This window comes from Triturus cristatus, chromosome 3_1, assembly GCF_964204655.1.
Source record: "Triturus cristatus chromosome 3_1, aTriCri1.1, whole genome shotgun sequence".
Classification (NCBI taxonomy): domain Eukaryota; kingdom Metazoa; phylum Chordata; class Amphibia; order Caudata; family Salamandridae; genus Triturus; species Triturus cristatus.
Genome location: NC_140583.1, coordinates 1,062,429,203 through 1,062,717,560, shown reverse-complemented (window position 1 = coordinate 1,062,717,560; position 288,358 = coordinate 1,062,429,203).

Genomic DNA, 288,358 nt, shown 5'->3' with positions numbered 1-288,358 from the left:
TTCACTCTGAAAAAAAAGAGTGAAAACAAGAAAAGGGGGCAATGAGGAGAGTCACAGACCCCCTAACATTTGTAAGGGGGTCAAAGAAGGACAGAAAAGTACAAAAAAAACATTTATTGATTTTTAAAAAAATCACGGGGTACGCGTACGGTAAGCTTACGGTAAGCGTACGGTAAAAAAAATAAAAAAAAATAAATGAAAAGCAGATTTAAGAGTTTAGATATTAGGGAGCTCTAAAAAGAGCTGTTGTGTTTATGAAGTCATTTTTTTAGTGGTACCTACAAGTAAGTACCGATGCAGAGTCTAAGGTTCAAAAGGAAGACTCTGTTCCCTTCATCATTGAAGTGCACACCATCTCCTCTATAAATGTCTTGCATGTCATAACGCAAGTTGTTGTGGTAAATGGCACCCATACCATAGTCACGGAGGAAAGCAGAAACAGATTTGTTGACGTGCTTTCTTGCTTTGTCAATCTGTGGACAGAAATGATTGGACCAGTTCCATTTTTGCCTTTGGCATATGTTGGAAAACACAAAGGCAGTTTTAGGGAAAAGTGAAAACAGTTGTGCAAAGGTGTCCTTCATAAGCATTTCCAGACCTACCCCAGTCAAAGTGCCTAGGTCATTGCCACCACAGTGCACTATTATGAGGTCAGGGTGTTGGATTTGCATGAAGGATTTCACCAATGGCATCAATTGGTGCCACTTTAACCCTCTCTGACCAATCCATTTAATGTCTACATTTGGCAAAGCAAGGTCTCTCACCATATCTGTTTTCTCTGCAAACTTTTCACTCCAGAAGACATAGCTGTGCCCTACAATCCACACTGTGAACATCTTCAAAGGAGATCTGGATGCACTCAGGAGGTGTCTTTCAGTAGAATGGCAATATGAAAAGAAAGACAGTTTGGAAATGGAGGCATACATATTTTTTTCAAAACAAAAAGAACTGATTGGCTGTTTCATACCATTCTAGAATAAAAACTAGGCTGTATGTGTAAATTAATAGAAGCATGTTTTGTATTGGTACAAAAAAATGTGTAACCAAAGAACAGTACTATGGATTTGCTGTTAGGTTTGAAAAGTCAAGCACTCTTGCTCTGTGGAATTGAAACATTGTTTGGCGAACTTCTGACCTAACTCAACACAGCAGTGTTCCATGAGCTGTTGCTATGGTAGCAGGCAGAAGTCAAGTTGGGGGAAGGGTACTAGGCAGAAGTCAAGTTGGGGGAAGGGTACTTTTGGAAAAGGGTTGGTTTTCAACCAATAGAAATGTGTGATTACATTTGAAAAAAAGGGGGAAGCACTGAGATTTGAAACTTACATGTATATGTGTGGAAAAATAGAGGGAAAGTTTGCCATTATCTGGTTCTGCTGAGAGGAGAGAGGTGAACACAACAGAGATCCTGGCTCTGATAATCTGCTGTTGAGTGTCACATTTCTTTCACAACTAACTAATTATAAAGGTGAGTTTACAGTTTGAGAGGGGATGTATGTGGTAACTTAAGAAATGAATAATAGAAATGGAAATTGTTTTTGTTGTAGTTGCGTTTATCATTTTCTGTTTTGGGAGAAATTTAAATGTGAGGAACATGTAAAATAATATGGAGTATGTTTTCACAATAAATTAAGGTGTACTGGAAAAAAAAAGAATAGTTTAAGGGTTTGAGGTTGGACTCAGTAATGCAAATACATTCAGCATCACTAAGGCTGGTTGCCCTTGCTGGAGTGTAGGCAGTCACCGAGAATACACATGGTGGTGGTCTGAAAAAACAGTTTGGACATGTGCATTTAAATAAATCAAAAAAAGTGGTTTCATAATGTGTCAGTCTGTAAAAGTGATTTTCACTTGCCCCGAAAAAAAAAGAGCAGTAAGTGTGCTTTCAAATTGGCAAAGAAATTTCGTTTTGGGACTAATGTGAAAACATGACTCTGTGTGCAGAGAGGAATTATAGGCAGAGATTTATTGCGTATTGCTCTGGTGATTTCACAGTTGCATTAGATGGAAAGGGGGAGCGAATTTTTGGGGGAAGAAGCAGACTCTTAGCACACACCCATGTGCTTGCCATGTATAATCATGCACAGTATTTACAAGCGAGTGGGGTTTTCAGGTTTCAGTCTGTAATGCAAATACATTCAGCATCACTAAGGCTGGTTGCCCTTGCTGGAGTGTAGGCAGTCACCGAGAATACACATGGTGGTGGTCTGAAAAAACAGTTTGGACATGTGCATTTAAATAAATCAAAAAAAGTGGTTTCATAATGTGTCAGTCTGTAAAAGTGATTTTCACTTGCCCCGAAAAAAAAAAGAGCAGTAAGTGTGCTTTCAAATTGGCAAAGAAATTTCGTTTTGGGACTAATGTGAAAACATGACTCTGTGTGCAGAGAGGATTTATAGGCAGAGATTTATTGCGTATTGCTCTGGTGATTTCACAGTTGCATTAGATGGAAAGGGGGAGCGAATTTTTGGGGGAAGAAGCAGACTCTTAGCACACACCCATGTGCTTGCCATGTATAATCATGCACAGTATTTACAAGCGAGTGGGGTTTTCAGGTTTCAGTCTGTAATGCAAATACATTCAGCATCACTAAGGCTGGTTGCCCTTGCTGGAGTGTAGGCAGTCACCGAGAATACACATGGTGGTGGTCTGAAAAAACAGTTTGGACATGTGCATTTAAATAAATCAAAAAAAGTGGTTTCATAATGTGTCAGTCTGTAAAAGTGATTTTCACTTGCCCCGAAAAAAAAAAGAGCAGTAAGTGTGCTTTCAAATTGGCAAAGAAATTTCGTTTTGGGACTAATGTGAAAACATGACTCTGTGTGCAGAGAGGAATTATAGGCAGAGATTTATTGCGTATTGCTCTGGTGATTTCACAGTTGCATTAGATGGAAAGGGGGAGCGAATTTTTGGGGGAAGAAGCAGACTCTTGGCACACACCCATGTGCTTGCCATGTATAATCATGCACAGTATTTACAAGCGAGTGGGGTTTTCAGGTTTCAGTCTGTAATGCAAATACATTCAGCATCACTAAGGCTGGTTGCCCTTGCTGGAGTGTAGGCAGTCACCGAGAATACACATGGTGGTGGTCTGAAAAACCAGTTTGGACATGTGCATTTAAATAAATCAAAAAAAGTGGTTTCATAATGTGTCAGTCTGTAAAAGTGATTTTCACTTGCCCCGAAAAAAAAAAGAGCAGTAAGTGTGCTTTCAAATTGGCAAAGAAATTTCGTTTTGGGACTAATGTGAAAACATGACTCTGTGTGCAGAGAGGAATTATAGGCAGAGATTTATTGCGTATTGCTCTGGTGATTTCACAGTTGCATTAGATGGAAAGGGGGAGCGAATTTTTGGGGGAAGAAGCAGACTCTTAGCACACACCCATGTGCTTGCCATGTATAATCATGCACAGTATTTACAAGCGAGTGGAGTTTTCAGGTTACAGTCTGTAATGCAAATACATTCAGCATCACTAAGGCTGGTTGCCCTTGCTGGAGTGTAGGCAGTCACCGAGAATACACATGGTGGTGGTCTGAAAAAACAGTTTGGACATGTGCATTTAAATAAATCAAAAAAAGTGGTTTCATAATGTGTCAGTCTGTAAAAGTGATTTTCACTTGCCCCGAAAAAAAAAAGAGCAGTAAGTGTGCTTTCAAATTGGCAAAGAAATTTCGTTTTGGGACTAATGTGAAAACATGACTCTGTGTGCAGAGAGGAATTATAGGCAGAGATTTATTGCGTATTGCTCTGGTGATTTCACAGTTGCATTAGATGGAAAGGGGGAGCGAATTTTTGGGGGAAGAAGCAGACTCTTAGCACACACCCATGTGCTTGCCATGTATAATCATGCACAGTATTTACAAGCGAGTGGGGTTTTCAGGTTTCAGTCTGTAATGCAAATACATTCAGCATCACTAAGGCTGGTTGCCCTTGCTGGAGTGTAGGCAGTCACCGAGAATACACATGGTGGTGGTCTGAAAAAACAGTTTGGACATGTGCATTTAAATAAATAAAAAAAAGTGGTTTCATAATGTGTCAGTCTGTAAAAGTGATTTTCACTTGCCCCGAAAAAAAAAAGAGCAGTAAGTGTGCTTTCAAATTGGCAAAGAAATTTCGTTTTGGGACTAATGTGAAAACATGACTCTGTGTGCAGAGAGGAATTATAGGCAGAGATTTATTGCGTATTGCTCTGGTGATTTCACAGTTGCATTAGATGGAAAGGGGGAGCGAATTTTTGGGGGAAGAAGCAGACTCTTAGCACACACCCATGTGCTTGCCATGTATAATCATGCACAGTATTTACAAGCGAGTGGGGTTTTCAGGTTACAGTCTGTAATGCAAATACATTCAGCATCACTAAGGCTGGTTGCCCTTGCTGGAGTGTAGGCAGTCACCGAGAATACACATGGTGGTGGTCTGAAAAAACAGTTTGGACATGTGCATTTAAATAAATCAAAAAAAGTGGTTTCATAATGTGTCAGTCTGTAAAAGTGATTTTCACTTGCCCCGAAAAAAAAAGAGCAGTAAGTGTGCTTTCAAATTGGCAAAGAAATTTCGTTTTGGGACTAATGTGAAAACATGACTCTGTGTGCAGAGAGGAATTATAGGCAGAGATTTATTGCGTATTGCTCTGGTGATTTCACAGTTGCATTAGATGGAAAGGGGGAGCGAATTTTTGGGGGAAGAAGCAGACTCTTAGCACACACCCATGTGCTTGCCATGTATAATCATGCACAGTATTTACAAGCGAGTGGGGTTTTCAGGTTTCAGTCTGTAATGCAAATACATTCAGCATCACTAAGGCTGGTTGCCCTTGCTGTAGTGTAGCAGTCTGGACATGGGCTTTTTAAAAAATCTGAAAAGTGGTTTCATAATGTGAGAGTTTGTAAAAGTGATTTTCACTTGCCCAAAAAAAAGAGCAGTTAGTGTGCATTCAAATTGGCATAGAAATTTCGTTTTGTGACTATTGTGAAAAGAAATGTAGTAATATATTTAAATACAATAAAGGAATTTTTTTTTAGTTTTTTTCAGGTATTGCTGAAGAGCAGTGAACAAAATTTAAGATGCCTACAAAATCCAGAGTTCAAAAAACGCTAAAAAAAAAACTATATTTGAAGACAACTGGAGGACCAAAGTTAGTAGAAGATGCTCATGTTGGGAAAAAGAAAAAATCTTCTGGTAAGCAGAAAAAACAATTTCTTAAAAATATATTCAAAACAAGGAAACATGTACAAAATGTCTGTACTGGAAAGAATGTTACGAAACGAACAGAACAGGAAAAAATTGAGAATTTAGTTAATGCAAATATACCTTCTGCAACTGAAAAGATTTACATAAACAGAAAAACAGCGTTTAAAGAGATACGTAGAAAAATGTTTCAGAGAAGAGTTATGTCCAATTTGATAAAGGATGTGAAGAAATATAAGCAAAAGGCAAAATATTACAAGAGAAAAAAAGAAATTGAAGCCATTGCAGCAAAGGCATTAGAATTAAAAAGGAAACTATTCATATTAATTTTGAATAGGATGCGTACATTAGACAAAATGGTTAATGTACTGAAATCACATAGCAAAAGGAAAAGAGTAGTGAACAGAACAAACTTTTGTAAAGTGTTTTTAGGAAAGTGGATGCATAGTTCAAGTAGTGAACCTTTTTTTAATGAAGAGAGCTATTTTCAAAGTAATAGTTTGCTGCATGCAGTTGACACCAGAGGTCGTTCATACGAAGTAACAAATGGTTGCATAATGGAGAAGGAGATAATGGTTCCAAGAGATGAGGTACAAGTGATGGCAGATGAGGCAATGGGGAGACGTCCTAAAGCCCCAGTGTACACTTGGAATTGTAGTAGTATTTGCACTGTGCGTCAGGAATCTATTGACAAATTTCGAGAGTTTCTAAGAGAATATAGTAAAAAAAGTGTAAAACAGAAGATTAAGGTGCTTCAAAGTCTGGATCCATGCAGAGTGAGAGAGAATACTGGTTTGCAGGGTCATTCTCTGGCTTGTCTATCTAGAAAAGTGTGCAATAGTGTTTTCCATCATTTTAGGATGCTGGCTGTTCATCATACTGAAATGAGAAAGTTTGTGAGACGGTTGTATTTTGCCAAAAGTCCAGCAATAAAGTTAAATGAATTGAATAGGGCTCTGTTCCGAGGAACAGTATCAGATGTAGAGAAGGTTGTTGATGAAATTCAGTTTTGTTACTTTGGTCCTGAACAAAACAGTGCAGAGAAGGACACAGTAAATGAGGAAGAAGTGGAAGAGAATGTAGAACCCTCTGTAAGTAACACATTTAATGATCACATAACAAAATTTGCAATAGTCTCTAATGAAAGACCAAATTTTACTTGTATTTGTTGCCGCAGAACTCATTATAGAAAACAAACTAGGAATGTTGATCTCTACAGAAAGAGTGAAAATGAAGATAATTATAAGTGGAAGGATTTTGCCACATATATATTTCTAGAAAATTGTTTTGAATTGGGTGAAGATCAGCGTATTTGTAAATACTGTTACAACAAGTTAGAGGAAAATAGAATGCCGACCAGAGCTGTATATAATAATTTAGAATTGGATGCTATTCCTGCTGAACTTTCTGAATTAAATACATATGAGTCTATACTCATTCAATGTGTTCATCCGTTCCAGACCATAGTACGTATGGAGCCCAAAACTGGTAAATTACCTCCTTCAGATTTACTGAGAGGTTTAAAAGGTAGAGTGGTGTATTTGCCCTTGGATTTGAAAAAAAATATGGAAACTATTGATGCGGATACTTTGGAAACTGAACCATTAATTATTCTGGTTAATGGTGTACCTACAAAGAATAAGAAGATTTGGCAGGAGCTGGCAGATGTGCGGAAAGTACAAAGAGCAAATTTGTATTTGAAAAAAAATAACAAATGGCATGAATCAATTTATATAGAAGAAGAAGAAGAAGAAGAAGATTTACAAGAAGACACAGAAATACCAACTGGACAAATTGAAAAAGTGGACAAGTCAAAGGAAGAAGAAATTTATGAACATTTTAGCATACATCCTCTTCATTCGAAAGAAGTTATGGGAGACAATATTGATCTCTTTCAGATGAAGAAAGCAAAAGGAACTCCCGTGAGTGTATGGGAGGAGAGCTTGGAAGCTCGATGTTTTCCCCAGCTGTTTCCTAAAGGAAAAGGAGGACGATACGATGAACGTCCAGAACAGATTCCAGCTTCTGAGTATCGGACTACAAGACTATATGCTGAAGATCCCAGATTTCGACAAAGTATTCCTTATTTGTTCCATCTTTTATTTGAAAGCGACTTGTCTGCACTGTCTTATGCAGTAAATCACATTTTAAAAAGTGGAGTACATTTACAAAATGTGTCTGCTAAGGATTTTATGGAGAAAGTGCAGCACCGAGATGATCATTTGGAAACACAACTGATCAATCTGATGGCTTGTCAGCGTGGGACAAATGAATATTGGTACCGACGCCATGGTGAACTAAAATGCATGTTACGGAATTTAGGAACACCAACATGGTTCCTTACCCTAAGCTGTGCCGAGTACGCTTGGGATGATTTACTGGATTTTCTACGAGAGGCCAATTCAAACATTAAAAACATCGAATACAAGACAGCAGGAGAACTGTGCTCATTGGATCCGGTTAATGTTTGCAGATATTTCAATCATAGATTTGAGGCTATGATGTCCTTCATCTGCAATAAAAAAAATCCACCCCTTGGAGAAGTAGTGGATTTCTTTTGGAGAAAAGAGTACCAGGCAAGAGGTGCTCCTCATATTCATATGCTGTTGTGGATCAAGGATGCCCCAAAGTTTGGAACAGATGCTGATGAAGCAGTGTTATCTTACATTGAAGAATATGCAACATGTGCTATACCAAAAAGCACAGAAGAGAACAAGTTAAAGGAGCAAGTTTTACGTTTCCAAAGTCATCGGTGTGGAAAATACTGTCGACGGAAATACAAGAGCAAAGAAAAATACTACACTAAATGTCGATTTGGATTTCCTAGACCTGTTCTTTCAAATGGAAGAGTCAACAGTTTTATGTCAGCTGTGAGACATACTATCACAAGAAAATCACCTAAGAATACCTACAACCTAAAAAGAAAAGAAGAATCAAAAAATATAAATGACTACAACCCAGTGATTTTATCCATGTGGAACGCTAACATGGATATACAGTATGTAGCTGACAATTCCATTGCTGTTGCTCGATATGTAACGTCTTACATTACGAAATCAGAAAAAACAGAATTGAAGGAAATGTGGGAAGAGATTTCTCACGAGAAGACTGTCAGTAAGAAGCTGTACAGTTTCAGTTTGAAGATGTTATCGCATCGAGAAATTGGATCCTACGAATGTTCAGATAGGTTATCTTCTGCAAGTCTCTACTCGAGGTCAAGAAGAATAATTTGGGCAAGTTTAGGCCTTGCAGCAATGAGAAATCGGGTACTGAAATCTGTAGGAGAAATTGAATATTTGGCCGAGAATGACCCAGAAAGTACAGATATTTTGAAAACAAACATGTTGGACACATATTATCCCAAGAGAAGTCAACATCTGGAGAACATGTGTCTCTATGAAGTGCTGCAGAACTACATTTATTCACGGAAAGCCACAGAAGACATCAATAATGGAAAATATAAAGTCGTTGGTGAAGAAGGATGTTTGGTGAAGCAAACAAAAGGAAGTTTGATAAATCACCGGAAGCTGAGTTGCGACACTACTGACAAGAAGGAATTTTACTACTTGGCTCTTTTACAGTTGTTTAAACCATGGCGTACAGAGGATGAACTACTGGGAGAATTCCAGAGCTATGAAGATTCTTTTAATGCTTGCAAAGACAGCATACAATGCAGTACATTCTCAACTTATCTGCAAATGTTAAATGAAGAAATTGATCAGGAAACTACAATTGCAGCAGAAATCGCTAGAGATAGTTCTCAGGACAGCCAAAGTTCAGGAACACTCAGTCAAGATCCCCTAGGACAACCAATCATTGAAAATGAAGCATCAATAGCCATGAATGAAGTGGAAACGGCTATGAATCAAGCTCAAGAAGAATTTATAGACTTAGAAAATTTGGAAAGACAACTGAATCAAGAGCAGCAACAAATTTATGAAGAGATCAAAAACAAAATTGATCACGGATTTCTACATGAAAAAAAAGAGTGCTCATGCACATCATTTCATCCAATCAGGATGTATGTAAGCGGACAAGCTGGAACTGGAAAAAGTTTCCTAATAAAAGTCATCAGAAGCTACCTAAAGCAAAAAACGGATTCTACTTTGTCTTGTGTGGTTACTGCTCCAACTGGGTTAGCAGCATATAACATAAAAGGAATCACTTTACATCGTTTGCTAATGTTACCAGTGGAGCATGAGAACAAAATACAATTCAACAAGCTAACTGGAGAAGCATCCTTGGAAGTTTCAAGAGTATTGAAGAAGATGCAAGTTCTCATTATTGATGAGGTGAGCATGGTATCAAACTTAATGCTTGCCTTTGTGCATTTAAGAATGCAGCAAATTTTGAAGACAGACTATGACATGTTATTTGGTGGAAAACACGTCATAGTTTTTGGAGATCTTTTGCAACTTACTCCAGTTAAAGGACAACCAGTGTTTAATACTGTCACACATGAAGACACGAAGAAGTCATTGGGAAGCATCGGAAATACAAATATTTGGTCCTTCTTTGAGTACAAGGAACTTACTACTAATATGAGGCAAGCAAACGATGAAGAATATGGAAGTATTCTGAAAGATATCAGGATTGGACTACTCACAGAAGTTGGCAAAAAAACATTACAGAGTCGGCTGCTACATAATTTATTTCCAAAGGAAGAAATAGTTGCAGAGAAGATATACAAGAACATTGCAGAAAACAAAAGTGTCATCTGCTTAATGCCAACTCTACGTGAATGCTCAATATTCAATGAGGAGCTTTTGAAATTGGAAAAGGAAGAGATCAGGAAATTGGAAGCAGTGGACAAAATTGAGGATGGAAGAATTAGTGTCACAGTAACAGGCAAACTGAAAAATAAATTGGACTCACTAGAGAAGAACATCTCCAAAACAGCTGGATTAGAAAAAAATCTATATGTTTGCATGAACTGTAGAGTATTTTTTTTTTTTTTTTTTTTTTTTTGAAACCGTTTATTGCAGTTTGAAAAAGTTACAGGTATGGGCCCACAACCACTCGGCCGGCCGCTAGAGTGACAAAAGCATATTGCATACATACAGTAAGAGTCTCTTGGCAGTGCAGATTAGCAAAACAGGAGAAATCAATGTTGCAGGCCGCATAGCTCCATGCCCACAGTACGGTTCCCTTTTATCGAAACAAAACAACACAAATAACCACACCCGCAAGGCAACCCGCGATCCAAAGTGACAGCACGTGCTCCATAAGTGGGGGATCCCAACCAGCAGCAGAACTCTGGAGAGGGGAATGGGAATAGATCAGGGACTGGGGGACCGCGTGCCCAAGGCCGAGGGAGGGGGGCCATCTAGGGAGACGGAGCAGGCGAGGCAGCCGGTAGCAGCGGCGGCTCACAAATACCCCCGCGGTAGGCGTTCCAGGGGCCCCAGATTTTCACCCACGCCCCAGGCTTACCCCTCGCCACATACACCACCTTTTCACGAAACATACACCAATCCATATGTTCTTTCCAGGCCAACACCGCAGGGGGCCTCTGGGATCCCCACAATTGAGCAATGTCACGCTTAGCTATCATGTATCCCAGAGTCACCCACCGCGTCTGCGGGACCGAGTAGTCATTTGGCTCCCACACATTCAGCAAGCATCTCCTCGCTTCCGGCAACAACGCGACACGCGTAACCACACGCAGGACCTCATGCACACCACGCCAGAATCGCTCCACCTTTGGGCACTCCCACAGTATATGCATGAAAGTTGCCAACGCGCCACAGCCACGCTTACACATTCCGTCACCAGCAAAGCCCATACGTAGAAGCCTTGGCCCCGTCACGTAAACCCGGTGAAGGATCTTAAGCTGGACGAAACGAAGGCGAGCCGGGATGGCCACCTCTTTTGGAGAGGCCACCGCGGAAATCCAATCCTCGTCGTCCAGCTCTAGCCCGTCGGCAACCCAGGCCTCGCGGAGACTAGTCAGCAGGCACGATCTGTCGTTGATCAGTTTTTTATATATGAGGGAGATCGTGCTGTCTGGGACATGGCCATCCAGCACTCTGTCCTCCAGGGGGGAAGACTCCGGAATGGACGCGACATCCGGGAAGACGGAGCCCAGCGCATGGCGGACTTGTAGGTACCGAAAGTACTCACTGCCCTGCAGCTGAAACTCCGTCTGCAGCGTCGCAAAAGTCTTGAATCCCCCCCTCGTCCAGAGATCTCCCACAGTGCTGATTCCGATCGTGTCCCACTTCTCAAAGCCCTTCGATGTCCACAGGGAGCCCAACCTCTCAGACGCATATAGCGGTGACGCCCGGGTCAAACGGTCCTTCCATCCCATAGCTGCATTAGCCGCGTGCCAGACACGCACCATGACACGCGTCGGTCCCGTCAGACGGGGGTCGGGCGCGGCAGAGTAAAGCGCTCGATTGTAGTCGCCACCGGGCAGGAGCATCTTGTCCATCTCAAACGCCGGGTTCAAGGCGGGCCCGTAAAGGCCATGATTAATTGCAGCCAGTTGGGTGGCCCAGTAATACCGTTTAATGTCCGGGAGGGCGACCCCCCCATCGTACCACGGGAGCGTCAATTTAGCCAAAGCAATGCGCGGCCTCCCGTCCCAGAACAGGCGCCGCTGGAGGCCCTCCACCTCACGGAAGTAGCGTGCCGGAACCAAGTCCATAGTATTCTGGAGGGCGTAGAGGAAGCGCGGCAAGGACATCATTTTAAACAAGGCCGCTCGGCCGAGCGGCGAAAGCGGCAGACGCCGCCAGCGCACCACGTCCTCCTTCAAGCGCTGGAGGGGGGGCAGCAAATTCCGCTCATAGCGGGCCTCCGGGTCAAGAGTGATATATATACCCAGGTACCGAAACCCCTGGGAGGCAATCTGGATCGGACAGTCCCGTGGTAGGACCGGAGCCTCCCCGGAAAGCACATATACACAGGATTTCGCCCAGTTGATGACAAGGCCTGAGTTGCGACCGAATGAGCGCAAAACATCAACCAGGACGATCAGTGATTTACGCGGGGAGGCGAGATACAGGAGGATATCATCAGCATAGAGGGACACACGGTCCTCATGCTCGGGGGTCCAGCGGAGACCACGGATGGAAGGGTGCCACCGCAGCCACTCCGCCAGGGGCTCCAGGGCCAGTGCAAACAGGAGAGGTGACAAGGGGCAACCCTGTCGTGTGCCCCGCCCCAGCGCGAATGGGACCGAGACTCGCCCATTCACCACCACCTGCGCCAAGGGGCCCGAGTACAACAATTTGACCCAGCTAATAAAGCCCGGTCCAAATCCAAATTTCGCCAGCATCGCCCAGATGTATGGCCACTCAAGCGTGTCAAACGCCATGGTGGCGTCCAAGGACGCTAAGATGGCCGGCTCCCGCACAAATGGGACACGCGCGAGCACACCGTGCAAGCGCCGCAGATTGAGCGCCGTGTTGCGGTGTGGTATAAAGCCAGATTGGTCTTGGTGGACCAAATCACCCACCACGCCAACCAACCGGTTGGCCAACACCTTGGCGAGGATTTTGGGCTCCGCGTTCAAGAGCGAGATCGGCCGATAGGATGCGACCCGTTCACGGGGCTTCCCCTCCTTGTGGATCACCACGATTGTGGCCAGACGCTGGTCCGGCGGGAGGGAACCCTGCGAGTGTGCCGCCAGGAACATCGCGCGCAGGTGGGGCGCCAACACATCCGGGCGTAGCTTGTATAGTTCGATGGGGATACCATTGGGGCCCATGGCCTTGCCGGATGCAACCGAGCGAATAGCCAAGGCAATTTCGTCCGAGGTGGGAGGAGCGTCCAGCGAATCCCTGTCCTCCACCGTAAGGGAGGGCAGTGCAATGTCCCGAAGCAGGGCATGGGAATCGTCCTCCGAGCAGGGGGAAACCGGGGAGTAGACTTCGCGGAAATAATCCGCAAAGCAGGAGACAATGGCTTCCGGCTCGGTGACACACGCACCATCCGCACTCTCAATCAAAGGAACCACGCGACTCGCTCTCTCCCTCTTATCCAGCCACGCAATCAATTTGCCAGCCTTATCACCCACATCATACAATCGCCCCTGCTGCTCTCGACTGAGGCCCCTGGCCGCCTCCGTGACGAGGGCCCGATAGGCCGCCTGCTTTAGGTGTAGAACATGCAGCTTGGCATCTGTTACCCCGCTCCCCAGGTCACCCTCCAGTTCTGCAATCTCGGCCTCTACCCGGGTCACCTCCTCCCGCTCGCGCCGCCGGGCATGGGAGATAAAGGAGAGGGCCTCCCCTCTAAGAACTACCTTAAAAGCCTCCCACAGGGAGATGGCCGAAGGGACCGACCCCACATTCTCGTCGAAATAACGCTGTAAGGATTTGATCAAATCGGCACGAATGGTGGGGTCGCGCAAATAACATGCATTGATTGGAGCCACCCTGCCATCCCCCCTCGGGAAGACATCGAAATGTAACAGCAATGGGGAGTGGTCTGAGATACCCCGCGCCAGATGGCGCACCTCCCCCACCCTCCCTGCATGGGCCGCCGGGACAAGGATGTAATCAAGCCGCGAGAGGCTACCATGGGCACCCGAGTGGAAGGTGTATTGCCGCTGTGCGGGATGCTTTAGTCGCCAGCAATCCACCAGGCCCAGCGTGTCTAAAAGGCCGGGCAGCCACGCCTGTGCCCGGGGGAGGTCCCTGGGGGGATGGCGATCCATAGACCCAGAAGCTACCGCATTAAAGTCCCCTCCAACCACCAGCAGGCCACTCGGAAGGTCCAGGAGGAGGCGCCCCAGGTCCGCGAATGTGGTGGCTTGTAACCCAGGCGGGACGTACACTGATATCAAAATAAACACTCTACCCTCCATTCTTCCCACCAGGACAGTGTAGCGTCCCCTCTCATCATGGCGCACCTCATCGATCTCCAACGGGAGCGAGTTCTTGATCATAATACCCACCCCCCGCGAGCCCGAAGTGAAGCCAGAATGGGCCGCCAAACGATAGCCCCGCCGATTCATTGCCTGAAAGGAGTTACCTATAAGGTGTGTCTCCTGCAGGAAGACAACATCTGGTGAAATACGTTTCAAGTACTGCAGGACCACACCACGCTTAATCCTATCCCCCAGGCCGTTAACATTCCATGACAACACAGTCAAATCCCTACCCCCCATCATACGTCGAAACAATCGGTCGTCCCCCACAGAGCATCTTAAAAACAACAATACAGTAACGGGTTTGCCTTGCGGTGCAAACAAACAACACACCCCCCCCACCCCCCCATCCCAACAGAACTCCCCCCTCCCTGCACCCCTGCATGAGCCCAGACAGCCCCCCCAAAGTGCAGTGTGCCTGTCGCCCCATAGCTAAAAACTAACTAGTCCCCCAGAGGAGGAGGGAAGCCCCCAACAGACCCCGCACGACCTCCATAGGAACATATGCAATCAATAAATGGGGAAGGAACATCGTCCAGAGCAAGGCCTATTCAGTCACCCCTCAATTCTGATCCGGCGGGCCCTCCTCGCCAGCCGCGCACCCCCCGCCCCCCCGGCCCCGATCTCCAGGCAGAGTGTCCAACCAGTCCCCAGCCGCCTCGGGCCGGTCAAAGAAGTGCGTGCGACCATCCACCTCCACCCTCAGCTTAGCTGGAAAAAGCATTGAGTACTTAAGGTTCAGGTCCCGTAGGCGACGTTTAACACCAAGAAAACTCTGTCTCTGCTTCTGAACCGCCGGAGTAAAGTCTGGGTAGAAATGCACATCCATGTTGTCAAGCTTGACCGGTCCCTGTTGCCTGGAGGTCTGGAGGATAGCATCTCTGTCCCGAAAGTTAAAAATCCGGGCGATGAGAGGCCGCGGCGGGGCACCGGTCTTAGGTCTGCCCCCAGGGACCCGGTGTGCACGCTCCACCGCAAAAAGCTTACTCAGCCCCCGGGGCTGGAGATGGGTAAGGATCAATTCTTCCACAAAAAGATCTGCCGCCTCCGCCTCTCGTCCCTCCGGCACCCCCACAATACGGACATTATTCCTCCGGGCCCGACCCTCGGAATCCTCCAGTCGCCGGTCCATCAGGGCGCTCGCCTGGCCAAGCCGGCGCACCTCCTTTTGGAGGGCCACCACATCCGTCGTGAGGCTCGTCGCGGTGTGGGCCAGGGAATCGACCCGGTCGTTCGTTTTGGACAAGTCTGCCCTCACAAGGCTCACATCCACCAGGACCGAGTCTATTTTTTGCGCTAGGGTGTCGAAACGCTGGTCCACCGAGGCCTTCATCTCTGCGATGGCGCCCATGACGTCCCGGAGGGTCAGATCCGCAGGCTGAGCAGATGCTTCCGTCGGGCCCGCCGGGGATGTGCACGATGTCTCCGGAGAACCCTTCTGGAGAGTGTAGCGGTCCATACTGTTAGCTTGGTGCGCCGTGCCACGGCGGGTCGTCTTCACCTTCGCCCGGTCGCCATCTTGTTTGGTGGACATGCTTGCTCTCCCACCGTCGTGCCAATCTCCTCGAACAGGCCGCTATACCAATTCACGGGCTCCGGGGGGGGTGGGGGGCGACCACCGAACCGCAGGTCAACCCACAGCCGGCGGGTCAGCCGGGCACTTGGACAAGACCACACCACCGCACCCCGCTCCGCAACCCTACCTCGCTTGAGGGCAAGGAGGGCGCAAAAGCGAAAGTGAAAGTGCGGGGTACGCGAGTCGCCCAGCCTTGCCCGCCGCTGTTGTTCACTTTGTCCCCGGATCGCCCCACTACTCCAATCCGGGGGGCCGGCGAGGAGAAGGCCGCAACCTTCGATCGGTGCTCCCACCGGTGTCCGGGGTCCGATTCGAGCCCGAAAAACGGGTGGCGCCTCAGCTCGGGTTCCCCGACACAGTCCCCTCAACAAGGACAGGATATCGCCAGGATTAATTCAGGAGGTCGCGGAGGTCCTCGGGAGCCTCGCATCTACGCGGCCATCTTGGTTGCGCGCTAGGCTCCTCCTCCTGTAGAGTATTTTTAAGGAGAAATTTGGATGTTGAAAAAGGTTTAGTTAATGGAGCGATGGGAAGAGTTGTGGGTTTTATTAATTACCAGAAAAAAGAAGGAGTTGAATGTTTAAAAATAAAATTTGATCAGATAGAAGAAGTTAAAGATATTTGTCGTTGTACAGTACGTTTTATGCTTGTGAAAGACTTATATGTACGTAGGAAGCAGTTTCCGTTTTCTCTAGCATATGCTGTAACTATTCACAAGTCTCAAGGATTGACTGTAGATTGTGCATTTGTGAACATTGGTTCAACTGTGTTCAAAGAAGGTATGGCATATGTAGCTTTGTCACGAGTGAAAACATTATCAGGTTTATTCATGATAGACTTTGATGACTCAAAAGTTAGTGCTGATACAAACTGTGTAAAGGAGTATAATAGATTAAGAAGAAGCTATGCTCCTCATTTAGGTCAGTATCCTGTGTTGGAGAAACGTGTAGTTTCTCGTAAAAGAAAAAATGAGAATATCTGTAATGAAGATGTAGAGAAGAGGAAAAAAAAGAGGAGTGATGTAATTGCAAGCAAAAAGAAAAAGGAAAATGAAGAACAGGTTGTAGGATGTCATTTTGAAAATAGCTCTGGTGTCAACTGCTACGCAAATGTAGTGCTGAATGTTGCATTTTATCTGAAAAGTTTGCAAGAGCAGATAATAGTAAATCAGGGAAAAAGATTCTGTTCAGAGCTGAGTCTCCTTTTTCAAAAGCTGAGTAAAGATAAAACTCAAATAGAAAGTGCTACTGAAATTAGAAAACTTTTAGATGTATGTTCAGGACGAACACAGTTTTCTCAAAATGAACAGCAAGATGCACATGAATTTTTGATGTATTTTCTTCAGGTAGTGGAAGAAGAAGGAGTTCCCATTGACATTTTTTTTGGTCTCTCTTATAAATGGGAACATAGTTGTGATAATTGTTATAATATATGTGGCTCTATTGTTGATAATGAAAGATTTATTTATTTGACATTGCCAGAGAGTAAAACAGTCACTTTTGCAAAATTAGTTAAAGATGCTAATCATAGCATGAAATGTAGTGAGTGTAATTCTGACATGTTTTCAACATTAATTTTAAAGGAATACGGACAGTATGTAATTTTAATGATGCAACGATGTAGAGCTGATGGTTCAAAATTGTATACTTTAATAAAGAAGTTTACAGGACAGCAATTATCAATTTCAGGAAAAACTTTTGTAACTGTTGCAATAATTTTCCATGATGGACCTACTGTTACTTCTGGACATTACACAGTTTATCTTAAATGTGAAAAAGGCTGGACACTGTGTAATGATTCCCAATTGATTTTCAAACAACGTTTGCCTTTTGATTTAGCAAATTCCTATCTAATCTTCCTGAAACCTAAATTTTAGACAGATTTGGCAAGATCTCGACAAAATAATTTTACCATTTTACTGGATTACCATTACAATTTTGTAGAAAAAAGAATTTTTAAATTATCATTTGGCCTAATGGAAAGATAACCAATTGTAATGTGGACTTTTTAAATTTTTAATGAAACTTTGAAAAACCAATAATTTAGAGATTATCGGTAACTTCTGCACATTTTAAATTTTGGAATGTTATTGGACTGCCATTGGAAATTTTTTCAAAAATGATTTAAAAAATTACTATTTGGCCATGCGGAAAAGTAACCAATTCTATTGTGGACTTAATAAATTATTCAAAAAATTTTCGTGAACCAAAATGTTACAGAGAATCGGTGAGATCTGGACAAATTAAACTTTAGAATTTTATTGGATTACCGTTGGAAATTTATTCCAAAAAAAAATTTAAAATTACTATTTGGTCTAAAGGAAATGAAATCAGATGTATTTTGGAGTTATTTGAGATATAATATTGTGATTATACTTCTGAAACAAACATATCAGACGGTATTTTAAAGAAATAAGCATTGGTATTAGATGATATTTTTTTAGAATATTATGCATTTCTATAATGTTAAGTTTAAGTAAAAAGAGATTCTGGGCTTTTTTATTACAATCTTTGTGATTGTTCTTTTTTTTTGCCCGCTGTAAAATGATGAATGCAATTGCTTTCACAATTTATAGTGAAATGCAATATATTCTGAAAACAGCAAAAATAAGGCAAAAATATTTTTGGGAAAAAAATGTAAATATGTGTACTGTATTATAAAATGTTTTAAAAATATTAATACTTTTTTCTTTTTTTTCAGATTCATATAGAAAATTTTCGAAAACTAGAACCATTTTTAAAGCTATTTTTTAAAAAAACAAATGAATAAATATTTTTTTGAGTGAGTATGGTAAGTCAATAATAATAATTGTAGTCTCTCAAGGACCTTGTAATGTGTTTATTGATTTTTAGTGTTTTTAAAAAAAAAAAAAAAAGTACGCGCACCGTACGCGTACGGTAAAAAAAAATAAAAAAAAGTTTTAAAAAACATATGTAAAAAAAAGATGAAAGATAAGGTTGGCTCTTAAAAGAACCGTTGTGTTCATGCAGGGACAGAGGAAAGGAAGCATGGGAAAATTATTCAAAGCGACAAATGTGCTGATCTATTTTGTTGTTCACTAGGGAAACACTGGTCTCCCTATAGCAAATTAGATCTTGACAAAATGTGCATCGAATATCAACCTTCCGAAATCGAGGGTTGATTTCCAGAGGGCCAGCAAAAGGAGATTCTCCCCCCACAGATGAAGGGCTCACCTGACCTGCAGAAGAAGGAGTCAGCCCTGCAGATGATGGTTCAGGCTGAGCTGCTGTGGATGTACTGGCTTGTCTTTCTGAAGAGTTACCTCCAAAAAGATGACCATGTGTCCTTCTGTGTACATCCTGGAGGTGTCTCTTCATGGTGTGATTCCCAAAGGAATACTTCCTGTTAGGATTACCTCTAGAAAGTACACGCTTACACAGCTTACAAGTCACTAAGGGTGCATTTACCTTTTGCTGGCCTTCAGGAAAAGTAAAATAATCCCATACATAAGAGGGCTTTTGTTTCCTCGATCTCTGCCTCAAGACAGTGCTGCTAGTGCTAGCCTCACTCTCAGAAGAGCTCTGCTGTTCTGCCATCGTATCCCAAAGACAAACCAGCTCCTTCTCCCAAGGGATCACAAGCAGAAATGAGGGGAATGGGTGTGGTGTAGGAGAGTTCTAGAACTGAAAGTAGTTTCAACCAATCAAAAGTTGTGTTTCATGATCACATGACCAACCGTACGCTTACGGTACGCTTACGGTACGCTTACGGCAAAAGTGCGCATGCGCGTAAAAAAGACATGCGCTTGCGCGCATGCGCATAACAGTCACTCCCGGCACTTCCGCGTAACGTGCGCGTGTAGCGTACACGCGTACGCGTCCCACGCGGAGTACGCGCGGCTACGCAAATTGCGTAACTATACGCAAGCAGCGTAGGAAAATTACGGACGTTGCGTAAACCGTACGCTTACCGTGAGCTTACGGTACGCGTACTAAAAAAATAAAAAAAAAAATAGAAAAAAAGTACTGCAAATAAATTTTACATGTTTATTTTAAAAAATATATAAAAAAAAACATATTAAAGAATTTTAAAAATGTAATCATAGTCTTTATAAAAGGTAAGAAAATTAAAATAAAAATATGTTAGAAAAAATAGAAGAAAAAAAAAAAATTAGCATTTAAAAAACCTTGCAAATTCACTGAAAAAACCATGGGTTTCACACACGTTATAGTTAGGAATTAGCATTTAAAAAACCTTGCAAATTCACTGAAAAAACCATGGGTTTCACACACGTTATAGTTAGGAATGAGCATTTAAAAAACCTTAGAAATTCAGTGAAAAAACCATAGGTTTCACACACGTTATAGTTAGGAATTAGCATTTAAAAAACCTTAGAAATTCAGTGAAAAAACCATAGGTTTCACACATGTTATAGTTAGCTGGACATTTTACTCGTAAAAAACCAATGAAATTCCCCCGTTATAGTTAGTTCAGCTAACTATAACTCGCGCGCCCGCAATGCACTGCTGATGACGTCACATATTACATCACTCATGACATGGTCAGTGACATCACTCATGACATCACTGATGACATCTCAAATGACATCACTGATGACCTCACTGATGACATCATCCTTGTGATAGAGTGGCAGACCTCCTCTTCCCCTAATAAAACCTTTCATACACACATTCAAAAATAGAGACTAAAATTTACAAAACAATGGACATACCAATAACAGTTACAACAACCTCTTCAGTAATTCTAAGATCCACATACACATCCACTCATTCACCAACAGTCCAATACAGTCACTCATACATGTACTCACTTATCATATGTACTCATACACCTATACATCCTGTTACACAATGCCACTCATCCATAGAGCTACTCACACACATAGTCACTCATGCTAATAAAGAATCAAACATACATTTACTTGCATATACAGTTATACACACACCACCACACTTACTTCTACGGAAACTTACACATACTTAGTCTTTTAAACAATTACTTATAGAAATACATACTTATTCATACAGGAACTCTTTCAATCTCTCACTCTCACATATACTCACATATATAAACCAATAGTCACATATACTAGTTTTAAACATATGTAGTTACTCATAAAGACACTATTGAGACAGTCATTCACTCACTAACACACCCATACACACACTCATCCACCCATGCAGTCCTGCACACATGCTCTGTTCAACACATACAAACAGTGAGTCACTCATTCATGCACCTATGCACTACGTCATACCCCCCACCGAACCATGCAGACACTCATACTGATACTCAAAAAACCAACTAATAACCTATATAGACACCCATGTAGCTACTCCCCAACCCATGCAGCCACTTATACACAAAGTGAGAGACTGATACAGATATTTATATATTTAAACATTACTCACTAAGCCATGTATTCACTATGATACACTTAATCAGTCAGTTACACAATCAATTTTTCAAAAAGAAATCATCCATTTAGACAGTAATATACCCATTTATTCTTCCATCGACCTTGAGATATACATATATAAAACATATTTAATTTTCAGAAAAACACACATTCACTGGATGATGTCATCAGTGAGGTCATCAGTGATGTCATTTGAGATGTCATCAGTGATGTCATGAGTGATGTCACTGACCATGTCATGAGTGATGTAATATGTGACGTCATCAGCAGTGCATTGCGGGCGCGCGAGTTATAGTTAGCTGAACTAACTATAACGGGGGAATTTCATTGGTTTTTTACGAGTAAAATGTCCAGCTAACTATAACATGTGTGAAACCTATGGTTTTTTCACTGAATTTCTAAGGTTTTTTAAATGCTAATTCCTAACTATAACGTGTGTGAAACCTATGGTTTTTTCACTGAATATATATATACATACATATATATATACATATATATATTCACTTAAAAAACCATAGGTTTCACACATGTTATAGTTAGCTGGACATTTCACTCGTAAAAAACCAATGAAATTCCCCCGTTATAGTTAGTGCAGGCAACTATAACTCACGCGACCGCAATCCTCTGCTGATGACGTCAGATATTACATCACTGTATTTAGACACTTATTTACCCATGTCTTCTTCCATTAATCTTTAGCTATACATATATTACAAATATTTATTTTTCATAAAGACACATATGTCATCAGTGATGTAATATCTGACGTCATCAGCAGAGGATTGCGGTCGCGTGAGTTATAGTTGCCTGCACTAACTATAACGGGGGAATTTCATTGGTTTTTTACGAGTGAAATGTCCAGCTAACTATAACATGTGTGAAACCTATGGTTTTTTTAAGTGAATTTGCAAGGTTTTTTAAATGCTAATTCGTAACTATAACGTGTGTGAAACCTATGGTTTTTTCAGTGAATTTGTACGGTTTTTTAAATGCTAAGTTATGTATTTATTAATGATTTTTTTTCAGGTTTTTCACCGTGCACGCACCGTGAATTTTTTTTTTTTTTTAAAGCGCTGTGGGCGCTCGGTGCGCGACCCACGGTTACCAGTGCGTGCTGCGCGCACGCAGTGCGCGCACCTCGCGATTTAAAAAAAAAAAATGTTTTTTTCTCCCTTGGGGGTCCTTCTGTGACCCCCTGACCAAGGCTAGGGGGTCAGGAACTGTCCACTCTGCCCCCTTTTCACGTTCTCCACCTTTTTTTTTCACCCCCTCAGACTGCGAGAGACAAAATGGCGGCCGACACTTCCTGGTTTCGACCGATTCGAATGTTTACCGACATCTAACAACCAATCAGAATTGCGCTCGCGCACGGCAGGGTGCGCGCACAGTGTGCGCACGGTGCACGCGTATAGATATTGATATGCTTTTAAATGCTATTTTCTCAGGAAATACTGAACAGATTTACACCAGACCTGCAAAAGGCACTTCCTTGACCTTATGGCTACCTCTCTGCCAAATTTCACGTAATTCTGTTCAGCCGTTCGGGCTGTAGCTGCGACTAAAGGTCCTATGGAAAAATGCATGGGGAAAACGCGTTTTGGGACCCCCCTTTTTCTCGGCCCCCGCTTGACGAATCACCCCGAGACTTTCAGGGTAGGAGCTGAGCGGAGCGCTCCATTAGTTTTGAAAGTTTCGCGAGGATTTGTCAACCGGCGCCAAAGTTATTCAAAATAGAATTTTTAGATTTCCTATGGAAACTAGGTTGTAACTATAACTATCTACTGGCGACCGCCAGTAGATAATATATATATATATATATATATATATTACCTACTGGCGGTCGCCAGTAGGTAGTTATAGTTAGGACCACGTTTCCATAGGAAAACCTCAACATTCTATTTTGAATAACTTTGGCGCCGGTCGACGAATCCTCGCGAATTTCTCAAAATAGGTGGGGCGCTACGCTCCGCTCCTACCCTGAAAGTCTCGGGGGGATCCGTCAAGCGGGGGCTGAGATAAAAGGGGGGTCCCAAAACGCGTTTTTCCCATGCATTTTTCCATAGGACCTTTAGAACGAGCTACAGCCCGAACGGCTGAACAGAATTACTCAAAATTTGGCAGAGAGGTAGTCCCTAGGTCAAGGAAGTGCCTTTTGTAGGTTTGGTGTAAATCTGTTCAGTAGATTCTGAGAAAATAGCCTTTAAATCAATATATATATCTGAGCCAGCTTACGGTACGCTTACCGTACGCTTACGGTAAGCGTACGGTGGCGTGCGCGAGCGCGATTCTGATTGGCTCTTAGATCTTAGTAAACATTCGAATCGGCCGAAACCAGGAAGCGGCGGCCGCCATTTTGTGTATTTCACTCTGAAAAAAAAGAGTGAAAACAAGGAAAGGGGGCAATGAGGAGAGTTACAGACCCCCTAACAATTGTAAGGGGGTCAAAGATGGACAGAAAAGTACAAAAAAAATATTTATTGATTTTAAAAAAAATCACGGGGTACGCGTACGGTAAGCTTACGGTAAGCGTACGGTAAAAAAAATAAAAATAAATAAATGAAAAGCAGATTTAAGAGTTTAGAAATTAGGGAGCTCTAAAAAGAGCTGTTGTGTTTATGGAGTCATTTTTTTAGTGGTACCTACAAGTAAGTACCGATGCAGAGTCTAAGGTTCAAGAGGAAGACTCTGTTCCCTTCATCATTGAAGTGCACACCATCTCCTCTATAAATGTCTTGCATGTCGTAACGCAAGTTGTTGTGGTAAATGGCACCCATACCATAGTCACGGAGGAAAGCAGAAACAGATTTGTTGACGTGCTTTCTTGCTTTGTCAATCTGTGGACAGAAATGATTGGACCAGTTCCATTTTTGCCTTTGGCATATGTTGGAAAACACAAAGGCAGTTTTAGGGAAAAGTGAAAACAGTTGTGCAAAGGTGTCCTTCATAAGCATTTCCAGACCTACCCCAGTCAAAGTGCCTAGGTCATTGCCACCACAGTGCACTATTATGAGGTCAGGGTGTTGGATTTGCATGAAGGATTTCACCAATGGCATCAATTGGTGCCACTTTAACCCTCTCTGACCAATCCATTTAATGTCTACATTTGGCAAAGCAAGGTCTCTCACCATATCTGTTTTCTCTGCAAACTTTTCACTCCAGAAGACATAGCTGTGCCCTACAATCCACACTGTGAACATCTTCAAAGGAGATCTGGATGCACTCAGGAGGTGTCTTTCAGTAGAATGGCAATATGAAAAGAAAGACAGTTTGGAAATGGAGGCATACATATTTTTTTCAAAACAAAAAGAACTGATTGGCTGTTTCATACCATTCTAGAATAAAAACTAGGCTGTATGTGTAAATTAATAGAAGCATGTTTTGTATTGGTACAAAAAAATGTGTAACCAAAGAACAGTACTATGGATTTGCTGTTAGGTTTGAAAAGTCAAGCACTCTTGCTCTGTGGAATTGAAACATTGTGTGTCGAACTTCTGACCTAACTGCACACAGCAGTGTTCCATGAGCTGTTGCTATGGTAGCAGGCAGAAGTCAAGTTGGGGGAAGGGTACTAGGCAGAAGTCAAGGTGGGGGAAGGGTACTTTTGGAAAAGGGTTCGTTTTCAACCAATAGAAATGTGTGATTACATGTGAAAAAAAGGGGGAAGCACTGAGATTTGAAACTTACATGTATATGTGTGGAAAAATAGAGGGAAAGTTTGCCATTATCTGGTTCTGCTGAGAGGAGAGAGGTGAACACAACAGAGATCCTGGCTCTGATAATCTGCTGTTTGAGTGTCACATTTCTTTCACAACTAACTAATTTTAAAGGTGAGTTTACAGTTTGAGAGGGTATGTATGTGGTAACTTAAGAAATGAATAATAGAAATGGGAATTGTTTTTGTTGTAGTTACACATGGTGGTTTCATAATGTGTCAGTGTGTAAAAGTGATTTACACTTGCCCCTGAAAAAAAAAAGAGCAGTAAGTGTGCTTTCAAATTGGCAAAGAAATTTCGTTTTGGGACTAATGTGAAAATATGACTCTGTGTGCATAGAAGAATTATAGGCAGAGATTTATTGCGTCTTGCTCTGGTGATTTCACAGTTGCATTAGATGGAAAGGGGGAGCGAATTTTTGGGGGAATAAGCAGAGGGTTAGCACACACCCATGTCCTTGCCGTGTATAGTCATGCACAGTATTTACAAGCCAGTGGGGTTTTCAGGTTTAAGTCTGTAATGCAAATACATTCAGCATCACTAAGGCTGGTTGCCCTTGGTGGAGTGTAGGCAGTCACAGAGAATGCACATGGTGGTGGTCTGAAAAAAAAACAGCTTGGACACGTGCAATTAAATAAATCAAAAATAGTGGTTTCATAATGTGTCAGTCTGTAAAAGTGATTTCCAATTGTTAAAAGAGGCAAAAATATTTTTGGGAAAAAAATGTAAATATGTGTACTGTATTATAAATTGTTATAAAAATATTAATACTTTTTTCTTTTTTTTCAGATCGATATAGAAAATTTTCGAAAACTACAACCATTTTAAAAACTATTTTTAAAAAAAACAAATGAATAAATATTTTTTTGAGTGAGTATGGTAAGTCAATGTAATGTGATAAATGATTTTTAGTGTTTTTTTTAAAAAAAATAAAAAAGGTACGCTTACCGTACGCGTACGGTAAAAAAAAAATAAAAAAAAGATTTTAAAAACATATGTAAAAAAAAGATGAAAGATAAGGTTGGCTCTTAAAAGAGCCGTTGTGTTCATGCAGGGACAGAGGAAAGAAAGATTGGGAATATTAGACGGTACGACAAGTGTGCTGATCTATTTTATTGTTCACTAGGGAAATACTGGTCTCCCTATAAGTAATTAGATCGTGACAAGTGGCGCACCGTACTTCAACCCTCGCAAACCGAGGGTTAATTTCCAGAGGGCCAGCAAAAGGAGATTCTCCCCCCACAGATGAAGGGCTCACCTGACCTGCAGAAGAAGGAGTCTGCCCTGCAGATGATGGTCCAGGCTGAGCTGCTGTGGATGTACTGGCTCGTCTTTCTGAAGAGTTACCTCCAAAAAGATGACCATGTGTCCTTTTGTGTACATCCTTGAGGTGTCTGATCATGGTATGATTCCCAAAGGAATACTTCCTGTCAGGATTACCTCTAGAAAGTACACGCTGACACAGCCTGCAAGTAACTAAGGGTGCATTCACCTTTTGCTGGCCTTCTGGAAAAGTAAAATAATCCCAAACATAAGAAGGCTTTACTTTCCTCGCTCTCTGCCTCAAGACAGTGCTGCTGGTGCTAGCCTCACTCTCAGAAGGGCTCTGCTGTTCTGCCATCGTATCCCAAAGACAAACCAGCTCCTTCTTCCAAGGGATCACAAGCAGAAATGAGGGGAATGGGTGTGGTGTAGGAGAGTTCTAGAACTGAAAGTAGTTTCCACCAATCAAAAGTTGTGTTTCATGATCACATGACCTACCGTACGCTTACGGTACGCTTACGGAGCGCTTACGGCAAAAAGTACGCGTGCGCGTAAAAAAGACACGCGCTTGCGCGCATGCGCATAACAGTCATTTCCCGGCACTTCCGCGTAACGTGCGCGTGTTGCGTAAGCGCGCACGCGTCCCACGCGCAGTACGCGCGGCTACGCAAAGTACGTAACTATGCGCAAGCAGCATAGATAGATTACGGACGTTGCGTAAACCGTACGCTTACCGTGAGCTTACGGTACGCGTACTATAAAAAAAAAAAAAAAAAAAAAAAAAAAAAAATCTGGAAATAAATTTTACATGTTTATTTTAAAAAATATATATAAAAAAAATATTTAAGGATTTTAAAAATTTAAGCATAGTCTTTATAAAAGATAAGAAAATTAAATTAAAAATATGTTTGAAAAAAATGAAGAATAAAAAAAAAAAATAGCATTTAAAAAACCTTGCAAATTCACTGAAAAAACCATGGGTTTCACACACGTTATAGTTAGGAATTAGCATTTAAAAAACCTTGCAAATTCACTGAAAAAACCATGGGTTTCACACACGTTATAGTTAGGAATTAGCATTTAAAAAACCTTAGAAATTCACTGAAAAAACCATAGGTTTCACACACGTTATAGTTAGGAATTAGCATTTAAAAAACCTTAGAAATTCAGTGAAAAAACCATAGGTTTCACACATGTTATAGTTAGCTGGACATTTTACTCGTAAAAAACCAATGAAATTGCCCCGTTATAGTTAGTTCAGCTAACTATAACTCGCGCGCCCGCAATGCATTGCTGATGACGTCACATATTACATCACTCATGACATGGTCAGTGACATCACTCATGACATCACTGATGACATCTCAAATGACATCACTGATGACCTCACTGATGACATCATCCAGTGAATGTGTGTTTTTCTGAAAATTAAATATGTTTTATATATGTGTATCTCAAGGTCGATGGAAGAATAAATGGGTATATAAGTGTCTAAATGGATGATTTGTTTTTGAAAAATTGATTGTGTTACTGACTGATTAAGTGTATCTCTCACTTTGTGTATAAGTGGCTGCATGGGTTGGTGAGTAGCTACATGGGTGTCTATATAGGTTATTAGTTGTTTTTTTGAGTATCAGTCTGAGTGTCTGTATGGTACGGTGGGGGGTATTACGTAGTGCATAGGTGTATGAATGAGTGACTCACTGTTTGTATGTGTTGAAGACAGCATGTGTGCAGGACTGTATGTGTGGATGAGTGTGTGTATGGGTGTGTTATTGAGTGAATGACTGTCTCAATAGTGTCTTCAGGAGTAACTACATATGTTTTTAACTAGTATATGTGACTATTGGTGTATATATGTGAGTATATGTGAGAGGGAGAGATTGAAAGAGTTCCTGTATGAATAAGTATGTGTTTCTATAAGTGATTGTTTAAAAGACTAAGTATGTGTAAGTTTCCGTAGAAGTAAGTATGGTGGTGTGTGTATTACTGTATATGCAAGTAAATGTATGTTTTATTCTTTATTAGCATGAGTGACTATGTGTGTGAGTAACTCTATGGATGAGTGGCATTGTGTAACAGGATGTATAGATGTATGAGTACATATGATGAGTGAGTACATGTATGAGTGACTGTATAGGACTGTTGGTGAATGAGTGGATGTGTATGTGGATCTTAGAATTACTGAAGAGGTTGTTGTAACTGGTATTGGTATGTCCATTGTTTTGAAATTTTTAGTCTCTATTTTTGAATGTGTGTATCAAAGCTTATATTAAGGTGAGAGGAGGTCTGCCACTCTATCACAAGGATGATGTCATCAGTGATGTCATCAGTGATGTCATTTGAGATGTCATCAGTGATGTCATGAGTGATGTCACTGACCATGTCATGAGTGATGTAATATGTGACGTCATCAGCAGTGCATTGCGGGCGCGCGAGTTATAGTTAGCTGAACTAACTATAACGGGGCAATTTCATTGGTTTTTTACGAGTAAAATGTCCAGCTAACTATAACATGTGTGAAACCTATGGTTTTTTCACTGAATTTCTAAGGTTTTTTAAATGCTAATTCCTAACTATAACGTGTGTGAAACCTATGGTTTTTTCAGTGAATATATATATATATATATATATATATATGTATATATATATATATATATATATATTTTTTTTTTAAACAAAACTTTTATTGGTTTGGAACAACACATTCATATACTGTGCAGATAGTTCACACATCATGTTAAGTACATTCAAAGAGCATAGCTGTGCTTGTCCAGTATTTGTTTCAGATACATACTTTAGTTTTGCCCAATGTACGAGTTGTCACGTAATAGCAGTGATGTGTACATTCCACTTCCCACAGAGCTATTTACCACCCCCTCCCTGTTTCTCTCCTTCTCTTTCCATGCCAAGTGTGTTTCATATACATCGTGATAACGGTTATATTTCCCCTTAGCACGTGTAGTGTTTCAAGCAGGCGCAAAGGAAATCAAGCCTCCCAGATGCCTCACCCGATGCATCCCCAGTGTATTGATCAATGTGTATGAAGTGTCAGGGGAATCAGTGTCATGCTGTTTTAGGCATTTCACCAAGGTATCCCCCGCTCTCGCTTCATCTGTTGACAGCGCCCCCGTCTCGACTCCTGGAGCAGAGTGGCTCCCTCAGATCCCGGCCATAATATTAGGGTGTCTCTCCATTTCTTTACTCAGGGGCTATTAGTGGCTTTCCACCTCATCGTGATTTTGCGTTTTGCTAGTGTTACGGCAAGGTCCATAAACGTAGTCGCCACTTTATTTTTTGGTGGGCATGGACATTCCACCAGGAGACACGCCAGGGGGCTGCAGGCGATTGTTTTGCCATAGACTTCATTTATGCAAATCACTATTCCCTCCAGGGCCGGACTGGGAACCAAAACCGGCCCTGGCAAAGGAGAGGATGTGGTCCGTCGGCTTAAACTGCCGACTTTGGTGCTGGAAACCAGAGTTCGAGCCTCGAGGTCGCGTCCACATCCTGTGATTCTGGGCAAATCACTTAATCTCCCAGTGCCTGAATGTGTAATGTAAATACGGTACTCATGTAAAGCGCTCCAATACCTTCGGGTCGAGTTCGCGCTATATAAATATGCAAAAAAAAAAAAGTGCTGGGCCATCCCCCCCCACCCATGGTGGGGTTGGGGTTGCCGCCGAGCTCTTTGCCAGGGCCGGTTTTCGGCCGATTTTGTTACAGGGCCGATTTTGCTGCTCTGCTGCGAAAACGGCCCTGTAACAAAAAACGGCGCCCAGGGGCCCAAAACCGGCCCCCACCCGTGCGGTGCACCGGGGGATTGCCCGGTGCCCGCTACGGCCAGTCCGGCCCTGATTCCCTCCCAGTACTCCCATAAGGAAGGGCAAGCCCAGACCATGTGACTCATCTCCGCTTCCCACATATGGGATATGCTACATCCTGTGCTCCAAAGGACCCTATAACCCACTCCAGGGTTAAATACGCCCTGTGTAGAAAGTAAAAGTTGATCAGTTTAAATTGTGCGTTACTTGAGAACTTGGGTATGTTATCCAGCATTTAGTCCAAGCAGAGTCTGTAATCGGGAGGGCTACATCCTCCTCCCACTGTCACTTCAATTTCCCCTTGTGGCTTATTGATATCTGCCCTCAGCTCCTGCCCCTCTTCTACCAGTTTCGGCTGCTTTGGTGAACTGGTGGCTCCGTCAGTCCAGTCCGCCAATGCGGCCCCCGGGGTAAGTAGGGTCAGTAGACCAGTCTTCCCCCGGGGTTTTCACGCGAGACCAGGACAGGGTTGTTAGTTAGGGCTAGGGGGCTGGTTTAGGGGTGGGGTTAAGGTTAGGGTATAAAGAGGGCAGGGGAGGAGTTTTAGCCTCTGCCTGCCCTCAGCGCCATTAGGGTAGGGTCTTTGAGTTAATCGATAGTGATTAGTGAGGTTTATTAGGTAGATAGGCCCATCTGGTTGGATTGGGCGGTAATTTGTCACTTCATTGCAGCCGAAGTCCTGGTGCGACGTGGACGGGCTGTTTAGGCAGCTATGGACCTCAGAGTGAGCGGCAACAGCACCAGAACCCCCATGGCAGCGCCGGACGCGGAGGCGGTCCGCACAGCGCTTCTGCTGCTGGACCACGCAGGGAGAATGGATCTCATGAGGCCCGGCATTCTTGATGAGGCATGGGTCGGGATGACCCGGATGCCTCGCACGGCCTCGGCGGGGGTTGCGGCGGTGGTGATGGCATGCCAGGAGGAGCCACAATCACCGCGAGGAGGTATGTCAGGGCGGGGCCGGGTCATGGGGGCCGATGAGAAAGGAAAGCGCGGGGCGGCATAAGAGCCTTCCCCCGCGGGTGCAGAGAGACGCGGCAGCTACCAGGGAGGTTTCAGGCCCAGGTGGAGGGGTGGGTGCACTTCCCTGCAGCAGCACAGAGCAGAGGCTGCCGCATCCGCTTCCACACAGGTTGTTCTGCATCCCCAGGAGTAGCAGCATGTGGGCACAGACGTGGGGATGGACGCTCTGGAGGTGGAGGGAGGGGGGATGAAGGTTCAGGTTTGGAGGAGAGTGTGGCTGATGATTTCCAGCTCCTTCTCTCTGGGGAGGAGTTCGAGGGGGAGGTTGGGTTTGCTGTGGAGGTGGTGCCCATGGATCTGTCCGAGGGGGTCAACCCCCGTGGGGGGGGGGGCTGGGGAAAGCCAGTGGCAAGCGGAAGCAGGGAGAGGCAGCCAGGGACAGCGTGCCGGGCCCTTCTGGGACTGGGACTAGGGGGTTTGAAGACCAGCAGTTTCTGTCGGCCCTGCCCAGGTGGGAAGATATGTCACTTGAGGAGCGGATATGCGACCAACGTCGCATTACCCAGGAGACAGAGTTGCGGTGGCAGGTGCTGTGTGCAGCCTGGGAGGTGGGATCTGGGGGTTGTACCGGAAGGGCTGGGTCCCCAACCCGCCATGTGGTGGGGGCCACGGGTTCTGGGCATGGATGGGGGGCCATGGGGCCCCGTGGCAAATGGGTTTGGCTGGATGAGGTGGGGCCCGCACTAGGAGTAGGGGCGGCCGTGGCGGCTTCGAGGCCCAGTGACGCTGGGGCCCCTTCAGGTTCCAACAGCCTGGGGGGGATGGGCACAGGCCAGCAGTGATAGCTGGCAGAGGCATGGGTGGGCCGGCGGGGTGCAAGATGGCTCCAGGGGGGTCCACGGCAGCCTGCCCTCCACCGCGGGAGCGGGCACCAGCGGCGGCAGAGTGTGAATTTGTGCCTGGTGTGAATGGAAAGGGTGGGAAGAAAGTGGTGCAAGAAAGGTTAGGAGTGGCTGATGCAGTGGAGCAAGAGGAGCAGCTGGACTAGGATGACGAGAGTGAGGAATTGGAAGAGGGCGAGGTGCGTGACTGTGGGTTTGGGGAAGGCCGAAGGCAGCAATGGAATGGCTTGGTGTTTTGCAGGTTACCCAGGCCAGCACTAGCGAGACCAAGAAGGCGACCCAAAAGACCGTTGGCGCCCGAGGAGCAGAGCGGGAGATGCCTACTCAACTGTCAGGTGAGGGTGCTTGGTGGGGCGCATGGGAGGATGATTTTCAAAGGGGGCGGAAGAAGGCCTGCCGGTCGGTGGGTGTGGGAGAGGGGTCCTTGAGGGATCCAGGAGCGCCTGCTAAGGTGGCAGGGGAGTCAGGGAGTAGTGGTAAGCTCTTGGTTGGCGCAAGCGTACAGACTGATAAGACTGACGATCAGGGCGGTAAGGATGACAAGGGCGAAGACAAACACAGGAAGAAACTACAGTACATGGGTTTGGCGATGGCACTGGGGTCCCACTTGTCAGAGAAAACTAAGTCCAGGATTTGGAAGCATGAGTATGTGGATGTGTTCAAGCTCTTGCATAGGGAGATACAGGCCAAGGAGGGCTCCAAAGAGGAGGAGTGGGAATTGACTAGGCTGCCGAAGGTGCCAGTAAATATGGAAAATTGGACGTCGGCGTTTCTGATTTACGCGAGCACATATTGCGAGAAGCATCTGGACAGGGCGATAGCGTTGCTTAAGTATATGGATATTATCCGGACAGCTCAGATGCATTTAGGCGGTTTTCGCGTGGCTCAGCTACGATGAGGAGTTTAGGGCCAGGCTTAGCGTCAATCCAGATAAACCATGGGGGGAGGTAGATCAGGAACTCTGGATGCAGTGGATGGCCTCTTCTCTGTCGTCGGCTTCTACACACACGGCCAGTGGCCTCCCGGTCACATACCAGCCTTTTCAGTCTCGTCCCGCCCAGTCTGGGGTGGGAGGGCAGGGCGCTTCCACTGGGGCGGGAGGACAGAGCAATTACACTGGGTCAACGGGTCAGTCGCCCAAGCCCACAGGGGCTAACACAGGTGCCTGCTGGAACTTTAACAAGGGTTTCTGCACGCGACACCCCTGCAAATTCAAGCACGAGTGCTCCAAGTGTGGCGGACGCCACCCTGTTACGCAATGTTTCACTCTAGCCATGCCCTCGGAGCAGTGGTGCATTACCAAGGGAAGAGGGCAAGTTGGGCCAAAGGGCTCCTATACCGGTTAGGGTCGGGCCATGGGTCCGTGGCTTTCGCGTTATCCTGATAGAGAGGTTGTACTAAGCATCCATTGGGGTTTCACTGAGGGTTTTCGGGTGGGTTATCAGGGCCCCTGGGAACAGAGATGGGTGGAGAATTTGAGATCGGCAAAAGAATTACCAGGTGTTGTTGCAGTGAAACTACAGAAGGAGGTGGCAGAAGGCAGGATAGATGGCCCTTTTTATCACTGGCCTGTTCCTGACCTGATCATGAGTGGTGCCTAAGAAAGACCCGGGGGAGTTCATGTTGATCCATCATTTGTCCTGGCCGGAGGGGAGGTCTGTGAATGATTTCATCGCCGAGGAGGATTCCAGAGTCTTGTATGAGTCCGTGGATGATGCGATCGGTCTGGTGAGGGTGTGTGGGCAGGGCACGGAATTGGGCAAGTGTGACATCAAGTTGGCCTTTTTCCTCCTACCCATACACCCGGCAGATTTCTCTATGTTGGGATGCAGTTTGCGGGTACCATCTTTGTGGACAAGGTGTTGCCCATGGCTTGTGCCATTTCCTGTGCTTTGTTTGAGACGTTCAGCTCCTTTTTGCAGTGGGAATTCACGGACCGGAGTGGTCATCGGGCAGTCTCTCATTATTTAGACGACTTTCTGTTCGTCGGGAGGGCGCAGTCCATTGAGTGTGAGAGTGCTCTTGGGCCTTTTCAGGCCATGGCACAGGAGTTCGGGGTTTCCTTGGCTCTGGAGAAAATGGCTGGGCCCAGCAGCTGTTTGACATTCTTGGGCATTGATTTGGATTCAGTCGAGTGGATTGCCAGGTTACCGGATCAGAAGGTGACGGATATGCAGGCTTTCCTGCTGCACGTGATTGGTGAGAAAAAGATTGATTCGGTCGGTGCAGCGCCTCCTGGATTTTATGAACTTCCCGTGCCATGTGGTGCGGGCTGGGAGGATTTTCTGCAGACGCCTCGGCATGGCCATGTCGGGAGCGGTGCCCCGCATCATAGGGTCCGGATCTCGTTGGGGGTCCGAGCAGACCTTCGGAGTGGCAGATGTTTCTGTCGGAGTTCAATGGTGTGTCACTGGATTTTGAGGACGATAAGATGGTATGGCAGATGCAACTCTTCTCTGATGCCGCAGGAGCTTCCAGTTTTGGATCTTCTGGGAAGGGAGGTGGTGCGCTGAACGATGGCCGGCACATTGGCTGCAACAGGGCAGGAGTATTGCTTTCTTGGAATTCTTTCCTCTGTTGGTCGCTTTGGAGGTGTGGAGCGCGGAGTTCAAGAACAGATCGGTATTGTTTCATGTGGACAACAGGACAGTTGTGGACTTAGTGAATGGCCAGAAGGCAAGAGACTTGTGAGTGCTGCGCCTGCTGCGTAGTTTTATGTTACAATGCTTGCGACTGAATGTGATGTTTCGCACGCAGCAAGTCCCTGGCGCAAGCAATGACGTTGCGGATGCATTGTCTCGTTCGCAGTGGCAGCTTTTCAGGCGCCTGGCACCAGGATCGGACGCGTGCAAGACCAAGGTGCCAGATGGCATCTGGGCCTGGGGGCAGTGAGAGTGGTGGGCCTCGTCGAGAAGTCCGTGGCTGAATCTACAAGGCGTACTTACAGATTGGCGTGGTCTGAATTTTGAGCTTTTCTGGGATTGACCAGTGAGACGTGGCGCATGTCACGGCAAGACTGTGAACAGGGAGTTATTCGTTTTGTTTTGGATTGCATTGACAAAGGTTTGTCGCAGATGACGATTGGGGGGAAATTAGCGGGGATCTCTTTTAACAGCATGTTGTACATGGGCTATGATCCAGCCAGGAGTGATTTGTTGAGTCGAATGTTGAAAGGTTGGGAACGGGAGCGGAGTGAACGGGGGGGGGTGAGGCGCCGAGGGAAGCAATTTCTTTTGAGCTCTTGCTGGGTTTGTTGGCGGAGTTGCCGCATTGTTGTTATGATGTACATGAAGTTGCGTTGTTCCGTTTATGTATGATTTGAATGTTTTTTGGAGCGTTTCGGGTCTCGGAGTTGTTGGGTGCACGGGGGAATGGGGGAGAGTGTTTGACGATGTGCGCTTGGATGGACGACGTTTGGGTATTTGGCTGGGTCGCTCTAAAACTGACCAAGCGGGCAGGGGAAAGTGGGTGTGGCTGTGTGAAACGGGTTGTGAAGAGGCATGCCCGGTGCAGGAGTGGCAAGGTCTTTGTCAGCGGGCTCGGGGTGTATCTGGTGAAATTTTCTGTCATGCTTCGCAGAAGAGAGTGACGGCGCATCAGTTGCTGGCGGTGTTGCGAATCGCGTTGAGATGGTTGGGCAGGGATCCTGCTAGGTTTGGTACGCATTCCTTTCGCATAGGCGCAGTGACAGTGGCAGCGCCGTTGGGGTGGTCTCGGGATAAGATACACCAGATTGGGCGGTGGAGATCTCGTTGCTGCGAGCGCTACGTGCGTAAGTAAGTCCGGTTTGGCAGTAGGAAGGCTGTGTAAGATTTGTATTTGCAGACAGTTTGTATTAACACTTGTTTCTATTCGTAGGTTGTGTTGGGAGCCCGGGAGCCAAGACAGTTACCTGGATTGTCGAGCACTCGTTTGTACATTGGGCATTGAAGTATGCGGACAGGCAGGTATACGTTCGTAGCCTGGGCCTGCGCAGCAGCCACCATGAAGTGCACTGTTGGGGGAAGAGTGGGATGCGCTGGGGGGCTCACGAAGAAGGTGGCCCAAAGAGGTTGCCCGGGATGCTGGTAATCCATTTAGGGGAAAATGACTTGATAAAGCAGTCTGGTGTGTCCTTATTACATTTGATGCAACGCGACTTGGAAGCCATGAAGAGCAATCTTGCAGGCGCATGCATTGTTTGGACAGAGTTTGTGCCACGGAGAGTCTGGAGGGGAGCTCTTAAGCCAGCTGCTATCGAAAAAGCGTGAAGGAAACTGAACCGCGCTATGAGGGTTTTTTGTGGTACAACAGGGATCAAAGTGATCACACATGTAGGTTTGCGGCTGGAAGAGCCTCTACTGTTTCGTGATGATGGGGTGCACCTTTCGCAAATAGGTAATGCATATTACATGATGGAAATGAGGGATGTCATCAGTAAACTGTGGAACGAGTCCATTTGGTGCCAACGGGTTTGAGGGCGAAAGGTGCACTGAATCTTAGGTGGGGCAGGTAACCGCCCTCCGGGGGTTCCCTGGTTGGCAGAATGGGGAGGTGTGGGGAGTCTATGACGGGCATACTCACCCACCCGGGGAGGGGGTCACAGGTGCATGATGGGGGTTCGGGATGCAAGAGTGTGATGGCTGGAGATGCTGGAGAAGGTTGAAAGAGAAGTGTGGAAGGAATGGAGGAAGGGAGGAGATCGCTGAGTGAAGCGGGAGAGAGTAACTGGAGTATGGGAATTGATGATGGATGAAAGACATGACGTTGGGGGATTGTTGTTAAGTTATTGATGTTTGGTTATTTGCTGTTGTCAACCCTGTCCTAAATAAATGGCCTTTTACGCTAACAGTCAGCGTTGGAGTGGTTATTGCGCGATGCCCTCTAATAGTTGCATTAAGAATTGCCCCGGGGGAAGGTCATAGAGATCTGACAGCTCTTCCAAATGATAGCAGACTGCTGTCTTTAAAGAGCTTGCCCATGCGGGTCACTCCCCGTCCCACCCAGTCTGTCATCCCTCCAAGCGCTCCTGTGTCACTCAGCTCTGTTAGGCACTGTACCTATAAGTCAGCCGTATAAGGCAGGGGGGGAGCGGTGGCGCCGCAGGCAGCGCCGCCAGGCAGCGCCGCCAGGCATGTCGCACAACTCTCAGCTCCCCTGTGCACGTTGGTGTAGGATCCTCAGGAGCCAACAGGATCCAGTTAAACAAATGGAGCCCAGGTGCCAGCACAGGGAGTAGGCGGTCGTGCAGCCACTGGTTGAACCATCGAATTTTGGCTGCCAGGTAATAGGCCTCAATGTCTAGTGCTGCCTTCAGATGTGGGCCGTTGCAGTTTGGCCAAGGCCACTCTGTGCCGTCCCCTCCCCCATATTAGTTCTATTGAGAGCAAGTTCACTTCTGCAATTGTTTTGCGGGGAATAAGAAGGGGCAATGTCAATAAGTAATAAATGAAGTGAGGCAGTGCCACCATCTTTGCAACTGCCACCCATCCTGCTGCTGACAGAGGGAGAGTTCCCCAAACGTTCATGTTGGCACGAAGGGCTCTAACCACTGCTCTGATGTTGCCATCCACTATATCTTTCATCTTATGGTATATTTTAACCCCTAGGTACTTCATACATGACTTTCCTAGGTTAATCCACACAAATAAGATAGGACAGGCATAGTATTAGTAAGAGGAAATATTAATGATTATTGTCAGATGATACAAAGACTAAAATTGGTTCCGAACTGCTGCAGCAATGATATTGCCCCTGAAAAGTCCTTTCTCACATTACTGAGGAAGAGGAGCATGTTGTCTGTATGAAGCACTCTTTTGTTTGAAACTCCATGTTGCTCTAATCCCTGATATTCATCCCCCCTACGTGCTCCACTTGCCAGGGGCTCTACTGCAATGACAAATAGAAACGGGAAGAGAGGGCAACCCTGTCAGGTGCCCACCGTATAGGATTGGGAGATCACTCCTCCTGTGGGGTTTTGCGCTATTGGGTTAGCATACAGTCTTGTCCACTTGGTGAAGTCTCCACCTAATCCCATTTTATCCAGCACATGATATTGGTAGTCCCAATTGATGCTATTGAATGCTTTCTCGATATAGATGAAGACGATCACCCCATTGTCCTCTACAGGTCCAGTAGTCTCCATTATAGGCGCGAGGTGGCAAATATTTAAAGCTGTATTCTGCCCCCGTATAAACCCGCTCTGATGTCTGTAGATAAGAGTAGGCATATGGGGAGGAGGCGAGTCGCTAATATATGACTCAAGATTTTTATAATCCATATTGGTAATGGACAGTAAGATCGCACATCTTGAGTTGGCTTACTTGGTTTTAGTAACAAAATCACCAGTGTCTCTATAGTTGTTGGTGGGAGACTACCAGTTTCCCGAGCAGCTTCATAGAGCTCCACTAGTTTTGGGGCCATGTCACCCACATATGCTACAAAGAATGCCACTAAGAATCTGTTGGTTACCAGTATCCGGCCTCTTGCCATGGTCTTGATTGATGCCTGAACCTCCTGAAGGGTCACCTGGCCCCCCAATTTCTTAGCAGCTCCCTCATCAAGTCTCGGCAGTTCTATGGGGTCCCAGAACCCTGTCAGGGACCCCGGAATGATACAGGAGGGGATGCATACAGTACTGTGTAGTATTTCTTAAATCTAAGGTTGATATCCCTTTGCCCGTACAGTCTGTCCCTATTTTATGAGTCTATTTCTAGAATCAAGAAGCTCCTGGGCACAGGGTTGGCCAACCACGCCAACAGGGCCCCCACTTTGTCTCGCTATGCATGTGCCCGGGTCATATGTTCGTGATAGGGGAAACAGCAGAGTTTCTCCGTACCCGCCGCAAGCAGCTCTTTTGCCTCTAGTGCCGATGCTGCAGGTTTGGCCACCCAGGGCACACCCTTTCTAATTCTCACACCCCATCCTCCTGGACCTGCACGTCTGACATCAGGATATGTGGCACTCCCACAACTTCAGAGAGACATCTACCCCGGATGACTGCCTTAAAGGCATTCCATTCAGTCAGGATAGAGACAGTTGTGTCGGCATTATCTGCAAAATAGTTACAAATGGCGTCCCCTATTGTTTGTTCAAGCACCTGGACCTCCAAGGTCTCTACTTTGAGACGCCAGTCCGGAATTACTCTTTCTCTGTGCCAGTGCAGTGTAAGCATGATCATATTATGATCAGATATCATGCAACACAGATATTCCCTGTGACACGCTTGTCCCAGCACTTCACGGGAGCAGAGGAAGGCATCCAGTTGGACATGGAGATCGTGTCCCTGTCTCCTGGGTGCATATGATGCCAGGCATCTCCGAGGCCCCAGTGCTGTTGCCAATCACAGAAAGCATGTGCCATTCTCATCACTGGGGAATCCCCTAAAGGTGGATTAAAGCGATCTACGGCAGGGTTGGATACACAATTGAAATCCCCGCCCAATATAATAGGGTTTATGAAGTGTGGTGGCACTTTCCTGGATATGTCTGCAAGGAATCCCCCCTACTCTGAGTTAGGTGCATAGAGTTCCACCATGACCAAGTTGCGCCCACCAGCCTGCCCGATACGAGGACATACCTTCCATTGAGGTCTATGAGTTCACCTGTTTTTTTATACGAGACCCCCGGGCAAACCCAGATTACAAGACCCCGGGCAAATGCAGAATACATAGTGGTGAATAATTGCTCCTCCACCTCTTGTACAGCGCAGCCCTCTCAGCACCAGTGGGATGTGTTTCATGGAGAAGTGCAACATGCGCCTTCGCCGCTTAAGGTTTGCATGTATTTTATATCTTTTGGACATTTAATTCAGCCCTCTAATGTTCCAGCTAATGAACGTGTACGTTTAGGGGGATACAATAGCAGTTCAATAATGTAGTGTTGCAAGCCAGGCAACTGCTTGCGGTCACCAGGCTTGGTGACTGTAGTTATCCGCAACTGTCTAATGAGATGTGCTTCAGAGGCAGGGAAATCCCAATAAAACATGCCTTAAAACTTAAGGATAACAACTCGGGGGGGGGGGCGTGGCCAACCACTGAGGAACATGGCCGCTTCTTGAAGCGGCTATGACCGAGTGCACCCGCTCCACCATTAATCCGCTCACTAATCCGATATAATTCTGGGCAACGATTCCTGATTAGTGTTACTGATCATTGCGTGAATCTATCGAGCTTCGACATCGCTGATTCGAGCTGGCGGTGCCGGAGATCGGCTTGAAGTTGCACTAAGCCATCATGGCGGTGCTTGAGGCGGAGGAGGGGCGAGCAGGCCTCGGAAACTGGCAGCGCCGCGGCATCAGGTCGTCGACCCCCGTGTGAGCCGCTGTGCCTGCGCCCACCCGCCGCATTAAGATATCGGAGGGGGACGGCCAGGAGCCCCTGGGCGCACTCAGAAGAGCTGGCTGTCTGCCCGGGTGGGGTGAAAACACCACGAGGCCCGGCGGCCGATCCGGCCTAAGCCTCTAGGGTCAGCGGCTTTGGCAGTGGCTTGCGCCCTGGCGGTAGATGCACCACAATTTATGCACTTGGTGCTGGGCCTGATTGAACCCCCCGGCGCCGCTGAGGTTGCGGCTGCTCGCCGCAGGGACCTGCTGCGCGACCTGGTGAGTGAAGAGTCTGGGCAGAGGAACCGTCACTGTTAATGGGAGAGTGGGTGTCCCGGGGGCTTGTGAATCGGCTCTGCAGCGTTCACAACATCCCTGGGCCGAGTTCAGCGGCCGAAACAGCCTGTTTCCACCCCAACTCCCAACAATGGGGGGCCCCCCAGAATCTCGCAACCCCCTTGGCTGTGAATCTTATGTTTTGGTATCGCTGCCCCCTTGCCAGCTACCGGCAGTACTAAGTTGTCGCTCCCCCCCTTCAGCGTCCAGTGAACTCTGCCCCCGACCTGGTGGTCAGCTACGACCTGCGCAGATTTTTTCGTTTGTGCTACTGTGCCTGAGACTTGTGCGTCGAGGGGCGTTTGAAACTCTGACACCTCCTGGACTTTGGTCATTCTTCCCCTGGACGCCACCAGTGTAGGCCCCATCAGGCAGTGCTGTCCGGTTGAGACATTGAGAGTGTGCCAGTTCTCAGTCTTCTCACACCATAGTGAAGAGGGACAATCGTGGGGGTGCCGTTGTGGCCGGCAAACACTGGGGGCCCTGCTGCAAGGCCACACACTTGAATTTCACGGGCTGTTTGCCCCGCATCCTGCAGTATACGGGCCACTTGGCTGAGCACCGTCTGGTATACCGGTATCACTATATCACTATTAGCCCTGTGGTGGGGGCCCCACTGAGTTGCGCTGCGCAACAGGATAATTGCGGATTGCCAGCGTGTTCTTAGTCTCCCTACTCGCTGCCCGGAGCACTCTGGTCATGGCGGGAGGACATAGTTCAAAGGCCTCGACGCAGGCTAAGCTGGAGAAATTTGCCTGGGACAAGGGCCCTTGCGCGGCCCAGAAGCAGGGTGATGCTCAATCAGAGAAGCAACAACTGGAGGAAGGGGCGAAGAAACCAACACTACAAGATATCCTTACTGCTATCACTACAGTTCGCTTGTCATTGGAGTCATGAATTGACTCCGTATCCTCAGAGGTGTCCCTCATCAGAGCTTACATGCGCTCCATGAACACTAGATTGAAAGATGTGGAAATTAAAGCAAGCTCGTTGGTCACCGACACTTCTGACCAGCAGCGACGGGTAGATGATCTTCAAATTCTGACTACAAGAATAACAGCTCAACTCCGAATCCCCAGGACAAGAAGTGACGCCAACCATCCAAACTAGCCAAAAATGTGGCAACATTTGTACATATCTCATTCTCACAATTGGAGAGAACTGGGGGAGTGTCTTCAATCCAACGTCTCCCGGCTTCTTTCTACACCATCCAGTTATGTCATAGCAAGGTTTCGCAACAAGCCTATCTCACTCCCCTAAATGGTAGCTATCAATGGAGGGCACCCACCCCACGCATGGTAAAACATTTACCCCCATGTATTAGTCACACCACACCAAGGGGCATATTTACTAGAAAATGTTGGAGTACGGAGCTGCGCCAAAATTGGCAACGCCTCGCTCTGCCAATTCCAAAACATACAGATGCACCGTATTAACTACAATACAGTGCACCTCTGTGTTTTCCCTAGAGCTGGTGCTAAATTTAGCTGCCTAGCGCCATCGCAGGCACTCTGGCACCATGGTCCAAGGGCTCGGTCCAGGTCTTCGCCGCGATGTAGGAGAAGGCCCTTCCACCTGTTCTGGCTCTGCGGGGTTTCGGCGAGGGCGTGGTCGGCGGATCTGAGGTTTCTCTTGGGTATATGAAAGGAGATTCTCTCATTGAGGTATTGTGGTCCGGTGGTATGGAGGCATTTGTAGGTATGGGTGAGTCTCTTGAAAGCTAATTTTTTCTCAACGGGGAGTCAGTGAACGTTCCACAGGTGTTGAGTGATGTGTTCGTGTTGAGGGATGCCAAGGACGAGTCTGGCTGCGGTGTTATGTATGGTCTGGAGTTTGTGGAGCAGAGACTTGTTGATCCCGGTGTAGAGGGCGTTTCTGTGTCCAGTCTGCTGATTATGAGTGCATGGGTGATGGTCTTCCCTGATTCGGGGGAATCCATTTGAAGGTCTTTCGGAGGATGGGGAGGGTGTTGAAGCAGCTGGAGGTGACTGCGTTGATCTGTCGGGTCATGGAGAAGGCAGAGTCAAGTACGATGACGGGGTTTCAGGTGTGGTCCATCGGGGTGGGGTGGGGCTGCCGAGGGCAGTTGGCCACCAGGTGTTGTCCCATGCAGATGGGGAGGACGAGGACCTCTGTCTTCTCCGAGTTGAGCTTCAGGCAGCTGTTGCTCATCCAGGATGAGACATCCTTCATTCCTTCCTGGAAGTTGAGTCTGGTGGTGATGGGGTCCTTGGTGAGGGAGAGGAAGAGCAGGGTGTCGTCCGTGTAGGATACTATGCTGAGTCCATGCTGTCTGACGATTGCGGTGAGGGGGACCATGTAGATGTTGAAGAGCGTGGGGCTGATCGACGATCCTTGAGGTACCCCGCAGTTGGTTTCCATGGGTTCGGAGAGGAAGGGTGGCAGTCTGATTCTTTAGGTTCTGCTGTTGAGAAAGGATCGGATTCAGTCGAGGGTGGTTCCCTGTATGCCGGAGTCATGGAGTCTGGGGATGAGTGTGCGGTGGGAGACGGTGCCGAATGCTGCAGAGAGGTTGAGTAGGATCAGGGCAGCAGTGTGTCCTTGGTCGAGGACGGTGCGGATGTCGTCAGTGGCGGCGAGTAGAGTGGTCTCGGTGCTGTGGTTGCTTATGTGCTGGAAGGTGTCAATCAACGATGGCATATCGCCTCGCTATATGCAGATGATGCGCTGATTTACCTTCGTGGCGAAGCCGCGATCCTGCAGTCCATCATGGCTCTTTTAAATGAACACACTACCATTTCTGGACTCCAGGTTAACTGGGCAAAATCGGTGGTATTCCCGATGACACCAATGACTCCAGCACAGAGACGGCTAGCGCTGTTTACTCAGCTGCAATGGGCGTTCGACACCTTTAAATATCTGGGGGTGCAGATTTATCACTTGGGATCGGACACGATTGACGGGAACCTAGGCCGAGCCATTACGTGAGCGCGCACGACCCTCCCGTTTTGTACGAGTCTCCCCTTGTCTCCAATGGGTCGGGTAGCAATATTTAAGATGTTAGTCCTTCCCCGTCTCTTATATTTTTTCTGCGTACTCCCATATCGCTTGCCCCGGAAACTCTTCCGAGACTTGGAGTCATTGCTGGTATCACTGATATGGGGTGCTTCCCGGGCTCGGGTGGCCCTCCACAAACTATACTTACCACTGTCGGATGGTGGCCTGGGCGCGGCCAATTATGAACGGTACTACGCAGCGGCGCAACTACAGTGGCCAATGCGGTGACTCGCCAAAAGTGGCCTCACTGAGTTGATCACTGGTGCCGTGTCCTGGGATATCTCGACGCTCCTGGAGTGGCTCTCGGGAACGACTACGTCGACACAGAGACGACAGGGCAATTTATTGATGGCTGCAGCCCGACGGCACTGGGCTAGATATGTGATGCCCAAGGGCCGACCGCCACCTTACGCCCCTAGTGTACCTCTAGAGTTGCTCCCTGGCACGTGGAGCAATGCCCGATTCTCCTTTTTTATGCCTTTGTTGTAATCTGCTTATGTTTGGTTGTGTGGCGCTGCGGAGTGAAGCAGTGTGCCGCCCAGCCCAGTAGTCACGGGAATGCTAATTGATCATGAATCTCCTTCTGCCCCTACCTAATGCCATTCGATTTTCTTGCTGATATGTATTGCTTATAGTATACCCTGATCATTATGCAAATGTTTTGATTGCCATTTTGTTAAACTCAATAAAAATCAATTAATAAAAAAATGCATAAACCCAGCAGACCTGTCGAGCAGAATTTGACACTCCAGCAGGATTTGACACTGCAGTGCCAAAAGAGATGTCCACAATCCCTACCCTGCATATCCTAGGAGGTTCAGAGGAGTCACCTCTGCCCACTCAGGTCAGACTATTATTTGCTTCTAGGATGCATTTCACACCTTTTCATACCTTTTCAAATGCTAATCGCTGGCTGGGAGTAATTGGAGAGCAAATGAAAATTTGTCTCCAGGAACTTCAGGCAGGGAAAAGGTACCTTTCCAAGAGTTGCTTTTCCTAAATATTTATTAACCATTTGAATTCACCATTGAATTATTGTTAGACCTTTCAGCCCTTTGGCAGTTCCCTCCTCATTTTATTATTTTTGTCCTTTCCCCTTCTCATTTTTTCTGTCTACGGTGATTCACCCCTTTCGGCTCCGTGACACCAACGAAGGGAAACATCGCGCAACCTCGCGAGCTTCAGGAGGAGGACATCTGGTGGACAGTAAGCAGGGGATTGCAGCGCGGGAGAAGGGAGAGTAACTGAGCGCTGGGGAACTTTGTCAAGGCTTTAAAAAGGGGAAGACCATCAGCGCTTGTTGTATTTATTGGCAGTATAGCGCCACCATGTGCGTGATCAGAGTGAGGTGAAAAGTGGGACACCTGTCTGTTGCGGGTGGTGGTAGGTCAAGCGCTAGAATCAGAAAACGCTGAGGTTTAAAGTGTCACGGGGGGTGGTGTAGATTCAGTGACCAAACACTCTAACAGTTACCTGGATGGAAGTAACCCCTTGATTGCCAACAGTACTATCCATGTCCCGATAAGTTGTATATATCGGGAGCAGAGGGGAATGACAATCTAAGGGTCAGGAAACCTGATACCCAGGGCAGCCAGTTAACCCCCTTTAGACTAAGGATTACCCTGAGTGTGAAAAGGGGAGTGTTTACCGAGCGTGGTTTACACGGGGTTAGACGTCCTTCCAGAGTCCAGGTATTATGCACAACCCACATGGAGAGTGTTAGTGATGGGCTAAGCTTAAAGTAAAATTCCAGGTCGGATGTTGTCAAGTAATACTTGGAAATGCTATTCTGAAATGTAACAGTGTGTTAAGTTTTAAAAACGTTGGATGAAAAGTTTATCTTGTACTGTAAGGTCCGGTTTTGCCTCAAGATATAGGGGAACGTTCATCTGAAAATGTAATGAAATGGTTCAGGTTGTAATGTCAAATTGAATACCCGATTTTAATAAGAAAGAAATGAGATAAAGTCTTATAGTAAACCTTACATTTAATCTGTGTAGTGTCCTTTTTGAGTGGTGCTGCGCTAGATTGTGAGCTGGGTAGGATGCAAGCATGAGAGGCCAAGTGGAGATGTAAGCCTGTTGACCTGAGCCAAGCTACCCCTAGGACGTAGGTCCAACAAGTTGGTGCTCAGCGGTGGGATACTGAATCAGTGCTTGCATCCGCTCATTAGCAGTTTGGCGCGCGCCACAACCTACACTTGATTGTTTTTACTGGAGTTTTCTCCAGAGTGCCTCCCTAATTGGAATTTTTTTTTTTTTTTTAAATTATTCTGTCTAGTGGTGTATTTCCTCTTAAAGGAAAGTCCTCCTTTTGTTGTAAGCTTCTGTTCTGCAGGGTTGGGTCCCACCTGGTAGGATGGAGTTTGAGTTGGGTAGGCTGGAAGAATACACGGTAACTCAACTAAAAGAATTCTGCCAAGAGAGGGAGGTGTTTTTCAAGCAAGGGGCAAAGAAAATAGAACTCCAAACGAGCTTGAGAGCCTGGGTCATGGCCCACCCTAGCGGCAAACGGGAGGAGGGACCAGAACTGGACACCACAGAGGAACCAGAATTAATTTTCCCCCCTGAGAGAGGACACATGGATGCAGGACCTAGTGCCCCTTCAAGGGCAGGTAGTAGCGCTTCGGGGGGAAGCCTGTCATCAGCTGACTTAGTTGACAGGAGGGAGGAGAGGCAGTTTAAAATGGAACTGGCCCGTTTGGAGAAATAGAGGGAGGAGAGGAGGTTTCTCCATGAGCTCCATTTAAAGGAATTGGAACTCAAAGCCCTACAGTTGGGAACCTCCAGCAGTCCCATTGGTGGCAGCGTACCTAGAGAAATCCCCAGGGAGTCCAGGCCTTACCTGCCAAAAGATGTAGTCGCCAGCTATGGTGTCGGGGATGACATCGTTAAATGGCTGGCTGCCTATGAGGTCTCCTTAAGAGCCCATGGGGTCCCCGAAGCTCAGTGGGGGGGTGGTCTATATAGGTATATGCCTCCGGTGGGGAGGGATGCCTTGTTAGCGTTGGAACAGAACGATCAGACCAATTACCCCATCATGAAGGTCGCCCTAGTTAGGAAATTTGGGTTGACCCCTGAAAAATTCAGGCAGAGGTTTCGGGGCAGTCAAAAGTTGACCACCCAGAATTGGGTAGACTTCTTGGACTATGCCAAGAAGGCCTTAGAGGGCTGGGTGCAGGGCAGTGAGGTAAAGGACTATGAGGGATTGTATAATCTGATTTTAAAGGAGCACCTCCTCGAGAAAAGTTTTCCGGAGCTGCGTCAGCACCTGGTGGACAGCAAGCTAACTAATCCTAGGAAGCTTGCAGAGGAGGCGGATATCTGGGGGAGTACCCGGGTATCCTCAAAAGGGACTGGAGGGAATTCCCAAGGGGCTGGACAGGGCGCCCCCCAGAAGAAAGAGGGGGGAGACAAAAAGAAGGAGTTCTCCAAAGGCCCCCAAAAGAGTTCACAAGGGAAGGGAGAAGGATTCCCTCCTAAGGTTGGCCCCCACAAACCCCCTTATCCTGACCGTGGTCAGCAGCCTAGGGTTGTCCGATGTTATGAGTGTGGTGAGGTGGGGCACTATAAGGGGGATGCCGAGTGTCCCAAGAGACCACACCCTTCCATAGGAGGCAAGACCCCGGGGGTGGCGAGTGTAGTGCTCGGGGAGGAGTTGCCCCTAGATAAGGGAGGTGAGTGGGCAGGGTTAACCCTAGTGTCCTTAGGAGATTGTGCGATGGTTCCTAAGACCCAGGTGCCCTCGAATACTACTAAGTACAGGCAATGGGTCACCATCAATGCCCAGAGGGTGGAGGCTCTGAGGGACACAGGAGCCAGCATGACTATGGTAAGGAGTCAGCTGGTGTCCCCAGAGCAGGTGGTTCCCAATGTAGTCCACCCGGTTGTGATGGCTGACAACCGAGAGGGTCACTATCCGCTGGCCCAGATTCCCTTTGAGTGGGGAGGGGTTGCGGGTCCTCTACGAGTTGCGATAAGCCCTGCCATGCCGGTCGACTGCCTGTTGGGAAATGACCTTGAACACTCGGCGTGGAAAGAGGTCAAGTTCAGGGCCCACATGGAAATGTTGGGGACCCCTGAGTGGACGTGTGCCAACACCCGGTCCGTGACTGCCCAAAGAGGGGGTTCACAGAGGTTGGAGCCTGGGACAAAGGCCCAACCAGCAGCCGGAAAGGGTAAACAGGGACGGGGGAAGCCTGCCCCGACATCGGAACCTCCGGAGTCTACGGAGGGGGATGTAACTTCCCTGGAGGGTTTACCTACCCCTGCAGACTGGCAGGTGGAGGGAGGACCTACTAGGGAAGAGTTTTGCCGGGCCCAACAGGAGTGCCCTACCCTGGAGGGTTTACGGCGGCAGGCCGAAGCCCAGGCAGCGGGTAACGATTCGGGGAACTTCCACATATACTGGGAAGATGGACTCCTTTATAGCGAACCCAAGGCTCCGGTGCATGGTTCATCCCGGGCCTTGGTGGTTCCCCAGCGTTACCGAGCCTTCCTATTGGGATTGGCTCATGAAATACCCTTGGCAGGACACTTGGGACAAGACAAGACCTTTGCTCGACTTGTCCCTCATTTCTACTGGCCTCAGATGAGGATTACGTCCGATACTTTTTGTAGGACGTGTGTAACCTGCCAAGCTAGTGGGAAAACAGGGGTGAAACTGAAGGCTCCCCTGGAACCACTGCCTGTCGTTGGCACCCCCTTTGAAAGGGTGGGCATCGACATTGTTGGGCCGTTGGATCCACCAACGTCTGCCGGTCACAGGTTCTGGTGGATCATGCCACTCGGTACCCAGAGGCTATTCCTCTGAGGACCATTACTGCACCTGCAGTGGCACGGGCTCTTATGGGAATTTTTACCCGGATGGGATTCCCCAAGGAAGTTGTGTCGGACAGGGGTACCAACTTCATGTCGGCATACATGCGGGCTATGTGGAAGGAGTGTGGAGTCACTTACCGGTTCTCCACCCCTTATCACCCCCAGACCAATGGTCTGGTGGAAAGGTTTAACAAAACCTTAAAGAGGGCATGATCAGGAGTCTGCCCGAGAGCCTGCAGAGGAAATGGGACCTCCTCCTACCTTGTTTGCTGTTTTCTTACAGGGAGGTACCACAGAAGGGGGTGGGCTTCAGCCCCTTCGAGCTGTTGTACGGACACCCTGTGCGTGGACCTCTCAGCCTGGTGAAGGATGGATGGGAAAGACTCCCAGAAAACTTCCCCCGGATGTGGGGAGCTACATGCTGGCCTTTCGTAGCCAAATGGCTAGGTTGTGGAAGCAAGCTTCTGAAAACCTAGAAGCCAGTCAGACGGTCATGAAGGAATGGTATGACCGAAACGCTCACCCGGTGGAGCTGGAGCCTGGCCAGAAGGTGTGGGTGATGGAACCTGGAGAGCTTAGCGTCCTCCAGGATCGCTGGTCAGGCCCCTTTGAGGTGGTTGAGAAGAAGGGCAAAGTCACCTATGTGGTAGATCTTAAGACCCCCAGGCAGCCCCATCGGGTGCTCCATGTCAACCGCCTCAAGCCTCACCAAGAGAGACCCGAGGTCACTTTAATGATGGTAACCGATGGGTCAGAGGAAGAGGAAAGTGAACCTCTTCCTGATCTTTTTGCGTCCCAAGAGAAGGATGGGTCGGTGGAGGGAGTGATCCTCTCACCATCCCTAACTTCCGTACAGCGGAGAGACTGCCGCCGAGTTTTGGAGCAGTTTGCTTCCTTGTTCTCCCTTATCCCGGGAAGGACTCATCTGTGTACCCATGACGTGGACACAGGGGACAGCCCACCTGTGAAGTCCAAGTCTTACCGGTTGTCAGATAAGGTGAAGGCTAGCATCCATGGAGAAGTCACCAAGATGCCAGACTGGGAGTGATTGAACCTTCAAACAGTCCCTGGTCCAGTCCGGTGGTACTGGTACCGAAGGCTGCCCCGCCGGGCACTACCCCAGAACTCCGGTTTTGTGTGGATTACAGGGGACTGAATTCTGTGACAAAGACAGATGCTCATCCCATCCCGAGGGCGGATGAGCTCATTGACCGGTTGGGAGCTGCCCAATATCTCAGTACCTTTGACCTTACATCCGGGTACTGGCAGATTTCCCTGACAGATGGAGCCAAGGAAAGGTCAGCCTTCTCCACACCTGAGGGTCACTACCAGTTCTGTGTGATGCCCTTTGGGCTCAAGAACGCCCCTGCCACGTTCCAGAGGTTGGTGAACCAGGTCCTCTCTGGGATGGAAGCCTTTTCGGTTGCATACCTGGATGACATTGCTGTCTTCAGCCGCAGCTGGGAGGACCATTTGTGTCACCTTCAGGCTGTTCTTCAGGCTTTGCAGCAGGCGGGTCTGACGATCAAGGCCAGTAAGTGCCAGATCGGGCAGGGGTCGGTAGTGTACCTCGGTCACTTGGTGGGTCGGGGCAAGGTGCAACCCCTCCAGGCCAAAATCGAAACCATCATGGCCTGGGAACCCCCCCAAGACTCAGACAGAGGTCCGAGCCTTCTTGGGCCTCACTGGCTACTACCGACGCTTCGTCAAAGGATACGGTACTATCGTGGCCCCCTTGACTGAGCTCACTTCTAAAAAACACCCTCGACGGGTAATCTGGACCGAGGGATGTCAACAAGCCTTTGACACCTTGAAAAAGGCAATGTGTGCGGCACCTGTTCTCAGGGCCCCTAACTTCGCCAAGGAGTTCATCGTCCAAACAGATGCGTCGGAGCATGGTATCGGGGCAGTGCTGTCACAACTTAATGACGAGGGTCTAGACCAACCGGTGGTTTTCCTGTCTAGGAGACTACTCCCCCGGGAACAGAGGTGGAGTGCAATTGAGAGGGAGGCTTTTGCGGTGGTGTGGGCTCTGAAGAAGCTGCGGCCATACCTGTTTGGCTCGCACTTCCTGGTTCAGACCGACCACCGGCCCCTCAGGTGGCTGATGCAAATGAGGGGCGAGAATCCCAAGCTATTGAGGTGGTCAATTTCCCTACAGGGAATGGACTTTAGGGTGGAACATCGCCCAGGAGTGGACCACGCCAATGCTGACGGTCTATCCAGGTATTTCCGCCTTAGTGAAGAGAACTCCCAAGGGGTTGGGTAGCTCTCCCCACTTTCAGCTGGGGGGGACGCGTGTTAGACCTTTCAGCCCTTTGGCAGTTCCCTCCTCATTTTATTATTTTTGTCCTTTCCCCTTCTCATTTTTTCTGTCTACTACCAACTTTTTGGGTGCTGATGTAGAGGTTCTGGGCGCTTCACCCTCACTACCTGAGGGAGAGGCGCAAGGTGCTCCACTGAGGAAACTAGATAAGGGAGGTTAGATTCACAAAATGGTGGCTCCAACTGTCACCTCAGCACCTGGACCATGACTGCCATGAGAGGTTCCGGAACCTTCTGGGCCCCTCTGGCAAGTCAGGCCCAAGGTGATAAATAGAGGTGACAGGAGGGCGGCCATTTTAGAGTAGAGCTGAGCGGCCGGTTAGCCAGGAGTAAGGCACCTGAGTGGGGAGGTGGCTGCACTGGTCAGGGATTGACAGGTCTTAAGGTCTGCACGGTTCCCCTCGCCAGTGACATCACCCCCAACCTGTTGACCGGTCCCTGAGTGCCGCCAGTGACTTGAGACACTCGTATTTAGTGAGGCCTCGAGGAGGAGTGTACCCCTGACCTCTGGGTTCTGGGAGAGGGCCATTGCTGGGGGCTAGCGACTGACAACTCCGCTGTCGCCTGGGATTGTCACCTTCACCGATACTGGGGAAGATGGGTGTGCCCATGCCCTGAGAGTCCCGTCAGCTTCAGCCCTGGTGCCGTGAGAGGATCGGCACCGTGTTACCTCAATCTCCCCTCCCTCCACGAGTGCTGCCTTCAAACCCTGGCCGTCACCCCTATTGCCAGGACAAGGAATTACCTGCTGGTCTTCGGCCGTAGCTGCCGACAGCGAGTGGCCTGAGGAGAGGGATCGGCCCCGGGCGTGTGGCGGTGTGAGAGCGTCGCGACTGTGGTGCTGAGGAAACCCTTTGTCCGGAAGTGCAGGCGGGGCAGCCGTGAAGCCGCTGCCCGAGTCAGCTGAGTAGGGGCCGGAGCACCGCCCCCTGGTTGTGCGAGAGCGGAGGCCGCGCCTCCACCAGACGCGCTGTTCCGGGTCTGGAGCCGCAGGAGTGGTGGTCTGGCCGACAACGTAGCCTCCCAGTCAGGTGACCGGTGGGGAGGAGGAGGTTCTGCCTCTGAGGAGGGGGAGTGCCCTCCGACGACGTAGGACGAAGTTTCCCGTCAGAAAAGGAAAGAGCCTGGCGGGGGAAACCCTGGTGGGAGGTGGCCCCGTTGAAGTGAATTTTGCATTCCGATTGCTGGGTGAGGATTTCCCCGGTGATTCACCCCTTTCGGCTCCGTGACACCAACGAAGGGAAACATCGAGCAACCTCGTGAGCTTCAGGAGGAGGACATCTGGCGGACAGTAAGCAGGGGATTGCAGCGCGGGAGAAGGGAGAGTAACTGAGCGCTGGGGAACTTTGTCAAGGCTTTAAAAAGGGGAAGACCATCAGCGCTTGTTGTATTTATTGGCAGTATAGCGCCACCATGTGCGTGATCAGAGTGAGGTGAAAAGTGGGACACCTGTCTGTTGCGGGTGGTGGTAGGTCAAGCTCTAGAATCAGAAAACGCTGAGGTTTAAAGTGTCACGGGGGGTGGTGTAGATTCAGTGACCAAACACTCTAACAGTTACCTGGATGGAAGTAACCCCTTGATTGCCAACAGTACTATCCATGTCCCGATAAGTTGTATATATCGGGAGCAGAGGGGAATGACAAACTAAGCGTCAGGAAACCTGATACCCAGGGCAGCCAGTTAACCCCCTTTAGACTAAGGATTACCCTGAGTGTGAAAAGGGGAGTGTTTACCGAGCGTGGTTTACACGGGGTTAGACGTCCTTCCAGAGTCCAGGTATTATGCACAACCCACATGGAGAGTGTTAGTGATGGGCTAAGCTTAAAGTAATATTCCAGGTCGGATGTTGTCAAGTAATACTTGGAAATTCTATTCTGAAATGTAACAGTGTGTTAAGTTTTAAAAACGTTGGATGACAAGTTTATCTTGTACTGTAAGGTCCGGTTTTGCCTCAAGATATAGGGGAACGTTCATCTGAAAATGTAATGAAATGGATCAGGTTGTAATGTCAAATTGAATACCCGATTTTAATAAGAAAGAAATTAGATAAAGTCTTATAGTAAACCTTACATTTAATCTGTGTAGTGTCCTTTTTGAGTGGTGCTGCGCTCGATTGTGAGCTGGGTAGGATGCAAGCATGAGAGGCCAAGTGGAGATGTAAGCCTGTTGACCTGAGCCAAGCTATCCCTAGGACGTAGGTCCAACAATTATATTTTTAATAACTCTTAAAAATCGTTGTTTAATTATTTTTTTAGCTAGTTCCACCATGAGATACAGTATTAATGTTTTAATGTGTAGTATAGTTTTCTATAGAAGACAGCTAGGTCTGTCACACTGAAAATAGTTTTTGGCTGCTAGTCACTGTAAAAACAGATTAACATTAAATTTCTGAGGTGGGAAGCCTTTTTTTACACTATCACTGTAGTGGATGGCATAATAGGTGCTGAAGCCTACGAGGGACATTCAACTTCCAGGCCCTGTGTATATTTTGTACCATATACTAGGGTCCTATAGGCAGGGCCACTGGAATTATGCAGCAGGAGAGGGTCAAATGATGCGGCAGGTTAGAGTAAATTATGCGGCAAGAAAAGACAAATTATGCGGCATAATGCAGCACATTTTGTACTTCATTATTTCGTCATTTTTAAACATGGTTATACTGTATGGGCTTTGGTTGCAGCTCATTAGTGCCAGGCTAATATCTAAAGATGGCAATAAGCAACAGAAAAGTGACCAGTCCAGATTTGTAAAGGGCCTTCAACTGTGTGGCAATACATGTCGCTGCATTTTTAATAACTTTGGAACTGCGATAAACACATTTTTGGGGGGTAAAATCTGCAGATTATACGACAGATGATGGATTATGTAGCAAATGTGTAAAATCTATAATTATGCGAAAATCGCTGTGGCACACAATCGCATAATTCCAGCGGCCTTGCCTATAGGTAAGTTAAATAAATAAACTAGGATTTTGCCAATTTGCCTATGTTTATAGGGAAGCACAGCCACTTTACCAGTGGTTAGCAGGGTTAAAGTGTACAGAGTTCTAATGCCAGCAAAAACTTAAGTCGAGTAAAAGGGAAAAAAAATACAGCGTGATCATGCAGAAAAGACACACTTCCTACAGTCACTAGTTATTTGTTTTTCAAAAACAAACTCGCACTTTGGAAGTTTGTGAGTTTGTTTTTGAATAATTAAAATGTTTGTTGAGCAGCCACCTGAAACATGTCGGCCGCTCAACAAACTTTCTGTGTTTTCATTGCATCTGATGCGGTGGCGGCTTCTTTGGATGCACACAGAGCACCTCAGGTGGTATTCCATTAGTGTGTTGGACGTAATGTCTTCCACCCCTCCGACGGACGCAGGCCACTTGCCAATCTTTAGATCCGCTCCTGAATCTTCACTGGACCATTCATAAATGGTTGCCCGGAAAATACTTAGGGGCAGATTTACAAGCCCCCTGAGCCACCACTACGTCACTTTTCGTGACGTACTGGTGGGGCAGGGGGCTCCTCCATATTTACAAGGAGAGGAAAAGCCACCCTGCGTGACTTTTCCTCTCCTTGTAAATATGACCCCTTCACACACAGCACTGTGCGTGGAAGGGGCTTTCCATGGGTGTTGCTGTGGGTGTTCCCACGCAACACCCATGGAACAGGACACATCTCCAGATTTACGAGAAATCGTAAACCTGGAGATGCGTGTGAATGCTACGCCATCCTAGAGGTGGCGTAGCGAGGCGCAACGAGGAGAAATGTTTTTATTTCTCCTCGTTTTTTCCTCTTTCAATGCGTGCTGCATTCTACAGCACGCATTGAAAGAGGAAAAAGCCTCTTGTGATTGTTTTTGTGCAGGAAGGTGCCCCTTCATGCACAAAAACAATCTCCCTACGACGCAGGTATCCTTGCACCATGGTGCACGGGTGCCTGCGCCAGCGCATGGCTGCAGTTTGTGCGCCAGCGCAGGGGAAGCATAGGGATGCGACATATTCTTGTAAATATGTCGCATCGCTGTGCTTTCCAAACTAACGCAGCACGGCGCAGCAAAATGACTTGCTGCACCGTGCTGCGTTACTTTGTTGTAAATCTTCCACTTAAAATGCAGTGACATTAGGGCTGAGTCACTTATACTACACCCACAATCCGACCTAGCAACCATACTTTTCTAGCTTGAAAATGTAAAGTCTTCTGCACAATTCTCGCAGTTGCTACTTTCACAACATTCCTGTTTTACTTCTTGACAAAAAAGCTAAACTTCAAGAGGCAAGTCTAAAGTACAGCTAAATCAGCCAGATGCCACCTTCACAAACTCCAGAATGAAAACACATAGCCTCACCCCAGGATCAGTAAGTGAGGCCATATTTATCTCATTTCATAAAGATGTCTCTACTCTCTTAATTGGCCTCCCAAAAGACAGACTTGCAAGATTAACAGCCATTCTTCGTGTTGCTGGCTGATTCCTCACCAACACAATATCCACCTGACTCTTACCTTTCTCACATGGCTCTAAATTAAGGCAAGGTGCTCTATGAGAATTTTATATCTTGTGTACAAAGCTTTGACCCTACAAACTCCAGTATATCTCTCCCAGACATTTCCATTATGTGGAGCACTGTCGGACTGGGGGAACCTAAAAATGCTCAAACCAGCCTTTCTCCTTTCGTCTTTTTGAACTATCTCTCTCTTTCCATCAATCCATGTATTCTTTCTCTTCTCTCTTTCTTCTCCCGCTCTGACTTCTTTCTACTTATATTTCCTCTCTCCCTCTTTCTCGAAGCCTCCACGTGTCTTCTGTAATTAACCTCGGGGAGCTGAGGAAAGTGACAGAGGCACCAGCAGCTGCCCTGTGCTTTCAAAACTGCCCAGAAGGGCTTCTACTAACTGGGAAAAACCCAGTGGAATAAAAGGCCTGCCTGGCCCACATCTGGAGCGCTCTCATATCCTACACTGGAAAAGCGTTAAGATTTCTCTAGAATCCTCCTGCTTTGCAATTTTCTCTTCAGCAATGTCCTTGAATCTGGAACCTGTTCTCTTCAAGAATGTTCCCTCCTTTGAAAGTAATAAATCCCTCTTTTGAAAATATTAAATCACTCTTAAGAAATTGTCTCTTGGAGGTACTCTGTACTTGGATACATAAATGATACCTGGATAAATGACACATATATACATTTGCAACAATTTGTGTGGTTGACTGATGTCAGTCCTATGTTCCCAGTATCTTTGAGACACGGGGGGAGGGCAGCACCCCATACTCTCTAGGAGATTCATATGAGAATGGGCATCTGATGAGTTATGCCATTTTCAACAGTAAATGGGAAATGGCGGGAGGTGGTTTCTTGGCCTATGCGGGATAGGGAGCAGCCATTTGTAAGGCCTGGGAGGGGTGCCCGCAGGAACCAGATACACAACTTATTAACCAGACCTCGCCTGATATGGGAGGAAGGTAAGCTTATCACTAGAGTGTCCTCATTACTTCTAACGAAGGACACACCTCTTATGGTTATATCACGACCGCTGTGGGAGGCAGACATTGGTGAAGCATTGCCTGAGGTGGATTGGAAGTCTATACTAGGATGTTGTAGGAAAGTAACTCGTGATGCTAGACTCAGATTGATTCACTACAAATGTGTTCACAGAGACTATGTCTCCCCGAGCTGGATACATAGGATGGACCCTGCTAAATCGGATGCTTGCGCAAAATGTGTAAACACTATATTGGAACGTATATGCACATGTGGTGGGAATGTAGGGGGATACGGAAGTACTGGGAAAAGATCTGACAGAATTGCCTTTACAGTGTACTATTCAAGTATGCCTTCTGGGTTTAATATAATTGATTAAAATAACGAAACACGCTGTGAAAAGTGTTGATTTGGGGGTAGTAGCAAAATTCTAGATAACATCCAGGGGCCGTATTACACATTATCATTGTTTGCGCCCAGCGCACCTTTCAAAAGGTGGGCCGGGTGCAAACAATGATAATGTGCCCCATTATGATGTATGCGCTGCCTCAAGGGCAGCCGCGACCTCCCGCTGACTCTGGGGGCAACTCGTTCATGTGAAAACACGGAAGCAGCTTCTCCGTGTTTTCACAGTGCAGGCGGCCCCCAACTGCACTTTCAAAGGGGATTAGAGATCCCCATGCAGGTGGGTGCAGTCTGCAAGGGGATGTCTGGGAGGTCTATGAGACCCCCTTTACCCTCCGCAGAGAGCTGCTCTCATGGGGCACACTGAGTGTGCGCCACTTTTTAAATGGCGCACTGTGAGTGCCCCTCCTGAGGGCTTCTTTGACACTGCGGCCGTGTCTATAATATGGCACAGATTCAAAAGAATTCCCTCATTTGTATAGGGCACGCAAATGAGGGAACACCCTCGGAAGATAGAGCTGGCACTATCAGTATTATAGAAGGAGACACACAGGCGTCTACCCCCCTTCTATAATACTAAAGTGCCCCGGGGCGCCCAAAGCAGGCACAAATGCCCGTTGCGCCCCCGGGGCACCTTCTGTAATACAGCCCCTGGACTCCTAAAATGAAATACTGGTTGCGGGACTATGGGCGGTGGCTACGGGGAGAATGTGGAGTACGGCGTCAATGAATCCGGACTGAGAAAAATCTGGATGTTAAGCTGACTTGGGAATTGGCGGATACAACTTCAGCAAATTATAGATGATGCTACACAGATAGCTGAAGATGTCACAACTGCTCTTTAAGATTATGTGGTTTTAAATGTACTTTATGATGCCACTGTTGTTGTGGCTGCAGTTTGATATCTAGGTGCATGATGACATCTTTGGATAATAGTGTTTATATATGAAATATTTATATGACTCACTCCAATGGTATCACTGTAAGAGGAAGGGGATGGGTGGGAATTCCTGAATGTCATTTTTGTTATGATGCAAAACATAATAAAAATACATTTTTTTTAAAAAACATGCAGCTAGGCTATATCTTTCCTATAATTAAATAAATATCTTGTTTTGTTGATAGCTGTTAATCAGAGCATAATAAGGGAAAGCCACATTTTGTTTTTATTTTTGAAACTGCAGCTTTAATTATGCTTCGTGACTTGCCTTTTTCCTTGGCTACTGGCTTTGTCAGCAGGCATTGTGACATCAAAACTCGAGTGTAATAAGTTATTAAAGTTGAGCAGCTATGTCACTTCTTTATTACAGAAGACAAGAAACATCACAAGTTGCTTGTAAGAAGGAAATTAGAGACAGGTTTTTATAAAGGCATTGCAGACTCCCATGAATTATACACTCTCTGGTCTTAATCTAGGGGAATGCCATTGACTGCTCTACTCTCTGCCCTGCCTGGTCAGTGTCGTCTATCTCTGCTGAGCATTAAACTTTGCCCAAACATGTTCATGATAGCCCTATTTTTGATCCACTGTATGCACTTCGTTTTGAATCTTATTACTCGTTCCCTGACTCCTTGCGGCCTATTATGGCAGACTAGAACACTTTGGGCCATATTATCAAGAACGGCGATAACATTAATGCCGCTAAAGTGGCGATAAGGTGCTTGATAATATGCCCTGGAGAATTCCAATAGAAGCCCAGGTTTGTGGCTCTTCACACCAGAACCTGGGCTTCTATTGGAATTCTCTAGGGCATATTAGCAAGCCCTTTATCGCCGCTTTAGCGGCAGTTTCTTGCTGCTAAAACGGCGATAAAGTTATCGCCGTTCTTGATAATATGGCCCCTTGTATTAATCTGTCAGAATACCATTGAGTCTGCAGCACTGTTGAGCTGACTGCTCAGTGCCTTGCTCATCTGCCACACTCTCATCTGGCTTTGTCCAAATACGATTTCTTAATATTGCTGTTTCGACCCATGCGTGTGTTGTTTATTTTAACTTTTTCGTAAACATATCACTGACATGCGGCCTATGTGACTTTGTATGGATTTTAACGCTCATAATGGAGGATGTCTAAGCCTTCTTATAGTAGCCCTGCTATTCCTTCATTACCTGTATCTGCTGCTAATATTATGTTGTACACTTGATACTATTTTAATTCTATAACTTTTTTGTGTAGCGCTGCGAACCCCGCTTCCAGTGGATTTTGACCTATATAAGACAATATGTAACTACATAAATGTTAGTACTCACGATTCCTTCCGCCACTTATGAAGAGCCCTTCAATGTCTCCTTCAGACTCTGATGCTGAACATATGTCGAGTTCACTCAAGAATTGCAGACTGAAGGCATTCCTCCCATTGTGCCTGCGCTGCCGTTGGCGTGCTTAGCAGGCATCAAAATAGGCTTTGTAGCGCTATGCCTCCTGTGCTTTTCAGGGGGCTGGCAAGAGACCTTCGGCTCCGTAAGCTTGATCTGCAAGCTGCAAAGAAATATTTTGCACAAAATGCCTCCCCAGCCTCCTTTAGAAAGCTGCAGCAGAGTGTGAAACCATCTCTGCCATATGCCTGCTCTGACTCGACTTCACTCTTAGGGGCTTATTTACAAGCCCATTGGGCCGCTGGTGCGTCACTCTTTTGGACACACTGGCAGCGCAATGGTCTTCCCCATATTTACAAGGTCGCATAAACAATGGCGTAACAAAGGCCCCTGAAGTGCGGGAGGGCCACCGAACTATGAGGGGCCCCTTTGGCACTGGCAGACCCCTGGCCAGAGAGCTTCGGACTGGGTCCGGAGTATGGGGGGGCCCCTGCATGTTCTTTGCAGGGTGGCACTCTCAAGTTTCGTTATGCCACTGCACGTAAAGTCGCTCTGTGTGACTTTTCATGGCCTTGTAAATATGGTTCCCTTTCACTCATAACTCTGCGTGAAAGGGGCGTTTCATGGGTGTTGATGTGGATGTTCCCAGGAACGTCCATGGAACTTGACACATTCCCAGATTTACAGCATTTTGTAAGCCTGGGAATGGGTCAGAATCCTACACCTCCCCAGGGGAGGCATAAGGAGGTGCAACTAAGAGAAATACTTTAATTTCTCCTTATTTTTTCCTCTTTCAATGCGTGCTTCAATCTGCAGCATGCATAGAGAGAGGAAAATGTCTTTAATGATTGTTTTTGTGCAGGGAGGTGCCCCTTCCTGCACAAAAACAATCATCCCCTCAGCGCAGACACCCTTACAAAATGACGCAAGGGTGTTTGCGCTGGTGCACGGCTGCTGTTTGTGTACCGGCGCACAGCTGCTGATTGTGCCCCGGCGCATTGGAGAAGGACAGGAATGCGCCATATCTTGTAGCTACGGCGCATTCCTGCCCTTTAAGTTAAGTGCAGCAGGAAGGCTTGCTGTGCTGCTGTGAGTCAAAATATTGTGAATGAGGCCCTGAGTGTATGGATCGGCTGACCAGCTGCCTATTATACTTGCTCTGAATTCTTTAGAATGTTGCTGCCTGCTGCTGAGAGATTTTTTGCGCTGTATGCCTTCTGTGCTCCCCCAGGTCTTATGCAGCACACTGGTAAGAGATTTTCTTCACTTTATGCCTGAGTTGCTGCCGCTTGACTTCCACAGCAGGCTTCCAAAAGAACGTCTGTGTACTCTCCCTATTCTGCCTCTGCTTTTAAAAGATATATGCCCCATATACCTTGTTATGTTTTGCCTACACTGGACCTATGCAGTGGGAAGCTTAGAGATCTGTACATTATGCTACTCTGCTTCCCCTTGGCATCGGTAGTTGGCTACTAAAAGATGTAGACCCAGATTTACTAACATAACACCTGACGAAGGACAACGCAGCAAGACAACTTGCATCATATTCACTAAGAAAGGGCGCTTTCCTGTTTGCATAATGCAGCACACATACCCAGAGGGAATAAGGATGAGAAATAAACATATTTCCCCTTGTTACGCCTCTGTTGGAATGACATAGCATTTTTACGCTTTCTCAAGCTTACTACATTTAGTAAATCTGGGAATGCGCCAAAATCCATGGATGGATGCATGGGAGCTCCCACACTCCGTCCGTGGGACGCCTTCCCAGCGCAGAGCAATGCAAGGCAGCAATTTGCATGGCCTTGCATTACTCTGGATTTACCAAGCCACACAAGATGACTTTGCTTGGCTTAGTAAATATCAATTAAGCCCTTGCGTTGCCTTGCGTTACCTTGCATCGCCTTGTGTGGCACTGTGGCAATGCAAGGGCTCTTATACTGGATGCATGGAATACATTTTCAAGGCGCTGGTGCTTTCTGATTTGGAGCTATTGGCTCCAGTGCTTAATATGTAAAAGAAAAACATCCAGTGCACAAGGTTTTTCTTAGGAGCTCTAAACAGTGCATGGGTTGCCATAGATCAATGATTTCTACTCTTGATTCCACCTCGTCTCGTTCTTCCTCCACAATAAACGTCTCTTAGCGTGCTCTTACAAGTTTCTTTTTATCCCAGATTTCTCCATTTGTAACTGTTTCCATACCTTTCTCTTCCTGCTTGGCAGCTCCATTTTCTGCCTCTCTTTTTTGCTCTGGGTCAAAGTCGAGGATTGTGTGTGGGAGGAGGAGAGAAAAACAGCCTGGTGATAGAAGTTAGTGAGAACTACAAGGAGCATGTGGGCGGGGCAGATGCACAGAAGAGAGAGTGTGAAAAATAGAGCAATAGAGAGCAACACACAACGGGAGAGAGAAACACAGGGCCATGGGGGTGATTTTGATGGGGGAGAGCACAAAAGAAAGAGAGCTGGAAAACATAAGCACTCACATGGGGTGCTTAAACAAAAAGAACACGTTTTGGAAAAGTCAGTAAGTCTCACCAAAGCCAGATCTATTAGCTTGGTAATGTTTGGTTTAGCCATTTTATACAGCTGCCGTGCTGCTCTGCAGCATTGTTCAATGTTTAAAAAAGACACTATGAGGCAGCTAGCACTGGCCCTGCCATAGTGCTTGTATTTTTTCTTGGGGTGTGGGGTGGTCACCATGGACAACAGGAGGGAAGGTGTAAGTGAACAGACAAGAGGATGGGAGCAAATGAAGCTATAACACAGCCAGCGCTGGCCGCAACAAAGTGCAATCTTTTTAGGTCGAGCCTAGCGTTGCAGCGCACATTCGTTGCTCGCTCTGCGAGGCAGGCAGTAGTCGAAGATGCTGTGGAAGCCTCGCTTTCTCTCCGCCCATATTTTTGATTGGCTGGTGTCATTGTCCTCGTAAAATGCTGGATTACGATTGATAATGAGGCTTGTTAGACCCTCCTTGTTACCGCCATGTCGCCATTTCTTACCTCCCATGAGGACTGGATCTGTTTTTTGTGGCGTTACACGGTCTCCTTCATAAGTCGTTAAGCACTATTTTTTTATTTTATTTACAGAGCGTTCCGCTGTCACTTTAGCAGCCACGCTTGTTTATTTATTTTTCCGCGCGGGCCGAAAGGGAGCGTTTCTACTCACTAATCTAACAAGCATTTGCAATGCAATAGGTCTTGCATTTATGCGAGTTTGAGCTATTGACATTGCAAATAACAATGCCTTTTATTTTTGTTTTAGTTTTTAAAACGTAAATAAAAGGCATTGTCATTTACATTGCCAATAGCTTAAACTTGCGTACCACCACCAGTAACATCACCACCACCAGTACCACCACCACTACAACCACCACTACTACCAGTACCACCACCACTACCAGTACCACCACTACTAGCACCACTAGCAGTACCACCACTAGCAGTACCACCACCACTACCAGTACCACCACCCCCACTACCAGTACCACCACCACCAGTACCACCACCAATACTACCAATACCACCACCAATACCACCAGTACCACCACCAAGACCATCAATACCACCACCATCAGTACCACTACCAGTACCACCACCACTATCACCACTACCAGTACCATCACCACCAATACCAGTACCACCACCACCACCAGTACCACCACCAATACCACCCGTACCGCCACCACCAGTACCACCAGTACCACCATCACCAGTACCACCAGTACCAGTACCACCACCAGTACCACCACCTCCAGTACCGCCACCAGTACCACCACCACCAGTAACAGTACCAGTACCACCAGTACCACCACTACCAGTGCCATCACCACCAATACCACCACCTTCACCATCAGTATCACCACCAGTACCACCACCACCAGTACCACCACCAACAGTATCACAACCACCAACAGTACCACCAGTACCACCACCACCAGTACCACCACCACCAGTACCTGAAGTAACAGTACCACCACCAGTACCAATACCACCAGTACCACCACCAGTACCACCACCATTAGTCCCACCAACAGTACCACCACCAGCACCACCAGTACCACCACCAGTACCACCACCACCAGTTTCACCTCCACCAGTACTACTACCATCAGTACTACAACAACCAGTACCACCACCAGTACCGCCACCAGTACCAGTACTTCCACCAGTACCATCACCACCACCAGTCCCACCACCAGTACCACCACCACTAGTACCACCACCAGTACCACTACCACCACCAGTACCACCACCACCAGAACCACCAGTACCACCACCACCACCAGTACCACCTCCAACAGTACCACCAGTACCAGTATCACCAGTGCCACCAGTACCACTCCCACCCCCACTCCCACACCAGCACCACCACCACCAGTACCACTACCACCACCACCAGTGCCACCAGTACCACCAGTACCAGTACCACCAGTACCACCACCAATACCACAACCACCAATACCAGCAGTACCAGTACCATCACCAGTACCACCAATACCAGCAATACCACCAATACCAGTACCACCACCAATACCACCAGTACCACCAGTACCACCACCAATACCACCAGTATCACTACCAATAACACCACTAACACCACCACCAATACCACCAGTACCAGTACCACAGTACCACCAGTACCAGTACCACCAGTGCCACTCTCACCAGTACCACCACCAGTACCACCAGACCAGTACCTGCACCACCACCACCACTACCAGTACCACCACCACTAGCAGTACCACCACCACCACTACCAGTACCACCACCACTACAAGTACCACAACCACTACAAGTACCACCACCCCACTACCAGTACCACCACCAATACCACCACCACCACTACCAGTACCACCACTACTACCACCAAAAGCAGTACCACCACCACCAGTACCACGACCACTACCAGTACCACCACCACAAGTACCACCAATACCACCACCAGTACCAGAACCACCAGCAGTACCACCACCACCAGTACCACCACCACCAGTACCACCAGTACCACCACCAGTACCACCACCTCCACCACCAGTACCACCATCACCATTACCACCACCACCAGTACCACAACCACCACCAGTACCATCAGTAACACCACCAGTACCACCAGCACCCGTACCACCACCACCGGTACCAGTACCGGTACCAGAAGTAAAAGTACCACCACCACCAGTACCACCAACAGTACCACAACCACTACCAGTACCACCACAGTACCACCACCACCAGTACCTCCACCACCACTACCACCACCACTACCATCACCAGCACCACCAGTACCACCACCAGTACAACCACCACCAGAACCACCACCACCAGTACCACTACCACCAGTACCACCAGTGCCACCAGTACCAGCACCACCAGACCACCCCACCCCCACCACCAGTACCACCACCACTACCAGTACCAACACCACCAGTACCACCAGAACCACCACCACCAGTACCACCACAACCCGTACCACCACCACCACCAGGTGTACCACTTCCACCAGTACCACCAGCCCCAGTACCACCAGTACCAGCACCACCAGTACCACCCACCCCCACCACCAGTACCTCCACCACCACCAGTACCATCACCAGTACCACCACCACCAGTACCACCACCAGTACCACCACCACCAGTACCACCACCTCCACCACCAGTACCACCACCACCAGTACCACCACCACCAGTACCATCACCAGTACCACCACCAGTACCACCACCAGTACCACCACCACCAGTACCATCACCAGTACCACCACCACCAGTACCACCACCTCCACCACCAGTACCACCACCACCAGTACCACCACCACCAGTACCACCACCACCAGTACCACAACCACCACCAGTACCACCAGTAACACCACCAGTACCACCAGCACCCGTACCACCACCACCAGTACCAGTATCAGTACCAGAAGTAACAGTGCCACCACCACCAGTAACACGATCAGTACCACCACAACCAGTACCACAACCACCACCAGTACCACCAGTAACACCACCAGTACCACCAGCACCCGTACCACCACCACCGGTCCCAGTACCGGTACCAGAAGTAACAGTACCACCACCACCAGTACCATCACCAGTACCACAACCACTACCAGTACCACCACAGTACCACCACCACCAGTACCTCCACCACCACTACCACCACCACTACCACCACCAGTACCACAGTACCACCACCAGTACAACCACCACCAGAACCACCACCACCAGTACCACTACCACCAGTACCACCACCACCAGTGCCACCAGTACCAGCACCACCAGACCACCCCACCCCCACCACCAGTACCCCCACCACCACCACTACAAGTACCAACACCACCACCACCAGTACCCCCACCAGTACCACCAGTACCACCACCACTACCACCACCAGTACCACCAGAACCACCACCACCAGTACCACCACAACCAGTACCACCACCACCAGTACCACTTCCACCAGTACCACCAGCCCCAGTACCACCAGTACCAGCACCACCAGTACCACCCAACCCCACCACCAGTACATCCACCACCACCAGTACCATCACCAGTACCACCACCAGTACCACCACCACCAGTACCAGTTTCACCATTACCACCAGTACCAGTACCACCACTACCACCACCAGTACCACCAATACCACCACCAATACCACCACCAATACCACCAGTACCAATACTACCACCAATACCACCAGTACTACTACCAATAATACCACTAACACCACCATCAATACCACCACCACCAGTACTATTACCACAGTACCACCGGTACCTGTACCACCAGTACCACTACCACCAGTACCAGTACCACCAGACCAGTACCACCACCACCACTACTACCACCACCACCACTAGCAGTACCACCACCACCACTACCAGTACCACCACCACTTCCGGTACTACCACCACCACTACCAATACCACCACCACTACCAGTACCACAACCACAATACCAGTACCAACACCACCACCACCAATACCACCAGTACCACCACCAATACCACCAGTACCACCACCACCACTAGCAGTACCACCACCACTACCACCACTAGCAGTACTACCACCCCCACTACCAGTACCACCACCACTACTACCACCACCAGTACCGTCACCACCAGTACCACCACCACCAGTACCACCACCAGTGCCACCACCAGTGCCACCGGTACCAGTACCACCACCAGTACCACCACAAGTACCACCACCACCAGTTCCACCATCCCCACCACCAGTACCACCACCACCAGTACCATAACCACACCAGTACCACCACCACCACCAGCTCCACCACCATCCGTACCAGTACCACAAGTAACAGTACCACCACCACCAGTACCACCACTACCACCAGTAGCTCCACTAGTACCACCACCAGTACCACCAGTGCCACCACCACCAGCACTACCACCACCAGAATCACCACCACCAGTACTACTACCACCAGTACTACAACCACTGGTACCACCACCACCACCAGTGCCACCACCAGTACCACCACACTAGTGCCACCACCACCACCAGTATCACTACCAGTACCAGCACCACCATTACCACCACCACCAGTACCGCCACCATCAGTACCACCACCAGTACCAACACCACCAGAACCACCACCACCAGTACCACCACCACCAGTACCACTTCCACCAGTACCCCCACCACCAGTGCCACCAGTACCAGCACTACCAGTACCACCCCACCCCCACCACCAGTACCTCCACCACCACCACTACCAGTACCAACACCACCACCACCCATACCACCACCAGTACCACCACCACCACCACCAGTACCACCAGTACCAGTACCACCAGTACCACCACCACTACCACCACCAGTACTACCAGAACCACCACCACCAGTATCACCACCGCCATTACCACCACCACCACCAGTATCACTTCCACCAGTACCACCACCACCACCAGTATCAGTACCACCAGTGCCACCAGTACCAGCACCACCAGTACCACCTGTGAGAAGCTGGCCTGGCATATGCTGGTCACTAGTTATAGTAGCCACCTTGCACCAGTCCAATTCGACTCTTATGGTAGATAGCTTTAAGACAACCTTTTAAAAAAAGCTATCCTAGTGGTAGCTGTGGAGAGCAGCCTTCAGGCTAAGTCTCTGAGGAATGTAAAGCAGCTTGTTTTACCTTATAATCTCTTGAATTACCAAATGAAAAGGACACCACACAGGTATATATATCAAATATATATGTATTTATTTCTAGATACACTCTACTAATCTCTTTATGAGATTAGAACCCAGATACACATTCAAATGTCAACAGTTCTCAATAAATTAAGCACAAATATGGCTGGAGCCCTAGGGGCGTACTAGACCATATACTAAGAAAATGGTTTAACAAAGTCGACTTGCAAAATGACAAAGCCTAGGACCTTGGGAATCACTGGGGCATTACTACTGCAGTGTTAGCAGGTAAGTAACAAGCCCACGGGAGACGCGTGCAGTGTCTAAACACAGCCGCAGGTTTCCTATAGGTTACAATGGAGCAAGTCACGGTTTGTATTTTAAAGTTTTAGGGCACTTCGAAGAAGTCAACAAGCAAGCCACTTACACGGTAAGTATTTCGAGGGACAACACACACTTGGGCACTGGAGTGCACGAGTTACCTCACCCAGGGAAGCCGGGTGCATAGCTGTCTTTTGGTGTCGGGTGGCGATGCTGTTTTCAATGGAGACCAATGAAGACTTGCTGCTTGAGACGACTGAAGAGGTGTCCGCTGGAATCCGAAGGTGAATTGAAGATGAAGAGGACCTGAAAATTGAGGGGACAGTGTTCAAAGTCACTTGCCAGTGACCGGTGGCCAGCGAGATGGATGACCACAGATGTCGCGTCGCTTCAGGTCATCAATGGTGATTTGTCTCTTCGCTCACGAGGTCCAGGAGGGATTGACGATGACCAGCAGCTAGATTTGGAGTATCCCACAACGTCTGCAGCTAATGACGGTGTTGGCAACCGGATTGGAGCCAACAAGCCTTGGCAACTGCAAGTCTTGTGTGAACTCAAGATAGTCGGTGATGCAGACCAGCAAGGTCTGATAGATTTACCCAGTGAGGGTAAATGAGGGCAGGCCCGGTGCAACCAGAAGAGCCCTTGAAGTTGATTGGAAAGTCTTCGGAGTAGTCACTAGCCAACGGGCAAGCAACTGCAAAGACGCCTTCATAGGAAAAGTTTCACAGGAGCCCACGGTCACTCGGGATGGGGTAGGCCGCTGATTTTTGGAACAAGACCTGCTAGGGACTTGGACTACAAATGGTCCAAAGCACAAGTTCGTAGAACGTTGTTTAGGGTTTGCACTCGAAATCAGTGCACGGTTCCCTGGTATTGCTGTTCCTCGTCACTCGTGGGGTCCAGATGCCACAGCTTTGCTGGGGACTCAAAATGGCCGTCGACAGGTCAGGAAATCTGCTTCAGGGGACGCAGGGACTTCGGACTCCGGTGGGAGTGGTGAAGTTTGCAACCGTGGATTGAAGTTATAGGTGCCTGCCAAGCAGGGGAGTCACTCCTTGACTCCAAGGGAGATTCTTCAGTCTTCCAGAGATGATGGAACGTCGAAGGGCCAGGATTCTTCTTTGTAGAGCGTCGTCCAGGGTAATCTGAATTGCATTGGCAATGCTTGCTATCTTATAGTGAAGGGTAAACAGACATAATATCGAATTCAAAATATCGACAGGACAGAATATCGAGTTTTTAATATAGAATGGACAGAATATCGAATTGCCAAAATATAGTAGTGAAGAATATCGAAAATCAGGTAAGAAATAAAATATCGATTTAAATAATATAGAAGTAAGCAATATTAACAGTCATAATATAGTTGTTAAAAATATCGAATGTTTTTATAGTGTTTTAAGTGTTAGTATATATGTTAAACGTATGTATAAATTTTGGAATGTATGTTTGAATATTTTTAAAGTAATGAATTTTATGTTATTTAATTTTTGTGTACTTTAATTCCGTAGCGGGTTGAGGGTTTATAGGGGATTAGGGTGGGAAGTAATTTAATTATAGTACATTAAATAATAATTTTTAGGAATTATTAATTATTTTTAATTTAATTTTGCGTTTTACTTCTGTAGCGGGTTGTGGGTTTATAGGGGAATAGGGTGGGAAGTAATTTAATTGTTATTAGGTAATTATTAATTGGTATTGAAAATTAATTGGTTGTTGATTAATTATTAATTGGTAAATAATTTGTATTAATTGGTAATTAATTAGTATTAATTGTTTAATTGATAATTATGTTAATTGTATTAATTTATTATTTGTAGCGGGTTGTGGGTTTATAGGGGAATATGGTGGGAATTAATTTAATTGTAAATAATTAATTATTGAAATAATTTTTGTATATTGCTAATTAATGTATTCTTAATTAATTAATTAATAATTGGTATTAATTTTATTTATTTATTTTTGGTATTGAAAATTAATTGGTTGTTAATTAATTATTAATAGGTTATTAATAAAAAACTAATTGGTATTTATAATAAATTAATTATTAAATATTGTGTGATTGGTAATTAATTTTAATATTTTTATTTGGTATTAATAATTTACTTATTTTTAATAAAATATTAAATTATTATTTACCCTACTATTGCACTCACTGGAGTGGGAATAGTAATTTTTACCCCTACGCTATCCAACGCTTTCCCTACTATTGCACTCACTGGAGTGGGAATAATAATTTTTACACCTACGGTATCCAACGCTTACCCTAGAGTTGCACTCACTGGAGTGGGAATAGTAAATCTTACCCTCCCGCTATCCAACGCTTTTCCTACTGTTGCACTCTCTGGAGTGGGAATAGTAATTTTTACCCCTACGCTTTCCAACGCTTTCCCTACTGTTGCACTCTTTGGAGTGGGAATAGTAATTTTTACCCCTACGCTATCCAACGCTTACCCTACTGTTGCACTCTTTGGAGTGGGAATAGTAATTTTTACCCTCCCGCTATCCAACGCTTTCCATACTGTTGCACTCTCTGGAGTGGGAACAGTAATTTTTACCCCTACGCTATCCAACGCTTACCCTACAGTTGCACTCACTGGAGTGGGAATAGTAATTTTTACCCCTACGCTATCCAACGCTTTCCCTACTGTTGCACTCTTTGGAGTGGGAATAGTAATTTTTACCCCTACGCAATCCAACACTTTCCCTACTGTTGCACTCTCTGGAGTGGGAATAGTAATTTTTACCCCTACGCTATCCAACACTTTCCCTACTGTTGCACTCTTTGGAGTGGGAATAGTAATTTTTAAACCTACGCCATCTGACTTTTTCCCTACTGTTGCACTCACTGGAGTGGGAATAGTAAATTTTGCCCTCCCGCTATCCAACGCTTTCCCTACTGTTGCACTCTCTGAAGTGGGAATAGTAATTTTTACCCCTACGCTATACAACGCTTTCCCTACTGCTGCACTCTCTGGAGTGGGAATAGTAATTTTTAGCCCTACTCTATCCAACGCTTTCCCTACTGTTGCACTCTTTGGAGTGGGAATAGTAATTTTTACCCCTACGCTATCCAATGCTGTCCCTACTGTTGAACTCACTGGAGTGGGAATAGTACATGTTACTCTCCCGCTATCCAACGCTTTCCCTACTGTTGCACTCTCTGGAGTGTGAATATTAATTTTTACCCCTACGCTATCCAATGCTTTCCCTATTATTGCACTGTCTGGAGTGGGAATACTAATTTTTACCCTCCCGCTATCCAACGCTTTCCCTACTGTTGCACTCTCTGGAGTAGGAATAGTAATTTTTACCCTCCCGCTATCCAATGTTTTCCCTACTATTGCACTTACTGGAGTGGTAATAGTAAATTTTACCCGCCCACTATCCTACGCAAAAAATATTGCATTGTTTAATTAATATTACGTTAATATATATGTATTATTATGATTTTTTTTACTTACATTAATTATTTATTAATTTTAAAGTAATTTAAGTATTTTTAAGTATGTTTCAGTTAATTATATGTTTTATTTCATTAATTTTACATTAATTTTAAGACATTTAAAATAATTCGATATTGTGACTAACTATATTTTTTACAACGATATTTTGGATTCTATATTTTTGTACTTACCTGTTTGGAGATAGGGCTTCGATATTTTGGCATTCTATATTTTTCCTTCGATATTTTGGCAATTCGATATTCTTCTTCTCGATATTTCGTCAGTGATCCATAGTGAAGCTAGGGGAGGGACTAGCTCTATGACCACTCCTCTAGGAGGGTCAGGGTAGTGGGTGGTTACACCCACTTCCCTTTGTCCAGTTTCGCGCCAGAGCAGGGGCAAGTAGCCCCTGAACCGGTTTGAGCTGGCATATGCACAGAGGAGCCTACTGCTCCCCCAGTGCAGGACTTCAAAGCACTCTAAGAGTGCACCCACCCAGCTCCAATACACTAAATCCTGTCTGTGAGGTGGTGACACCTCCCTGTGACAGGATACCTTTTGTTGGGCTTCCTCCACTGCGAGTTCCGGTCAGCAGCAGGAGGGCAGCCCAGTGTCTGTGCTGGTGGCATCCATTTTGTGATGCCAGGGCTCTAGGAGATTTCTACCGTTTAGTACAGTGGGTACATGTCATCCCCTCTAGAAGGGTGGGATCATACTCCCACACCAGTTACTGGTGTGGGGGTATGATTCCAAGTTGTTTGACACCAAACATGACATATTTTGATGCAGTCATTCCTAAGTTAGCATTTACAGCGAGGTTATAATGCACTTAAGAGTATATGGTTTAACCGCTTCCACAAACAGCAGCAGAGAATAGACTCTGCCAGCTGCAGAGGGGTCCTGCTCATGCAGAAGCACCCCCTCACATAGTAAACCAAGCACCCTGCCCTCAGGATTGATAGGGCCTGCAATAGGGGTGGCTGATAGGTTTATATGTGTGTGTATGGTGAGATATAGGAACCTATACCTCAGTGAGGAGTACTAACACTACCTCACACAGGCTGCAGTAGCAGGCCTGTGGTGTCAGATTGAGAATGCTTCCCAGGTGTGGCATAATACATGCTGCAGCCCCTGGTAGGCCTGTGGAGTACCAATGCCCTAGGTACCTAAGGTACCATATACTAGGGGCTCATAAGGTACCACAGTATCCAATCACTAGTGCGTCTTATATGCACACCAAGTTGTTTAGAGAGATCAGTGAGACTGGGGCCCTGATTAGCAGGGACCCAGCCAGACTATAGCCAGAAACCAGTGTATATATCAGAAAAAAAGTGGGGGCAACATAAGTGCAGACCCTACTCTCCTACACAACCCCCCCAAACGCAGGGACATTAAACTAACCTTGACCAGTTGAGTCTTCATGTTCTAAGTGGAAATACCTTGAGAGTCCATCTGCATTGGCATGTTGGGTCCCAGGTCTATGTTCCACTGTATAGTCCATCCCCTGTAGGGAAATGGACCACCTGAGCAGTTTAGGATTTTCACCTTTTATCTGTTTGAGCCATAGGAGGGGCTTATGGTCAGTCTGAACTATGAAGTGAGTGCCAAACAAGTATGGCCTCAGCTTCTTCAGGGCCCACACCACAGCAAAGGCCTCCCTCTCAATAGCTGACCAACGTTTCTCTCTAGGGGTCAGCCTTCTGCTTATGAAAGCTACTGGCTGGTCTTGACCTTCATCATTAAGTTGAGACAGTACAGCTCCCACACCCAGCTCTGAAGCATCTGTTTGGACAATGAACTTCTTTTTTTTTCTGGACTCTGTAAGATGGGGGCAGTGCACATTGCCTGCTTGAGGTCATCAAATGCCTTTTGACAGCTAGCTGTCCACTGAAACTGTTTGGCATTTTCTTAGAGGTCAGATCATTTAAGGGGGTCACTATAGATCCATATCCCTTAACAAACCTCCTGTAATACCCAGTCAGGCCCAAGAAGGCTCTCACCTGTGTCTGGGTGGTTGGAGCTACCCATTCCATTATGGTCTGGATCTTGCTCTGCAATGGTTGAACCTAGCCTCCACCTACAAGGTGGCCCAGGTACACAACCTGACTCTGCCCTATCTGGCACTTAGTGGCCTTGATAGTGAGGCCTGCTTTCTGCAGGGCCTCCAGTACATTCCTGAGGTGGACCAGGTGATCCTTCCAGGTGGAACTAAAGACAGCAATATCATCAAGATAAGCTGAGCAATAGGTTTCCATACCAGTCAGGACTTTATTCACCAACCTCTGAAATGTGGCAGGTGCATTCTTCAAACCAAAGGGCATTACCACAAAGTGAAATGCTGTTTTAGCCTTGGCATCATCAGCTAACTTGATTTGCCAATAGCCTGCTGTAAGGTCAAATGTACTGAGGCCAAAGTGTCTATTAGTTCATCTGCCCTTGGTATTGGGTAGGCATCAGTCCTGGTGACTGCATTGAGGCCTCTGTAGTCAACACAAAACCTCATCTCTTTCTTACCACCCTGGGTGTGAGGTTTTGGCACAAGGACTACTGGGCTAGCCCAAGGGCTATCTGAGGGCTCAATAACACCTAGCTCCAACATTTTCTGGACTTCAGTCCTGATACAATCCCTGACATGGTCAGGTTGCCTGTAGATTTTACTCTTTACAGGCAGACTGTCTCCAGTGTCCACCTCATGGGTGCACCAGGAAGTCTGACTTGGGGTCAGGCTAAACATATGTCTAAACTGATGTAGCACTTGTCTACATTCAGTTTGTTGATGTTCAGTGAGGCTGCTTGCCAAAGCAACACCATCAACTGATCCATCATCAGGGTTCTGTGAGAGCAGGTCAGGGAGAGGGTCACTCTCCTCCTCCTGGTCCTCATCAGTTGCCATGAGCAAGCTCATGTCAGCCCTGTCCACATATGCCTTAAGACTGTTGACATGGAGCACCCTAAGGGGGCTCCTGGGAGTGCCAAGATCTACCAAGTAGGTGACCTCTCCCTTTTTCTCAACAATTGTATGGGGGCCACTCCATTTGTCCTGGAGAGCTGCTGGGGCCACAGGCCCCAACACCCACACTTTCTGGCCTGGCTGGTAAACAGTCAGGACAGCCTTTTGGTCATGCCAAGCTTTTTGTAGTTCTTGGCTTACCTCAAGGTTTTTAGTGGCCTTCTTCATATACTCTGCCATCCTGGAGCGGAGACCAAGTACATAGTCCATCACATCCTGTTTGGGGGGTTTGAGAAGTAACTCCCATCCCTCCTTCACCAGACATAATGGTCCTCTAACAGGGTGCCCAAACAGAAGTTCAAAAGGGCTGTAGCCAACCCCCTTCTGTGGAACCTCCCTGTATGCAAACAGAAGGCAAGGAAGTAAAAGGTCCCATTTTCGCCTAAGCTTTTCTGGGAGGCCTTTAATCATTCCCTTTAGGGTTTTGTTGAATCTCTCAACTAACCCATTGTATTGTGGGTGATAGGGAGTAGTGAATTTGTAGTTGACACCACACTCCTTCCACATTGCAGTTAGATATCCTGACATAAAGTTAGAACCTCTGTCAGAGATGACCTCCTTAGGGAAACCCACTCTGGAGAAAACTCCAATGAGGGCTCTTGCTACCACAGGAGCTGTGGTAGTCCTTAGGGGTATAGCTTCTGGATACCTGGTGGCATGATCCACTACCACCAGTATAAATCTGTGCCCAGATGCAGTTGGTGGGTCAAGGGGACCAACAATGTCAACCCCTACCCTTTCAAAGGGAACCCCCACCACAGGTAGTGGTATCAGGGGGGCCTTTGTTGTGCCACCTGTCTTGCCACTGGCTTGGCAAGTGACACAGGAGCGACAAAACTCCTTGGTGTCCTCAGACATGTGTGGCCAATGGAAATGTGGTACAAGCCTGTCCCAGGTCTTGTTTTGGCCCAAGTGTCCTGCTAATAGGATGTCATGTGCTAGGATCAAGAGGAACCCCCTAAACTTCTGAGGAATTACCAACCTCCTGGTGGCTCCAGGGGTAGGATCTCTAGCCTCAGAATATAGGAGCCCCTCATCCCAATAAACCTTATGGGACCCACTAGCACTCCCAGCAGCCTCAGCAGCAGCCTGCTGTCTGAGGGGTTCAAGAGTGGGGCAGCACTGTTGCTCTTTGCTCAGATCTTCCCTGGAAGGTCCCCCTGCCCCCAAGAACTCAACCTGACCAGGCTCAAGTTCCTCTGGGGCAGTTCCTTCTTCAGGATCTGCTTCTCCTCCCTCAGGAGGGGAATCTGAGACAGAGGGGAGGGCCCAGCCTTAACCCTACTGCTCCTCCTCTTGGGTAGCATCTGGTCCATAGTTTCAGGATCGAGAGCTGGTTCAGCTTTATGCATTTTGGCTTGTAACCTGGTCACAGCAAATACCTCTGCAGGTATGCCCAACATCTCAGCATGAGTCCATAATTCTACTTCAGACCAGGCTGAAGTCTCCAGATCATTGCCCAACAAACATTCGACAGGGAGGTCTGCACTTACTACTACCTTTTTGAGGCCAGTTACCCCTCCCCAGGAGAAATTCACAACTGCCAGGCTATGGTTGGTCCTGGTGTTGCTTGCATTGGTTACCTGGTACATTTCACCCAGGATGATCTGTGCAGGGTCCACTAGATCCTCTGCCACCATGGTGACACTAGCACCTGTGTCCCTAAATGCCAAAGCCTGTTTGCCATTTATGATAGGCTGCTGTTTGTAATTGCCCAGATTACTGGGGCTCACTAGGAAGGACATATCAAGGTCTCCCTCACAAACTAGCAATGCCTGTGTTGGTACTCTGAGTAGGCCAAAGTCCACATCAGAACCTAGGGTCAACCCTACTACACCCTTATTCTGAGTATTACCTCCACCAATGACTGCACTAGGGGGAACAGTTGCCTTAGGGGCTGGAGTGGTGGTGGTTTGGTCTTTGGACTTGGTACAATCAGAAGTCCAGTGCCCTTTCTATTTACAGAATTTGCACCAGGGCTTCTTTTTGCCTTTTCCCTTTTCAGATTGTGACTCCCCACCAGATGCAGATTTTCGGGGCCCTTGTGAAGACTTCTGGTCTTTAGATTTATCCCCACCTTTATCTGAGCCTTTAGGATCTTGCTTCTTAGTGTCACCACCTTGGTTCTGGTTTTTCTGCCTCACCCTGGTTCTGACCCATTTGTCTGCCTTCTTTCCCTATTCTTGGGGAGAGGTCAGATCAGAGTACACCAGGTACTGATGCAACAACTGGTTCTGGCAATTATTAAGGATCTGTTCTCTCATTATAAGATTATACAATCCCTTAAAGTAAGTTACTCTACTACCAACCAGCCAACCTTCTAGAGCCTTGGTTGCACAATCAACAAAGTCAGTCCAATCCTGAGTCTGTCCTTTTTGGGTGTCTCTGAACTTCAACCTGTACTGTTCAGTGGTTAAGCCAAACCCATCTATCAAAGCACTCTTCAGGGCTTCATAATCATTATCATCCTCTTCTCTAACAGTGAGGAGCTTGTCTCTACCTTTATCTGAAAAGGAGAGCCACAAGATTGCTGCCCACTGTGTCTGGGGGACCTGTTGAACTCTACAGGCCCTCTCCATAGCAGTTATCCATTTGTGGATATCATCCCCACTCTGGTAGGGAGGAACAACCTTGGACAGGTTCCTATGGTCTGGAATGTAATCTCTGCCTCTAGGGACACTGTTGCTGCCACCAGGGGTATCTAACCCCTCCTTCTTTGAAGCTTTTTGGAGCTCTAAGGCTTCCCTATCTAAGGCCAATTGCCTGGTTCTGAGGGCAAGCCTAGCTTCCTCATACTGGAGCATCTTGAACCTTCTGTCAGAGGAGGTCTCTCTGGGATAGTTTGAGTTCCTCTGTGGAACAGATTCTCTTCCAGAGTGATATGAATGGTCAGAGTCCCTTGAGGGGGACCTAGGCCTTTCTCCCACTCTGTCAGTTCTCTTAAGGAGAATTCCTCTGTTCTGTTCAGACCTTTCTGGGTCTGGCCCTTCAATCACAGACTCCAGGTCATCTTGATTGTCATCATCAGACCCAGAGACTATGGTTGACCCACTCCCTGATGCAGACCCACTAGCTCCTAGAGCCAGTTTCAGATCATCTGCTACTAACAGATCTATCAGGTGTTGTGAGGAGGGACTCCTGCCCACCCTCAGTTGTCTTTCAAAGCATAAGGCCTTCAGGTCAGTGTAGGCTATGTCTTTGTACTGAGATGGGGTGGACCCACTGGCTCCACCCTGGTGAGACATACTAGTGTTGTGCAGTGTTGTACTACCAACACTAGTTGAGGCCTACTGAACCTAGCTTGAGCTGTAGCAAGGGTGTGCTTATCCCTTCACAAACAGCTCTAAGTTCAGTAGAACTTATTGATACTAGCTTGACTTTATATGTACCTTGAGTACCTTTAGTGGTTTTCAGTTAGTAATTCAAATAGAGATTTTCTGGTAGAACAATGGCAAGCTGGAATCCCACACGCTGCCCGCCAATGTGAGAAGTAGGCCTGGCATATGCTTTTCACTAGTTATAGTGGCCACCTTGCACCAGTCTAATTCGACTCTTATGGTAGATAGGTTTAAGACAACCTTTTAAAGAAAGCTATCCTAGTGGTAGCTGTGGAGAGCAGCCTTCAGGCTAAGTCTCTGAGGAATGTAAAGCAGCTTGTTTTACCTTATAATCTCTTGAATTACCAAATGAAAAGGACACCACACAGGTATATATATCAAATATATATGTATTTATTTCTGGATACACTCTACTAATCTCTTTATGAGATTAGAACCCAGATACACATTCAAATGTCAACAGTTCTCAATAAATTAAGCACAAAAATGGCTGGAGCCCTAGGGACGTACCAGACCATATACTAAGAAAATGATTTAACAAAGTCGACTTGCAAAATGACAAAGCCTAGGGCCTTGGGACTCGCAGGGACTTTACTACTGCAGTGTTAGCAGGTAAGTAACAAGCCCACGGGAGACGCGTGCAGTGTCTAAACACAGCCGCGGGTTTCCTATAGGTTACAATGGAGCAAGTCGCGGTTTTTATTTTAAAGTTTTAGGGCACTTCGAAGAAGTCAACAAGCAAGCCACTTACAGGGTAAGTATTTCGAGGGCCAAAACACACTTGCGCACTGAAGTGCACGAGTTACCTCACCCAGGGAAGCCGGGTGCATAGGTGTCTTTTGGTGTCGGGTGGCGATGCTGTTTTCAATGGAGACCAATGAAGACTTGCTGCTTGAGACGACTGAAGAGGTGTCCGCTGGAATCCGAAGGTGGATTGAAGATGAAGAGGATCTGAAAATTGAGGGGACAGTGTTCAAAGTCACTTGCCAGTGACCGGTGGCCAGCGAGATGGATGACCACAGATGTTGCGTCGCTTCAGGTCATCGATGGTGATTTGTCTCTTCACTCACGAGGTCCAGGAGGGATCGATGATGACCAGCAGCTGGATTTGGAGTGTCTTACAATGTCTGCAGCTGATGACGGTATCGGCAACCAGATTGGAGCCAACAAGCCTTGGCAACTGCAAGTCTTGTGTGAACTGAAGATAGTCAGTGATGCAGACCAGCAAGGTCTGATGGACTTACCCAGCAAGGGTAAGTGAGGGCAGGCCCGGAGCAACCAGGAAAGCCCTTGAAGTTGATTGGAAAGTCTTTGGGGGAGTCACTAGCCAACGGGCAAGCAACCGCAAAGACGCCTTCACAGGAAAAGTTTCACAGGAGCCCACGGTCACTCGGGACGGGGTAGGCCGCTGATTTTCAAAACAAGACCTGCTAGGGACTTGGACTACAAATGGTCCAAAGCACAAGTTCATAGAACGTTGTTTAGGGTTTGCACTCGAAATCAGTGCACGGTTCCCTGGTATTGCTGTTCCTCGTCACTTGTGGGGTCTAGATGCCACAGCTTCGCGGGGGACTCAAAATGGCTGTCGAGACGTCAGGAAATCTGCTTCAGGGGATGCAGGGACTTCGGACTCCGGCGGGAGCGGTGAAGTCTGCAACCGTTGATTGAAGTTATAGGTGCCTGCCAAGCAGGGGAGTCACTCCTTGACTCCAAGGGAGATTCTTCAGTCTTCCAGAGATAGTGGAACATCGAAGGGCCAGGATTCTTCTTTGTAGAGCGTTGTCCAGGGTAATCTGAATTGCATTGGCAATGCTTGCTATCTTATAGTGAAGATAGGGGAGGGAATAGCTCTATGACCAGTCCTCTAGGAGGGTCAGGGTAGTGGGTGGTTACACCCACTTCCCTTTGTCCAGTTTTACGCCAGAGCAGGGGCAGGTAGCCCCTGAATCGGTTTGAGCTGGCATATGCACAGAGGAGCCTACTGCTCCCTCAGTGCAGGACTTCAAAGCACTCTAAGAGTGCACCCACCCAGCTCCAATACACTAAATCCTGTCTGGGAGGTGGTGACAGCTCCCTGTGACAGGATACCTTTTGTTGGGCTTCCTCCACTGCGAGGTTCGGTCAGCAGCAGAAGGGCAGCCCAATGTCTGTGCTGGTGGCATCCATTTTGTGATGCCAGGGCTCTAGGAGATTTCTACCGTTTAGTACAGTGGGTACATGTCATCCCCTCTAGAAGGGTGGGCTCATACTCCCACACCAGTTACTGGTGTGGGGGTATGATTCCAAGTTGTTTTACACCAAAGACGACATGTTTTGATGCAGTCATTCCAAAGATAGCATTTACCGCGAGGTTATAATGCACTTAAGAGTATATGGTTTAACCGCATCCACAAACAGCAGCAGAGAATAGACTCTGCCAGCTGCAGAGGGGTCCTGCTCATGCAGAAGCACCCCCTCACATAGTAAACCAAGCACCCTGCCCTCAGGATTGATAGGGCCTGCAATAGGGGTGGCTGATAGGTTTATATGTGTGTGTATGGTGAGATATAGGAACCTATACCTCAGTGAGGAGTGCTAACACTACCTCACACAGGCTGCAGTAGCAGGCCTGTGGTGTCAGATTGAGAATGCTTCCCAGGGGTGGCATAATACATGCTGCAGCCCCTGGTAGGCCTGTGGAGTACCAATGCCCTAGGTACCTAAGGTACCATATACTAAGGGCTCATAAGGTACCACAGTAGCCAATCACTAGTGCATCTAATATGCACACCAAGTTGTTTAGAGGGATCAGTGAGACTGGGGCCCTGATTAGCAGGGACCCAGCCAGACTATAGCCAGAAACCAGTGTATACATCAGAAAAAAAGTGGGGGCAACATAAGTGCAGATCCTACTCTGCTACACCACCCCACCCCCAGTACCTCCACCACTACCAGTACCACCACCAGTACCACCACCACCAGTACCACCACCAGTACCAGCATCACCATTACCACCAGTACCACCACTACCACCAATACCAGTACCACCAATACCAGTACCACCACCAATACCACCAGTACTACTACCAATAATACCACTAAAACCACCACCAATACCACCACCGCCAGTACCAGCACCACCAGTACCATTACCACAGTACCACCGGTACCACTACCACTACCACCAGTACTAGTACCACCAGACCAGTACCACCACCCCTACTACCACCACCACTACCACCACTAGCAGTACCACCACCACCACTACCAGTATCACCACCACTACCACCACTAGCAGTACCACCACCACCAATACCAGTACCACCACGACTACCAGTACCACCACCACTACTACCACCTCCACCACCACCAGTACCGCCACCACCAGTATCACCCCCACCACTACCAGTACCACCACCAGTGCCACCAGTACCACCACCACCCCACCACCAGTACCACCACCACCAGTACCATAACCAAACTAGTACTACCACCAGTACCACCACCACCAGTATCAGTACCTCAAGTAACAGTACCACCACCACCATTACCACCACTACCACCAGTAGCACCACTACCACCAGTACCACCTCCACTATTACCACCACCACCACCAGTACCACTACCAGTACCACCACCACCATTACCACCACCACCAGTACCACCACCACCAGTACCACCACCAGTACCACCACCACCAGTACCACCACCGGTACCACCACAAGCACCAGCACCACCACCGGTACCACCACCAGCACCAGCACCACCACCAGTACCAGTACCACCACCAGTGCCAGTACCACCAGTACCACAAGTACCACCACCACCACCAGTACCACCACCACCAGTACCTCCACCACCAGTACCAGTACCACCACCAATACCACCACCACCAGTACCACCACCAATACCACTACTACCACCACCAATACCACCACCAATACCACCACCACCAATACCACCACCAGTACCACCACCACCAGTACCATAACCACACTAGTACCACCACCAGTACCACCACCACCAGTATCAGTACCTCAAGTAACAGTACCACCACCACCATTACCACCACTACCACCAGTAGCACCACCCGTACCACCACCAGTGCAACCAACACTAGTACCACCACCACCAGTACCACCACCACCAGTACTACAACCACTGATACCACCACCACCAGTACCACCACCACCAGTACCACCACTACCACCAGTACCACCTCCACTATTACCACCACCACCACCAGTACCACTACCAGTACCACCACCACCATTACCACCACCACCAGTACCGCCACCACCAGTACCACCACCACCAGTACCACCACCAGTACCACCACCAGCACCACCACCAGTACCAGTACCACCACCAGTGCCAGTACCATCACAACCAGTACCACAAGTACCACCACCACCACCACCAGTACCACCACCACCAGTACCTCCACCACCAGTACCACCAGTACCAGTACCACCACCAATACCACCACCACCAATGCCACCACCACCAATACCACCGGTACCAGTACCACTACTTATACCAGTACCACCAATACCACCAGTACCAGTACCACCACCAATACCACTACTACCACCACCAATACCACCACTACCACCACCAATACCCCCACCACCAATACCACCACCACCAATACCACCACCAGTACCACCAGTCCAAACACCACCAGTCCCACCACCACCAGTACCACCACCAGTATCACCACCACCATTACCACCACCATTACCACCACCACCACCAGTAGCACCACCAGTACCACCACCACCAGTACTACCACCACCAGTACTACAACCACCGGTACCTCCACCATCAGTACCACCAGTACCACCACCAGTACCACCACCACCAGTACCACCACCACCACTATTACCAGGACCACCACCAGTACCACCACCACCAGTACCATCACCACCAGTACCACCACCAGTACTACCACCACCACTACCACCACCACTACCACCACCAGTACCACCGCCACCAGTACCACCACCACCACCAGTACCACCGCCACCAGTACCAACATCACCAGTACCACCAGTACCAGTACCACCAGTGCCACCAGTACCACCAGTACCACCCCCACCACCAGTACCACCACCAGTACCACCACCACCAGTACCACCACCAGTACCACCACCACCATTACCACCACCACCACCAGTACCACCAGTACCACCACCACCAGTACCTCCACCACCAGTACCACCAGTACCACCACAATACCACCACCACCAATACCACCAGTACCAGTATCACCAATACCACCAGTACCACCACCAATACCACCAATACCACCAGTACCACCACCAATACCACCAGTACCACCACCAATACCACCAGTACCACCACCAATACCACCACCAGTACCACCAGTCCAAGCACCACCAGTACCAGTACCAGTACCACCACCACCAATAACACCACCACCACCAATACCACCACCAACGCCACCAATACCACCACCAATACCACCACCTCAGTGCCTCTCACTCACTAGTAATAGCAGGGGCACTGTACGAGACCGGAGCTGCAGCCGAGACCATCCCTCCCTCCATGGGTGCCATAAACTACAGCCCGCCCTGCACCAGGAGGTGAAGCCAGGGCCCTACTACAGCTGGAGTGTTTGTGAGGCCAAAGGTAGCAATGAGATTACGCAATGCCACACTGCATACTCAAATCACGGAGAGGGCAGGAAATAGCCCCTCCCCTGCTCTTCTTCCTGAACTGCGACAGTGTAATCACAGTGCGAAAGGTGCTGGAGCGCTTTGTTAGTGTTTTTAGCTCGGATCATATGTAACTCTCACTTCACACTTTGTGTCTGTGTAATTTACAACACTTATACATCTTCTTCTCTGCACTGTTTATCACTACGTTGAATATGTCGAAGGCCGGTCTCTTCCTCTGATATTTACTATCTAAAAAGCTATCAAGAGGCCCTTTATTGCAATGCAATAGGTCTCGCATTTGTAAGAGTTTAACCTATTTGTTTTGGAAATGACAATGCCTTTTATTTATGTTTTAAAACCCAAAACATAAATAAAATGCATTGTCATTTACAATGGCAATAGCTCAAACTCGCGTGAATGTGAGACCTATTGCACTGCAAATGCTTGTTTTCAAAAATGGGTGGTGTACAACACAGACAACATGAGGATATAGGGTGGGAGGCAATAAGCAGCAGGGACAACAAGAAGGTAGGAGTTGGAGGGAAGAAATAGCGGAAAATGGGAGGGAAGAAGCAACCGAGACAATTGGAGGGAATAAGCAACACAAACAACTGGAGGGTGGGGGAAGAGGGAAGGAGCAGCACAAACAATGGGAGGGAAGAAGCAACAGGGACATGGGGAGGATGGGGGCAGGAACAACACTACAGGAAGTGGAGGGACTTTAATCAAGATGAAACAATCAGTACTTGGTTCATGCGCCACTTGGAAAAAGAGGAAGTAAAGCTGGCATGCATTGACCACTAACGAGGCAGCAAATAAGGGGGACAAGAAAGCTGACGAATGGTAAGCAGTGGGCGGACTCAAAGCCTCTAATAGAAAACAATATCTCTTGCTAGTGAGAGTGCATGTGTTAGTGCATGCGCTGTCACAGGCAAGATCTAAAAGAGTTGTTTCCTAAAAGTAAGCAGTGGAAGAATATAAGACAGCCAATAAAAAGCATGGTTAAGAGGATATACGCCAGTGGAGAGTCAAACACAAGAAGAGGAAAGCAAGCCATTGAATAAGAAGCAAGCAAATGAGAGTGACAATAAAGCCAACCAATGGTAAGCAATGATCACACTTAAGCCTACTGTAATGTTCAAAATAGACCTTTGGCAAGCACACAGAATGTGCTATCTGGTAAGCAAGATCTAACAAACATTGGTATGGCCAATAGGTCTGGCTTATGAATGCACTGACAAGCTAGACCTAAAGATCCATGTACGTTAATGACTGCCCCCTTCCCATCTGTGCTGCTGCCAGAAACACAATAAATGATCTAGTTATCTAAGACACTTTTGTAGCATTGCAAGGGCCTGTATGTGCCCCTAAAAGTTCAAGCTCCGGCAGCTGGATAAATACAATGATCACAGCTTCTTGGTGGGCAAGCACTTTTTAGGGGAAGCACGCAACTTCTGCCCAATTAAAACATGTACTGCTGGCTTCCAACATGTGGGCGGAGCCAAAGCCTCACTCCTGGTAATACTCCCATAACGAGTCAGGCTGTGCTGTCAGGTCAGACCACAACAATGGAGTACGTTTCACTTTGGCTAAGCTGCTATCGGAACTTAAGCAGTCGTCATCAGGTGAGGTGCCAGAGATGGCTCACTTGATAACTTACAGGGTGACATTTACTATAAGCTTCAAACACAATAAAATTCAACACATTTCTCTACATGCAGAGCAAAGCACCTGAATCATACCATGCAACTCAGTAGGCAAGCCAGTACTGGAGCACAGACCTCTGCCAATGCACTCCAGTCCTGGCCCCTAGCAGCTGTCACTTTTCCAGGACTGAGACCAACACACAACTCTGTCAATGCAACCCCCACTAGCTCAGTGCGGGGATTAAAGTACAGCTCTGTTAATGCACCTCGGTTCAGAAGCACAGCACCCTTTACTGCTATCACAATGCGACCAAACAAAGCTCTGCTGATAGATCTCAGTCCTGACCTGCAGAGCCCCTTCTCTCACATCTCCGGGTATTTAGGGAATGGAGAAGGCGTTTCGTATCTACTGATGATTCTAAAATTAGAACTGTTGACCCATTGGTGTCCTCACACCCCCGCCCAACCCCCAGACCCACTCAGAGGGGACTTGTGCCAGAAGAGCAGCCCTTGAGATGAGGACCCCCCCTTCTCCCTCCCGGACGTATTGCTCACTTACATGGTCCAGGCTGTGCTTCCCGTTTCTCTGGAAACCATCGGTTGCCTGGCAACAGCAGCATCCTCCGTGCGGAGCCCAGGCCTAATTATCCCATCAGAGCGACGGGAGACCCGGCGGGTCCTGGGGGGCGGACTGGGCGGGGGATTAGCTCTGTTACCTTGTCAGCCTGGCTGGCAGCGCTGGGGCAAGAGCTAAGGAGCCGAGCCTCCCGCCCCCTTCCGCTCCTGACACGGGACTCCGAGGTGGGGACATGAAGGGGCGATTCAGAGAACAAGGAGGCGGCTCCGACTGTTATACTTCAGAGCGCTAGGAAGGGGACACAGGGAGCGCCCAGGATTGACACAGAGCCAAAGGGTGGCATGTGGAAACAGAGATTGACATGGGTCCACTGAAGCAGCCTTTGGGATGCGTGGGCACGGTGCATAAATCCATATTAATATATTACACACTGCTACAGTGCAACGTGGTGGTAGGGGCCAGGACCCTGAGCCGGAAGACATCACCGTGTGACGCAAACTGCACCCGAAGACACGAGTTTTGTCACAGGCCTTGGGCAAAGTGGTGCCCCGGAGGGAGGAATAGACAGACTCTTCTGCTGAGGGGCACCCTCCGTTGCACAGGTCCATACTTCAGGGCATCTAAGTAGGCACCAGAAGCTGACATAGACCAGGAAATAGTATCAGGGGATGCCACAGAGGGCAAGAAAGTGGCACAAATTGTTATCGGTCAAAAGTTAGTGCAAAGAATGAAGACCTGGCATATATAGTCTCTGGGGTGTGGCACAGACTTCTGTGTCGAAGAGCACCTGAGGTGGCAGCACGGGGCGGAGGAGGGCGCCAGGTGATGGCAAAGAAAATCAACAGGTATCACGAAGTGACTCGGGCACCAGGGACCAGCTCTACCAGGTGTTGCTAAACAGGCACACGGGTTGGGCATATCTGGGTATGTTAGAACATCTGGAGTGGCACAGTGGGTGATGCAGGGCTGGGGACCTGGCCTCTATGCAATCCTGCACTCAAACACGCCAACACCGGTTACACTAGCTGGTCCAGAAGGCAGACTGACATAACCAATAGCTAGACAAAAGAAAGCACTTATTCTGCACCTAGTACCTCTGTAAACTTCATCCCAAAAATGTTGGTACGTCTTCTGAACACAAAATGACAGCCGCCAGTAGATGCATACTGAAAAATAATTTACCCAACAATCAAACACTAGAGCAGTCCAGCAGTACAACCACTGACAACTGGCCACGCCAGCAGTTAAAGACGTACCCGCCTACAACACACTAGAGCTATTTCAAACTCTACTGTTCTTTGTCACAAACGTACAGGCGTCCTGCGCCACACTCCTGATGGATATTCCTATTGTACAGAAACACGACTGGTACCTCAGCAAAACTTGTGGCTATCACCCACAACAACACAGGATGCTAGGTTTCCAACATTTTCACTCCACAGGATATTTTCCTTTCTTGTAACCTCTCACTACGTTTTTACCATATCAAATCCATCGCGTACTCCCCCAGGAAACATCTCACCACAGGGTACTACTATTCTCCAATTCAGTACACCACGGGGTACTCCTCAGGCAACTCATCACAACAGGGTACTGCACTTTCCCAACTTTGCATATCATGGGTTACTTCCCCATGCAACTTTTCACAACATGGTATCACACTTCCCCAACTTTGCATACCACACAGTACTTACCACATAAGACATCTACCAACAAAGTATTACTCTTTCCTCACACACAAATATACAAGTGTATCTTTTGTGACAAGGTAATACACTTCCTTACATATGCAACACCTGGACACACACAACCAGCACTTATCTACACAGCACGCAAATGGGTACTATATTTTAATCCTCAAATTGCTCAGTAGACTCCCGGCGGATAATTTAAATTTCCCAATCTGTCTGGAGGTACTATGCATTCAAAAAGAACAATTGATGGACAGAATGCAGAACAAAGTCATACATTCACCCCAGTACAGAGATCTGGGCCTAAATCCATCGTTTTTTTGCTCACCATCCCATTCCAGTTTGGACCCAGCCATATGCAAATCAGTCTTCACTCTGTGCCCAATGGGAACAGTCGAGCTCAAACTGCCAGGCCAGGTCCTCCCTGGACTGGAAACAAGCATCCTAGGACCGGTTTCAGGGTTTCACCCCTCTTCAGCCAGGATAGCTTGATTCCGGTGGCATGGAATGAGTGTTTGATTTGCTCAAACGCTCCGTCCATCATCCCCTTTGGTATCGCTTTGTTCGACCTAAGTTGGCAGGGTATGCCCAGACGTGGGTCCCTTGCTCACTTTGCCACTGGATTCAAGATAGCCTAGCTGATTAGGGTTTTGAACCCGAAACTGGTCCCAGGATGCTTGTTTCCGGTCCAGGGAAGACATGGCTTGGCAGTTTGGGCTGGACTGTTCCCATGAGGCACAGGGTCAGACTGATTTGCATATGGCCATGACTGAACTGGGGTGGTGGAGTGAGCTAAAGAATGATGATGGATTAAACCCAGATCAGTTGACTGGGGGTGAGTGTTTGATTTGCTCAAACACTCCGTCCATCATCCCCTTTGGTACAATGCATTCAGCACATCACAACTATTAACAAAAATTGGAATTCTCAAATAACAGAAGTCAACTTACACTAAATTTTACTATCTCGACACATGCATTTCCAATAGGATTTATGTGACACATGTCAATACCAAGAATCACCAACCAAAATGTTCCCTACCTTAATGAGTCTCACAATTAGTGGGAAATAAGAGACATTTCTTCATAGAACTACATGAAAAAACACAAACTCCATGAATGCCAAATAACCCTGCTGATTAATTAACTGTATGCCTTAATTTAATATTGCTATTGACAAATGCCAGGCACGCATGCTTCGACTTCAAATGACTTCAGGACACAGTATAACTTTGATTAACATTGTCTCATTTCTACCTCCAATGTCTTCATAGAGAATAGTTCTTCTCTTTCTGAATTAACCAGGAGGGTTTGGGTAGTCTTTCTTCGATGTCTCAAGACCTGCCTAAATCAAATATCAGTTTACTACCCTCCTTCATGACTTCAATCAATCAATCAATCAATCAATCAGGGAATTGTACGCACGCTACTCACCCGTGAGGGTCTCAAGGCGCTGATCTGATCTGTTTAGCCGAAGAGCCAGGTCTTGAGGGTCTTCCTGAAGGTGTTCAGGGAGGTGGCGCGTCTGATGTCTGCCGGTAGCTCGTTCCAGGTCTTGGCTGCAATGTGAGAGAAGGCTCTTCCGCCTGCTCGGACTTCAAGTCTATATAGCCACAGACTCCTCTCAAATACCCGGGTCTGGAATCCAAGACATTGATGAGGCTCTCTCATGAGGATGTTGCGTTGCTATGCCCACAAAACATCACATCCTCTTCTTACAGCACCAAGTGACTCGCGCCAGAGAGAAATGTTCCAAATTACCGGCTGCTGTATGATTGTCACAAGGCCTCTGTCCATTACCTTGACTACAGTGCTAATAGGAGTCCGGCCTTCCCTTTGGCCACTCCGTGCTTGGTGCCATAAAATATGTGAAATACACATGATAGTAGGCCTGGGTAACATTCTAATTATGCCAAAGTAATTGGAGTCATTTTGGTGATTTTGCGTTACTCTTTTGATGTAAACTTGCCAAAAAATACAGGATTATGCCCATTTGCGTAATTAGGAGTTATGTGCACAAAAGTTCAACCGCAAAAGCACAGGAACAACAATTCGCAAGCGGCTGCTGCTGTTCGTGCTCTATTGCATTTAGTGTCAGTCAGTCAATAATACTTTTATTTGATTTCGTTAAAATCATAAAAGGGTGGGACAAGCCACCGAGGTACAGAGAGTATTAAGCAATCATTTGGTGAAAAACAAATAAATAAAAACACAACAAAATTCATATCCTAAATTGATAGTCAACTGATTAAAACGGAAATGTATAAAAAATGTGAGCAAAGCGATAGAAACGTAAGTATACAAAACAATTCAACTTAAAAATATTCGGGTCAGTTCTCTGTTTTGTCTAATTCTTTTGCTGCAATGTTCCAAAGTGTTATGCCTCTGCATTTAGTGCTATTTTCTTAAAGCAAAATGCATCTCCGTCATCTCAGACATGTGGTGCATTTTGCTCTGAGAAAATGGCGCTAATTGCTGGGTACACTCCTTGCATAATTCCAGATAATTTTGCTGTAATTTCATGTAATTACTCTGCAGCAAATTATGCAAGTTATGCCCACACCTACACAATATCCTCCAAAGGCATGGACTAGCCTGTGTCACAGACAACTTAATTGAGAAATCATACTGCACACTCATCAATGCTGTTCCTTTGGTCACCGTTGAATATACCACAGCCTGAAGCTCCACGGGCCATTTCAACGTTTTGCTTACTGTAAAGGAGACTATCCGCCTATAACCACAGTCTTGACAGCGCTGTCCTTGTAATACTGTCTCCGTAGCGCTGTCCTTAAACTCATGACTGCACTGGAACACATCACTTCAGTTCACTACTCTACTTCCCTCAACTGGCACCTAGTTCTTGTTAGACATTGTCCCTCCTCTTCACTGGGTTACCCCTGTGAGAAGCCAGCACTGACACGACTCACCGAAAGGTTTGAGGGTTGTTGGCCCCAAACTATAGATCCATAGTCACAGAGCCATCTTTTCATGACAGGCATTGTCCCCTGCCAGAAATGGCTCCCAGTTGCCACCAGAGTCTTCCTGCATTTCTACACAAGCCTTTTAACAACTCGCCTCAAAAATGTTGAAGTTAAGGGTCGGAGTCTTCATTCAAGAGATACAAGAGTCTGAAGCCATCTGGGTAGGAGGTAAGTTCTTCATTTCATGGTAGGCCCTTAGGCTGGAGCAGCAGCAAGTAGATCCTGTCAGGGTTCCATCCTCGCTCAGTTGTTTCTCTCTCCTTGCTCGCCCTGTGGACCACAGACCAGCATTCTAGGACTTCATTTACTCTCAGCATTCCAGGCGACACCAGCACAGACATACAGGGAATGGAGACGCGCATGATACTACAAAGACACATACTCTGTACCACAGGGCAGTAGGTAATACAAGGGTAAGACAAAGACAGAGGCCTTTAGCCCAGTGGGTTGGAGTGGGCACAGGGGATGGTGCCTTCCTCTGTACCAAAGGGCAGTAGGGGGCTGTGAAGTCAGAGATCTTCAAACAGGCTCAGAATTCCCCATGAAGGTAAGCAAAGTTTATATTTTTGAGATGCTTAATCCCCCAGCCTGACCCCAACTGGAACTTTACATCTGAAACAGCTTAGGTTCCAAACAAAGATATTACATAGCATGGCTCCAGAGTGAGAAACACTCCTACAATTCCAAGCGCAGCATGAGCTAGACCGCCATCCTAGGCACCACACACCTACATTCCCAAAAGAGAAAGAAATACTCAAACAAGAGTATGCATAGAAAGGTGATGAAAACAAGGCAAGGAAGACACAAAGAAGATTAGGGAACAGGGTTGACACACAAGTAGGAAGGAAAAGAAAGAACAGTAACCGAATGATTGAAATACAAAATAAGTGCAAAAAAAATTGGCAAGAAAGTCATGCATCTATCCAGAACTTTTACATGTGCTTCTTGACACATCCTTCTTATGTTGCGGGTGCACATTTTTTTCTCGCGTTCTAAAATGACATTTTCTTAAATTACTTTTTGTCTTATTTGCACACGCAGCAGCATCACTTTCAGAGATATCTTTCTTGACAACAGTGAGATGATTAAGACTCAATATCCGATCATCTCCCAATTTTACAGCCCCATTGAATAATTTCCCAACTTTCAATTCACATTTTTTCTCACATTCTAGAATTAAATTGTCCTAAGTTACTTTTCAAATCATTTGAATAAATTACCACATCGCTTTAAGAGACATTTTGCTTGAAAAGTAAAAGATGATTAAGATTCTATATCCAACCATCTTCCACTTTTACTAGTCCCACTGAATACTTTCACAACTTTCAACAGCTTGCTGATCTTTGACACAGGCTTATTCCCTCTTGGTGCTCTTACCACAACCACATCATTCACCGCTATTATGGGTATTAGACACTGCTTTGCGAGTTTTACAATCCACCTTCAATCTCACCCCCTTAACCAATTCCTTTTCGCCACGCAGTTAAATCCCCAAAATAGATCGCATTTATCCTCTCTAATCCAAGCCAGACTCACTTTAGTACCCGCCTTTCTCCCTCTAAATAGTTCAAATGGGATTTTACCTGTGGTGGCATGTGGAGAAAAGCGTAAACCTCCAATCTGCTCTATACCTCTTCCCTCCAACTTCTGATCGCACTCCTGGCCAGTTGTAGGCTTTTTTTCGGCGTGCTGTTGAACATTTCTATCACACCATTGGTTTCAGAGTGGTAACATTTGTGTAGTTTCTTTCCTTCCCAAAAAACTCTAAATTTACCAAAAGCTTATTGGACCTCTTTATCCACTAGTATAATACTAGGCCTTCCCTCACTTGGACACAGCAGGCCCAAAACTTTTATGACCGACCTGTGTTGATCTTGTCCATCAAAGCTGCCTTAGATCATCTGCAGAACATACCCATTAAGACACAATTATAATGAGGCAGTTTCCAAACTTGAATGGAACTCAAAATGTTAAATGCAACTTCCACTTACGTACAAAATGGAATCTCCCTGCACATCATGGGCTGTGTCCTCACTTTTCATACCATATCACTCTATAGACATTCCATGCACTCCCTTATTGGACTTCGTATTTGAACTTCAAGCCACCAGTAATCACAGCACATTCCTTTCTCAGTTTTGCAAATGTTGATGGCCCAAGTGTACCAAAACAATGGAATATTTCCTGACTCATTTAGGAAATACTGATCCTAAAACCCTGAAGAGCAAATCATATTGTGCATGCATCTCCTCTCTGGCAATCCAAAACTCTGTGTTTCTTCCTTCCTGATCTTTCCCATTACTCCAGTTGCCTTTAATAAGACCACATACTTTCAGCAAATACTATTATTTATCAATGTTTCTGGCCATTTGTTTTCAGTTACACACCCTTCACCTACCATATTCCTTGACTTGATCACTAGGCCACAAATTCTCTGATTCCTTTTCTTCTGTACTATTACCAGTACCAGCCTTGCGAGACAATCAGTAGCCTTTTGTCTGTGCCCAGTATATAGTTGACCTCAAAAATAAAAGTTTGTAGATCTAAAATCCATCTACACATTCGCGATGAGACAGTTCATACCTTTCTTTGTCAAAATTCCTTTTAAGGATTTGTGATTGGTAAAAACATCAAATCGTAAGCCTAAGAGAATATTTCAACATTTCTTCCCTGCCTACAATATAGACAGCACTTCTTTTCCACTTGTTGAACAGTTCTTCCTTGCACTGTTTAATGCACGAGAAGCAAATGCAATGGTATTTTCACCTATGCTACTCTTTGTCTCAAAACAGCTCCCGATTGTATGCCCATAGCGTGGGTGGTAATGCTGCATTTCAAACCTGGGGTAATACATGGCAGATTAGGAGGGTCATCAAGGCACTAATTTACTGTCAAAAACTCAGCTTCATTCAAATCAGTCCATAGAAGTTCTGCCCCCTTTTTCAGAAGACCGTGAATAGATACCACTTTGCTAGCAATATCATCTATAAATCTAGCATAAATATTGCAATTCCTACTGAACGTTAAGACACCTGCTTTCCTCTCTGGTCTTGGCATCCTATCACTTCTTTAGACTTGTTCTTCTTTAGTGTTTACACCTTTATCTGTGGTTACATGATCTACATAATTTAGCTCTTTCCTACCAAACCTACACCTAGTACCTTTCAAGGTCAAGTTTTTTCTTCCAATGCTGTCAACATCTTCCTGACTCTGTAATCATGTTCTTCCTTGGAACTTCCAAAATAAGAATTTTTTTTGTCTTATTTTTTTGGTCCTCATTCTTCGACAGATAAAAATACTATATTGAGATTTGCATTTCATCTGAACACAGTTCCGCTGGATATAATACCAAGTAGGTCCACACCTTACTTGGGTTTAACCAGCCTGTCCGGTGTTAATTATTGGACTTTGCCTCCCTCTATTTCAGATAATCCCTTACTTTTTTGCAATTAGGATGACTTTATCTATCCAATGTACAAATTTTAACTACAGATTACAACCATTAATAAACAGTGCAGGGCATCTCCGATAACCAGTTCCAACAGATTTCCCTTTTGGCCTATAAGCATTAAGTAAAATATTTGGGACCTCATTTATGAAAAGTGACGCATCGCTGCGAGTAAACAGCACTGCGTCACTTTTCATTGCGCCCTCCTTGCGACACCAATGATGCATTATATTTACAGTATGACGCATCATGTTGCAAGGCGTTACAGGTATCTGTATGCGCAAAAATGACGCATTGCTGGATGGTGTCACAAAAGTGACGCAACTCTAGCAATGGGTCATTACACATGGTCAAGTCCCATGTGAAATGTGCCTGCGTCAGTCTTACGCCTGCCATGAGGCAGTGGCGTAAGATATTGACGCATTTGCGTCCTAGAAGTGGCGCAGTGAAATCTCATAGATTTCATTGCGTCACTTCTACGACCCATTCTTGCATCAGAACGCCCCCCCCTGAATACATTATACCTGGCACAGGTATAATCTGGCGCAGGGGTTTACAAAGTGACGCATCTACCTAGATGCGTCACTATGTAAATATGGTGCAACAAGGCAAATTGCTGGTACGCCCCAAAAAGTGACGCACCGGCAGCCTAAAAATGACGCAAGGACCCATAAATAAGGCCCTAAATGTGTCAGACATGTTGGTGTTGCACACTCGACCTGGGGGAATGAACCAGAAAATATCAAAGACTTACCACCACACTCTGCGGCAGGATAATGAGATATGTCCAACTGACCCTAATGAACATTTTAGCTGCATTGATTAATATTACCGCAAGCGGGCTTGCATTTCCTGTAGCTAGATGTATTGAGGCTTTTAATTAGTGTGCTAAGTCATAGAATTGCCTATCCAGGATAAAGCCCCTCTGATCAGTTGTATTACCTGCCTAATTATTTTTGCCAATCTATCAAATCCCTGCAAAGACCTTAGAATCACTATTAAGAAGAGAAACCGACTGGTATGACTTCACTACCCTTGGATCTTTGTTTAGCTTCAAAATCAATGAGATCGTAGCTTCATTCCATGACACTGGCCTTGTGCCTCACTCCAAATATATCTAATTGAACAGCTGTCTCCATACCAAGACTACCACATCCTTTATGGCCTTATACATGTCAGTAGGCATGCCCTGCTGCCTTCCCACTGCCAGACTTATTTATTTGGGACAACATCTCTTCAGATGTGATCTCCTCTTGAAGCAAATTCTTATCTTTATCAGGCAGGCTCAGGAGTTTCCTATCCACTAACCATTCTCTTATCTCTCGAGTTTTTGCTGGTATCCAATCTGAATATAGGCTTTGGAATGAAATACATGTAAATTCTTCTATCTTTTCTCAATTATGTGTACAGTTCTCCTCACCATCGATTTATAGCCCTTCAATATCATTCCTTGCTCTATCTACCCTGCCTTTCCATGCGAGTGATTTTCCAAAATTCTCCCCAAATTCAAAGTGTCTAAATTTACTTGCAAACCACCTCCCCCGTCTCTCCTTTCTAACAACTGTTTCATAACATCATTGAACTCCATCAATTCCCGCGGTACCTCTAAGTATCTTTCTTGCATAGTTTCGATTAACTCCTTCTCTGCCCTTACAAAAGCTCTCTCTCGCTTGCCTACCTCCTCTCTCCTTGCTTTAAACTGGCGGCAACCCAGCTCTCGAAGGACCCCCCACTAAATGCCCTGTTTGCATCCCACAATACCCCCACACTGGCAGGCTCCTCATTCAGTTCTCAAACGTCTGTAGTTTCTCTTGTCAACACAAGTATGTTTTCCTGGATAAATTGTACTCTAGTCATATCACTAAACAAGTCATCCATTACTCTTTCAAATACTGATGTAGTTCGACATTACCCAAATGGCATCCATGTGTAATTGCATATCCAAAATGTGTAATATAATATGTCAAATTGATGGAGTCTTTGTGTAACCTAATCTGGTTGTAAGGCACCAACACGTCTAAGGTTGAGAAGAACTTTGCTTTAGACAACAATCACATCACTGCAGAAATGCTTGATCTTGGAAACAGGTCCTTTACAACACACTTAATTAGCTCTTGGAATTGAATGCAAAGTATTATCTCTCCACTGAAAACCACTATTCCATCAGGTCCAGCAGCTGAATGATCTTAGTATGACACAAACATCCAATGCTCTCTTCACTAAGTTGATCGGTATACCCTTGACTTGGCTTACTGCTGGTACTGAACATTTCTTCAACATGTGTAGAAAACTGGGTGTTTGTTGCAGTACAGCCCCAATTTTTGTCTGGCATTTGATGCAACTTTGACCGAAGTGTATTGGTTTCCTGCTAGCCAGGTCCCCAGTACAAGTGCTCTTTCCCTAAAAAAGTACAATTGTTTCCCCCAATTGGCAAGAACTTTAGCACTCTCCGTAAGTCCCTAGTAAATGGTACCCTTGGTACCTAGGCTATGAGGTACTAAAGACTGTCCATAAGAGCTGCATCACGAATTGTGCCACCCTAAGGGACCCCTCATCAAGCACATGCAAGGCTACCCTTGTAGGCTGCACGTCTTGGTGCAGACAAATGTGAAAACACGACATGTCACACATCCCTGTGTGCAATGCCCCCTACCACTGCAGGTAATAATTGTAAGTCACTCTTACAGCAGCCCTAACAGCCCTAAGGCAGGGTGCTGAATATTATATGTGAAGGCATAGCTGCATGAGCAGATATGCCCTTGTGCTGGTCAGTCCTACTACTGCCAGTACAAGTGACCAGGGAAGCAATTTTAAAACATGTGCTAGACACCAGTGAAAATGAGTTCCCCAGCTACATGATGGCTTCATTGAAGATAGGGATGTTTGGTATCAAACATCTCGTATTGTTAAACCCACATTAAGTCCAGTGTTGTATTTACCAATACATGCACACAGAGGGTACCTTAGAGGTGCCCCTTGAACGCCTACCAGATTCTGGTGTGCTCACTGACTGGTTTCTGCCAGCCTGCCACCTGAGACACTGTTGTGACCTCGTAGGGTGAGAGCCTCTGCTCTCAAGAGACCCAGAACAAAAGCCTGTCTGGGAAAAGGGTGTCACACCCCCTCCCACAGGATGACCTGCTGATCAGCCTTCATAGGCCGGCAAACTTCAAAGAAGCTGCCGCCTTAGAAATGTGAATCTGGCTCCCCTCACAAGGGAGAAAGCTGACCCCCTTTGTCAAGCGTCCCCTTGATACCTGGACAGGCAGGAAAATTAGCTAGTCAGATGGGCGCGCCCCCCCAGGCCAGTACCACCCCTAAGGTGGCCTAAACTGAGGTGGACACAACTTTTCAGAAGTAGTCATCTTTGTGATGGCATATTTAGGAATTCTGGGACAGGGTTATACCCACTTACCACAGGAAGTGGTCATACAGGGGATTTAGTGAACAAGGGTCAGTAGCCCATTGGCTACTACCCTACACTCCCCTAAAGCCCCTAAATTCAGTATTTAGGGGAGCCGCTGACACCAGAAGATTAGATACTGATGGCATACAAAGAAGAAGAACACTGAAGAGCCGCGAAAGCAGAAGACTGAAGAGATTAACTGACCTGGCCCCAGTCCAGCCGGCCTGTCTGGTGTTCCTTGTCGAAACTGTGCCAAAGAGGTCTCGTTCTGCAGCTGTTGTACATCCAAAAACTGGGAGGACTGCCTACTTTCAGTAAAGAACCAAGATCTCCAGTGGAACAGTGGAACTGTTCCTTGAATCCTGCAGAAACTCCAAAGAAAGGACTCTGAGGACTCCGCAACTGCCAAAACCTGACGCCTGAAGTCACCACTACATCCATCATTCCAAGCGCGAGTGGAAGTAGGCCAATGGTGCCATCGAGGTCCTCCAGAGTCCAAGTCCATTGTGGTTTCACCCCTCGTGGACCCTCGGCTGCTCCTGGTATGAAAACCTGACGGTTAAAGACATCTCTGCACCCGTCACCCATGAGCAGTGGAGGAGAGGACTAAAGGTGTCCCTATGTCCCGAGCATCGTGAGGCTTGACCCCTCCTGTCTGTTCAGCCCGACTGACCCCCAGCCAAACTCTGCAGCCTTTTTTACTGCAACTGTTCTCCATAGAATAACATTGGGCACCCTAAGCTGTTTTGCACCTCTGCACCCGGCCGCCTAGTGCCGCTGGTGGTGTTCTGCTGGTGCTGCTTGGACCTTGCCCACCACTCACCTTAACTCCTGGAGAAGGGTCCCCTAAGTCGCTTTACTACACTTAAATGCGACATTAACTTTTTTCCCGATAGGATAACATTGCAGCCTCCAGAAATTAAACTGTGTCGACTTTTTGAACTAAAAAGGAACTCATACTTAAAAAAGTACTTACCTGAACGATTTTCTACTGATAACTTAAACATATATAAAGATACTTGCTGTTTTTATAAATTGGTGCGAATCTCCTTCTTGAGTCGTGTGTCTCATTTATTGACCATTGTGTGCATTTTCAGCTGTCTTGCACTCTTCTGTGTTAAGCCTAAGGCTGCTCGACAACAGAGCACATTGGGATTGCCATAGCAAGTCCCTGTCCTGTTATAAGGGAATCTCTGGACTTTTTACAGTATATATCTAATTTTTATATATATCATATAAAGAGCCAGCTTCCTACAAACACCGAATGAGCGACATATTCCTTGAATACATCAGGAAAAAATATAAGAATCTGTCCTCAATGCTATTCACCTGATCTGCGGGTGTGGCATTTGGTGTGATCCATAAGAGTTTTTGATTTGGCCAATTTAAACCAGTCGTCCACACCTCTGGAGCATACACCTTACTCGCTGAACTCTATTTCTGAGTCAAAGTACCTTTATGTTGGTTTGGTTTTCCACAATTGTTATACAGTTTCACATCAAGTTTTTAGAGAAATATATGCCTTCTCAACAAAATTCTCTTCAGACATTCGTTAGCATCAAACATGCACCTGAATCTGGATCTTAACAGCATCAATTGGGTGATCACATTTAACATTATGTTTGTTAATATATACATGCCATATAACATCATTACACCCTTCTTTTATTTCAAAGATTTTCCATTGTTTTTCCATTCCTGCAGAACTTGGAGTACTATGTTGTTTTCCCACAGGACTTGCATACTGCCTTGACTGCTATACAGTCTTTATATTTTGTCATGTGGCCTGTGTTACCACATCGCTATCACTGTCCTTTGAACCTACAAGATGCTCTGCTTCTCACAGAATCTTTATTTATTATTTTACAGAGAATTTAATTTAAATTTACAATAGACATAAGTTTGTCAAACAGGAGCCCAGTTGCAATGAAACCCGCCCTTTCTCTCCCCCGTCAGGGGATGTATGTTGCACATACAGTTCAGTTTGGCGAGTTCATATCTTGCAGATAGTCTCATCTGTATGGCTTAGTTTCTTTGAGTTTGTTCTCAGTTAGTCGTGCTATCAATCAGACTTTCTCTGTTCCCAATACCCCTTCCTATGATCTGTGTCTCTATACCCCTAAGGACCATCTGTTCCATATTTTATCAAACTTCTTGAGGCATCTTCGACTCTTGTGTATAATTACAGGAGTTTCTTATAGGATATTCCATCTCGTTTTCCCATGTTCCCAGTATTACTAGGGGTCACTGTGCAGCTAAAAGTGCTTTTGTGGTGTCCGCTAATCTTCGTAGTACTCCATCCCAGAAGGTTCGGCGTTTTGGGCATTCCTATAACGTATGGAAGAAGGTCCCCTTCTAGCCTCAGTTGTGAAAGCACTTTTAATCACTGGTTCTGCCTATTCTGTACTCTGGTGTTGTATACTCTGTGCAGTATTTTCAATTGGACCAGGAGGAAACGTGCTTTTATTGCTAATTCTCTTGGGAATTGCCATGCCTCCCTCCAATTGTCGTCATCAAGTTCTCTTTATTGGTTTGCCAGTGTGCCCTCAGCTGATCTAGTTCCCTCTGCTTGTTTCTCATCAGTGTGTTGTATGTGAGGGAGATTGCATTTGTGGTCACATGGCCTTCCAGTAATCTGGTTTCCAGGGAGGAGTCTTCCTTGGTCTCCTCTCCCAGTTTGATAGTTGTTTGCGTAGCGTAGTTGGAGATATTTTCAGGGTGCCATGTCATATTCTGCCCTTAGGTAATCGAATGACAGGATACCAGTTATACCTCACACATTATCTAATGTGGAGAAACCCAGTAACAGAAGTACCAGGCCAAGTTTGTTACCCAGCCACAAAGGAGGTCTTTGGTGTTTGACTCTGTAGTATCCTACTCATGTTCTTGTTTTTCCTTTTACATCCCCTGCTCAGCCAGTATGTTTGTGTGTGTACTCACGTAATGTTGGAGTGATGATGGGTTTGAAATGTTGGGTGCCTGAGAGGTTGGAAGTGACAGTTGAGAATGGGCTGATCAGCTAGCAGGCTGCTCCTGGTGGGGCAGCTTCACAGAGCTTTACTACCTGCTCTTGAGAACATAACTACCTGCTGTACTTTTAACTATCTTCAATAAACCTTCTTGAATTTTCATCTTATCTGTGTGGACCTCCTCACTACAGACTCTTCCCATCACATCCATCTGTTTAGCTTGCACCAGTTGGCGATCAACGTTGCAGTCGCTGACGGGGTGCCATTCGCTACCTTGTCTCTATAGAGTAGATGAAGGTAGCCTTTCTCTCCTAGTGCAGCCCAGTCTAACCTAAATGTGGGATCATCGATCGGGGCATACACCCATTTGTTTACCATGTTGGCCCGGGCAGCTCTGTAGTACTTTTGAATGTTCAGTAATGCTTTGCCTCCTTCGTATGTCAATCGTGGAAGGTAGATAGTGCTATCTGTAGTGGACCATTTAGCCATAGAGGGGATCTTAAGAAAATCTATTTATTGCCAGGAGTAATGTAGTTGGTAGAGCGGATGGGCTATTCTGCAATATGTAGGTGAATCAGGGTAGCAAAATCATTTTGAAAATTGCCGCCCTTCACATGAGTGAGAGCGGTAGTGCCCTCCAATGTTTCACATATGTCTCTAATGGATCAGGTTATCTTCATAGTGTATACCCTCGCCTCCAGCTATCCGTAGTCCCAGGTATTTGAAATGTTGGTTTGCGACCTTTAACAGCATGGGAAGGTGTCTGGTTACGACCCAACTGCCCATCTGGAATATTAGGGATTTCTCCCAGTTGATTCTTAGCCCCAGATGTTTCCCATACACCGCAAATATCTCACCTATTCTTACCAGGGATATCTTCGGATCGGCCAGATATAGTAGGATATCATCAGCATATAAAGATACTGTTATTCCCATGTAGTTCCCCATTGCCAGCCCCTGTATCTTGACATCTACCCATATCCATTCAGTCAGGGTCTGTATCGTCAGGCCAAACAGCATCAGCAAGAGTGGGTAGCCCTGTCAAAACAAATAGCTTTTGGTGGGCTACAATATACTCCTCCTTGTTTAGCTGGATTGCTATTTCTGGTCTTTATCCCTTGTCCTGAGAGGGGTCAATAGTGAAACCGATTTTAAAAAAAGGGAGTGGTACAGACCCTATGCACTACAGGCTGATAAGCCTCTTAGATATCTCTTTAAAGATATTTTCTAAGATCAGCCTAGCTAAATTCGAAGATTGGGCAATTGAAACTAAGCGAATTCCACTAGAACAAGGGGCCTTCCGTGAGGGTCATTCCACTATAGACCACTGTTTTGCTCTGTGGGCCGTTATTCGAAAGGCTCTGGAGGAAAATCAAAGGCTGTGCTGAAGCTTTGTAGATTTCCGGACAGCCTTTGATTCTGTGAATAGGGATATTTTGTGGGAAAAACTTACCTCCTGGAACCTACCCAATCATTGCACTCTGGCAATTGGGCTCAGGTGGAGTTAGATAAGTTGGATCGGTTATCACAAAGAATTTCTATTGACAATGGCCTGCGCTAGGGGTGCGTTTTAGCACCCTTGTTTTTTAGCTTATATCTGGCCAACCTCCCAACCTTTATTTCACAATCTGAGTCCTTTTAGTCAAAAATAGGGAACCAGCATATTGCTTGTCTGCTCTATGCAAGCGATTTGGTGTTACTGGATTATACCCCAATAGGTTTGCAGAGGAAACTAAATGCCCTGGCAACCTATAGCAAGCAGTACCAGCTCTGTATCAATCTGGAAAAGACCAAGATTATGATCTTTGGATAAAAAGTGCAGAGTTTTTCTTGGCATTTAGGTATGCAGGTGGTGGAGCAAGCTGACCAATATAAAAACCTGGGTTTAATTTTTCGGAGGAATTTAAATTGGGGAGCGCATTGGGATACCACTAAGCAGAAGGCCCTATTGCAGACCAGTTGTCTGTCAAGATTCATATCCCATTACTGAAGACTTATGAAGGGAAGATGCCCCGGGTAGGCCTGTATGGGGGAGAGGTTTTTTCCCTCGACCCAACTTATGAATGGGAGAGACTGAAAGGGGCGGTGCTCAAAAGACTTTTATCACTCCCCAAAGGCACAATGGTTCAGGCCATAAGGAGAGAGTGCAATTTGGTCTCTTGGAGTATGGCGGCCTCTACCTGGGCACTAAGATATTTTAACACATTGTCGGAGGATGAGGAGGTGGTCAAAGTCTCAAAAAATTGTGTTGGGAAGAGATCCAAAGCAGTGAGAGGATGTGGGCAAAAGCCACAAGAACCAGAATAATTGCACTAAGGAACCTTCATGTGGTACAGTCACATCTTGGCTCCCATTTCCAGGCAAATGAGCACTGAGGGAATCAGCTTCTACGGCGTCAGAATCTATCGACCTGCTGTATCTAAAGAAGAGATTATTCATTAGCTTCTTGATTGCTACATTGGTCAGGATACTGTTTTTCCCTATCTATCACGGCTACCAGACCCAGCATTGAGGAATGAAATTTTAAGGGCCAGGGTGGGATGTAACCCAATCTACTCTTCTCGCCCACACAGGATCAGGGAACAGAATAATAGTGGTCTCTGTTCCTGCCCTCTGAAAGTTAAAAGTTCCCTTATGCATATTCTTATGGACTGTGTCTTTTATTTTGCAAATAGATTCAAGGTTTTAAGACCTCTGTTATTTAAATATGATGCTCTCCATAGGAATAAAGCTGTGGAGTTATTGTCTGAAATGCGTCATCTTGATGTGACAGTTGAAATTGCTCGGTTTGTACGATCTGTAAAACAAAAATGCAATCATGAAATGTCGTGTGTTGGAGGGGGTAGGGTATCTAGGAGGGGGATCCTTTTAAATATTTTTAACAGTTTAGGGGCCTCATGTAGGTAGCGAAATACCGGTCGGTAACGGCCGATTTTCGGTAAATATGCCGTTACCGACCGGTATTCAGACAAGTGAGATGTAGGAGTCCAAAAACCACTTTTCGGTAAATATGAGGCGGTAAATACCGATTCATAGTTACCGAATTCTAAAATACCGATTCATATTTACCGAATACATAATTAACGAATTGGTAAATATGAAGTGGTAAATATGAAGTGGTAAAAATTTAAAATGACATGTAGGAGCAGTCGGTAATTAAGAAATCCAGGAAAATCGGTAAATAAGAGTCGGTAATTAACACGGATGGAAAGCAGGTGGTAACCATCAACAATGCACATAAGCAATCCCAAAATGCAACAGCGTGGACAACATGGCCGCCATGTACGTCATTGCAAGGCGCCTACGTCTACAGGCAGCAGGACTGAGGGTGTGGCGACGGGAGGAACAAATCTACAGACAGCGCATCACACTATTACAGCTGACTGATGCAGAGATACATGAGAGGTACAGGCTACACCCCGAAACCATCATGGACCTGATAAGGGACCTGCACCCACTCCTGGACCAGCCAACAAGAAGGGCGCACGCCATACCACCACATGTGCAGGTGCTCTGCAGCCTACATCTACTGGCATCCGGCAGTTATCAGGTGGTGATAGCTGCGGTGGGTGGGGTATCCCAGAGTTGCCTGTCCCGTTTCTTCAGGAAGTTCCTGGATGCCATGATGCAGAGAATGCACCACTACATAAGCTTCCCAAACACACAGGCTGCACTGCAGAAAACGAAAACAGACTTTTATCACATGGCACAGTTCCCCCATGTCATCGGCTGTATTGATGGTACACACATCCCAATCTGTCCACCAGCTGATACAGAGCACATCTACAGGAACAGGAAGTCCACCCACTCCATCAATGTGCAGGTGATCTGTGATGCAGGGAACATCATCACAGATATTGTTGCAAAGTTTCCTGGGAGCACCCACGACTCTTACATCTTCCAGAATAGTGGGATCTACACACGACTGAGTGCCGGCGAATTCGGAGAGGGATACCTGCTGGGTAAGTAACAGTGACGCCCCTTGAAACCTGCAAATCAGAGTGTATAGAGGCATGTAACTGATGGTTCCCTTTTACTCATCCAGGCGACAGTGCATATGCATGCCGGTCATTCATCCTCACTCCCTACCTACACCCAGCAACCCAGAGTGAGAGACGATACAACGTGGCCCACAAATCTACACGCAATGTGGTGGAGCGCACGTTTGGACTACTGAAGAGCAGGTTCCGCTGCCTCCACAAGAGCGGAGGCGCACGCCAGTACAAACCCATCACCTGCTGCAAGATAATTGCCACTTGTGCAATGCTGCACAACCTTGCCACGAAAAAAGGTACAGATGTAGAACTAACATATTTTGAGGACAACGAGGATGAGTCAGGCCAGCCAGAGGGCAGCGCAGCTAGAGTGCCAACTGCAGTCGATGGGAGAGAGAGACGGGCAGAGATCACATGCAACTATTTCTGAGTAAGTGAGGGGACACAGCGAGTTGTGAGAAGTCATGACGTAGTTTAATGTGGCACCACGCCATGAACACATGAACAGGCCAATCTGGCAATATGCCATCTATACAATGAGTATGTCCAGGGTTACGTCACCCAATGGCAAGTGGATAAGCAGGGCCACATCAATGTTTGCGCATACGCGCTGCAGTGGTGGATTGCACGGCCTGTGCATCCTCACTAGAGTCAACCCCAAGCCGCCTGCTGCTCCTGCGTGCTTCGGGGACGGGGGGTGTGATGCTGCTGCTGGTGTCGATGCTCTCCGCAGCATCCCCTGCAGCAGTTGTCGACGCCTGACTACTCAATAGCACCCCTAGTGCACTTGTCACCTGCACCATCCCCCGAGACAGGTCGCTGCAGCACTGTGTTAGGCCCTCCTGCATCGTCACAGAGCGCCGGCAAAGTAGGGAAGTCGCAGTTGCCAGACGGTTGAGTGCCCTGCTGGTAGTGTCCCTTCGCTGGCGTTCCCGGCGCCGTGCTTCGATGTCAGCATCTAATTTGCTGCACAACTGCTGGATTGACTGGGACATGTCCCGAATGCCCGCAGCCATGCCGCCAATGTTTGTGTCCATGTTGACTAAGCTTGTCTTCATCACCCGCATGTGCCTCTGGACTGACATAACTGCCTTTGATTGCAGGCGCTGTTGCTTCAACATTTGGCCCTCGAGCCCCAAGAAGACACCATGGCCGTCAGTGGGTGCTGGTGGACTCTGGACGCGCGACCTGCGGCGCCCTCTTGCTCCCGTCTGTGCTGCCTGTGAGGTGTGGGGCACAGTGGGATGGCTCCCTTCCTGGGGCCCGGTGCGGTCTTCTGGGCCCATGCTGTCGTCTGACGAGGTGTCTAAGGCTCGTAGCCTGGCTGCTGGACGCCTCCTCATTCTCACACCTGCAAGCGGAGATGTGGCCGGTGAATCGAACATGAGTGGCGATGCTGGCTCTGGTGGTGGTGATGCTGGCTCTCGGTGAGGTGATGCTGGCTCTGTGTGCGGCGAGGCTGGCTGCGTAGGTGGTGCGGCTGCAAGTGGGCCTGCTCCCTGGTCTGAACTCGTGCTGGCTAGAGGTGATTTTTGTGGCCGGTGTGCCGTCTCCCCTGCAGCATGCCCTGTACTGCATGATGTCACATCTGTGGACAGAAAAACAACATTGGCTCAGTGTCCCCGAAGGGCTGCATTGCAAGCGTCACAATAAATCATTTCACATTCCGATCTGTCCTCTGTCTCCTTGTGCCTCGAGTGCGTGACATGCCTTGTTGCCCTGTGACATTTACGTCATGGTTAGTGTTGCCCTGACTACATCTCCCGGAATGCATTGCCTGTCTGCACTGACACGTGTGGACTGCAGTGTGATTCTCGTTTCACAATGGGGGATGTGGGATAGGGGTAGGGGAGGCTACATTGCTGTGCTTTCGTCTTACCTTGGTGTGTTGCGGCTCTGGCAGAGCTGTCGGCGTCCCCAAGACCCACGACGCTCTCTTGCTCGAGTGTGGCCGCCACCAGCTCCTCCAGTTCGGTGAGGGCAGGTGCCCTGTTGGTTCCACCTCCGGTCTGGCTGGCCTCCTTCTGGATGTCGCCCATCTTCCTCTTGGTCTCAATCCTCAGGTCATACCAGCGCTTTTTGAGGACCTCAATGTCCCTGTGGGTCACTCCCACAGCATTGACCTGCGCCTGGATGGCCAGCCATATGTTGCGCTTTTCGGCCTCAGGCACTTGCAGGGATTGCCTCCCAAACAGCTTCTGGTGCTGCTTCACCACCTCCTCCACCAGCACCTGGAGTTCCTTGGGGCTGAATTTGAGCTTCCTCCTCCTTTCCCCTCCGTCTTTCTGTGTTCTCTGGCTGGACATGCTGTTCGTTTCCCGCTCGCACATGCAACTGCTCCCTGCCTCTCCTCTGCACTCCAGGCCTCTCCAGGGTCGGCTAATTATGTACACCTGCCTGGGTGTGGCCACTTCGGCTAATTGTGTACACCTGCCTGGGTGTGGGCAGTTCCTGGTTGGGTGGGCTGTCGTTGCACAGGATTAGCTGTTTCGTCAAGTCATGTGATGTTATTTACCGAATCCGTACGTACCGATTCGGTATTTTCCGAATCGGTAGATACCACCTCGGTATTTTCCGATTCGGTAGATACCACCTCGGTATTTTCCGAATCGGTGATTATCACCTCGGTATTTACCGAATCGGTGAATTCCGATTCGTATTTACCGAATGTTACCGAATCGGTAACTGTTACCGAATTTTTACCTACATATAACTTACCGATTCTAATTTACCGATTCGGTACGGCTCGGTATTTAAGAACCGGTAAAATTTATTTACCTACATGAGGCCCTTAATGTTTTAATTGTCTAGTGTGCTTTTTTCTTTAGAATGTTTTATGGACACATGTCTAAATAAACTTGTTTCTGAACCTGAACCTATCTAGTGCCCCTTTTTATGAGGAATTCCCTGGAGAGGATCCTGCTTACTTGGAGTCATGCCCTGGGGTTTGTATACAGCAATTTGATCCAGGCTAGATATATAGGCTCAAACCCCATATTACCCAAAATTGCGACCAGGAAGGACCATTCCACAGAGTCAAAGTCTTTGTTGGTGTCTAATGTGAATACAGCTAATATTACTTTCACCCCATCCACCATGGCAATATTATTATACAGGTGATGAAGATTACGCTTTAGTTGATCTGTGACACATAAAACCCATTCTGGTCTGGGTGTGTAGATTCAAAATCATTCCCCATCGCCGGTTTGCTGGGACTATTGCTAACATTTTGGTGTCTGAGGTAAAAAGTGATATAGGTCAGTAGAAGTCGCGTCTATCTGCAGGATCCCCTGCTTTGGGAATAGGTGCCATTGTTGCAGTGTATGGATTTCTGGGGAGTTCACTTCTTTGGTACGCCTCAATGCACAGCTTATGCAGTGGTGTAGTTATCTTATTTAACATTTTCTTTAGGAATTCTGCTGAGAGTCCGTTCGGGCCTGGGGTTTTCCCAGATTGTAGATGCGTAAGTGCAAGCTATACTTCCTCCTTTGGCAAATGCACCTCCAGGTCTAGGGCCCTGTGGCTCTTACTGCCTGCACAGGGAATCCCAGATGAAATCGTGCAGGTCTTGCTCATTGAAGAGTACCTGCATAAAACTTCTGCATGTAATCTGCCATTACCGCTGCTATTGCCTCTCTGTCCATCATTTTTCATTCATTCGGGCTATTACCTTTCATTAATGGTTCCAACCTAATGCCCTATTGCTTTGGGTATATTCTGCCTCTAGATATAGGAGCTCCCTCTCTGCTTCTAAGCAGTTATAGGCCTCCTGTAAAGTGGATGTCTCCTTTATTGTATTGGTATGTCTTTAAAGTAATGTCCTGTGGCTTTGTTCAAGTGATGTACTTCCGAATGATTCATTAAAACGCCAATCAGCCATTCTCCAGTCCCCCCTCCCTCTTGGCTTTGGAAGTTCTAACGTTATGCATACTGGCGAGTGGTCTGATATTCTCCTTGCTTTGGACTCTGCCTCTATAAATGTGGGACGTCTGGGAAATGTCGAAACTGGAGTGGGTGTTAACACTTTGGGGTAGTAGGAATAACCTTTTTGTGTACCATGTATTGTTCTCCAAATATCCCCATGCCCACTGCTTTATGAATCTTTCTAGTTTCCTGGTGAAGGGTTGGTGTGTCTGTCTAGTCTGGGTTCTATCCAAGTGTGCATGTAGTGCCATATTAAAGTTTCATCCCAATATAGTGGTAGCTTGCAGTAATTTTGTGAGCGGTCATCCCAAGCTTTGTAGTGTATCAGTTTGTAACCCTGGTGGGACATATACGTTGATGAGCGCCATTGTTTTCCCTCCCCATTCCCACCGCAGCTCTATGCACCTTCCCGGTTGGATGGAAAGCCGTCGCTTCTTGACCAGCAGCGCTGCCCTCTGGAGCTTGTGGTGAATCCCAAATGGCCAACAAGTGTGTATTTCCCCTTTCCCAATATGGAACCATTGGTAGTTTTTATGCGTGTTTCCTGAAGAAACACTACATCTGGCCCATATCTCATCAATTCTTTAGCCTCCAGACCTCGTTTAATCTTATTCCCTAGTCTCTTGCCATTCCATGTCAGCAATGCAAGAGTATTTACTGCAATTGTTTTTGTTCCCCGTTCCACCCTATATATGCCCTCCTCTCAGTTCAGGGTTGTGCATTCCCCTCTGACACCCCGTCTTACCTTAGTATCATTGCCAACTTACATACTTTATCCCATCTCCTATCCCAACTACCTTATCATGCCACTGTCCTTGAACTGGCGGCCACCCCAATTCACAGTCTGTCCGTCACCCAAATGTAACGAGTTTTGAATATATAAACATTAGCATACAAAACAGTGCTGCTTCAGTATGTGTGAATATATAGGAACTGCTGCAGACCGCTTCTGTGGCACCCATCGGATGTGCTGGGGTCCTGGGGTTGTCTGGTAAGTTCCCATAGACTACATGATGGTGCCTTAGATACTCTCCTCTGATGTCATTGGTGTGACCACTGATGGGGGGTGTTTCCTCCTTGCCTCCTTCTGGCTCTAATTCCTCATCCCCGGAGTCTTCCATCTTTCCCATCCCAGCTTCCCATTTGATCATAGTCTCCAGGGTCCGATCCCGTTGAATTTCCGCCACCACTCTAACCCATTCGGATTGTGCCTGATCTTTGGTAGAAGCCGCATTCCCAGTGCTCAGGTTGTTTCCCTGTCTTTGGGTAAGGTGTATCTGTGTCTTTCCAGCCACTCCCATACCTCCTCCATCGTTGAGAAAAACAGGGATGTCCCCTATGCGGTTATTCTGAGTTTACCAGGGAAGAATAGAGCGTATCTGAGGTCCAGCTGTTTTAGATGTCTCTTGACTCCTATAAAGGTATCTCTTTGTCACTGTACTAATGAGGTGCAGTCAGGATAGATGTTCACATTCGCCCCTTCAATCTGCCAGGAACGTGTGTCGATGCCATTTGCAATATTCAAAATTGTTTATTTGTTGCCTTCACTGCTTCAACAGGGTCACTGGGTTGTGTTCCTTTTTTCATTGTCCTCCGCACACGCCAACGAATGTTCTAATCTCATATCTGTTACGATGACTTTGCTCAAGGCTGGGCCATCTTTGAGCCATGGCTCATATGTGACCTTTTCATCACTACTTTCCACCAGGAAGTGCTCTTTTATCCTTCACCCACACCTGCTCCAAATTTATGAGTTGAGGCAAGTTTTCTGAAGGCAACAACACAATCCTCCACACTTTTCATATCCCTGTGACAATCCATGCTAAGATAATACGTCTCTAAGACAATTGACCCTTTTGACAAATAGTATTTGGCCAATATTTTAATGCATACTTCATATTCATTCAGTTTTCACTTTCATGTTCCTCTTCTCTTAATTCGAGCAAATTGTCATGAACTTCCTGCCCCTCAGCCATCAAACAATGCATTAAGAGTGAGGTTTCCTATTAGCTGTTAGGCTTCTTCCACATACTCTTGCATTTGGAACACTTAACCAGAGGTTCACCAGGAAGAAGCAAGAAAAATGGGATGGCATAATGTTCTGCATGTTGAAATGTAGAAACAAATACCAAATAACACTGGTATCTGACCTCGTTGGATGAAGCACCACCTGAAAAAGAATTAAGAAGAAAAAGGAAAACATTAAACCACGATTGTGGCACTGATATTTGTCCAATGTTAATCTAGAGAAAGCAGCTGCAAATCACCAATATGTACCAAAAAACGACCTGCTGTAATAAAAGTGAAAAATTTAGCTCTACACAGAATTCTGGGTTAAAGAAAATTTAACTTCTACAGTGAAGCACCGTCACAGTAATGCCAGAAGCATCTTGTCAAAATAAATCACAAAATTGTCTCAAACAGGTCCAGATGATCTCTGCAAAGAAACAACACTTGATGCAAAAAGCAGGTAGTAACCAGTATATTGTAACATCACCTCTCACCATGTCACCACGTCACATGAAACGCAGAAGAGAGCAGGGAAGTGGCTCTCAATCCACCAAGGAGCAACTGTAGGATCTCGCTCTGATGCGCTTTTAGGATTTAGGGGTTACTCCACCTGTAAGGCTGCATGGACTGGGGCCCGACCCAGATAATGGTCGCCAGTGTCTCCCTGTTAAGGGTATAACATTTATGCAAGTGCTGCATCAGGAATGCTTCATGGGATATTGGCATGAGAACGATCACATGGATTGGAGGGCGTCATCATGTGAAGCAGGCTCCATCTTTGAAGAAGATAAAGTCCTTGAAAAATGTTCAACCAAAATATTGACTCAAAAATATAGCGTGACCATAATACTGTGGGCAAAATATAACGAAGGCAAAAATATTGTGGACAAAAATATTAAAGGTAAGTATATTGTTGTTTTGACTTGTTTACAATAAAATTGAAGTGTAAAATATAGATGACGTTAATATTATTTTAACTATGTTATTTTATTGTATGTTACTACGTTTTTAGTTCATTCTGTTATTTTGAAATTAATTTTTAGTTATTTTTCAATTATGTTATACTTATGTATTTTTTAGGAGAGTTGATGGGTTTATTGAAGGATTTGGTGGCCAGTGTTTTTTTAAATTACAAACTAATTAATTTTAATTGATCTATTTGATGATTTATCATTTGCTATTTATTTGAGCACAAGTTTTATTTTTTAACAGTTCCATACATTTTAATTTTGGATTGTGGGATTCATAGGGAGTGTGGTTTTAAATGATTTGTTAATTATTGTTAATTGTTTATTTTGAATTGTTATTTATTTTTACCATGTTTGATGAACGTTTAAATTATTTAATATGTTTTAATTTCGGGTTGTGGGGTTTCTTGGGGGGTTTAGTAGATAGTGTTTAAGTAACATAAAAGTAACCATTTGTCTTAATTAGACCAAAGTCGACAAGTCAGTAAGCGCATACATTCAACAGTATCTCTGCTATTATCAAATACCACAATCAGCATGATGCCCCATAGCAACTTGCTTATCAGTCCTCAACAAAACCCTCCACACCCACCGACCGCCCAGACTGCAATAACAATCCAAATCATAGGTTTAATGGCACCTCAACTAGAGTAGTCGCCGTTATTTCATCACGGTGAAAGATGAATCTTCTGCTATTTCTCCAGCATGTTTTGTGTCGATCTCCCTCATCAATAATGACGTAGATTCAAGTTTCTCAGATTTGTAACGAAGCAGGTTCTAGGGACACCTTGCAATAGGAACTGCAGAACCGGACCCCAGATCATGTCAAAGTCTTTGGAGCTTATTTATGAGCCCTTGCAACACTTTTACGCGCACCAGTGTCGTAAAAAATGCGACTCGTTGCAACCTATTTACAAAGTGATGCATCTAGGCAGATACGTCTCTTTGTAAACCCCTGCTCCACATTAAACTTGCGCCAGGTATAATGTATGCAGGATGGGCGTTCCCTCAAATAAAAGTCTTGTAGAAGTGGCCCATTGAAATCTATAAGATTTCAGTATGCCACTTTGAGGATGCCAATGCGTCAAAACCTTACACCTGCCTCATGACAGGCGTAAGGGTGACACAGTGCATTAAGGATAGACCTGCCCCACACATTGCTGGAGTTGCGTCATGCTTGCCACACAACTCCAGCAATGCGTGACTTTTTCTCCGGCAGAAACGTCAGGATTCCTGACATATCTCCTGACATATCTGTCTTTCTTTGCGACATGAAGCACTGTACATTAAATATGGCACATCCATCGTGTCGCAAGGAGAGCGCAGTGAAAACTGTTGCATCGCTGTTTTGTCGCAGCAATGCAACATTTTTCATGAATGAGGCACTTTGTGTTTCTTCGTAAGGGCATTGCTCAGGCTCCCCCTGCCAGCAAGTTCCAGAGAAGGAGATCACACAAAGCAAGTGGTGAGGTTCATTTCTCTGTCCAAATATGCAGTCAATAGGCTGCAGGTTGTGCAGAATGCGGCGGCCAGGATGATACTAAAAATTCCCAAGCACGAGTCAGTGAAAGTCTCATTGAGCAAACTACACTGGCTTCCTATCCAATCCAGGGTCAAGTTCAAGGCACTTTGTCTATCCCACAAAGCTATGCATGGCAGGGGCCCAGCCCTGTTACGGTCTCTCGTCTCCCTTTAGGTAACCAACAGGTCCCTCAGGTCCTGGTCTGATTCCTTAATGAGCACAACAAAGATAAAAAGAGCCAGATGGGGAGGGAGATCCTTTACTCATCATGTCCCAAAACTTTGGAACTCAATGACCATTGAACTGGGACTTCTGAAGGACCTACCAGCTTCAGGAAGAAACTTAAAACGTAGCTCTTTCCATCATTGCCCCCTGCACATCGATCTGTTACTCTCTCGGCAGCGCTGGGAAGCTCTTGGGCAGCTATGCACTCTACAAATCACATGAACATAAACAAACAATGAGCTGCCAAAGTCATTTTACTTGCTCCCAAGGTTTCCCTCATCACCATCCTATTGGATTTAGTTTGTTGTTGTGGCCTCTAAGAGCGATGGCTTAGAATGGGAATGTCATTTGGTGTGGCATCTGTTAAGATCGTTTTTCTTGCCCTTAGAATCTCAGCTTAAAATGGTTTCATCCACGGTCAGTCCCACCAGATATGCCTGAAATCTCCCAGCAAAGCACAACTTCTCCAACACACTGTGCTTGCTTGCAGGACACATTTACTTAGTTTGACTGGATGCATATACCAGTCGTACATGACCTTACCATGGGCCTCTCTAGCCAGTGTTTAGGTCTGTCTTGCTGTAGGTAATTCCACTGTCTTTCACTACTGCCCTCCCCTAAAGTCCTTGCCCATTGAGTCTTGTAAGCATGCGTAGTCAGTCGGATGGACTGCCGAAGCATATTGTTTCGAGACGGTATCCGCAGTCTGGTTTCACGGGCAGTCTAAATACATTTTATCAGGGGTGTGAGCTCATGAGTGGCGGCCAACATAATTTGTGGCTGCATAACCCAGTGTCTCAGCTGTGTCTATCAGAAGTGCTAAGGTTCATCTAGATGGAACTTCTGTTAACAAGAATTGAAAGACAGTACTGCCTGTCTGCAGAACATATCTCGAATCGAAGAGACCAGGGTAATGGGCTGGGCTGAAGGTAGGGTTAAAATGTATGTGAGTGTGTGGGGATGGAGAAACAGGTCTGTGAGGGTATATATAGAGAGAGAGTCCAACCACTGCTTAATTCGTAAAACAAGAGATACCAGGGCCCTTGTCAGGAGGCCACTGTAGCTTGCACCACGGATTGTCCCTCGCAACACTGGCAATAACAACTACTTACTATGACCCTTCTACAAGGTTGACAATTTGGACTATTCCAGGCTGCCGAAAGCTATAAGAATGGCTTGGGCAGCTGGTATTAGTCATTTCTAATGTATAAATAATTATTAAACAACTGTTGTTGTGCTCATTTCAAAATTAGACAGACAGCGTCACCCTGTGGTGGACTGTCATAAGTACAGGTGCTGACAATTAAGTGCCGGTGCCGAGGACCGGAAACCACCACCTCAAATTAAGCACTGAGGGTCATATGTATCAAACGATTTTTTAATCGCAAACGCTGCGATTCGCAAAATAACAGCATTTGCGATTAAAAAATCGGTAATCGGGATGTATGAGCCAAATCCAATCGCAAAATTAAGGAATTGCTAATTTAGCGATTTCTTAATTTTGCGTAAGCATTTAAGAAATCGCAAATTGCGATTTCTTAAATGATATGTAAAAAGCACCCAAGTTGTGCGAATTATCCTTAAGAAATCGCAAATTACCACCAACTTCCAGTTGGTGGTAATTTGCGATTTCCTTTCAAAATGCACTTTTTTGAATTTTACAAAGTGCCACGTGGCGCTCATACATGCCCTTAGGGCATGTATGTGCGCCATATGCACACACATGCTCATTTCAGGGGTGCATCAGGGTGTCATCATGACACCCTTGCACCTTTGAAATTATTCTCAAATTGCGATTAGCAAATTGCGATTCGCTATTTGAGAATTACTTCCCATTCATTCCTATGGGTCTCCTGGCCCATAGAAATGAATGGGCAGGTATTCCTTAATTGCGATTTCGCAATTTGCTAATCGCAATTAAGGAATTTTAAGAAATCGCAAAAAGTTTGCAATTTTTTAAATACATCCCGTTTTGCAATTCTCAAATAGCGATTCTTTAAAAATCGCTATTTGAGAATCGCAAATGGTGATGTTGATACATATGCCCCTGAGTCACACATCGCTAACGTTATGCTAGTGGGATGACTAATAGAGGCATTCAAAGCCCTATCTATTTTGGGCTTCCAAATCACATCCTATATTTTTCTGACCACAACAGCACGATCCATATGCACCCAGTTTTGTCAATAAATCAAAGTGACTAATCTGCCTTGATGCGGAGCTGGGCTGCCTTATACTACAGATGAAAATCTAGGAACGCCAGACCTCTGGCCAGCTTAGGGAGTCTCAGCACGAAATAGCTTAATCTCACTCAGTGTCCCTGCCAAAGGAGTCTCAGCATCATGGATTTGAGATCTGTAAATAATTATTTTTTTATGTACTCGAATTGGGAGAGCTTTAAATAAGTATACAGCCCTTGGCAATGCATTAACTTTAATAGTATTGATGCTCCACAGCTATTACATGAAGAGCACATACCACCTTTGGAAGGCTTATTTCATAAAAAGTCAAAAGCTGAGGAAAATTGATTCTATAAAGGTTATGAGCATTGGATGAGATACATATGCCTAATTACTTAATAGATTTCCTTGTCCATTTAAAAGTGGATGAGTCGGCCAAGGTGGACATTAGATCTTAAGGGAGAGTAAGATAAAAAATCTATGATTCATTAGTGCTCATCCTAAACCCCAACACCTCTGTGAAATCTTTAAGATGTAGCCAAAGTGGCAGCAATGATGTAGCCGTTGTTGTTAGTAGTGTAAGGAGGATACCATACGCGAAAAGCGTAATTGTAGGCTCTTCCTACACAAACGGTATACCCCTTTCTGTCTGTCTGCTTTCACCTTCAATACCAGCGGCTGTATACTAAGCACAGACAGTAGTCATGAGAGTGGGGATTCCTGGCAAGGGCCACTCTCCATGGGGAGTGGGAGTGAATATCTCCCGTTGACATTTATTCTTGATATAGGGGAACTGCATCTGACTATCACCATCCTTATGAGCACAGGGCCAAAGCCAAATTGCCTTACTGTCAAAACTAAAAAAGTAATAATCACTTGAGGGTGACTGTTCCTTAAGAGAAGAGATAGGGCTATCCTAAAAGTCACTAAGAGTAATTGTGAGTGAGACTATCTCACAGAGTAGGTTGGAAGCGAGACATTATGAAGATGGGGGAATTCCTCCTTTTGGAAAAAGTGCCCTCACACACCCATGCGGGTGTCATGCTTCATCATCGGGCATTGCTCCTCATGGGGGTGGCACTGCAGTCCCCCACGGGCCCCGCGAGAGGGCTCTTCATCAGAGTTCTTTTCTGAGAAACACCACAGTGGTGATTGCGGGTGTGTGGGGGCAAAAAAAGGTGAGTGAATAAAAAATACTCCACTGGTACCCTAAAAAACTTTATTCAGGGGTCCGTATAGTATGGTTAAAACAGATGACCGATGACAAGATAAGGCCTCTAGATTAATTATATCAGAGGGGTGAGTATTTTCCTTCTGTTTTATTGTCAACAAGTGAAAGTGATAGTGATAGGTGAATAAGTTAGGCCGACATGTTTCACGCCTTAAATAGGTCCCTAATGGATCCCTTGGCGTTTCACCAGGACTGTGTTAAAAGTAAAAGAGGTTAAAAATAGGAATCTGAGACGGCGACACCTAGTCGTCGACGACACCCCATAAAATGCTTTATTTCTACTCATGTTTTTGCTGTCTCTATGTGTGCTGCATTATTATTATGCAGCACACACAAAAACAGCAAAACGCCATGCATGATAGTTTATGTGCAGGAAGGTGTCCCTTCCTGCACATAAACAATCATTTTAAAAATGATGAGTTGCAACTTCAATGTGTGCTGCACAAAGCAGCACACATAGAAGTTACAAATCGCTATTTAAGATTGTTTATGTGCTGGAAGGGGCACCCTCGCCAACAAAAGGGCAGAAGACCGCAGTTGTCTGAGCGGGACATAAAAAGAGAACCGCTTCTGTAAAGAGGTGGGCCCGAGATCGTAAAGTGCACGGTGAGCAATTACCAACGATTTAAATTTGACCCTCTCCACCACGGGCAACCATTGCAGGGCGCGGAGATGAGCATGCACACTACTCCTTCTAGCAATTTCCAAAAGCAGCCTGGCTGCCGCGTTCTGGAACACCTGTAGTCTATTCATAGAATATCAGGGATGCCAATATACAGGGCATTAGCGTAATCCAAGTGAGACAGAACTAATGCCCGAATAACCGTCTCTTTGGCAGACCTAGAGAGGAGAGGGAGAAAACTCCTGAGTGTTTTAAGGAGGCCAAAACAGCAGCCTGAAATCTTTTTCACCTGAACAGAAAAAGAGAGGTTATCTTCAAACCACACTCCTAGATTTTTAGCGGATTTCCCATTAGAAGAAGGAAAGGGAAATCCAGGAGGCCAAATCATATTTCTGATATCAGGGGGAAAGTTGCCGTAGAGAAGGATCTCAGATTTGTCTTCTTTACACTTGAGTTGTGCCCTTGCAAGCCACCCAAACACCGAAGACAAGCACTTCTGTACAGGCAGTACTGAGTCCGCATCCTTACCCCACGTAAAAAGGAGCTGGGTGTCGTCAGCATATACTATCACCTTAGCCCCCAACTCCACGGCCAAAAAGACCAGAGGAGTTACATAGATAGTAAAAAGAAGGGGGCTAAGGGAAGACCCCTGAGGGACACCCGTAGTAACCACCTGCAAGGTAGAGGCAGCCAGTGGCAGCCAAACCTGTTGGGCCCGCTCTTCCAGGAAGGACCTCAACCAGCCCAAGGCCAAACCAGAGACATCAATCTCTGTGAGACGGGTGAGCAGCTTGGAGTGCGGGACCGTGTCGAATGCAGCCGACAGATCGAGCATAACCAAAGCTGCTCTACCATCGGCATCTAAACAGTCACGGATGGCTTCAGAGATCTCAAACAGCGCTGTCTCCGTGCTGTAAGAGGCGCAAAACCCAGACTGCGCCGGATGCAAAGCGTCGGATTTGTCAACAAACTCAGTAAGTTGTCTGGTGACCACCTTCTCACAGACTTTGGCTAGGCTGGGGAGGAGGGAAATAGGGCGATAGTTCCTTGGAATCAGAGGGTCGAGAGTAGGCTTCTTCAAGAGGGGAAGAATTTTGGCCTGTTTCCATTCCAACGGAACCTGGGCCTCACCAAGGGAGGCGTTGATAATAGCATTAACCTCAGGGTTAATAGTCTCTGCTACTGCTGCCAGCAATCTCGCCGCACAGGGATCCATGGGAGAGCCGGACTTCAAACCCTTGAGGATCTTCAGAGAACTGACCAGATGCACTGGGGCAAAAGCTGACAGCACGTGTTTTAAAACACCCTGAGGTGGAGCAGTGGGCCCCGAGGCAAGGAGAGGACCAGGGCAAGAAGTGAGGGTCTCCTGAATCAAGCGTATTTTATCTAAGAAAAAATTAGATAAAGTATTGCACCAATCCTCAGTGGCCGGGAGAGCACACGTTTGAGCTGCAGGAGACGTAAAACTCTGAACTATATGAAAAATCTCCTTGGAGTTGTTACGGGCCTGCTCAATACGGGCTGTGAAATATTGTTTTTTAGCCTGAAAAATGGCCGTATAGTAGATTTTTTGTCTGCCCCTAAGAGCGGCCTTAGCCAACGGACAGTAACCACTACGGCGCGAAATCCGTTCAAATTTTTTACATTCCTGCTTAAGCAGGCGCAAGTCCGAGGAAAACCAGGGATTAGAAGGCGAGGCTCTCTAGAATCTAGATGAAGTTGGAGTAGCAAGTGAGGACATAGACTTGGCTAACCAATCCGTGAAGCCCGCAAGACTCCCATCGAGGTCTGGGGTAAGGGCAGGTCTAGATGCCGCCAAAACCACCGCCAAATTAGAAGGATCAACTTTTTTATAAGCTGGTTTCCGAGAATTAGTGCCCATCGCACAAGCCGAAGCTAGCTTCCAGGAAAAGAAGGTAATAAAGTGGTCAGACCATGAAACTGGCAGAGGGCCCTCGACCGAGATACTAAAATTAGAGCATATAGGGTCAAGGATATGACCACCCCGATGAGCCGGATGGATGACCCATTGCGACAGTTGGGAAAGCTGAAGGATATACCCCAGCGCAATGGCATCTTTTGACTCCGCCTGATCAAGGTGGATATTCAAATCCCCTAAAAACAGAAACTGCGAAAATCGAAGAGCCCTGGTGGTCAGCACATCACCCCAAGACTGCAAGAAAGAACGAGCAGAGCCTGGGGGGCGATAGATCAATGGGCCTCCTAGCAGAAAATGGGGAGAGAACCTAATGCTAAAGTCCAACGCCTCCCCGTCACCCCAGGCATGGGTATCACCCCTAATAAGATCCCACTTCTCTCTGAATATGATCGTCACTCCTCCACCCCTCCCCTCCAGGCGATCACCCCTGGCGATTTTATATCCCAAAGGGATGGCCAGAGTAGCAAACGGGTCGGATGTTTCATCCAACCACGTTTCAGTAATGAACAAAAGGTCGATCGGTCGGTCGGAGAGAAGTTCAAACACTTTACAATGATGTTTTTTCAGGGAGCGCACATTGATTAGGGCTGCTGAGATAGACAGTGGCTTAAAGGGCTTGGGCCGAGAGTCCGAGGGTTGCGGGGGAGCGAGAGGCGCTGGGCGTAAACAAAATCCACAGGCACCACAAGTATTATCCTGGGCAGCCTGCAAGTCAAACTGGGAATGGATAAGACCAGTCGACTTGCGAAGAGCTTCAAGCACCTCCCTGGAGTAGGGCAGCCTAGCCTGGGCGGCCGTAGGCCAACGGGCAGAATAACTGGCCCCGGCCGCTTCGGGGATGCTGACGGGCGCAGATGGGGCTGCCTTAGGCGCAGCGTGCATATTTATGAGCCGGCAGCCAAAAAAAGCTAGAGAGCGCACTGCGAGAAAATGGCGTCTCTCAATGGCTGACCAGCGATGCAGTGAGTGCAGCCCCCAGAGGAGATCGGTGTTCAATTCCCCACAGACAATTATATTAAAAGAGCAAAAATTCGTTTTCAATTAGCAGCAAAAATCACATCACATTCACATCAATAGTTAAAATGGTTAAAAAATCGAGCAGCTAGGAGATGTTCAAAGAGTAATACTAGTACAAGGCAATCGTGACAGTGTGAGAAACCCCTTTGGGAACCTAGAATAATCTGAACTGTCATACTTGCAGGCGAGAGAGATGGTTAGAAGCTTTTTTGGCAGCGATGACAAGGGCGATGGGTGGTGCAAGCTGCAGTGGCCTCCTGGTCAGGGACTTGGCACTTATTATTTTAAAAATTAAGGACTGATCTATCGACCTCGAGGGAGGTGCATTAAGTCCCATGTTGGTGTTAGCTCTATCTGGCATGGTCTGCGATCATCATTGGGCGTATTGTAGTGTTTCATACAGTGGGCAACCGAGCATTGCTAACTAGTGCGTAGCCTATTCTGGAATATGTTCTATGTGTATGCGTGAAAAAGGTATAATCTGCTTGCATCGTGTGTTGCTCTCTCCTTGGGATCCCTCATACCAATATCTCTAAACGCATGCTTGAACCTTTTAGAACACACTTTTCTACCCGTTGGGCCTCCAGATCCATTAATGGTTTGATCCTACAGTGAATTAAAGTCTCCCATAACTATAAGATCTCCGACAGCTAAATCTAGCAATTAATTATGAGATGACAAAAGGAAGACATCTGACTTTGCATTTGGAAAATAATGTAGAGTACTTGTTACCATGATGTACCTGCCATCTGTATCAGGTTTGTGCGAAAGTGATGTAAAGCCTCGTGTACGTCAGAAGAAGGGTGCCACCCCATCATGTTTAGTCTTGGCTGAGACTCCAAATGCCAGAAGGTAGGATCTATGCTTCACGTGAAGTTGATGTTGTTTTCTAAGGTATGTCTCCTGGAAAGCAATGATAGTGTGTCGGCCTTTCTAAAGGTATTGCTAAATCTCAATCTAAATCTGTAAGGTGCTGCAACGCATTAGCCATACCAATCAGAGTGCCTGGCAGCGGATATGGGCCGCAATAAGGGCACTGGATCGCGGACCTCCTCACAAGTAACACGTCGCAGGTTCCAGACATGGACAACACGTGGTCTGCACCGCAGCAGGACCTCCCTGAAGACAAGGGCCAAGACGCAGTTGCTTTTATGGAACAATTGCTTAAAGACATTTTGCCCTCCTCCTCTTTGTCTTCATTCTTTACTATAGAGCGAGCACACCGCATCCCTGCTAGTAAACCCGTGCCTGGTACAGGGGAACGTCCGCTCATTTTTAAAATGCTGCACTTTAAAGACAGAGATATGATCCTGCGTGAAACGAGGAAACTTTCTGAGGTAAAATGTAAGAATACGAAAGTCCTGTTTTTTCCAGACTACACAATAGGAGTACAGCAGCAGCATGGATCTTTCCTACCAGTCAAGCAGAAGCTTCGATAGTTGGACATTTCATACTCATTGTTGTACCCAGCAAGGCTCCGAGTAATTTCTGATGGCAAAGCGAGATTTTTTGATACACCGCAAGACATCTGGGACTGGCTGGAAACTACGGGTCGGTTTTCAGGTCCTCGTCCGTAAGGCATGCCAGGAGCAGGAACCGTGCAGACAAAGGACCTAGGAATAGTTCAGTTCAGTTCAGAGTATGCTTTATTCGAATTTCATTCATAAAAGCAGAATACAATTACAGTAATCAATTTCATACAATAAGTTAAAAAAAGGATTAAATTTCAATCAAGGGATCGATACAAAACATACATCAACAAATTCTGACTTAATAACGACCCTAAGTAAAACATTATGGTCTATTAACAATGGATGTTGTTTGTTTGCTAGGAATAGTAGCCGACGAAACAAGAGAAGATACCCAACTTATTGGCTGCATCGGATCCAGACCAGATCAGACAAGAATGATAGGGGGTGGTTCGGGTGTCAGAGCGTATAGCAGTGGCTTTAGAGACAGTCAGTAAAGAAGGATCGCCAAACCATACCTCGGAAGATGAGGGCTCATCAATGGCTGACCAGTCGGTATTACAGTTGCCGGACATAACGCCACAGACTGCTGATGGTATTATATAATGTTGTAGAACCTGTACCTGCTTTACGATTGTTCTAAATGACTGCACTTCGGCACAAGTCGATATTGTAACCTTTATTTATTGCTTACTCTGTATGGGGGTATAATTTACATGCCAATGTATTAAGGGCCGCACGGGATGCCGTGATGTTATTTTTACTTTACACATGCTTGGGCGAAACAACACTAGACACATAGGGGTTTTTACAGTGGCATGGGTAATGTATATGCCCCAAATACAGATCAGGGGCACTTCCTGAGATCACTCTTGCAAATACTGGTGAAATGGTGTGGCATACCGTGGTTGATAGGAGGGGATTTTAACAGCGTCATGGACACAGGGCTAGACAGATCCCCCCCCACCACGATGCACTACTGCCTTGGCCAACTCAACTGTATTGAGCGAATGGGTGTGTAGTTGGGTCTTGGTTGATGTCTGGAGGCATCGCAAACTTGCGACTAGACAGGTTCTTGAGCTCGTCCTCCTTGATTCCCTATGTGACAGACTCAGACTGTCTGGGTCGCACACATTCCGACCATAACCCACATTACATCCCAATTGCTTGGGAACGCGGAACCCCTGGCATTCTTACATGGAGGTTACAACCAGCGATGATGGAAGACCATTAGTGAATACTTCACACACAATGCAGGTACTGCCTCATCCACCATGATGGAAAGGGCCCCCCTGAAAGTTACGTTGGAACGTGACTTGGGCTGGGCTGCGGTATGAGGAAACAAGTAGAATTGGATCTGCTGGAGGTGGAAAAAGATTCATTGATGCTGGAATCGTGAGTGATAGAGGGGGAGACTCTGATTCCACCCCATTGTTAGAAGTGTGTAATAACAAGCGGCACTCCTAGAATGCTTACGATGTCTGAACTTTGCGGCGCACTCAGCGAAACCCCATGCCACAGCAGATTGATCCGGGCCCCTCTTGGCCTGGCTGATCAAACCGGACCAGTCATCGGGACCCATCATTGCTCTTAGATCCCAGGATGGTGGTTCAAATATACACAACAAGAAATCCACAGTGAACTAATCACACACTTTGCGCAGCTATACCAATCAGCGCTGGACGTATCTGAGGCAGATATACAGTCAGTCAACAAAAGCTTCATTCGGTTAAAAATTTTAAAACCATCAAAGCATACGACGAAATTTCAACAGCAAATGGTTACAATTACAATAATCTAAAAAATCCATTCAGGCAGATATACATACCTTTCTTGATGGCCTTACAGTACCTATTCTCAAACCCGAACAACGTAGGGAACTACATGCCCTGTTCACACTAGAGGAAGTGAGAGGCACAATGTGAGCATAGCCATCTGGTAAAGTTCCCGGCCCGGACGTTTTTTCGCATTAATTTTCCAAAACATACGCCGACCTCTTGGGGCCACAGTTACTCAAGGTGTATACTGAAGCTTTGCAAATTGCATGTCTTATAGCGTCCCTGACGGAAGCCACACTGGTTACCCTACCAAAGCCAGATAGGGATCCCACGCAAATGGGTGCTTATCGACCCCTAGCATTATTGAATGGGGATTATAAAAATATTAGCGGGAGTCCTGGTAGGATGATTGGTGCCCATCACCCCGCATCTTGTTCACGCGGACCAGAATGGTTTTTTCCTTGCTCGAAATACCTCTCAACATGTGCAGGTTTTTCCGGGTAATGCGGAATACCACAGAGAGCTGGCCAGCAGCGGGCTGCCTAGTAATAGATTTAGAAAAAGCTTTTGATACTGTTGAATGGCCTTATATGTTTGCTTTGCTTCAGAAGTTTGGATTTGGACCCTGCTTTTTAAGTCTGGTCAAATTACTGTATGGAGCACCTACAATACGGGTTCACCCATAAAGATCGGAAGGGGTGCCCCCTATCACCGCAAATTTTTTCCCTGGCTGTAGAACCTCTAGCGATAGCCATGCACCAATCGGCAGAGCACTGGGGCATCCAGCTGGGTGAGGAAATGCATGCTATTTCGCTATACGCGGATGACATTTTGCTATATATTAGGAACCTACAGACAATACCATCAATCATATCAGACGTGCTCCAATTATTTGCAAAACTATCAGGGCTGGAAGTCAACTGGGGGAAATCATGCTTGTTTCCCTTTGCCCCTGACGTAGCAGCTCTCCTTCTGGTGGTTGATGAGGCACCAGTGACTTGGCAGCCAGTTATGTTTTGCTACTTGGGCATAAGAATTTATCATACAGTTTGGGACATCTTTAATGGCAATCTAACCAGAGCAGTCATGACCCGGAAGTCTCAAATAGAGTTCTGGAGTTCACTCAATCTCTCATTTGCAGGCAGGGTGGCGCTTATAAAGATGGTGATGCTCCCCGCCTGTTGTACTATTTTATCAATCTCCCGCTCTACTTACCAGTGACATTTTTTCATTCCTTGGAAGGTACACTTAGAGATCTTATATGGTGCAACACATGATGTAGGGTGGTGCTCACAAAGCTATATATGCCCCAAACGCAGGGAGGGCTAGCCCTACCGAACATGGAACACTACTATCTGCCATCCCAGATACAATAGGTGGCGGGCTGGGTGGCGGAACCACACCTAGCCGACACATGGGGTGTGGTCCCCCATGCAGGTTGGATAGACTTTTATACATTTTCCACCAATGCACTGGCCGCACAAATTGCTCCCCTTGTTGATACAGGTGGCCCAGAAGTGTTTCCGTCTGGCTTTATACCTCACCAGACACATCACGCCTTACGCACCGGCCATACCACTGCTGGGCATGCCGAGGGGTGGGGGCGGGGCAGACTGTCGGAGCTTGCAGCCCGGCATGCGGCAGGGATCTACACATTGGGAGACCTGTATACAGATGGTGCGCTACGGCCATTTGTGGATCTGGCGGGCGGAGAAGGAGGTCTTCCTGGACTCTTTTTAAATCATGTTTCTTGGATAACCACACTGGGGCACCCTTAGGGGCAACATCTCACAGGAACCTCAAACACATTTAATGATGAAATATATACATGTAATGGCCACGGGACGGCACCTTATAAAATCGGTTGCGGAATCGATTCGTGAACACTCTGCAACTGATCTGGGTCCCTTGGGAACCAGTGGGGAGTGGACTTGACCTGTCAATACACACCTAAGGAGTGGACCATGATGCTTGAAAGCCCCAGACAGAACCCCAGAAATGCTAGCTTCCACTTGATTCAGTTCTACATAGTCCACAGGGCATACCTATACCCAAACAAAATTAACAGGTATTTCAATAGAGCAGATGCATGCTGTCCACTTTGTAAACTGATAGATGCCAGACTTTTACATATGCTATGGGCATGCCCCAAACAACACAATTATTGGAAAGGGGTGATACAGCTTTTGTCCACAAGCACTGGCAGGACACTCCCAAACACGTGGGAAGCCTGTATCACGGGGATATTTGCCAGAGGTAAGAAGCACAGAGTCACCTCCAGATTCTTAGACTTGGGGCTGGTCGTGGCCAAAAGGTTTATCACACGTCGCTGGAAAGCTGAAGACCGGCTGACACTGAAAACCTGGTCTCCATCCATGCTGAATTGGGCCAAAGCCGAGGGTGCTTCCCAGCAAAGCAAAGATACCCTTGGACTATGCAAATACCCTATTTTGACTGCCTGGAACGTAATCCTAATGACACTTCAACTAGAACTAGCTCCAGAGGATTCCACCGACAACCCTGATGCTGATAGAGCTGACCCACACACACTCCGACATTACAGCCATCAAATAGTGTGGTCTGGAGTGCGCAGCACATATTACTCTCCTTAGACTTCAGTGCAGGACCATGTCAATAGGCCCAACCAATTTAACCTGCTGAAATGTAACGGTAGTCACAGTCATACGCCTTAGCCTACCCCATTTCCACCCCCCTACAAGTTGTTTTTACAAGTTTTGGAATTATGTACATGGCAGTTTGATCACTAACCTTGGCAATACAGCATAGTCATAAGGACTCAATAGCAAAGTCTGCTTCAAATAAGTACATATGCAGGTGGGCACCTCTTGTATGTATGTAAATTGGCCTGGTATCGCTACAGGTTATACTCTGTTAGAAATGAGGGGGCTCTGGTTGGTGCAGGTGTGTACCCACAACAAGCAGGGACCCTTTACTTCTTGTCAGGGCGAAGGATGACTCCCCAGAATAACCCCTGCTCACCCTCTAGGTGCGTGGCGCGAGCAGTCTAGGCTAAGTCGTAGGCGTACACGGTTAAGCAAGTGCAATTACACATACAGTAAACCCCTTGCATGCACCACAAACGGACACCAATCAGGAAGTATATAAAAATAAGCTTTTATGTAGATTCAGCAGATTCAATACAAGGCCCAGTAACGTTAAACTGATGGGGCCACAACTCTTGGGACTACGGTAAAGTTCTCTTTGTTACGGAAAGTTCTTAGGCGGGCACAAGGTAACTGTGGGCCTCAGCGCACTTCGTGCTGAGGCGGCGACCGGGAAGCACACGGCAGATGACAGGGAAATCAGAACGTTGCGGACCCTGGATCCGATGCGAGCTCGCGGTCGAGTTCGTAAGTACAGTACCTTGTTTCTTGATGCGAAGGCGGGTGCGGGATTTCAGCGGCTCTTCGACAGAAGGGCGAGGCGGCGTCCGGGGCTCCCACACTTCACGATGGGGGTCTGATCTTCAGGCTCACGACAAGAGCGGGGTGTTGCAGATGGCGAGTGAACAAAGCGGGGCAGCCGGGCACGCAGGTTACGTCCGGGCCGTCCGAGGCTTGGAGATGCTCACAACGCCGATTCCGGCGGGAGGGTCAAGGTGCGCAGCGAGCCTCCGGCGAGCGAGGTGACAGGGGCAGCCCAGCACAGCGTAGGGGGAGCGGCTCAGATCGAGCGAGGCTCTTCCCAAGGCGGGGGCGGCTAAGCAGTCCTGGTCACGGCTCAAGGAGGGACTTGGGCACGAGGGTCACAGCTCCGGCGAGGGAAAGGACACCACAGTCCAGCGGCAGGCGAATGAAGATCAGGTAGAGCCCAATGGTCCTGGGGCTCAGTTCAGGGGGCAAGCTCGTTTCGGGCCCTTGGAGATCGTTTTGAAAAGCACAAGTCTTGAAAGTAAAAATAAAGCAAAGTCTTCAGCAAAAGGTTCCTCTTCTCTCCTTTGGCAGCAAGGTCACCACTGCAGGCCAGTCCCCCAGGATAGGGACAGTCTTCCTCCTTACAGCTTTCCCGGTGCCTCCTCCTCAGGCAGAGATTCTTCTTGGTCAAAAGCGGATCTAGTTTCTTAGGAGCAGGTCTCCTACATTTATACAGCAAATCTTTTGTTCTCCCAGGCCAGGGGGGCCCTTGCCTAGTCCAGTCCGGTTTCTGAGCACTTTGTTTACGCGATGCAGGCTTCTTCTTTCAGAGTGCAGGGCAGAGTCATCAGACGCTCCACAGGGGGCGGAGCCGGCATTGTGGTGGCAGAGCACTGTCCTATTCAGAGCCTAGGAGTACTCCTCCCACCCATCTACCTGTCGATCGTCCTATTCACCACCAGGCTACCTAGCCCTGCCCATCTGGGTTCCCCCAGCTCTGTCACTCACACCAGCCAGACATCAGATACACATCACGCAGAGGCGGGCTGAAATGTTTAGGCAAGCAAAGGCCAGCTTTCTAAAAGCGGCATTTGCAAACGCGGAATATTAAAATAAACCCTGGGAAAAGATGTACCTTATTATTCCGAGTTCAGGCATACTAAACTCGATCTTCTACCATGTTCCCTGGGTCGGTTAGGATCATAGGATGTAACAATCCTAGCCACCCATGCTGGCCTATGAGAACAGGGTAGCCTTACAGTAGTGAACAACAAGATGGCGGTAATTCACTACTAGGACATGCCACACATCCAGGCTTGTCCTACCTTATGCTTACAACGCACCCTGCCCGTGGGCCTACCAGAGGGGTGACTAACATGAAGTTAAGGGAAGGTTTAGGGACCGGCAAGTGTGGGCACTGGCCAGTCAGCATGTCAGTACCAGACTGCACGCAGGTTCTGCGATGGCAGACCTTAGACATATTTTACCGGCCGCTTCTGTGGGTGGCACAACCAGTGCTGCAAGCCCACCAGCGGTGTTTGCATTTACATGCCCTGGCGCTCCTGGCGCACTTTACTGGGGTCTGACAGTAAACCAAACAATCCAATCATGGAATCCAACCAACATATACAATTTACATAGGGAGCACTCGCACCGCGACACTGGTTGGCAGTGGCACAGCGCGCTGAGCGGCCAACACCATAAAAGCACATGAGGCACAGCGACAAAAAGAGGAAGGGAGACTCACGCCAAGGTGCCAGGTCTAACATACTCTATTTGTGAGCTCTTTTTGATGCAAGACTCAATGTTGTAAGGACATAAATTTACACATTTGTTATCTGTTAGCATGCACGTGTACCACCTTGCTTAATATGTTTTTCTTTTGAATGTAACGTATGCTTTCATAAGTAACATGTAAGCTTGTAATGTGCATATATCTATCTTAAAAACTTAATAAACAGATCAAACAAGCAAAAAAGAAGCTCAGTTTAGGAAATGTTCACAGAAAACCTACTATCTTCACTGAATATCTAAGATAAAGTTCAAAATCAATCATCTTTCAAGTAAGGCATCAGAAGTATTCAGCCTCTAACTATTGAAGTAGTGCATGCACTTATGACAAATCCCAAAACTCAAAAATAAAAAATAATTTTCTTCAATACTCCATCAAAACATTATTCACCTTGTTTTTTTTCAATCTCATTCATGTGGGGCTTCGAAAATGAACCCAAATTCTTTCAAATCAATGTCTCTTTGTTCTGGCTAGATCTTTACCAGATAAAACCACTCTGGTGCTGCATACTTCTTATTTGGAACTTTTACTCTTGTTGATTTTCTGACTATTAGCTGCTCTGACCCCTGTCACACAAATCTGTTTCTACTTGCTCTGTTTCTTGTTCTGTCTCTTGTTCAACTGTTTAGAGACTACAACGCTCCTTTCATGCTCTTTTCCTTACTTTCATGCTCCCAGACCAAACATGTTGGAGGCAGTTCTCTTCTTTAAACCCATTTGGGACACCTATTGCACATTCTTTTTTACTGTCCACATGATTTGTGCAGTTTCCAACTGGAATGACTTGATCCTCTCTGTGAGTTTTTAAAACTCACACTTTTGTTTACACTCTTGCAGACTGAATTTGCACAGTTTGTGGTTATGCTATCATTGCTTGTGTTTCTGATTCTGCTTCTCTTTCTTGTCCTCCTCTAGATCCGTATAGCAAACTCTGGCTTGACCCTGTGAATTAGCGGTTGGTGTCACCTCTTCTTCCTCTGCAGTCTTCACTCTTTTCACATGAGATATGCGGATCCACTGAGACATGCCTATACACTTCACAGCAGTATTCATCACAAGGATTACTTGGTGGGATCCATACCACTTCACATCAAGACACCTCTTCCTACGTAACGTGGGGTGGCTGTTTCACTTTAGTTTAGTTGTTTCTATTGCACGGCAGAATCTCCTGAGTGGAGACTCCGCGACCTACGGGTATACGAGCTACCTACACATGGACACTGGATGGAGGACTTCCAAGGGTTACCCCACAAGATTTGCTGGGGAGGCACTGAATTACTCTGTATATTGTGGAGTCATAATAAGGATGTTGGTGCAAAGGGAATTGTATGTTGGTACGTTCCGGGCAAGTGTTGGATGTTGATTGCACTGTATTTGAGTGATTTTCATGCAAATAAACACATTTAAAAAAAAAAAAAAAAAATCAAGACACCTCTCCCTCACGTGCTTCTTCACTACTACCTAGTCACCAGGGACCAGATCATGCCATGTTTGCTCTTGCTGGAGTGGGTTTTTCTTTAAAAATCATATACCCTCTCCATTTTGCATGTTTAGATTAATAAGATTAATTAATGAATGGTACTTGTACTAATGGTTTGCTGTGTGAATTGATCAACATTACTAATACAAGAAATACACGTGGGAAATTGCAGTTGCATGGCCTAACTAATGACATAAACTAAATTTGTATGCATATTAATAATAGATATTCAGAAATTGCATGATTATATGTTGCTTCCGTGATGTATCTGTGATTTGTGCTCTATTAATGTGAATATAACCCGCATTAAGTGTTGCTTCTGCTAGATAAATACATACACATATGGGTATTAGTAAGGGGATAACAGATCATTAGTCATTTCTATGTATTAATTACATTTTGTGTTCCCTTGCTTAAGTTGACCATTTGGTGGCCACAAAATGGCCAACGTCCCTGTTAGACGAGAACAACTCCATTATGAGCATCTCTGGGTGAAGTGCGCATGCGTCACCATCAGCTGCCGCAGCCTTTACATGACCCCGACTCAACTGTGACAATCAAGGCTATTTCCCGGGCTTGAAGATCGTTTTGAAAAGCACAAGTCTTGAAAGTAAAGATAAAGCAAAGTCTTCAGCAAAAGGTTCCTCTTCTCTCCTTTGGCAGCAAGGTCACCACTGCAGGCCAGTCCCCCAGGATAGGGACAGTCTTCCTCCTTACAGCTTTCCCGGTGCCTCCTCCTCAGGCAGAGATTCTTCTTGGTCAAAAGCGGATCTAGTTTCTTAGGAGCAGGGCTCCTACATTTATACAGCAAATCTTTTGTTCTCCCAGGCCAGGGGGGCCCTTGCCTAGTCCATTCCGGTTTCTGAGTACTTTGTTTACGCGATGCAGGCTTCTTCTTTCAGAGTGCAGGGCAGAGTCATCAGACGCTCCACAGGGGGCGGAGCCGGTATTGTGGTGGCAGAGCACTGTCCTATTCAGAGCCTAGGAGTACTCCTCCCACCCATCTACCTGTCGATCGTCCTATTCACCACCAGGCTACCTAGCCCTGCCCATCTGGGTTCCCCCAGCCCTGTCACTCACACCAGCCAGACATCAGATACACATCACGCAGAGGCGGGCTGAAATGTTTAGGCAAGCAAAGGCCAGCTTTCTAAAAGCGGCATTTGCAAACGCGGAATATTAAAATAAACCTTGGGAAAAGATGTACCTTATTATTCCGAGTTCAGTCATACTAAACTCGATCTTCTACCATGTTCCCTGGGTCGGTTAGGATCATAGGATGTAACAATCCTAGCCGCCCATGCTGGCCTATGAGAACAGGGTAGCCTTACAGTAGTGAACAACAAGATGGCGGTAATTCACTACTAGGACATGCCACGCATCCAGGCTTGTCCTACCTTATGCTTACAACGCACCCTGCCCGTGGGCCTACCAGAGGGGTGACTAACATGAAGTTAAGGGAAGGTTTAGGGACCGGCAAGTGTGGGCACTGGCCAGTCAGCATGTCAGTACCAGACTGCACGCAGGTTCTGCGATGGCAGACCTTAGACATATTTTACCGGCCGCTTCTGTGGGTGGCACCACCAGTGCTGCAAGCCCACCAGCGGTGTTTGCATTTACATGCCCTGGCGCTCCTGGCGCACTTTACTGGGGTCTGACAGTAAACCAAACAATCCAATCATGGAATCCAACCAACATATACAATTTACATAGGGAGCACTCGCACCGCGACACTGGTTGGCAGTGGCACAGCGCGCTGAGTGGCAAACTCCATAAAAGCACATGAGGCACAGCGACAAAAAGAGGAAGGGAGACTCACGCCAAGGTGCCAGGTCTAACACGTGTCCCCTCCAGCTGAAGAGTGGGGAGAACTACCCTACCCCAGGGAGTTCCTCAACACTAAGGCGGAAAAATCTGGACAGACCGTCAGCATTGGCGTGATCTGTACCAGGGCGATGTTCCACCGTGAAATCCATGCCCTGTAGGGAAATGGACCACCTCAACAGCTTTGGATTCTCACCCCTCATATGCATCAACCATCTGAGGGGCCTGTGGTCCATCTGAACCCGGAAGTGAGACCCAAACAGGTAGGGTCTTAGCTTCTTCAGCGCCCAGACCACAGCAAATGCCTCACGCTCAATAGCAATCCACCTCTGTTCCCGTGGAAGTAACCTCCTGCTAAGAAAGGCTACGGGTTGATCTAGGCCCTCCTCATTAATCTGTGAAAGAACAGCCCCCACACCATGCTCTGAAGCGTCTGTCTGAACGATAAACTCTTTGGAGAAGTTGGGAGCCAAGAGCACGGGCGCCGTGCACATAGCAGTTTTCAGGGCCTCAAAAGCTTTCTGACAGGTGTCAGTCCAAATCACTTTCCTGGGCTGCTTCTTCGAAGTCAGCGCTGTCAAGGGGGCAACCATGTTGCCATACCTCTTGACAAACCTCCTGTAGTACCCGGTGAGACCTAGGAAGGCTCTCACCTCTGTCTGGGTTTTGGGTGACTCCCAATTCAGGATGGTTTCTATCTTGGGCTGAAGGGGTGCCACCTGGCCACTCCCAACTTGGTGCCCCAAGTACACCACGGAACCCTGCCCGCTCTGGCACTAACTCGCCTTGATCGTGAGGCCTGCCTTGCGCAGCGCCATCAACACTTACCAGAGGTGGCGCAGGTGTTCTTCCCAAGTGGAGCTGAACACCGCGATGTCATCCAGGTAGGCTGCACTGAACGAATCCAGCCCAGCCAACACCTGGTTGACCAATCTCTGAAAGGTGGCAGGGGCATTCTTCATCCCAAAGGGCATAACCCGGAACTGGTAGTGCCCATCTGGGGTGGAAAATGCTGACCTCTCTTTGGCCCCCTCGGTCAAGGCGATCTGCCAATACCCAGACGTTAAATCAAACGTGCTGAGGTAGTGGGCAGCCCCTAGCCGATCTATGAGCTCATCAGCTCTGGGGATGGGGTGTGCGTCAGTCCTAGTGACTGAATTGAGTCCTCTGTAGTCCACACAGAACCGGAGTTCGGGTGTGGCTCCCGGCGCTGCAGCCTTTGGGACCAAGACCACTGGGCTGGCCCAAGGACTGCTGGAGGACTCAATTACCCCGAGTGCAAACATCTTGGAGACCTCCTCCTTGATGCATGTCCTCACCCTGTCAGTCACCCTGTAGGCCTTTTGCCGCACAGGTGTACTATCCCCAGTGTCCACATCATGGACGCACCAATCAGTGACACCGGGAACCAGGGAAAACAGATCAGAAAATTGTCCCAGCAACTGGCGACAATCATTCTGTTGCTCAGGGGTTAGGGCGGAAGAGAGGATGACACCATCCACTGACCCATCTTGCTCCTTGGCTGACAGGAGGTCAGGAAGAGGTTCTGTCTCCTCTTCCATCCCAGCATCTGTTGCCAAGAGCATCCCCACTTGGGACCTCTCCAAGTGGGGCTTGAGGCGGTTGACATGTAGGACCCTTAAGGGGTTCCTAGGAGACTTCAGGTCCACCACGTAGGAAACAGGACTCTTGCGCTCCACCACCTCAAAGGGACCGGTCCACTTATCCTGGAGCGCACACGGCTCCACGGGGGCCAAGACCCATACCTTCTGTCCAGGCTGAAGCTCTACCAGAGTGGCATTCTGGTCGTACCACCGCTTCATCTCCTCCTGGCTGGCTTCCAGATTTGCCTCAGCAAGTTGCCTGAATCGCCTAGTCTGATTCCTGAAGGCCAGCATGTAACTATATACATTCTGGGGAGGTTTCCTGGGAGATTGCTCCCAGCCTTCCTTGACCAGACTTAGAGGTCCTCTGACTGGGTGACCATACAGAAGCTCAAAGGGACTGAACCCCAGAGACTTCTGTGGCACCTCACGGTAAGCGAAGAGAAGGCATGGTAAGAGGATGTCCCACTTACGCCTCATGGGTCCTTCTAGGCCCATTATCATGCCTTTGAGGGTTCGGTTGAATCTCTCAACCAACCCGTTTCCTTGGGGGTGGTAAGGTGTGGTGAACTTGTAGGTTACACCACACTCTTGCCAAAGGGATTTCATGTACTTGGACATGAAATTGGTACCTCGGTCAGACACCACCTCTAGAGGGAATCCCACTCGGGGGAAAATTCCCATCAGTGCACGTCCCACCACGGGGGCCGTCACTGTCCTCAGAGGAATGGCTTCCGGGTACCGGGTGGCATGGTCCACCAGGATGAACCTATTGCCCATCGCTGTCCTGGGGTCCAGTGGCCCTACAATGTCAATCCCCACTCGCTGGAATGGGGTACTGACCACAGGGAATGGCTGGAGTGGAGCCTTCTGCTTCCTTCCACTCTTTCCACTTGCCTGGCAAGTCTGGCATGTCCTGCAGTGAGTATCTGAACTCCTGCGCATTTGAGGCCAATAAAAGTGGGTGACAAGCCTTTCAAAGGTCTTGTCCTGCCCCAAATGCCCTGCCAATGGCACATCATGAGCCAGCCCCATTAGGAAGGCTCTGAAGTCCTGGGGTACCACCAGCGCACGGGCTGACCCAGGCTCAGCAACCTTAGGCTCTGTATATAGGAGGTCGTTCTCCCAGTAAATGAAATGTGATCCTGACTGATCACCTGCGGCCTGGTCTGCAGCCTGCTGCCGCATACCCACGAGAGAAGGGCATTCCTTTTGCGCCTTACAAAAGTCCTCCCTGGTGGGACCTCCTTCCTGCTGCCAATGGGTCAGCTCCGGCAGGTCTCCCAGTTCAGCTATCTGTTCCCCTGTAGGCTCCAGGGCATCCCCCTCAAGGTCTGCTTCCTCCTGGACCGTGGGAACTTCAGGGGCCGGCTTCCCGCGCCCCTTGCTCCTTCTCTCTGAGGCCGGTTCCTGGGCCTCCCTCTCAGGCTCCAGGACCTCTTGAGTACCTCTACTGGCTGCCATGGACCGTGTGGTGACACACGCCCAATCCGGCATACCCAACATCTCCAGGTGAGCACTCCGCTCCACCTTAGCCCAAGGTGAGCTCTCCAAATCATTCCCTAACAAACAGTCTACAGGCATGGCGGGCCTCACAGCTACCTGAAGAGTACCAGAGACCCCCCCCCCCACTCAAAGGGAACCTGAGCCACCTTGCAGTGCCTCTCTGTGTTGTCAGCGGCAACAACTGGATAGAATGCATTGGGGACCACCTGCTCTTGAGACACCAGGTGACACCTGACAGCTGTCACACTGGCTCCTGTATCTCTGAGAGCTTCCACTCTATGGCCATTTATGGTCACCCACTGCCTGTACTTCTTAGTGTTCTCAGGCAGCTGGGTTGGAGGGACCACCTCATGGTCTCCTAGCGAGACAAGGGACATCTCTGCGGGACCCCACCCACCTTTGATACCCCTCTCCTCCCCCAAGGCTACACTAGTCACCTGCCGGGGTGGAGCACCAGTGGGTGCTGGTTTACCAAACAATGGACACTTTACATCAGAGGCAAAATGCCCCAAATTGTTACACCTGTAACATCTTACGGGCCCCTTCTGAACAGGAGGACCTGGCGGGGCCCCGGTCTGTTTCGGGGGTGGGGGAGGCTGAGAACCTTTCCCTTGGGGATTACTTTGGGGCCTTTTTGGGAACTCCTTCTGTTTACCCCTGTCCCCCCCACTCTTCTGCTGGGGACCCTGCCCACCTTTGGCGGAATCTCCCACGTGACCCTTGTGGACCCTGGTACTGACCCAGCGGTCCGCCTCCTCAGCAAGCTTCCTAGGGTTAGTCAGCCTACTATCTATCAGGTGCTGGCGTAGCTCAGGAAAACAATTACTGGACAAGTGCTCCCATGCCATTAAATCAAGAAGCCCTTGATAATCATTTACCTTACTACCCTTTACCCAACCATCCAGCGCTCTGCAAAAGAAAGTCACATACTCCACATACGTACTATTGGGAATCTTAGTGCAACCCCTGAACCTCTGTCTATATAACTCAGGGGTCAACCCATACCTAGTCATCAAGGCTTCCTTCATATGGGCGTAAGAATTATGAACATCAGCAGGTAAATCTAACAGTGTGTCCCGCCCTTCACTCAGGAACCGTCCCCACAACCCCGCTCCCCAATCTCTCTCAGGGACCCGGTGGGAAGACATGGCTACCTCGTAGGCTCTGAACCACTGCCCGATGTCGTCATTCTTAAAGAACTCCCTAACTACATCCTTGGGAATATAAACTCTTGGTTCCGCCGGTACTGGCGGTGTGCTGCCACCAGAGAGATTAAGCTCCAAACTTTTTGCTTTCAGCTCCAGCTCCCTCAGCTTCATTTCATGTTCTAATTGTAGTTTCTTTTCTTCCATGGCTAATCTTTGTTTTTCCAAATCCATCTGCCCATTAAGTCTTGCCATCTCCACTTCATGTGCCCGGGTTGCTGCCCTGTCTGCCAACTCTTCTGGCGACAGGCCTCTGCCAAACTCATGGACACTTTCTGGTGGAACCACTTCCACCTGATTCTCTGGTGCCTTTGACTCATACCAGGCCCTCAGCGCCTTCACGAGTTGGGCCTTGTTTTTCAATCCAGTTTGGGCAATTCTGAACTTGGAGCAAAAACCTTTCAATTCTTGATTGGTATGATTCTGAAGTGCGCCTTCTCCCCAATCTATGTCATCTAATCCAGAGATTATAGAGGCTGCCCTTCCGGCGGGGAGTGAACCAGGCATGGCTTTAACAACGGAGATTCTTGGCAAAACAAAAACAATTACTAGTCTTGTGGCTGTGTTACTGGTCTGCTCTCACTACGTGGTGATCAGTGGTTCACTATACGCAAACCACAAATGCAAATCCGTAAATCCCACCGCTGCCACCAATGTTAGAAATGAGGGGGCTCTGGTTGGTGCAGGTGTGTACCCACAACAAGCAGGGACCCTTTACTTCTTGTCAGGGCGAAGGATGACTCCCCAGAATAACCCCTGCTCACCCTCTAGGTGCGTGGCGCGAGCAGTCTAGGCTAAGTCGTAGGCGTACACGGTTAAGCAAGTGCAATTACACATACAGTAAACCCCTTGCATGCACCACAAACAGACACCAATCAGGAAGTATATAAAAATAAGCTTTTATGTAGATTCAGCAGATTCAATACAAGGCCCAGTAACGTTAAACTGATGGGGCCACAACTCTTGGGACTACGGTAAAGTTCTCTTTGTTACGGAAAGTTCTTAGGCGGGCACAAGGTAACTGTGGGCCTCAGCGCACTTCGTGCTGAGGCGGCGACCGGGAAACACACGGCAGATGACAGGGAAATCAGAACGTTGCGGACCCTGGATCCGATGCGAGCTCGCGGTCGAGTTCGTAAGTACAGTACCTTGTTTCTTGATGCGAAAGCGGGTGCGGGATTTCAGCGGCTCTTCGACAGAAGGGCGAGGCGGCATCCGGGGCTCCCACACTTCACGATGGGGGTCTGATCTTCAGGCTCACAACAAGAGAGGGGTGTTGCAGATGGCGAGTGAACAAAGCGGGGCAGCCGGGCACGCAGGTTACGTCCGGGCCGTCCGAGGCTTGGAGATGCTCACAACGCCGATTCCGGCGGGAGGGTGAAGGTGCGCAGCGAGCCTCCGGCGAGCGAGGTGACAGGGGCAGCCCAGCACAGCGTAGGGGGAGCGGCTCAGATCGAGCGAGGCTCTTCCCAAGGCGGGGGCGGCTAAGCAGTCCTGGTCACGGCTCAAGGAGGGACTTGGGCACGAGGGTCACAGCTCCGGCGAGGGAAAGGACACCACAGTCCAGCGGCAGGCGAATGAAGATCAGGTAGAGCCCAATGGTCCTGGGGCTCAGTTCAGGGGGCAAGCTCGTTTCAGGCCCTTGGAGATCGTTTTGAAAAGCACAAGTCTTGAAAGTAAAAATAAAGCAAAGTCTTCAGCAAAAGGTTCCTCTTCTCTCCTTTGGCAGCAAGGTCACCACTGCAGGCCAGTCCCCCAGGATAGGGACAGTCTTCCTCCTTACAGCTTTCCCGGTGCCTCCTCCTCAGGCAGAGATTCTTCTTGGTCAAAAGCGTATCTAGTTTCTTAGGAGCAGGTCTCCTACATTTATACAGCAAATCTTTTGTTCTCCCAGGCCAGGGGGGCCCTTGCCTAGTCCAGTCCGGTTTCTGAGCACTTTGTTTACGCGATGCAGGCTTCTTCTTTCAGAGTGCAGGGCAGAGTCATCAGACGCTCCACAGGGGGCGGAGCCGGCATTGTGGTGGCAGAGCACTGTCCTATTCAGAGCCTAGGAGTACTCCTCCCACCCATCTACCTGTCGATCGTCCTATTCACCACCAGGCTACCTAGCCCTGCCCATCTGGGTTCCCCCAGCTCTGTCACTCACACCAGCCAGACATCAGATACACATCACGCAGAGGCGGGCTGAAATGTTTAGGCAAGCAAAGGCCAGCTTTCTAAAAGCGGCATTTGCAAACGCGGAATATTAAAATAAACCCTGGGAAAAGATGTACCTTATTATTCCGAGTTCAGGCATACTAAACTCGATCTTCTACCATGTTCCCTGGGTCGGTTAGGATCATAGGATGTAACAATCCTAGCCACCCATGCTGGCCTATGAGAACAGGGTAGCCTTACAGTAGTGAACAACAAGATGGCGGTAATTCACTACTAGGACATGCCACGCATCCAGCTTGTCCTACCTTATGCTTACAACGCACCCTGCCCGTGGGCCTACCAGAGGGGTGACTAACATGAAGTTAATGGAAGGTTTAGGGACCGGCAAGTGTGGGCACTGGCCAGTCAGCATGTCAGTACCAGACTGCACGCAGGTTCTGCGATGGCAGACCTTAGACATATTTTACCGGCCGCTTCTGTGGGTGGCACAACCAGTGCTGCAAGCCCACCAGCGGTGTTTGCATTTACATGCCCTGGCGCTCCTGGCGCACTTTACTGGGGTCTGACAGTAAACCAAACAATCCAATCATGGAATCCAACCAACATATACAATTTACATAGGGAGCACTCGCACCGCGACACTGGTTGGCAGTGGCACAGCGCGCTGAGCGGCCAACACCATAAAAGCACATGAGGCACAGCGACAAAAAGAGGAAGGGAGACTCACGCCAAGGTGCCAGGTCTAACATACTCTATTTGTGAGCTCTTTTTGATGCAAGACTCAATGTTGTAAGGACATAAATTTACACATTTGTTATCTGTTAGCATGCACGTGTACCACCTTGCTTAATATGTTTTTCTTTTGAATGTAACGTATGCTTTCATAAGTAACATGTAAGCTTGTAATGTGCATATATCTATCTTAAAAACTTAATAAACAGATCAAACAAGCAAAAAAGAAGCTCAGTTTAGGAAATGTTCACAGAAAACCTACTATCTTCACTGAATATCTAAGATAAAGTTCAAAATCAATCTTCTTTCAAGTAAGGCATCAGAAGTATTCAGCCTCTAACTATTGAAGTAGTGCATGCACTTATGACAAATCCCCAAACTCAAAAATAAAAAATAATTTTCTTCAATACTCCATCAAAACATTATTCACCTTGTTTTTTTTCAATCTCATTCATGTGGGGCTTCGAAAATGAACCCAAATTCTTTCAAATCAATGTCTTTTTGTTCTGGCTAGATCTTTACCAGATAAAACCACTCTGGTGCTGCATACTTCTTATTTGGAACTTTTACTCTTGTTGATTTTCTGACTATTAGCTGCTCTGACCCCTGTCACACAAATCTGTTTCTACTTGCTCTGTTTCTTGTTCTGTCTCTTGTTCAACTGTTTAGAGACTACAACGCTCCTTTCATGCTCTTTTCCTTACTTTCATGCTCCCAGACCAAACATGTTGGAGGCAGTTCTCTTCTTTAAACCCATTTGGGACACCTATTGCACATTCTTTTTTACTGTCCACATGATTTGTGCAGTTTCCAACTGGAATGACTTGATCCTCTCTGTGAGTTTTTAAAACTCACACTTTTGTTTACACTCTTGCAGACTGAATTTGCACAGTTTGTGGTTATGCTATCATTGCTTGTGTTTCTGATTCTGCTTCTCTTTCTTGTCCTCCTCTAGATCCGTATAGCAAACTCTGGCTTGACCCTGTGAATTAGCGGTTGGTGTTACCTCTTCTTCCTCTGCAGTCTTCACTCTTTTCACATGAGATATGCGGATCCACTGAGACATGCCTATACACTTCACAGCAGTATTCATCACAAGGATTACTTGGTGGGATCCATACCACTTCACATCAAGACACCTCTTCCTACGTAACGTGGGGTGGCTGTTTCACTTTAGTTTAGTTGTTTCTATTGCACGGCAGAATCTCCTGAGTGGAGAATCCGCGACCTACGGGTATACGAGCTACCTACACATGGACACTGGATGGAGGACTTCCAAGGGTTACCCCACAAGATTTGCTGGGGAGGCACTGAATTACTCTGTATATTGTGGAGTCATAATAAGGATGTTGGTGCAAAGGGAATTGTATGTTGGTACGTTCCGGGCAAGTGTTGGATGTTGATTGCACTGTATTTGAGTGATTTTCATGCAAATAAACACATTTAAAAAAAAAAAAAAAAAATCAAGACACCTCTCCCTCACGTGCTTCTTCACTACTACCTAGTCACCAGGGACCAGATCATGCCATGTTTGCTCTTGCTGGAGTGGGTTTTTCTTTAAAAATCATATACCCTCTCCATTTTGCATGTTTAGATTAATAAGATTAATTAATGAATGGTACTTGTACTAATGGTTTGCTGTGTGAATTGATCAACATTACTAATACAAGAAATACACGTGGGAAATTGCAGTTGCATGGCCTAACTAATGACATAAACTAAATTTGTATGCATATTAATAATAGATATTCAGAAATTGCATGATTATATGTTGCTTCCGTGATGTATCTGTGATTTGTGCTTTATTAATGTGAATATAACCCGCATTTAGTGTTGCTTCTGCTAGATAAATACATACACATATGGGTATTAGTAAGGGGATAACAGATCATTAGTCATTTCTATGTATTAATTACATTTTGTGTTCCCTTGCTTAAGTTGACCATTTGGTGGCCACAAAATGGCCAACGTCCCTGTTAGACGAGAACAACTCCATTATGAGCATCTCTGGGTGAAGTGCGCATGAGTCGCCATCAGCTGCCGCAGCCTTTACATGACCCCAACTTAACTGTGACAATCAAGGCTATTTCCCGGGCTTACGGCCAAGCTGCTCTGAAAGAAACAATGAAAAGATACTATTGCATGGATTGGAACTATATCTAAAGACACATTATATGTATGGGAAAGAAGTCGAACTTTCCCCATCGGACCAATGGGATTCATTCAAAATACGATTTGTTACACTTCGGAATGTAAATTTACTATAAAAATGGTAGATTAGAGAGGGGCCTTAGCGCTTTTGCCTTTCAATTGTTCGAGACCCTTCAGAAGACTTGCGATTTACTGACGGAGAGGACGGTGACACTGCAGGACAGCTGTTTTCCAAAGACTGACAGTATGAACTGATAACCGAGATTTTGACTTAGAGGGCGACTTTAAGCCAGAATAGGTAACTATGATGATCTAATTTGCTTGATTAAAACCCAGAGAATCGAATTCAATTATTTAGATAAAATGTAATATTCATTACAAGAACTTTGTTGGGTCGTTTTTATTTGAGAAAATGTATTGATATAAATGATGTTTTAGATTTTGTTATCACTTCAACCTGCAGCTAGTAGATCCATGGGTATTCCCAGACGTGGGACCCGTGCTCACTACGCCACTGGAGTCAAGCTATCCTGGCTGATGACGGCTGATAGCCAGAAACCGGTCCTAGGATGCTTGATTCTGGTCCAGGGAAGACATGGCTTGGCAGTTCGGGCTGGACTGTTCCCATGAGGCACAGGGTCAAGATTGATTTGCATATGGCCATGTCTGAACTGGGGTGGCGTAGTAGGCAAAAGAACGATGGATTTAACCCAGATCTCTTGACTGGGGGAGAATGTCTGCATTGTCAGCATTCCGTCCATCATTTGTTTGTTGCAACGCTTTTCGCCCTAAGTGGGATGGGTATTCCCAGACGTGGGACCCGTGCTCACTACGCCACTGGAGTCAAGCTATCCTGGCTGATGACGGCTGATAGCCAGAAACCGGTCCTAGGATGCTTGATTCTGGTCCAGGGAAGACATGGCTTGGCAGTTCGGGCTGGACTGTTCCCATGAGGCACAGGGTCAAGACTGATTTGCATATGGCCATGTCTGAACTGGGGTGGCGTAGTGGGCAAAAGAACGATGGATTTAACCCAGATCTCTTGACTGGGGGAGAATGTCTGCATTGTCAGCATTCCGTCCATCATTTGTTTGTTGTAACGCTAGTAGATCCATGGCCTATACATGGGAGGAGTACTAAAGGTGAAGCTTAGATCTTTATGAATAGGGTTATGTGAGTACTCTTTTCCATTACAGCGAGTGGAACAATCACCTCTTTGAAACAGGTTAATCGATGGGTGTATGTTGGTGTTATGGGCCCCACCAGCGTATGAAGTATTATGTGTGATCTATGACCTGTGACGTAGAGAGGGATTTTGCATTCCGCGCTGCATCAGTTTTTCTTGGTAGCAGAAGTATGGTTAGCTACTGTTTTGGTTTAGTGATCATTGCTTGTAAATAGCTTATTGATTGATATTGATTTATGTACTAACACTATATGTTGTGTTACGTTGAGTTATATGTTGTTAGCACGGCTTCTGGGATGTAGGAAGTCGGAAGTTTGCAACAGTTCCGTAGAAGAGCAGAGGTAAGCTCTGCTCTCGGGAAAGACGGAATTGTTGTTGCCCTGTAGGTACACAGGGGAAACGTGTGACAAGTAAAGTTGCACTGCGCATTGTCTGGGTTCGATCCGGCGGCATCATCGTGTGTTGCCATTAGAAATATTCTCGGTGTGAGAGAAGTGTGTATGATAGCGAAGGTTACCTGTGAAGTTTTGGTCTTTAAGTACCAGGAAACCAATTGGCATACCGATAACGCTTATCACTGAAAAGGTAGCAGGTGTTCTCTGAGCTTGTTAGAAGGACAAAGTAGAGGGAAGCGCTGATTTGTTAACGTGTGTCATAATTCTGTAGTAGGACAGACTGTTCGCTGTTCTTGGGAAAGACAGGATTCTGTGCGTATGTACTACATTTTCTTGTGTGAACGAGTGTGAATGTAAAGGCATTCGGGTTGATTGCGAAACTCTAGGTTTATTTCATAAATGCCAGAGAAACAATTAGCTAATGCTTGCTAGAAGGGTGAAGTAGAGGGATGTGCTACTATATCAACGGAAGTACCGATTCCGTAGTAGGGCAGAGGTAAGCGCTGCTCTCGGGAAAGACGGAATTCTCGTGAGAAAGGTCTATTGCTATTCTTTGGTTAGCGAAGCGGACAATGGAGATGTTTTAGTGTTGTTACTAATAGAATTGTAAAAGTTGCAGTAAGAGTTCACGGAGCGGTCTTGTAAAGGAGGGGTAGACAGGATTAGAGCTGCTGCAGCGGCTGCTGACATCAGAACGACCGCGCTGGGATTGGACAGGGGGTCAGAAGTGTAAAACGCTACGGATTGGTGCGTTAGTGTAAAGCCGCGCTAGGATTGGAGAAGTACAGGGTGACGTAAACGCGCCCCATTGGTGCGTTAGTGTAAGTCGCGCTGGGATTAGAGGACTGAGACAGTGACGTAGACGCTCTTCATTGGTGCGTTAGCCTGAAGTCGCGCTGTGAGTGGACAGAATAGCGGTACAGTTGTAAAAGACTAGCGATACACAGAAACCAAGAAAATGTATTACCAGCCACCAGATAGGGAAAAGAAATCCTGGTTTGGTAAAGTTAAAAAGTGGTTCAAGAAAGATAAACAGGTCAAAACTAGGGAAGGACAGTTAATTCCTCCACCGAAACCCCCCGCAGCTTTAATGATTGCGAAATATGGATATCATACTTGTATTTGGGTAGATAATTGGGTAAAATATACCAAGGACGATGAAGCCCTGGCATTTCCAGAACATGGTTCCTTTAATTTGGCTGTTTTGAGTAACTTGCGCCAGAAGATGATGTATTTAGAACCGAGACCTAGACCGACGCAGTTTGAGGCGTTGACAGAGTGGGAAGACGAAGCACATGAGCGAGAAAAACAGAGAAATGGTAGAGGTTACAGATATTTGTTTGGCAGGTCATATGGACATGAAACGCATGATGATCGAATGAAAGGATGGAGGAATGCAAGTATGACCGAGGATTTGTTTCCTGTAAGAGCAGTAGGAGAGAATGAAGGTAGAAAATGTGTGGAAAAGAGGAATAATGTGGAATCAAGAGGTTACGGAGCAAATGATTCGGATGATGATGTGTCGGATGCTGTGTTTTATAAAAATCCACCACCGTACCGACCAGGACCAGAAATGTTGACACCAAATGCCCCAATGAGAGAAACATTACGAATTATCAAGACAGAGACCATGTCACCAGATTTAGAAAAAAGAAACTCCATCAGAGAGGTAGAAAAGAGATCGGAGAATAAAATAGATAATGAAAATTCAGCAGAATTGGCCAAAACCACTCTAGAATTAACAAAGAAAATAGGAGAATTAACTAAAAATCTGGAAGCTGTAACAGTCCCAGTGACTATAGGTCCAGTAATGCCAGTTTTTGAGAAGCAAAAGGATAGCGAACACTGTCTAACGGTACCATACCGGAACAATAATGTGGTCGAGAGCTCAGGACGGAGTCAAATTGAGAATCCATGGGGACCGACAGTAAATATGTTTGAACCACACGTTTCAAATAATCCCTTTATAAATCAGAATTATGCTGAAAGGAGTAGAATGACAGTAGAAACTTTGTTAGAAACCCAGAGAAATCCAGAACAGAGCAGTGTAGAGAACCCAGTAGGACCATCTGTGGAGGAACTGAGTGAATGGTTCAAAGGGTTGCAGAGACCAGATAAAGATTCCCAATCGATAGATGTGGCTAAATTACGGATGGTATTGGAAGAATTGATTGTAGGGACTATTCCGGTAGAAAAATTAAAGTTTTATCAGGATGAGGAGCTGTTATTCCTGTGTAAAAGTGTGACATGGAGAGCGAGGAATCTGCATGAAAGACTGAGAGAAGTTGCGAGTGAAATGGGAATAGATATTGATACGGTAAAAGACACCTCTTCCTACGATCGAGTTGATTTTACTGAAAAAGACATTGAAAATTTGAACACCACAGGACAGATAGGTCAGATTAAGGACATAATCATTGTCTTGAGAAAATGGGGAGATGTGGATAAATGGAGAAGTAAATGGTATAGAAAACGAAATGATGCCCCAGACAGGACAGTTTCGGCATTCCCTGTTAGAGAGAAAGAAAAGGTAGTGACTGAATACCCCATGAGAGAGATCCCAGGAGGAGGATATGTACATGTCCCATGGACAAGACAGGACATTTTGTCATTTACGAGTGATTTCCCTCGACTACGCGAAAAGCCCGTCGAATGGTACAGACAGGTAGACAGATTTGTAAAATTATCAAAAGTACTGTGGATAGACTTAAATAGTCTGTTCGACATAATAGTACCAGCAGATTTGTGGTCTGAGTGCAAGTTGATGATCAACTGGCCAACTCAGGAGTACCCTAGGGATCCTATGGCAGGAGCCCCAGACCCTGAAGTAATGAAAAAGTATGAACAGGTTATGGTATTTTTGAAAAACAAAGTGCCCCCTAAAGAGACAGATTGGGTAAAGATTGATCGAACGCATCAGGAAGCAAAGGAATCAGTACATGCATACTATGAGAGACTAATTCAAGCCTTTAAACAGTTCAGTGGAGATGAGAACCTGAGTGATAAGGATTTGAGTCACTTTGTATACAGATTTGTATATGGTTTACGCCCAGAAATTGGTGACATGATAAAGCAGCATACAGTTCATTGGCAGGATAAGAAAATAGATGAAGTACTGAGACATGCTAAATATTTCAGTGACGAAATTGAGGCTAAACAGCGAAAATTAAAAGAAAAGGCAATGTGGGCACAAGTAAAGGTAGCTGAAAGGCAGGAAGCTCAATTGGTCGAACAAGCAAATAACCCAGGAACTAAACCGAGATTTGGCCCAGGAAAAGGGAAAGGTAATATAGAAGAAGCTAAAAAGAAGTTCCCATGCCATAATTGCGGTAGGTTAGGGCATTGGAAATCCGAGTGTAAATACCTCCAAATACTAATATTGAAAATGCATCATTGAATCCGCAGGTGCAGAATGAGGTGAGTAGTCAACTGCAGCAACAGCAGCAGGTGGTTACTTCACAGAATCAGGTGCCAAAACCACCTTTCCCGCAGAGCAGAAACACTCAGAAGTATAGTAATGAATCGGGATTCTACAATGAAGAACAGGTAAATAAACCTCCGCGCGCTCGCGCCGTTTCACAGTATTGGCTGCAACGCGATGAGAGTGACTCAGAGGAAAGCTATTGACGGTGCCGAAAAGAGAAAGAAGAGTGCGTCCTTGGCGCAACTCTAGAAGTAGACCAGACAGGACCATTTGTAGATGGAAAGGTTAATGATGAAAATATTACTTTCCTAGTGGACATTGGTGCTACTCGATCAACTGTTAGATCAGCTGATGTTAAGAATCTTCCTCTTTCGGATGAAACAATCCAAGTGGTTGGTGTGTCCAACAGACAGTTAAAAACATTTTTGACAGAACCAGTGAAAGTAAGTATAGGGAAATTTACAGACATGCACCGCTTTGTTGTGTGTGACACCAGTCCAGTGAATTTATTAGGTAGGGACCTGTTGTGCAAGATGAATTGCACTATATTCTGTACTCCAGATGGAATAGCATTTGAAACACCAGATGAGGATGTGCTACATAAAATGACTATAGCTAACAGAGAAAATGAGGTAACTGAGACTTATGCAATATTCAACCCTGATGAATTACCTAAAGAACTAAAACAGTCAGTAAAGGCAGAAGTGTGGGATTTTACTGGAGAAGATGTAGGGTTAATGAGAAATGTAGATCCACTCAGGATAACTGTAAAGGAAGGAATAAGTTATCCAAACGTCCCTCAGTACAGATTGACACTGGAGATAATTGAAGGGGTTACTCCAATAATTGAGAAAATGATCAAACAAGGACTTTTGAGAGAGATTATGAGTAGTCCATGTAATTCACCGATAATGGGCCTGAAAAAGCCTAATGGGAATTTCAGGATAGTGCAAGATTTGAGAAAGGTAAACAAAATTGTGGTATCATACTGTCCTATTGTGCCAAACCCATCAGTAATATTTGCATTTCGTTTTGGAGAGCGGATTTTGGCATGGTGCCGAATCCCACAGGGGTATACAGAGAGCCCCTCAATATTTAATCAATTGTTGAAGAAATCATTGGAAAGTCTGAAAATGCCTGAGAGTTCAGTACTAGTGCAGTATATCGATGACCTTTTGGTGGCGTCGAAAACACGTGAAGCTTGCAAGGTAGACACAATAGCACTATTGAATCATTTGGCAGACGGAGGGTTGAAAGTGTCACCAGCAAAATTACAGTATTGCCAGAAGGAAGTGCAATATTTGGGACATAAAATTGAGAAAGGACTGAGAAAAATAACAATAGACAGAATCAGAATTATAAAAGGAATGAGAGCCCCCATGACCCAAAGAGAAGTGAGAATGTTTCTGGGAATGGTGGGGTATTGCCGTCAGTGGATTAGTAACTTTCCCTGATTGCAAAGCTTAGTGCGATTAACAAGGAGTGATGTAAAAGATCCCCTTGAATTGAACAAGGAAGAATTGGCAGCATTCAAAAAATTAAAAGAGGGATTGTGTGAAGCACCAGCACTGGGCATGCCTGACTATGAGAAAGAGTTTGAGTTATATTGCAGTGAGAGAAATGGATGTGCACTCTCTGTGTTGATCCAGAAGCATGGAAGATTGAGGAGACCAATTGCATATTTTTCCTCAATGCTTGACCCAGTGGCTGCAGCTTTACCTGGGTGTCTGAAAGCAGTGGCTGCAACATGTCGAAGTTTGGAGCAGAGTGAAGGTATTGTGATGGGGTATCCGTTGAAAGTGTTTGTACCTCATGATGTGGCGATTCTTTTAACAAGGAGTCGTACTCAGTATATGACACATAGTCGGCTGACTAAGTATGAGAAGGTCATATTAGGTGCAACGAATGTGAGCCTTGCGAGATGTGTGAACGTGAATCCTGCAACGTTGTTACCTGATGCTGAGAATGTGGAAGTGAGAGATGAAGCAGATCATGATTGTTTGGACGTGCTTGAGTACTGCACAAAGCCACGACCAGATATAAAAGATGTACCTTTGCCAAAAAGTGATTTTGTGTTGTTTGTTGATGGGTCATTTTTGAGAACAGATGAAGGAGTGCTAAGCGCAGCATATGCAGTATGCACGGTTGCGACAGTGATGGAAGCATCTTATTTAAAAGGAGTAAGGTCAGCTCAAGTAGCTGAACTTGTTGCTTTGACCAAAGCATGTAGAATTGGGAAAAGTGTGAGAGTGACTGTGATAACTGACAGCCAGTATGGCTTCGGGGTCGTCCATGATTTCGGCCAGCTTTGGCTGCAAAGAGGTTTCCTGACCTCAAGTGGAACCCCTATAAAGAATGCTGAAGTGGTTGGGAAGTTGATTGAGGCGATACAGCTGTCTAAACAATTGGCTGTGGTAAAATGTGCTGCGATTACATCACTACTGGGAATAGGTATGCTGATGATATGGCACAGTATTGTGCACGGAACCAGAATTCAGTCAATCGGGCCAAGGAGAGAGAAATGTCTTCTTGCTCAGTAATGTTTACTAACACAGTAGGAACCTGGGAGGAAGTGAGACAATTGCAGGAAGAGTCAGGAGATGAGGAAATGAAACAATGGATAAAAGCAGGGTGTGCACCAAGAGAGAAGGACCGTGTGTGGGTCTATCGAGATGGAAGACCAGTAATGCCTGATAGCATGATGTCTACAATGGCACGTATGTATCATGGCCAGGGACACATAGGGAGAGATGCCATGATAAGGTCTTTTAAGCAGACCTGGTACAATCCAAAATTCAGACTTGTAGCAGAAAGCCTGTGTCAGAGATGCCTGATATATCAGCAATTCAATCCTGGGAGAAAGACAGTGGTGATTCTAGGGACCATAGGCCGGGAAGGTGGACCTTTTACCAGAATGCAGGTTGGCTTCATTGAAATGCCTCCGTGCAACAGACTGAGGTATGTTCTGGTTGTAGTTTGCCTTTTTTCCAGGTGGGTGGAAGCATACCCAACAAGAAGAAATGATGGGTTGACAGTGGCAAAGCTACTTTTGAGACAATTCATCCCTAGGTTTGGGTTCCCAGTGACTCTTGAATCAGACAGAGGAGGACATTTTCATAATGAGATTGTAAAATTGATTAGTGAAGCATTGAATGTACAACAGAAACTACATTGTGCCTACTGGCCAGAGGCTTCTGGTGTGGTTGAACAGATGAATGGTACAATCAAAAACAGAATTGGAAAAATGTGTTTAGCCACTGGTATGAAATGGCCTGATGTCTTGCCTCTTGTTTTAATGACCATTAGAGCAACACCAGACAGAACCACAGGGTTAAGTCCTCATGAAATAATCATGGGACGGGCGATGAGGCATGTTTATATTCCAGTCAACAAGCTGATGACATGGTGTTGGAATACGTAAAGGCCTGGCTGACGCAGTTCATTCTGTGTTTCATCAGGTTGGAGCGGATGCCACCACCCTTGAAAGGAAGCCAGCCCATGATCTGAGCCCAGGAGACTGGGTAAGGATAAAAGTCCACAGAAGAAGAAACTGTTTGGCTCCAAGGTGGGGAAAACCAAGACAAGTAATTCTGACCACAACAACAGCTGTGAAGTGTGCTGGAGTGAAAAACTGGATCCATGCCAGCCATACTTTGAGGATACCAAATCCAGTTGACAGCAAAGGAAAAGAGTACTATGACGAATCAGAGTCAAGTACTGAATCAGATGACGAAAAGCCAAAAACCCAAGAAAATCCTGAAAGGGGGGAAAAGGAACCTGATCAGATATTAGTCCCCAGAAGTATCTCACTGAGAAGACGATTACAGATTTCTGATATCAGTTCAGATTCTGAAGACGAACAGAGAAGACAAGGTCCCAGAAAAGAACACAGAAGGGAGAAAGGAAAAGACGACCAAGAAGCAGTGAAATTAGTTCGAGAGAAGGAAGTTTCAGATGAAAGACCAAGAGAAATTCCACCCGAAATAATAGATCAAAGTGTAACAGGGACAGGTACAGAGAGAGAGGGACAGATTGCGGAAGACCCCCGAGGAGGTGTAGGGAACTGCAACATCCAGCTAGGTGAAGGGACAAGTAGCCAGCAGTAAGATTGCGTGTCGGAGACCCGAGGAGGGACAGAAGTAGGGAAAACAGTGGTGGAAAAAGAAGTTGTCGAAAAGAAAAAGCAAGTTGAGACAGAATCTGAAGAGAGTGAAAATGAGATACCAGAAGGACGAGTTCTAAGGAAAAGAGCTTGGAGAGAGGAAAAGAACAATAAAGAAAGTAAACAGAAAAGAGTCAAAAAGGATGAGGTGTGGCCAAATAAAATAAAGAGATTGAGATATCGGCTGACACGAGTGAAATCACCAAGAGAAGATCAGGTGAATGAAGTGACAAGCCAAGACAAATCAAAAGAAGAAGAGATTAATCAAGAAGAGGGAAAAAGAACAAGAAAACCCAACCAGAAGTATAAGTCACCAGAATGGACGTATGTGGCACTGCCTGAAATGGAGGAAGAGGCAGATAGTCAAGAAAATCCAGAGGAGGCTGTACTGAAAGTGGTTGAAGAAGAGGAAGAAGCAGGAATCCTGAGAGTTATCTTATCCGACATTGGAGAAGAGGAAACAGAAGACCAGGAAATTCTGTATTTGGATGCACTGAAAGAAGTGAAAAATGATGAAATGCCAAACTGAGAAAATCTAGAAAACTACTGATGAAGAAGTAACAATTGAATCAAGTCAAGTCAAAAGAACTTTATTTCGGAGAATCTCTCCATAAAAGGTACATAAAATAGAAATATAAATACATTAAAATCATACATTGGATAGTTAAAAAGTATTAAAAAGGTTGGAACATTAGAACACCAGGGAAGCGATATATCTGCTAATTACATAGAATCAAGTACAATTTAACCCAGTACAAAATTAATCAGGTTTGCATTTTCAGGTACCGCTTTCTCTTGTGCCAGAAAGCCCCCAGAAATTTGGCCACAGCAAACACAATGTAAGCAGCCATTTCACTCTTAAGAATTCTGAAGGCTTCGTGGCACCTGGTAAAGCCCAAATTCCTACAAACAGGAGTGATCCATTTTCTGCGCGCCTCACTATAGCCCGGACAAAAAAATATGATGTGCAGCTCAGTTTCATCGCATACTCTGCATGCCGGGCAAGTACTGGGTGCAGACACAGACCAGTGACTAGTAAGTGCACGTACTGGCAGGGACCCATGCCTCCATTGTAGGTAAAGCTTCCTAATTAGTACAGGGTAAATATTGTCCAGGATTAATTCAAAGCTGTAGGCATTTTTAATACAAAGGAATTGGTGCGTTAGAGACCCTAGGGTTATAGAAGGTCGGAATGTAAGAACCTTAGAATTATAATACAACTTGGTTAAGACCTTTTTGGGAAGCCTGGGGCAAGCACCCAGGGGGTCGTTCCAAAGAGCATCGAGACCTAGGCCCACCAGATTGTTCCTTACAAATTTAAACCAGGCAATGTTCCCCGAATTTGGAAGACTAAGGACTTCCTGCAAACCTTGTCTGTAATGGATCAATTCAGGTACAGCCCATAATCTACGCCAGTAAATCAGTGGGCGAAGCGCCACTTCTTCTTCCAGGGGTCTGATGCCTAGGTCAAGTCTTAATGGCATTAAAGGTGTACTTTGAGGAAGGGCTACTAGGCACCTAAGAAACCTATTCTCCTCTTTAGTCAGACTAGCCAAGACTTTGTGACCCCACAATTCGCTGCCATAGATTACGGCTCCTCTGGCTTGCACCCTGTAGATGTGGAGCGGGGGGCCTATGGGTTTGAGGGTCGACCTATTCTTCCCCACCATCCTTAGTATCCCACCCACATGTTGCGCTAGTTTCAGCCTTGCTTTCTCCTGGTGCGGACCCCACCCCAATTCCTCGTTAAGGGTTACACCAAGATATTCAAAGGTGTTGACTCGTTCTAGCGTGTTGTTCCCTATGCGTGGGATACGGTGGAACCTGGGTGGCGGATTGAAGGCCATAAATTTAGTCTTTAGAGTATTAATCTCCAATCCGTGCTCTCCACAAAAGTCCCCAAAGCCGTCCAGCACACGCTGGATTCCCATCGGCGACTTGGAGAGAAGGAGGGTATCATCCGCAAACATAATTGCCGGAACCCTCCTTCCCGAATCAAACAATAGATACTGGTAGAACTAAGTAGGGCCTAAGAGGCCTAAGGTTAGAGAACTAGTTGTGAAATAAAAGAGGCTAAGTCAAAAGAGACAGTCCAAACTAACAAGATGGCTAACATAGAAAGTAGCAAAAGTAACTGTACATTCATGAAGAGATGGTGTAAAATGTGTTGTTGTTGTACAGGATTATTAATGCTTCTGTGGAGTATACTTGCTCTGCTGATTTCTTTTAAGGTCACTATAGATACACTAGAAGGACACACTGAGAACATTACTAACATAAAAAAGATTCCAAAGGTAGTTCCGACTAGAATAGATAATAATTATTTACATAAGGATAGGTCTATTAATGATTTTTCAAAAATGTGTTTTCAAAGCTATTGTATGAATATGTAAAGACCATGGATGTAAGGGATTGCTACGTATGTATGCAGTTACCTGCTTCTGTGTCAGAGGGAGTGACATATCATCACCTTCCAGCAACATATGGAATAGCATGTAGTGTGATAGCAAGCTTATTTTATGAAACAGGTAAATTAGAATATTATTTTTCAGATGTAGATAACATTTTCTCGCAAGTACCTGCTAATAATAAACTAAACAAAGTAAGACCTGCTAAGGTATTAGATGAATTTTTCTTAGTAACTAAGGAATTAACATTAGAATATATATTTAAAAATAATTTGACATGCAGTTTGAAGAATGAAGAAAAGACATTCCTAGACATGGTCGAGGAGAGGAGATTGAAAATGAAAAGAAAGGGATCTGAAGGAAAAGGGGAAAGAACAGTCTGGGATGTAGAAATGGAAAAACATATGAAAGGAGGGTCAAATCCAACTTTGGCTTTAGATTGGCCTCAGAAAGGGAAACTGTGTATAAGAAGAAATCAAACGACGTACGATTATTATTTTGTAGGGAATAGTGAGTTCCAAGATACATATCGAATCATAGGTGGATTGGGATTTAAAGGTGGAAGAGATCCAGTTTTTCCTGGACTTTATTTTATCTGTGGAAACAGGGCATATTATCGTTTCCCAGACCATTGGTATGGCACATGTTACGTAGGCCTGGTCTTTCCAAAAATCTTTCACATGGACAGAGATAAAGATGGTGTACATAGGTTAGGTAATCATAAACATGTAGTAAAAGAGAATCTTGGGCAGAAATTGTAGGTGACATTTTTGGAGCATTGATACCAGCAGTGGGAATATCTCTGAATGTGAACAATATTAGAAGATTATCAACAGTAGTAGATCGCTTGTCAACAAGCACTGCTGGAGGATTTTTATTGGTTAATACTGAAATGGTTGCCATGCGTGCTATGGTAATGCAAAATCGACTTGCCCTTGATATCTTATTGGCAAAAGAGGGTGGAGTCTGTGGAATGCTGAAAGTTCAACATTGTTGCACTCACATTCCAGACGAAAGCAAAGATCTAAAAGTTTACATTAGAAATATTACTGAATTGCATGATGAAATTGTACCACTGGAGGTTGAAGGTGTTTGGGAAAAGATTGGGAAGAAAATTGCTGCTATTAAAAATTTCTTAGTGAAAATAGGTAGTACAGTTATAGGTAAAATATTATTCCCATTAACTTGTGTGATTTTCGTCTTACTAATATTAAGATTAGGATGTATGTGTTGTAAAAACAAGAAAACCAAGAATAAAGTAAAAAGAGAAATACTAAAAAGAAAGAAGGATCCAGATGGAGACTTAACAGAAATAACGTTAGAAGAGTGGAAAGAAAGTTTATATAAAAAGGCAAAAAGAGATGAAGAAGAAACTGAACTATAATTAAGAGCAAGAATACATTTCGAATTTCCGTAAAAGGGTGAATCAATTTAGTGTTGTGGTGGTGATAAAATCACCAAAGGGGGGATTGCTGGAGTGGGTTTTTCTTTAAAAATCATATACCCTCTCCATTTTGCATGTTTAGATTAATAAGATTAATTAATTAATGGTACTTGTACTAATGGTTTGCTGTGTGAATTGATCAACATTACTAATACAAGAAATACACGTGGGAAATTGCAGTTGCATGGCCTAACTAATGACGTAAACTAAATTTGTATGCATATTAATAATAGATATTCAGAAATTGCATGATTATATGTTGCTTCCGTGATGTATCTGTGATTTGTGCTTTATTAATGTGAATATAACCCGCATTAAGTGTTGCTTCTGCTAGATAAATACATACACATATGGGTATTAGTACGGGGATAACAGATCATTAGTCATTTCTATGGATTAATTACATTTTGTGTTTCTTTGCTTAAGTTGACCATTTGGTGGCCACAAAATGGCCGACGTCCCTGTTAGACGAGAACAACTCCATTATGAGCATCTCTGGGTGAAGTGTGCATGCGTCGCCATCAGCTGCCGCAGCCTTTACATGACCCCGACTCAACTGTGACAACCAAGGCTATTTCCCGGGCTTATGGCCAAGCTGCTCTGAAAGAAACAATGAAAAGATACTATTGCATGGATTGGAACTATATCTAAAGACACATTGTATGTATGGGAAAGAAGTCGAACTTTCCCCATCGGACCAATGGGATTCGTTCAAAATACGATTTGTTACACTTCGGAATGTAAATTTACTATAAAAATGGTAGATTAGAGAGGGGCCTTAGCGCTTTTGCCTTTCAATTGTTCGAGACCCTTCAGAAGATTTGCGATTTACTGTCGGAGAGGACGGTGACACTGCAGGACAGCTGTTTTCCAAGACTATGACAGTATGAACTGACGACCGGGATTTTGACTTAGAGGGCGACTTTTAGCCAGAATAGGTAACTATGATGATCTAATTTGCTTGATTAAAACCCAGAGAATCGAATTCAATTATTTAGATAAAATTTAATATTCATTACAAGAACTGTGTTGGGTCGTTTTTATTTGAGAAAATGTATTGATATAAATGATGTTTTAGATTTTGTTATCACTTCAACCTGCAGCTAGTAGATCCATGGCCTATACATGGGAGGAGTACTAAAGGTGAAGCTTAGATCTTTATGAATAGGGTTATGTGAGTACTCTTTTCCATTACAGCGAGTGAAACAATCACCTCTTTGAAACAGGTTAATCGATGGGTGTATGTTGGTGTTATGGGCCCCACCAGCGTATGAAGTATTATGTGTGATCTATGACCTGTGACGTAGAGAGGGATTTTGCATTCCGTGCTGCATCACTCTCTTACTGATAGTGTTGTCAACTTCATCTGGGGAAATATAGAGCATACCACATCAATCGAACCCTTGCAGTAGTCCAACACAAGGTCATCAGAAATATTTACCAGTGCTGCCACAGGAAAAACAGGAATTTGCACCACTCTCTCTATCAACATCTCGTGGGGAGAGAGGCCAGTCACTTTATATGGGGTGCTTGATAAACACATCAATGCCAGAAGTAAGGAATCTGGTGTATTCAGGGACGTTGAATTTCAGATTTCTGACAACTTAGACTTGAGAGTACCATTCGCTCTCACAACAACTCAAGATGCAGGTCGATAACTACAATGAAACTTCTGATTGATCTGCAACACAGTGCACACAATTATCATCAACTCACTCTTAAAATTAGTTCCCCAATCTGACCGTATAGAAGTTGGCAAACTGAATCTAGGGATCACCTTCCTCAACATCAGCTTGGCTATGGTTCTACCCACCTGGAGAAAAGGTATACAATCACCAAAATATAGCTCAATCTAGTACACCTTGACATTTCAATAAAGTTGACTTGTAGCCCTATCAATGGATGCCCAGACTGACTAATATGATTTAAGGTCACTACAGTTTTCTTACCCACGTTTGCTGTTAACAAGTAACACAACGCAGGCAAAATTCAACAGCTGCAGATTTGAAATGAGGATTAAACTAACTCATTTTCTGAGGTACATTTTTCATCTGATGCCAATAAACTGGACATAAGATTACAGTAGTTTACATTTCTGTCAGCAAAACGATTGTCAGGAGTTAACATGTCATCTCCACCTTATATGCTGCATATTTGACAACCACAACATCCTTAGGTAACTGTAATGTGCTTGATAAATCATGGATTCTTGGGCCAATCCTGACTGGAAGGATGTCAATAAACCTCTTTCCATCCACAGCTGACTGAAATCATGGGCCACTCCAAAACCATATTGGTTGTCTGTGTATGCAATTGTAAAACTGTATATGCTGCTCTCAGAACTCCTTGATGGTCTCGCAGACAGGAACATCTACAAATCAAATCAGCCAATTCGAGTGGGATATCCTTAATCTGGTCTTGGCCTGGTACACAATTATGTGACACCTATGCTGCCATCACAACCCCTTCACTCTGCAAAATGGCAAGATTAGATGCTGCAATATTCTTCATGCAGTCTGGAAGTGCCCAGGTACAGTGTTTAATGTAGCTGAAAAGAAATCTGCTGCCTCTTTGCTCCTCATCTTTGTTGAGTAAGTACTGAAAGTGATTACCCCTCTCTCATAATAAAATTAATAAAAATATTTCTCATAAGTAGGCATAGAGAAGGTGCATTACCAGGGGCGGCTGGTGACATTTGAAAGTGGCGGGGCGTAAAATGATTGCAAAGCAAGCAAACGAACGTGTGAGCAGTCACGAGGGGGGGGTCACGTGCGGGGGGGTCGCACTGGAGAATAAGCAAACGAATGTGTTAGCAGTTGCGAGGGGGGGGTCACGCACGGGGAGGTCGTATGGGAGAATAGTATGAAAATTAAAAAATTAAAAGGAAAACTTACTTGACCGCCTCTGCTCCTGGTCCGCGTTGGCGCCTCTGCCCTCTTCAAACTGGATGGAACAGCATGTCACGTCAGCACTGCAGTCAGTGGCAACCCCTCAGCCAATCCTGGCGCTGCTGCAGCGCCAGGATTGGCTGAGGGCACAGCCTACTCCTCGCCCGCCGCCTGCCCATTAGGAGACCGAGGGGCTCCTAATGGGTATGCGCAAATCCGTGAAAACACAAGTGCGCATGACTGGGCACGGGCTAAAAACGAGCTCAACATGCCCACTCATGCGCACTTGTGCTGCAGTGCTGCCTGGTCTGACAATGCATGTCAGTCAACATGACGCCGGACCGCCCACTGTCCGACGTCATGCGGAATGACATGCATTGTCAGTTCTCCCCACCCTCGGTGTCTCTGAACTTAAGTAAACTAAGTTCAGAGACACCGAGGGAGCAGCGGGCGCGGGTGGGTGCGTGGGGGCAACGCCCCCACGCCCCAATGGACGCACCGTGCCTGTGCATTACAGAGGCTATGTCTGAGCTCCAGGCAGGCACTCACACATTAGTTGTCCCAGGGCACCAGATCACTCACATCACTGTTGCCAAGCTTTTGAAAGGCTTTGCAATTAGGAGAAAGCTTTGAGTCTACTGGCGACATTAGCCAACCATTCAACAACAACAAAAATCCTCACTTTCTTTTGGGTGGTTGGTGGGTTCAATTTTTGAATTGCAGAGATTCATTCTGCAGACACCTTCTTTACTCCTTTCTCAATTTTATGACCCATGCAAACAACTTCTTTCTGACACTATTACAGTTTAGTCGGATATACTTTAAAGCCATGTTCTACAAGTTGACCCAACAATGCTATTACGTCAAGTTCTCAATTTTCTCTCTTTTAGGATGGAACCCTCAGGTAGCCAATATATTGCACCAGTACTGAAAAACAGGGCAGGAACAAACTCTCTATTGCTTTCTTCAGGATTTGAGAGAAGAAGATCGATGGACTCTCTGTATACCCTTGTTGAATTTGATACCAGATCATTCCCGTATTTTGAAGTCCTAATACAAGTAGATACTGGCAAGCCTCATGAAGAGGGATAAAGAAGAACAATGGGCACAAATCAATTACAGTGAACCACTCTACGCTAACAGGGATCTGCAGCAAAATGGCAGCAGGATTCAATACAACGGGAAAATGTGGAACAACATTATAACTTTTTTGCAGGTCCTGCATTATTCTCCATTTCCGTTTTTCTATTCCCATGATCAGGGAGTTACAAGGACTTCTTACCACTTCTTTTAAAATTCCTCCTTGCTCTCTCATCTTTTCAATAACAAGTGCCACTCTCTACTTTTTACTCATCCCAAACCTCATCTTACTACTATGATCTCCCAAATAACACTTTCTAGACTCTTCCCTCTTCTTTCCCTCCATTATCCTATTCAATCCAACTAACAGAATCACATGTCCACCCATCAACTATCAACTAACATCACCCATGAATGTAACTCATGTTTCCGTATACTAAACCACCAGTAATTCTTTTGGGTTCCGGAGTAGTGTGCTACTCACCGAAAAGCGCTTAGACGCCTCATCAGGGGTAGTAAGTGCTATATAAATACAATGGCAATTCCCTTGCCTTTGCTTCACGAGTAAGCTTGTACTGAGGAGTACAAGGAAATACTGCATTAGGTTTTACTTTAATATGCATTGGCTCTGCACCTCTCTTTAACCCAATTTCTTTCCCAGTAAAACCCCAAACTTCCTCTTTCACAGTGTTTCACAGATTTACTGGGTGTAAGTCTCCTTTTGTGAGGAAACTGGAAACAGTTTCACTCTTGATTCTTGTGATTTCCATTTTATGTCTTAATCCTCATCCAGCGTACAATGAATCACACAATTCATCTTGCACAGCAAGTCATGGCTCAACAAATTAATTAGGCTTGTGTCCCTTATTATAAATTGATGGCCATTCTCTATTGATCCAATTTTTTCAGGGAATTTTCTGACACTTTGTAGTGATATGCTTGTTGCTAATGCCTAGTACTTGGACTTCTTTTCGTGAGAGGGGTATGTTTGGAACCTCCATCGGTTGAACCGTGGAGCTGGTAGTATCTTTATCGATCAGAGACGATACTGGGTGGCCATTCACCTTACCCTCTACATAAGGGCCACTGTGGACTACCTCTAGGACTGCACCAAACATGCAGTACTCCTCCTCCTCGGGCATCATCATTGTGCCAGTATTTGATTCAGTCCAATAGCTACAGCGAGTGTCAATACAATCCCGGAAAATGTATTGCTCATCACTGAAGGATTTTATTGCAAACCAGGTTTCTCTTGACAATTCTGTATTTTATTCTGCATATTATAATTCATCATTGGGACTGAAGACAAGTTTCCACTAAGCTACCCTTGATTCTGCATGTTCTACACTGAGGCTAGTTGGGCTGGGGTCTGCTAATCCCTTCTGTGCATCTGATTTATGTGTTGCTGCATTTGGGGAATTATTTGCAGTTCAATTTGTACCCTAACTAAATTAGATCTACACTCTTGATTCCAGCAACCATTTGTCCCACAGAAGTGAGAAGCTGTAGTCTTTATCACCATAATAATATTTGCATTAGACACATTCAAATAATTGACAAAACCTCAACCTTGATCTTGGGGAACACTTTGCTCCATTCTGCACACACTAAAAATCATTAATCTGCACACCAACTCCCTGCATACCTAAGTTAGCACCTAAAACAAAACCAGAATCAAAAGCTGGATCTGACATTTTGAGAAAAATTCCCTTTCTACCACCATTCTGAAAATACTTCATCTAAGCAACGATAAGCTTTTCCTTAATTTTCCACTGCTTCACATCGAGGCAGTCACTGATAAATTTAAAAACATCACTGAGAGATTTTGATTGCCAACACATCACACTCTGCTGAATGTGGGAACTAATCTCTGGACGTAAACCCAAGATGTAAGACGCCTTATATTGTGGGTCAAGTATACTGTCCTTAGATTTACATCAATACTTCATATAAAGCATGCGCTGATTCCTTAGGCTGCTGTGTTGCCCTCGTGATTTTTCAAGAATTAATTTTTTCTGTGGCACTTTAGTCTTCAAATGTTCAATGACCAATTTATACTTATCCATCACAGTAGGAGATAGACCATTATGGGGCTGAACCCTCGGCAGCCATTAATTTGACCATTCTACAACTGCCATGCACTCCATCCACGAATCTTTAGTAAAAATAATCTCAAACAACGTATTCAAATCAAATCAGAGAACCTTTAAAATCTTCACAATTCTCTCCACCTCTGTATAGCACTTATTTAGTTCTTCTCTAACCTTTGGAATATTCTTTGTAAATGTCAGGAGGTCAGACTTTGTTCACGGCACATGAACACATGTAACTCCATGCACTGCTCTCAAAGGGAATCCCACAACCACTTCACACTGAATATCACTCACACTAGTTCTCTTTTCTTTCTTTGTCTTTTAGTTTCTGCTTTCCCCCTTTAGTCAACTATTTTCCTCTGTAACCTTTCAAGTTCTCCCAATTCATGAGTTTTATTAATTCAACTCACATTAATCCTCAAACTGTGTTGTTCCTTTCACCATCACTCAATCCCATTCTATAATTTCTATGCACTCTTACTTTATACAAATCCACACCATGTGTGTCTGCTAATTCTTTAAGCTTCTTATATGCATCAAATGCATGCCTTGCTGCTTCTTTACTCAAAAATGTCAACTCCTCTTCATTTTAAGACAGTGCTCTGTCTTCATTAAAAGTGCCATTGATAATTTCTTCCAATTGAGTTTTAATCCTGATAATGTCCATTTCTTCTGGCTCAAAAGGTGCTGTCACTACCATTGTACAAGTACTAGGGTAAAGCAACACAGGACTTGGTTCATACGTTCCTCTCTCCTGTACATGTGGAGCTTGATCATCATTAGAAGGAGGTGAGGTCTCAAATTCAGCAAATCATTTAAAAAGCCATTTTTCTCTTTAAAATTATTTTAAAGGATTCTCCTTTTTCCTTCTCTTGCTCCTTTTTAGTTTCATCTAATTCAATATTCAAGACTTTCTTCTTTCCTCTTGTCTGTCTGTTTAACAAATGCAGGAAACACACCCACTCCTTTGATTTTCTTCTCTCTCCATGCTTTCTTTTGCATTTTTTTCCAACTTGATCCTTCAACATTCTCTTACTTTCTTTCTCCTTTGCCACAAAATCCCATTTGTTTTATGCTTCAAACTGGGCAGGTCTAGGTTGTGGTTCTTACTCATACATGTGACACTCAGATACTCAATCTTCTCCCATTGAAAGCACCATCCACAGGACATTGCATATGTTTATCATCACCAGTAATTTTATGCCATTGTTTAAGCCATAGACAAGTATGAAGGCACAAACTAATCAACATGTAATGAGCAGGCGAACCGTCAGGAGGAAAATGATCTCCCTCATGAACTGCATACTTTTTCAAAGCTGCACCTATCTTTAATCATGCTAGATTTGAACAATAACAAACAACTAACCAATAACAGATCACTCAACAAAGTGCCACAATCTACACATGTCGCTTAGACAATCAACTCACTGTTCCACATATCACAACGCAAGACAATCCCTATTCCTATTCTCGCAATGTAACTTCAGCAGCTATTCAGCCAGATGAAAAATCCAAACAATTAAGAAACTGGGATTAGGGGCAGATCAAATAGAGAACCCCTTATTCATCTCTAAGGAGTAACAAAGGAGACCGGTCAACCATCCTCTGCTACCAAAATCTGTTGCCGCTTTCCAGCATTTAAGGGGCCGGTTGATGAATCAGGAGAATGTGTCTTTAAAGACAAGAGCCCTAAACACAAATCATTTTAGTTCTGAGGAACCTCATGGAAATTTCATACAGGAAAATCTACATGAGGCTAAGTTCAAAGTAGAAACCATGAAGGTTTATTAAAATTTTAAATCAATGCAGAAGGCAAAAACATTGGTTTGTTGATAATTTCGAAAGGCTCAAAATGCAAATAAATGTCAAATCATTGGCAGCAGAAACTAAGCCCTAACCTAGATAATGGCCAGCACCAAATATGTCCAGCACCAGGCAGACTGACAATCAATGAACATCTGTCATACAGACGAATAATGCAGTATGGGCATCTTTACTTCTTAATATATACCCGACTGATAATGCGGCTCAGGCTTGATTTCTCTTTAAATTGTAGGAATTCTGAATATTGTATTTTTTAGGATGATATACAGGTATGAGTGCATTCACCTCACAATTCTACTGGCAATGAGAGTTGTGCCTAATGTTATTGAGCAAGACCTGGGTGGCTTCTATGCTCAACACTGGATGGTTTGAAACAATAGTTTCTCTTTGGTCTTGTAAAGAAATAAGGCGTGTTGCACACTTGACTTTTTGAGAGTCCTGACAATATTAGGGTTTTCTCTGGGTATAGTGTATTACGCTAATAATGCTTGTCGAGATAGAAAAGTGACTCTTGCCAGTTTGATTGCACGTCTTTAGAGCTTTGTTTTTAGAAACTTTGATTATACTAGCTTCTCTGGAGAGCCATGATGTTTGTTCTAAACTGATCATGTTGCTGTCTAAACAATGTAGAGAGTGCTCAATGGAACAAAGTATGGCAAAATCTCTTCAAGACTTCCAAAGCTGCAAATATCACTCAATCCCTCTTTTTTGTTTATAATAGAGTTGTTATTACCCCCCTCCTTCTTCATAAATTCAACCAATCAATCTCCCCTTTATGTTGGTCATGTCTCACAGCTGAAGGTTCGCTGTTACACTTACTTTATTACTGTCCTAAGGTTTATAACTTTTGGAAAATGGTTTGGTCAAAATGTCTATTGATTTTCTCCTATAAAATCCCACTTAATTTCCAAAATATATTTCTAGGTACTCTATCTTCTATCTTTGACCAAATTGACTCCAAATCACGTTTATTTGATTTATTTATTGCGGTTGCTTTTAAGGTTATATTAACATGTTGGAAGGATAACTCTAAACTGTCTTCTCTAATGTGGTGGAATTTGATATGAGATGAGCATAGGATTGCATCAGTATCTTTTTCTTCAATTCATCTACAGATTAAATCTGATGTTATTTGGCTTCCGTTCACCACTTATTTATCACTAAACTCTCCTCCTCCATAATTTATCTCTTATATTCCTCCCCTTTTCTTTCTTCTTTTCCTCTTTGTCCATCTCCCTCTCTTTATCTTCTTTCTCTATTCCTTTCGTTCTCCTACTTTTCTCTTTCTTTCTTTTCTTTTTATAATAAAACCTTTTAAAATTATATTTTACTATCATATGTTTTCACGAGTACACAATATTTCTTATTTCAATAGTGCAGTTCTACAATGGGGATGTTTTATTTTATTAGATGTTTCTTCAGAGTTGCATATACTTTTTCTTGTATTCTGTATGTTTCTATATTTGCGGCTCAATTGGTTTTGAGCATATATAATTACTGTTTACATGTATACCCATATTTCCTTCTGTACAACCTATTATATATTGTTCTTGTGTATTCTTTATTTAAAAAAAAAAAATTATTTAACTAAAAAAAAAAAAACATCAGACTGCAGAATAAGAAGTGTAACAAATCAAAAAACAAGACAGCAGGCCTTTCCATCCATGCACCCAGGATCTGGAACAGCATCTCTTTATCCATCAGGACCACCCCAGTGCTGGTCCAATTTATGAAATAGTTGAAGGGGGACCTCTTTGGAGAACACTACACCACAATGCATCAACCATCCTCAGCCCAGCTCCATCTCATTTCATTTGTTGGCTTAATGCTTGTCTTTGACAATGTACAGTGCTCCGCTGCCTTTTGTTTATGTTCACGCTGTGGAAATACCATGTACATACACACATATAATACTTAACACCAGATATATGTACCTTAAAGACATCCTAAATGTTTAGAGATGAGGAGTTAAGAATAGCAACCCTATACCTCCCTAGCTATACTTACCTTCCTGAAAATTTGGTAATTGATATTTTGGTCATGTCGTTTTTATATGACAATATTTCTGGACATAATATTCTCAACTAATGCTGGATGTGCAGCTCTGTGTGTCTGTGTTTTGCCTGCTATTATGTGAAAGAATATTGCTGTACAATAAGCCTGCTTACCATACTGTCTGCTAATGTATGTCATGCTCTAAACAAGGCTTTTATACACTTACCAGAGGTTGTCTCTCTATATTCACGCATGTATGTGTATTTCTATACATTGAAGCATGTGCTTCTGTATGTAGAGGTATGTTTGTGTGGGTGTGTTTGTGTGCTTGTATGTGTGACTTGTGTATACAGATACGTAAATGTTTCCATATATTATTGCAAAAGTCACTGTGTGCATCTAAATTTAGATAGAAGTTTTCCTGTTTGAAATCTAATCTAATGGTGTTTGTGGACTACCCTACAGTTGAGCTGTTCGCTGTTAAGGTGTGAAATACTACGCAACTGCACTGCAGTGGCTCGTTAAAACACAGTAAATATACATTGTATTGTGAAGTAAAAAAAAAACAAGCATTGGCATAGCCAATAGTGCTCGCCTTTGGTGCTGACAGTCTTTGCCTGTGCCTTTTGATGTTGCTCTACAGCGCCAGATTTTTCCCCAATGCTGAGCCGCATTATCAAAATAAATTATTTTTTAAAAAATTGCATTGATGTGTCACTCCACTGGAGTGCACGTGTGTGATGACATATGAGCGTCATAATGCATGTGTGCAACAGGGAATGACATGGGGACCGTTTAATTGTACTTTTTATTTACTGATCCAAGATGGTGGATGCCACTTGGATCTGTAAATTAAAAAATAAAAGTCTTTTTTTTAGCTTGAAAGCACAAATTAAAAAAAAACACCATTTGGGATTGGGCTAACTATTATGGGGGAGCGCATGGGGAGAGATAGTGGGGGCAAGGAGGGAGAAAGCATTTAATTGGGGGTAGTACATGAGGGAAGAACATATGGAGTGAAGAACATAGAGCAAGGGTGGGTGGGAGAGAGAAGAACACAGAACTTGAGGGTGTGTGGGGAGAACCACATGAGCGAGTGAGAAGTACACAAAAGTGACAACAACATGAGGGTGGGTGAGAACCCACAAGGGTGAGATCAACATGGAGCGTGGAGGAGAAGAAGTACACAAGAGAGAAACACGGTCATGGGTGGAGGGCGGTTGGGGGAGACCATGGGAAAGAGAAGGAGAAAGCTGGAAAACATATCCACTCTCATTGAGTTTACCCAAAAAGAAAATAAATCCCTAAAAGTGAGCAATGAAATGTGAAAAGCCAACCAATCAGAGATATGGTAGAGAGGCTCTGCTCCAGGGGTCAGACAAACACTGGATGCATATGGAAAGCCATTGCATAGGAAGCAAGCACAAGAGACTGACAATAAAGCCAACAAATAGACAAATAGTACGCTTTGGGTGGACTGTAAGCTCCTGTGCGTTCATGGTGAGTCTACAATAGGACATTTGTAAATAGCTTGCACAGTCTGGTAGGTTCGAACTAAAATTTACTTAATCCCTATTAATCCCTTCTCTGCTTCTAGAGAGCTCCTTCCAATGACATTACCTGGACTTCTCACCTCAGTGCCTTGGCTCTCAATAAAGATGTATTTATGTACATTTCCACAGACGGACGCCCACTTGTTTGTGTTGCAACTTCCACGTAAACGCCCATTTCAATGTAATGTGTTAAACTAATAAAGAGCTGCCATTTCTTATGTAGAGTTCCTTCGCTGATTTTGAGCCTTATACTTTACAAAATGTATATGTTGTATGGCACTACTTTTAATGGATTACTGCCAATATTTAATATGTCCTTGAATGCCCTTTAATTAAGAAATGTGTTTAATGCCTGCTGTATCTAAAGTTTAGCCAGATGCCCAGTAGCTTTCGTGGGGGCCACAGATCATATTTTTCCAGCTTTAGATCAATTTTGTAAAACAATAAGAGAACAAGTCCTAAATTTGGTACCTGGCAACAAAGTACTAGAGCGATGGTGTCTGTGCAGCAGTGATACTATGTGGTAATTTAAAAGTAGGAGCTTAGAGTTGACGGAAGGACCAGCCATCTCCTTTGCTGCCATCAGGTGTCACAGGGGTGTCCATTACAGCAGTGAGAGAAGAGGAGGGAACATAATCTTCAGTCCCAGAATTGAATTTTATTGCATCCTAATAGGTGATTTATTTATCCCACACCAGGATTCCCGAATCCTTCTGTGTTTGTCAGCCCCTTGGTCCGGCCATGATGCCAGGTGCCCAGCAGGATCAAAGCCAACGGGCAGTAGTCCTCCGCTGCGCTCTCTGCCTCTTTTTTGCCTCTCTGATTTGTTTCTGTGAACCATGGGCAGGCATTGAAATTGAAGTGCGACCAATCTGGAAAGCATGGGTTTGGTCTGTCACATCCACTGAACCCAGAGAGCTGTGTTTGATAGACTGCTAGTGGCTGGCCCATGGCTCTTCCACGCCCCAGGCATGTCCCAGTGCCGTTGAATTGGACACAAGTATCCTTAGGCGATACACAGCGCATGACTCTTTCCACTGTACCACCCTGGTACCTTCCTGCAGACTCACTATGCTTTCAGATGTCACCTCTGAAATTGCGTCAATATGAAAAAACCACAATAGAAAAGAATATAACGACAAAAAATATGATGAAAAATTGTAATGAATAATTATATCATTATATCAGTAAAAAGAACATTTACATATTGAGAATATGAATTTGTATTATAAAAATAGGTCATGTGATAATTCTTTATAAGGGTACGGGTTATAATTTGGAATACGGTATGGAGGTGGTTTAGAGATAGGGTTGTAGTATCAGTAATAGGTTAGCTTTATGGGTAGGTAAAGGATTTTGGCAAGGGTTAGGTTAAAGGTTAGTGTTAAAGGTAGGGTTAAGTTTGGGGTAAGTGCCAAAGTGGGTTCTGGATCAGGAATAAGTTTACAGTTAATAAGCGATAGGGTTATGTTTAGGGTTAGATATAGGATTAGGCTATGATGGGTGTAAGACAAGCTCAGGGTTTCTATGAGGGTAAGCTTGTACATTAAGGTCAGGGATAATGTTGGTGTGAGTGTTAAAGTAGGTTCGGGGTTAGCAATAAGTTCTCAGTGAGACTGAGGCTCGAAGGGTTAAGGTTATGTTTACTGTTAAAGTTGATTGCGTTAGGGTTGCTGTTTGTCATTTCTGTCATTTTGGAATTGCTCATCATAGTTTCGTTGTTCTCCTCCACCCAATGCAAGCTGAAATTTCCATCATTATTGGGTCTTCATTTTGGCTTCCTCATTCAGGTAAATTGTCCTCAGGCATACCGTCATGCTCAAGTTTGACCTTTTCAGTGTCTGAACCTTTGGTTCAGAACCTCACCTTCTTCAGGTGCGGCTCTTCCGTAATGGCAGAGGAGTGTTGCCCCACTACCAGTAGATGATAAATAAAAAGATAATAAAACATAATTATTGATGTTTTATTTACATCTGTCTGAGCTGGTTAAGTTCCGACGCAGATGGAGTGTCAGGGGCTGGGCCATGTCAGTGGGCGTACTGCGCATGTCAGTTTGACATGCCATCTTAGGTCGGCCAAACAGACATGCACACTTATGTGGCTCCAACCCAGCTGTGTGTCAGGCTGTCAGCAGCGCAAGAGAGAAGAGCAAACCACTAACCTTTTCACAGCAGCCAGCGGGGACGACAGCCGGTAGAGAAGCCTCCTTGTTCGCCAAGGCACTAACTCCCACAGCGTAGGGTACACTCCTATGGAAAGCAGCACCCCGGGGAACAGGGAAGGGGATGTAATATCAGGAAGTACTGTGGCTTCTTGGGACTGGTCTAGGCATCTGTCACCCTCCTTCTACGGGCGGACTGCAGAATGACAAAGACAGGGATATATGCAACAACCTTACATGGCATACATCTGGACTCAGACACTTATATGAAAAACATATGGACCACTCACAAGGAGTCTGGCGGTTGATGTCCTGGAGGTAAGGGATTCTTAATCCTTTCTACAATCACCAATGCGCCAGTTGCCAGAAGACTACGAACACCAGTAACCAAGACAGTAGTTGCTGAAACCGAAAGTAAGACCACCTGGCTGTTACCACAACAGTCCGTGTGTAGTTCAATATTCCCTGCGTGATCCGAGAGTTATAACAAGCAGGGCAGGATAATCCTGAATAACAAACAAGTTTCTAAGGAGGAAATTATAAGAGGAAGCGCCCTTGCGCTGATACACGCTGCTGCGTGATCACAAGTTTCGGTATATTCTCACGTTCTGCAGCGCCTTACCTATCATGCACCTCGCACTCATTACCTGCGCACAGTGCACGTAGTTCCGTTCAGCCGCACGGCGGAAGTGTCAGGCCAAAGTAGAAGTTTTTCCCGTCCTTACAGCGGGAAAGAAAGCATCCACGCACCGCGGAACTGTGGGGTAGCTGTGGAGTAGCCGGTAGAGCGGAAAAGAAGCGTCCGCTATCGGCCCGGAACTTGCACAAATTGTCAAGCATTGTGGAGATTGTGGAGGCGGTGCTTATATGGAGGCTGGTTGCATCCTGTTACTCCGTCTGCCTTGGCTAGGCCCCACTGCCTTGTGGGAGTTGGAGTGCCTCAGGCTCCTTGACCACACACGCCAGCGCCCATGTACACAAGTGGACTTACAGGGGTGAGAGCGGACCGGGGCATGTGTGATGCAACGGAGAATCGCTACAGAACCCCCTCTCAAGGACCGCCGACTCGGCGGGTGACCTGGCTTACCCGGATTGTCCACATGAAACAATTCTACTAAATCTGGACAGTGGAGGTTCTGCATGGGTTCCCATGTCCTGTCTTCAACCCCATACCCTTTGCATTCTACCAGATATTGTACCCGCCCCCTCACCAGTCGGGAATCCAAGAGTTTGTGGACCTCGTACTCTTCTTGGCCATCGATTTCTATGGGCAGAGGTCTTTCTGGCAGTCTCACGGTAGTGGGGCAGGGTTGGAGCAGGGATAAATGAAATACGGGGTGTATGTGCCATGCTGGGTGTAAAGTCAATCTCATGGCAACGGGGTTAATGACCTCTTCGATGCTGTAAGGACCGATATATTTGGGTTTTAGCTTGCCTATGCCCTTTAAGTGTATGTTTTGAGTGGCTAGCCAGACCTTGTCCCCCACCTGATACTCGGATTCTCTCGATCTTTTCCTGTCAGCAAGGTGTTTTTGCGCAGCCTGTGCTGTAGCGAGCTGTTGTTTGGCATCCAGTAGGACCGCCCTAAGGTGTGCATGATGCTCATGTATGCTCGGGAGGTTGGAGGTAACTGGCCACTCAAAGGGGAGCATGTTTGGGCGGTGGCCGTTGAGACAAAAGAAAGGGGAACACCCCAACGTGGCATGTTTCGCATTGTTGTAGGCGAACTACGCCATCCAGACTAAAGTAACCCAATTTGTGGTGTTTTGTAGAGAAAAACACCGGAGGTATTGCTCCAGCGTTTGGTTGAGGCGTTCTGTTTTTCCATCCGTTTGTGGGTGGTATCTGGAAGAAAGGCGAGCTTCTATCTCCATAGTCTTACACAAGGCCTTCCAGAAACGGGAGGTGAATTGCGTTCCTCGGTCTGTATTGAGGACGTTGGGAATTCCATGAGCTCTAACTACGTGCTGCAGAACGAGAAGGGCCAGTTCAGAGGATGTGGGTAGTCCTTCTAACGGTATGAAGTGCCTCATCTTGGTTAAATGGTCTACTATCACTAGTATCGTTGTGTACCCTTGGCATGGGGGCATCTCCACAATAAAATCCATGGACACCGTATGCCAGGGTCTAGGAGGGATAGGTATCGGTTGAAGCAGCCCTGTTGGCTTGGAATGCCTGGCCTTCCCTTGAGCGCACACAGAACAGCTCTGTACATATTTCCTGGTGTCCACCTTCAGAGACGGCCACCAGAAGGCACGTTCAACACAGGCTATTGTCTTGTGGATTCCCAGATGTCCTCCCAACATAGAATTGTGTGCCCACTTCAGTACTTGGAGCTGTAGATCGGGGATGGGCACATACAAGGCATGGTACTGGTACAGTAAGCCGTGGTTCATGGTCCTATGGTTGGGGTCCTCTCTGAGCCAGGTCTGCGCATCCACGCCTGTCAAGGATGACCTGACGTCCTCCACAAAGTCCTTCGAGGTCATTAGAGCAATGGACTGGTTCTGAAACACCCCTTCCGCCAGTATAAACGGAGTTTCTGGAATCTCTAATGCATGTCGTCCTCAGTGTTCATACTGCGGGAAAGGGCATCCGCTTTGCCGTTTTGGGGCCCAGGGCGGTACTTTATCACAAAGTCGTAGTCTGGGAAGAAAAGGGTCCAGCATAACTGGCAAGGGGTGAGGGCCTTGGCTGTTTTCAAGAACAACAGGTTGCGGTGGTCCGTGTAGATCTCGATGGTATGATGGGCCCCCAAAAGGTAGTGCCTCCATTCCTCGCAAGCCCTTTTAATAGCCAGCAACTCCTTGTCAGAGATGGAGTAGTTTACTTCGCTGGGGGTAAGTTTCTTCGAGAAATATGCCACAGGATGTATTTGCCCCGTCTTAGGATGTCGTTGGGACAACACTCCTCCCAGGGCGTGTTGTGAGGCATCCGTCTCGACGATGAAAGGGAGTTGTGTGTCAGGATGTCGTAGGATGGGGGCTTGTGTGAACCGTGCTTTTAGCAGCTGGAAAGAACGCTCAGCCTCCTCGCCCCACATGAACGTCGTGTTTTTTCTCAATAAACAGGAAATAGGGTGTATTATCTTGGAGAAATCCTTAATGAAGCGCCTGTAATAATTAGTGAAACCCGAAAAGCTTTGTACGGATTTAACATGTTGAGGGGTTTTCCACTGGGTGATGGCCTCGACCTTGCCTGTTTCCATTTGAAAGCCCTGGGCATTAATAACGTACCCCAAAAAGGCGACTTCCTGGACGTGGAAAAGGCATTTCTCCAGCTTCGCATACAACTCGTTTTGACGTAGTCTGTTGAGGACTTCTTTCACGTGGTTCACATGTTCTTGGAGGCAAGACGAATAAATGAGGATGTCGTCTATGTAAACCACGCAGGTAGTGTCTAGTAAGCCTCTCAGCACTTCGTCCATAAAGTATTGGAAGGCCGCCGGGGCGTTGCAAAGCCCAATGGGCATCACTCGGTATTCAAAAAGCCCGAACTTAGTCCAGAAGGCTGTTTTCCATTCGTCCCCGCTTTTTACTCTGACCAGGTGATAAGCGCCTCTGAGATCCAACTTCGTGAAATAACGGGCTCCCTTGAGTTGGTCCAGAAGAACCGGAATCAGTGGTAGAGGGTACCGGTTCTTCACGGTTACGCTATTAATTGCTCGATAGTCGATACAGGGTCGAAGCTCATCACAGTCTTTCTTCGGTATAAAACAAAGCGGGGAGGAAGCCGGTGAAGAGGAAGGCGTGATAAAGCCGGATGCCAGGTTCTCCTCAAGGTAGTTCTTCAAGTAAAGGTTCTCGGGCTCTGTTAGCGCATACACCCTGCTGCATGGGATGTCCGCTCCCGGTGTCAATTCAATGCGGCAATCATATACCCTGTGAGGAGGAAGCCACGTAGCCTTCTGTTTGTCAAAGAGAGGCCGGTATTCTTCATACTCCTTGGGCAGGGTGTTCGTACCACAAAACGGCTCTTGTGCACATGCTACGGCTAGAAGGCATGCCTGGGTGTCCGATGTCCCCTCCGGAGGTGCTGCTTCCTTGTTGCAATACCTTGCACAGTACTTCGAGTCCAGTGCCACTGTCTGTGCTGCCCATCGCACTAAAAGATCATGTAGAGTCAGCCACGGCATGCCGAGGATAAGTCGGAATTGCGGAGCATCTATAAGATCAAACTGGATGTATTTGTGGTGCACGCGTCGGACAGCCTGTGCGAGCCGGAGTGTCCGGCTCGCAAATCGTCCGGGTGGTTGCCTTTGGGGGTCCGTGTCGGACCCCCTGTCACCCGCAGCCCTACGACTCGGACACAGGGGGAGGTCCATGGGTCTCCCCAACACAGGCATGTACGGTGCGGATGGCACCGACGCGCACCCACTGTAGGGGGCTCACTTGTCCACAACGTACCCATTCAGTCAATGGGAGCCCATGTATGCGTCGTACGCCCGGCTCCCATTGACTTCTATGGGAGTCCGACCGAACCGAGTCCGGCAGCATACGGTCGCATCGTACTCGCTCGCTCGGACTGCAGGACTCCGGCTCGGTCGGAAAACACTCCGGATCCGGCTCGGTCGGAGTGCTTTCCGACCTGGATGGGAATCAGCCCCTTAAAAGAATAACTCTTTATCACCATGAAATTTCAAATTATTTTGTTGATTAAATCCTACACTGGAACCACGAAGTCTTTAGATATATTGATCAACCAAGTGCAAACATTTACATTTGTTTTAGGCAACAGGCCTCTTGGATAGAAGGTACGTTTCCTCTTTTGCTGCCTCTCTCTTCATAGTAGATCAGTGTTCTTCAGACGTTTTAATGCCGCTCCCCCTCAGTGGGAAAAAAAATCATTGGGTCCCTCAGAATTTTTCACAATTAGTTTATTAAATTGGCAATGTTTAAATATGTCTAGACTTATTTAAATATTGCAGTTAAGTTCTGCTACTGTTTTAAAAAACTGTAATAAAATGCACGATTGCCAAACACACTATTCTAGTCAGGCAGGTCTTACTAACGCGTACACATATTCACAGTGTGATTATCAGAAATAAGGTGGGAGTTTTGAAGAATATTTGGAGTCCCTTACCTTTTGACACCTTCTCCCAGCTAGGATATACATAACAAAAGATGCTAGTGATGGCACATTACAGAGTGGCTTACAGTTTTTTCAGCTTAAAACAAAGCACTGTTATTAGAATAATGCTTCTTTTGGCCAGAGACTGGTGCCCCCCTCTGGTAACACTTGAGACCCCCCTAGGTGGACTCGTCCCCCAGTTTTCAAGAGATGAAGTCAAAATATTTTTTAACTATCGAAGTACATTTATAACGAGTTTAAATATCGTAGAGACAGAATATCGACATCAAGAATATCGATAACCGGAATATCGAACTTAATGTAAGAAATATTGATGTTGTAAATATCGATGTTAGTAATATCGATAGTAAAATTATTGATGTTAATAATATCGATATTTATGTTAGTGTTATGTATTTTAGTATGTATTTTATATGTATGTGTTCTATATTTTTTGTTAAGCATTGTACTGTTTTTTAAATATATGTATCATTTTTTTTTAAATTAGTAATTTTTTTTAAAGTAAATTATGCGTTTTAGTACCATAGCGGGTTGTGGGTTTATAGGGGAATAGGGTGGGAAGTAATTTAATTATAGTAAATTGGATAATAATTTGTAGGAATTATTAATAATTTTTAATTACATATTGTGTTTTAGTTCTGTAGCGGGTTGTGGGTTTATAGGGGAATAGTGTGGGAAGTAATTTAATTTTAACTAAGTAATTATTATTTTGTAATTATTAGTATTGTTAGTTAATTTTTTGTTAATTAATGATTAATTGGTTATTAATTGTTATTAAATGATATTTATTGGTATTGATAATTAATTTATTGTTAATTAATAATTGCAAATTCATTTTTATTAATTGAAAATTAAATAATTCCGTGAAGGTTTATGTGGAGTGTGTTGTGTGTTTATTGGGGAATAGGGTGGGAAGTATTTAATATTATTAAAGTAATTAATAATTTTGATATATTTGTAGTTTTTATTTTATTTATTGTTTTTTTATAAATCATTATTTAATTACAATATTTATTTGATTTATAAGTATGTTATTTTTAACACTTATGCTATCCAATGCTTTCCCTACTGTTGCACTCTCTGGAGAGGGAATAGTAATGTTTACCCCTACGCTATCCAACACTTTCCCTACTGTTGCGCTCTCTGGAGTGGGAATAGTAATTTTTACCCCTACGCTATCCAATGCTTTCCCCACTGTTGCACTACGTGGAGTAAGTATATATATTAATTTATTTGTATATGTTTAATTTATTTTAAAATTATATCTATTAGTTATTATTTTTAAATGTTTTAATATTTTTAACTATATTTCTTTTAATTATATGTATTATATACTTAATTTTATATTACTGTTAAAACATTTCAAAAAACGATATTTTTAACATCGATATTTTTTGACAACGATCATTTTTTTATCGATATTTTTGTACTTACCATTATGTAGATTAGACTTCGATATTTTTGACTTCGATATTTTTGTGTCGATATTTTTGTACTTCAATTTTCTGTCCATCAATATTCTGTCAGACATTCGTTTGAAGACCCCTGCAGTAGTGGACACTGCATCCTTCTCTTTCAGCATAAGGTAACTCAAGGTCTGCAATAACCGTGCAGAAACAGTTGTGTTTTTACCAGTATGGGTACTGTTTTGGTAAAATTAAAAAACATGGGAATGTTGTTCTCAATAGATACAGTGCTTAATTTGTAAAAGAGTCAACAGCCAAGGCATAACGTTTTGCTTAGAAGCCTACAACTGGTGCTAACAAATGTCAGAGTTGACGAATACCAAGGCTGTCTGGTTGTGATTCCACCTAAAGTCTTTTTAAATCCACCACCAGGCATTCCTTGCCTCTTTTTGTCGTTCTTGCAGGTTCTTTCTTCTTTGTCACAATTTTTCTGTGTTTCTCTGCCTCTTTCTTTCCCATTTGTGCATCTCTTGCTCTGGGAAAAAGTAATGACCGGTCTGCAAATATAGGTTCCGGTGGCCAACCTTGCAATCACTGGCTCATACTAAGCACTGATAGATCCCAGCCACTTCAACTACTGACCATTTACCAGAGGATTATAATAGACAAAACTCTAAATATGGCAGAAGGACATCTGACTTGTTTTGATGAAGTAACCTACCCACCACAATCTAAATAAGGGCCGGTGAGCTTGCCTCTGCTCATTCCACATTTTCATCTCTATTGGTATCCATTCAACAACAGTGAGTGTTTCTGCAATGGCATGCTTGACATCTAGAGGTGTTGCCTCTCAGTGTTTCCAGCTCTTGTTTATTTCCTCTTCAGCATTGACTTAGTAGCCGTCTTGTGCCCTTCTAACTATGAGCAGAGGTTGAAGCCCCCTTAATACTTAGCACAGGGCATAGCAGAACACACATCAACATGCTATTACATCATTCACTCTCCACTCTCGGCATTCAACTCTCAGCATTCCAGACACCAACTCAGACATACAGAAAACGGGAGCATACAGGGAACTACACACCTCCCTTTTGTACAAACAACAAAACAAGGAACAACCCTTCTTTTGCATATAACGTATGGGAATAATCATTCACAAATACTCATTTGCCAACATGTGTGTCTTACACATTCACCAAACACCAACTTGATAAACTTGCCATTCGAGCCCCCACTGACACACAGAGGCAGCAAGTAGCAGTCATAGAAACTCAAAGATAAGTTAAGGCAAGGGGCTTCCCACAACTCATGTCAAACAAAGAAAAACGATAATAACTAGGTTGTTACTACTATAAATGTGTTTTAATTAAGAGAAAATAATGATAAATTTAATTGAGTTTTAGTTAGCTTTAGTTGAATTTACTAGGCCTAGTCAGCCTGCATTAACATTCATTTTAGAGTGACAGAAAAGAATTATACTATTAAAATTACACAAACAAGTTTCCTACCTGCATATTTCTCTTCTGAGTCTTTTCGTTTCAGAAAATAAACTAAATAGAATTAATTTCACAATTCTGTTTACAAGTTCAGAGCTTTTTACCCAAGTCTGCCCAAGGAATCATTCATCAGTTGTACTGTGAACTGTTTTTTATTTGTTGCACAAATGTCATCTTATTACCTTCATTTCCTATGTATACCTTATTATAATTATACATGAAAGTAGGCAGTTCAAAATGTTTTTTATTCCATGTATCATATTTTCTAAAAACTATTGATTTGTGTGTATGGAACTTTATTACTACACCCGATTATGTCAGATATCATAATGTCAAGTGTGTGGTTTCACTGCTTGAAACCTATCAAATGTGCACTTTTTGGGAAATGTGCCAGACATTTCGCTTACTTATAGAGAGCAGACTCTGTACTAGTCTGTCTATTGACGTAATACTTAAGCTAATTGAGCAGATTCTATGTTAGTCCTCTTGCTGATCTATAATTTAGTTCTGGCTGTTTACTTGCTTGGGAGGTTTACCTTATATTGATCCTCTCACATTTGCATTATTTGATGCATTATTGATGCTTATTTTCATTTGACTTGCTAACTACTTTTTGCCTTCTGTAATGATTTTTAAATGCAAATAAACCTTTATGGTTTTGACTTTAAATGTTGTTCTGTGAAGGTTTCTTTTATTAGTGCAAAGGCCATTGTCTTATGAGAAACACAAGGCTCCAGTCTTGTGTCTTAACCCTTTTAATTTATTAATTGAAAGTGTTGACACTACCAGTACACAAATGTCAAAGACATGCAAGTCTTGTGACCTCCTCAGACAAGAGGCCCTACTCCCACATTCCTGCATACCCACAGTGACACCATACAACATTTATGCATGCAGGATATGTAGGCATGGACACTTAGGTGCCGATCACGATCCGGTAAAAACCGGGTACGAGCCGTCGGACGGAGCATATTCTCCGTCCGACGCGTACCCGGTCGTCAAAATATACAAACATGGAATTACGATTCGCACGGAAACACCATTTCCGTACGAATCGTACAAAACCCCGACCGATGAAAATAAACATACAAATGTGATCCGGGAAAGCGCCGACGTGACGTCAGGACGCACGTAGCCTGCCATTCACGAACCAGGAATCACGATTCGCACCGACGTCATCCCGCACGGTGAATATTTTCCGGCTGCCAAAAACTGCCGGGAAATCAGGACGACGCGAACAAGGAGTACCTGTATGCGACGGACAGACATGGACCCGAACCTACGTGTCATCCCGGCCCTCATAGCAGTCGACCTCCTCTACAGGTTCGGACGCAGACGCTGCAGAAGGTCAGAACAACAAAGGGAGGGGGGAAAGGGGGGGGGGGCAGGACCAGGGGCAGGCCACAAAACCCCCACCAAAGTCATACAGCACACATGCCCTGGACATACCTGACCCCCAGGCCCTGGTCACTACGAGGGGGTGGGGGCGTGTCCAGCAAAGCCAGCGACCGCCACAACGGAAGTGCTTGACGACGCGAACCAGCAACACAACAATACAGGTACGTCCCGTACCCACGCCTTAAGAGCGTGGGTACGAGTCGTACCCCGCCCACACCTACGTCATCCCAACAATGGCGGGACGGCTGTACCCACGTGGCAAAGGCCTGGGTATGGCCCGCACAAGCATCACAGAGTGTGGGGACGCATATGTACGGACCGTACCCCCACCCCCGTATGCATGGAGCGTACCCCCAACCGCAACAGTGTAAGTACGACCCGTACCCTCACCCGCGGACGTATGGAGCGTACCCCCACCCCAACAGTGTAAGTACGACCCGTACCCTCACCCATGGACGTATGGAGCGTACCCCCAGCCCAACAGTGTAAGTACGACCCGTACCCTCACCCGCGAACGTATGGAGCGTACCCCCACCCCAACAGTGTAAGTACGACCCGTACCCTCACCCGCGGACGTATGGAGCGTACCCCCACCCCAACAGTGTAAGTACGACCCGTACCCTCACCCGCGGACGTATGGAGCGTACCCCCACCCCAACAGTGTAAGTATGACCCGTAACCTCACCCGCGTACGTATGGAGTGTACCCCCCACCCCAACAGTGTATGTACGACCCGTACCCTCACCTGCGTATGCATGGAGCGTACCCCCACCCCAACAGTGTAAGTACAACCCGCACCCTCACCCGCGTACGTATGAAGCGTACCCCCACCCCAACCGTGTATGTACGACACGTACCCCCACCCGCGTATGCATGGAGCGTACCCCCACCCCAACAGTGTATGTACGACCCGTACCCTCACCCGCAGACGTATGGAGCGTACCCCCACCCCAACAGTGTAAGTACGACCCGTACCCTCACCCGCGGATGTATGGAGCGTACCCCCACCCCAACAGTGTAAGTACGACCTGTACCCTCACCCGCGGACGTATGGAGCGTACCCCCACCCCAACAGTGTAAGTACGACCCGTAGCCTCACCCGCGGACGTATGGAGCGTACCCCCACCCCAACCGTGTATGTACGACACGTACCCCCACCTCGTATGCATGGAGCGAACCCACACCCGTGTATGTTCTAAGCGTACATATCGTGAAACAGGAGGGGTGGGTGCAGAGTCCTCCCAGCAGTGCCCAGAGACAGGAGGGGTAGGTGCAGAGTCCTCCCAGCAGTGCCCAGACATAGGAGGGGTGTGTGCAGAGTCCTCCCAGCAGTGCCCAGACACAGGAGGGGTGTGTGCCTATCACTCCCAGCAGTGCCCAGAGACAGGAGGGGTGGGTGCCTATCACTCCCAGCAGTGCCCAGACACAGGAGGGGTGGGTGCAGAGGCCCCCAGCATTGCCCATGGAAAAATATAAGGGTGGAGTACCCACAGATCCAATTGCCACAATTGTCAGTCAGGTGCACAAAGACCCTGCAGTACATGTAACACATGTGTGCGAGGCTGGGAGTACACACATGCATACAGCCTAAAAGGGAACATGTCCACATGAAGTCATGTCAACAGACTACATACACAAGTACAGTGATCACCAAGGATGCCACGGATGATGCAGGTGGAGACATCGCTCTGCATGCATGGCCAAAGTAGAAGGGGTCCGTCACACACCCAGCTAATGTACACACAGCTCAGCGCTAAATATTGGGAACACCCTGCAGGGAAGATGTCAAGGTACACAGAGGAAGGAATACACCTTGGGACAATTTGACCATGCAGTAACTGCTTACATGAACAGAGAAACCTAGCTAACACCTTGTGATGGCACACAGATACCAGGATCCCCCCTATGACCAGCACACTACTACATTTCCCACACACCCAACACATGATCACCACCCACAATCATGTAGCAGCCCCACCAACAGCAACACCACAAAAGCAGTAGTGTTCTAAGGAGAAAAAAAAGGCTTTATTCAGCATATCCAAATAATGTGTGTGTGGATCAAGTTCAATATTTACAAAGCCCATAGGGCAGTCCATGAGTCACAGCTGGATGGGGGACACAGTGGGACGCGTGTCCCCTAGCTTGCCTGCACAGTCAGACTCCTTCGTCTTCCACAGCGGGGAGGGCATCATGTGGGGGGGAAGGACCAGGCACCGCAGGGACATGAGGGCGAAGGGTAGGCGTCGTGGGTGCAGGGATGGAGGACTCCACCACAGGGGGTGGGGCAGGGCCAAAGGCGGAGGCCAGGATGTCGCTGCACACCTTAGCAAGGTCCTCCAGCGTCTCCCCTGCACCCGAAGGAACCACAGGCCCCAAGGAGGGGGGGGGGCGGAGGGATGGGTCGCAGCGCCACTGGGGGAGGGTGTGGACAGGGGGGGGACTCAACCACCCTGACCGGGGACTCCCTTGATCGCTTGCGGGGTGGTGTCACAGTGGGGCTCAGGGACAGAACGGCCATGAAGGAGTCCTTGCCGGATATGTGGCCAGGAGAGCTGAGGGGAGGGGATTTGGAGGGAGTGGATTGGGTGGAATGCAGACTCCCACTCTGGCTGCATGACTTACGTTTGCCCCCCGACCCAGTGGGTGTGCCTACTTCACCCTGTGTGTGCGTGCCAGGAGGTGTGCGTATGACCTTCCCTGCTGGTGTGGTGCCTGTGTCTGTTGTGGTGGGTGCATGCTGACGTCTGGCTGTACGTGGGACAGGCATGGGAGTGGGAAGTGTGGATGGGGCAGGGGTAGGGGGTGGGACGTAGCGCTGCAGGAGACCCACTGCTGCAGTCAGTGTCGAGTCTATGGACCTCAGCAACTGGCGTTGGTCAGCCTGCGATGAAAAAAGGCCCTCCAAGTATGCCTCCATGTTGTGCAGCACTTGGCTGTGGCCATGGAGGACATTAAGGATCGCAGCCTGACCAACCTGCAACTGCCGCTGGATGTCCACACACTCGGCATTGGCGGCAGCAGTGGAGACAGGGGCAGAGGGTGCGGTGCCTGGCAGGAAGGAGACATGTGGTGACCGGGCACGCTGGGAAGGGACACGAGCAAGTGGGAGGCGGCTGATGGCAATGGAGGGGGCGGGGTGCGATGTTGTGCCGCTGTCAGCTGCTGGTGCAGCCTCCGCCCACTCGGAGAGATCATCCTCGGACCCGTCAGCTTCATATTCTGTCGTGCCAGTGGACAGGTCCTCGGCCTCACTCTCCTCCGCCTCAGTACCACTCAATGTGCCAGCCACGATGTCAACGCTGGCACTGGTGCTCGGTCCCTCCGCTCCGTCTTTGCTCATGTCTCCCTCCGTGTCCCCCGACGATGCTGTGGGCAAGGTGAAGAGACAGCAATTAATCACACACCTGTATACATATGTCACATGAGTCCAATCTACATAGGTTACAGTGCATAGCCTGCAAAGAAAGATCAGTAACATCTACAAAACAAGGTACAGATGTAGGGCATGCAACACACAGTTGGTTCACCCACCATGCCAATAAAAATCCATGGAGAGCATGACACAATAGCAAATGACATGAAATGGAGTTTGACATAGGAGCCAGGCCCTGGGGACATTCCAACACTGCATCTGCACCACACAGCGTTGCCGAAAATAGGGATGAGGAGGGACCATATCTATGAACTTGAGGCACATGCTGCATAGGTAATACTGAAAACATGCCCACCATGACTGGCTCACTGCACCTTGAGTGTATGTCCAGACAAACATCACACACTGGCCAGACCTAGCAAGGAGAATTCTGGTTTTGACATGTAGGCTTGGCCCGCACCAACCACCCCCTACATGAGACAATTTGTTGAGACACAGGTGGCACTTACATCTCTTAGTCTGGGTGAAATACACAGGGGCTGCATAAATGCAAGATTGGACGCCAAATACCCAAGGTGCGCCTGTCCAAATAATCATGTACAAATGGCCATCATCAGATGATTCTAACAAGACACACAGGCACTGGCCACTGTGACTATGAACAAGGAAAATCAGGTCAGGCTGTACAGTGGACACTTGTACTACATTTCACGTCAATATACATGGTGCCAGGGGACAATGGCACAGAGCACAACCTATGCTGTAGACACTGAGAGTGTCCACGTTTTGTGATGATACACATGACACCTATGAAAATGTGCCCCAGGGGACAGTAGTGGCAACACAACTCCATGGTCCTGAATGGGAATGACTGCAACACACGCCACCATCCCTGCACTATGCGTATTGCACACTCATGCACATCATGTCACAGGCCACAACATAGGACATGCGCGCTGTAAGGCATGACACTTGAGAGACTAACTCCCATGTCTGGACTCAGCATCAGTGCCAACTGACATGGAACCCACATGTACTGAACTGGACAGGGCACAGGCAAGGTCCCCAAACCTGTTACACACCACCCCCACACATGATGCTACAGGCATAGTTCACGTGGAGAAAGCGCCAGCCTACATTACCTTGTGAAGGAGTGACTACACACAGACCAGGTAACACATTGCAAGGAGGGGAAGGGAGGCAGGAGAGCACAGCTATACTGTGGGTAATTGGATCTGCACAGCACCTTTAGACCCTGGCAGTGTATCCATGCAACTGTGCACTTACAAATGCTGGTGACACACAACAAACACACATGTACCTACCCCCTTCCTGCTGCTGCTTCTCCTGTAAGCGCCTCTCCAAGTCTGGAAATACCACCGCCAGCACACGCTTGTGGATGTGGGTCAGACGGCGGCACCCGCGGTTCTTATGGGTCTCAGGTGAGTCCCCCAGCAGGACCCGTACGATCCTCCGCGTCCAGCACCGGATATCCTGCCAGCGTTTCCTCACCTGGGCCAGGCGCCGCTTACGCCCATCCGCACTCCTTACGGCACTGACGGCGGTCAGCCATATCTGCTTCTTGGCAGAGGCGCCTACCTGTGAGGATGAACAAGTGACACTACATCAATACACCAGGCACATGTCACAGAGAGACATATTAGAACAAATTTGCTGTTTACAACAAGGCATAGTATGCATCCAACGCATTGCACCTTTGTCATAGGGACATGATCCTCTGGGGAAGTGCAAAAGCAGTACGTGCCATTGAAAGTACACAGGTTGAATGAGGGCAACTCCACAATCAATGATCCAGGCTCACACTGTGCATCACAAGCTACACCAGGATAATGTGCAGCACCTCTAAGCAGTCACATGCCACAGGCCACTGACGCTATCGCAGCAGAGTACACAGACACACACAGGCACAGGACATTCACCTACCATTGCCAAATGCAGCGACAAACCTCACTCTGCACATGTGCCACTAGACGGGGGGGGCTCACAGGTGTGGGGCTGGCTCTGCACGTCAGACACACAGCACTGCTCCCTGCTCACATCACATGGGCAGGGTATATCCATCCCTCATGCAGCTGGGGTGCTACACTCCACATATGCACCCACCCACATGACAGGGGACTTACACACACACCGATGTCCAGGGTACGAACACATCATGTGGACACTCTCAGCACAGGTACACAGAACTAACACACATCTGTGGGTACAGTCACCTGTCACACTGGGCTGACCACATAATCACATGAGGACTGTAAAGGCTACATTCCCAGGAGGACAAGACAGGCAGAATGTGGCATGCACCATGCAGTGATTGTCACAGTAAACACAATGCTAGTGAGGACGGCAGACATGCACCACAGCATGCTCTGGCTGGGAGACATCAGGCATTCCCCCCCCCCGGGACCCCCCCCCTACAGTACATAGCATGTGTGTCACACCTGGACACAATGGCAGAAGTCACAGTCACAAAAAAGGGACACAGTCTGTGCTAGTGGACTCTGCACTCACCTGATAACCTGGTCGCCCATACAGCAGGGGGTACTGTGGGAGGATCACATCCAGCAATGCCAAGTTCTCCTCCAGGGTGAAGGGCTGTGACCTCTCCACAGACCTTGACATGGTTCCAGGGAATCAATAGCAGCAGCTGGGTCGTCGAATACAAAGATGTGCAGGCAAGTGCTCCCTCATGGGACCTGGCTGCCTTATATCTGCCTTGCTGGCCTGTTTCATGCACAGGAGTACAGAGTGATTGGTCACTCACATTTGCATCCTATGTTTTCTCCAATCCCTTCAAACCTAGCACAGTCAGTGGGTTCTTATTGTGTTTTTTTCTTCAGCATGATGTCAACTCCAGAAGCACATTGCAACAAAGTAGATTCATTCAAACTGACTACTGCTGTGCACCTGCTTAAAAAAATTCAAACTTTAAACTTGGTCTCCATGACAACCAGCATGCATGTAGGCCTTTATACTTGTCCCTCATGTGTCCCCTATGTGATTTGGAGCTTCACACACAGGTACGGTGCGTCCCGGGGCCCTAGGGCACCCCAAATGCATATCAACAGCCCGTACAGGCGTGTGTACGGTCCGTCTCACTATGGGTGTTCTCGCGTATGCGTACTCATTGTGATAGTGAGCGTACAGGCGTGTGTACGGTCCGTACCACTATGAGTACGCATACGCGAGAACACCCATAGTGAGACGGACCGTACACACGCCTGTATGCTAATTTGCTGCAGTTCAGGAAGAGCCTGAAGACCTGGCTTTTTAACCTTTAGGTTTCTTTTCTCCTTTGTTGCTTTGTGCTCTGTTATTTGTCTGTGGTGTTATTTTACACTGAGCTGCATGTGGAAAGCGCCGGGACACTCTTTTAGAGTAGCCGTGCGCTATATAAACACAATATAACATAACATAACATAACATGCTCACTATCACTATGGGTGTTCTCGCGTATGCGTACTCATAGTGGTACGGACCGTACACACGCCTATACGCTCACTATCACTATGAGTAAGCATACGCGAGAACACCCATAGTGAGACGGACCGTACACACGCCTGTACGCTCACTATCACTATGGGTGTTCTCGCGTATGCGTACTCATAGTGGTACGGACCGTACACACGCCTGTACGCTCATTATCACTATGAGTACGCATACGCGAGAACACCCATAGTGAGACGGACCGTACACACGCCTGTGCGCTCACTATCACTATGAGTATGCATACGCGAGAACACCCATAGTGAGACGGACCGTACACACGCCTGTACGCTCACTATCACTATGAGTACGCATACACGAGAACACCCATAGTGGTACGGACCGTACACACGCCTGTACGCTCACTATCACTATGGGTGTTCTCGCGTATGCGTACTCATAGTGGTACGGACCGTACACACGCCTGTACGCTCACTATCACTATGAGTACGCATACGCAAGAACACCCATAGTGAGACGGACCGTACACACGCCTGTACGCTCACTATCACTATGAGTACGCATACGCGAGAACACCCATAGTGGTACGGACCGTACACACTCCTGTACGCTCACTATCACTATGGGTATTCTCGCGTATGCGTACTCATAGTGGTACGGACCGTACACACGCCTGTACGCTCACTATCACTATGAGTACGCATGCGCGAGAACACCCATAGTGAGACGGACCGTACACACGTGCGTACGCTCACTATCACTATGGGTACACATACGGCAGCACTCCCATAGTGATAGGGAACGTACACAGGCCCTCTTAGCGAAAGTACGATGCCTTTCACACATCACAGTGGTGACAGGCAGCACACAGGAAGGAATAGGGCTGACATACTTGTCCATGGATGGACATCAAGGCATTGTCTGGGCATTACTACATGTGTGGGGCACAGGTGTGAAAGGCTGTGATGTGGCACATTACTCCTGAGTGGAGAAGGCACCAGATGTATGATGAGATGTGTACATATGTTATGTGTGACGGTGCAATGTGTGCCAGGCATGCCCTTAACTCCTTTGACATGTGTGCATGTCGTACTGCACACTTGGGATGAGCGTCACTGGCATGGCACGGTCAACAACACACGCAAGTGTCCCCTGATGCCCGGTACAGGGGTTACCACACCAGACATGTCACTACCCACGGTGCACGATGTGACTATGTCATGTATGTGTGGGGGGTTCCCATTAGGTTGATGTTGGAGCTCCCTCAAAAGCATCAGCTGTTGCAGCAACCAACATGTGTCTGTGTGTAGATGGACATGGCACACTGTTCCGCACACCAGGCCACATGTGGTATCGGATGTGAGGTGCGTATGTATGCATGGGACACAGAGTAGCGTAACAAGGACATGTCTGCATCCTCTCCATGAATGTGTGGTGAGTCATCACATGTACACCTTCATGGCAAGGTGTGTGGGCTGTCCTAGTGTAATGTCAGGTGACCTGTGGCTCTAGTGTTCCGCTACCAGTCTCTGCAATCGACATCCTACTTCTGCTGATGTGTGGATGTATGTCACTCCTGTGTTGCGTCTGGCTGTTCACTTACACTGGGACACAGCTAATCCCATGCCATGGCATGTGGAGGTTCACAATCTCCGTGTGTAGCTGGGTCTTGGTAGGAGTGTCACCTGCCAGCCATACGTGTCCAGGGCATGTGGCACATACCTGACTCCGTATGTCGCATATGTGTATTGACAGATTAACATGTGCTCAGCACCAAAAAATTGTTGTTGTAGTGCACTCAGTCTTCCTTGTCACTTCCATATTACTGCAGAGCGCCGCCTCTTCCCCGAGCAATTCCGGACTTGGCTGACATGCGGGAGAATGACTGTATCCGGTGCTACCGCTTCCCCCAACCGTTGATTCTGGAGTTGACGGCGAGGCTGGCACCACACCTGCAACCGCTGCACAGGTATCCTACGGCACTGACACCTAAGCTGAAGGTAATGGCAGCCCTACATTTTCTTGCCACGGGTACCTTTCAAAATACCATAGCTCATGTCGGTGGCATGTCCCAGAGCATGTTCTGCCGTGTGCTGCATGATTTCTAAGAGGCCATGTTGCTTCACCTGGATGAGTTCATCCATTTCCCAACCCCTGAAATTTTGACTGGTGTCAAGCGTGGATTCTATGCCCTGGGAGGGATGCCCCATGTCATTGGGTCCATAGATGGGACACATGTGGCTTTGGTACCACCACAGGCACAGGAGGTAGCGTACAGGAATCGCAAGCACTACCACTCCTTCAATGCCCTTGTGGTGTGTCTGTCCAACATGGTGATTTCACATGTCTGTGCTCGTTTTCCAGGATCAGCACACGATGCCTACATCATGAGGCGTAGCAGGGTGCCTGAAATGATGACGCAGCTGCGCAACGAACGAGCATGTGCTGTTGGTGGGTACACTCTGTCTGTCCTGTATTTTGCGTAGACTTCCAGCACGACCGCTTCTCCTGTCCTACTTATGTCCATGTGCTTTCCATGTAGGGGACGCTGGCTATCCCAACATGCCATGGCTGATCACACCTCTCCGCAACCCCATCACGCCTGCCCAGCTCCGCTACAACACCGCCCATGGCCGGACAAGGCGAGTGATAGAGAGGACATTTGGCCTCCTGAAGAGCCGATTCCGATGCCTCCACAAGACCGGCGGCGCCCTCCCATATGCCCCGGCGAAGGTCTGCAAAATCTTCATGGTCTGCTGCATGCTGCACAACATGGCAGTTGAGAAAGCTGTGCCACTCATCCTGGATCAAGATGATCAGGACCATCCACCCGTGGAGGACGAAGGTCTTGGCAATGGGGCTAGTGATGTGGAGGATGTGGTTCCGCAAGAGGACATCCGGACTCGGCTCATACGCGACTTCTTTGCTTAGTGGTGAGTACCAGTGTCTGTGTGTGCACGCATTGGTCCCCGTGTGGCATGTGTTGCGATGTGTGTGTCCATCTGCATGTATGCCACGTGAGTCAGAGGTGTGTGTGGATGTGTCACTGGAGTGATGGTGGCAGTGATGTGTATTTCCCCAGTCATAATTGTGACCTGGCATGTTGTCATCCTTACATGTGTCGAGTACATGCACATGCAAGTGGCTGTGCTTTTTGTGGCTGACTTCTTGTGTGTCTCTCTTCCCCAGGTACTTGAGCATGCCGTCTGCTGGTTGCATTGTTGTGGCACTGCTATTCCTCATGGACACGTCATCGTGTGCTGACTCAGCGTTACACGCACGGACAAGTTTGGAAGTCTCCTTAGGGTAAGGGATGCATCAGGGGTGTATTGGGTGTGGCAGTTGTTTACGATGTATGCACACTGCCCCTGTCGATGTTTGGTTCCTCTGCAGACATGTCGCATCACCATGGTACACATGACATGCAGCTGGGTACACCTGAATAGATGGTCAGACTTGTTGACAGTCATCAGTGATGGGATTGTGGAATGTGATGATGGCATCAATGTGTGTTACACTGCCCTCGGACACATACGGTTTGCATTGGCTTGACATGGTGTGGAACTTCCACATCGGCCGATCAATGGTGTATGGCAGTCTCTCCGTGAGCAGCAGGGGGTGTTTAGCTGTTAGTCGACACTTGTGTGCCAGTTCCATGGCTACCACGCATTTGTGCTGCAGAAGGGGGGTGCCAGTGTTGGACCCACATGTTACTCCACATGACCCGTTCATGTGTACTCCGATTTGCCTCTGCAATCCCGAATACATGACTAATAAAGGTGTCCCTATGCCTCCAAGGTACCTCTTCTCAGTCAATGCTGGTGTGTTGCCACGGTGCATCCGGCATGTCTGGCATGGTTTTCCGTGATAGTGGCTATGTGTCTATGTGTAGAGTAGCAAGATGCAAGCTGTTTGTGTGGGATTAGACAGTGTATTGTGCATGATGTCCATGACTGTGTGGGTATTGTGACATGTGCCATCCCCATGCATCCAACATTGGCCAGGCCACCATTCTCTGCATCCACCTGACTCAAGCTTGCAGGACATGGTTCTGCCACCTGTCCACACATACCTGGGTGCCCCACAGGACACTCCACATGATCCCTGACCTCTGCGCATGGCTGTCGCTGTACTCAATATGTCTGTCGCCACGGTTGTGCGGCCACCCCCTCAGCTGGTTGGGCCCATCACGGGTGTGTATGGTGCTCCATGTCTGTCTTGCCTAATACAATGTGACCCATGTGTGTCCTGTGCCAGACTCAGGCCCCAGGGTGTGGATGGTTGAAGTCAAATGAGAACTCAGGCATGGTTAGACTTTACAAGACACATGTAAGGTAATAATGCAATCAGTAGGCATCTTCTCTTTATGGTGTGACTTTTTATTTTGGTTGGGGTAGGGGGGGGGGTTTGACATGAGGGGCTTTCCGGGTGTGTGGAATCCAAAGTTCACTAGGGGAGTTGGTGTCCTTGCCATTAGGAATCCTCAGAGTCCATGCCACAGCCTTTGTCAACATTGGTCAGACAGTGACCAGCAAGTCCATGTGGCAGAGAATGTCTTTTGCTGCTGTGCTGCTGTTGGTCCAGTCGGCCAGGTGCCAGGCCAGGTGTCCTGGGAGATGGTGCTGTTGCGCCGACCCTCACGGTCTTTTCCGTGGACGACCCGCCCTCCTGCGGGGACCCTCAGAAGCAGGCCGTGACGATGTTTGGGATGCTCCGTCTGATGTCTCCTCCTCCTCCTCCTGATCCCTTCCTGTGGGTGGTGATGTTCTACGCCTGATGGCACAGGGAGGGTTGCTCATGTTGTCGGCCATCCGACGGAGTGTACTGTGAATTCCCGTGAACACCGTCACGAGCTCAGCCTGTCTGTCCTCCATCCGCCGTTGGTGTCGCAGTAGACAGGCATGTTGCTCCGCATGTTGCTGGGCCTGCTGGGTCTTGATCTCCTCGAGGATGGACACAACCTGGGCCATGCCCGTGGTGTCCTGCCGGTATGTGTCCAGGATGTTTTGGACATGGGAATATACCGGTTCCCCAGCCAACCGGTCAGGCTCGCGCCTCCGCCGTCCTCCACTCCCACCACCCCTGCCCACTTGCACCTGGCCTGCCCTTGTGGGCACATCGGGTCTCCGGGACCCCTGAGGGGTGGCATTGGCCTTGTCGCCTGCCTCCTCTTGGGTGCCCGGGACACCGTGTCCCTCCTGGCCAGCCTGGCTGCATTGTGGTGGTGGGGCAGGTATCCTGGGTGTCTCCTGGGATGTGGCAGGAGTGGGGGTGGTGGTTGGCCCAGTTGTACCCGACGCAGGTGCTGCAGGCCGTTGGACACCAGAGGGGCCAGGTTGGTCGGGGACGGGTTCGTCCACAGAGTGGTGAGAGTCGTCGCTGCCGGTGGCTCCGTCATCCCGCCGAGCCGGGTCCTGTGAGTCTTCCCCCCCAGCGTTGGGAGGTGATCCACGACGTTGACCTGTGTGTGAGAGAGACAATGTTAATTTTGTTCCATGCAACATCCATGTTTCATTGTTTTCAAAGTTGGCACATTTCCTCTGGGAATTTGGATATATCTTGCATTCCACTCACAGTGCACTCGTGCATGGGAATGTCCCTTGGCCACAGCTTTTGCGACTTTACCTATGTGTGGCACAGTCTTACTTGCTGCGTCAATTGTGACTGCAGTCAGCAGTGGAGTGGGCAGGTGTGGCGAGCCATGCATTGGCGCATTCCGTGTAGCACTGTACGTGTGCACATGGAGTTGTTCCACACACTTATATGATGCAGGTAGCTGTTGTTGTGCTCGTGCACAGGTTGTGACATGGCCCTGTGTTTTGCCATGGAGAAGAGGGGGGGTTCTGGCACTGGCCACCCTTGTCTACATGCACGCAGTCCACCTGCTGACGAGCAGACATTCCCACACCCCACAAGGCTGATTTGCTCTCCCTGTGTGTCCCTTTCTCGCTCCCTCTCTGTCCCCCTCTCCCTCCCTCTGTGTGTCAGCCTCCTCCCTCTGTCCGTCTCCCTGTGTCTCCCTCCCTCTCTGTCCCCCTCTCCCTCCCTCTGTGTGTCAGCCTCCTCCCTCTGTCCGTCTCCCTGTGTCTCCCTCCCTCTCTGTCCCCCTCTCCCTCCCTCTGTGTGTCAGCCTCCTCCCTCTGTCCGTCTCCCTGTGTCTCCCTCCCTCTCTGTCCCCCTCTCCCTCCCTCTGTGTGTCACCCTCTGTCACCTCAGCCCAGCTTCCTGAGCACACACTGTTAGCAGATCTTTGAATGGCCCTTGGATTGTTGATGTGAGTTTGTTTCTGATCTCCAGGCACCCATTGGGTGTAGTGTCTGTGTGTGCGCTGCTGCTGTGGTGGTGTGTGCTGCCACTCTTTCACAGTGTTGGCTGTTCATTAGCTGCTGTCATGTGCAACAAGTGCCTTCACCCCCATGTCTTAATGCAAGGCGTCCGCCATTTGCTGGCAAGTCTTTCCTGTGTGGGGACACACTGTTTGTCTGGCTGTGACCTAGGCCATATGGGCAGAGGGCATTGTTGTCTGCTTCTGAGTTGCACTATGTGATTTTTAGGGCCCACACTCCCGCCATCCGGCTTACCGTGTCTTGTGTTGGTGTTTTCTGTAGCCTGTGACTTGGCATTGTCCAGCTGGGTGCGTGGGGCATGGTGGCGCCAGTGGCATGTGCGTGTTCATGGAGTGTGGTTGAGTCATGCGATAGCTTGGGGTGGTTGCGTGCCTGTTTGTGAGTTTGGTTGTGGATGACGTTCCCCCCATGTGAGGTGAGTTGTTTGTGTACTCACCCGGGTCTCGGAGTCCGTCTAATCCGTCCACTGCCACCACCGGCAGTATGGCCATCACCCTCTCCTCCCAGGGATGGTATTCTACGCGTCTGCGGGGCGGCCCTCCTCCAGTGACGTTGGCCTGGTTGTGTTTGTCGGTCATTTTGGCTCGGACCCTCCTCCGCAGATCGTACCACCTGGCTTGGCATTCATGCCTGGTCCTTCTGGTGTCCGCAACAGCATTCACAGCATCGACGATCGTCTGCCACATGGCTGTTTTTTCTAAAATGCTGGTCTATCTGACCAATGTTCCAAAGAGGTGTGGCTCAACTCTGAGGATTTCATCGACAAGGACCTCCAACTCTCGGCTAGTGAACTTCGGATTCTTGTTAGTGGGCATGGTGAGGGGTGTGGGTGTGGATGGTGGGGGGGGTGTGTGGATGGTTGTGGGTGTGTGGGTGTGGTTGTTTGGGTGTGTGTGTGAATGTGATGAGGGGGTGTTTGTGAAGGTGTGTGTGTGAAGGTGTGCAAGTGTAAGGTGTAGTAAAGGTTCTAGTATGGTGCTGTAGGTTGTCTGTGGGGTCTGGCAGCAGTGAGTCTGTTGCAAAGGCTCATGGTTTGTGTGTGTGGGCCCTTTTTATTGGTCCATTGGTGGGTGTGGCTGTGTTTGAACTTTGGGTGGGTGTGTTATAAGGAGTGGTTGTGTTTTGGGCCTCTGCTTTGGATTTTGGCAGTTGCAGGTCAGTGAATGTGTTGTTTTTGTGGTTGTTGGACATGTTTTGTGGCTTTGTGCCATTCGAATGGTGTATTCTTGTGTTGTTTTGCTTTGTCCTGGTTGTGTACGTGCGTTTTTAGCGTGTGTACGGTGTGTACATGGGCCATTTTGTTGTACAGTGCTGTCCTTGTGTCTGGCTTGGTACGACTCGTACATGCGCGATGTTGTGTGAAGGTGGTGATGTTGGGGCCTGTGGTGCGCTCCGTACTTAGAATGTTGGGGTGGGGGTATGCTCTATGCATATGCGGGTGGGGGTACGCGTCGTACATACAAGGTTGGGGTGGGGGTACGGTCCGTACATACATGGTTGGGGTGGGGGTACGCTCCATACGTCCGCGGGTGAGGGTACGGTCCGTACATACACGGTTGGGGTGGGGGTACGCTCCATACATAAGCGGGTGAGGGTACGGGTCATACATACACGGTTGGGGTGGGGGTACGCTCCATACATACGCGGGTGAGGGTGCGGGTCGTACATACACGGTTGGGGTGGGGGTACGCTCCATACATACGCGGGTGAGGGTATGGGTCGTACTTACACTGTTGGGGTGGGGGGTACGCTCCATACGTACGCGGGTGAGGGTACAGGTCATACATACACGGGTGGGGGTACGACTCGAACGTACACGGGTGTACATACACGGGGGTACGACACGTACACGGGTGTACATACACGGGTGGGGGTACGACTCGAACGTACACGGGTGTACATACACGGGGGGTACGACACGTACACGGGTGTACATACACGGGTGGGGGTATGACTCGAACGTACACGGGTGTACATACACGGGGGTACGACATGTACACGGGTGTACATACACGGGTGGGGGTACGACTCGAACGTACACGGGTGTACATACACGGGGGGTACGACACGTACACGGGTTTACATACACGGGTGGGGGTACGACTCGAACGTACACGGGTGTAGATACACGGGTGGGGGTACGACTCGAACGTACACGGGTGTACATACACGGGGGTACGATACATACACGGGGGGTACGACTCGAACGTACGGGGGCTGGGGGGGGGGTCGGCGCGTATGCGGGCACATGTCTCCATGGTTGCTATGGGTGTTCGGTGCGGACGGTGTTTTTTCCATACGGTTGTAACATCGGACGCACGGGATGGATCGTGATTCCGCGGTCGGACTTCACTTTTCACATTTGTACGGTAAATCGTCCGGGGACGTGTCGGACACATTTTCCGACCCGAGGACGTGTGGGGAATTATTCCCAATGCGATTCGTATGGTCTTTTTCCCATGCGAATCGTAATTGGCAGTTTGTACGGCACTTGTACGATTCGTACGGTAAAAAGACCGGATAAGAGTCGTACGGGGAATTTTTTTACCGGATCGTAATCGGCACCTTAGTCATGCAACAGTCTGGGCACGGAACCCTTCTGCTTCCTTCAACTAAGGAGTTCTCCCTCGTCCTTTAGTCTACACATTCAAGGCACCAACAAAGCCAAAACAGAAAGTTTAACCATACATCTTCTCAACTCAAAACTCCCTTGACCAGACTCAGCACAAAACCTTTCCTAACAACAATACGCCACACAAAGTCCTCAGACTTCACAAATCATGCTACTAAACTAGGCAGGTGACGCAGACACAACGTCTCTCACACTGTTGTGTGAAGGTGGTGATGTTGGGGCCTGGGGTGCGCTCCGTACTTAGAATGTTGGGGTGGGGGTATGCTCCATGCATACGCGGGTGGGGGTACGCGTCGTACATACAAGGTTGGGGTGGGGGTACGGTCCGTACATACACGGTTGGGGTGGGGGTACGCTCCATACGTCCGCGGGTGAGGGTACGGTCCGTACATACACGGTTGGGGTGGGGGTACGCCCCATACATACGCAGCTGAGGGTACGGGTCGTACATACACGGTTGGGGTGGGGGTACGCTCCATACATATGCGGGTGAGGGTATGGTTCGTACATACACGGTTGGGGTGGGGGTACGCTCCATACATACGCAGGTGAGGGTACGGGTCGTACTTACACTGTTGGGGTGGGGGGTACGCTCCATACGTACGCGGGTGAGGGTACGGGTCGTACATACACGGGTGGGGTGGGGGTACGCTCCATACATATGCGGGTGAGGGTACGGGTCGTACATACACGGTTGGGGTGGGGGTACGCTCCATATATACGCAGGTGAGGGTACGGGTCGTACTTACACTGTTGGGGTGGGGGGTACGCTCCATACGTACGCGGGTGAGGGTACGGGTCGTACATACACGGGTGGGGGTACAACTCGAACATACACGGGTGTTCATACACGGGGGGTACGACACGTACACGGGTGTACATACACGGGTGGGGGTACGACTCGAACGTACACGGGTGTACATACACGGGTGGGGGTACGACTCAAACGTACACGGGTGTACATACACGGGGGTACGACACGTACACGGGTGTACATACACGGGTGGGGGTACGACTCGAACGTACACGGGTGTACATACACGGGGGGTACGACACGTACACGGGTGTACATACACAGGGGGGTACGACTCGAACGTACATGGGTGTACATACACGGGGATACGACACGTACATGGGTGTACATACACGGGTGTGGGTACGACTCGAACGTACACGGGTGTACATACACGGGGGTACGACACGTACACGGGTGTACATACACGGGTGGGGGTACGACTCGAACGTACACGGGTGTACATACACAGGTGGGGGTACGACTCGAACGTACACGGGTGTACATACACGGGGGTACGACACGTACACGGGTGTACATACACGGGTGGGGGTACGACTCGAACGTACACGGGTGTACATACACGGGTGGGGGTACGACTCGAACGTACACGGTGTACATACACGGGGGGTACGACACGTACACGGGTGTACATACACGGGGGTACGACTCGAACGTACGGGGGCTGGGGGAGGTCAGCGCGTATGCGGGCACATGTCTCCATGGTTGCTATGGGTGTTCGGTGCGGACGGTGTTTTTTCCATACGGTTGTAACATCGGACGCACGGGATGGATCGTGATTCCGCGGTCGGACTTCACTTTTCACATTTGTACGGTAAATCGTCCGGGGACGTGTCGGACACATTTTCCGACCCGAGGACGTGTGGGGAATTATTCCCAATGCGATTCGTATGGTCTTTTTCCCATGCGAATCGTAATTGGCAGTTTGTACGGCACTTGTACGATTCGTACGGTAAAAAGACCGGATACGAGTCGTACGGGGAATTTTTTTACCGGATCGTAATCGGCACCTTAGTCATGCAACAGTCTGGGCACGGAACCCTTCTGCTTCCTTCAACTAAGGAGTTCTCCCTCGTCCTTTAGTCTACACATTCAAGGCACCAACAAAGCCAAAACAGAAAGTTTAACCATACATCTTCTCAACTCAAAACTCCCTTGACCAGACTCAGCACAAAACCTTTCCTAACAACAATACGTCACACAAAGTCCTCAGACTTCACAAATCATGCTACTAAACTAGGCAGGTGACACAGACACAACGTCTCTCACACTTTCTCTGACTTCTACAGGCAACATACACTCCAGAAGGATAACACACTCCACCACACACAAACATGCAGCCCAGCACTCCAACATGCCCCAGGCTCAGTCACACTGGATCGTCAAACCAACATGACAAAGTACCAGGCCAAAGAAAGCAATTAATCTGCACCCAGTACTGTACTCTGGAAATTGACCCAGAAACGGTAGGGACGAGGTAGACTGGGTGTTCTTCCTTCTTTATCTCTCCTCTCTCTCTTTCCTATTCTTCTGCTTAATTTCTGTACTTTCCTCCTTTCTGTTAATTAATAATTTCTTGGCTCCTTTCAATGTCACTCGAGGCTTTTCCAAACAACAACAAAAACAAATGTTCACTTCAAGTTCTTTTGCTTTGTGAAAGTAAATCCACTTTGATGCACAATTTCACTTTAAATCAAAAAAACGATTTCCTATTATAGTTTTACTCTCTTCATTTAATTCCTTTTCCTGTCTCTCCCACTAACAGAGCCATCTTCCCCACTCCTCATCCTCCACCCACTTACTCATGCACTGACCAGGGCGAGCCGTACTCCTCCAGAAGCGTAGCGGGACCAAGGGCTTCTCCAGAAGGTTTCTTCTCCAGGAGGCTCATTGGTATGAGCAAGCACCTCCTGTTTTCCCATCACTGCTTCTGTCTCAGTTCTAAGAGCAGGTCAGGCGTCTCCTTCCCTCTTTCCCCTCCTCACGCCGCGTCCTCCTCTCTTTCCGTGTCCTCCTCGCTTTGCGTGTCTTCCTCCCTCTATGGCGACACCTCCTCGTCTCTTCCCTGTCTGTCTTCTCTGTCTTTTTATATTGTATCCTCCTGTTGGGAAAAAAGTCAGTCTTGTATGTTCTATTTTGTCTGTGGTTTATATCCTTCATCTCTTTCAACTATGTCATTTTCTTTTCTAGGTGGCAGCGGGTTAGCGTTCCAGTGCGTTTCCTCTGCCTCCTTCTTACAGACATCTTCCGAACAGAATGATGACAGCGCCTAGTAGACTCATACTGACAAATTATTGACACAATACAACAATCAAACACAAAAGGAACCCAGCATACAACCACTCACACCAGATCACATCAGCCGGTAAAAAAGTACTGTCCTACAACCCACTAGAGCTACATTAAACAATACCATTCAATACAACACCGACCAACTCCATTATAAGCAAACTGAATAAAACACACCACAACCCAATCACAGATATATTCCACCTCCTGTAAAACATGCCTTGAAAATATTCCATTCTTACAGAATGTCACTTGAGGGGAAATTTGTGGCCATCGCATACAACACTCAAGCAAAGCTTGTAGCTATCGCGAAAACATAATGGGGTACTACATGTCCTAACATTTTCAATCCACAGGGCACTTGCCCATGAGACTTCTTGCAACATGGTACTTCCGCTCCCACATAGCACCCCAGGGGTACTAGCCCATGAAACGTCTCACAACGGGGAACTACTCTTCCACAATTTAGCACACCATGGGGTACTCCCCCTTACAACTTCTCATGAAAGAGTACTATTGTTCCCCAACTACACGTATTGTAGGGTACCTCCCCATGCAACTTCTCATAATGCTGGGGTACTGCACTTCTCCAACTTTGCATACCAGGGGGAACTCCCCACAAACAACCTCTAGCGTCAGGGTACTGTTCTTTTCCCAGTTCACACCAACACACACGTGTATACTACACTTGCATGTGTCCTGACCGTATACTACTCTTACCACATCTGCGAAGCTTGGACACACACATTAGCACATGCCTGCACAACAACATGCAGCTTTTACTCGATCAGCCTCCTGTAAAAAAAGAGGTCTCGCTATGGTACTTTCTAATAATGGATTAAATGGATGGCGACTTTGATCTCCCAGAACAGCTATGGAGTTCCTTGATACCTGACTCCAACGTTGCTGATCTCTGGTTGATGTCCTGTAAACTGTTGTGGGAATTAGTGAAACCAGCTTGGCTACGCAGGAATCATTTGTTTACACTACATAGGGCTTACTATTCCCCACAAAGGCTCTCGAAATTTGCTGCAGGAGGTCCGGTGGCTTGCCCGAGATGTGGACTTCTGGAGGCTGCTGACTCACACATGTTTTTTGAGTGTCCTCACCTAACTCCATTTTGGGATGCAATTAGTAGTAAACTCTCGGCCTGGCTGGGACGCCTGATAGTAATAGACCTGAAACTAGTAATCTTCGGAACGGTAGACTCTACACGGTCTATGGCTGGTAACCTATTATTTTATGCAATGCTGGTGGCTCGTAGAGAAATCTGTAAACGCTGGAAAGAACCCACCGCACCATCGCTGTATGAGTGGCACAGATCCCTACTTCAGATTTCTAAACTAGACATAGCTAGGACCGGCAATTGTGACAGGAGAAACTTTTGGAAGTTGTTGGAGGGGTCTCCCTGATCTCGCTGGGGTTTTTTTTTTTTTTTTTTCTTTCCCCAGCTCCGATGATTACTCTGCCATTGAACTATCTTGCTGCTTTTTTGTTGGGTACCCTTCCTTTCGCCAAGGTCGCACACATCATCGGCAGCGGCATCTATAACCACAAAATTGGTTAACTTCTGTCAGCTGGCTAACATGGGTTGAACTGTTAGGGTGGCCGTGGCAGCTGTAGGGATTTTGTATTTGATCTTTCATCTACTTCCCTTCCAGTATTGACTGTGCCAGCGCAATGGTGCACTTGCAGTTCTGTTACCCATGTGGTAGGCTCTCAGTAGTCTGGAACCATGGCAGTAAATGAGGAATAAAAAAAAAAAATTAAAAAAAAAAAAACATGCAGCTGGGCACCACACCATTTTCTCCAAACAGCTAACTAGATTCCATTTGGTGTTAAAAGTAAATGCTCAAAGGTACTCACAAAACAACCTACAGGTGGATTATATAAAGTTTTCAAACCTGTCTTGCAGCACTAAGCATTCAGCACACCACAACCATAACATCAACTGCGATTTCCAAGCAACAGAAATCTGCTTACACAAAAACGTACTTACCCAACACATGCATTACCAATAAAGTGTTTATGGCACATGAGAATACGCAGGAATCACCAACCAAACTGTTCCCCAATCTAATGAACCTCACTGTTAGTTGGGAACAAGGCCCTTTCTTAACTAAAGCACATTGAATAATATGACGTCCATGAATGCCAAATAATCCTGCTGATTAATTAACTGAATGTCATATTTTAATATCACAATTGGACAAATGCTAGGCTGGCAATGGTTAGACTTCCCATGACTCCAGTACACAGTATACTCTGAAACATTACAGGCTCATTTCTATCTCCAGTGTCCTTGGAGATTGTCCTACTTCTCTTTCTGACCAGATCACCTTGGATAGTCTATTTTCAACTTCCCCGGACTTGTCCCATTCAAACATCAGCTCTCTGCCCTCCTTCAGGATGTTAAAACCTACATAGCCAGAGCCTCCATTCCCCCACCCAGGTCTGGACTGAAATACATTGGTGAGTCTCTCCTACAGGTAAGTTGTGCTACTGTGCCCCAAACACCATACTACTCTTCCAGCGCAGACTGACTCGCGCCGGTGAGAAAAGTCACCATTCATCTCGTGCTACTTATTGTCACAAGACCTCTGTCTATCGCCTTGACCACAGTGCTTGCGGGAACCATGCCATCTGCTCTAGTCACTCTATGCTAGGTGCCATGGAATATGTGAATGCCTTTAACCAGTGCTCTTAGAGAATGTGTTTGTCCTGCTCAAACACAGACAGGCCTCATACGCTCATCAAGGTTCTTGCTTGCTACAGGATGATCACCACTCTAGCGATGGGTCCAGCTCGTAAGTGACATATGTACCCAGCCCAGTGGTACTCAAATTTAAATGGAGCGACGTGCAACCATTGCAGTACACTAACACAAACTGCGCACACAGGACCATCCCAAGGCTAGCTTGGGTCACAGTCACCTTAAAAGAGAAATCATACTGCACACTCACCAATGCTTCTCCCAATGTCACCATCACAATTGAATATATTACTGCCTGAAGCTCTATGTGTCATTTCAGAGTTATGCATAATGTAAAGAAGCCTTTCTTAAACTTTCCATTTTCTCTACAGCAGCTGAGAGTGTTGTCAGACTTCGGATTTTGTCGCCCAAGAGGGACACTAGCCCCCACCCAAGGATTTTGCTGTGACTGCTGTAAATGGAGAACAGTAGCCGAGCCGCAACTGACCTTTCTATAGTCTCAAAGAGGACTTTGTGGGACCCTGACCTCTGTGGCCAAAGTTGGCCCACATGACTCATGGACCGAAGAATTACCTCAAAGGTTGCCCCCATCGACCTCACAGAAACTGGAGTGTTAGACTTGGCATCTTTTGGCGTGTTTCCCCTGACTTTTTGCTTTCTGACCTCCCATTTTTGACTCTGTTTTTGCTGGTGTAATGATTCTGCACACTTTCCTCACTGCTGTCCAGTGGGAAAGTGCAAGTGCTCCTGTATAAAATGTGTATGGATTGGTATTTCCATGATTGGCCTATTTGATCTATGTGTCAGTCCCTAGTAAAGTGCACTGTGAGTGCCAGGGCCTATAGATCAAATGCTGTTGGTGGGTTGCAGCACTGGATTGTGCCACCCACAGAAACAGCCCGTAAAGTGTAACTCTGGCCTGCCATTGCAGAGCCTGTGCACAGCCTGGGGCTGCCATGTTGACTTGGCAAGTGCACACACTTGCAAGTCCCTGAACCTTCCCTTTCCTACATGTTAGTCACCCCTAAGGTAGGCCCAAGGTACCCCTGTGGGCAGGGTGCATTGTATGTGAAAGGTAGGACATGCCCTGGTGTGTGTGGCATGTCCTGATAGTGAATTACAGCCTACTTAGTTTTTCACTATTGCAAGGCTATCTGTTCTCCATAGGCCAGAATGGGCAGTTGGATTATTACATCCTATAATCCTAACTGACACAGGGAACATGGTAGAAATTTAAGTTTAGTATGCCTGAACTAAGAATGATAAAATACATCTTTTAGTGAAGTTGGTTTTAACATTCTGAGTTTGAAAATACCACTTTTAGAAAGTAGGTATTTTCTTGTCTGACCATCCAAACCTGCCTCTGCTAGGTTGTGTATTCCTTGTCTGGAGTTTGAGTGACAGGGGCTGGGGCTTGGGAATTCCAGGGGGCTGGGGAATTCCCGGAGACAGGGTGAGGCAGCACAGGACTGAATAGAGAGATCTCCATGTAGATGTGTGGGAGGAGATGTACCTGGGACCTGAATAGGGCTGTGCTTTCCCTCCCCAATGCTGGCTCCACCTCCTGCGGTGCGTCTGATGTCTCTGCCCTGCACTGTGAAAGGAAAGAAGGAGTCATGTAAACAGAGTGCTCCAGGACTGACCAGAACTGGTTTGGACTAGGCAAAGGCCTCTCTGCCTTCAGAGAACAAAGAGAAACTTGGTACAAATATTGAGACCCCAACCCAAGAATTTTAGATCTCGCTGGAATCAAGGAACCTGCCAAGATGAAGAGCTGGAAGAGCTGCCAGGAGGAGTACTGCCCCTTTGCTGTGTTGTTGCTTTGTTGGGTTGGCCTGTAGCTGCTGCTTCTGCCTTGGGCAGTGAAAGGACTGGACTGAACTTTCTCTACTTGTGCTGAGTATCTCCAAGGGCCTGAACCGAGCTGGCCTCCTGTTAAGAAGTCTCAGGGACTGCAAAGACTTCACCAACCTCTGGGTACCGCTCCTGGAACCGCTGTTTCAGTTGCCACAGAGAAGAGGGAACCGCGACCAACTCCGTCACCGAGTCCGTCGCTGGTCTTGTGTCCTGAAGGCGCCGCACCGACTTGCCCTGCACCGCAAGCCTTGGTCTCACCGACTCCGTCACCAAGCCGCTGCCTGCACCGCATCGAGAGACACCACAACCTGCATCGCCTTGCTTCACTTCCCTGGCCTGGGCTCACCGACACGGTCGCTGCTAGCTCGGCACCCGTGACCGACTCGTCACGCACAGCTGTCCGGCTCGGCCGGCGCCAATTCCCGCCAACCGGCTCTGTCGCTCGCATCGCAACTTGCCAGCACCGCACAGAGCACCGTCTTGCCCTGCACCGTAAGCCACCGACGCCGTCTACACGATCGTCACTGAGCCGCTGCTCGCACCGCATCGAGGAACACCGCACCTTGCACGCTTCCACCTTGCACCATGACCGCGACGAACGCCACAACCGGCTCTGTCACCTGCACCGCAATCTGCCAGCACAGCATCGAGCACTGATTCGCCCTGCACTGCAAGCCTTGGTCTCACCGACGCCGTCTGCATGATCGTCACCGAGCCGTTGCTCGCACCGCATCGAGGGACACCGCACCTTGCACCGCATCCATTTTGCATCGCAACTGCAGCGGATGCCAAGACCGACTTGCACACCCGTGTGAGCCGCACTAAGAAAGGTACTGTGAACGAATCTGTCCCGCTGTTGCTGGCCCGTACCGATGCGGTCAGCGGGAACTGCAAGACTCTGTTGTTTTCAGCATCGCGGTAGGCTCGGACCGAGCTACCGACCCGTACGAACTGTGTTTTTCAACGTATTTTGCAACTTAAAGACATTTTGAGAAGTAACTATTTCTGAAGTACTGTATGCTGGATATTTATCGTATTTGGTCTTGTTTATATAAAAATATTGTATATTTTTATAAAACTGGTGTGGTGTCCGTTTGTAGTGCTTACATTGTATTACTGTTGGTTTTGTGCAATTGCTTTACACACTGCCTCTAAGATAAGCCTGACTGCTCGTGCCAAGCTACCAAGGGGGTGAGCAGGGGTTATTTTAGGAGTGTAACTCCCTTGTCCTGACTAGAGTAGTGGTTTCTGCCTGGCTTGGGTGCAAACCTTAGCCAACAAGAAATCCCATTTCTAACATGGAGCATGCTTGAGCATCTTTTCATCATGTATCATCAGGACCACTCCATTAAAATCTATGGCGGTCGTGCTGCAAAGGCTTGAACTAGACTGAAAAACTGTCTCCATAGCATTGTGCTTAAGCTTAATACCATACACTGGAACAAATCCTCTCAGTGTATCACTCCTCTCAGCTGGCTCCTTGGGCAGAGGTAAGGTAAGGTAATACTTTATTGTACAGTTAATTAAAACCATTACAAACCATCATCGAATAAAACAGTTTCATATTTCGAAACAGCCATAACAAATTACAATACTACTATGTTAGACTATGAGTAAAAACTGTTATTAAAATAATGAAGCTAAAACTATTAAAATGTAGGTAAAGTATACAATTTGCCAAAGGGCTGACTCGATTCTGTTCTCCTGATAAAAGCTTTACGTGGGGCGGCCCTCTACATGGGCTAACTTGCATTCTGCTCCTTGGGCAGAGACTTCCTACAAGAGTCAGGAGCCTTTCCCATTATATTATCCCCTCTCAGAATTCCAGACACCAGCTCAAACATACAAGATATGGGAACACACGGGATACTACAGACACACACTTACCACACACATACACCCCATCGCACAAACAGACATACACTGACAGTACTCAGATACACACAGTCTCACACACACATACACATAGACAGACACATACATACACAGACTATGAATTGAACATGTCCAGATGCAAATACACACAAAGTATGAGTTGAATATGCCCTCAGACACACTCGCTTTTCTGTCACTCACATGCAAAAACCCATACACACACATCTGAACACTGCCCCTCTTCCAGATTAACTGATATTGGTGTGCTCCCTTTATGCAGACAGTTGTTGGACAGTGTGGAGCCCAGAGGGCAGTTTATGGGCCTTCGAAGCATGTGTGTCCTTTTATGTGACAGTGTTAGTACTTCTCAGCAGGGCTGCCCCACTTTTAATGCGGTTGTGCCAGCACTTCTCTGCTGGGATGCTTTACTGTTAAAGGGGCAGTTGAAGCACTTCTCAGCAGGACATTGGTAGTTTGATGCAGAAGCATTTCTCAATAGGGTTGCTGCACCTTAAATAGCGCATTGTAAGTGCCTCTCAAAGGGTGTTCACACTATTAATGGGGCACTGTCACCCTTATGTTTTTAGCAGGGCTTCTATACTTTTAATAGGGCAGTTTGAAGCACGTGTCACCTGGGGCATTGTTCCTTTAATGGGACAGTGCCAGCTTCTCAGGCGGGTGCTCCTCACAGACTCTGAGTCTTTGTTTAGGGCAGAGGTGCAGCCAGGCTGCTCGCGGGCTACAAGTGTCAGTGCAGCCGGGTGCTCTGAAGGATTGGAGTGTGTACCTAGGGCATGTTTGATGACATATATGAGTGTGCGCTCAGCAGGTCTCCACGCAATCTGTCAGCCTGTGCGCTGTGAGTGCCCATGCCCCCGCTGAGTGTGCTCAGTGAAGGTTTGCTGCAGTCTGTGAGTCTGCGCTCAGTGAAGGTTCGCTGCAGTCTGTGAGTCTGTGCCCAGTGAAGGTTCGCTGCAGTCTGTGAGCATATCCTCTGGGAGGCGTCACTGCAGTCTGTGAGTCTGTGCCCAGTGAAGGTTCGCTGCAGTCTGTGAGTCTGTGCCCAGTGAAGGTTCGCTGCAGTCTGTGAGTCTGTGTTCAGTGAAGGTTCGCTGCAGTCTGTGAGTCTGTACGCTGTGAAGGTTCGCTGCAGTCTGTGAGTCTGTGCTCAGTGAAGGTTCACTGCAGTCTGTGAGTCTGCGCTCAGTGAAGGTTCGCTGCAGTCTGTGAGTCTGCGCTCAGTGAAGGTTCGCTGCAGTCTGTGAGTCTGTGCCCAGTGAAGGTTCGCTGCTGTCTGTGAGTCTGTGCCCAGTGAAGGTTCGCTGCAGTCTGTGAGTCTGTGCTCAGTGAAGGTTCGCTGCAGTCTGTGAGTCTGTGCTCAGTGAAGGTTTGCTGCAGTCTGTGAGTCTGTGCTCAGTGAAGGTTCCCTGCAGTCTGTGTGTGTTTTCTCTGGGAGGACGCACTGCAGTCTGTGAGTCTGTGCTCGGGGAGGTCTCCCTGCAGGGATGTATGTCGTTACAACGCACACTTTTACAACGCATGCACTTACAACGCATTTTTTACAACGCATAATCCATTACAACGCATGACATTACAACGCATGACACTACAACGCATTTTTAAAAACTACCTTTACAACGCATTTCCATTACAACGCATACTACCTTTACAACGCATACCATTACAACGCATAATATTAAATTGCATTTAAGGTAAGTATTAGATAGTATAGGGGTAAAAGTTACTTTTCTAACTCCAGGGGGTGCAACAGTAGGGTAAGTGTTGGATAGTATAGGGGTAAAAATTACTATTCTAACTCCAGGGGGTGCAACAGTAGGGTAAGTGTTGGATAGTATAGGGGTAAAAATTACTATTCTAACTCCAGGGGGTGCAACAGTGGGGTAAGTGTTGGATAGTATAGGGGTTAAAATTACTATTCTAACTCCAGGGGGTGCAACAGTAGGGTAAGTGTTGGATAGTATAGGGGTAAAAATTACTATTCTAACTCCAGGGGGTGCAACAGTAGGGTAAGTGTTGGATAGTATAGGGGTAAAAATTACTATTCTAACTCCAGGGGGTGCAACAGTAGGGTAAGTGTTGGATAGTATAGGGGTAAAAATTACTATTCTAACTCCAGGGGGTGCAACAGTAGGGTAAGTGTTGGATAGTATAGGGGTAAACATTACTATTCTAACTCCAGGGGGTGCAACAGTAGGGTAAGTGTTGGATAGTATAGGGGTAAAAATTACTATTCTAACTCCAGGGGGTGCAACAGTAGGGTAAGTGTTGGATAGAATAGGGGTAAAAATTACTATTCTAACTCCAGGGGGTGCAACAGTAGGGTAAGTGTTGGATAGTATAGGGGTAAAAATTACTATTCTGACTCCAGGGGGTGCAACAGTAAGGTAAGTGTTGGATAGTGTAGTGTAATATTATGCGTTGTAATGGTATGCGTTGTAATGGTAGTATGCGTTGTAATGGAATGCGTTGTAAAGGTAGTTTTTAAAAATGCGTTGTAGTGTCATGCGTTGTAATGTCATGCGTTGTAATGGATTATGCGTTGTAAAAAATGCGTTGTAAAGGTAGTGCGTTGTAAAAGTTGCGTTGTAAAGGTTGTTCCCCCCCTGCAGTCTGTGTGTGTTTTCTCTGGGAGGATGCACTGCAGTCTGTGAGTCTGTGCTTGGGGAGGTCTCCCTGCAGTCTGTGTGTGTTTTCTCTGGGTGGACTCACTGCAGTCTGTGAGTCTGTGCTCGGGGAGGACTCCCTGCAGTCTGTGTGTGTTTCTCTGGGAGGACTCACTGCAGTCTGTGAGTCTGTGCTTGAGGAAGGCTCCCTGCAGTCTGTGTGTGTTTTCTCTGGGAGGACTCACTGCAGTCTGTGAGTCTGTGCTCGGTGAAGGCTCCCTGCAGACTGTGAGTGTTTTCTCTGGGAGGACGCACTGCAGTCTGTGAGTCTGTGCTCGGGAAGGTCTCCCTGCAGTCTGTGAGTGTTTTCTCTGGGAGGATGCACTGCAGTCTGTGAGTCTGTGCTCGGGGAGGTCTCCCTGCAGTCTGTGTGTGTTTTCTCTGGGAGGATGCACTGCAGTCTGTGAGTCTGTGCTCGGGGAGGTTTTCCTGCAGTCTGTGTGTGTTTTCTCTCAGGGGACTCGATGCAGTCTGTGAGTCTGTGCTCGGTGAAGGTTCCCTGCAGTCTGTGGGTGTTTTCTCTGGGTGGACTCACTGCAGTCTGTGAGTCTGTGCTCGGGGAGGTCTCCCTGCAGTCTGTGTGTGTTTCTCTGGGAGGACTCACTGCAGTCTGTGAGTCTGTGCTTGAGGAAGGCTCCCTGCAGTCTGTGTGTGTTTTCTCTGGGAGGACGCACTGCAGTCTGTGAGTCTGTGCTTGGTGAAGGCTCCCTGCAGACTGTGAGTGTTTTCTCTGAGAGGACGCACTGCAGTCTGTGCTCGGTGAAGGTTGCTTGCAGTCTGTGTTTGTTTTCTCTGCGAGGACTCGATGCAGTTTGTGAGTCTGTGCTCGGTGAAGGTTCCCTGCATTCTGTGGGTATTTTCTCTGGGAGGACTCACTGCAATCTGTGACTCTGTGCTCGGTGAAGGTTCCCTGCAGTCTGTAAGGGTTTTCTCCCTGGGAGGACTCACTGCAGTCTGTGAGTCTGGAGTCTGTGCTTGGTGAAGGCTCCTTGCATTCTGTGTGTGTTTTCTCTGGAGGACTCACTGCAGTCTGTGAGTCTGTGCTTGGTGAAGGTTCCCTGCAGTCTGTGAGGGTTTTCTCTGGGGAGGAGTCACTGCAGTCTGTTCTCGGTGAAGGTTCCCTGCAGTATGTGCGTGTTTTCTCTGGGAGGACTCACTGTAGTCTGTGAGTCTGTGCTTGGTGAAGGTTCCCTGCAGTCTATGAGGGTTTTCTCTGGGGAGGAGTCACTGCAGTCTGTTCTCGGTGAAGGTTCCCTGCAGTATGTGCATGTTTTCTTTCGGAGGACTCGATGCAGTCTGTGAGTCTGTGCTCGGTGAAGGCTCCCTGCAGTCTGTGAGTGTTTTCTCTGGGAGGACGCACTGCAGTCTATGAGTCTGTACTCGGGGAGGTCTCCCTGCAGTCTTGGAGCGTGTGCTCAGAGAGGTCCTTGTTGTCTGTATGTGCTCAGTGACGGTTCTGAGTATGTTCTCGGGAGGGCTTCCAGCAGTCTCTGGGTTTGTGCTCAGTAAGGGCGTTTAGCAGTCGCGTAGTATGGGCTCAGAAATGTGGCTTCGCTGCAGTTATTGCTCAGTCAGAGGTTTCCTGTGAGTGTGCTCTCACGGAGTTTCTAAGTGTGTGCCATGGAGATCTTCTACAGTCAATAAGAGTGTGTTGTCGTGAGGGGCTCCAGGCAGTGGCTCGGTGCCTGCTGAGGGCCCCTACACCAAGCGAGCGCGTACCCAAGGAAGGATGCCTGCAGCCCGTGAGTATGTGAAGAGTGAGGCACGCACGCGCCTCTTGCATCCTGTCATTGTGTGCTGCGAGAGGTGTCCCTGCGCCCCTGGAGTATGCACTCGATGGCTCCCTCCGCGCTTTGAGTATGTGCCCAGGACAGGCTCTCGCCTCTCGCTGTTAATTCCTCCACCTAACACCAGCCCTGTCCTCATCTTTCTTCCCCCAGACCCTCTTGTTGTCATGGTAACATAGTTCTCAGTTGCACATCATCAGTTTCCACAAGAAATCTGTTTCGGCTCTGGTTTTTATGATTGTTTTTTAAATTCGTCTCCAAGCTGAGACAAGCACCGTCCCACTATGAACCACAGTATATGTGCCTGTGTGCGTCGGTGTGTATGGTTATGCGACTGTGTGTATTTACGTGTGTGTGTCTGTTTGTACCCGTGCATGTCTGTTTGGAAATGAGTCTGGGTGTGCGTCTTTTTCCACGTGTGTGACGGTGTGTGTGTATATGTGCCTGTCGCTGTGCAGGGTGGGGATGAGTCTAACTTGTCAATATTCACAGGTGCGTCAGAGGTCACTGACCTTTCTATTTTCACGAATTTCACTGGCCTGCTTATCTTCTGACCTCTGTATACCGACAGTGGTGTGAGGGGTCACGGACCCTTCTCTATTCACAGGTGGGTGAGAGGTCATTGGCTTGTCTATGTTCACAGGTGTGTGAGACGTCACTGGCCTCTCTGTATTCACAGGTGTTTTAGAAGGGCCGGCTTTAGTGCTGGTGGCGCCCTGTGCGACAATGTTTGCTGGCGCCCCCCGCCCATGACCACCTCCACCACGGATTCTCTCACTAGCACCCTTTAACAGTGACCAAGTCTCCAAAACCACGCTCTCTCAGATGCATTGACATAGTTATATAGCGCCACTCATACCAGTGTAAGGTGTCTGAGCACTTTGCATCACACGCACATTACACAGAGACAATCAATCATACGTGTGTAAATCAGTGTATAGGAAATGTTACATAAGCCAAAGGACTAAAAATGTAGGAGTCACATGTCATCCATACTGGTAGGCAGTATAGTTCAGGAGTGCTTGGTGTGGAGAAGCACAAACGCAGAGACGAAAAAGAAACAGCATAGTTGGGAGTTTTCTTTAATAATAAGAATCGATTTCTAGCCAAATTAACCCTTTTTGCAACATTAATCAATGTTCTAATAATGTATACTTTGCAGTGTGTATGCAGTTGTAAGATGAAAGTCAATAGCTCACTATTCTATATTAGGATTTTAAGATATAAATTGCAAGTAACAAAAGGATCTCTTTTGAAAGCAGTAACCGGCTGATCTGTTTACATCATACGCACTCTGTAATCTACTTGGTACACGTTCTTTGCAGCAGGCATATTAACCCTCTGCACTAACTTCACCATATACAAAATGCTGATCTCTCTCCAGGAAGATAATTAATCACACGAGTTATCTTGACATTTATGTGAGGCCTGGTAATTGCTGGGGGGAAAGAAACGCATAATAAGCGTTCAAACACGGCGCCCCCAGGAAGCCAGCACCCGGTGCGGTGGCACCGGTCGCACCGCCCTAAAGCCGGCCCTGTGTTTTAGAGGTTTTTGGCCTGTCTCCATTCTCTGGTATGTCAGAGGTTGCAGGTCTTTCTCTATTCACAGGTGTGTGAATGTAAGGAAATGCTTTCTTTTGCTTGTTCACCCCTATATTTTTGGACTGATGCTGCTGGTTTATCGGCTCTGAGGGTGCACTGAGGCTGCAGATCAGACCTCAGTGCCAGTGTCCTCACCCTTACAAAGGGAATGTTGAATTGGCTATCCCCAATTGGCAAGGACTGACTTACCTACCAGTCCATAGTATATGGTACCCAGGATACCTAGGGCATGTGAGGCACAGTGTCCACCCAGGGCTGCAGCACTGGTTGTGCCACCCCGTGTGTGACAAAATGATGACCAGCCTGCCACTGAAGCCTAGACGGGCACTGGCAACACTGCTAATTCCATTTTGCAATTTAAGCTAATGGCAAAGCCCCCACTTCCCTTAGCAATACATGTAAGTCTCCCCTAAGGAAGGCCTATGAGCCCTAAAGCAGGGAGCTGCATATTTTAAGTGGTGCCAGTATTGCTCTATATATTTTAGAAGCAACACTTCTAAGTTGTCGTTTTATTTGCGGAAATGCTAGTAGCCTCATTGGCTAAAACAGGCTTACAAGCTGACCCCTCAGCCTGGCTATCTTCAGAATAGGGCTACCAGATGGATACTGTATGGTATCAAATTAATTGTTGTATTAAACCCGACCTAATTCCCAGGACTAATTTATTGTCACTATTAAACTAATGCAACTTTTAGAAATTTGCCACTCTGTGACCTTGTTGTCAATTAGCCTCACACGGGCACTGGCCAACAAACACAATTGTATCCACCTGGAGAGTTGTGTGAATGACTCAGTGGTTTAGGAATAATAGCACCCCACTGCTTGTGAGGTGTGTCCCCAGGGCAACAAAGTGCCCTCCAACAGGAGGTTATTTGGTTTTCAAGTTGTGTTTATAATCTGGTTAGTATCCTTTTATTGAATGATTATCCAACCATGTGTTTCTTTCATGCGTTTTTATTTTAATACTTCTTTAAGCCACTGCAGTTTTAATTCACTGCAGTTCATTGTTTTGAGCAAAACATGTTCAACTCCCAATGCATTTCGGCCTTATGTGGCCTTCATCTGGGGATGATCTGTAACAACAATTAAATAAACATCCATTGTTCACCATACATGAAGTTTGCAAAATATAAAACCTTTTTTTCTTATGACAACTAACTGAATAATACATTAGAATTAAAGCGTTGTGAGGAGCTACACGCAGGCGAGATGGCGGCCGCTTGATACCGAGTGAAGGTCGCTCCCGCTGTCCGGTCTGAATAGCAGTTACTCGCATACTCGTCTATGGGCTAAAAAGACATGTTTTGTCTTGGATTTATATTATTGATAACACAACGTTGACCCCCTGAAGGAACTATTGTCTCTCCTTAACGCCCCTAAACTAAGAAGGAGGAAAAACCTATGCTCACCGTGTTTCACGTTCGCCAATCCTGGCTGCGGGTAGTCTCCGCCTCTCTGAGCCGCGCACACCTGAGGGCCTGGTGGGTGTGGATAGCGGTGGAAGGGAGGAACGAGTCTGCCGCGTTCGTCGGGATGCCTGTCCGCAAAAGCGGAAGCTCTGCAGTAGCGAAGTCGACAGGAGAGCAGCCGGCGGTCGGTGCTGGTGTCGGGGGGAGGAGAAATCCTGCCGCTGACAAAGCGGAAACTACGGGCAAGGCGGAGAAGCTGGGGAAGTCGACAGGAAGGATATCAGCGGTGAGTGTGGGTAAAGCCGCCTTGGTTAAAGGAAAGCAAGGAGATAAGGCGGACAAAGCCTTTGAGAAACCCCCCTGCAACAACCCTACTAAAGCTTTTAATCAAACAGGAATGACACCCTCTACTTCTACTTTGGACAAATTTGATCAGGTGAAAATGCTAACGGTCCCTGGGATGTTTGCCGGAAAGAACATGGTAGCTAAAAATCAGTTACAGGTGTCTTCAGTATCTGTAATAAATCCTGTAAGCTCTTTAGTAGGGGGTAACGAGGGCTCTATGGATGTGGCGATTGAAAGTAATGAAGGGGATGTTAAAACCGTTGGAGATCTGGTTCATACTGAACGTTCTTTGAAATTATCTAATGCTAAATCTCCTCAAATAAATGATGAAGCAATTAGTAGAGAGAAACCAGGGGGGTCAAATGATTCTGCTGTAACTTCCTACACTTTTCAAACCCCCATTGGTGGGAGGTTAGAAAAGAACAAGGGCCCCTTGCTGGAATTGATTGATCGGGACAGCTTCTTTTCTGTAGCAGAAGAGTCAGATATCGAGTCCGAGGGAGGGTTTATTACCGATAACTCAACTTCAAGCGACGAGCTTGATAGCCCTCCAAAAACAACGAGCACATCTAAGAAGGCCTCTACTCGCTGCAATAATCCTAAAATAGTTTCAAAGCATGGTTTAGAGGCTGAAGACAGCGACGGCTCTGAATCCAGTAATAAACTTCAATGGGACTATACTCAGGCTGCAATGAGTTTGGCAGTTTTAGAGGAACCTAGTGCTCGCAAAAAAGAAAAAAGAGAAGATCATGAGGAATTTAATTCTCCTCCTTCCAATTCTGCGATCTATGCCTTGTTAAAATCAATACAGGGGAGGCACGACAAGAACATAAAAGGGCTCAACTTGCTACGATGAAGATTCAGGGCGCAATTCGAAGAAATACAAAAGCATGCTCTGAGGTTATTGCCTGGACTACGGCGTTGGAGGAAAGAATTGTTGATCTCGAGGCGGGGCTACAAAAGACTGATATCAAAACCACATCAAATGATGATAGACTGGCTGACATAATGTGGAAACTGGAGGACTCCGAGAACAGACTTCGAAAAAATAATCTTAGATTATTAGGAATAGAAGAGAATGTAGAGGGGGAGGATATTAGAGGCTTTGTCTTAAAACTATTTAAAGCTGCCTTCCCACACCTTCAATGGTCATGGGATTCGGAGATTCAGCGAGTCCACCGGTTTCCCCTAACGTTGAAAAAGAGCCCAGATTCGGGAGCTAAACCAAGAGCAATCCTGATCTTTTTTGGTAATTTTTTATTAAGACAAGCTATTTTTGAGAAAGCTCGTCCTGATGCCAAAAGATCTGTAGAAGGGCATACTTTTTTTGTTCGCCCAGATTTTTGCCATACAACAGTGGAAAGGAGGTGGCGACTCCTCTCCCTGATTACTCCCTTTAAAAACAAAAAGGGTGCGAGGTGTTCTTAATGAACCCCGCACGCCTAAAGGTTATATTTTCTGGCAGAACACGGGTATTCACATCAGAGATTAAGGCTGAAGAATATCTTAAAGGATTTGGGGAAGCTTAAAGATTTAACTAGGGCATCAGATAGGGGTATATTTGTTTCTTCTTTTTTTTTGTGGGTATGCTGGATTATAGATTCTAGAGGCAGGGAGCAACCTTGGGACACTCGGGTAAGGGAAGCCATCATATGGGTCTATTGACCTATTTTACCTGTATTTGGGCGGGGGAGGGAGGAGCTTTAGAGGGGCGGGGGCTGCGGAAGGAGATCTGTTTTGGGAGGAGTCGGACACCGATTTTATGATAATTCAACCAAATTTGAATTTGTGCAAAAGGCCGAGAATGGGCTACTGGATGTATTTTTTTCTTCTGTATGGCTAATTTAAGAATTGTATCAATAAATATATGTGGACTTAATAACTCGTCCAAACGACGTCGGATAAGGGAAGATCTGCGCTTCCTGCGGGCAGATGTTCTCTGTCTGCAGGAAACACATGTTGAAGCCAGTCAGCATAAACTTTTGGAGATTGAGGGATTCCAGCTTGTATCTTGGACCAAACTTGAGGCTAAGACTAAGGGTGTTGCAAACTTAGCAAGACGAGGAAAGGTCAATATAACCCGTTCCGTAGCGGACAGCTTGGGTCGCTGGGTAATAGTGTTTGGTAACTTTCAGGGTAAAAATGTTACACTTTGCTCTATTTATGGTCCTGTATTGGATGACCCTACCGTAGTTAATTGGCTTAGCTTAGAGCTGATAGGCTGGCCATCCCCGCTTATTATATGTGGAGACTTGAACATTAATATAGAGTGTGGAACTTTAAATCAATCAGGGAGTGTATATGCTGGGAGAAAGCCTAGGGTATACCGTGCTCTACAACATTGAATAGATTTGCATGGTTTAACTGATGTATGGGCTTTTTTTTAATCCGGACGATCCCGGCTTTACATATTTTTCTGCACCTCATAGAATATGCTCAAGGCTGGATTATTTTTTTGGTTCACCCGTTTTACATCAAGGTTCTGGAATTATTAGATTCCCACGAGTAATGTCGGACCATAATCCGCTCTTGCTTGAAATAAACACACTGATCTGTAGGACTCAAACTAACATCTGGACGTTTAACCGCGCCCTGTTTAAGGATATAGAATATATTGATAATATGTCTTTATGGATTACTAGGTTTTTGGAAGAAAATATTGATAGCACAGGTATTCAGAATGTCTGGGATACATTAAAGGCAGGGATTAGGGGTGAAACAACACGGTTTGGTTGGGAATCTCAAAAGAAGGAAAAGGCTGAACTGCAACGATTATATACAGCATTGGCAGAAGCAGAGCAGAACCTGGTTACTCAGATACGGATGGGTGGAGATAGTGACTCTGCTCAAACTCGGATTATTTTAGCGAAATCAGCCATAACTGAACTCTCGCAGGCTAAGGCAGCCAGCAAATTTTTAATCTGGAAATCTAAAATGTTCGAAAATAGTGAGCGAGCAGGGCATCTTTTAGCCTCAAGAATCAAAGAGAGAGAAATAGCTACGCGTATTAAAAATATCCAAGATCCAGATGTTGGTTTGGTGTCCGGGAATGGGGACATTTTGCTCGCTTTCCAAAAGTTTTATCAACATCTGTATAGTGAAGATATTAGTGACAATGATATGCATCAGTTGGAAATACAAGAGTATTTGCGGGAGGTCGGCGTTGATACACTACTTCCGGAAGAACGTGATGTATTAGAGGCTGAAATAAGTATGGAAGAGCTCTTGCAAGCTATAGATTCTCTTCCGGGGGGGAAAGCTGTTGGCCCAGACTATCTGCCAGGAGAATTCTATAAAATATTCCGTCTTCAACTTACTCCTGTTATGTTGGCTTTATTTAGGATAGTGCAGAAGGGGGAATCTTCCCCTGAGTCCTGGTAGAAGGCCCGAATTATTACATTTTTAAAGAAAGATAAAAATCCAACGGACATGGGATCATACCGTCCAATTACGCTTATCAATAGCGATGTAAAAATATATGCAAAGGTGCTTGCTAAGAGATTTTCTGGTATGATCAAGACATTGGTTTCTGTTCATCAACATGGCTTTGTCCCAGGACGGGAAACAATCAACCACATTCGTCGTACAATCACACTATTTGATTATACTAGGGTTTCAGGGGACCCTATGGCCTTAATTCTGCTCGACGCGGAGAAGGCGTTTGATAGGGTCTCCTGGCCCTTCTTATGGGCGGTTTTGAGACACTATGGTTTTGGAGAAGGATTCATTACAGCAATACAGATTATGTATAGACAACCCACAGCGCAAATTTCAATTACGGGGACCCAGTCGGGAACTATTAATATCTCAAGAGGTACCCGACAGGGTTGTCCCTGTTCCCCCTTATTATTTGCCATTTATATAGATCCCTTAATTAAGAAATTTCTTTTGAATAATTTGATTAGTCCAGTGAGATCCAAGGGCGGTGAAACTAAAATATTGGGCTATGCAGATGATCTTGCCATTTTAACAGACTCGCCCGAACCGGCTTTGCTGGAAATTCAAAAATTGACATCTCAATTTGGCAAATTGTCAGGCTATCATCTTAATGAATCCAAAACCCAAATTATTTGTAATGATAAGATCTTATTGGTGGACTCTAGGGTTACTAATACCGCAAAATACCTTGGAATTCTAATAAACTCAAATCCAGAAGTAATTGTGGAGATTAATCTTAATCCGATGTTGTGTAAAATTGAAAAAGATGCCCGTAGGATGAATAATCTTCACCTAACACTTATGGGGAGATGTAATGTTCTAAAGATGCTTTTTCTACCGAAGATAATGTATCTCTTTAGAGCTATCCCTCTTTTGTTTGATCCAATCTGGTTTAAAAAAATAGAACGTATTGCCTCATGGTTTCTTTGGGCCGGGAGAAGACCCAGACGAGCCTTTAAATTTATGACGTTACCAAGAGAAAGGGGTGGCTGGTCTGTGCCTAATTTTCAGATTTATTATTGGGCTACCGCCTTGAGACATATTTCTGTGTTGCTGGACTATCCTGATTTTGAGGATCGGGAGAAATCAATATATAAACTTGTTTATGGAGAAGAACTTTCAGGGTTTTTATTTAAGTATATAGATTTTGCATACTTTAAACGTGTGAGGTTTAAAGGTTTATTAGCCGCTTTCAAAATCTGGACCTCTATCCGGAAGTTATTTAATATAGGTAGAATACATATATACACTCCAGTTAATGGAAATACTCTCTTGCCTCAAATTTTCGCTGATGGATATTTTAGAGAATGGAGGGCCCATGGTGTTAATAAGTTAGGGGATTTAGTCTCGGATAATGGGGTAAGGACTTTTGACTATCTAAAACAGAAATGTAATCTTAATAATCAACATTTTTTTAAGTTCCTACAGATCCGGGATTTTCTCTCTCGGAAGACTGTCAGTTGGACTTCCTTCCCGTTACTTGAGGCTATCAAAGGTGGGCATTCCACTATATCCTCAATTTATAAAATGATTAACGAAAGAAAGAAAGATGACTTAGATAAACATTTTGGCCGATGGTATACTGGATTGCATGCTGGACAGGAGGTCTGCGAAAAGTCATTGCGGCTTAGTTATACTTCCACTCTATCTGCAAATCTCCAGGTCCAATGTTTTAAAACGTGGCATAATTTGTATATAACTCCACAGCGCATATATCAATGGGGCGGGACTACGGGAGTTAACTGTCCCAGATGCGGTGAGCTTGCGGTTGACATCATTCATATGTTCTCCTCTTGTCCTAATTTAACTCCCCTGTTAAATAAAGTTGAACAATGGTTAGAGATTTTGTTTCACCGTACGTTTCAACTTTCATCTCAGGCAGTCATTTTAGGGGTAACCGACGTGGATATGACGCTCCCAGAGCAAAAGTTATTTTTTGTTTCTATGGCTATACTTAGATTATGTTTAGAAACCATTTGGCTAGATCCATCCCCTCCATCAGAATAGGAGTGGTTTAGTAAATTTATAAATGTTGGGAAGTGGGAGCTTTTGGTTTTCAGAAAGAGAGGCCCAAGGGCCCGCAGAAATGGGGAATTGATCTGGGCACCTTTGATTAATTGGCTGGATCGTCCAAATTCATGATTCTTGAAATTAGTGAAGTATGATAGTATTGTATATATATCGCGTATATTGTATATATTATGTTTTGTAGCTATGAATTTATCGAGATAATTGGTCTACTGTTTAATTGATTTTTCTTTTTTTTTTGTATATTGATCTCCTGTCCTCAGCTCCCATGTGTGGGTTGGGTGGGTTTTAGGGAGGGGCTTCAGGGTTAAAAATTGTTAAAATAAGAGTTATGATACAGATGATGTAGATGATGAAAGCTGTGGTTAGATGTCTGTATTTTTCTTTTCTTTTTTCTGTGACGTTTTCACTGTGATGGATGATATTTGTGTCATGATACTCTTTAATAAAAATAATTAAAAAAAAAAAAAGAATTAAAGCGTTGTATACGCTTGCATCTCTGTAGTGGTGAAGTGATAGTTAATATAATCATGTGCACGTATCTCCATATAGCTTTTGGTGTTGTAATGCATATGACTTATCTTGCCCTATCGCGTTCTATATCACATGGAAGGTGGTTAATATGGCGATTATATGTTCTTTTAACTCACGCGTCCTGCTCACGTTTGTACAAATTGTGATCGTTAAATCAACTATATAGCGGGTGTTCATTTTATAAATCAAAGTTAGTATTCGTCGTGATGCGTAAGGAATAATGATGTGACCAGTAAACCAAAATGGTGAAAAGAGACACAACTCTCAATTAATGCCATTGTGCACCCCAAGAGACTGATCCTCGGTGGCTGAAAGTAGCACCTGAGTCAGTCGGACTTGGGAGTGCTATCAGATTTCAGATTGGTACCCAAGAGGGACACTAGCCTGCACCCAAGGATTTCGCTGTGACTGCTGTATATATACAGACCAGCAGCCCAGCTGCAGCTGGCCTTCTATAGTCTCGAAGAGGACTTTGAGAGACTCTAATCTCTTTGGCCCAAGTTGCCACACATGACCCGTGAACCGAGGAATCACCACAAAGACACCCCAGTCGACTGCTCAGCAACTGAAGCATCCTTGAGCATCTTTTCATCCTGTATCCTCAGCATCAGGATGACTCGATTAACGTCCACAGCAGTCTGGATGCAAAGGCTGGAATTGGACTGGAAAATGCTCGGTGGACAGGTATATCCAAATCTACTCCATTGCCCCCTCCCCCCAGACCTTCTCCCTGTCAGATTTGGTCCCCCAGGCTAGTCCGGAGTAGCCACACTAACTTTTAGAAGCTTTTCAAAAGTTTGCATACTTTAAATTGACCATTGCTTGTTTGCCGTTGATTTAAAAAGTGATTAAATCTTTAAAAATCTGTATCTCCGGGAACCCTCTGGTGGATTTAGCTCATCAAAGACTCTAGAAATTCATACAAATATAATCTATTTTTATGAATTGGTGTTGTTTCTTTCATGCTGGGTGACTTTCTTATTTTGTTGTTTGGTACTGTTAAATGCTTTACACTGAGTTCCTGTGTGCAAGCCTTGCTGCTTGAAGCCATTTCTACCCAGGGTTGAGTGAATGGTTGTTCAAACAAGCCTGACTGGACCCAAGACAGTTTTTGCGAGTGTATTCCATGGTAAGGCTGCGAAACCATACCATAAAATACACCCAAATCATCACAGTAAGAAATCACTAGCCTTTCTCACTTCAAAGGTGTGTGAGAAGATGTCTATAGATGTGTGAGCAGTTGCTGTCCTTTTTTCTATTCACAGGTAGAGGAGAGGTCGCTGACCTTTCTCTGTTCACAGGTGTGGGGGAAGTCACTGGCCTTTTTATAGTCAAATGTGGGGAGAGGCTGCTTGCCTTTCTCTATTCACTGGTAGGTGGGAGGTCACTGGCTTGCCTGTGTTCACATATATATGAGAAGGCACAATCCTTTCTGTATTCACAGATGCGCGAGAAGTCACTTGCCTGTCTCAGTTTAAAAGTAAATGAGAGTTTAGGGGCTTGCCTGTGTTCACAAGTGTCCGGGGGGACACTGGCCCTTCTCTATTCCCAGATGTGTGAGAGGCCATTGGCCTTACTCTCCTCACAAGGGTGCGAGAAGTCGCTCGCCTTACTCTCTTCCCAGGTGTGTGAGATGTCACAGACCTTTCTCAGTTCAAAAGTGTGTGAGATGTCAGTGGTCTTTCTCAGTCCACATGTGTGTGACAGGTCACTAGCCCTTCTCTGTTCCCAGGTGTGCGAGAACTCACTTACCTTTCTCTGTTTACAGTTCTGTGAGAAGTCACTGGCCCTTCTTTGTTAACAGTTTTATGAGTGGTCACTGGCCTTACTCTCTTCGCATGTGTGTGAGATGTCACTGACCGTTTTCAGTTCAAAAGTGTGTGAGAGGTCAGTGACCTTTCTCAGTCCACAGGTGTGTGACAGGTCACTGGCCCTTCTCTGTTCCCAGGTGTGCGAGAACTCACTCACCTTTCTCTGTTTACAGGTCTGTGAGAAGTCACTAGCCCTTCTTTGTTAACAGTTTTATGAGTGGTCACTGGCCTTACCCTCTTCGCATGTGGGTGAGAAGTCACTGACCTTTCTCAGTTCAAAAGTGTGTGAGAGGTCAGTGGCCTTTCTCAGTCCACAGGTGTGTGACAGGTCACTGGCCCTTCTCTGTTCCCAGGTGTGCGAGTGTCGTGATCCCGCTGGTTTCCTCTCCTCAGGATGACGCTGATGCTCTAGGGGGTCCACCTCCCATCTGCCCCTAGTCCGGCGGATGTGTAATACACTCGGACGGAGGAGGCAGGTGAGCGAGGGAAGGAAGGATAGGGACGGCTGGGAGGGAGATCTGAAAGACAGACAGACACACAATGAGTGATGGCCTTCTCTACCACTTCCCCTGGGTCCCCCTTGTGTGATAGCTCTCTTACCTGACGTCTCCACCCGCCTAGTTGTTGGGGAGTTCGTGAATGGTCCTCTACACCTATCTTCCAGTCACTGGAATAGATGGGGAAGGGTGCGTGGCCTTGCCAGGCGACCAAGAACGGAGAGTTAGGAGTGAATTGTCTAGGTATCACCTAGGGTCGGTGAACGTTTCGTCGCTTCCTGGCTGAACGGATGAGGGCATCCAGAACCGTTACGTCACGGAACTGTGGCGTCCCTACCGGGTCGTTCAGTCTCTTAGGAACGGGGTTCCGGTCTGGTCGGGTGTCGGCGCTGCAACTCTAGGCTCCCCAGAATATCGAGCCGAGGAGCGCGATACTCAGGGTGGGAGGAGGCCCGGAATCCGTGGGCAGAGCGGGTACGCTACCACTCTATGCTCCCGGTGCAGCCCGGAGCAGAGGAGCGAAACCCCAAGCGATGAAGCCCGGAAATCCGTGGGCGATACCTGCGGCGTTGCGCTACTACTCGATGCTCCAGGAGGAGCCGGGAGCAGAGGAGCAAAACCCCAGGCGATGAAGTCCGGAAATCCGTGGGCGATACCTGAGGCGTTGCGCTACTGCTCGGTGCTCCAGGAGGAGCCGGGAGGAGAGGAGCGAAACCCTAGGCGGATGAGCCCGGAAATCCGTGGGCGATGTCTGTGACGTAGCGCTCCCACTCAGTGCCTGAGGTAGAGCCTGGAGCCGAGGAGCGAACGCTACTCTGCAACCTGCGAGGAATACTCGCCGGGTTCTGGGCAGGGAACACGGAGGTCGAGTTGGCGTTGCTGGAGACTCTGCAGTCTGGGTACGTAGTTCTCGCCGATGAGAACCGTCAGCATGTACCTTCGAAAACGGGATACTTCCGAGAATATTCGGCGCCACTCTCCCGGGAGTGGGCGCTTTTCTGCGTTTCCAGCTGCGTGATCTGTCACGTGGGACGGGTACAACCGGGAGTTCTGGGAGATGCAGTTCTTGATCCTGCCGGGCTGTTCGGCCATTGTCCAGGAGTAGGAAAGACGTGGCACTCAGCGCATCCCGAGTGCGGATCATGACAGCACATCCCCTCTCACCCCTCACGCGGCGCTGAGAGCGGGTCCTGGTTTACCCGGACACCGGCGATGGAACGCCGCCACCAGGCGAGCAGCATGGATAGACGAAGCGGGCTCCCAGGAGTTCTCCTCCGGCCCGTACCCCTTCCAAGCCAGGAGAAACCAGAGCTTGCCTCGAACCCTTTTGGAGTCCAGCACGCGTTGCACCACGTACTCGCGTTCATGGTGAACCCATACGGGAGCAGGGAGCTTCCGCACGGGGCTGAGTGAGGGTTTGAGCAATGAGACATGGAAGACAGGGTGAATGCGTAAATGGGCTGGTAGTTTCAACTGTACCGTTACAGGGTTAACGTGTTTTACCACGGGATAGGGTCCTATGAACTTCGGATTAAAGATGCTGGGTCGTTTGAATCTAATGTTCTTCGTGGACAGCCATACTCTATCCCCCTTGTGGTACACTGGATTGGGCCTGCGATGTCTGTCGGCATGGTGTTTGTATCGTGTTTTAGCCGTTCGTAGGTTCTCTCGGGCCTTAGTGAGGGTTAAGCGAATCGTGGAAAGCCTGTTCTGTACATCCGGAATGCTGAGATCAGTGTGAGGGAGCTGGAATGTGGTGAAACGTGGATGGTACCCTGAGGAAAGAAAGAAGGGGGTTTGTTGTGTGGAGGTATGTACGGAGTCGTTATAGGCTGCCTCGGCGACCCACAACCAGTCCACCCACGTGTTAGATGCCTTGTCCACGTAACACCGGAGATATTGTTTCAGAGTCTGGTTGAGCCTCTCGGTCTGTCCGTCGGTCTGTGGATGGAAGCTCGTGGACAAGGATGACTGAATTCCCAGTTCGGCACACCAGACCTTCCAAAACCGCACCGTGAACTGCGACCCTCTGTCCGACACTATGCCGAGAGGAAGGCCATGGAGCCGTACCACGTTCACCAACAGGAGCCTCGCCAGCGCACCGGCTGTAGGTACTTGTTTACATGCCATAAGGTGTCCCATTTTGGTAAGGTAGTCTATCACCACCACTATGGCGGTACAGTTCTGGTCTTTGGGCAAACCAACGATGAAGTCCACCGAGATTCTCTCCCACGGAGTCTGGGGTGTTGGAAGAGGACGCAAGAGGCCTTGTTGTTTGCGATGATCCGACTTCATTTGTGAGCAGACGTCACAGCGTTTGACCCATAGCAAAATGTCTGGTCTCACTGACGGCCACCAGAACAGTCTCAGGACTTTCCCAAGGGTTTTCGTTCCTCCCAAATGCCCGGCACAGGGCAGTTCGTGGCACCAATGGAAGACGAGTTTCCGTAGTGGGAGCGTGGGGATCAGCAGTCTGGAGCCACACATGGGGACGCCGTGTCATAGGCGCCATTCCTTGTGTCCTTTTAACCATGAGATCCAAGAGAACGGGGCGACCCCGCGCTTCACTGCGCTCAGAAATGTTTCGGTTGCCATTCCTCCGACCACTTGACTCGGGGACAGGATAGCCCTTTTGGGTTCCACTGCCTGGATGTTGGTCGTATCTTGTCTGGAGAGGGCATCGGCCTTTTGATTCTGCGAGCCAGGCTGGTAGGTGACGAGAAAGTGGTATTCAGCGAAGAATAGCATCCATCTGCGTTGCCGGGGAGAGAGATGTCGAGCCGATCGCAGAAACTGGAGGTTTCTGTGGTCCGTGAAGACAGTGATTTGATGCTGAGCTCCCATCAGCCAGTGTCGCCATTCAACAAACGCCTCCCGGATAGCAAGAAGTTCTTTCTCGGACACAGAGTAATTGTGTTCGGCGGGGTTCAGCTTCCGGGACATGTAGGCCACGGGGTGGAGGTGGCCGGTGTCTGGATGGCGTTGGGACAGGACTGCTCCCACGGCGACATCAGACGCATCCGCCTCCACTATGAAGTGGAGCTCAGGTTTGGCGTGTCTCAGGATGGGAGCGGACGTGAAGGCCGTCTTGAGCTGTTCGAAAGACCTTTGTGCGTCGGGTGACCAGTGGAACGGCACGTTCTTTCGCGTCAGCCTGGTGAGGGGCGAAACCAGGTGAGAGAAGTGGTGAATGAACCGACGGTAAAAATTCGCAAAGCCAAGGAAGCTTTGGACGTCCTTGACCGACCGTGGTTGGGGCCATTGTTCCACCGCTTGCACCTTTCGGATGGACATAACCTGTCCAGTGGGAGTCAGGTGGATGCACCGGAGTCGGCAGGAGGCGGATCGGAACGAGATGGTATTGGTGGACCATTCAATAGTCGGTTCGTGTTTTCTTAACCAAGGTAAACCCAGGATGAGTTTGCATCGGGGAGCTTGAATGATGTTCAACTGCAGCCACTCACCATGGTCCCTTCCTATGGTTATCCAGAGAAACGGGGTAACGTATCGTATGGGCCCCGACTCCAGTTCCTTCCCGTCGACCGCAAAAACGAGTTCGGGCTGTTCCTTTGGTGTCAACCGGATCCCGAGTCTTTCCGCTTCCTGTTTGTCCAGAAAGCATCCCGTAGCCCCGGAGTCTATCTTGGCTCTTATGGTTTGAGTCTGCTGGTTTATCACCGCTTCCAGCGAGATGAAGAAGTGATCTGGTTCTCGAGAGTTGTCGGATTCCATAGAAGGGATGGAGTGTTGGCTTGAAGGCTTCCCTTCCAGGTCCTTCAAGCTTTGAAGTTTCCCGCTGTTCCTTCTTCTGTTGCCAGAGCCGCTTGTCCGGTGCGTGGTCTGCTCGTCTTGGGTCTAACCGGACATTCTCGAAGAAAGTGCCCCTTTTTTCCACAGTATAAACAGAGGCCCTGTTTGCGGCGATGATCACGTTCGCTCAGGGTCAGTGAGGCTCTCACCGTCCCGATTTCCATGGGGTCCGACTTGGGGGCCACATGGTCTGGGGCTCGGGCGTGTTCATAGGAGGACGTTGTCTCATCTCTCCGTTTCTGTTCCCCTTTTCGTTCTCTGAGACGATGTTCCAAACGGGCGGCCAACTCCACCATTGCCGAGCAGGTCTGGGGTTGGGGGTCAATTTGGGCTATGACGTCTTTTAATTCGTCCGTGAGCCCTCGGTAGAATATGGCTGACTGCTTGGATTCAGGCCAGTCGGTTTCTGCCACCAACCGACGAAAGCTGTTGAGATAGCCTATGAAGTCGTTGGGGTTTTGCCGGAGGTTCAACAGGTCGCGGTCGGCCGAGAAGGTATCTGCTCGTCGGTCGAAGGTTCTCTCAAAAGCACTGCGGAAGGCGTCCCAATCGTACAACAGGGCTTCATCTCGATGGACTATGGGTACCGCCCATTGTGCCGCATCCCCTGCTAAGTAGGAAATCAGAAAGGCCACCCTGGCTTGGTTGGTGAGGAAGAGTTTCGGCTTACAGTGGAAATGTAACAGTACTTGGGTCATGAAGACTTGCACCTTTTGTATGTCTCCATGAAACCGTTCAGGAGGGGCCAATGGGACGTGTGCGGGCATTTCTACCACTACCTGCGGGGTCGGCGGCGGGAAAGGGGCCCCTGCATCGAAGGGGTTCCTCTGGAGCCGATCTATCCGTGCATGTAGTGCGGCTGTGTCAGAACGAGAAGCAGCTAGCTCTGCTTGTACTAGGGCGAGCGCGGCAACCACGTCTTCTAAGGTGGCCATGGCCTAGTCAGCGTGATCGGGAGGAGAACATTTTGTGGGCCGAATATTCTGTCGTGATCCCGCTGGTTTCCTCTCCTCAGGATGACGCTGATGCTCTAGGGGGTCCACCTCCCATCTGCCCCTAGTCCGGCGGATGAGTAATACACTTGGACGGAGGAGGCAGGTGAGCGAGGGAAGGAAGGATAGGGACGGCTGGGAGGGAGATCTGAAAGACAGACAGACACACAATGAGTGATGGCCTTCTCTACCACTTCCCCTGGGTCCCCCTTGTGTGATAGCTCTCTTACCTGACGTCTCCACCCGCCTAGTTGTTGGGGAGTTCGTGAATGGTCCTCTACACCTATCTTTCAGTCACTGGAATAGGTGGGGAAGGGTGCGTGGCCTTGCCAGGCGACCAAGAACGGAGAGTTAGGAGTGAATTGTCTAGGTATCACCTAGGGTCGGTGAACGCTTCGTCGCTTCCTGGCTGAACGGATGAGGGCATCCAGAACCGTTAAGTCACGGAACTGTGGCGTCCCTACCGGGTCGTTCAGTCTCTTAGGAACGGGGTTCCGGTCTGGTCGGGTGTCGGCGCTGCAACTCTAGGCTCCCCAGAATATCGAGCCGAGGAGCCCGATACTCAGGGAGGGAGGAGGCCCGGAATCCGTGGGCAGAGCGGGTACGCTACCACTCTATGCTCCCGGTGCAGCCCGGAGCAGAGGAGCGAAACCCCAAGCGATGAAGCCCGGAAATCCGTGGGCGATACCTGCGGCGTTGCGCTACTACTCGATGCTCCAGGAGGAGCCGGGAGCAGAGGAGCGAAACCCCAGGCGATGAAGCCCGGAAATCCGTGGGCGATACCTGAGGCGTTGCGCTACTGCTCGGTGCTCCAGGAGGAGCCGGGAGCAGAGGAGCGAAACCCCAGGCGGATGAGCCCGGAAATCCGTGGGCGATGTCTGTGACGTAGCGCTCCCACTCAGTGCCTGAGGTAGAGCCGGGAGCCGAGGAGCGAACGCTACTCTGCAACCTGCGAGGAATACTTGCCGGGTTCTGGGCAGGGAACACGGAGGTCGAGTTGGCGTTGCTGGAGACTCTGCAGTCTGGGTACGTAGTTCTCGCCGATGAGAACCGTCAGCACGTACCTTCGAAAACGGGATACTTCCGAGAATATTCGGCGCCACTCTCCCGGGAGTGGCCGCTTTTCTGCGTTTCCGGCTGCGTGATCTGTCACGTGGGGCAGGTACAACCAGGAGTTCTGGGAGATGCAGTTCTTGATCCTGCCGGGCTGTTCGGCCATTGTCCAGGAGTAGGAAAGACGTGGCACTCAGCGCATCCCGAGTGCGGATCATGACAGCGAGAAGTCGCTCACCTTTCTCTGTTTACAGGTCTGTGAGAAGTCACTGGCCCTTCTTTGTTAACAGTTTTAAGAGTGGTCACTGGCCTTACTCTCTTCGCATGTGGGTGAGAAGTCACTGACCTTTCTCAGTTCAAAAGTGTGTGAGAGGTCAGTGGCCTTTCTCAGTCCACAGGTGTGTGACAGGTCACTGGCCCTTCTCTGTTCCCAGGTGTGCGAGAACTCACTCACCTTTCTCTGTTTACAGGTCTGTGAGAAGTCACTGGCCCTTCTTTGTTAACAGTTTTATGAGTGGTCACTGGCCTTACTCTCTTCGCATGTGGGTGAGAAGTCACTGACCTTTCTCAGTTCAAAGGTGCATGACAGATCACTAGTCTTTGTCCTCAGGTGTGTGAAAGGTCAGTGGCCTTCCTCCGTTCACAGGTGGGTGAGAGGTCACTGGCTGGCCTATGTACACGAATGTGTGAGAAGTCACGCCCCTCTTCTATTCACAGGTGTGTAAGAGGACACTGGCTTCCTTGTGCTCCCCCGTCTGCATGAGGTCACTGCCCCTTTTTTGTTAACAGGGTTCTGAGCGATCGATGGACTTTCTCTATTGACAGCTATGATAGCAGTCTATCGGAGAACCCTAAGATCCAGTGTGCACCTTGAATAGCGACCCCAGAATATCAATGGGACACAATATGGAGTACAAAATATCAAAAGTGATATTGACAGGTAAGTAAGTCTAGATTTTCTATACCTAATTCACATGTATCTAACGGTACATATATCTTTAAGGTACGTAGATGTGGAGTCAAGAATAAGAAATCTATACTTTCCTGTACGAACTGACCGTTCGATATTTTGCCCCACGTTATTATGACGGCCAATATTCATTAGTAAGATCCTAAGAGGCCAACAGTGTATTGGTGTTCACTGCAGTGTGTGTGTGTGTGTTTGAGTCTGTGTGAGGGAAAGAGAGAAAGCGACCTCTCACGGTCCAAAGCTGACCCCCTCACTCTCACAAAAGGGATCTGCACCTATGTGAGAAGTTTTTTTTTACCGTTTTCACAGTTTTTACAGCTTTTACAGTTTTTAAGAAGATGGCTCATGACCTGCACATCATGAAACACCCGAACTGTGAATTTCAAGAAGTTTAGTGTTTACTTATTGAGACATAGCTGCATACAATCCTTGACAAAAACACGTTTTAGAAACGATTTATTGGTTTTACCATTTTACCATTTCCAAGCTTTATTTCGGTCATGATAGACCATAAAAGCAAAAGATAAAATACATACAACACGGACTTTGAGCAATAAAGGCATCCGTAAACATTACAGAATATAACCGTGTACAATGAATTGATCAAATTTCATAGCAGTTAAAAGAGTATTAAATTTTTTTAAAAAGTTAAAAAGTTAGTTGGTTTTACAGTTTTCGTTTAGCTTTCCTATTTATCCATCCAGTTCACCACACTGCATGTTCCAACATTTGCAAAAAGGTAAAATCGCTTTCTGAACTGTGTATATTCTTATCTTTGGTATGTCACATAGGATGTATTATGCTCCAAACTCAACATTTGGCAACACCACGCAATCCGTTTGGGGTTCCCCAAATATACTAAATGACATGTAGCAATATATATGCAGAGATTTCACCCAATTGATTGTATACACCTTCACCTCCATTCTGTATTATATACTAAACAGTGCTGTGGAACTGCAATAGTTACGTCCTAGCTATATAAAAAAATATTTATGGAATAAAGCACAGTGCCAGCTAGTAAAGGAATGCTGCAAGTCATTCAGGAGTTTCTTTACAAGGTATCTCCCTGGTGAATTGGGACAGATATAATTTTAACATACAGCTGAGGGTATTTTATTTCTTCTAATACAAGGTAACACCACCCCCCATCCAACAAACAACTTACATTTGTGGCCTTTATTCCTTCAAATAAAGGATATGGTATGGCTGGAGATTAGTAGCATAAACGTGGAGTCAGCAGTGCAAAAATAAACATGCCAATAGAGACCTGGGACATTTGTTGCAAAAACATATCATTAGCAGTTTACTATTTTAAAACTATTATAGTTCAGAATCTGTATTAACCTGCAGATGTTTTAGTGTCATGAACACTAGAGGGCCAATAAATAAACAGGCTGCCATAAATGTCTCGTTTGTGCAGATTGCTGGTTTTTTTTTTCGAAAGAAAGAGCTCAAAGGCTAATTCTCCCTTCTATTGTTAAAACAGAAAATCTATTTCTGCTGGATGATCTGCCTTCACTCTGTTAGCTGGGATTGAAGTGTAATAAATTATTACAGTAGAGTAGCTACATCATTGTCTTTTTACAGGTGACTATTGATATCACAACTAGATTGCAAAACGAACATTAGAACCAAGTTTTGTTTTCTTCTTTTTTTTGCTTATTTCCAGTCTTTATAAATACAGAAACCATATCTCGTTCTTGTTGGATCTTTACAATAAATACACAAAGACACACATTGCCCTGAATGGATTAAAACTGCAAAATAGTTGTACTCAGTACCTGTCGATTAAACTATACATGAGCTCCTGTAGAAAATTGAAAGAGGACATTTTGGTGTCCTCAGTATTGACTATGAGGATCTATTCTGAATTTCCTGGGTGGGTCATGTTGGTGTAAATATGGCTAACAATCAGGGTGGGACTGAGACTGAAATATGCCAGGGCGCCAAAACAAAAGTGGCCGTCATTAGTGAATTAGAAAACTAAAAAATGGTCCATGTTTGCAAAGATAGGGCAGGCCTATCTTTTTATGGGCGGACTTCTCTGCCCAACTCGGGAGCCTCTGCATTTGTAAACTTACTATTAACTCGTAGTTTCTCAATAGCAAAAATTCTAAACTTCCACAAAAGTGAAAGTTTACCTTTGTGAATCAGTTTCACTGACCATCACACCAGACCATCGGTCACTGCCTGACTGCCATATAGACCGGTCCAACCCTGCTTACAATCTCTGAGATTTTGATAAAATATATTTGGTACTGCCACCAGACTGTACCGATTGCAAGACTTGACTACAACTAACAGAAGTTTCCATGGCAAGCTACAAGATCTAGCTCAGACGCAAAAAGTAATAAGAGATAGACCACCATCTTAGCTCCAAGATGTGTTTGAAAGTTCTACAGTTATTCATTTGATTCCACAATTCATTCTGCGGGGAGGGGGGGGGAGGGGGGTATCTCATGAATCTAAATTTAACAGCAGGATTTGGCACCTTTCCATCTGTCTTCCCTAAATACTGTGTGGGAGAAGGAAACGCTAATTTCATTCATTGATTCGTTGTGCGACTCTTGTAGCCAAACAGAAAGGAAATCAGGGTTTTCTTATGGATGCACATGGGTACACACTTTAGGATGATGTAAATGTTTGGCATAGAAAACGCAGACTCAGAAACAAGGACTTCAATATAGCCCACCGTAGCGGGCTATATCGGCTATTAATGGCCCTCTCCTTTTACAAGGGAGAGGGACTTTAATAGCCGGTATAGCCCAGCTACGAAGGGCTATAAGGCTATTAGAACATTCTGCCACTAGAGGGCAGAATGTTCTAACACATAAAACAAAGACTTCAGGGAGTGCAAGGGGATTGAAATCCCCTCAGGCTCCATGAAGCCTTTGTTCACAACCAGAGCTGTGAACAAAGAAACATTGGAATGTTGGAGCTCCGGGCTTATACCAGCCATTATAAGCTAGAGCTACTCCATTGTTTTCAATGGAGCTACTAACATTCCAATGTTCTAATTTGTCTTAAGTGGGAGCATTAGATCTGTTAACTTCACCAAAGAGTGGATAGAACAGGACTAAAAATTAGTGCATTGCAGTAAAAACAATTTGGAATTACCCAAATAATAAACTTAAGGAAAAAATGTTATATCGCTTTTTTTGTTTTTTGCATGCCTTTGAAGAGCGGAGGGAGGAGAGAAAAGTGGGCCTCCAGGGTTTAGAAGAGGAAATATAAGATTACGTTGAGTTTTTTAATAAGGTTTTAGCTCTTCTGAGCAGGAAAAAATACTGATGTACTCTGTGCAGAGTTTATGTGGTGGGGCGTTAATAGCCAGAATATGACACTGCAGTACTACAAAACACTGACTGCCCAAAAATGGTCCCTCGTGGTGCGACTGCCAAACGACCACATGGTGGCAAGTTTTTTTCCGTCAGCGTCAAACGCATTTTCAAGCGTTGCTCGCCTGTGGTGAATGGCTAGAGCTGAAGCCTTGAAAACCAATGAGCTGTGTGAAGGTGTTTACCGTTACCCCCAATGTCGGTGCTGCAGCGGGGGCAGCTAGGAATGCTCTCGCCCAATCACTCATTGACTGGAGTCCAATAGAATGCTTCCTGATTGGTCCAGGCACCCCAAACACTTGAGACAAGGAAATCCTGCACTAATCGTCTTGCTGGGAACAGCAAGATGATTCTTTACACAGGAAACAATTTATGATATGTGCCAAGCACCTGACCACTGACAAAGGCTGAATGAATGGGGGCGTGGCTTGGACGGCGTCTAAGATGGCCGCCTGATTCTGGAGCTCCGCCGTGACGGGACGGATCTTCTGCTTATGCGGCATTTTTAGACCCTCGGCACCGTGCTCTCCGCGTGTCCCAGCAGCGGAATATGCCGTGCCCCTGTTGAGCCTAAGGTGACTTTTGAACTTCATGAAAATGCCTCGTTTTTTCCTTGCTGATTCAGCGCCTCAGCGCGGCCGCCATCTTGTGGTCAATGAAGGGCTTCTGTGAGAATGGAACGTGCTGCATTTCCTCTTGTTTATTAATGCTGCAACTCTTGTATTTGCGCCTATGGAAGTGGCGGATTACCCACGCTATATATCCCAGATGTCTCTCAATGTGTGTTCTCCGTTTTGCTTCTTCCTGAGGCTGTAAGTTCTACCTGCTGAACATTTATGCTTTGGTCTGCGGGAAGCCTGTTGGAATTTAAATTCGCCTCACATTTTCTTCGTTCAGTTCAAACTGAAGCCTTAGGAGGGTTGTCAAGAATTTCTTTCTCCTTCATGTATACGTCAGGGGAAAAGAAGTGCAGTTGCTGATTGGTATGCTCATTTGACTCTGTACTTTATTTTGTTGGCTCTAACCTTCACCATTTTACAGCGTTAAATGATTTTTTCCTGCCATTTCCTGTGAGTGATGCTCGTGCTTTGGCGTCTCTTGCATCTATCCTAATCCTGATGTGCCTCAAGATTTTTCCTGGCTGTCATTTTTTGGCAGTATTTTTGTTATCTCTTTCAACCCTCCTGTGAGAATTTCATCGCTTTGGTCAAGTCTGTGTTTGGAACTGTATTATAGGGACTGCTTATTATCATTTTTTGAGCTCCTGGATATCTATGGGGAAATTACGTACTCCTAAATTTGTTTTTGGACCCTCGAAGAGTCCTTCCACGGTTCCGTCTTCCTCTTCTTCATTAGCTGACTCTTCTTCTGTCTTGGACCAAATGGCGGCAGCAGCTCCTGACCGTTCCTCTTTGCAGCAGCCAAATTCACACAAATCTTCCCCCTCCACCGTCTCATCGAAACGCTTGAAACAGAATTCCCCTCCTCCTCCTGATAAGCCGTCTCCTCCTATTTCCATGGAACTTCTGCTGGAGGAAATACGCGCATTGCGTCCGTTTGTGGAGGAAACCAATACTAAAATGCAGCTTTTTGAGGCAAAATGGTCAACTATGGACAATAGAGTAACTTCTGTGGAACAACAGGTCGCGGAGGTCCAGGTCAACTCTCAGCGCATTGCCTCTTTAGAGAAATCTGTCCTATCCCTCCAACAACACACTGAGGATTTGGAAAACAGAAATAGGAGGAACAATCTATGTATTTATGGCCTGCCGGAATCTTTGGAGGGAGATGATCCTGTCTCGTTTTTCTCCTCCTTTCTGCTGAAACTTTTAGATATTTCTCCTACCACTTCCTTGACTATCCAGAGAGCTCACAGACTTGGTCCTCGCTCGTCATCTTCAACTAAGCCACGAGGAGTCATTATTCTTTTTCTGAAATTTACGGATCTCCTTCTGGTTCTTTCGGCGGCTAGAGCTAAACGCCAAGTTTCCTGGCTGAGTCAAAGAGTATATTTTTCTCAAGATGTTTCTGCTGCTACTGCTGCGAGAAGGAAGGAGTTTTTGAATCTCCGGGCTCCTCTGCGTTCTCTCGGAGCCAGATATGGTTTCTTTCATCCATGCCTCTTCAAAGTCACCCACCAAAATAACACCTGGACCTTCCATGATCCCGCTGAGCTCAAGAACTTTATTCATATTCAGTCCACTGCTGGCATGGATACCTCCACTTCTGCTACTGGCTGATTACTTAATTTTACTTAACCTTACTTTTTCTCTTGCAGGTTTTCTCTTACAGGTTCTTCAGACATTGTTGTCGTAATGGCTTCTGATTGTTGTAATTTTGGCATGTTTCTTATTGTTCTTTAAGTCTGTTTTGTTGCATTCCCATTTTACATATTGGAATTGTTTTTTTGTTCTTTATTGTTATTTCCTTTAGTATAACTGTTTGTACCATCTCTCTCCCCTACTTAGATTGATTGGTGTGTCCCTCTTCATCCCGTAAGGTTTGTCCCATTCATCCTTCGTCCTGACTTGGCTTGTTCTCCTGATTTCAGGTGGTCAATCTTGTCGAATCCATCCACAACCCCGTCATCTCTCTTTATGTCCCCCTCAGGTATGTTTCTCTCAGTCGTCCTTTTCGGATATGTACTGTCTCTTCTTGTACTTTTTTCCTCTCGTCCTTCCCCTTCTTTCCTTTCCATTTTGTTTCGCTTCTCATTTTTATTCACTTTTGTCTCCTTTTTTTTTGGATATGTACTGTCTCTTTTTGTACTTCTTCTTTCTTGCCTTTTCCCCTCTCTCCCTTCTCTTTATCTTATTGTTTTTCTCGATTCTCTTTTTGTCTCGCTCTATTTTCTCATATATCGGTTGGAACTTTTTATGACTTTTTTGTATTTATGGCTTTTCTTTGTTCCTCACAATTTTACTGTTTTTAATTCAAAGTTATTTCATGGAATGTGAAAGGTTTTGTTAACCCTATTAAACGACAGAGAATACTTTCCCATCTAGCTTCTTATAATCCTGATTTAGTCCTTTTACAAGAAACTCATCTCTCTGAGGCTGAGTCTCTTAAGCTGAAGAGAGGCTGGGTGGGAACGGTCTTATTCTCTTCTACATCTAATAAAAAGAAAGGTGTGGCTATTTTGTGTCACAAGAAGCTCAAATGTAAAGTTCTTTCTCAAGATAATGATGCTGAAGGCCGATGGGTTTTAGTTAAGTTGTTAATCAATTCTGTATCTTTGACTGTATTTAATGTTTATGGTCAAACTCACCCTGATTGCAACTTTTGGCCTTTAATCACTTCGAAATGTTTTCAATACAGTGATTCCATGTTTATCTTGGGAGGGGATTGTAATCAAATTGTTGATCCGTTTCTTGATCGCAAATCCTCTGCCCGCTTTACACCTCACAAATCACATACACAATTTCTAGACACTATTTCTAAATCACACCTCATTGACTCATGGAGACTTTCCCATCCTGACACTCTGGATTACTCCTTCTTTTCACCTCCCCATGCCTCTTTTTCTCGGATTGACTACATCTTCCTCTCTCAATCTCTTTTTCAAAATCTTCTATCTTCGTCTATAGAACCAATAGTTATTTCAGACCATGCTCCCATTGTCACAGTTCTTGATCTTCTCCCTCCACATCCCAAGTCTTCTCGTTGGTGTTTCAATAACTCTCTTCTTATGGATCCTCTTTTTTCCTCTTCCTTTCTCTCCTTTGCTACAGAATTCTTTTTGCTCAACTCCGATCCCTCTTTAGCCCCTCATGTTATCTGGGATTCTTTCAAGGCAACCGCTCGTGGTTTTGAAATAGACTTTGTTTCGAGGAAAAAGAAACGCTTCCTTAATAAACAGAAAGATTTGCTGGCTCATATTAAATCCCTAGAGCATAAATTCTATACTTCCCCTAACAAAACTGTTTTACCAGATCTTATACGTGCCAAACTCGATTTCAACAAAACTACTACCGATAATGCTTCTTCAATCTTACTACGGAGCAGTGCTCGTTACTACGGAGGTCGCAACAAATCGGGTAAACTTTTAGCTAACTATCTTAAGTCCTGTAGGGAGCGTAATTCTATAGATTCGATTTACTCTACCGATAATCTCCTCTTACACAAGGAACAGGATATACTTGCCCAATTCCAACTTTTCTATCAGTCTCTTTATGCTCCTGAATCGCCTCCCTCTGTTTCTCTTATTCAGTCCTATTTCGATAGCATCCCTGCCCCCTCCACCTCTCATCTCAACTTCCCTGGTCTTGAGCGTGATCTCTCTATTACCGAACTTGATAGCGCTTTAAAGACTCTAACTAAAGGTAAATCCCCGGGTCCTGATGGCTTCTCTGTGGAATTCTATCTGCATTTTTCAGACCTTCTGCTCCCTAAACTTCTCTCACTTTTCCAGTCCTTCTTTATCTCTGGCACAGCTGCTGGTACTTTTCACGAGGCCACGATCTGCCTTATACCCAAGGATGGTCGTGACCCCCAATTCTGTAAAAACTACCAACCAATATCCTTAGTTAATGTGGACTACAAATTATTCGCTAAACTTCTCGCCTTACGCTTAGATCCTCTTCTTCCCCATCTTTTTGGCAAGGAACAGTGTGGTTTTGTTAAGGGCAGACTTACCTCGGATAATTCCCGCCTTTTCCTCAATGTCCTAAATAAAGTACCTTCTCTCACCATCCCTTTAGCCGCCATCTCGGTCGATGCTGAGAAAGCGTTTGATAGAGTGGATTGGTCCTTTCTGTTTGCCGCCTTGCGGTGGCACAGCTTTGGCCCTAATTTTATTTCTCTTATTTCTTTACTTTATTCTGCTCCTAAGGCGTCTGTTTTAGTCAATGGTCATCTATCCCCTTATTTTCCCCTCCAACGTGGAGTTCGTCAAGGTTGTCCTTTGTCCCCACTACTTTTTGTTCTGGCCTTAGAGCCATTTCTTACGTCTATTAGGAATAACATATCTATTTCTGGTTTTCCTTATGACAAGACCCATTTGAAACTCTCTGCATATGCAGATGACATTCTCTTATTTATTTCTGATCCTGAAAAATCCATTCCTGCCTTATTACTCAAGTTTAATTCCTTTTCGCAAGTCTCTGGTTACAAGATCAATTCTGGTAAAACTGAGATTCTCCCTCTCACCAAATTTTGTCTCCCTCATCAGTTCTCTGCCAACGGCTTTGCATGGAATTCTTCTAAAATCAAATATCTCGGAATATGGTTTTCTAACTCCATTTCTTCATCCATTCGGTTGAATATGTCTATTGTACTATCCCGTATTGATAAACTGTTATCCTCTTGGAATCCTCTCTTTCTCTCATGGTGGGGTCGGCTGGATTCGATTAAAATGATGATATCTCCCATTCTTATATACATTCTCTCCATGCTCCCCATACATATTCCTGATATTTATTTCAAACGCATCGACTCCTGTCTTTCTAAGTTTCTTTGGAATCATAAAAAATTGAGGGTTGCTCTAGTTGCTCTTCGTAAACCAAAATCGAATGGCGGAGTCAATTTTCCGGACTTTCGTCGTCTATCATAAGTCATTTTCTCTCCGTCAGGCCTCTAACTGGCTTTCTCTGACACCTTCCCCTCTTGCTCCTCTTTGGCTTTCTATTGAACGTTCATTGCTTTCTCCGTTCTCTTTATCTGAGGTTGTAAATTTTTCTGCTAAGAACTTAACCACTCCTCTCCTTGTTCAAGCACACTTCCTCTCTTCTATATGCTTTGGTCCGTCCTGATCCTATTACTCGTAAATCCTTTTTAACCTCCCCTATCTGGTATAACTCGCTTATTCTCCTAAACAATCGCCCTATTTGCTGGAATGCGTGGAGATCAAAAGGTCTGGTGTGGGTTAACCAACTCTTTGATGGTTTTCTCCCATGCTCATTTCCTCGATTCCTACTTTTGTTTCACTGCCCGCAATCTTTTTTTCCACAGATTCACTGTCCTCATGGCCCTTATACTTGATGTTTATTATTCCCTTCCTTCGTCGTCATCTCCCATATCTCACTCCCCCCTTCTTCAGATTTTGTCTACTCTTCCCAAAACCTCCCTTATTTATAAGTTTTTCTCCTCCCCCAATCCGAATCGTCCAAAATCGAAATTGGAGTGTGCTTGGGAGTCGGATCTGGGCTGTGACTGGTCTATAGCTCTTTGGGATAAAGTTTGGTCCAGGTCCTTAAAAATCTCTCGCTCTGCCTCCCTGACCCAATCCAGCCCGAACTGCCAAGCCATGTCTTCCCTGACGGATATGGCCATGTCTAAACTGGGGTGGCGTAGTGGGCAAAAGAACGATGGATTTAACCCAGATCTCTTGACTGGGGGAGAATGTCTGCATTATCAGCATTCCGTCCATCAATTGTTTGTTGTAACGCTTTTCGCCCTAAGTGGGATGGGTATTCCCAGACGTGGGACCCGTGCTCACTACGCCACTGGAGTCAAGCTATCCTGGCTGATGACGGCTGATAGCCAGAAACCGGTCCTAGGATGCTTGATTCCGGTCCAGGGAAGACATGGCTTGGCAGTTCGGGCTGGACTGTTCCCATGAGGCACAGGGTCAAGACTGATTTGCATATGGCCATGTCTATACTGGGGTGGCGTAGTGGGCAAAAGAACGATGGATTTAACCCAGATCTCTTGACTGGGGGAGAATGTCTGCATTGTCAGCATTCCGTCCATCAATTGTTTGTTGTAACGCTTTTCGCCCTAAGTGGGATGGGTTGTCCCAGACGTGGGACCCGTGCTCACTACGCCACTGGAGTCAAGCTATCCTGGCTGATGACGGCTGATAGCCAGAAACCGGTCCTAGGATGCTTGATTCCAGTCCAGGGAAGACATGGCTTGGCAGTTCGGGCTGGACTGTTCCCATGAGGCACAGGGTCAAGACTGATTTGCATATGGCCATGTCTAAACTGGGGTGGCGTAGTGGGCAAAAGAACGATGGATTTAACCCAGATCTCTTGACTGGGGGAGAATGTCTGCATTGTCAGCATTCCGTCCATCAATTGTTTGTTGTAACGCTTTTCGCCCTAAGTGGGATGGGTATTCCCAGACGTGGGACCCGTGCTCACTATGCCACTGGAGTCAAGCTATCCTGGCTGATGACGGCTGATAGCCAGAAACCGGTCCTAGGATGCTTGATTCCGGTCCAGGGAAGACATGGCTTGGCAGTTCGGGCTGGACTGTTCCCATGAGGCACAGGGTCAAGACTGATTTGCATATGGCCATATCCAAACTGGGGTGGCGTAGTGGGCAAAAGAACGATGGATTTAACCCAGATCTCTTGACTGGGGGAGAATGTCTGCATTGTCAGCATTCCGTCCATCAATTGTTTGTTGTAACGCTTCTCCTACCTGGCGGCCAAAACGTGGAACTCCCTCCCAACCCACCTACGGCTGACCCAGAACCATCTCTCCTTCAGGAAACAGCTCAAGACCTGGCTGTTCGAGCAGTAGCGACCCCCACCCCCCCCCTCCCCCCAGCGCCTTGAGACCCTTGCGGGTGAGTAGCACGCTATACAAATTCGCTGATTGATTGATTGATTGATTGACTGACACTTGTAGGAGTGTGATGGTTAGTTGTGGTTTTGTTGATATGATACAACAAGTAACATCATGCCTACAACAAGTCAGGACTATTGGTTAGTTTGTCAATGGTTGTTAGTTGCATAAGATAAATAAGCAGCAACTATGGCTTGTATATAATATTGAAAAAGCTTCAACTTAAAGCCCTGGTGACACCACGACAATGTTGCTGCTCCAGAGTTTCAAAAAGGGAAAGGAAATCCAGAGAGAAAATACTCTCTTTAAAGGATTTCCCTTCCCCTACAACGCTCACCTGGCATGACGTCATACCGTAACTTTTCCACTAGTAAGAAGTGAGCAGTGTGAGCAGCCACATCGATGTGCCTGCTGTCACTACAGTCCGGAAAAAAACGGACCGCCTGTACCAGGGCAGAAACAGAGCCCGATAGAGACCCATTTCAGGGCCTACTTTAAAAACTGCCGGTGCTCAGCACCGGTGAGACCCGGCCCACTTAAAGCCCTGGGCAGCATGGCAGGGGCAATGTGTGGTGCAAGCTGCAGTGGCCTGACGATAGGCTTGGCACTTATGTTTTTACAAATTAAGCACTGTAGTGCGAAAAATATGGCTAGGCGCATATCGTATTCACACTGTGACACAGGACTCTAGATATACCTCACTGAGGAGTCCCAAAAAGGTCAAAAGAACTAGTCTGGGGTTTATTTTGCTCCTGTTCACAGGTGGTGAGCCTGGCAGATCGGGATAGGCTGTTCCTTTTGATGCAGGGCCAAAGCTGATTTGCATAAGGTCTATCATCTGTCTAAAGTGGCACAGTGGGGGAGGAATACGTTCCAGAATAATTAGAAGTGGCTGAGATTAATTCAGTCATTCCACTCATCTGTGTTTGTTTGTAAGTGCGTTGTTTGCATATATATTTGAATATGTGTCTGTGTTTGTGCACATTTATTTATCCTGTATATTTTGTATTTGAAATTGTATTTGAGTGTCTGAGAATGCAGTTATGTGGTTGGTGCTTCTGTGTGAATCTGAATCCATGTTTTGTTTGCTTGAGTGTGTGTATCTTTTTGTGTTGCAGTGTACTTGCATGTCCTTGTGTGTTATTGCATGGCATGTTATCTGTTTTTTAAGAGTTCTGCTGCTACAATCCAACACTGACAGAGAACAGCCTAATTCCTCAAAGGAGATAGTTTTTGAAATGTTGTGCATAGGTGATGATTGTGCGTGAAGTGGGTAGTTGCTGGGTCAGACTGTCCGTAGCAGGCACAGGGCATTTCCCTGGTGGGCCGGAGGGGTGGGGGCCGGAGTTGTGCCCGTGGGGGCCGTTTTTGTCACTGGGGGCCAGTTTTGTGGCAGTGCTGCAAAATCGCCCCCCTGTAACGAAAGCGGAAGCGGTGCTTCTTGCTAGCACAACCCCCTCCCAGGGCTGGTCGAGCAGCAATCTGCCAGGGCTGGTTGCTGTTCCCTGTCCGGCCCTGGGTAGTTGGGTAATGCTGGTCCTACAAGAGAAGCCATGACTTCCAATTTTGATGTTCCTGAATAGTAATCGTTGATTTGTGTTGTAGTATAGTACTTTTATACCTCCTATCAAGCCCTCAACGCGCTTTCTTCAGTCAGTCAAGTGAGTAATACTTCACCAATGGGGCCTGGGTAGGAGAATGATTGTCAGATCTATTAGTGTTTCGTTTTGATGTTGTGTGTAATGCCCGAAGAATGTGTTTGAGACTTGGAGCAGTGTTTGTGTTTGTAGGAAAAGGAGTGTGAGGATAGCATTGTAGGCAGCATCTACAAACCAGTCAGTGATGGCATGATGGCATTCTATTGAGTTAAGCTTTTGGGGAAAGTCAGGCCTTTATTTCCTCCTCTGAATTTTTGATGATTGTTGATGGTTCTTATCATCTTTGGGAGTCTTCCAAGGCCTGCACGTCTGTACTCAAGCAAGGAGTGATCGTTGACATAGTGGTGTGCTTGACAAACAACACTCTTAAATGCCTTAAATTGAGCCTAAGCAAAAGACACACAAATGATAGACGGATTGCGGAACAAATCGTAAATTCTCCCCAGTCAAGAGATCTGGGTTAAATCCATTCCTTTTTTTGCTCACCATGCCACCCCAGTTTAGTTCCAATCATATGGAAATCAATCTTGACCCTGCTCCTCTTGGGAACAGTCCAGCCGAACTGCCAGGCCAGGTCCTGAATCTGGCAGGTCATAGCCCATCAGAGCTCATCAGCTGGAATTGGGGAGGTGCAGCTAGGATTACCTTATTACTATGTCTTCCAAGCCCCAGCCTTCCCTTTACACACCATTTAGCCTCATCAGTTCAGTGGAAATTAAGAAAGACTATAAGTCCCAGAATGCAATGAATGCCCCAGACTGAAACACAGTGTCCCTGGTGGCATGGAGCATTCTGGTAATGGTAGGACCCCAACCCTGGATGCAAGCCTCCCTGCCCTCAACGGGTAGTGTTGCATTGATTCATCTGTAGGTACTGGGCGATGTATACCAGTACATCTGTGGTCACAGTAATATTGCAAGGTTCAGCAAGGAAGAAACAGATTTTTTTTTTTGCACAACTTATTAATTACTAAATGAGGAACTGGTTTCTACATTGGCGTACAAACGGCGTACTTGATCGCCATCAGAAACCCTAAATTCCTCAAAGTTTATACTGAAGTGGGCAAGAACCCATGTATGATAACCAGCGCTAACCCCCTCCCCCCATCCAAACTCTGTTGCCAAACAGCAGTATTTAAATTTCCCCATAGTTTGTTTCAACCATTTCCTTTGCAAATGCCCAATTCCCTACCCGAAGCATGCTCAAATGCTCATCGCGGTGTCTCTTCGCCTCACCTGCCACAACATAATTCTAATGTCCTCTGTAGAGAGATCAGAGGAGGCACACACGAGCAGAGTCTGCCATACCCTGTTTACTACTCGAGCTCCAGGGGAGATTTGGGAAGACCTGAGCAGCATCGGTGATTGGTTGGCAATGGTGCCGCATGAAGCCAAATGGTCTAATGAGATCCGCACTCAAGGTACCACCGTCACCATCATGAGCACTCCATAGCTCAGGGAATCAAGACAAGTTACGCTCTCCCAGCTCCCACGCCAGCAGCATACAATCCTACCTGATGGCAACTGTGATGGCCGCTGGCCTCCCAAAAATCTTGGAAATGAATGAGGCACACCTGCTGGAGTAGTCCAGCTGGAACAACAAGTTAGAAATCAGTTAAAAATAACATCAAGCGTGAGCATTCATAGTATGAACACTACAAAACAGATCAAGGGGGGCTTCTCAAGCAGCAAAGTCATGCGGTGTGTGGGTGCAGAGGAGGTCAGGTTACCCGATAGCAGGCTAGAACCCCTTAAAAAGTACATGTTCTAGCTGGGAGTGCCAAGCCTCCGCCCTCCCGTATATTTGGGGCCCATATCCGCACGGGTGGCTCCTGTCATAAGGAACAGGAAAAACTAACCTTGTTCAACTGTTTTTGATGAAGTACAAATTGATAATAATTGAAAGGAGAACCTGAAAGCTTTTCGGGGAGCTGAAAGGAATCCAATACAAAGTGTGGGTTCAGGGTCCAGGTGATTGGCCGCCCATGAAGCCCCCAGGCTGTCTCTAAATATGGAAACAAAATCCACACAGTAAAAGTTGCTGGACGTTTCGCTTGTTTCTGGAGCACAATTATGACTTCATAATGCAAACGGGCGCGCGCTGCAAGGTAGCACCTTTCCATTCCAAGACCCGGAAGTTCTTCACTAATGACCTCTGTTCAATTTACAAACAATTCAGTCTTTTCAAACTCGTCTCAGGTCGACGTAACAGTTCCCAAAGTGACATGCTCATTCCGTAAGTACACAGCCTGCACGTGGCTTTAGGTTCGTGGACAAATACTTCCCAGTGTCAAAGTTCACAGTGTGCCCTTATTGGCCACACATCCAACCGGAGCTGAGCATCTCCACAGCCACCAGCTGTGTAAACTAGAGTCGGGTTATTGCACAACCCAACCTGTGCCTGTAGTGCAACGTTCGTTCAGGGCCGGACAGGGAAACCAAAAGAGGCTGAGCCCTGGCGCAAGTGCTCAAACCAGCACTGCTCTCCCCAACTCCTCATGCTCACTCTATCTCTCTCTTCCAACCATCCATCCTCTCTCTTCTTCTCACCTCTTTCTCTTCTCCGTCTCTTATGGCTTCCCCCCTACCTTCCCCTAGTGCTTAATTTGAGCGGGGTGGTTTCGGTGCTCTGCACCTGCACTTAATTGGCGGCATCGGCATTTATGACAGCTGCCACATGGTGGCGCTGTTTGGGTAATTTAGAGTTCTATTAATTCAGTATGCAATAAAAACAACTAATACCTGCCGCCCAAGCTATTTTTATAGCGTTGGGGGCCCGGAATAGTCACACTACTTGTAACCAGCCGCGGTCGGTAGTAGGAGTAACTGCAGGGCGGTGACGTGGGGAGGGGGAGGGGCAGGGTGGGGGGTAGTAAACTATGGATTACGGAGGTTGACAGGTAAATTAACATATAAATTAATAAAACGAATTTCGTTGCGTGCACTGCATCGCATTTGGGAATGCAGTGCACGCAACGAAATTCCTTTTATTAATTTATATGTTAACTTACCTGTAAACCTCCGTAATCCATAGTTTACTACCCCCCACCCCTCCCCACGTCACTGCCCTGCAGTTACTCCTACTACCGACCGCGGCTGCTTGTATCAGCGTGCTGGTTAGTAGTTGTGTAGGTACTATCGGTGGCAACGCTGGCAGGGGCAATGGGTGGTGCACGCTGCAGAGGCCTCCCGACTTGAGTCCTGCCACGTTTATTTTTTGGGGGACAAATCAAACACTGCCTTCTGCCTTCCTCTCTCTCTTTTTCGGTCAGTTGAAGCCTTCCCATGCTTGCTGCAGTTAACCTCGGTGAGCTGGGGAAAGTGGCAGAGCACTGGTCCTGGCTGTGGGCTTTCCAAAACCAGTCTTCAAGGACTCCAGCCCATTGAGGAAATGCTGATGCGATAAAGAGCCTGTCTGGTGCTGCATCTGCTATCCTGACAGGCCGCGACTGCCACACCGACAGTAGTGTAGCTAGGGCGCCATGGTCACTACTGCAGTGCGGGAAACTGGGCCACCCATCCCCTGGTTTTCTAGTAAAGCCAGCCACTAGTTTGGTAAAGTGGGCCCTTCACACAACCCTGACACTGGTGCCACTGCACCCGCTCCACTATTGATAGCCACTCCACGCCCCTGCACACAGACCTCATCCTATAAGCGGGAATGTGCTACACCCAGCCTCACCGTCCCCCGCCACGCTTTCTCCGTAGAGGTAGGTGATGGCAATCTGTGTGAAAATAGAGAAACCCATTGCTGCACCCCCATTACAGATACATCACTACCATATACTTAAGTTCTGTCCCAGTTTCATGTTTCCAAAAAATCCTAACAAAAATACATAATACATATACATACATAAGCGTTCAATGAGCCATCATCCATTAACATTTTGCTTCTGCAAACAGCTTGAGGCAATGTGTCTGCCCACCTCAGGCATTGACTGCCTCTCTTCACTGTGAGTGAGGGCATCTTGCTTATGGACATGTGAACATCCACCTCACAAGTAGATCACTTCAGTACCAAGAACAACAGGGCAATCCCTGCTTTCATTGTATCTTTTTATTTCTTTTGCAATAGGTGATTTTTTGACTTTTGCAAGCATACGCATATCACCTTTATACAGTTGCATTTTAAAAAACGTTTACACTTGAAATGCCTACGGCATATGTTTGCCAACAATAAAGAAATAAAACATTGCAGGTTTGCTAAGGCTAGGCCTATTGGCTTTGCAAGGGCTTGTACTATTATGTTGCTCTTTTTAATTTGAGTGTGAAAGCCACCTTCTCCTCCACGAACGCCTGTGTAGTTCACACCTTTGTAAGGTGACTATCACGGCCGGACTTGGAACAGCAACCAGCCCTGGCAGATTGCTGCTTGACCGGCCCCGGGAGCAGGGGTGCTAGTGAGAAGCACCGCTCCTGCATTTGTTACAGGGGGCCGATGTTGCAGCCCTGCTGCGAAACCGGCCCTCATGGGAAAAAACCGTCCCCCAAACCTACGACCCATCGAGGAAATCCCCGGTGCATGCTACTGCCAGTCCGGCCCTGGTGACTAGACAGCCGAGATTTGCCAGGACAGTCCTGGTTTTTCATGCACTGTCCCAAGGTTCCACCAATTTCATCTTAAATAAATACATGTCCTAGTTTTTGAGAGAGGGTGTTGCGAGGGAGCAAATATATCACAGTGCGTTTAGTGCACATCTCCATTTTATCCAGCTCTCTCCTTACACCAGGGACAGAAGTTCACTTGTTTAAGGAGTCACCTGTTGTGCTGCCTGACCTCATTAATGTAGCACAACAACAGGTTTTAATGAGCGGTCTATCTCTCTCAGTGTCCCTCGAGCAGGGCAGCACAGCAGGTGACGCCTTAAACAAGTGAACTTCTGTCCCCGATGTGAGGAGAGAGCCGGATAAAATGGAGATGTGCACTAAACGCACTGCAATTTATACGCTCCCTCACAACACCCTCTCTCAAAAACCAGGACATGCATTTATTTAACATAAAATTGATGGAACCTTGGGACAGTGCATGAAAAACCAGGACTGTCCTGGCAAATCTCGGATGTCTAGTCACCAGGGCTGGACTGGCCATAGCGGGCACCGGGCATTTCCCCAGTGAACCGGAGGGGTGGGGGCCGGTTTTGTGCCTGTGGGGTCTGGTTTTGTCAATGGGGGCCCCGTAACAAAAGCTGGAGCGGTGCCTCTTGCTAGAACCCCTCCCCTCCCCCCGCTTCCAGGGCCGGTCAGGCAGCAATCTACCAGGACTGGTTGCTGTTCCCAGTCCGGCCCTGCCCTCGAGCCCATCAACCAAGGCCAAGCATGTCCATGGAGTTCATCATAGCACAAGGGTGCTTTTATCCGATGGATTTCGGAGGTTTGCACAATTCTACATAACAAATCTGAAAAATGAACCTTTTTTATTCCAGTGTGGAATGCAAAAAAGATTCATAACAAGTCCATGGACCTCCCTCCACCATATTCCAGTCCTCTTCATAAAACCCCCACTGAAGCTTATTCATACATTTTTCCCATTTCCTTTCTGGTTTGTGTAGTATTGTTTTGTCATTACAAATACTATAAGTCCCAGAATGCAAAGAAAACTGGACTCCATGTGTTGCTCATGTGTGATGTAAGATCACATGAAATGTCAGTTCTCTTCCTTTTCCGAGCCAGAACTTTTTGAAATGGAAATAAGCTCACAGCCCCTAAAATGCTGGAGGTTTGTAATCTTTTATATAGGTTTGTCAGATGTGACAGTGTGATCCTTCATCGATATAGGTGGGCACTGTTTATAGTCGTTCAGTGTTCTTCGTCGGTGCCAAAGCACAGTCACACTTCTCTAGTTATGGCCATCCAGGTTGTTAATACTAAAAATAGGGTCACAATACACCCAATCCCTTCCCACTCACCGAGAAAAAAAATATAAAGTATAGTTACCCTTTTCTTGGTCATGTATTGAAATTATGCGTTTCTTGATCTAAGGACCAAGATTTTTAGTTCGAGCCTGGGCAGTGCATGCACTGCTCTGCGAGCCATGTTGTATTGGAGTTTATTTGAAGCCCTGCACACTCTCCGCCCATATTTGTCATTGGCTTGTGTCATTATCCTTCGTAAATGCTGGCTTCTGATTCGGTATTAGGCTTGTTAGTCCCTCCTTAGTACCTCCTTGTCTTCATTTGTAACTTTCCTTGAGGACTGGCCCTTTTACTTTGATTGTTACAAGGTACGCCTTCTTTAGTCTGTAAGCACTATTTTCTTTAATGAGTTTCTCTTTATGCAGGAGGGCACAGTGGCGTAGCTAGGGGGGGCGGTGGGGGCGGACCGCCCCAGGCGGCACTATTTAGGGGGCGGCGGCCACGCGGCACTGGTGGCCCGTTGCAACGGCCTTTATAATTTATTTGGGGTTACTCACTAAGTCAGTGTCCCCAAATAAATTATAAAGGCCACCGCAACGGGCCAATAGTGCCGCGCGCGCGCGGCCCCAGTTTTTGAAGTGCAAGAAACGCACGGTCAGAAGTTCAGAAGAACTGCTGCGGACGTCACATCCTGCTGCTGAAGCGGGCCGGGAGTTTTGAGGAAGGTGCGCGCCTCCGTGCTGGCCGTGCTGGCCGTGCTGGCCGTGCCGCAAATTGAATGATGACGCTGGCGTTCACAACGCTGCTGCAGGCACCACTGTAATCTATCGAGGTCTTCAAAAAGGCAAGTAATTAAAACACATTTAATAAAATGTTTTGTATTCTACGCTGGGTACGACATTTTGCACATCTTTCACTCCCCATTTGACATCGTCATAGCAGCGTCTTCCTTATATACAGTACAAAGGAATCCTTTTTTCACCTTATTATTCCATGTGCCAAAAAGCAAGACCCAAACCCAGGTATTTGTTTTAGCTCTTGCGTAGTGCTGGGAATCGTTTTGTTTTGTGCAGTCCGGAGATGTTGAAAGCTGTCATGTATCGTCTGGTCTGATGCTACCTGGGCACGTGTCACAGGTGTCACATGTGTACGTTGTTCTATGAATATAGGGGCATTTTAGAGGTATGCTCCCTTTCAGGCCCGGTTCTAGCGGGTGGGCCGGGTGGGCCAGGCTCACCCAAACTTGAGCCTTGGCCCACGCAGTGACTGCACGAAGGCCAATAGAAAATGGGTAGTATACTTTAAAACATTCTTCCGAACGGTGTTTTTCTTCCTGTTCTGGGAGTTACGTGATTGGGGATGGCTGTGAGAAAAAGCCCAGACCCAATCACGTAACTCCTTTTAGAAAGGTGGGCTTTGTACTGCAGGTACAATACGGCCATGGCAAGGGGAACAATTCTTTATTTGGCACAGAGTAACTTTTACCTACCGTCCTGCTGCTGTGAGGATATTTCCTTTTCTATTTCAACACTGGAGAAAAGAAGTCTTTTTATTCTTTTTCACCTTTACTGACCCCTGCAGCTGCTTATCAGATAAGGACACAAACTTTGACTATCTGAGTAGTTAAGAGAATGTGCTACTATTTGGTCTTATTTTTAAAATCTGCACAGGCCCAGCACGGCACATACTTTGGTATGCTTCATTTAAGTCGTTTTTATGAGGGATGCAAGAAAACAATAAAAATGGCAAGATAACTGGTGATTAATGATCCTGCTGGATATCAATCCTTTGTTGGTAGTTTTGAAATGCAGATAAACTGAATTTTATGTAGATAGCTCAGTGGGTTACTGCCGTTGTCACAGAGATTCTTGTCTTACTTGCAGTATGCTCCTAACATAGGACAATGACCTATGAACTGTCATCATAGAGCTGCATACAAACGTGAATGGTATAGTTAGAACTTCACTTTGTTTTGTGTTGTTATATATTTAGAACTTTTCCAGTCTTTCATTATTTTAATTTTGCTAAATAGAGTTTGGGCCGATATACATTTTTATTAGTAAAGCCAACCCCTAACCCCTTGGGTATGCTTTAAATCCTGAGTTTCTGCTTCCCCAGCCCAAACCCTATTAAAATATGCTGCCCATCCTTATGGATGACGTGATTCCTACACCTTGTAATCCTCATTGGCTTATTGACATTCCCTGTAGACTGATTTACACACTTGTATGATTCCTTGTCTCAGTATAATATGTGCATGATGTAAAGTACTGTGGCACCCTACACTGATATGAGTAGCGCTAGACAACAAATGAAATGCATATGAGAGAGGGCCTACGTAAAGACGAGGGGCACTGTTGGAGGGTGGCAGTGAGGGAATCTGAGGAGGAGGTCATGGGGGGGGTTGCTATGGAGGGATGAGAGTGGTAGTGAGGGAGTCTGAGGGGGAGAGGCTACGGAGTGATGAGGGGCACTGTTGGAGGGTGGTAGTAATGGTATCTGCGGAGAAAGAGGTCAGTGGTAGGGCACCAAAAAAGACTTTCACACTAGCGCTAAAGCCGGCCCTGTCATGGCTTTTCTGTTTTTTATTTAATTAGCAGTCAGGTAATTAGGGCAATTGTGGAACATATTTTAAAGTGCGTGCTAATTATATTTACTGCTATAGTCAATGTTTTAAGTTTGAAGGTGATACTACTAATGTTTTTTACGGGAATAATGAAAGTGGAGCTGGATGGTGGCCGATATGGGGCTGGGGCCCAAAGTCAGCTGTGAGATAAGGTGCACAGGAGAGGTATGGTACAAAAGTGGATAATCAGGCCTGGAAATACTTGTGTTGAAGCCTGGCCTGTTGGAATTTGAGGGTTTGCACTGCGGTCCAGACATTGCTCTTACTTTCAAATAACTCTCCACGTGCTCTGTATGCACACGGAATCTATCAGCTGTATCATGGGGACTGTTTGCAGGTATGAAGTAATCTTGACCTCGTAGGCTACCACAAAAAGTGACAAATTGGTCCCCCAGTGGCCCACCCAAATGCACCCTTGGCCCACCCAAATAAAAATTCCTGGAGCCGGGCCTGCTCCCTTTGCTAGCTGATCAGTCAGCACACTCATTACCTATTGTAAAGGGGCCTGTTTTCTTGTGTGCACTGATTTTTACCATGTTTTCTTGTATAAGCAAACAAGTTAAGGCATCACTTGTCTGCCATATATCTGAAAATTTCACAGTAGAACCATCTGTTCCTCTAAAGTTGTTTTGTTTCCACCGATTCAGGTATAACACACACCCTCGGAAAACAAAGTCAGAAGCAACAATGACATCAATCATAGCACACACTGGTAATGCTGGGTTTCATGTTCTAGGGGTAGTCGCATTGCTACCACTTCAGAAAGTTGCCCTGATCTGTTACCAGTTTGTCTCTGAATTGTGTGTGCAGTCCCATTTGGTGCACTAGGATATTGAACATACACTCCAGCACCTCCTTGACAATGTGAACTTTATCTTGAGGGAGGTTTCTAAACACTGGGCATAGAGTCTCCTTTTGCTTCAATGACACTCATGTGTCTGGCCCACAATGGGTATTCTTGCCAATTGGGGTCACTGGGTAGAACCTGTTCTGTATGTATGGAGTTATTGCTAAGGTCTGCTATCCATTTAGCTGCACGCACCATTAAGCAACACCTTCAGCAGTGAGTGTATGTTTTTTTTGATGATGTCTGATCCTGTAATCATGCACTGGAATGTCTAGATCGCCCAGTACATATGCAACATTTTTTTTCACAAAGAGTATTTCACTTCAACCATTTCCATCAACTGAGAGACAAAAGCTACTGGGATGTGTTTATTTCAATACATCTGGACAGAATGCATGCAATTGAATTGTCTTTGACCATCGGCCAAATATAGAATGGCAAAGTGATGTCTAGGCTTTCCTATCAAGGGGCTTCAACAAGTGCTTCCGGCAATGCTTTCACTGTCCAGTTCCAGTCTCTGTATCTTAGCAAATCATACAAGGGGGCTGCAATCTCAGCAAAAATTGAGGTGAAGGATCTCGAGAATCCCATAACTCCTAAAAGGCTCTGTAATGAGTGCATGTTATGTGGAAGGGACTTCGGTTGCATCATCCCTAGTCTGCTTTGACCTATGTGCTTTCACTCAGGGAATATTTCTAACCCTAAGAATGTTACCTGTGTCTGCACAATCTGTGCCTTTTTGGGGTTCACCTTCAAACATCCCTTCTGAATAGCCTGTAGAACTTGGTGCAGATGTTCTGCATGTGACTGCATATTTTCGCTAGAAAGGAGAATGTCATCTATATATTGCATGATCTGCTTTTGGGACACCAGGTGGGAGGCGGCCAGGTGGTGCCCCTTCAGCCCAAAATTGATACCATTCTGGCTTGGGAACCCCCCAAGACAGAGACAGAGGTGAGAGCCTTTTTAGGACTCACAGGGTATTACAGGAGGTCTGTCAAGGGGTATGGCAGTATTGTTGCACCCTTGACAGAGCTGACTTCCAGGAAGCAGCCCAAGAAAGTGAACTGGACTGACGCCTGCCAGAAAGCTTTTGATGCCCTGAAATCTGCCATGTGCACGACGCCCGTGCTTCAGGCTCCCAACTTCTCAAGAGAATTCATTGTGCAGACAGATGCTTCAGAGCATGGTGTGGGGGCTGTGCTTTCACAGATGAATGAGGAGGGCCTAGACCAACCTGTAGCCTTCATTAGTAGGAGGTTGCTTCCACGGGAACAGAGGTGGAGTGCGATTGTGCATGAGGCATTTGCTGTGATCAGGGCACTGAAGAAGTTGAGACCATGCTTGTTTGAGACTCGCTTCCGGGTTCAGACAGACCACAGGTCCCTCAGATGGTTGATGCAGATGAGGGGTGAGAATCCAAAGCTGTTGAGGTGGTCCATTTCCCTACAGGGGATGGACTTCATCGTGGAACACCGCCCTGGTACAGAACACGCCAATGCTGATGATCTGTCCAGATTTTTCAGCCTTAGTGAAGAGAACTCCCAAGAGGGTGGGTAGTTCTCCCCACATTTCAGCTGGAGGGGACACATGTTAGACTTGGCACCATTGGCGTGCGGTTTTTCTGAGTCCCCAGATAGATCATGCAGTCTGTGTTTTCTCCTTTGTACCGCCGGTCACCGGTGTATTCAACTGTGTAGCTTTGGACCGTGTCATGTATGTGCATGTAACTTGCATGATCGAGGTAACTATTACCGGCGATACTACGTGTCTCTCTGACCTCTCAAGTGCTCGCCGTCCTTTTTCCCAGCCCCCCCCCCCAGGGGCGGCAATCTGAGGGATAGCCCCGGGCGCCACAAGCTCTAGCTACGCCTCTGGGAGGGCAGGAGGGTCTCACGTGTGCAGTTGTGACCGCCAGCTTGTTTATCTAACTCATAGCAAATAGGGGGCTCTTCAGGGGCGATGGGAGACAGAAGGGGCAACCCAGCGATCCCTTCAAGCATTTGGAATGCAATAGGTCTCGCGTTTGCGAGAGTTTAAGCTATTGGCATTGTAAATGACAATGCTTTTATTTATGTTTTAAAAACCAAAACATAAATAAAAGGCATTGCCATTTACAATGCCAATAGCTCAAACTTGCGTAAATGCGAGACCTATTGCATTGCAAATGCTTGTTACATAATGGCAGGTGATCACCGCCAGTGCCGTCTTAACGCATGGGCAGTTGACTGAGGGCCCCACGAGCACAGGGGCCCCATGCAGACCAGAATTAAACACTAGTTTTCGGGTGAACATTTTTATCCTTGGAGTGGTTGTGTAATCAGGGTCTAGTGCACTGTTTTGCCCGGGGCCTATAATGCTGTTAAGACGGCTCTGATCACCGCCTGAGACACACTTTCAGGATTGTGGGTGGATAGTGGTCTTCTGGAGACTGGGACAAGGGTGTTGCTGGTTGAATCGAATAGTTGAGGTCAGATGGGAGTATATGCAAAAGTTACCTGCTTTTAAGGGATTTGCTGGTAAGGCTTATGGGCGCTTTTTTCGCCAGAGCAAGCAGTCGTGGTCGAGCATTTGAGGCACGTCTCAGTGTCAAACACCTGAGTTTGAGTCCCATCTTACCCACTTGCAAAATTGCTTGCTGCTGGGCCATCACTTCATCTTTTCTGCACCTCAGAGCCCTTATCTCCCATAAACTGAAAACAACTGTTTCTGTATGACGTGTGCGTGACACAATGAAAAATGTATTCCCAAGGCCCGATTCACAAGCCTCGTTTTGTAGTATGTAAAGTAATACTACTGTGGTACTAGTCATTATACTACAAAAGCAATCCACAAACATATGTGTACGGAGACTTCCACCTCCTCCTCTCCGGTCTTGCCTGGGCGGAGTTCTCCATCATAGTCGCAGACATCTGCGCACACGTAAGTTTTCTAATTCATAGTAAATGTGGGAGTGACTAGGGACTGCTGGGAAAATGAGAAATCATTACTAAACAATGGGTGGCGCTAAGAAATGTAAGGAAAGGATGGAGAAGGGCATGCATACATGAAACACGCACCCACAAAAGACTAAGGGGTCTATTGCGATGGCAGGCGGACTCAACGGCTAAAGGGACCGCCCATCATAGCTGCGGCAGTCCCGCCGTTGGCATTAGGATGCACCCGCCGCACTGGTGGGCGAATCCCGCAATTTTTACATTGCAGTGAGCGGTGGTGCAAGCAGCACCCGCCGCAAGGTAAAAAATGCATGTTGTGCATTTGAATGCACAACATGACAGCCACCGCGCGGTGCCTGCCACCTTGTGCATGCAAATGCTGTACCCCCCATATGCACCCCCCAACACCCTGGGGGCCCGTAACGAGCCCCCGAATGCAGGATCCGCATGCCTTTGCCGCCATGGAAAGGCAGATCTCTGCAGTCATCTTAATATGGATGGCGGTGTCTTGCAGACAGCGCCACCATATTAAACACTTTTTCCGACAAGTCGATCGGCGGAAAACCGGCGGATGGTCTTTCCACCCGCCGAGGTCCCCCCCGCCATTGTAATGTGGCGGGGGGGAAATGGGAGGCGGGCGGTGGAAACTGGCGGGCGGATCGCCACCGCCATGTGGGCGGTGGCGATCCGCCCGCCAACATAATCGACCCTTAAGACCACTGTAATTCACAAACTACCCTTCTAAAGGTACTGCAACCCTAAAAGTGTTACACAGGTGTAATGCACTTCAGCCAAACTTTGGAATAAGTAAAAAAATACATGGCCAAATACTGATACTGCAATACACTCATATATACCAAAAATAGTTGCAATTAATGATTTGAAAAAATTTATAATAATAAACTTTATCTAAAAAAGAAATGAAACTTTTTTTCAAATTAAGTGATTAAATAGCGTTTACCAAGTTAACTACAAAATAAATAAAAATAAACATGTTAGAATTGGTCTTTTTTTTAATTATTGTTTAGAAATGAGTATAAATTGTTTAATTAAGCTATGTAAAATATGTATTTAACCACATTTAATTTGATGAGATAATGTACTGTAACATTTTATGTTATTAGTTGCAGGCTAAATTATTTTTCATTTAGGTTATACATTAACACATTTCTACACATAAAAAAACCTCTTTATTAGTTATCCCATAAGTATATCAACAACCTGGTGGTGGAGATTTACAACAAAATGCAAAACGTTACTAGTAGTAACTTTACACTTGTAAATTCTGATGTAGGAGGCTCTACCTCCTCATTTGAGGGGGTGGAGATATGTAATTTTATACCTGGGTACAAATATCCATTTGGAAATTGTGAAGAGCAAAAAACATGGAGAGTTACACCTAGGTGTTGAAGTAATCTACACACGAGTAAATAATGCACATGTATATTTACCTTTGTGAATCAGGTTCAGATTATCCACTGAATACTTAGTGGTGCAAATCAATGACGCACTCAAGTGGGCCCCTTCTAAAAACCGAGAAAGGCCAGATTTTTAGGTAGGGTGCGTGACAGCGCGGCAGATCAGGGTTTGCTGATTTTCTCAGCTGCCCCAAGAAGTTATTCAGTTGTATTTGTGGCTTTAAGGATTCCATCCCTTTAATGTATTCCTTTTTCATATCTACTTCCAGACTTACATTTGGACCTGTTTCTGTTTAGCCTGAAGGCAACAGATGACATACTGCTTCCCTTCCATAGCAGCTCTTATGTTTATGTTTATGTTGGGTATTTGTAGCGCGCACAGCTACTCAATAGAGTGTCCCGGCACGAGCCCAAGAGTCAAAAGGGAACCAAAGCATATAAGAACTAGAAATAGGCTAATTGAACAAGGAAGTTTTGAGCTTTTTTCTAAACTTAGAAGGATTCGTAAGATTACGCAGATCCAGAGGCAGGGAATTCCAGTAAGTTGCTGCAAGGTAGGACAGAGAGCTGCCACCCTTACGTTTCAAACGAAACCTGGGGACGGATGCTAGAAGCATATTCGAGGAACGAAGACACCTGCCGGGGGTATAGAACTGAAAACGTTTCTTGAGATAGGCAGGGCCATACTCGTAAAGAGCAGCATGAGCAATGGTCACAGCCTTGAATATTATTCTAGCTTTAACGGGCAGCCAGTGTAAGCTACGCAAGTGTTGCCTAACACTGTAGCGCTTAGGAAGATCCAGTAGAAGACGAGCAGCAGCATTCTGAACAACTTGTAATTTGTCCAAAAGGTAACACGGCAGACCGACGTAGAGTGCATTCGCATAGTCTATGCGAGAGGTAACCAAAGCACGGATAACCGTTTCTTTAGCAGAAAGAGGCAATAATGGCAAGAATCTGCGGAGGAGTTTTAAAATACCAAAGCAGGTGCCAGTGAGTTTGCCAATCTAGTTACCAAAACTGAGTTTCTCATCAAACCAGATGCCAAGATTTTTCACAGGATGGCCAGAAGGAGGACAGGAGGATTCCATCGGCCAGAAATGATGCCAGAACAATGGGGGAAACTCCCCAAAGAAAAGAATCTCTGTTTTATCTGCATTACATTTTAACTGAGCCGACACAAGCCAGCTAAATACCGCAGACAGTCAAGCCTTGACATGAGATGTGGCGGCCTCGTGTTTCTTCCAAGTGAACAAAAGTTGCGTATCATCTGCGTAGGCAACCACTTTGGCACCCAGGTCCTCAGCCAGCTGAATAAGAGGTGTCATATAGAGGTTGAATAGCAAAGGACTAAGAATAGACCTCTGAGGAACCCCTATCAGCAGAGCTTGAAGTGTAGACACAAAAGGTGGATCCAAACTTGTTGAGTTCTATTTTCCAAGAAGGATTTTAACCACTCCCAAGCTGCTCCGATGACACCCACCTTCTGTAGACGGGCAAGGAGAAGTGAATGGGGGACAGTATCAAAAGCGGCCGAAAGGTCCAGCAGGACCAAGACGGCCCTGCCCCCAGCATCCAAAGTCTCCCGAATAGCCTCCGCTACTTCCACAAGGGCAGACTCAGTACTGTATGTGGCCCTGAAACCCGATTGGGTAGGGTGGAGAAGGCCTTGCTGTTCAATGAAGGATGTAAGCTGCTTGTTAACCATTTTTCACAAACTTTAGTAATAGCAGGAAGCAGAGAGATGGGGCGATAACTGGAAAGAAAATGGGGATCCAGAGTAGGTTTTTTTATGAGAGGAACAAGCAGCGCCTGTTTCCAGTCAGTAGGAACGAAAGTAAGAGAAAATGAGGTATTACTCAACTGATTAAAAAATGGATTAACAACAGCAGCAGCTGTAGCCATAAGTTTCGCAGGGCAAGGATCATGAGGGGAGCCTGTTTTAAGGCAAGATAAGGCAGCCAGGGAGTCCGGCAGAGATACAGGTTCAAATGCCGAAAAGGTAACACAAGTAGTGGAGCCAGATAGATAATCAGGGGACAGCTGAGAGGGCTGGCTATCAGAGTTTTGAAAATGCAATTGCAATGCCCTGACCTTATTGATAAAAAATTTGGAAAGTTCTTCACACCATTTGAGAGAAGGGGTGTGGGCCACGTTCATTGCATTGGGAGAAATGATACCTTTTACAATGCTAAACAACTCTTTAACATTATTACTAGACTGAGCAATACGGTCAGCGTAATAGGTCCGCTTGGCCAATCTAATGGCCGCATAGTAGGCCTTTTGTCCATTTTCAATTTGGTTTTAGCCTCAGAGCCATAATCTTGTCTCCATTTTCTTTCCAGCCTTTTACAATGCTGCTTCAAAATTTTGAGCTGGGGCGGGAACCATGGTTTAGACAGTGGAGCATTATGGTCTCTCGGTTTGACTTGTGGAGTAAGATCGATCACCACCTTCTAAATCCAACTATTAAAATGGGCAAGAGCAAGAACAAGATTAGCAGGAAGCGACGGCAGACATTCTGCTAAAGCTAGACAGAATGCAACAGGCTCTATTTTTGGGGGTACCCTTCCCCGGACATTAAAGCGAGGCCTGAGAGAGGAATGACCTTTAAAAATCTGCCAGGAGAAAGGAATCAAATAATGGTCAGACGACGTGACTGGTAGAGGGGGAGAGACAGTATCAGGGGCAAACTAGAGCAGATTACATATAGCGTGTGACCACCACAGTGAGTCGGGGCTTAATTCTAATAACGTGTTATTTATACTGCGCTTATAGCACAGAGCTTTAAGTAAAATGTTTTTATATGCAATTATAATTACCCACTTGAGATTAGTACTCATTCTTTTGACCCCAGGATGCTGAAAGGCGGAGTCATTCTTGCAAAGATTCAACCCTGTGACCTGCACTCAACTTGCTGAGCTACCTTAACAATACTCCCACTTCTATCATCTAACTGCTGTGGTGCTTCTACAGTTGCCAACTGGCCCCATGCCATGAGATGGACTTTAGGATTCTCATTGGCCCATTGCCAAATGAGTGATAGCCCTCTGCCTCCTTATAATCCCATTTATGACTATGTAATATCTACCAACTATTACAACATATACTTGCAAAGACAGCAGGTCTTGCCTTGCAAACAAATGCTAGACGTATTAAAAGTTTAAAAGCAATACAAAATAAAAATGCTGTCTTGTAAAAGTACTGTGCATAGATTTGCAAAACAAATTAATAACCCAGTAGGAAAATAAATAAAAGAAATAATTAAATGAAAAGATAAATCAGCCCAGGTGCCTTGGCACTGACTTGCACTACTTTTTAGTTGGCTGGGCGCAGGTGCACAAGCTAAATGCTGCCATTCACACTGAAGAGAGCCAACGGCTAAAGTGGGCTGACCATTGCCCGATGCAGTAAACTGTGGTGGATGGAACCAAAATGCGAATGACACTTGAAAAGACCAATCAATGAAGAGAGCTGTCTGAACGCCTATATATGTATTTATTTAGGTATGTATTTTATCAAAATTTTTTGTATTGCATTAGGCTGGCTGAAACTAACAAGCCTGGGGACAATTACAGTCGCATTTTGCAGGCAAGAAAGTTTTCCTGATGACAACCCTGATGTTTTATCCAAAAGCACTGTGCATGTTGGGAATTGGAGGTTCATAGAAGAGCCAAAGCATAAGTCTATGAATCCAACATGTGTGTGGCTAAACAGACAGGGCAAGCTGAATGTGCCACGGATAACATGCCCATTTGGCACAAGATACTTCTGCGACACCTGGTAGTAGGATTATAAAGGTGTTTTAACTGACAAAAGTGCAAGCGTACTTGGGGGAGGCTGGAATTGGAAGTGGAGAAAGGATAGATGAGAATGACTCCAGTGTTACTCCACGTCCTGCTTTTCAGGCCTTTTTAGTGTTTCTTTCTTTATGGGTGTAATGGTGGTGCCTCTTGCAAAGACCAGTAACTGCAAGTCATTCTTTCCAATTCTGCTGTGACAGTTCAGTGGGTTAAGGCACATGCTACAGAGGTCTGTATTTAACTGTGAGGTCACAAGAGTTATAGGAAAACCTGCTTTTCTGTGTGGGCACCCCTTATATTTTGCATTTTGCTGGACCCTATATTTTTGCTAGCATTAGAACTCTGTGCACTTTACACCCACTAACCATTGATAATGTGCAGGTGCTCCACCTTTAAACATGGTTGAATTGGCATTTTCCCAATTGGTATAATTAAGGTACCTATAAGACGCTAGTATAGAGTACAAAATATACCCAAGGCCTGTAAGTGAAATGTCACTAGTGGACTGCAGCAACTATTGTGTCATGCACTACAGTGACAGTGAAAAACATGCAAGCCTACCATTGTAGCCTGAATGCAGCAGTGTAAAAACTGAAATCTTAACTGCCAAAATAAACCTTTTTGACAAGTCAAAACCTCCTTTTTGAATATCAACCAGTCATCTCCGTGTAGATCTTGTCGCCCACAAAGCATGGTTGAATGGAATTAAAAAGTAGGACATGTAGAAATTTAAAGTTACCATGTCTTTACAGTGACAAGCACCCAAAAGTAATTTTTCGCAGTGGCAGGCCTATCGGTCCTATGTAGAAAACCAGAGTACAGGTAAAAAACCCTATTACTGTATCCCAAGTATGGGGCTAAATAGAAAAATCATTAAAAAAATATTTTACTAGTTGTTAGGAATCCAATTCAACCGTGAAGTCACATTTTTAATAAATGTAGAGGAAAAATAACTTTTAGAAAGTTACCTTTTCTCTCACTGAGAACCAGGCAACTAAATTTGCATTTAATTTCATACTTCTGCCAGCCAGGAATGAGCATTTTAATATGTGCCAATAAGGTGTGAAATGCCTTCCAGGAGCAAACAAGAGACTGACATGAATGGGCAGGGATAACTTCCCTGAACCTACAGGAATATGCCGGATTGGGGCTGGGAGCATCCTCTGGGCTAATTGCAGGCACATCAGCTGACCCAATCTGGATGTTATTGTTACATGTGGGAGGATACTAGGATTACCATAGTATACTCCTCACACACACACCCAGGTCTCTGAGCATACGTTTATTGTGGCCACCTTGAAAATGGCCAAAGTTTTCCCCCTTTGGTTAGGGCGTGTCCAGGAGTCATTCCCATTCACTAGCTTGTGCCAGGTATAAATGTGGCAGCCCCATGCATGCACTTCAGGACACTTTCCAGGCCCTAGGAAGAACACAAGAGGACTGAACCTGCTGTCTACAACCTGAGAAGAGCCCTGAAGGACAAGACCAGCCCTCTCATGTACCCAGGACAAAGAAGTGGACTCCAAGGGTCATAAGGCTGATAACCCGTTAAAGCTACAGGGACACAGAAACTACAAGAGCCCTTTTCCTGCAACTGTCCATCTAACCAGTGGCAACTGGACCTGGAATGGAATCTGCTGTTTGACCTCTGCTTGACACCCTGTGAGTCTCTAAGTACATCCCTGAGGTCCTGGAGATGTAGAAGTGTGTTCCTATGGTGTACTGGGACTTAAAGAACTAATGTCAGAAGGTAAGATCTTTGACTAGGACAAAATTGGTGGGTTTATCCGGCACACGCTCTATCGCTTTAGCATCTCTCTGCCCCTAGGTTCCGATCTACTGTGAACACTGTCTATCATTCGCACTTTATGCTTATTGACGATGTTCCTACTTAAAACTTTGAAAATTCACAGCTCCGCTTGCAATATTGGATTTTTGCCATTGTTATGTCATTTTGTTTATTAAATTTCACTATATTTTTCTAATTCGGATTGGGATTTTTATTATTTTGCATTTTGAATGTATTACTGTTTTGGTACTGCATAAAAACTTTACTGTAGGAAGGTGGAATCTGACTGCATGGTTGACCCCACTTTTTTCCTGGTATTTTGATGGTTTTTGACTAGTCTGGCTGGGACCCTGCCATCCACGACCCCAGCCTATCTGCTTACTCCCTTAAATGAATTGGAGTGCATATTAGATGCACTAGGGATTGGATACTGTGGTACCTTATGAGCCCCTAGTATATGGTACCTTAGGTATCAAGGGCATAGGTACTTCACAGGCCTACCAGGGGCTGAAGCATGTATTGTGCCACCCCTGGGAAGCAGACTAAATCTGACACCACAGGCCTGCTACTGCAGCCTGGGTGAGGTCGTGTTAGCACTCCTCACTGAGGCATAGGTTCCCTATATCTCACCATATACACACATATAAACCTTTAAGTCACCCCTAAGGCAGGCCCTATCAATCCTGAGGGCAGGGTGCTTGGTTTACAATGTGAGGGGGTGCCTCTGCGTGAGCAGGGCCCCTCTGCAGCTGGCAGAGTCTATTCTCTGTGGCTGTTTGTGGATGCGGCTAAACTATATACTCTTAAGTGCATTATAACCTACCGGTAAATGCTAACTTTGGGATTACTACATCAAAACATGTCATGTTTGGTGTCAAACAACTTGGAATCATACCCCCACACCAGTAACTGGTGTGGGAGTATGATCCCACCCTTCTAGAGGGGATGACATGTACCCACTGTGGAAACACGGTAGAAATCGGAAAGAGCCCTGACATCACAAAATGGATGCCACCAGCACAGACACTGGGCTGCCCTCCTGCTGCTGACTGAAGCTCGCAGTGGAGGAGGCCCAACAATAGGCATCCTGTCACAGGGAGGTGTAACCACCTTCCAGACAGGATTTAGTGTATTGGGGCTGATTGGGTGCACTCCTAGAGTGCTTTGAAGTCCTGCACTGGGGGAGTAGTAGGCTCCTCTGTGCATATGCCAGCTCAAACCGGTTCAGAGGCTACCTGTCCCTGCTCTGGTGCCAAACTGGACAAAGGGAAGTGGGTGTAACCACCCCCTACCCTGACCCTCCCAGAGGAGTGGTCATAGAGCTAGTCCCTCCCCTACCTTTAGTATAAGATAGGGAAACCTTGCCATTGCAAATCAGATATCCCTGGACGACGCTCTACAAGAAGAATCCTGGCCCTTCAACGTTCCACTACCTTTGGAAGACAGAAGAATCTCCCTTGGAGTCAAGGAGTGACTCCCCTGCTTGGCAGGCACCAAAAACTCTAATCAACGGTCGCAAACTTTCCCGCTCCCGCCGGAGTCCGAAGTCCCTGCAGCCCCGGAAGTGGATTTCCTGACTTCTCGACGGCCATTGTGAGTCCCCAGCAAAGCTGAGGCGAGTGGACCCCACGAGTGACGAGGAACAGCAATACCCGGGTACCGTGCACTGTTGTCGAGTGCAACCCCTTCACGACGTTCTACGAACTTGTGCATTGGACCACGTGAGGCCCAAGCCTCCAGCAGGATTTCCCTCGAAAATCAGAGGCCTACCGTGGGCTCCTGTGAAGTGAATCCTCACAAGGCGTCTTCGCGATACCTTGCCCGTTGGCTTGTGGGTCCCCTGAAGACTTTCTTATCAAACCAAAGGGCTCCCCTGGTTTCTCCAGGCCTGCCCTCACTTACCCTCACTGGGTGAGTCCCTCAGACCTTGCTGGTCTGCACCGCTGACTTTCTTCATTTTCCACAAGACTTGCTGTTGCCAAGGCTTGTTGGCTCCAATCCGGTTGCCGACACCTCAGTAAGCTGCAGACATCATGGGACAGTCTGAATCCAGCTCCTGGTCATCGTCAACGCATTCTGGACCTCGTGGCTGAAGAGTCAAAACATCCTTGATCACCTGAAATCACCCTACTTCCGTGGGCATCCATCTTCCTGGCCCCGGGTCACTGGCAAGTGACTGTGAACACTGTCCCTTCTGCTTTCAGGTCATCTTCATCTTGAATCCAGCCTTGGATTCCACCGGACACTTCTACAGTCTTCGCAAGCAGCAAATCTTATTCGGCTTCCATAGAAAATGACGACGCGACCCGATAACAAAAGACATCTATGCAACCGGCTTCCCTGTGTGAGGTAACTCATGCACTCCGGTGCTCCAGTGTGTTGGCCCTCGAATTACTTACCTTGTACGTGGCTTGCTTGCAGACTTCCTCGAAGTACCCTAAAACTTTTCAAATCCAACCGCGACTAGCTCCATTGAAATCAATAAGGAACCCGCGGCTGTGTTCTCACACTTCACGCGTCTCCCGTGGGTCTTTTACTTACCTGCCTTGGGTGGATTAGTGAAGCCCCAGCGATTCTACAGGCCCTAGGCCTTGTCCCCTTGCAAGTCGACATTCCTAAACCTCTTTTTTAGTATATGGTCTGGTACGCCCCTAGGGCCCCAGCCATATTTGTGCTTAACTTATTGTGAAACGTTGATATTTGCATATGTTCCTGACTTCTAATCTCATAAAGAGATTAGTAGAGTGTGTCTAGTAATAAATACATATATATTTGATATATATACCTGTGTGGTGTCCTTTCATTTGGTAATTCAAGAGATTATAAGGTAGAACAAGCTGCTTTACATTCCTCTGAGACTTAGCCTGAAGGCTGCTCTACACAGCTACCACTAGGATAGGTTTCTTTAAAAGGTTGTCTTAAACCTATCTACCATAAGAGTCGAATTGGACTGGTGCAAGGTGGCCACTATAACTAGTGACCAGCATATGCCAGGCCAACTTCTCACATTTACACATTCCCCTAAGTTAAGCCTGGCTGCTTTGTGCAATAGCTACCAAGGTTTAGAAATCAGATTAATTAAATGACTTTGAGGGTTCACCCCGACAGGGGTTGTGATTATTCCTAGATGTCGGTAGTCACCCACCCCCAATAATATTCCAATTTCTTCCAGGGTTAAAGCCCAGAAAGGTGGATGAGCTGGTTAATATATATCCTGCTGATATGCATAGGTTACCAGGTTGCAGGAACCAATCCGAGAAAGACTGATAAGCTGCAGAGATCCACCAGTAACCGGTAGGCTGAACTTTTGAAAATCTAAAGGGAGTATGTTCAGTCTTTTAGTGTCCCCCTGAGGGTCTTCCACTGTTTCAGTGGGCTCCCCCGCTTGCTCGGAGCCTGATCTGACTCTCCTATTGTTGATGATTCCCTTGGACCCTGCTGGTCCCAACGTTCCTCCTTCTTTCTCTACGTCAGTTGCAGCTACCAAGGCTTGTTGGTGCTTCCACCAGACACCAGCCTCCTAGTCACTGACATCTGAAGTGGGACAGCTTGTGAACGGCTCCTGGTCTTCCTCAGCGTCGCCTGGTCCTTACAGCTGCAGCAACAAGGTCACCATTGACTCTTCTGAGCCTCCCGACATCAGTGGGCATTGTGTCTTCATGCCTCCTGGTCGCTTCCTAGTGGCATAGACTTGTCCCCTCTGCTTGCAGGTTCTTCACTTCCAGAATACACCCTTGGATTCCATAAGACTTCTTCACCGTCTTCTCCAGCTGCATTTTCTTCCAAGTCTTCCATTGTCGTCTACGGAGGTTTCTGACGTCTCTTCAACCCTATGCACTTGGATTCCCTGGTGTAGATAACCTGGTTCCATCTGGGGTGGCTCTCCAACCTTCCATCTTCCAAGGGAATTCTTCGGTGTCCTCTGGGAAGGGTCCTTCTTCTGAAAAACTGCGACTGTGACTTCTCCATTGACTTCCATTGGTCACGCGGCTGGGTTCTCACTCTGCACACAGCCTCCGTGGGATTCCTGGGTACTTACCTTAGATGGTTCATTGTGTCCCCAGCTCTTCTAGGTCTTCTGGTCCAAGTCTCGTCCTCCTTTGCAGTTCACATTCCACTTTCTTAGGATGTGGTTTGGTCTCCCCCTGGAGACCACTGTATTTTGTGCTACTTACTGATTGCATTTGAAGTATTTTTGTGTATTTGTGTTGATATCTCCGGGTAGAGATATACCAATGTGTTAGTGAGTGATGTGTAATAAATAGAAGTATTTTTATATAAACACTGTATGGTTCTCTTTCATTTGACCTACACTATCAGATTAAACTGGTAAAACAAGCTTCTTAACACTACTTCAAGATAAGCCTACAGGCTGCTCTCCACAGCGACCACTTTGAAAGCTTTCTGTGGTTATCAAAGAGCACTAAACTCACGATAAGGGTTACCTGGATTGGTGCAAATTGCATCGCTTAAATAAGTGCGCACCGTATACTAAGCCAGCCTCCTACAGTGTGTAAGAGACAATATTTCTGATTGTGTGTGTAGATTTGAGTGTGCCTGATTATGTGTTAGAAAGAGATTGTGTTTCTGTTTTTTTTCGACAAAGCGTATGTGAGCATCTGCATGAGAAAGATTCTGTCTCTGAGCTTGTTCAGTTGTGAATGTGACGAAGTATGCTTCTATGTTTGGAGGGATAGTGCATGTGTGTCTATGAGAAACAGATTCTGTGTATTTGCTTGTATTTGATTAGTTTATTATAGTGTTATTTAAGTGTTCTTTTGTGAGTGTGAAAGAGATGGTCCATGTATTTGTAGGGTTTAAAGTGTCTGAGAAAGCTTATCTGTGTTAGTGTGTATTTGTGTGTGAGAGAGAGATTATATAGACATTTGTGCATATGGAATGTTAAGCATACATGTGGCATGTTGTGCCTATGCATGCCTATTTTTGTGTGGGAATGTTTTGCATGTGTGAGAGGGGCTATGTCTATGTTTGTGGAACTGGGAGTGTGTCTGAGCGTGCATGTTTGTGAGTCTGTGTGTGTAGGAGAGAAAGAGACACGTTTTGCCAGTCAGAGTTGAGAGTTGAGATTGTGGGTGTGTTAGAGATTATGTCTCTGTCTGTTTGACCTTCACAAATCCAAAGGGTTTCCATGGGAGTGCTTTTGTGTGAGACAGAGAGAGATTATACCTGTGGAACTGTGAGAGTGCATGTATGTGTGCGTGTGAGAGTGTTTGTATGTTTGTTGTTGACAGGATGCCTGGGTGTATGTCCGCGAGAGTGAGAATATATATCTTTGTGTTTGTGGAATTGTGAGCATGAGTCTGTGTGTGTGAGAAAATTTTCTGTCTATGTGTTTGTATGGTAAAGTGGGCTGTAGTGCCCTTTTGTGGTTGTAAGAGTGAGAGATTGACTCTATAAGTGAGAGTGTAGGGTTATGAGTGTGTCTGTGTGCTTCTGGTTTTATATTGTGAATTTTACACAGAGGTGTTAGAGTATTTACATTGAAAAAGTCAAGAGGTCACAAAATGGACGAGTTGATCAATAACAGTCTGGATGAACAGTAGATCAACTGAATGTCACTGTGGAATCCTATATACAATACTAGAAAATAAAATCCTATACAATCTGTACAACAGTATAACCCAAATGAATTGATCAACTAATTACAGGAGCAGGAAACGGGGCATTTGTAGATAGAGAGAGGTGGGGGTGAAACAGCACATGAGGAGAAGGTTGTCTGAAAAAGGACTGAGGAGTTTAAGTTCTAGTGGGACTGGAGTATCTTTGGAAGAGGGGCGGCTTCCTTACGGTAGCCAAAGATCAAAGATGGTAATGCAAGGGGGGAGGAGAGAATTCCAAGCGCTCATCCCACTTCCGGACAAAAGCTGTGCCATGGTGTGTTCCTTCTTGAAAGTTGGAGATCCTAGATCAAAACAGTGAAGAGATCTCAGACCAGGGCTTTAGGTGGGCCGGGTCTCACCTGGTCTGAGCACTGACGGTTTTTTTAAGGGGGCCTCGAAACGGGTCTCTATCGGGCTCTGTTTTGTGCCCTGGTACAGGCGGTCCGTTTTTTTGTTCTTCGGATGCAGTGACAGCAGGCACGTCGATGTGCGCATGGTGAGCGTTGTAGGGGAAGGGATATCCTTGAAAGAGAGTCATTTTCTCCCTGGATTTCCCTTCTCTTTTTGAAACTCAGGAGCAGCAACATTGTCGTGGTGTCACCAGGGCTTTAAGTGGAAGTTTTTTCAATATTATATACAAGCCATAGTTGCTGCTTATTTATCTTATGCAACTAACAACCATTGGCAAAGCCAATAGTCGTGACTTGTAGGTATGATGTGACTTGTTATATCATATATCTGGACGCAATGACAGGAACAGCAAAATACACGCCGGGCGGTACACTGTGCTAAGCACAGATTTTTAGCTTACCTGCTTTTAAGCCACGCCCTTAATTACATTGACCACGCCCCTTTTAGAGACCCCCCTAGTTTTTTCAACCCACTTAAAGCCCTGTCTCAGACCACTTGAATTTTTCAGTTTCGGGGCTGAGTATCGTGTAGAGGAAGTTCTACATATCTTTTGGCCAATGCATGCTGTCTTGTAGGATGCCTTAGCAATAATGGTTAGCCAATATAACATTAATAGCACTGGTGGCAGATTTGTTTAGTTCCTTCAGTAACTCGGGCAGCTGCATGCAATATCACTTTCAGGGGAATGAAGTGTCTTCTCAGAAGACTGGTTGAATAGGAATTACCACATCCACGTCGAAAAAGTACCAATGATTGAGCTAGTGTCTTACAGGCTGATTTAGAGTTCAGCAAGTCACCTGCCCATCGGCTAGGGTGGCAGCGGCCTGCTGGTCCAGCAGTCATCTCAGTGCCTTCAGAGGAACTGCACTTGCTCAGACGGCACCACAAGGGTGGTAGATTATTTTTTCTGTCCGTGACCACTAGGTTTTTCATGGCAGTGATGGACAAAAATAAATACACAAGACCTATGCTCTTTTATAAGGCAGGCAGTCTGATGTTCCTACTCCAAAGGGCCCTATTCCACCGGCCCATTTGGGTAAGTTTCCAAGGCGGAGCCAGCATAGGCACTGCCATCTCAAAGATAACGGTCTACTGGTCTCTAAATTCAGCGGGTCAGCGTTTGTGACAGAGTACCCTGTCCGCCAAACTCTTAAATTGACCTTGTTGTCTTGATTGGGGATGAACTTCTGGAATCCCCATATCGATCTGTAAGGTTGAGTCTGAGTATGCTTCCGTCTAGAGTTTGTGTGTGAGAGAGTGAGTGTGTGTGTGTGAGAGAGAGCTTTTGTGAGTGAAAAACCTGTGTTCTTGGGGTTCATTCAGCGTGTCTGAGGACCGTACCTCAGTCTGTGTGTGCCACAGTGGTGATTATCTGCGTATGTGTCTGTCCATGTGTGTGTGTGTGAGAGACAAAGAGAGATTGATTCTATCTGTCGGTGCCTGTAGTATGTGTTGGTAGAGTTCAGTGTCCTCCAGCCTGTGTGTGCAGGAGCAGTGATGACGTGTGAGATGTTCTGCGTGTGTTTGTATTGTTAAATGTGCCCTAGTATGCTTCTACTTGTGTTTTTGTGTGCAGACTACACTGCTCAGGAATGTGAACACAAACAGGGGCTCATTGCCTGCTTTCACAATCCCCCTGCTAACTGCGCACCTCCTCCCGATGAAATGTCACCCGTCCCTCCCCCACCTCTCGCCTGCCTTCACAGCCGGGAGCGCAGCCTCGTAACAGGGCGCTCGGCAGCTGCCTGCCCTGCTTGTGTCAGGAGAGGCGCCTGCGCGCTTAACCCCCTCCCTGTCTTTCATCACTTTCTATCGTTCTCCTTTTCTCTCTCAGTTCCTCGCACTTTCTGTCCTTCTCCTCTTCTCATCTTTCTGTTACTCTCACCTCTTTCTTTCCCTCCCCATCATGCTGCCTTCCTCCACTTTCCTTCCTCGTCTCTTTCTCTCTTCTCACGTGTTCTCTTCCTTTCTCCCTAGTCCTCTTCTCTCTAACCCCTTCTGTCTCTCCTTCTTCTTGTGGGTGTCCTCTTCACCGTCTCTGCCCCACACTTCTATGACACTCTCTTTCTCATCTTTCCTCTGCATCCTCTTCTCTCTTTTTTCTCTCCATTGCATATTGCGCTATTTCTTTCGCAGTCTCTCGGTACTTTCCAACGCTCATTATTTTCCCTTGCCCGTTCTTTCTCCTTTATTTGTTTTGTTGTGTGTCTATGTGTCCCTTGGTCTGTGTTGCTCCTCCACCTCTCTTTCTCTTGCTATCCGTTCTATTCCCCCTCTCCTCCCATCTCTCTTTCTTCATTCTTTGCTGTTCCGCTGCCCGTCTTTCCTTTTCTCTCGACACTCACTTATCTCTCCATTCTCCTCGGCCCATCTTGCTGCTGTCTCTTTCTTTCCCATATCTCCCCCTCTCACTCTCCCCTTCTCTGTCTCTTTCTTTCCCATATCTCCCCCTCTCACTCTCCCCTTCTCTCTTTCTCCACATTCTTTGATTTCTTTCTGCGCCCTCTTCCCGCGCCCCTGTTTCCTAATTCTTCGCGGTCTCTTCGCCCCGCTATTGCCTCGGTCTTTCTCTCTCTCTCCTCTGCCTGGCTTTGTGTCAGTGGGAATGCTGTGATTTGGGAGCCAAGCCCGCCTGCTCAGTTTTTCCAGACCCTCATTTGGAAGGAAGAAAGTAGTGTCAGAATAAGAGTCCTTCCCGCCACATACACCTTCCTGCTCTTCCCTCGGTGTGTCACCCTGTTCGCGCGTGTGTGCATGTTTGCGCGCGCATATCGCACTCACTGTGTGGCAACGTATAGTGCCTCTCACTTTATCTCTAAATCTGGATGTGCCTGTCACCGTCTGTCTAAAAAAAAGCACCGTCTGTCTAAAAAAAAGCACATCTCCTTGGAACGTGCGGTTCTCTCGCTCACAGTGGGTCGAACAATCCTTTATTCTCTCCGTGTGTTTCGAGGTGGCTTAAGATCTGTGTACGTGTTTATAATCATTTCTGTGTGGCCACTCTCTCCACGAGTGTCTGAAGTTGTGCACGTGTGAGTGCACCGCGGCTCCGTGGCGTGTCTGCGGCTGTTTGGGCCCCTTTGCATCTGTGTCTAAGTCTGCGTGAGTTTGCGTGCTCCTTGTAGCTTAACACTTTCCTCTGGTACTTTTGTTTACATGTGTCTCTTTGGGGCGTGCGCACGCGCGTATTTCTGGGTGTAAAGAGGCACGTGCTGGTAGGAGAAAGACCTGTAAACAGCACGTGCTTCTATTGTGAAAATATTTGGGCTAGAAAAATAAGACTAAATAAGACTCAAAAATGCAAAACAAAAAAAAAACACGGAGACAAACGCCTCCCTATTAACATTTTCAGAATTCTAGTATCAGGCCAAGCCCAGATGTAACCTATTACAGGCTTGGCTTCGGGTGCTATTCTAACCATTGTCCTTACGGTTTGGGGAGTGTTGTAATGGGATTAGGTACGTCAATATTTCAGTTAGGGGGTGTCCAAGTGTGGACTTTATATAACCCACATTTTGGATCCTTGTTGTTTTATTCTATATTTTTGAGTCCATATATCCATGCCAAGAAAGCACAATAACATGTCCGTGTTCCCTAAATTTCTCCTGCCCTGCGTGATTTATGATGTTGGCCAACAGCACAGGTCTGGCATCCATTTGGCTTTGTTTTGTAATGGTTTTTGTAAAGCTTTGCTACCATAGCCATTACAGAAGTTACCGGCCTTGCTTACACACCCACCAAGCACATGCCTGGGTGGCCATCTTGAAATGTTTTTGTAACAAAGTTTTTGAAAACTTATTAAGAGATGGGTTTTAACCTGCAGGGCCGACCACCTTTGAATACATTGTTTTATACTGCTTCATCAGAAAAGTGTTCAAACATCATCAATATCCCTTGAATTCATGGTTCAATACTCATATTAAGCAGCTCTCAACACGCCCAAAACCCTCAGCTCAACGTAAACCCACCCATTCTCCCCATCCCGAACCAAGACCAGGCAGCCAGCTGCTATCATTCAGCCGGTTAATAACACACCAAGAACCCACATCCACAATCTAAGTCCAACATGCACTTGGGGAACTGCCGCAGAGTCCGTCACCCCCAGCCCATCCAGAAACCCAGCGCAGTCTCCCTACGTATCATCCCCAGTTCCTCAAGGAGACCCAGGAAGCTTCTTCCCGGTCGTCGACCCGAGTCTACCACTGTTAGGACCCGTCCTCCTCAATCTTCCAGGGGTTCCATATTTCTTCAAATTTCCAAGGACAGCCTTGTACACCAACTTCTATGCCCTCGTGCACCAATCAAGATTCTTTACCCACTCCCTCAGTGTGGGGGTGATGGGGCTTCCCCATTTCCGAGCAACGTCCCGCCGTGCCACAGTGAGGGCCACAGCACAGAAGAGCAGCATATACCTTTCTAATGTTTGCTTTCCCCTGATACCCAGGGTAATCAACTGAGGCGTGAGCTGAATCTGCAGCTCAGTCACCAGTGACAGGCACATCCTCACCGGCAGACACTCCCACTCTGTATACAGCAAGGCACCCTCTGGCCACAACCCTTCAAACATAAGGCAGATACTCCACGCCTCATTTTGTACAGACGCTCCCTCGTATAGTACGCTCTGTGCAGCAATTTCAGCTGTACCAGGCAGAAACCTGCTCGTACTGCCACCTCCCTCGGGTAGCGGCTGGCCTCTCCCCACGTGTCATCCTCCAGCCTGCCCAGGTCCCATTCCCACCTATCTCTTAGTGTACCAGTGGGGGCATACTGTGGGTCAGAAATGTGGTGTAGATCTGAGAAATAGCATGTATATGTAGGGGGGACACCAGCACCTGGAACTCCAGAGGTGACTCCTCTGGTAGATCCGAAAAAAGAGTCTCATGCTTTCCAATGGTGTGTCGCACCTGCACATACCTGAGATAATGAGCTCATGAAAAATCATAATCATACATGCAGCTTAGGGAAGGGAATCAGTCTCCCCGTTCCTCCAGATGCTCCCCACCACAGAGAGTCCCGTCAAATCCCAGCATCCATGACCTTCAATCCCTCTAAGCTCCCTGAGTGTCTCCAACTCCCACAAGAGCATTGCCAAGGTAAGCCTACCCTCCCAGCTCATAAGCCACGCTGCCCTCCTCCGTATATCCAATATCCACCACGAGGGCGGGCAGTGAGGGGAGCAATTGCGTACATCCCTTAACCATACAGATGCCTCAGGTGTCCCTCTGATCCCATCGCTAATCTGTCTGCCATCAAGGAGAGCTCCCGTTGGTCACAGAAAACTTAGTTGTTCACGACCACCAAGTGGGCTGCCCAACAATACAATTTCAGGTTGGACCAGGCAATGCCTCCGTGCCACGCCTTCTTTGTCAGCGTTGCTAGGGCTATTCGGAGTGCTCTCCCATTCCATAGCAAAGCTCAAGTAACCTTGTCTACCTGCCTGAAGAACCCTCCGGCACCACATATGTGGTGTTCTGGAGGGCATACGGGGTGGCCACCTTTGAGTGTTTTTACTTTTGTAAAACCAACAAAAAATGTCCACCTATGCCGATGTGTGGATATGGACAGGCGTCCATCTTTGAATGTTTTGTATAAAAGTGAAAACCACTGACACACAGCTGCGTATTCATATGAATACATAGGCTTTGGTTTTGTATTTAAGTTAAAAAGATTAAAAGATGGGTGCCTCTGTGTGCTGACTCTTGCGCACGCTTGGGTAGACAATTTAGATTTTTTAAAATTCAAATTACAGCAAACAAACTGTCCAGATATACTTTTGAACCTTAATCTCTCAAAAACTACTGAACTTATTTACACCAAATCACAAAAAGCATGCTTTCTGGATAGGTATCTAGATTTCTAACCTATTAAGTGCAATTCCGTTCAACTGGTTGGGCTGTAGCGCATGGCACCGCGCTGCCCTCCATACACGCCATCACTATCGCTAGTCGGCTGGCCCAGAAATGACGTATTTTTCACACCCGCCATGCTCCGGGAGTGGACGGCGAGGGACATCGTCGAAGCAGAAATGCTATTTGACGAGGGACAGCTCCGGCCCTACCGACAGCTCATGGAGGATTACGATTTGCCCCCAAGCCAGTTCCTGCTCCACCATCAACTCCTCAGCCACTTTCGGCCATATTCTGACCTCACGCAGGGGGAACCTCCCACACATCCAGTCCTCCACACAATCTTACGAATGGGACGGGGCCGACACCTTATTACATGACTGTATAAATCAATCGGGGACCTGACACCCCCACTGCTGGGGCCTCTCCGGGCCCTATGGGAGGAGGAGGCAGGAAGAACATTTCACGACAGCGAATGGGACAGGGCGATAGAATTCCCCAAAAAAGTATCCAGGAATGTCCGCTTTAAGAATATACAGTTTCACATTCTCCATAGGGCCTACTTGACGCCTGCGCGCCTTCAACGCTTTTATCCTGACACTACATTTCTGTGCCCTCGCTGTCAAGCGCGGGATGCTACCTTCTTTCACATGTTCTGGACCTGTCCGGGCATTCAGAACTACTGGACATATGTCCACTCGACTCTCAGAGACCTCACGGGGCTGACACACTTGACTACCTGGGAGGGTTGCGCGCTGGGTATCCTGGGGCGGAGAAAGCGACACAAGGTACCAATGCGCTTCGTCTTCCTGGCCCACCTACTGGCCAAACGCTGCATAGCCATGCACTGGCGGTCCCCTACTGGTCCTCCACTTGCAGCTTGGGTAGGGGCGGTTCTAAAATGGGCCGCAGCTGAGGAGGACGCAATACGAGAGGAGGAGGCCAAGGGTACCCGTAAAACCCCAATCTCTCTAGAATGGGCGCTCCTACTACACCAATTCGGACAATCTCAGACTCCAGCTGCCCCGGTAACCTATATGCATGCCCCCGATATCGCACCACCTCACGCGGTCCCGGTCCCCACGGCGGGGAGTCCCCCCCCGGGTCCCCCTGCACCACCTTCGGGCCAGGTGGGTTCCCCCCCCCTATTCATCTGCTGCACCCCACTGTTTCCCATCCCGGATAGCGCACACGCCCATTCCCCCCTAGACAGGAGGCAACTATACAGCCGAATGGGCAATGGCGGACTCGGGACATAGCCTAGGCCTTGTCACTCAGAACTTCATGGCACTCCCCAGTTTGGTTCTCCTCCCCAGTTTTCTAAATATGCAATGATCTGCTACAATATAGACCACTTCCACACGGAACAAGACATAGACATACTTTCTACATTGATGTTGGTCTCGGTTTCTACACATGTAACATACTCCTTTCCATGGAACATGATGTATGTATGATTATATTCTAAAATGCCAATAAAAAGAATTTTCCCCCCAAAAAAACTGGTTGGGCTGTAGCTCTGTTAAAAAATCCCTACGGAAATTGCATGAGGAAATTGTGCCTTGGAACTCACCTTTTTTTCTCCCTGATTGACAGATCAAGCCTAAACTTAGAAGGAAGGAGCTGAGGTGAATGACATTTTTTTGAGAAAGTTTAGTGAATATTCATCAAATGGTGCCAAAGTTATTAGCAAACCAAAAAACACTCATCTTATGGTAACTAGGTCCTAACTATAACTACACAGTGGGACTGGCACTATATATATACACACACACACACACACACACACACACAGACGCACACAGGCGCGCAAACACACACACACACACATGCGCACACACACACACTGTGTTAGACTTGGCTTTTTCAGCGGGTTTACCCCAAAACACATTGCTTTTTGGCCTCCTGTTTTTGACCCTGGTTTCCTTGGTTTTATGACTCTGGGCACTTTACCACTGCTGATCAGTGCTAAAGTGTATATGGGCTCCCTGTAAATTGTGGTTATGGATTGGTGTTTCCGTGTTTGGCTTATTTGATTTACTGGTAAGTCCTTAGTAAAATGCAAGAGGTGTGCCAGGGCCTGTAAATCAAATGCTACTAGTGGGCTTGCAGCACTGATTGTGCCACCCACAGGAGTAGCCCTGCAAAGGGTTCTCAGACCTGCCACTACAGTGTCTGCACACAGTTTGTAACAGCCATGTCAACCTGGCAAGTGCACCCACTTGCCAGGCCCTAGTCTTCCCTTCTATTACATGTAAGTCACCCTTAAGGTAGGTCCAAGGTTCCCCTGTGGGCAGGGTGCCGTGTATGTTAAAGGTAGGAATTGTACTGGTGTGTTTGACATGTCCTGGTAGTGAATTATAGTGTATTTCATTTTTCACTATGCAAAGGCTATCTGTCCCATTGGATAGAATGGGAGTTTACTTATAACATCTTATAAGCATATCTTCCCACTGGGACAAGATAGGGAAATGGAGTTTAGTATGCCTGAACTCAGAATGTAGACATGCATCTTTTAGTAAAGATGATTTTTATGTTCTGTGTTCAAAAATACCACTTTTAGAAAGTGTTTTTTTTCCTTAGCCATTCTGTGGGCCTCTGTAGGGTTGTGGATTGACTGTCTGGCTTTGGAGTGACAGGGGTTGGGGATGTGAATTCTCTTAAGAAGCCACTGGGGGAATCAAGGTGTGTCCTGCCTTTCCTGGATGAGTCAGTGCTGGGCTGAATAGTCCTGGGCTATATTTAGAGTAGTGGGAGGAGATTCCCTTGCACCTGAATGGTCCTGGTCTGTCTTGGACAATGCTGTCTCCATCTCCTGCTGGGAAGCTGGGCCATAGAGGACCAAACTGGTTTGGACTGAGCACAGACACTCTCTGCCCAAGAGAGCAAAGAGAAACTGAGTATAAATATTGGTGTCCAGACCCGAGAACTTTAGAACTTACTTGGATCAAGGAACCTGCCAAGAACAAGAGCTAGAAGAGTTGCCAGGAGGAGTACCACCACTTTAAAAAAAATATATTTTTATTTATTTTCAAGATAAGGCACTTCGCGAAGCCACCACGTAGGGCGGTATACAATCAACCACAACAAACAAAACAAACATCCGAATGTGATCAATATCGTTGTGCATTTCATACAAGAGACGAGGTATCACCCGTTGTTAACAATACACAGGGCAGAACATATATGTTACATTAGACTGGTTCCTAGTCAGCAGGTGTAGGCTCATGGGAAGAGTTTGTTAGCAAATAATGCCGTAATGATTCCCAAATGTCTTTAGGCTTAGATGAAGATGGAAGTTCTTCCGCATACAGCTCAAGGGTCTCCTTACAATAAACCATGTCTTTTATCCAGGGAGTTCTCCCAAGTCAACGCTATTCGACGTTTTGCTAGTAACAAAGCAATACGCAAGAATTTCCCCAAGTCACCTTTTACCTGAGGCACAAAGCTCAATAAACAGACTGGAGGTACACATTGTAATTGTTGTTTAGACATTACCTGTAAACAATGCATTACTTCTGCCCAGAACTTTGCAATAGGAGCGCACTGCCACGCCAAATGCCAAAAGTCTGCGTCTGGTTGGCTGCATCTTTCACAATCACTTGTGTCACGGAGGCCAATTTTGTAGAGCCTAAGCGGCGTGTGGTAGACCTGGTGAATATACTTGAAATGGATGATTCTGAGATTACCATTTGGGGTCAGTTTCCCAGTTAGTGTGCATATATGCTCCCAGTCCGACGTAGTCAGTGGAGGATCTAATTTGCTATTCCACCGAGCCAAACTATCGTCCCCCTCTCTAACCAACTCAGTACGCACCGCTTTATATAGTTTAGTTACCAATTTACGCTTCGAAGGTGCCACTAATAGAAGCTGCAGAGATTGTGAGGCGGGTGACTCCTCAGGGAACGATTTATAGTGTGCTTTGAGCGCAAGTTTCAGGCGATGAATAGTGAACTTACATAGTAGTGATTGGTTGGTAATGTAGTGAAGGTCCTCAGAGGTGAGAAACTGCCCTTCTGCAAAGAGATCCTGCATGTGTCGGATACCCACCGCTTGTAGTGAAAGGATCGCACCCGAATCTTGTGTAACGGAAAATGAGGCGTGATGTGCAATCGGAAGCGCCGGGGCATATAGTGGGAGCTTGGCCATCATTTTACCAATAGTTTGCCAAGCGGTAATAGTGGTGTTTATAGTGTTTATTTCCGTCCGGGGAGTGCCTCTGCATGTATGTGTAAGTATCCCATCTAGGGGGGGTAGGGTGTGCATCCCCATCTTCCACAGCAACGTGAGGTGTAAAGGCATGTGGGTTGTGCCAGTAGTAGGCATACTGTGCCTGTGCACAGAGGTATTATAAGTATAAATCTGGTGCGCAGAATCCTCCCTGCGCATAATCTAGCGTGAGTGTATCCCAGCTTACCCTAGCTTGTTTGCCATTCCAAATAAGCCGACGAAAATGGGTGCGTATAGAGTGAAAGAGCTGCTTTGGTAGTTTAATCGGGATATTATTGAAAAGATAGAGGAACCGTGGTAACACCATCATTTTAATAAGGGTGATGTGGTCGGCCAAAGAAAGGGGGAGAGAGGACCACCTGTCCACTTGAGATTCTAGTGCTGTGCACGCTGTACCATAGTTCTCTCTTATGACACCACACTCCTAAGTATTTCAAAGGATCTGTTGACCAGATCAACAGATATTCCATCTGTGGAGGTGTAGTAATCGTCATTAGGGGGACAATCACTGACTTATCCCAGTTTATTAAAAGCCCAGAAAACAACCCGAAGCGGATATATTCCTGAAGGATTGGGGACAGGTATTTTTGTGGCTAACGTATAAAAAGCACCATATTGTCAGCATAGAGAGATATGCCAACGGGACGATGATTGAATTTTGGTGCTGATTCTCTTTGTCGCTGCCGAATCACGCAGGCCAGTGGCTCAAGCATGAGGGCAAATAGAAGCGGCGAGAGAGGACATCCCTGTCGGGTGCCTCTGTGAATGCGGAAAGATTCGGAGGTGAGACCCCCTACTCGGACCATTGCTGATGGCCCATTATACAGAAGCTGCACCCAGCACAGATAAATGTGTGGAAACACCATTCGCCATAGGATGTAAAACATATAGCGCCATTCAATAGAGTCAAACGCTTTGGCTGCATCTAACATTACTGCAGCAGCCGGGAGATCTGGGGGATAGCACATGATACATGGCGAAAAGGTTTTTCAGGTTATGGGACGTTGAGCGTTCCGTTATGAAGCCGGATTGATCTGGCAGCACTAGACAGGTCATGAGAGGTTGGAGTTGAGTGGCTATTATTTTGACTAGTATTTTTGCGTCTAAATTAATTAGGACAAAGGTCAATAGGAGTCACATTGGGAGGGGGGTTTATCCTTTTTAAGTAATGTAATGATTAAGGCCTGCTGTAGAGATGCCTGCAGTACGCCAGTTTCATGGGCCTCTGCATACACCTCCAAAAGATAGGGTGCTAAAAGATAAACATACTGCTTGTAAAACTCTGCTGAAAGTAAGTCCGGACCAGGTGCTTTTTTATTTGGCAAAGATCGGATTGCCGCCTTGATATCCTCCGCACCAATAGGTTGGCTAAGGTATTCACGGTGGACATCCACCAGCCAGGCGCAAGCAATATCGGAAAAGCAATCATCAAGTGCAGCTTCATCCACGCTCCCACGCGAGGTGTACAGCTCTGAGTAACAGGACCGGAATTGTTCAACTATCCCCTGAGGCGTGAAGTGTTCCTTCCCATGTGCATCCACTATCGTAGTGATGGGACCCTGTTCATTTCTAAATTTGAGTTTGTTGGCCAGCTGATGGCCAGGTCGGCCCCCCTTGCCATATGTTCGCGCAATATGGTGACGCGATAAATAGCAGATTTCTGTTTCCGCCATTGTGTTGTATTCCAGTATCTGTTCCTGGATATGTGCCAATGTGGTGGTGTTTGGATCTGCTGTGTAGTCCCGCTAGTGCAACCTCTATTTTGGAAAGTTGACCTCGTATGTCCCACAAAATACCCGCTGATGTGCTTATGCAGACCCCTCTCACAGTGACCTTAAAGACTGCCCACATTTAATTCAAAGAATTGTGTTATCGCCTGTCTGACAGTGTCATTGTAGATAGGATCTAGTAGTGCCTCAGCCCTAAAGCGCCATGTGAACGGTCGGTGTATAGAGGGGGGGATTTTACAACACAACTTCACCAGGTTATGATCTGATAAGGTACGTGAAAGCAGAACAACCTCTGTAACCCAATTATTGCCTTCTTCATTTAAAAGCCAATAATCCAGTCTGGACCAAAAATTATGCGCAGGTGTGGCGTGTGTGCCCTCTCTAACTTTCTCATTGCGTAGCCGCCAAGGATCCACCAATCCCATCTCTATCATGGCATCACGAATACACTGAGCTACTTTTACAGTACGTGCCTCACGCGGGTTCGACCTGTCTTTGGCTGGGTCCAACTGCGTATTGAAATCACCCCCCATAAAATGGCTGCCTTTGGCCAGGTGCCAAGCGTTATAAGCATTCTAAGAAACACCTGAGGCTCATCTAAAATGGGGCCATAAATATTATTGACCGTAATCATAGTGTGTCCTAGCTTCCCATGAATCATAGTACAGCGCCCTTCATCATCAACATATGTTTTGAGCGGGGATAACTGCAATCCTCTTTTAAACAGTACAAGAACCCCCCTTGCGTACGTGGAGTACGAAGACGCCAACTTATACCCAGCCCACTTAACTGCAATTCGAGTTTCTGAAGACTTGGCGAAATGCGTTTTCTGCAAAAGAGCAATCTGCACCTTGTGTCTGTCCAGATATGCCAACACTTGCCGGATTTCTTGGGGAGTGACTGTTGAGCCCCCTGACATTCCATGTCAGAAAGGTGTAACTATCGTGCATCGTTATAAGAACAAGATTGGACTGAAATGCGTAACTACTTAAAACAAGGAGGCCCATAATAGTAATTGTGTAACACGTTCAGCATATAAGTACAAGCTCATTAGGCCAGTCATCATTAAGAGCAGTAAAGCTCCATATCCCCACCCATTGCAGCGACCTCCAATCCCCAAAACCCTATTAAAAAATGCATTACTTTGAAAAAATGTAATATGGTGCTGTTGACACATCTGCTACTCTATATGTCTACTTGGCAAAATCAATAAAAATGTTATTTAAAAAAAAAATGCATTAAATCCCCATGTAAAGTGTGTTTCTGTGTAAGCCATGATAGGTGCGACCTCATCTTGTATATCCATACAATCACATCAGACTGAATTGAGAACAACACTATGTAACCCCCCAGCCCCACCCACTTCAGCACCCCAAAATTGCCAAGGCCATACCCCGTACCCACAAACAGCCCCAACAACCAGCAAGACAATAGTACAGTAAAGTGGGGTATACCCATTTGGGGGCATTGCGACACAACCAGCCTCCCTTGAATACGGGAGGTGGCGACCAGTGGGCCAGGTGAAATTCCCGAGCCACCACACCTGTTCCTAAAATAAAGGCATACAATTAACAAGACACCATAGCGTGTATAAACACGTTTGCCTAGGAACCAATATCAGCAATCAAACAAGCATTGAAAATGCAATAGGTCTCGCCTTTGATTAAGTTAAAGCCATTTGCTTTGCTAATGGTATTGTATAGCAAAGCCAAATGGCTTTAACTTAATGAAAGGCGAGACCTAATGTTAGTCAGTCTGAGTCAGTGTCAGTCAGTCAGTGTCAGTCAGTCAGTGTCAGTCATGTCAGTCGGTCAGTTTCAGTCAGTGTCAGTCAGTCAGTGTCAGTCAGTCATTGTCAGTCAGTCAGTGGCAGTCAGTGTCAGTCAGTCAGTCTCAGTGTCAGTCAGTGTCAGTCAGTCAGTGTCAGTCATTCATTGTCAGTCAGTCAGTCAGTGTCAGTCAGTCAGTGTCAGTCAGTGTCGGTGTGTCAGTCAATTTCAGTCAGTGTCAGTCAGTCAGTGTCAGTTAGTGTCAGTGACAGTGAGTGTCAGTCAGTGAGTGTCAGTCAGTGAGTGTCAGTCAGTGTCAGTCAGTGAGTGTCAGTCAGTGAGTGTCAGTCAGTGTCAGTCAGTGTTAGTCAGTGAGTGTCAGTGTCAGTCAGTCAGTGTCAGTCAGTCAGTGTCAGTCAGTATCAGTCAGTGTCAGTCAGTCAGTGTCAGTCAGTCAGTCAGTGTCAGTCAGTGAGTGTCAGTCAGTGAGTGTCAGTCAGTCAGTCATTGTCAGTCAGTCAGTGTCAGTCAGTCAGTGTCAGTCAGTCAGTGTCAGTCATTCATTGTCAGTCAGTCAGTCAGTGTCAGTCAGTCAGTGTCAGTCAGTGTCGGTGTGTCAGTCAATTTCAGTCAGTGTCAGTCAGTCAGTGTCAGTAAGTGTCAGTGTCAGTCAGTGTCAGTCAGTGAGTGTCAGTCAGTCAGTGTCAGTCAGTGTCAGTCAGTCAGTGTCAGTCAGTGAGTGTCAGTCAGTGTCAGTCAGTGTTAGTCAGTGAGTGTCAGTGTCAGTCAGTCAGTGTCAGTCAGTCAGTGTCAGTCAGTATCAGTCAGTGTCAGTCAGTCAGTGTCAGTCAGTCAGTGTCAGTCAGTGAGTGTCAGTCAGTGAGTGTCAGTCAGTCAGTCATTGTCAGTCAGTCAGTGTCAGTCAGTCAGTGTCAGTCAGTCAGTCAGTGTCAGTCGGTCAGTGTCAGTCGGTCAGTGTCAGTCGGTCAGTGTTTGTCAGTGTCAGTCAGTCAGTGTCAGTCAGTCAGTGTCAGTCAGTCAGTGTCAGCCAGTCAGTGTCAGCCAGTCAAGGTCAGCCAGTCAGTGTCAGTCAGTGTCAGTCAGTCAGTGTCAGTCAGTGTCAGTCAGTCAGTGTCAGACAGTCAGTGTCAGTCGGTCAGTGTCAGTCAGTCAGTGTCAGTCAGTGTCAGTCAGTCAGTCAGTGTCAGGCAGTGTCAGGCAGTGTCAGGCAGTGTCAGGCAGTGTCAGGCAGTCAGTGTCAGCGTGTCAGTCAGTTTCAGTCAGTGTCAGTCAGTGAGTGTCAGTCAGTGTCAGTCAGTCAGTGTAAGTCAGTGTCAGTGAGTGTCAGTCAGTGAGTGTCAGTCAGTGAGTGTCAGTCAGTGTCAGTCAGTGAGTGTCAGTCAGTGAGTGTCAGTCAGTGTCAGTCAGTGTCAGTCAGTCAGTGTCAGTCAGTCAGTCAGTGTCAAATTGCCATGGCCATACTCCGTACCCACAAACAGCCCCAACAACCAGCAAGTGTCAGTCAGTGTCAGTCAGTCAGTCTCAGGGTCAGTCAGTGTCAGTCAGTCAGTGTCAGTCAGTCAATGTCAGTCAGTCATTGTCAGTCAGTCATTGTCAGTCAGTCAGTGTCAGTCAGTCAGTGTCAGTCAGTCACTGTCAGTCAGTGTCAGTCAGTGTCAGTGTGTCAGTCAATGTCAGTCAGTGTCAGTGAGTGTCAGTCAGTCAGTGTCAGTCATTGAGTGTCAGTCAGTGTCAGTCAGTGAGTGTCAGTCAGTGTCAGTCAGTGAGTGTCAGTCAGTGAGTGTCAGTGAGTGTCAGTCAGTGTCAGTGTCAGTCAGTCAGTGTCAGTCAGTGAGTGTCAGTCAGACAGTCAGTGTCAGTCAGTCAGTCAGACAGTGTCAGTCAGTCAGTGTCAGTCGGTCAGTGTCAGTCGGTCAGTGTCTGTCAGTGTCAGTCAGTCAGTGTCAGTCAGTGTCAAATTGCCAAGTCCATACCCCATACCCACAAACAGCCCCAACAACCAGCAAGACAATAGTACAGTAAAGTGGGGTATACCCATTTGGGGGCATTGCGAAACAACCAGCCTCCCTTGAATACGGGAGGTGGCGACCAGTGGGCCAAGTGAAATTCCCGAGCCACCACACCTGTTCCTAAAATAAAGGCACACAATTAACAAGACACCATAGCGTGTATAGACATGTTTGCATAGGAACCAATATCAGCAATCAAACAAGCATTGAAAATGCAATAGGTCTCGCCTTTGATTAAGTTAAAGCCATTTGCTTTGCTAATGGTATTGTATAGCAAAGCCAAATGGCTTTAACTTAATGAAAGGCAAGACCTAATGTCAGTCAGTCAGTGTCAGTCAGTCAGTGTCAGTCATGTCAGTCAGTGTCAGTCAGTCAGTTTCAGTCAGTGTCACTCAGTCAGTGTCAGTCAGTTAGTGTCACTCAGTCAGTGTCAGTCAGTCAGTGTCAGTCAGTGTCAGTCGGTGTCAGTCAGTCAGTGTCAGTCAGTCAGTGTCAGTCAGTGAGTCAGTCAGTCAGTGTCAGTCGGTCAGTGTCAGTTGGTCAGTATCAGTCAGTCAGTGTCAGTCAGTGTCAGTCAGTGTCAGTCAGTCAGTGTCAGTCAGTGACTGTCAGTCAGTGGGTGTCAGTCAGACAGTCAGTGTCAGTCAGTCAGTGTCAGTCAGCCAGTCAGTGTCAGTCAGTCAGTGTCAGTGTCAGTCAGTCAGTGTCAGTCAGTCAGTGTCAGTCGGTCAGTGTCAGTCGGTCAGTGTCTGTCAGTGTCAGTCAGTCAGTGTCAGTCAGTCAGTGTCAGTCAGTGCCAGTCAGTCAGTGATAGTGTCTGTCAGTCAGTGTCAGTCGGTCAGTGTCAGTCAGTGTCAGGCAGTCAGTGTTAGCCAGTCAGTGTCAGCCAGTCAGTCAGTCAGTGTCAGTCAGTCAGTGTCAGTCAGTGTCAGCCAGTGTCAGTGTCAGTCAGTGAGTGTCAGTGAGTGTCAGTGAGTGTCAGTCAGTGTCAGTCAGTGTCAGTCAGTCAGTGTCAGTGATAGTCAGTGTCAGTCAGCCAGTGTCAGTCAGTGGCAGTCAGTCAGTTTCAATCAGTGTCAGTCAGTGAGTATCAGTGAGTGTCAGTCAGTGTCAGTCAGTCAGTGTCAGTCAGTGTCAGTCAGTCAGTGTCAGTAAGTCAGTGTCAGTCAGTGTCAGTCAGTCAGTGTCAGTCAGTGTCAGGCAGTCAGTGTTAGTCAGTGTCAGTCTGTCAGTCAGTTTCAGTGAGTGTCATTGAGTGTCAGTCAGTGAGTGTCAGTCAGTGAGTGTCAGTCAGTGAGTGTCAGTGAGTGTCAGTGAGTGTCAGTGAGTGTCAGTCAGTGTCAGTCAGTGTCAGTCAGTGTCAGTGTCAGTCAGTGTCAGTGTCAGTCAGTCAGTGTCAGTCAGTGTCAATCAGTGTCAGTGTCAGTCAGTCAGTGTCAGTCAGTCAGTGTAAGTCAGTCAGTCAGTGTCAAATTGCCAAGGCCATACCCCATACCCACAAACAGCCCCAACAACCAGCAAGACAATAGTACAGTAAAGTGGGGTATACCCATTTGGGGGCATTGCGACACAACCAGCCTCCCTTGAATATGGGAGGTGGCAACCAGTGGGCCAGGTGAAATTCCCGAGCCACCACACCTGTTCCTAAAATAAAGGCACACAATTAACAAGACACCATAGCGTGTATAGACACATTTGCATAGGAACCAATATCAGCAATCAAACAAGCATTGAAAATGCAATAGGTCTCGCCTTTGATTAAGTTAAAGCCATTTGCTTTGCTAATGGTATTGTATAGCAAAGCAAATGGCTTTAACTTAATGAAAGGCGAGACCTAATGTTAGTCAGTCTGAGTCAGTGTCAGTCAGTCAGTGTCAGTCAGTCAGTGTCAGTCATGTCAGTCGGTCAGTTTCAGTCAGTGTCAGTCAGTCAGTGTCAGTCAGTTAGTGTCACTCAGTCAGTGTCAGTCAGTCAGTGTCAGTCAGTCATTGTCAGTCAGTCAGTGGCAGTCAGTGGCAGTCAGTCAGTGTCAGTCAGTGTCAGCCAGTCAGTCTCAGTGTCAGTCAGTCAGTGTCAGTCAGTCAGTGTCAGTCAGTCAGTCAGTGTCAGTCAGTGTCAGTCAGTGTCTGTCAGTGTGTCAGTCAATTTCAGTCAGTGTCAGTCAGTGTCAGTCAGTGTCAGTGTCAGTCAGTGTCAGTCAGTGTCAGTGTCAGTCAGTGAGTGTCAGTGAGTGTCAGTCAGTGAGTGTCAGTCAGTGTCAGTCAGTCAGTGTCAGTCAGTCAGTGTCAGTCAGTCAGTGTCAGTCAGTCAGTGTCAGTCAGTCAGTGTCAGTCAGTCAGTCAGTGTCAGTCAGTCAGTGTCAGTCAGTCAGTGTCAGTCAGTCAGTGTCTGTCAGTGTCAGTCAGTCAGTGTCAGTCAGTGTCAGTCAGTCAGTGATAGTGTCTGTCAGTCAGTCAGCGTCAGTCAGTGTCAGTCAGTGTCAGTCAGTCAGTGTCAGTCAGTCAGTGTCAGCCAGTCAGTGTCAGTCAGTCAGTGTCAGTCAGTGTCAGTCAGTCAGTGTCAGTCAGTGGCAGTCAGTCAGTGTCAGTCAGTCAATGTCAGGCAGTCAGTGGCAGTCAGTGTCAGTGTCAGTCAGTGTCAGTCAGTGAGTGTCAGTCAGTGAGTGTCAGTCAGTGTCAGTCAGTGAGTGTCAGTCAGTGAGTGTCAGTGAGTGAGTGTCAGTCAGTGTCAGTGTCAGTCAGTCAGTGTCAGTCAGTCAGTGTCATTGTCAGGCAGTCAGTGTCAGTGAGTCAGTGTCAGTCAGTGTCAGTCTGTCAGTGTCAGTCAGTCAGTGTCAGTCAGTCAGTGTCAGTCAGTCAGTGATAGTCAGTGTCTGTCAGTCAGTGACAGTCAGTGTCAGTCAGTGTCAGTCAGTGTCAGTCAGTCAGTGTCAGCCAGTCACTGTCAGTGTCAGTCAGTCAGTCAGTGTCAGTCAGTCAGTGTCAGTCAGTGTCTATCAGTCAGTGTCAGTCAGTCAGTGTCAGTCAGTCATTGTCGAGCAGTGTCAGTCAGTCAGTGTCAGTCAGTGTCAGTCAGTCAGTGTCAGTCAGTCAGTCATTGTCAGTCAGTCAGTGTCTGTCAGTCAGTGTCAGTCAGTGTCAGTCAGTCAGTGTCAGCCAGTCACTGTCAGTGTCAGTCAGTCAGTGTCAGTCAGTCAGTGTCAGTCAGTGTCTATCAGTCAGTGTCAGTCAGTCAGTGTCAGTCAGTCATTGTCAGTCAGTCAGTGTCTGTCAGTCAGTCAGTCAGTGTCAGTCAGTCATTGTCAGCCAGTCAGTGTCGGTCAGTGTCAGTCAGTTTCAGTCAGTGTCATTAAGTCAGTGTCAGTCAGTGTCAGTCAGTGTCAGTCAGTATCAGTCAGCCAGTGTCAGTCAGTGTCAGTCAGTCAGTCAGTTTCAGTCAGTGTCAGTCAGTGTCAGTCAGTGTCAGTCAGTCAGTGTCAGTCATGTCAGTCAGTGTCAGTCAGTCAGTTTCAGTCAGTGTCACTCAGTCAGTGTCAGTCAGTTAGTGTCACTCAGTCAGTGTCAGTCAGTCAGTGTCAGTCAGTGTCAGTCGGTGTCAGTCAGTCAGTGTCAGTCAGTCAGTGTCAGTCAGTGAGTCAGTCAGTCAGTGTCAGTCGGTCAGTGTCAGTTGGTCAGTATCAGTCAGTCAGTGTCAGTCAGTGTCAGTCAGTGTCAGTCAGTCAGTGTCAGTCAGTGACTGTCAGTCAGTGGGTGTCAGTCAGCCAGTCAGTGTCAGTCAGTCAGTGTCAGTCAGCCAGTCAGTGTCAGTCAGTCAGTGTCAGTGTCAGTCAGTCAGTGTCAGTCAGTCAGTGTCAGTCGGTCAGTGTCAGTCGGTCAGTGTCTGTCAGTGTCAGTCAGTCAGTGTCAGTCAGTCAGTGTCAGTCAGTGCCAGTCAGTCAGTGATAGTGTCTGTCAGTCAGTGTCAGTCGGTCAGTGTCAGTCAGTGTCAGGCAGTCAGTGTTAGCCAGTCAGTGTCAGCCAGTCAGTCAGTCAGTGTCAGTCAGTCAGTGTCAGTCAGTGTCAGCCAGTGTCAGTGTCAGTCAGTGAGTGTCAGTGAGTGTCAGTGAGTGTCAGTCAGTGTCAGTCAGTGTCAGTCAGTCAGTGTCAGTGATAGTCAGTGTCAGTCAGCCAGTGTCAGTCAGTGGCAGTCAGTCAGTTTCAATCAGTGTCAGTCAGTGAGTATCAGTGAGTGTCAGTCAGTGTCAGTCAGTCAGTGTCAGTCAGTGTCAGTCAGTCAGTGTCAGTAAGTCAGTGTCAGTCAGTGTCAGTCAGTCAGTGTCAGTCAGTGTCAGGCAGTCAGTGTTAGTCAGTGTCAGTCTGTCAGTCAGTTTCAGTGAGTGTCATTGAGTGTCAGTCAGTGAGTGTCAGTCAGTGAGTGTCAGTCAGTGAGTGTCAGTGAGTGTCAGTGAGTGTCAGTGAGTGTCAGTCAGTGTCAGTCAGTGTCAGTCAGTGTCAGTGTCAGTCAGTGTCAGTGTCAGTCAGTCAGTGTCAGTCAGTGTCAATCAGTGTCAGTGTCAGTCAGTCAGTGTCAGTCAGTCAGTGTAAGTCAGTCAGTCAGTGTCAAATTGCCAAGGCCATACCCCATACCCACAAACAGCCCCAACAACCAGCAAGACAATAGTACAGTAAAGTGGGGTATACCCATTTGGGGGCATTGCGACACAACCAGCCTCCCTTGAATATGGGAGGTGGCAACCAGTGGGCCAGGTGAAATTCCCGAGCCACCACACCTGTTCCTAAAATAAAGGCACACAATTAACAAGACACCATAGCGTGTATAGACACATTTGCATAGGAACCAATATCAGCAATCAAACAAGCATTGAAAATGCAATAGGTCTCGCCTTTGATTAAGTTAAAGCCATTTGCTTTGCTAATGGTATTGTATAGCAAAGCAAATGGCTTTAACTTAATGAAAGGCGAGACCTAATGTTAGTCAGTCTGAGTCAGTGTCAGTCAGTCAGTGTCAGTCAGTCAGTGTCAGTCATGTCAGTCGGTCAGTTTCAGTCAGTGTCAGTCAGTCAGTGTCAGTCAGTTAGTGTCACTCAGTCAGTGTCAGTCAGTCAGTGTCAGTCAGTCATTGTCAGTCAGTCAGTGGCAGTCAGTGGCAGTCAGTCAGTGTCAGTCAGTGTCAGCCAGTCAGTCTCAGTGTCAGTCAGTCAGTGTCAGTCAGTCAGTGTCAGTCAGTCAGTCAGTGTCAGTCAGTGTCAGTCAGTGTCTGTCAGTGTGTCAGTCAATTTCAGTCAGTGTCAGTCAGTGTCAGTCAGTGTCAGTGTCAGTGTCAGTCAGTGTCAGTCAGTGTCAGTGTCAGTCAGTGAGTGTCAGTGAGTGTCAGTCAGTGAGTGTCAGTCAGTGTCAGTCAGTCAGTGTCAGTCAGTCAGTGTCAGTCAGTCAGTGTCAGTCAGTCAGTGTCAGTCAGTCAGTGTCAGTCAGTCAGTCAGTGTCAGTCAGTCAGTGTCAGTCAGTCAGTGTCAGTCAGTCAGTGTCTGTCAGTGTCAGTCAGTCAGTGTCAGTCAGTGTCAGTCAGTCAGTGATAGTGTCTGTCAGTCAGTCAGCGTCAGTCAGTGTCAGTCAGTGTCAGTCAGTCAGTGTCAGTCAGTCAGTGTCAGCCAGTCAGTGTCAGTCAGTCAGTGTCAGTCAGTGTCAGTCAGTCAGTGTCAGTCAGTGGCAGTCAGTCAGTGTCAGTCAGTCAATGTCAGGCAGTCAGTGGCAGTCAGTGTCAGTGTCAGTCAGTGTCAGTCAGTGAGTGTCAGTCAGTGAGTGTCAGTCAGTGTCAGTCAGTGAGTGTCAGTCAGTGAGTGTCAGTGAGTGAGTGTCAGTCAGTGTCAGTGTCAGTCAGTCAGTGTCAGTCAGTCAGTGTCATTGTCAGGCAGTCAGTGTCAGTGAGTCAGTGTCAGTCAGTGTCAGTCTGTCAGTGTCAGTCAGTCAGTGTCAGTCAGTCAGTGTCAGTCAGTCAGTGATAGTCAGTGTCTGTCAGTCAGTGTCAGTCAGTGACAGTCAGTGTCAGTCAGTGTCAGTCAGTGTCAGTCAGTCAGTGTCAGCCAGTCACTGTCAGTGTCAGTCAGTCAGTCAGTGTCAGTCAGTCAGTGTCAGTCAGTGTCTATCAGTCAGTGTCAGTCAGTCAGTGTCAGTCAGTCATTGTCGAGCAGTGTCAGTCAGTCAGTGTCAGTCAGTGTCAGTCAGTCAGTGTCAGTCAGTCAGTCATTGTCAGTCAGTCAGTGTCTGTCAGTCAGTGTCAGTCAGTGTCAGTCAGTCAGTGTCAGCCAGTCACTGTCAGTGTCAGTCAGTCAGTGTCAGTCAGTCAGTGTCAGTCAGTGTCTATCAGTCAGTGTCAGTCAGTCAGTGTCAGTCAGTCATTGTCAGTCAGTCAGTGTCTGTCAGTCAGTCAGTCAGTGTCAGTCAGTCATTGTCAGCCAGTCAGTGTCGGTCAGTGTCAGTCAGTTTCAGTCAGTGTCATTAAGTCAGTGTCAGTCAGTGTCAGTCAGTGTCAGTCAGTATCAGTCAGCCAGTGTCAGTCAGTGTCAGTCAGTCAGTCAGTTTCAGTCAGTGTCAGTCAGTGTCAGTCAGTGTCAGTCAGTCAGTGTCAGTCAGTGTTAGCAGTCAGTCAGTGTCAGTCAGTGTCAGTCAGTCAGTGTCAGTCAGTGTCAGTCCAGTCAGTCAGAGTCAGTCAGTCAGGGTCAGTCAGTGTTAGTCAGTCAGTGTCAGCTAGAGCAGCTCTGCTGACCTGGTTCTCTCTCTCTAAAGCAGCTCGGCTGACCTGGTTTCTCTCCCTCTAAAGCAGCTCTGCTGACCTGGTTCTTAGGCTCTAGAGCAGCTCTGCTGACCTGGTTCTTAGGTTCTAGAGCAGCTCTGCTGACCTGGGTCTCTGGCTCTACAACGGCTCTGCTGACCCGGTTCTCTGGCTCTAAAGCAGCTCTGCTGACCTGTTCTATGGCTCTAAGGCAGCTCTTCTGACCTGGTTCTTAGGCTCTAGAGCAGCTCTGCTGACCTGGTTCGCTGGCTCTACAACGGCTCTGCTGACCTGGTTCTCTGGCTCTAAAGCAGCTCTGTTGACCTGGTTCTCTAGTTCTAGAGCAGCTCTGCTGCCCTGGTTCTCTGGCTCTAGAGCAGCTCTGCTGACCTGGTTCTCTGCCTCTAGAGCAGCTCTGCTGACCTGGTTCTCTGGCTCTAAAGCAGCTCTGCTGACTTGGTTCTCTGGCTCTAGAGCAGCTGTGCTGACCTGGTTCTCTCCCTCTAAAGCAGCGCAGCTGACCTGGTTCTCTGGTTCTAAAGCGGCTACGCTGACCTGGTTCTCTGGCTCTAAAGCAGCTCTACTGACCTGGTTCTATGGCTCTAAAGTAGCTCTGCTGACCTGGTTCTCTCCCTCTAAAGCAGCTCTGCTGACCTGGTTCTCTGGCTCTAAAGCAGCTCTGCTGACCTGGTTCTCTCCCTTTAAAGCAGCTCTGCTGACCTGGTTTCTCTGGCTCTACAGCAGCTCTGCTGACCTGGTTCTCTGCCTCTTGATGCATAGCGAGTGTGTGTGTACATCAGGGGGTCTCATCTCCTACAATCGTTAAATACAGCACTGAGCTGCTGCCCGACAGAGGGTCACGATAATGTACACAAAGGCCGAGTACCCTCCAGGCGCCTCTGTTCCCGCAGCTCTGCCTTCCGCGGCCCTGCTTCCGTGTGCACAGCACCAGGGCACAAGCGCGAAGTCACACCAGACGCACATGCGGGGTGCACAAAAGGCACTTGTGTTCATTCTGTGGTGTGTGTGCATCACCTCTAAGCGGTGAGTGTCCCACTGGGGCTCATTGCATCCTTGCCGTGCAAGATCTAAGATGACGCTGAACTCCCTGTGTGACGAGACTGAGCCCACGTTTCTTCCAAGGCCTGGCTAACTACCCTGAATACCACTGAGTTCATGCCCGCAAACCAGAACATGTATTACAAATATACATGTCCGCAAACCAGAACATGCATTACAAATATACATTGTATCCTTAACTAGGACCATTCAAACATACCTCTGTAGTCCAACCCCGCCTCACGCAAAATATACTCGCCAGCTCATCATAATGCGCAAATGAATGCATGAATAGATTGCTTTAAAAAGCTAAACACCAGAGAGATAAGGTGCGTTGATGATGCAGCAGAATTCCACTTTTTGCGAGGGTGGGGGGATGAAGCAAGAGAGGCTGTCAGCGGCCATTACAAGCGTGTGGACGGCACTGCAAATAAGAAAAAAAAGTGCTTCGAGTCCTTTAAAGGAAAGAGTGTAAATACGCCCGTAAACGATCCAGTCCCAGTGGCCGTGGATAAAATGAGACAGGGTGGCAACAAGCAGCGATTTACATGCCTTTCATGCAATCATTGCACTGCCTTCGGCATAATTTGTGACGTCAAACTGTAGTGAATGAGCCACTTTTGTGGTCTGACACCCTATGATGACCCTCAGCCACCACCATTTTGTACTGACTTAAGTGTGTTATGTTACCCTAGCCTTAATGTAGGATGGGTTTGCATATGCCTGCTTCTCTTCTGTCCTGTATGCTGTCTTTTAGTAGAATAGTCTTGACAAGAATAGTAGGTATGGGATGTTGAGGTGCAGTGTTGTGGGTGATGGTGCACACATGTGCTCAATGTTGGAGACTGAGGGATTAAGGGTATAATGTTATTTGGGTTAGGTGAATTATGACTTTGACCTATTAGCTTTGACGTGGTCTAATGTCAATCTGATTTCTGACTTTACCTTGCTTTATGGCAGTGCTGACTATTGCCTTTGACATGGTTTCATGTCATCCTTGCTTTTCTGATTCCATCTTGCTTTGGGCCTTTGTGTGCATGGCTTAACTAACTCCATTTTCATGACTGAAGCTATTTTCTGTGCCTGAACGAAGCTTCAGAGGTGGGGAGGGCATGTTTTGCTCTTCTCCTGTTTTTCACACTTTACTGACTAGAGAGAACTTGTTCTTATCAGAGGAATGTACATGGTCTGTCTCGGAGCCATAGCAAAGGCCTGATCAACCGATGCAGTGGCCTTGGAGCAGGCTGGTACGGGCTCTCATGAGAAAGAGGGGGCGAGGCTTGCTAGAAGCTTCGTTGTGTTTGAATTTGTATTAAAAAGGGGAGCCTACACTGGCCTGGTGGAAGTTCACGCCGTGGAGCAGACGTGTTGTCACGGAAGAGTGGTGTCACCTCTGCGCTTTCACCCGGTTCAAGCAATGGACTCCCCTTGAGCAAAGTGGGATGAAATGATGAAGCAGTAGGTGAGGTGCCTCTGCTACTAACTGTCTCTTGATTCTTTACTGATTCTTTCCTTTCAATCTTATTTTCTGATTCTTATATCCATACATATATATTTCTACATATATCTTTGCCTTGATTGTGTTTCAATCATACTATTGATATGTTAGAGTCTGCTATGATAGGTGCATTTGGCTTACCGTGTGGTGCTATTTACTAATAAATACATCCCAGATATACCAATTCGTATTTTCCTTGTAGCAGGAGGTGTGGACTCTTCTTGGCCAAGTATTCTGTTGTAGAAGGATGGGTGAATTCCCTTCTAGCAGGTAATTGTGTTATAGGAAGTTGTTCTACTCCTGGCAAGTGATGTGCAAAGTATATTTCGCTCTAGAGAAGTGCTGTGTATATATTGTTTTCTTGCCTTGCCTTTGGGGGAGTGTTTGCCCACCTTAGGAAGTGCTGTGTATATGTTATATTCCATAAGTTTGGAACTGATATTCTCTCCCTGGGAAAGTGACGGTACATACCTTGGTCCAGGGGAGATCTGAGACCTTTCATTACACAAACGACACGCACAAATGAAAGCTGAAGGCAGAGCTGGGACGAGGGTTCTGGAATCGTTTCGATTCCAAGAAGCCTCGTAAGACGAGGGCAGCGCATGCGCTGCTTACGTCAAGAGACCTAAAAAGGATATAGGAATAATAGTATATCGTATTGCTGCAGTCATGGAGCAGCAACATAAGCGAAGAGTCAAACAGGGCAGAGTTCGGATCCAAGAGCGCTCAGAAGTACGCTGGGAGACGGCCGTCCAACCAACACTGCACCGAGCCGCCGTCTTGTGCGTACAAAAGCTTATCATTCAGTCTCCCTCGTCCAAGACCGTTGGAGACTGTTTCTTCTTGTGACGTAGAGATTTGGCGAAGTCCAGGGCCCGTTTGGGATTCGTGAAGATCTTAGCTTTATCCTCAGACCCTATATGAAGACGCACTGTGTAGAGCATAGCGTAAGGGACATTCTCAGCCATCAGGATTTTCTTGGCCGATTGAAATTCCTTTCGCGCTGCTTGCACTGCTGCCGGGAAATCAGGGTAAAAAGAGAGTGTATTACCCTGATAGTTGTTATTGCCCTTTTGTCGAGAAACACGGAGCACAGCGTCTCTGTCCCTGTAGTTGACAAGTCGGGCAAAATTCGGCCTGGGTGGTGCTCCCGGGGGCGGACGTGCTGCCAGCGAGCGATGAGCCCTCTCCACAATAAACATACTGGACAGTGTGTCATCTCCCCAAAGTTCTCG